This window comes from Neodiprion pinetum, chromosome 5 (genome assembly GCF_021155775.2).
Source record: "Neodiprion pinetum isolate iyNeoPine1 chromosome 5, iyNeoPine1.2, whole genome shotgun sequence".
Classification (NCBI taxonomy): Eukaryota; Metazoa; Arthropoda; class Insecta; order Hymenoptera; family Diprionidae; genus Neodiprion; species Neodiprion pinetum.
Genome location: NC_060236.1, coordinates 10,745,430 through 11,033,787, shown reverse-complemented (window position 1 = coordinate 11,033,787; position 288,358 = coordinate 10,745,430). Strand labels below are relative to the sequence as shown.

The window sequence follows — 288,358 nt, the reverse complement described above, 5'->3', positions numbered from 1 at the left end:
CGACAATCTTACCGACCGAAGGTCTGTAGTGCTCGCCTGCCAACGGTAGAGGGCGCAGCGGGGGCGAGGAACTTTTTTACCGTCCCGCATTCTTCTCCCACGATAGGACTGCTGATGTGTAACATGAACCACTCCGAATTCCTTTCCCGGGGTAGGACTGCTGATGTGTAACGTCAACCACCTCACATTTCTTCCCACGTTATCAACCACGTGACATTCCAAAATTGATGGTTCCGAGAATTGTTTTTCACTTACTGGGATGTCGGTTTGATATTCAAGGTCGACCGATACCCGCGGTACATTCAGATCCATGGATCCGCGGTGTTGGGTTACTATCGCTCTGGGAATGCCAAAAGGTGCGCGCGCATACACAAACATACGTACAGCTGCCCTATAAAAAGGACGTTCATAACTGCAAACGATCATTAAGTCACAACTTGTCAAGTATACGTGAGGAAAAAGCTCAAGATGGAATCCGCGAAGTGTTTGAGATTGATCGATGTTATGGAAACGGCGTTCAAGATTTTATCTGAAAAATCGTCGCCGGCAGAAATTGCAAAATGGATTCGATTCGGAACCCAAAATATCAGGCTTTTGAATAAAATCTTACGCAACAACGCCTCAACGATCGGGGAGAAGACAAGAATTTTGACCACAATCGGAATTCTGAAATCGTTGACAGTCAAATTTGAACAATTTCAAAAAGTAAGTGCCGGATTACGAAGCCGACGAAGAAGCGATCGAGTACGGTGGGAAGATTTGGAATCAGCTTTCGAGCGGAGAATTCGAACTGGATCCATCGTCAATTTGAAGCATAAAGATGTAGAGAGATTTCTAGAAGACGCAAAGGTACTAGCTGTGACGAGACTAAAAAACGCTCTGAAGAAAGACGGGAGCTTGAAAGCCAACGTTATCCTGGGTTGTGAATTTGAAGTTAGAAAAGATGATCGCACGGTGGAAGAGATCAAATTTTTTAATACAAGAAATGAAATCATCCTCCAGGCAACGGATATCAACGAATGGTTCATCGAAAACGCGACGGAGCGTTTGTTGAAAAAGGTGCAAGATTTCCAGGAAAAGGATTCAGGCTGGTCGCTGACTGAAATAATCAATTTGACTGTGAATATCAACAAGTACGTGCCACTACGAGGCGTTGTCTTCACGTACACCCCGTTACCTAAGCATATCAGTGACAAGAAGGCTGTAGTCAACATCAGAAACAACGACTCTTACTGCTTTCTTTGGTCGGTCACCGCAGCTCTGTTCCCAGCCGACAACAACCATCCTAACGCGACCAGTTCGTACCCGCATTTCAGCTCAGTGCTATGGTATGATGGTATAAATTTTCCTATATCTCTAGACAAAAACACCATTTCAAAATTTGAGAAGCTTAACGGCCTTTCAATTAACGTTTATGGTATAGACTAAGGTGATCGGAAAAAAAGTGAAATAGTACCGATTCACCCGAGTCAGAATGAGTCTGATAAACCTGTAATTCATCTTTTGGCGATCGAAACTGAAATCACTGACGATGACGATGATGATGTCGATATGGAAAATTATGAAACAAAGAGAATCTTTCATTTTACTTGTGTTCGGAATCTGTCTCGATGAACGAGTTCACAAATTTATAAACATAAACGTCGTACTTGGGTATGTGATAGGTGTCTATCACACTTTCAATCTGAAGAGTGTTTAACAAAGCACAATGTAGATTGCATGAATTTACAAAACCAAAGTTATTCTACCTACAGATAAAGAAAAAATATTGAAATTCAAAAATTTCAAGCATAAAGAAACCGTTCCATTCTGCATTTACGCTGATCTCGAATGTTTACTGGAACCTACGCTCAAAAAGATGGGTACAAGAACAATTTATCAGAAGCATCTTCCGTATAGTATAGCTTACTATCTGCATTGCGCGTTTGACGATTCTCTTTCGAAATTCAAAATGAATCGTGGAGAGACTTGCGTTCAATGGTTTGTGAATGAGTTAGCGGAATTAGCACATTCGTTGGAAGTTTATTTCAAAACTGTTGTACCGATGGAACCGCTCAATTTCAATCAAATCAACGAATTTCATTCAACAACAGTGCGTCACATTTGTGAAAAACCGTTTACACTCACAGACGTGAATCATCGTGATCACTGCCATTTCACGGGAAAGTACCGTAGTGCTGCTCACCGAGGTTGCAATCTGAATTACCAAAATTCGCACACTATCCCAGTGATATTCCACAATCTGTCGGGTTACGATTCACATTTTCTGATCAAAGCACTGGCTACATCGTTCGAGGGCACAATTGAGCTTCTACCCGTAAACAAAGAAAAGTACATTTCTTTTACAAAATATGTCGAGGGGACAGATATAAAGTTTCGATTCGTAGATTCGTACCGCTTCATGCCCAGTAGTCTTGAGAAATTAGCAACGTATCTCGGTGATGATCAGAAATCAATCACACGAAAATTTTATCGTAGCTCAGATAAATTTCAGTTCTTGACCAGAAAAAAAGGGTTCCCGTACGAATACATAGACAGTTGGGAGAAGCTCGAGGACAGACGGTTACCATCCAAACAACAATTTTACTCAAAATTAAATGATCAGGATATATCAGACGACGACCATGCACGTGCATGTAAAGTTTGGTAAACTTTTAACGTTCAAACTTTTAACGTTCAAGCTTTTAACGTTCAAACTTTCAACGTTCAAACTTTGGGAGAGTATTCGGACTTGTATTCACAGACGGACGTGTTTTTACTGGCTGACGTTTTTCAAAATTTTCGACAGAATTGTTGGACGACGTACAAACTGGACCCGTTACATTACTACACAGCGCCCGGTCTGTCGTTTGATGCAATGTTAGAATGTACAGGCATCGAACTCGAGCTTCTCACCGACATAGATATGGTGATGTTTATCGAAAAATGTATTCGTGGTGATGTGTCACAGTGCTCGAACATATACGCAAAGGCTAACAACAGGTACATGAGGGAGACATTCGATCCTGAGGTCGAAGAATCTTATTTCATGTACTTTGACGTTAATAATTTGTACGGTGCTGCTATGAGCTTAGGTCTGCCATACAGTTCCTTCGAATGGGTATCAGACTTCAGACAATGCGACGTTCTTACCATCTCGGACGATGCGGAGTTTGGTTTCATACTGGAGGTGAATTTGGAATATCCTGAGGAACTGCATGAAGTTCATAAGGATTTACCACTGTGTCCGGAGCACTACATACCTCCGATCTCGAATAGTAAGCAACCGAAATTGACGCCCACGCTACTTCCCAAGAAAAACTACGTTGTTCACTATAGGGTTTTGAAACAATGCTTACAATTAGGCTGAAAATTACTCAAAATTCACAGAGTTCTCAAATTCAGACAAACCCCGTGGCTCAAAAAATACATAGATTTGAATACCGATTTGCGCAAAAAATCTCAGAACGAATTCGAGAAAAATTTTTACAAACTGATGAACAACGCAGTTTTTGGCAAAACAATGGAAAATGTTAGGAAGTACAGAGATGTCAGACTGATCACGAAATGAGATGGAAGATACGGTGCTAGAGCTACCATAGCCAAACCCAATTTTCACAGCTGCACCGTTTTCGACAAAGATATAATTACACGGGTCAACACAAAATTTTACCTAGACTTTAAAGTATTAAATTTCGATTCTTTAGTTCGTAATTAGATGAAAAAAAAATATATTTCATGAAAAAGTTTGCTTTTGTATTTAGGAGACCGATTAAACGATATTTTCCAAAATCTGTGGTTTTAATTATCAATTAAAGATGAAACCATTTAAATAAACATTTACATTATTTTAATTAAGTTTTACCATCAAAATAAGTAACAAAAAAAAAGAAAATAATTTAAAAGTGCACGCTCTTACTTTTTCGTTTATGTTCGTAAGTACTTTCTCTTAACAAACCCCAAATATACTCTCCCATCATGTTTTCATTGTATTGGCCTTGATAAAGTTGTTCAAAACTCAAAATGTCCTGACGAAAACGTTCTCCTTGCTCTTCTAAATACGCTCCCATGTTGTTTTTGAACTTATCAAAATGAGCATGCAGCATATGTACTTTTAATGACATCCTGCAGCCCATGTCCTTAAAATTTTTTGGCATATCCCAAGTAGCTTTTTGTAGTTTTCAGCTTTGTAATTTCCCAAAAATCCAGAAACGACTACTTTGAAATTGTTCCAGCTCGCTTTTTCATCGGCGAAAATCTATCTGATTTACGGACCAACAAAAACCCCAGCTTTAACCTTCGCTTCTGATAGCTTCGGAAAAAATTTTCGCAAGTATTCGAAAGCTTCTGACGTTTGATCCAGCTTTTTCACAAATTGTTTCATCAACCCCAACTTAATGTGCAGAGGCGGCATTACCACTTTTTCCGCTTCAACAATCGGCTCAAATTTTACATTTTGTTTTCCAACACAAAGTTCTGTGTGGATGAGTATTTTTACTATAACTGTTACAAAAGCAAACTTTATACCAAAAAATGATATTTTCTTTTCGTTTTTTTTCATAATTATTCAGAAGATCATAAAATAAACTTTAGGACGAAGAACAACATTTTTTTGTAGAGCCGTGTTATCGTTGAAATGAGTAAGATGAAAGTCAAGTTGAATAAACCGTTGTATGCAGGTTTCTCCATCATAGATCTGGCTAAAACATATATCTACGATTTTCATTACAATTACATGTAGCAGAAATTCGGCAACCGAGCAAAATTAATGTATACGGATACCGACAGTTTGATTTACAATTTTACCGTCCCCGACATATACGAACGCATGAAGGAGGACTTGCACAAGTTCGATACGTCTGATTATCTGCTTGACAACGTTTACGGAATACCTCGAGCAAACAAAAAAGTTCTCGGCTTGATGAAAGATGAATATAATGGAAAATTAATGCTGGAATTTGTAGGGTTACGAGCTAAGTTGTACGCATTCCGAGTCTTGGGAGATGAGAAAGACAATAAACGTGCCAAAGGTGTCAACGGATCAGCGTTGAGAAAAGTAACTTTCAACAATTATTTGGAATGTGTTTTGAACCGTGAAAATCTATCCTCAAATCAGCATTTGATATTGAGTCGAAAGCACGAGGTATACACCGTAGAACAGCAGAAAGTAGCACTGAGCTGGAATGACGACAAGCGGATCGTGTTTCAAAATACAACCGACACGCTTCCGTGGGGCTACAAGCCTACACCTTAGCTTTGTAATTTATAACTGTACCATGTCTGTCGCTTGTCTAAAAAATAAAGACGCATACTTGTTGTGTGTCGGATATAAAATAAAAAGGGACATACGTTTTTACAAAAAAATTCATTTATTAAAATGTTACATATCCGATTCGTTTATCCAACTGTTGCGTGTATTGTCAAAACCTAACCATTTAACGTATATTTTTCTTCCGCGCTTCTTGAGCACCTTCTCCACCAGATAGATATCCGGATGTTTAACCTTGAGGAGCTCTTGTTCGTAGAAACCACCAGCGATGGGTTGATCTCTGTAGTCTTTGAGCTTGTACGTCACAGGATGAGTATTTTCCACTCGACTTATCGTGAATATTTCAGTCGTCCAATTGGGAGTGTAACCTTTCTCGAAGATATTTTTGAATTTGCTGATTTGAATTTTGCCGTTACGGTAGGTATCGCTCGAAGCCCTCCGTACGCCTGACGTAATAACAGCCTCTCGTTTGCAACGGTGACATCCGACGGTTTCATTCTTATGGTTCGGTGTTTGGTGTTGTTGTAAGCCGAAACCAAATCAGATAAGATATCGAGCCACTTGAAGCTTCCTTGCATGCTGAACCGTGTCCACATTTTACCTTTCACCGTGCGATTGAAACGTTCACAGATCGAAGCCTTCAAATTACTGTACGTGGAGCAAAGTTTGATTCCGTAGCGTGTCATAAGCGATTCGAATTTCGAGTTGTAAAATTCCGTTCCTTTGTCGACGTGGAAATTTTTCGGCACCCGTCCTTGGACAAGCACAGATTCCATTGCCTTCGTAACATCATCTCCAGGCTTGCTCTTTATCGGTATAGCCCACGCATACTTTGAAAAGATATCAATGACTGTAAGCATGTACTTGTAGCCTTTGTTTTGTCCAGCGTACGACGTCATATCAACAAGATCCGCCTGCCAGGTCTCGTCGATGCCGCGCACGTCTACGCGTCGACGCGGGTAATTCCGGCGTGCAGGTTTATGCAGTTCCGTCACCAGTGCTTGCTTTTTCTCGTTCATATTCCAACGCTATTAGTCTGGTGTCATATTTGGAAATGATTTCCGCGTTCCGAATCGACAAGTCTCTGCCTGTTTTAAAGTCTGTGTAGAAGGTATCCAAGGCTTTCTCCGTGATGATCTCCAAAGCTTTGATCATTTGATCGAGGTTGTCGATTTGTTTTTGTAGCACGCTGAATTTTCGTCTCAAGGTTTTTAAAGTTACAGCATTGTTCGGCTCTGCGGGATCCGCGACGTTGCACAGTCTCTTGTTCCGTATATCGTAATGCCTATCCGCTGTTATTTGAAACCCGACACCCGGAGGACCGCGAGTGCTCGCGGTCGTGTTTTTATTCAGCTGACGTCCAAACACGTCGACGCTCATCTCTGTAATAAATGCAAAAATGACGGGAGCTGCTTAATAAATGATTCCTGCTTCGCGTAGCTCTTCGATAATGGAGATTATTTCGTGATTGTGACTCGGATTTCCTGCTGCCTGAGATGCCAGGAGTGATCGAAGACGCTCCACTAACTCGTTTGGATCATCCCAGAAGACGTATTCCGTTTCAACACCTTGTCGAGTGATCATAGCTTACGGAAGTAGACCTTCACCCTTTCGGCGAGGTGATGGGGAATAATCCATTAATTCGGTAGTGACATTTCTAAATTTTTAACTGTTATCGTTTCAAACAGCCCCATCGGATGAGTAATACTTCTTATGCGCGTTCGTTGCGAGGATTATGTTTTCAACATTTCCCCGATCTCCGGCGCTCACAGAAGAACCGTCAGGCTTCTTTTCGAACTAAAGTTCCAGCAAACCCTACGTTTTCGGGGAAACGCGTGTCGCCAATACGAACGTAGTCACTCTCAAAAGATATCAACGAATCACCAATCATTAGTCCGTTTGAGAGGTTGCGTACACCGTACACGTTGTCCGATTCGCCTTTTGTCTTCGCATCTCTCATCAGTGCAAAATACTCGTCCTCGATTTTCTCGACCGGTGTTTCTACGATTGTTTCATCCCCCGCCGAACCAAAGTAATCGTCCATTTCCGAGATAGTTTCATTTTTCGTTTCATTTTTCATCTGCTTTATTTCTTCTTTAATTTCTTCCACCTCTTGTTTGACAGGTTTGGTATCTTTTGTAACATTCACCAGTTCTTGCAACGGAGTCACTACTGGTTTGAAAACGTCACTCAATTTCTGAGTCGTTCCCTGCCCGACTTCAGCAATCTGTGTTTTCGACGGATCGCAGGACTTGCTTGAGCGATCCGATGTAGGACATCTTTTTGCTTCGAAATTTCAGAGCTCTGCATGTTGACGGAACTGAGTCTGCAACGCTACTGCGTCTCTCGCTCGAAAACGTTGGATTTTGTTTCCTTTCCAGGCTAACAAAAGAATCGAATCCCCTCCTGTATCGTCCTTCGTTGAGCTCACTGTCTTTGTCGATCACTAGAAACCCGTACTTCTCACCGTTCCATCATGCAGAGCACACACTTTCAAACTCTGTGTAAGACATATCGGTGTTTACATTGTCGTTGTATACGTGTCTCAGGTTCATATCGTCTTGTTTGAACAACACGAGTAAGTTTACGTTGTCGCGCACGAGATGTTTGGGAATACGCGCGTACGTCTGACAGAGATAAAAACAGTCAACGTCGTGATGTTTACCCATGCAAAAGTAGGCTCGAACATTGTCCTGCTTCTCGCATGCTACATCGTCAAATATGATTATTGAGTTGGGCCGTGCTTCTTCCGGTGGAATTACTTGCTCACGCTCGGTAAACGCAAAATACCCCGTATTCTCCGCATGGTCCAGCAATTGCTTCAACAATTGGTATTTAGGTTGGTTGAGAGATTTCGAGTAGATGTAGATATTTTCAAATCTGAGTCCATTGGGATGGGTTATAAGTGTGAGCAACGCGTTAGTTTTACCACAATTCGACAGTCCACAGAATATCGCACGTACACTATTCGGGAGTAATTCACCGTGTCGTTTGTGCCTTTTGACATTTTGCTCCGAAAGTTTGTCGAAATTCATCACGGGAAGCTTGGTAGGTTGTTTCTCAAACCGCATTTCGGACATGACTGATCGGATTTGCTATAAATATCCCGTTTTAAAGCACTTTTCTTCAGTCAACGCACGAACATGATCGCGTACAGAGGTAAACGAAGCAGCAGCAGGCGGCAACATCGTGGCAAGGGTCTGGTGAATAAAATCATCAACAAACTTCCGATCGAGTTGCATGTTCCCGGTTACCAATACTGCGGTCCTGGTACGAAGTTGATAAAAAGACTCGCGAGAGGCGATTCCGGTATCAATCCTCTCGATGCAGCGTGTAAGGAACACGATATAGCGTATTCGAAAAATCGTGAAAACCTTGAAGTTAAAAACGAGGCTGATAGAGTGTTGACTGAGAAAGCTTGGAAACGGGTTCTCGCAAAGGACGCAAATTTGGGTGAGAAGGCAACCGCTTGGGCAATAGCTAATACAATGAAAGTAAAATGAAAACTCGGAATGGGAATTCGATAGTCAAAGTATGTGACCTAGAAAAACATTATAAATGCTGCAAAACGTTCTATGGTTCCAAGCAACGATGCAAAATTAGCTATCGAATCTGCGCTGAAGGGAGCTGAGAACGCTGTTAAAAAAGCGGGTTGTAAATGTAAAGTGCGAACACCTCGCGTCCTACCGGTACCTTCAAAAGTCGGTGGTTTTCTACCGTTTCTGATTCCTATTTTTGCCGGTCTCAGCGCTACGGGTGCGTTGGCCGGTGGTGCGGCAGGTATAGCAAAACCTGTGAACGATGCGAGCGCGGCTAAACGAGAATTGGAGAAAAGCAAACGACACAACAAAACTATAGAAGCTATCGCGTTGGGCAAAGGGCTTCATATGAAACCGTACAAAACAGGTCTTGGTCTCCATCTTTCAAAAAACTAGATGCGATGCTACCACGTCGAGCGTTGACTGATTGGGACTTGTTGAAATATGCAAAAATCTTTAAGGTTCCGCATTTCCGCGATGTTTTCATGCGAAACGAAATGCCCGAAAACGGCCCACGAAAAAACGAGTCAGCTATAATCAACCTTGACGACAAAGACGGTCCGGGAACACACTGGGTTGCATACAAGAAACGCGACAATAATATCGATTACTTTGACAGTTTCGGCAACCTTCAACCACCCTCAGACCTCATAAAATACCTCGGCGTTGGTAGCGTCAAATACAATCATGAAAAGTACCAGGATTATGATACATTTGAATGCGGACACTTGTGTCTGAAATTTCTAAGTGGTGAGCTATATAAACATGGTGCGTGATTCATCAAAGTCAGTCTACCACTCGCAGTCATGGATGATTCGTTAACGTTAACGATTTCGGGAACCTCTTCGATACTCGAGGCACAATATTTCCCACCGATCGAACTTGCTCGTGATAAAAGTTATGCTCTTGGCTTGGTAGAATTGTTAACCTTTAATTCGATTCCCAACGTTGATGTCGGTCACAATAAAATTTACGTAGCTGACAAAGTGATCACCATACCTACCGGCAGCTACGAGTTCGAGGACATAGAAATGTATCTTCAAAACGTGCTAAGAAATACAGATATCAGGCTCGCCATCAAACCCAACAATAATACATTACGCAGCGAAATCACATGCAACCACACGATTAACTTTGAGCCGAATGATTCTATTGCTCAACTTTTGGGACTCACACCACTTGTATTGGCAGCTAACCAAACTCACAAATCAGACGTGCCTGTAACTATACTCAAGGTCAACGCGTTGCGAGTCGAGTGTAGCATCACAACGGGCGCGTACGTCAATGAACACAAAGTACTCACTATTCACGAGTTTTTCCCGACCGTGCCACCAGGATATAAGATCGTGGAAGTACCGTCGCACGTCATTTACCTTCCGATCACCGTCAAGACCATAGATCACGTTCAGCTCCGGTTAGAGGATCATGACGGAGACCTAGTTGATTTTCGTGGAGAAGTTATTACTGTGAGACTACACATCAAATCGCAATAAACGATGGGAATTGTATATAACAGACTGTCTGAGAGTAGGTATATCAGTAAGTCGGCATGCCCCGATCAAGTCAGTCGTCGATCGATTCCCGAACCGCTAACACCTCAAAACGTAGAGTTCCTGATAGCTCTGGGTCTGAAACTGACGACTTTTGGAAGAGGAATTTCCGACAAATAAAAATCCGATTTTGCTTTTTTATCATCTGCTACGTACCATGCAGGAAGAAATCTTGAACATTCAAACACCAGTCGTCTTTGACGAATCCGTTGCACATTACGAGATTCACGCTCACAAACCTTACGCCTCGTCAACTTTCAACAACAGCGATGAAATTCGAATCACCGTTCAGCATCAGGATTGATGCATTGGAACATGGCGTTTCAGAATCGCCCGTCACAAGGGCACACAACCGCTATTATTTTTAGTTTACGCGTCCTCAGCAGGGTACTCCAACCGAACTCGATACAAAATAGGCAATAACTACTTTTTAACTAATTCTTTTTTGTAAATTCTTTATTTCACGCTTCGGCGCTAGCTAACAAGGTACTTGGACGACAACGATCCCGATCAACAAGGGACCACTATCTACCGTTTGCAGCTCTCGACGACTTCGCCTACTGACGGTCTCATCAGACTACACTGGCTACCTTGGTGCACCTTTATATACACCTGGGGTAGCATCCACCCGAACCTTCCGTATCGCCTCGACTGCCGGTGAACAGGGAGATAAAAATCCTCCCGGCGGCCGAGGGCATCGTTCCTCGAAGAGGAACCAGCCGCCAACTCTATCGGATGCCGTAAGGATGGCGTGAAGGGCAGACCGTAGCCTGCCATCCTCCGACTTACCGGCCTGGTGCCGGACCGACCCCAAACCACTACGTTCAGGGTGATAAAGCCATCGTTCCGAGGATCGACGCTGCCTTCCTATCGACAGGGACCAATTGTGTGGGTCGTGGTCCACGGTTTGGCCAACCGTCTGGCTGCACGACCTCAGGTACAGGCAGCTAGCTACTGCCTGTACAAAAGCCGGTGGAGGTGAACAATGAGGCGTCACTCTCCACCCGGTAACTTTGGCCGAGAGGCACCCTATGTATGCCTCTGCCAAAGAAGTCCCCGATGATAGGCAGCCTGGACTGTAAACTGAAGCGACTACAAATCGTACGAGTTGGTGTCAACGACGAAATCGCGAGCAGCACATTACACCACATCTAGCGGTAATTTTTGGAAAACGTATGACCACGCAGTAACCAATATTCGCCACAGGGAGATGGCCTATTTGCGGTGGGGGTCGACCGACCAATCAAAGAAGAAGAATCACCTCACGACAACCGCGAGATCGGCGAGCTGAACTACGACCTGCTATTCTACGCTTGACTTGCTGAGGGACAGCATCGTTCTTCCGCATCCTTCCGATTATTCTCTCGATTTAATACCTACCGATCCTTCTTCCTTTCATTCTACCATTATCGTATCTACTGTTTTTCCATACTCTCGATCATTGCACTACCGTTAACTTCTTCCTATAAATTCAAGTCCTTTCCTTCCTTTCTACTTTCGTTTTATTATTCTAAGTTTAATTTAAAATAGAGTCATTTTGTGTGCCTGAGGTCAACCGTTAAGGTAAGGCTTCTGCCTTTGAATTGTACCGTTACGAAGTTGCTCATAATTTCTATTCTTTCTTCTGGTATTTATCGACTTCGTGTGAATCATGGTCCACGGTTTAAAGTTGCACTAAGCCGCCGTGTGGCTGCATGATTTCGGTCATTAATATTATATTTATTGTTTCTTGGTTGCATCTTGTGATGCCAGTTTTCTGTGAATCATGGTCCGCGGCCTAGAGTTGCAGTAAGCCGCCGTGTGGCTGCATGATTTCAGTAATTTATTATTTTCGTATCTGAGCGACCTCGTAACTGCCAAATAATTACTTCTCTTGTATTTACGATTTTTCTGATTATTGGTGAATCTCTATTAACCTGCTTCTGTATTTTCTATCGTACTTTGAGCCCTATTGGCTTCATATTTTATTCCATACTCTTTTTGTAATAGTAGCGTGCTTTATATTTTATTTCTGTTATCGCTTATTATATTTTTATTTATTTTTGTGCCTATCGTATCACATATCGAGTTCCTTGGAGTACAAGCGAGCGTAGAATCACCCCTAGATGTTACTGCACCTTTTTCTTTATTACTATTGACAATTTTATATTATTTTTGCCTGTTATTTATTTCTCCGTATTTTGTTAAATTAAGTTCTGTGAATTATTCTTTTGTATTGCGGTGTATTTTAGTATATTTCTCTATTTTGTAAACTCTCCGAAATTCTTACTCTCATAACTTTGTATTTTGGTATTCTCTCAAAAGTTATGTTTAGGAATTCATTATTTGATTCCTCAAGTACGTAATCATGATAAATTGTCGAATCTACCGTTTATGAATAATTCTACCGAAGGCTACCTAGTCGATCGTTTGCCGACTTGGTAAATTGTTGCTGAATGTCAATCTCTCATACTGGTTATAATCTATGGTAAATTTGTCGTATCATCTACCGAACTATCGTCACGTTGTTTGCTACCGATCGCAGTACAGTTCTCTCGTTCTAATTGACAGAATACTAAATTTCGTAGCGTTATTTGCAACTTGGGTAAGATCACGTCGCCCAGTGACGTGTAGTTTTAAGTCAACTCTTGCATTCTATCGCATCTCTCGACCTACGTGCATTTTTCTCTGTTAACTACCGTCTCTCGTGCTAAAGCTACCGTTTACTGCTATTCTACCGAACTTTTTGTGAACAACGATTATTTATTTTATTAACTACCGCTATCGATACCATCTTATTTGCCTGTCTCAATCATGTAACCTTCTCGACAATATATGATCGATCGACCTGTTCATTTCCCTTTTGCCTGGAGTTTATTCTTTATTTTGTTATTTTCTTTAATTCTGGAATTAGTGTTAGCTGCCTTGAATTCCGCCACTCTACCGGGATGTACGCGATCGTACCTGTGCCTAGCCAGCCATACAACGAGTTCTCTATTTATCTCTTTTGTACGGTTTTGTGTTAATTTTATTGATTTGCATTATTGTTCGAAAATCGACGCTAACGCGTCTGGCGCCCAACGTAATTATTTTGTTATAGTTTGATATTGCGGATAAGTAGAGAATCGCGCTAAAGTGTCAACGGTAAGTCCTCATCCGAGGGTAACAGAATTTAGCGTTACAGCATATTACCCAGCAAAAGTTCGGTACATATCCTCGGACGACTCCTCAAACCTGATGGTACAGCTACTGTGAACACACAGCTCGTAAACAACGCCATCTGTCGTCTGTCTGTGAAGAAATTCGCTACGAAATTAACGCAGTTGAGGTTGATAGAAGCAAGATCGTTGGCTTGACAAGTCTCATGAAGGGTTACGCTTCCCTGCACCCTGGTCAGACTTGGCTGATGGAGAACGCTGGATGGCTTGATGTAGAAGAGAAGAAAAAATTAACCGATGCCGATGGCAACTTTGACGTACTGATACCGCTCAGCATGATATTGGGTTTCGCTGAAGACTACCGCAAGATCGTTGTCAACGCTAAACATGAGTTAATTTTGACGAGATCAAAAACTGACGTCAACGCAATCATACAGACTCAAGAGGAGGAATTCTAAAGCACGATCAATGCAGTGGAATGGCTAATACCGTATTTAAAACTCGCGGATCAGAAAAAAGTTGACCTACTAAATTTCATTCAGAGAGATCCGCCTATTTCGATGAGCTTCCGCAGTTGGGAATTGTACGAATATCCCTTACTTCCCACAACATCGAAACACGTTTGGACTGTGAAAACTTCCACTCAGCTTGAAAAACCTCGGTACGTCATTTTGGGTTTCCAAACAAGTAGAAAGAACAAGACCGGCAAGAACGCAAGTCATTTCGATCATTGCAATATCACGGACGTCAAGCTATTTTTAAACTCTCAATCTTATCCGTACGGTAACATGAACCTCAACATGAGTCGTAATCTGTACACGCTCCTGTACGAGATGTACGCAAACTTCCAAGCTACCTACTACGACAAGCACCCCGAGCCGTTGCTGACAAAGAGTGAATTCCTTCGAGACGTCCCCTTATTCGTTATCGACTGTTCAAAACAAAACGAATCTTTGAAGTACGGACCTGTCGACATCCGTCTTGAATTTGAAGCTAAAGCCAACTTTCCCGCTGAAACATCGGCGTACTGCTTGATTGTTCACGATCGTATTGTCGAATACAACCCGCTCAGTGGTGGGGTGAAAAAGTTGGTATAAAAGCTGACCCGTTCCCACCATCTCGCACAGTTCAAAGATGGAGCTTATCGTTGACATACAAGGCTTTCGTAGACCTTTCAACAATACCTTCACATTAAAAGAATTGGCTATAATTTCAATCTACTCGGAAGCATCTCCATCAGTTCTTTTCTTCAAGCCACTTTACAAATGGAATTTACTGGACGTCAAATACAAAAGCCAAAATTCTTGGTTAGAACGCGATTTTCACGGTTTACCTTGGAGCTGTGGAACCATATCTTTTGAGGAAGTTGAGTGGACCATTGAAGACAGGCTGTGCAAAGCTGAAACCGTGTACGTAAAAGGAGAAGAAAAACGAGATTGGTTGCTCAAAATCGTTGCGAAAGTTCAAATCATCGATATGCTGGACTTTGACTGTCCGTCGCTTTAAACCTTGCAAAAAACTTCAGTTGTGTCTCTCAGATGCGACCTTCATACAATACCCAACGCAATATGTGCAGCACAAAACGTTTGCATACTTCAAAATTGGCTACAAAATCATCGTACTGTTCGGATGGCGAGGGTGTACGATTTTTGTTACTGCGCAGAAGCGTCTACAAGAACGGTCCCGCATTCCTGGCGAATATATCACCCTGGTTATGATACTGTTGAATAGAATTATTGTACTATCGTTGTGAAGTAATTGTCAACCGTACTCTAAAAATTGTACTCAATAAAACTGTTTTTTAAAGAATATTCATGAAACAATTTTATACCTTCACCTTTACCTTAGCTCTTAAGAGAGAATTTTTTTCAATACGAAGCTTATCTAAGATTCAAACCTCGCTCTCCATCCTTGACCGAGCTGTACTCAAACCCAGTTATGTTTTGCATTCCTAGAGCGATAGTAACCCAACACCGCAGATCCTTGGCTCTGAATGTACCGCAGCTATCGGCCGACCTTGCACTCTGGTCCTGTCTGAACCCGTCCAAAATTCGTCGTAGAGTTCACATTACAAGACGCAAACGCAGCTCGAAGACCTCCATCGTTGCTTAGTGATGTTCGGAGTAGCATTTTCTTAGATTTTCAGACTTCATTCTAGGTACAATTACAAGGTACAAAACGTACGTAGGATTAAAGGTATACAAGATGGATAAATGAAAAAAGATTTATAATTTCAATCTTTTTTTTTTATTTATTGAACGTAAGACTTACACAGAACATTGGATATTTGAATGCGATACTCAGATTATACGTATACGAATTCAAGTTGACCGTATCGTCCGCCAAGATAGCGTAGATGCAACCGTATCTCCTTACTGGCTGTCGTCACCTTCTGGAACAAATCTTCATTTTCGTGGAGGGCCTTAGATCAGTCGGTTGGGCAGAAAAATCGTGAAAGAGTCATCCAAGTCCAGAACGATTTTGTCACCAAATTTCGTTTTAACCCGACGAACGCCACTGACTCGGTATTCGAAGTATACTTCGAGGTCCGAAAGCTTTTTCGAGGGCAGAAATGTCTCCAGGCGAGCGACTTCGTTCAATTTTAAAAAGTCCATGATCGTTACTGTCCAGTTGTATGTGCTCGAAATCTCTTGTGAGTTGATTGAGGTCAGATCTGATTCTCAGCAGGTGTTTTACTTCTCCAATATTCTTGAGGAGCAGTTCTAGTCGTTTCTTCAATTCACGTTGTTGTTCCAGAGCACTTATCATTTGCAAGAAGAACAGTTTTAGACTGGCGATGAAGTTTTCACTTTTCGTTTATATAACGTTCCCCCACCACATAATTTGAAATTTGGTGGAAGGTAAGGAATGTCACGGGGCTGATATCAAATACGTATGTTTGTGTATGCGCGCGCACCTTTTGGCATTCCAAGAGCGATAGTATCCATGGCTTTGAATGTACCGCGACTATCGGTCGACCTTGAATATCAAACCGACATCCGAGTAAGTGAAAAACAATTCCCGGAACCATTAATTTTGGAATGTCACGTGGTTGATAACGTGGGAAAGGAAGGTGAGGTGGTTAATGTTGCACGTCAGCGATATCCGAGTGGATAAAAAACAATTCTCGGAACCAATAATTTTGGAATGTCACGTGGTTGATAACGTGGGAAGAAATGTGAGGTGGTTGACGTTACACATCAGCAGTCCTACACCGGGAAAGGAATTCGGAGTGGTTCATGTTACACATCAGCAGTCCTATCGTGGGAGAAGAATGCGGGACGGTAAAAAAGTTCTCGCCTCCGCTGCGCCCTCTACCGTTGGCAGGCGAGCACTACAGACCTTCGGTCGGTAAGATTGTCGATAAGACAGCACGATTTTGACCCTCGATCGATACAACTGTCGGTAAGGTTGCACGGTTTTGACCTCAAGCCGGTACGGCAGACTGTGACGTCATCGCGGAAAACGGTTTGCGTCTGGGCTGCGCGGAGCGGAAAAGGGTTTGAGTCTGGGGAGAATGAATAGGCGGACTGGTTGGCTTGGTCGGTAAGTGTCGGTAACAGGAATCTGCGTGTAGAACCCGCCTTGCTATACTACTGCTGACATGATTTCGGAACAGGTTGCTAACCTCGCCTGTCCCAGTCTAGCCTAATGCATGTAAACAACATCATGGCGGACAGGATTGCAAAGCAGGATGACGATGCAGGATGACGATGCAGGATGACGGACGGGGCGGTATTGCAAAATGGCTGGCGGAATTGCAAAACGGCCGGCGGAATATACCGGTTCAAAAATAATATTTTCGGCATAGTTCGAATACATTCTCCTGTACTGATTGACCGGATAGCGACACCGCAATCAGATAGGTTGGGAATATTGATGATGATGATTACCCGTAAACTTTAATGCGCAAGAATTGATTATGGGGGAAGGTGTGGTTGGTATATAAATCGCGAGCTTATTCAACACGTTATATTCTTCTTATAGTTTTCCTATCGCAAATTTCGGTATCCATAGTACGTGAAATTTATAAAATCTACATCGAACGTGATGGGTCTGAATGAAATCAACCTCGTCTGTTGCCTGGAAACGCTGCCCACTAAGAGAATGTCGGATCTGGCGGTTTGGGAGGAGTATAACGTGACGGGGGTAAGACGCGTACGGCTCGAGTATTATGCTCGCGCTAAATGAGTAATTCGAAATACCTCTATCTCCCCGAATCGTAAGTCTCATGAAACATTATGTGGTGCAATTCAACGAAATGCAGAAGACGATAATCGAGGGCATTATACGAATGAAATATCATGGGGGCGAATACAACAAATTTAAATTTTTGTGTGGCGGATGAGCATAGTCAGCAAAAGCATAGAACAAGATATCCCAAGAACAGTATGCTCTCTCGGGGAAATATCAGCTGTTAGTCGGTGTCGCTGATGGCTTGGAAATTTGTTTCCCCCCTCACGTTCCATTGAAATTACCGAAGCATTGGAAATAAAAGCGAACGTGGCAGAAACCGAATCGTCAGTCTTGCATCAATATTCATACAAGAAAAATCAACACTGTTCCAACTTGCAATATGGAGATGATCATGGACATTCAAAGTTTCGTTCGCCCTGACGATAAATTTACACCCAAAAAAGTTTGTATCATGAACATAAACGCATTGGGTTTGATTCGCATCCTCTGCAAACCACCGCACGCTTGGACAGATCTGCCGGCTGAACACAAAGCTACTAAGGCTTGGCTAACACACGATTTCATGGGATACTATGGAATGCGGGACTCGAACCTTATGCTGAGGTTCAGAAAGTTGTAACAAAGGCTGTTCAATATGCATGCTACGTATATGTCCAAGGTGGGGCGAAGAAACGGTGACTGACGAAGATCGTTGACGGTGCAAAACACGTAATAAACATGGATGATTCACACATTCCACCTGAACTGAAAAACTGAAGAACGGAAAAACTGAAGAACGGAAAAACTGAAGAACGGAAAAACTGAAGAACGGAAAAACTGAAACATATGGAAGAGGCGGGTTGGTGCAATGATTATCATGGAAACGTTTCAACGGGATACAACTGTGCCTTCGAAAATGTTCAGTGGTTGAAGAAGTGGTCTGTAAAGGAGTGCACGGGGTCTCTCGCGAAATCGTTTTGTCCATTCAACGCCTTGGGCGGTTTAAAGGAAATGAGGACCGAAAACATCGCCAATTTGCCAAAGGAATTCATCCTTATGTTCCCGTCAAACTCAATCGACGCAGTGTGGGATAAGCTGCCAGAGAATATGCAAATGGACGCCAACATCGCCAGCCACCGCACATTCTCCCTACATTATAAGACAACTGATTCCGGTAGTCATGCGTTCAATAGTTCAACTTCCATTGTTGAAGATTGTCTACAATGCAGACTATACGACAAAATGTTATTGTTACGCGTAGAAAAAAGAGATATTAATAGAATTTATTGTGGTTATATATATGTATATATTGTGACGTGGATTTTTCTGCACCTCGGTCACTCGGAGCAAATAACCGGGAACTTACCGCGTGCACAATAATTTGGCGTCCGCGAGGTATCCTGAGCCTAAAACAATATCGCGAAGTTTGTTGGGCGCCTGGCGTGATCAACACGCCTCGAAATCGGTAATACGACACACCGCAACCATATGCTCGGTAGCTCAGTACCGCGGAGAGGGGAGGGGTAAATTTTTGGGTCGAGAGAATTGCAACACAAGTACGCCAACGCGTGATGTGACTAAATTTCTATAAAATTCCAATGGTATATTTTTCATCAGCGATAATACAAAAACAAAAAGAAATAAAAATAATAAAAGAAATAAAAAGAATGATAATACGACCACGCAAGTCGTCTTTCGCGATTCCAAATACAATGTTACTTTTATCTAAACTAAATAAGAAAGGTCGAAATACTCCAAATAAAATAAAAATAAAAAAATAATAACAAAAAAAAAAAAAAGGTGAATAAATCTAGGAGACCTCTACGGCCTACGTGCGCTAGTCGCCGTCTTAACAATACCCTACTTCATAAAAACCAAACACAAAATCGGACTCGATGCGCTGCCCGCGACCGTCCTTTACAAAATGGCGCTGATCGCCAACTTAATACTAACTGATAATGCAAACAAAAAAAAAAGAAGAAAGAAAAAAAAAAAAATATTAAATAACTAAATTGATGCGAGGCTCGTCGCGACACCCGCAATCCTCCTCTAAAAACGCATACTCTTATCAGCACGCACCCGAGCTTCACTTCCTCGGCGACGGCGGGACGCAGTCGCGAATTCGAATGCTCCCCGTGATTGCTCGCGACCTACACGAGAATCGAGGATGTGCCGGATGACGTGAAATGACCCCGTGTAACGGACTTCGGTCACACTCAAACTCGAGACAATAACGTCTCGGCTCAACCCGTGGCTCGACTTGATTTTCTGGATTCCCCGAAATTAACGTTACTCTCTTACGCGCAACTCAGGCTACGGTCACCAAGCAAAAGAATCGGCAAACGAATTTCGAGTATTTTTCGACACGCAAACTAAAAAAAAGAAAACGGCTGCCCTTTATCGGATCAGCCCTTACTCAATTAACCTCGAAATTCGATCGCGAGAATGTTAACAACGCTTACCGCTCCACATCCACTGCACAAAACTTCCAACTCCCTCGTGACGGCTCATCGTCTTCCTCGCAACGAACAAAAAAAAATCTCTCAACGGGCACCAAGCAACCACAACTCTAACGCAAAAGGAAAAAAAACGACTGCCTCGTTTCCTCGCCCGAACTAGAGTGATCTCGGATGGTCGCAACGCCGATCTCGTCGCGCTAATTTTTCGTGACGTCATCACCCTAAGAATGCGCAACAATCGATCGGTCATCGATTTTGGGGATCGCGCAACTTGCCGCGCACCTGTCGTCTCTACGCGGCGCAGAACTTAGAGCTAGATCGCGATGTCGTCTCCCGCGCAGCTCTACGTAGTCCTGGGGTTGGGCGGGGTGGTGCTCCCTCGTCGCTAGCTGGTACCTCGCGGTTGCCTTGGTTGGGCGTAGGCGGGGTGAGTGGGGAGGCTGCGGCGCGCCGGCCGCCAGCGGGAATCGCGTCCGCCTTGGATTCCCGCGCTGCAAGGATCTGCGTTGCCTCCCCCTCCGCAGCCTCGGTGTCCTTCCCGCGGGATCTCCGTGGTTACGCCTTGCCTCGAAAGATGTTCAGCGTCGGAGTCGGTCGCTGTAGGGTAGCCGGTGCACTCGAAAAAAAATAAGAAAAACAAAAGCCTGAAATATCTTGGTCGCAATGCGCTATTTCGTCCCTGTCGAAGCTCGGGTGCGTGACTCCAGTTCTGGCGCTCTCTAGGATTATTTCGCGACTCGATTTTCTAAACCCTGATTCCGGGATCTCGCCCAGGGTTCAGGGAGTCTCTTGTAACGGGCAGGCCTAACCGAACTGCCACGTTACAATGTATATATATATATATTGTATATATATATTGTAACGTGGCAGTTCGGTTAGGCCTGCCCGTTACAAGAGACTCCCTGAACCCTGGGCGAGATCCAGGGATAAGGGTCTAGAAAATCGAGTCGCGGAATAATTTCAGAGAGCGCCAGAACTGGAGTCACGCACCCGAGCTTCGACAGGGACGAAATAGAGCATTGCGACCCAGATATTTCAGGCTTTTGTTTTTAATTTTTTTTTTCGAGTGCACCGGCTACCCTCCAGTGACCAACTCCAATACCGAACATCTTTCGAGGCAAGGCGAAATCACGACGATCTTGCGGGAAGGACACCGAGGCTGCGGAGGGGGAGGCAACGCAGATCCCTGCAGCGAGGGAATCCAAGGCGGACGCGATTCCCGCTGGCGGCCGGCGCGCCGCAGCCTCCCCGCTCACCCCGCTTACGCCCAACCAAGGCAACCGCGAGGTACCAGCTAGCGACGAGGGAGCACCACCCCGCCCAACCCCAAGACTACGTAGAGCTGCGCGGGAGACGACATCGCGATCTAGCCTTAAGTTCTGCGCCGCGTAGAGACGACAGGTGCGCGGCAAGTTGCGCAATCCCCAAAATCGATGACCGATCGATTGTTGCGCATTCTTAGGGTGATGACGTCACGAAAAATTCGCGCGACGAGATCGGCGTTGCGACCATCCTAGATCACTCGAGTTCTGGCGACCAACTAAGACAGTAGTCACGTGGCGAAGTTGCGTTAGGTCAGGCTTTTCTTTGGGTTTGCGTTATAGTATAGAAGTGGTGATCGCGAGGAATGATGGACAGCCATCGTCACGAGGGAGTTGGACCCTTCGTCGCGTGGATGTGGAGCGGTAAGCGTTGTTAACATTCTCGCGATCGAATTTCGAGGGTAATTGAATCAAGGCTGATCCGAAAAAGGGTAGCCGTTTTCTTTTGTTAGTTTGCGTGTCGAAAAGTACTCGAAATTCGTTTGCCGATTCTTTTGCTTGGTGACCGTAGCCTGAGTTGCGCGTAAGAGAGTAACGTTAATTTCGGGGGATCCAGAAAATCAAGTCGAGCCACGGGTTGACTCGAGACGTTATTGTCTCGAGCTTGAGTGTGACCGAAGTCCGTTACACGGGGTCAATTCACGTCATCCGGCACAGCTTCGATTATCGTACAGGTCGCGAGCAATCACGGGGAGCATTCGAATTCGCGACTGCGACCCGCCGTCGCCGAGGAAGTGAAGCTCGGGTGCGTGCTGATAAGCGTATGCGTTTTTAGAGGAGGATCGCGGGTGTCGCGACGAGCCTCGCATCACTTTAGTTATTTAATATTCTTTTTAGTTATTTGATATTCTTTTTGTTTCTTTCTTCTTTTTTTTTGTTTGTATTATCAGTTAGTATTAAGTTGGCGATCAGCGCCATTGTATAGAGGACGTTCGCGGGCAGCGCGTCGAGCCCGATTTTGTTTTTGGTTTTTAGGAAGTAGGATATTGTTAAGACGGTGACTAGCGCACGTAGGCCGTAGAGGTCTCTTAGATTTATTCACCTTTTTTTTTGTTGTTATTATTTTTCTATTTTTATTTTTATTTGGAGTATTTCTACCTTTCTTATTTAGTTTAGATAATAGTAACATTGTGTTTGGAATCGCGAAAGACGACTTGCGTGGTCGTATTATCATTCTTTTGACTTCTTTTATTAATTTTTATTTCTTTTTGTTTTTGTATTATCTCTGATGAAAAATATATCATCGTAATTTTATAGTAATTTGGCCACAGCACGTGTTGGCTTACTGGTGTTGCAATTCTCTCTACCCGAAAATCACCCCTCCCCTCTCCGCGGTACTGAGCTACCGAGCATATGGTCGCGGTATATCGTATGACCGATTTCGAGGCGTGTTGACCACGCCAGGCGCCCAACAAATTTCGCGATATTGTTTTAGATCCAGGGTACATCGTGGACGCCAAATTATTGTGCACGCGGTAAGTTCCCGGTTATTTGCTCCGAGTAACCGAGGTGCAGAAAAATCCACGTCACAATATATATATATATATACACTTCTCGCAAAAATTAAGGGAACAACGAAATTTTCGAAATTTTTTGGTGATTTTCAACAGGCTGTATTTCAGTGAAAAATGGTCGTACAAAAAATAAAAAAAAAAAGCTTTTGAAGCTTGAAGACTCTAGTTTTTGAATTTTCTGGTTAAAAATTTTTCGAAGCACTATTAGCCATGCAATCCTTGGATAAAGCACGAAGAAAAAATTTTCAAAATTTTTTACGTTTTTTCTTTTGCTCTACGGGCATGGAAAAATTTTTCCGAGATAAACCAATGCATAGGTCGCATAGCCTGTTTATTCAGCTTCAAGATGCTTTTTTTTAAACCTCGATACGACCATTTGTCTTCGAGATATCGAATTTTGAATGCCAAAGCATCCTTTTTCACTCAACTGCTGATATCTCTGGAACTACTGGTCGCACAGCGAGCCGAAGGGCAGTTTCTTTTTCTGCAGAAAATTTCCTACAAAAATCTGTCAAGGTTAATGTCAAAAAAAATTTTTTCCACCTGTAGCGTTAACGTGAAAAAAGAGCAAAAAAATGCCATTTTGCCTTTTTTTGGATAATTGACTGTATCTTCGTCAATATTGGGGGGAAAGCTTAGGTTAGAAGAAAATTTTACAGCCTAATGTACCCCAAAGGTCCCCTCAAATCGGTAGATCGATCGGTTCAGCGGTTTTCCTGGACCGATTGATTGAAATTTTGACAAAATTAAGAGAACAAGGTTCCTTAAGAAACAAAAACCTTGTTCCCTTGATTTTTTTAAAATTTCAATCAATCGGTCCAGGAAAACCGCTGAACCGATCAATCTACCGATTTAGGGGGACCTTTGGGGTACATTAGGCTGCAAAATTTTCTTCTAACCTAAGCTTTCCCCCCAATATTGACGAAGATACAGTCGATTATCCAAAAATTCTTTAAGAACCAAAAACCTTGTTCCCTTAATTTTTTCAAAATTTCAATCAATTGGTCCAGGAAAACCGCTGAACCGATCGATCTACCGATTTGGGGCGACCTTTGGGGTACATTAGGCTGTAAAATTTTCTTCTAACCTAAGCTTTCCCCCCAATATTGACGAAGATACAGTCAATTATCCAAAAAAAGGCAAAATGGCATTTTTTTGCTCTTTTTTCACGTTAACGCTACAGGTGGAAAAAAATTTTTTTGACATTAACCTTGACAGATTTTTGTAGGAAATTCTCTGCAGAAAAAGAAACTGCCCTTCGGCTCGCTGTGCGACCAGTAGTTCCAGAGATATCAGCAGTTGAGTGAAAAAGGATGCTTTGGCATTCAAAATTCGATATCTCGAAGACAAATGGTCGTATCGAGGTTTAAAAAAAAGCATCTTGAAGCTGAATAAACAGGCTATGCGACCTATGCATTGGTTTAGCTCGGAAAAATTTTTCCATGCCCGTAGAGCGAAAGAAAAAACGTAAAAAATTTTGAAAATTTTTTCTTCGTGCTTTATCCAAGGATTGCATGGCTAATAGTGCTTCGAAAAATTTTTAACCAAAAAATTCAAAAACTAGAGTCTTCAAGCTTCAAAAGCTTTTTTTTTTTATTTCTTGCACGACCATTTTTCACTGAAATACAGCCTGTTGAAAATCACCAAAAAATTGCGAAAATTTTGTTGTTCCCTTAATTTTTGCGAGAAGTATATATATATACATACATACATACACACATATATATATATATATACATTACATACATACATATATACATTACATACATACATACATATATATATATATTAAACCAGTTCAAAAAAATCGACAATTTTTTTTTTTCAAAACTCGCAGTGAAATATCTTCCTAGTCATGAAAAAAGAAGTCTGTGAAAACGGTAGCTCTTAATATTAATATTGAAAGGTCGCTTATCGTAAATTTCCATTTTACATTTGAATAACATGGGGAAAAAATTTTTTCAACTTTGGAATTTTATAACTCACTTCTGAATGAGCATATCGGGATGAGCGATACATATTTTCAAAGGAAATTGAACGCTCTAAATAAAATGTTTCTTATGTTTGTTACGTAAGTTCACTCCTCTAATAGTTATTCGAGTTTAAAATTCAACATGTCATTAATGTAACGTTTTTCTTAAATTATTATATAATAATAAAACTTATCTTTGAAAAAAATTATTTTACAATTTCTAAATTGTATAGTTAAAAGCTTTAAGTTTAACACGATTATTTTCAGTTCATAAAATTCACGATTTTCACTTTAACTATCAAAACCACAAACAATGAAATGCTAATCACAACAATTAAAAACCAATAACCCAACAATGACATCTTAATAAAAAGACGGCACTTTAGGAACAGTCCTTTTTTATTTATTGAAATAGAAATATCAAATTTTAGGGTATCATTTTCTTGAATATTTTTATTCAAACAACTTTTTTTCTCATAAATTACAGTAAAAAAGTCGTTATAAAATGAATTGATGATTATTTTATTGTTTTTTTATTAAAATTTGGAAAACGTTGACGATGTTCTTGTACAACTTGTAGAAGATATTGGAGTTGCTCCTCATTTTCCGTCAAGTTATTATTGTAATCTTCTATTAATGCAATACCCCGTTCCGCTACATCATTAACTACCGTTAACCCTCTGAAAAATTCTAGGTTTTTTTTATAACTTCCATTCTTGGACCACAATCTTACGTCAACATCAAGGAAATCATAGGGTAAATCAAATATTTGAAAGAGCGTCAATGATTTCGTTGAAACAAATGCACTCAAGTCTTTTTCTGAAAATGATTCCAAATTCTTTCCTTCAGCAACATATCGCTTGTCTTTGATCAGTTTACTCTCCGGATTTTAAAGCATAGCTACACACGTTTTTTTTTTTTTATTTCATCAGAAACGTTATTGTCGAACAATGCGAGAGGAGCTAATTCCTCGTTCAAATACCACGTATGATCATTTATTTTCTTTAACGCTTTTTGTGAAACTAATTGATTAATATTTTTGTAATGAAGTAACTTTTTTAACATTTCTAAATCATTATTAGGAGCTTGGATCGCTAAAGAACATGTAAACCATACTCTAATATAAACTAAAATCACAAAAATACAGACTTGACGTAAATTATTAATTTCTTGTTTTGAAAGGGGAAACTGATTTCTAAAAATGAAAATTTTCTAACTGTATATAGCTTTAGTCATCCATCGTACATGATGCATTGCTCCTGGGCGCTTAAAATTATTCGTGCGTTCTGGTAGACTATCAAGAAAAATTAAAGCTAATTCTAGTAGCTCTTTGTAGTCGTTTCTTGGCTGACATGCCTATGAAAGAATAGTTAGCATTAATTGAAATTCATCGGTGTAGATATCAATTGATTTGAGTGTAAATGTTTAAAACATACCTCTAATTGATTATTAATAAACATAACTATTTCGATCCTTTCTGCTTTCACAGCATCGTTTACAAGTTCGTCTTTTATACGAGTTTCATAATTAGATTGGTCAATTTGATCCCAGAAAGTTTTGAATCGCCCAAAAATTGAAACATTAGGACCTGAAGTTACGGGCCAGTACACCTCAAAAACACCTTTCAAAACAATTTCAAAAATGTAACGACGGCAAGACAACCGTATTAATTTCCTATTGAGTTTTTTTTTTCAATTAATGCAGCAATGCCACCATGTATGTCTGTAAGTGAAACGTGAATTTATGGATAAAGCCAAAATAGGGGATAAAAAAAGAATCGTGCATGAATTAAGTTGAAAATTGAAAGAAAATAAGATGTTAGCTTAGATGAAATAAAGTTGCTACAAAAGTAAGTGAAGTAATGCGAATTTGCAACCAAAATTCTAGCAGGGATGTTATGCGACAGGAAAAAAAATTTCTACATGAAATTAAAAAACATTATGGCTATTAATTTATTGTAAATAATGTCAGTGAGCAAATAAAAGAAATCGTACCAGTATTAACTGCTGTAGTGTCGAAACATATTGCTTTAACATAAGGCGTAACGTTCCACTTGTTTAACGTGTTTAAACTAGCCATAGAATGGTTTTCTCCGGATCCGTGTAAAAATTTTTGGTACGCCAAGAAGCTGCCTTACTTTCATACTAGATAATAATATTGCGATTATATCAACAGAATTTGAATCGACAATATCAGTTAAAATTTTGCCATCCCAATGGACAATGTAGCGGTCTTCAATTTTAAATTCATCCTTTAAGTCTTCTGTGATGGATTGTCTGTACATAATACGGGCTCGACGAATTGTGCTACAGCTTAGATTTAGTGTTTCAATATTTATTCCTACGCTTTTATAAGCAGCAGTCAAAACATAAGTAGAATCCCCGTTACTGATGTCTGCCCGATCGAGAGCAGATGCAAGTTCAGCATTCAGTACGTCAATTTTGGGAGGCGCATTTTGCTTCTTGGGTGAAACTTGGTACTCAGAAGTATTTTCTGACCGTTGACTACTACTAGTTGTTGTTTCGGTGCCAGTTGTAGATTGATTCCGTGAAAGGACATTATTACCCAGATAGCTATTACTACTACTAGCCGTAGGTTGGTTGAGATCTAGAAGTATAATTAATTAATCAAGGTTTCAAATCAAAATCAAAATCTCAAGATCGAAAAACTTTATCCGAAAATGAAAATAATTCTTGATATGAAAGATAAATTTAATAATTACCATCAACATCGATATCCATTGCGGTTTCATCTATTTTTTTATTTGAAAGATTGGCATCAATAATCTATATCGTTTATCTGATCTTTGACCAGCTAAAAACAGTTTTTTATTTTCATCAAGTTTTTGCATCAAATTTGACTGAGCGATGTCAAATAATTTCCCAGATTTTTCCTTGAACAATGACTCTGATTTCTACTGCGTAGGAGACTTTTTTCGATACTGATTTTTCTTCAATTTTAACCAAGTATTGAATAATTTCAGCATTTTTTTACTTGCATTACAACTTTTAGAAATTGCGAGTCCCGCTTCTAACCATTTTTCTTCAACTTTTTTCACAGCAACGCAAGCACTCTTCTTTAAAGTCAATTTATTCAGTTTATGCTGATACGAAAATACGGACATAACCTCTCCATTTGTGGGCAGTTTACGTCCAATGAAATTTTCATTCATTTCACCAATTAAATATACATTTTTTTCCATTATTTATAATAAAATAATACAATTTTTAAAAAGCAAAATATCTACAAATTATTATACATCAAAATCGCAATCATAACAAACAGCTAGGAACCAGAACAATAATTGAGCAACAGTACCGAAAAAGTAAGTTGATACTGGCGGCGCATCTCTATTTTAACGGTAAAAAAGTGCACTACATTTCCTATAAACCACAGTTGGTCATTTTTCCTGAAAATTATGTACATACAATACAAATTTTTTTTAAACTTCAAAAAGAGAATTAATTTCAAATTTTTCAAATTGAAAACTCATTTCTTCTTAATAGTAGAACAATAGAGATCTACTCTGTCAACAACGTAGAACTTGATAATTCGATATTTAGGGTCAAATTTTTTTATTTTTAATCAAAATTATAAAATATTTAAGAAAAATTAGGAGGAAAACGTTACATTGATTACGTGTTGAAATTTAAACTTTAATAACTAGAGGAGTGAACTTACGAAAAAAACATAGGAGACATTTTATTTAGAGCGTTCAATTTCCTTTAAAAATATGTATCGCTCATCCCGATATGCTCATTCCTAAATGAGTCATAAAATTCCAAAGTTAAAAAGATTTTTTTCCCATGTTATTCAAACGTAAAATAGAAATTCACGATGAGCGACTTTTCAATATTAATATTAAGAGCTCCCGTTTTCACAGGCTTCTTTTTTCATGACTAGGAAGATATTTCACTGCGGGTTTTGAAAAAAAAAAATTGTCGATTTTTTTGAACTGGTCTAATATATATATATATATATATATTAGGGTGCTTTTTTTTTTCGAACATTTTTTTTTTCCGGTCCCATCGTGAAATTTTGTTGGAAACACCTAAAAAAAAATTCCCTGAAAGTTTGAACCCTTAATATCAATTTTAAGTGCTCGCCCTGGTCATGCAAAGATTTCTCGTCTAAAATACACGTAAACTTGGATTTTTTTTCTTAAAAATTCTATAGTTCAGAGGCATTTTATGGCATAATCATGGCGATTAATAGGTTCTCTTCCGAATTGAACGCTCTACAAAAGTGCCCATTGCGGCAAAGCCATAACTCATACTGACGAGGTAGTACGGGCCACTAAACCTATTTTTTCTATGAAATTCGCGTTTTTTCGCCTCTATCTCATTACTAACATGAGTTACATGAAAAATGTAAATGAAAAACTTGAAGGAAATTTAATTTCCTACAAAAAAGTCTTTGGCGCTATCTCGCTAACATCAATACTTCTCGAGATATTTCAATTTTAAGTTTATGAAGTTTTAAATTTACATAAAATATCACGTCAAATTATTAAAAAATATAATTTCTCTATTATCTATCACTAAGTTTTTAACAAACTACTTTTTTTTGAAGATGAAAGGGTAAGAAAATGTTAATAATCGAAAATATGTTAGACATAAAAATTTTATATATAAACATAATAACAAAAAATTCTTTATTTATCTTTTCTTTGACTGTATAGTGATTTTGTACACGATGGGTGCTCTGAACGATGGTTTTGAACAGTCAGAAAAACTTTTTGCCTCACCTCTTCATTATTTGTCAAAGCTTGATTGAATTTTTCAGCTAGTGCTACTCCTCGCTCGGCAATATCATTCACTACCTTCAAATTGTTGAATGTTTTAAGACATTGCTGATACTCTTGATTAGTTTCCCATGTATTTGGTTCTGAGTTCAAAAATCCACAAGGAAGATTAAATTCTTTAAAGATAAATAATGAATTGTTCGTCACAAAATCACTTATATTTTGATCTGCCATCGAAGATATTGCACTATAGGCTACTGCATAACGTTTACTAGACTTTTTAGGGACTACTGTAGTATTAATTTTCTCTACAATTTTTAATTTTTCTACACGTACATTTTACCTCTTTCTTCTTCTCGTGACGCATTTTAACTTTAGCTACAATTTTATAAGCCACAAAAATTTCCACTGACATATTTTCGATTATTAACATTTTCTTACCCTTTCATCTTCAAAAAAAAGTAGTTTGTTAAAAACTTAGTGATAGATAATAGAGAAATTATATTTTTTAATAATTTGACGTGATATTTTATGTAAATTTAAAACTTCATAAACTTAAAATTGAAATATCTCGAGAAGTATTGATGTTAGCGAGATAGCGCCAAAGACTTTTTTGTAGGAAATTAAATTTCCTTTAAGTTTTTCGTTTACATTTTTCATGTAACTCATGTTAGTAATGAGATAGAGGCGAAAAAACGCGAATTTCATAGAAAAAATAGGTTTAGTGGCCCGTACTACCTCGTCAGTATGAGTTATGGCTTTGCCGCAATGGGCACTTTTGTAGAGCGTTCAATTCGAAAGAGAACCTATTAATCGCCATAATTATGCCATAAAATGCCTCTGAACTATAGAATTTTTAAGAAAAAAAATCCAAGTTTACGTGTATTTTAGACGAGAAATCTTTGCATGACCAGGGCGAGCACTTAAAATTGATATTAAGGGTTCAAACTTTCAGGGAATTTTTTTTTAGGTGTTTCCAACAAAATTTCACGATGGGACCGAAAAAAAAAAAATATTCGAAAAAAAAAGCACCCTAATATATATATATATATATAGAAAAATTGAATGTATAGTGTACTTATTATAGAATACTTATAGAATGTATAGTATTATATGTGAAAAGATTACTTGCAATTATTGAGGATCCTACGAGCTTAACGTGTTATTGTCTCGCCTTGTCAGGAGGAAGCAAGGGTCTTTATTCCTTACAGGTAATCGATATATTTACAGTTTGTATTGACATATTTGAACCATAAACATACTGTGGGTGCATTGGCTGTATCCCCGAAATATTTGATTAGTGTATTATCTCATTATATAGGTAACTTGAATGTTGAATGTCTGTTTTTTTTTTATTTATAGTGATGTCATTGTTCCTGCTGATGTGGAACATTTCTTTTATATTCCTTTTAAACCAATTAGGTTCTGTAGTTAGTATATTCGAGTTTGTAAAATCAAACGTGTAGCCTAAGTCTAATGAATGTGAAGCTAAAGCGCAACTGTCGTGTCCATGGTTTTTTATTTATGATCTGTGTGAGAAGATTGTCTTGCATAAATCTTCTGACAGTCGTTACATTTGATTTGATATACCGTGTTGATTTTATCCATTATAGGAGTGTTTTGTTTCTAAAGACGTAAAAAGGTTATTAGTGTTATTGGTTATTTTATATGTGACAATTATTCCTTCTTTTTTTAAAAGATTTTCAACTTTTCTAGAAAGACCTTCTACATAGGGTAAAGCTATTGGGATTGTTTTTTTATTAGTTTGGTTATTGGAGTTCGTCCAGTTGCTGGAGTTGAATATTCCATGGATCCTCTTTTCTTTTATTTCTTTCATCACGTTTGAGGGAAAATTGTTGTTAAGTAACATATTTTCTACTGTTTTTAGATTTTTTGTTGCACATTTTGGATGTGAAATACGTAATCATCTATCAAACAAACCTATAGCTACAGATTTCTTATATTGTAGTAGATGTTCTGACAAAAAATTTATGTATTTTCCTGACCAACTGTCTTTGTGATACCAACTCAGTATGATTTTGTTATTTGAATTAATAACGGTTATGTCTAAAAAATGGATTTGATTGTCATTATAATTTCATGTGTGAATTGTACTTTGGGATGAAATTTGTTATATTTGTCAATTAATGTAAAAATATGATCTTTGTGGACTCATGTTAGAACATCATCGACATATCTGCAATAGGACGGCAATTTGAAAGGTAGACTGTTTATGACTTTACTTTCTATATGTTCTAAGACAATATTAGCAACAATTGGGCTCATGGGAGACCCCGTGGCTACTCCAAAAGTTTCTTTAATGAATTGATCTTTGTGGATAAAATAACATAATTCTAATATTAATTTAATTGTTTCGATAAATTCTTTCTTGTTGATGTTGGTATGTTTTTTTATTTCAGGCCATTTTTTGTTATTATTGATATAACTATGCGTAGTCGGTATGTTAGTAAACAGAGATATTACGTCTAATGATATTAACACATGGTCTGCTGAAATAGTTAACCCTCTTATGTTTTTTACAAATGCCCAAGCGTCTTCGACATGATGTTCAGATTTACCTGTGATGATAGACAGTATAGCTCCACAGAATTTTAATATTTCATATGTGGTTGAGTTTGTGTTAGATATTATCGGTCGTAGTAGAAGATTGTTTTTATGAATTTTCGGTTGGAAGTATATTTTAGGTGGTAACACGTTATGAGTTGTTGAAATTTTTGCTACTTGTGTAGTAATAAAATTCTTTTTTTTGCCAAGTGTTTATCATATCATTAACTTGTTTCTCTATTTTGTTTGTAGGATCTTTGTTCATGGGTTGATATGTGATCGTGTCATTCAGTATGTCTTGACATTTAACATTGTACTCGTCTTTATCCATAATAACAGTAATGTTGCCTTTGTTACGGGGAGGTTCGTGTCATATATGTAATACTCCTATATGGACAGTTTCTATAAGTGGAAGCTGTTTCGATAAAGTGAAACAGATGATATCACTTTCTCAATCCTCCGTGGACCCAACTCAGTTCTGCGCATTCTTTTGTGCGCAGAGGAGAAAAAGGCGAGTTATTCAAATAAGATATATCGTGGCAATAATTTTTTTATGATTTTTAAAGAAAAAAATTTTTTTCTTGAAATATAAATGATAATATAAAATGATAATAAATATTCAAGTTCTTATTGATTGGAAGAATGTAAAAAAATAATTTATTTTTATTAAATTGTAGAAGTATTCTTAAAAAATAGAATCAAACAAACCTTATTCATATTCCTTTTGTTTTTCGCAAATGCTTCTGAAAAATGACAAGTTAATAAAGATATATCAAGTACTTGGACGTAACAATATTAGTAAAATTGGAAATAAAAATAAATTCAGCTAATACAATTTTATTAAACACAAAAAATTATATAATGTAGTTTGTTAATTTTTTATTGATTATAAAATAAAATGAGTTTATTATACTTTTGCCGAACGTAATTATCTTTAACCGACAATTTTTTAGCTTCGTAAAACAATCTCGTGTTTAAATATACTTCAATAATCCATTTACATAACTGATGACGATGATTATCAGAAAAATTTTGGAGTAAAACATGTTCGTTCATCTCTTTATTATCAAACATTATTCCAATTTTTTGACATATTTGATTTGTAACAGTTGTTTTAATATTTTTGTTCAGTAATTCATGCGAATATTGTCTAATTATTTTTTCTGAAATCTTACAAATACTAATAACATCTTTTGATGGTATTTTAAATGGTCCTCTATTTTTTATTAGAGATAATAGAGGCATGGTTTCTCGTGATTCATCTGAAATTAACTGGTTTTGGCATACAGAACAGAATATGATTTTAGAAACTCTGTGTGAAACATAACCAGCTATGTACAAAACGATATTTTCGACGAATGGCGTTAGTTCCCAACAATAACGAATATAATCATGATCTGAAATATCAGGATTTTCAGTAGCTCGAAGCAAATCTGCATGCCCAATTTGATCGTGACAATTTTTAGTGTTAGATGATACATGTAAAATATCTACATTGTCAAAAGCACAATTACCATTTTCAAATTGTTTTAACTCGTGCTTTACTAATAGACGCTTATACGCACTTTTAAATTGTAAAACATTTGGATTATTATTGAAACCTCCACGACTTCTGATGGCGCTAAAAAATGTTTCAATATAATCCTGAGACAACTTATAAGTTAATAAATAACTCATCCCTTCCTGTTTTAATTTATCATAAAGAGGAAATATATTCCTTAAAGCTATAATCATTCCAATGAATCCAGTTTTTCGTTGAGAATTAATTAAAGGTGTCCCCTTGTCATTACATAAATTAATAATATAGTTTTCAAATTTCAGAACATGCTCTTTCATTTTGGAATAGGTATCATCAGTCAGCGGGGTATTAAATTCTCCTTTAGAAAATTTATTTTTACAATTTAGCATATCACCCATATTGTTAAAATTTAAGCAAAATAAAGCTGTTTCTGAACTGTCTTGAAAGTCTTTTTGGATTTCTGTATCATCTATCATTTGTAGAAAGTTTAAAGCTTTTGAGACACTTTCGCTAAGTGTTTGTATGGCTAATTTTACATTCATTTTGTTATTTTGATAATGAACGTGTTTTTTAGTCAACTTATTTGCTACTCTTAATCCTTCTTTGCATTGTAAATCGTGCAATTTCTCTATGTATGACCATGAAATAGATTTATTGTCAACAGTTTTTATTATTTTGTGATCTCCTAAAGTATTCCGAATTAATTTAATCATGTGACAAAAATCATAAAATATGTAACATTTTTCAGATGTCGCCGGATTTGTAAAGTAAGGTTTAAAATTCGGTCCAAAATTCAAATTAGCACCTAAAGAATTGCACATACTTATATTCGATGCAGCTCCATCGAAAGTTATTGAGTAAACTTTGCAATTAGCTTTTTGTAATAATTCGGATGCCAATCTCAAAATACTTGCGCGCTCTTCAGCATTCAATGATCTAACTAAAAAATAACCAATTGGAATTTTCCAGTTTTCATTCAAGGAAACAACTATTAAAACCAATGCATTTTTTGTCGTTATTGCACTAAGTTCACTATACATTCAATTTTTCTATTAACTGCAATAATCTCTGAGTCTCAATAATTACTGTTCAAAATGTAAAGTCTCATACATACACAATTAAATCTATGTGATCACATATCTAAAAACAAAGTGATCACACATGCATATTGATTCAGATAAAATCAATATAATATAATAATGTTAACAAAAACAAAACATTGTCAACCAACGTGTTGAATGTTGACAGATTGGCTGAAGATGATTGGCCGTAGCCGATTGAAACGTCGCAACCTTTTAAACAAGCAATAAAAAGATTTTTTACTATGAACAACTTCGACGAATTATTTTTAATATATATATATATATATATATATATACATGTACATGTATAGGTGTTGCGAGGACCGAAGTAGTTGGAAGATATACTATATACCACAGTGCACTATGAATTGTACAATCATACTAATAGCGTGCTGTTTACTGAAACTTCGCAAGTATTTTTTACACAGTCCAATGAACTATTCCGATCTCAAAATATTAATAGATAAATCGGTGTTCATTGAAATATCCAGCCTAACCTATAATTATAACCTGCCGTGATTTTGGATAAAATTGTTATATGATTTATTCAGAAAATAATATAGCTTTAAGAGAATTAAATCACGACCAAAGTTACTCCTTATTCACCGAAATTGAATGAAGAGTTCGTTTGTGGGAACAAAATAAATATATCGTAAAATATTTGCTCTTTCAATCGAACAGTATCTTCGAATTCGTAAGATTACGGAAAAAAAAAAACGGGAACCAAAGTCAGTCCAAAATTATAGATCTAGTATTACCACGGGAATATTTTTCTTGCTCAACCTTAAAAAAAGTACTACTTTATTCGTAGATATTTATAATTTTTCAATCCTGTAAATACAGTTGATCCAATAATATGTTCACATATTAATAACTTAAGCTTAACGGAATTTAGTATTTATCGCAGTATTATTCAAAGGCTTTCCTTCCAAATGATAACATTTTCTGCTCCAACCGCAAAGAGAAAAAATTTTCTTAATTTGAGTAAACACGTTTGTTTGACGGTCAATTTATTGGGTTCAAGTAAATTGCGCTGAAAAAACGAAACAATTATTGACTGAAATATATCATTTACTTGGCTCTTACGTACATATTTACTTGTCAATATGAAATATCATTCGAGTTGATCAAATAATGTACTTGGGACAAGTAAACTGATTTATTTGGTTCACCCTTCTATTCAATTTCAGGTTTTATCGATCTAAGTTCCAAATATGTTTGTATGAAGCAAATATTAATTAATGACGAAGTTTCTCGGTGTCCTCAGGTCAATTGTTTGCGGAATAAAAACCAAACATGTGTTTACGCTTCGGCCTATTGGGGGGGGGGGGGGGGGGGGTGCTCCTCGGAACTATTTATTGCCACCGAAAAATAAAATAAACAAAAATTGTACAGCCATAATTAAGAATGTGAATAATTAAACAGTCAAACAGTCACCTTATTATAGAATATCGAGACATACCGAAGTACACTAAAAGAAAGGAAACTATCAGAAGAAAAAAGAAAAGAAAATTTGCATTGAATTACATAGCAAACAGAAAAATGGGCGAAATTTGAGTCAATCCGTTGGACAGTAGAAAAAAGCAAGCAATCGCCGAGTCGTCATCTGTGATAAAGTAAAGATATTAAGTGGCTCGGTTCAGATAAAAGTAAAGAAAAACTTACAACAAAAAACAAAGGAATTAAAGATTCATATTTTATCCGGTTCTTTCGGAACCATGATAGCAAGTGAACCACGATTGCAAATGAGAAAAACTGGTAGCAGTGATAGGCAGTAGGTGGTCACAGTAAGGAAAATGGCGAGCAAAGAGACCATGGAAAGAATACTCTGATGACGACACAATAAGACGACGAATCACAAAGTGAAGCTAGACAATCAGTAAATAGGGAGAAGCATCGACTGGAGACATGGCGCTAGCATCTACCCTTCGAAGTTAAATACCTCCACCGCGAAAAAAGAAACTAACTACTTATTCCTAATCAAACTGTAACAAACGTTACTAATTGTAAGATTGTCGGTATCAGATCTTATATTGAAGGAGTTGTAATCTCCGATAATGCTACACATTTCTAAAATCAATCTTTTTCTATAATCATTCTCGCGGTGGAGGACACTAACTTCTGTAAAATTAAAATTATGATTACTATCTATTCTATGCTTTATCCGTCAACCAAAGTTAACCAGTTTTAATTAATCAGTCAGTTTGGATGCTATTGAATTTATAACGTCTGTTAACGACAATTCTCTTCGTTCCCATGTTTCGCAAAAGTATTGCTAGTTCGGGAAATTGTTTGCTCTTCTCAGTCCATAGCCCATTTGTGATTTCATCCGTGATACTTTGAAAATCTTGAAAGTTCAAACCAGTGTTCCAAAGTCTTCCATTACTGCATCTTCTGCTACGAGAAGGTATAAAGTTCGAAACGCTGCGTTGGTTTTCGATTTATCTTTGAATTTCTTTAGGTTCAGTTTGAATACTCTGTCTTTCAGGCTGTTCAATAGACGGTGGATTTTTGTGTTCCCAATTTCTCTTCATCCATTCGCGAAGCTGCTCGGACGTTCTAAATATTGGAACTTTGTAAGTCTTTTCGTCAATATCGACTTCAAGAAACTCTTTTACCTCAATGCTGTTAGGGATTCGATCTTCAAGCGAATCATCCGATAAGATTAACACGACAGATTGGTCTTATTGGGTACGAAGGTCAGTGTCGACAAAAAAAATTATTTATAAAAACAAAACGTTTCGGCAAAGTCATGGCCAGCCATCCTCAGTTCTGTAAACAATATTACAAACAAAAACTTATTCTCTATGTTTATTCTAATATTTAAAACTGTGAAAGGCTAAAACAATTTTCACACGGGTAAAGAATTAAAACGATAAAACTGTTCAGACATAATTCGTTGAATTTTTGGAGGTTTTTGGGACCCCACTTCACATTGAGAATTGAAAATTCATAATAAATTTAAATTTGAGTTATTAAAAATTATTTTTAATGTAATATCGGTCAACAAATGAACACAATTTGCAACTGTTTTTTTTTTTTTTCTTTTTAGAAATTTTAGATGATAGTCAATTTTGCTTACGAGTTCTTATCTTCTATCGCGCGTCAAGATGTTGTTTGAACGCGTTTAATTAATCACAATCTTAATTATGGCTGTACAATTTTTGTTTATTTTATTTTTCGGTGGTGATAAATAGTTCTGAGGAGGGGCCCCTCCCTCCCCCACTATGGCCGAAACGTAAACACATGTTTGGTTTTTATTCCGCAAGCATTTGATCTGAGTAAATATTCATTACTATATTTGGTAGTGACATTTTCTCAAGATAAAGTATCATTTTTCCAAATAAATTATATTCGCATCGTCAATTTTACCCTAATTAAACAATGAAAGTTTAGTTGAAAAATCCAATATAGTTGAGTAAACTTAATAGTGTGGTTGAGTTGGGTAAACCATTTAGTTGAGGAAGCTAATCGAATTAACTAACGTGTTTTTCATGAAATAAATGGTATTATAATTGACAATTCGGATTCGATTGAGTATAATAATGATTCAGTTGATTCAGCAATATTGGTCTGCAATACCAACTGCGATATGTCTAATTATTTGGTTACTTCAAAGTTTTCTTTCTAAGATATTGATCTTGCAGTTTTTCATTTATATTGAATATTTGCTTATTTAAAACGAGTTTGAATTTCATAAAAAAACATCTTTCTGTTTGGACTGCATTAGTATTTACCTAAATCAAGTAAATGTCTTTTAGGACTACGACCGCACGATCTGAATGAAATAACATTCACCGAAAATCAGTGAAATTTTTTCTCAGTGCATAAAACCAGCCTTTACTTTCCATATTATATATCGTTAATATACAAACTGAGTTGAAATATTGAATTTAGGTCTGCCTACAGAATTGCTGAAGAAGATTAAATAAAACTCGTCTGCTACATTGATTTTCGGTACAATTATTAATTTGATGACCTCATTTGAATCGTGGAAAGCAGGAAGAAAGACGAAAAAATGAAAATGTGTAGAGGATAAAATGGAAGCATTTCAACATTCAAGAAAATAATGCAAGAAATTTAGAGAAACCGAAAAGACAGAGACAGAATGAGCGAAATCGGATAAAAAATCGATCGTAGCAATGAATAAAACTAAGTTACGAATATGAGGTAACGTAATGACAGTGTATACAGTAATGTAATAACATAACTCGTCCAACCCAAGATAGCAATCTTTCCTTCAAATGACGTAAAAAATAGAGTAAAAAAAGTTTAATGATGGCAACGATGGTTTCAAAAACTTTTTAGCCAAGAGTCTTCTGAATAAAATGAGCCGTTATCGATTAAAGTCGTTCGAGTCTACCATCACTCCAAAGTATCTGTGATAAGTTTTCAAGATGATGTAACAAATCAGCTATTCCATTAATTACTGATTATTATCTTGTACCGCGCTTGATCACCAAATTGCGAGCACTTTGACGATCGTCTGATCTTTCACTATCATAGCTAGCTTATGGGGTTACATGGGTTTACTAGGGTAAAAAAATGTATATTTTCAACAATTTTTTTTTTTATATAAAAAATAATATATTTTATTCAAACTTTTCACTGTCTTAAAGATATATATTTAAACAAGAGTTTCTGCAATTTTCAAAGGAAAATATTCAAAACTCCGCCATTGCGACGTCATTTCCGGTGACCCCTCGGAAAAAAGTTGCGTCAGCGTTGACAGTACACGGAAAAAAAAATTCTGTTCGGCGAGCTGTATTCTACAGCTCCAGTAACTATACGCACTCTACGGTCTATCTTGTAGTTACAGCAACTATATATTAGTCAGCTCTGATAGCTGCAAGTTGTTCAGCTCTCACAGCTGAATGGTTTTGCTCTAAGAGCTGTAAGTTGCGCTGTGCTCTGGTGCGTTGACATATTTCATAACCTTCAAATTTCATGAGTATGATTTAAATACAGTTGATAGATAATTGTTTAAATAGTCCATTCAAATATGTAAATGACACTGAATAAATAATGATAATAATGATGAAAAATAATACTAATAGCAATATAATTGTACTATTTAATAATAAACGTTAAAAATACATCTTTCGTAATTGCTATTACGAAAATAGACTTTTTTACTTAAAAAAATCAATCGAATATTATATTTAATTTAAATTATCAATTAATCGAAAATTTAGAATTAAATTTAAAGAAATAAATTCATATATACTTAAAAAACTTAATTTGGAGATTTTTTTAATTTTTCTGCTCAATGAAATTAAGTAAAATATCAAAAGTTAATGTTTTAATTGATTCAAAATAATTTAAATTGATTTTCTAAAATATTTCAAATAACTTGAAAGATCTGGCTCAAAAAATGTCTAGTTGTTTTTGTACCACTGCATTTTAGGTTAAGAAGGACGTTCATTTGAAAAAAAGCAATACTCACCAATAAAGTCATTGACATAATCAGAAAGATTCCACTCAGCCAAAATATTTTGCACATAAGAGTCCATTGTTCATTTATTTAAATTTATTTTACATTTTTTGACTTAAAGTTTTCACATACAAGAGGCACAGTGTTTATGGCGCGCTTACAGATACTTCCACAGGGAAATTAATAACAACAGTTCATGTAATGTTAAGAGAACAGCGTGATGTGTTTGTTTTTGATACAGAAAAGGACACATTACAAAAGCCTATACATTGTGACGTAGATTTTTCTGCACCTCGGTTACTCGGAGCAAATAACCGGGAACTTACCGCGTGCACAATAATTTGGCGTCCGGCGAGGTATCCTTGATCTGAAACAATGTCGCGAAGTTTGTTGGGCGCCTGGCGTGATCAACACGCCTCGAAATCGATAATACGACACACCGCGATCATATGCTCGGTAGCTCAGTACCGCGGAGAGGGGAGGGGTAAATTTTTGGGTCGAGAGAATTGCAACACAAGTACGCCAACGCGTGAGGTGGCTAAATTTCTATAAAATTCCAATGGTATATTTTTCATCAGCGATAATACAAAAGCAAAAAGAAATAAAAATAATAAAAGAAATAAAAAGAATGATAATACGACCACGCAAGCCGTCCTTCGCGATTCCAAATACAATGTTACGTTTATCTAAACTAAATAAGAAAGGTAGAAATACTCCAAATAAAAAAAATAAAAATAAAAAATACTAACCAAAAAAAAAGGTGAATAATCTAGGAGACCTCTACGGCCTACGTGCGCTAGTCGCCGTCTTAACAATACCCTACTTCATAATAAAAAAAAACCAAAAACAAAATCGGACTCGATGCGCTGCCCGCGAACGTCCTTTACCAAATGGCGCTGATCGCCAACTTAATACTAACTGATAATGCAAACAAAAAAAAGAAGAAAAAAAAAAAAATTTTAATATTAAATAACTAACTTGATGCGAGGCTCGTCGCGACACCCGCGATCCTCCTCTAAAAACGCATACCCTTATCAGCACGCACCCGAGCTTCACTTCCTCGGCGACGGCGGGACGCAGTCGCGAATTCGAATGCTCCCCGTGACTGCTCGCGACCTACACGAGAATCGAGGATGTGCCGGATGACGTGAAATGACCCCGTGTAACGGACTTCGGTCACACTCAAACTCGAGACAATAACGTCTCGGCTCAACCCGTGGCTCGACTCGATTTTCTGGATTCCCCGAAATTAACGTTACTCTCTTACGCGCAACTCAGGCTACGGTCACCAAGCAAAAGAATCGGCAAACGAATTTCGAGTACTTTTCGACACGCAAAATTAAAAAAAAAGACAACGGCTACCCGTTATCGGATCAGCCTTTACTCAATTACCCTCGAAATTCGATCGCGAGAATGTTAACAACGCTTACCGCTCCACATCCACTGTACAAATTGGCCGACTCCCTCGTAACGGCTCATCCTTCTTCCTCGCAACGAACAACAAAAAAAAACGATTTCTCAACGGGCACCAAGTAACTCTACGCAAAAGAAAAGAACGACTGTCTCGTCTCCTCGCCAGAACTAGAGTGATCTAGGATGGTCGCAACGCCGATCTCGTCGCGCTAATTTTTCGTGACGTCATCACCCTAAGAATGCGCAACAATCGATCGGTCATCGATTTTGGGGATTGCGCAACTTGCCGCGCACCTGTCGTCTCTACGCGGCGCAGAACTTAAGGCTAGATCGCGATGTCGTCTCCCGCGCAGCTCTACGTAGTCCTGGGGTTGGGCGGGGTGGTGCTCCCTCGTCGCTAGCTGGTACCTCGCGGTTGCCCTGGGTTGGGCGTAAGCGGGGCGAGCGGGGAGGCTGCGGCGCGCCGGCCGCCAGCGGGAATCGCGTCCGCCTTGGATTCCCGCGCTGCAGGGATCTACGTTGCCTCCCCCTCCGCAGCCTCGGTGTCCTTCCCGCGAGGTCTTGGTGGTTCCGCCTTACCTCGAAAGATGTTCGGCGTCGTAGTTGGTCGCGGGAGGGTAGCCGGTACACTCGAAAAAAAAATAAAAACAAAAGCCTGAAATATCTGGGTCGCAATGCTCTATTTCGTCCCTGTCGAAGCTCGGGTGCGTGACTCCAGTTCTGGCGCTCTCTGAGATTATTCCGCGACTCGATTTTCTAGACCCTGATTCCGGGATCTCGCCCAGGGTTCAGGGAGTCTCTTGTAACGGGCAGGCCTAGCCGAACTGCCACGTTACAACATATATCTCTAAAAAAACAGTCTACGGTTTACTTTTGCGGGATTATCGTCCATTTCACTATAGGTTACTGTGGTTACTATAGTGTTTAAGATGCGTTTTTTAAACAGATAGAAAACAATGACATTTTTTAATCCATGTACCATTTTGTTGAAGAATCCTTGTACTTGTATGTCCTGTGGGTGTCCTCAGTGGTACCTGTGTATAACCCTTCCGGAAACGATTCCTTCACTTCCATCTCTGGAATGTGTGCTTCATCTGGACCGAATATGGTTGCTAGGTATCCATGCTGGTTCCACACCTCAAGATTTAAAGTCTGTGCGGGTTCTTCTTTTTCAGTCTCTACTTTAGAATTTGGGTCAATGTTTGGTAATATCTGACAGAAATCTGGCATAGCATTTGACGCTTCGGCGATATTCACTGCTATTTCTAGAAGTGGATCATCCTGTGCCCTTTCTTTGATAACCGCATTGACCCGTTCCGCAATAGCGATCTGTTTTCCTGCATCTTCAAGCTTTGGCACTTTGAACAGAGCAGACCCCATGATACTAGCTGCGAAGAGTGGTTCATTCACCTGAGATGAAAAATTTTCTCTTGGCGTTCTCAGTGGTAAGGGTTCTACCCATCCGGCGCCTGTGGTGGATGACGAAGGTTCTGTCTTAGACAGATGTGTCGGTGGTGGGAGGTCCTTTGATCGTATGATCTTTTGGTTTTTCGCACTCACCTTCTTCACAGTACAGACTCAGTTGAGCGGCGCTGTGAGCGGAGCCGAAAAATTCTGGTCTAGCTCTTCGAACGAAGCTGTTTAGCTCAGAGAGCTGAACAACGTACAGCTATGACAGCTGACTAACAGTCAGTTATACGAACCATGCAGTGCTCTTCCAATAACAGAACGTTTAGTTCGACGAACTGTTTACAAGTAACTATCTAATATTTAGTTCCACGAGCTGAATTTTTTTTCCGTGTAGAACTCATGAGCGGATCATCTGAAGTGAAAAAAAATAATTTGTATTTCAGTAAAGACCATAAACTAGAATTTGGACGAAGGAAAAAAAAATGTGAAAATCGGATTTTTGGAAGACCTTTTCACAAAATAATGCAAATTTTGGTAAAATTTGCTCTAAATTTTTTTTTTTTCAAATAGTTGTGATTGAAAAAGAAAAAGATCCTTCGTCCAAGTTCTCGTGAATTGTATCTCGAAGATCTGTGTCAAATTTCATTCAGATCGGTTGAATAGTTTTCCAGAACTTTTGACAACCGACTTTGGAAACACAGTTTCGAGAAAAACGCATTTAAAGATTTGAGTAACAATAAAACTAGAAAAAAAATTTTTTTTTATAACTTACATTGAATCGTCGTTTCCTGGGCCATATAGTGAAGAACCTGCAGCAGTTGCAATGTCCAGGGCATCCTTTTGCTCGTGTCGATAACGAATCCTGGCTTCGTGAGTCTCGCTTGCCGATTTTTTTCGGCTGCACACACACGGTTTTCATCCGAATTTCGGGCATATTCGTGGGAATTTCGGCCAAGTTTTAAGTCCATACCGTGCATAAATAATAATAAAGCTGATGTTCCTTCATTAAAAGTGCAAGCAGCGACCAATGCAGCAATATTAACGATCTTTAAACCAGCAGGAAGTATTTTGGGAGTAATCTTCCAGAATAACTAGTTCAAGCTTTCATTATTATTTTGTGTGAAACCCCCAACACACCGCTCCAGAAGCTCATCCTTACTGAGATCTTCATAGATAGGTTTCATTGCAGTCAAAACATCATCTGGTAATGGAGTATAATCATGTTTGAATGATGAAAGAGTGTTCGTAGCCGATGCTCGCTGCCAGGCGCACCAAGAGTCTGGTCCTTTCAGGCAATTTCCGTGTTGAGGGTTTTTGTCTGTAGAGCTGTAGTGATAATAAGTAGCCCATATAGCGTCTTTCATTTTTTCCGCTGACTCACAATTTCTTCTTATTGCCAAACCATAATAAACAGTTAACTTGTCTATTAATTTACTAGTCAGTTTACCTTTGCCAGAAAGAGTTTTTTTTTTTCAGTTTCTTTACCTTTGACTAGTTTTTCCTCAACTGTTTTGTTGACTAACTCACATAAACGGGTACCCATCCTCTTCTGCACATGTCCAACGCATTCTTTTTTCTTGATAACAAAATCTTCACCGTAAGGTTGGGCTTTGCGAATACCAGAGTATGTTTTTGAATCCCCATCTCCTATATAGTTTACGTACCTCAGGCCATATTTTACAATAGAGCGTTTAAACATTTCAACAATCACAGATACTTCCATGTTCCCAGATGCTCCAGTGTGATTTGTTGCGATATGTTCTTCTTTCCACTCTTCATACTCTGCCGTGTTCAATTTTTTTTTCCAAGACTCACATAATTTACAGTAAGAGCATTTTACAAGCACATCCAAGACTTTTCCCGAATAATATCCGATTAGTAAACTCACACCATATAGTGATGCAAAGCCACGCTTCTTCCAGGTACCGTCATCGGAAACACTCACATCTGTCGCATCTTCAACGTCGTTTTCAAAACTCGTTAATTGCTTTTCTTGTTCAGCGGCAGAGGAGAATAGTGTTTGAGCAATTGTCCCAATACACTCATGTATTTTATCAATATAACAATCGTATGTTGATTGGTTTAAAAATGAACTGCTTAGATCCATCAAGCCGCAAAATTTCTTGCATCCTGCAAGCCCCAAGCTCAATATTCGCATAGCAAAAATGAACAGGCGATTTAATTCATACATTTTTCCGATTTGCTTACATGATAAAATATATTTCGGATCACATGGTTCACATGCTACCACAATTTTGAATCCCAGACCGAATTTCGAGCATTGTTTAAAATATAATTTTCCATTACACAATTTTTCTTCATCTTTATTTTTAATGATGTTAGAACACCGCACAAAAGACGAGAGTGTTGAAAAAACTAAGGCAAAGTGTATAATTGAATATTGGAGCGTGTCTTCCTCTGGCACGTGGTCTTTATCGTGACCTTTTAATTATTTTACTGACGTGCTCGTGAAGGAATCATCATCAATTTCCGGGTTTTTAGGATTGAATGATTGTCTCCTTTTCCTTGGTCTATCTTTTCTACGAGCCCCGTCCGCTAACGGATTTCTCGAAACTTTAGGCATTTTGTAATAAATTCTGCAACGGACGCTTTGGATAACCCCAAATAAACCTCGTGATTCAAGAAGTAATTACCAACTAAAATATTTCAAACTAGTTGCCCTTAGAAAGTGAAAGTAATGGACAATAAAGACAGAAAAAACAAAAGACGAGCAGCTGCTCCGATACACCTGCGTTGCGCAGAGTCCACCTGACTTTGAGCGCGCACCTTCCGAAGGCTGTATCTCCGAAACTTTTATTCGGATCGACTTGAAAATTTAGGATAATATTCTCGAGATGTTGTAGAAATTAATAAGACAATAAAAAAAAATTCGATTTTTTGAAGCTGTGAAACCCCTTATACTAAACGATGGGTGGATTTGCATGCTAATATTTTGAAAGACGAAACGCGTAGACTCGATAGGTACCGTTTAATAATGTTTTCAACTTATCGAACAACCCCTTAACTTGGGTACATGAACTTAAGCTAGGGTCTGAACAAGCTTAAGCCCTTGAAAAATACGTCTATTCATTCAATTCTTGTTCGTTCTGACAGAAAACTCTAGTTTGGTGTCTCTAATCAAAGAGTGAACATTTCATTGTGTAAAAAACTCAATCCAAGTGGTGTTCAAATTATCGAGAAATGATGTGAACTGCAATGGGTATTACAATTTCATTGTAAAAATTTTCGGTAATTTACGAAATTTGTTTTCACACATTTTGTACTGTCTTTTGTCTTGTGGAGTAAAACTATTATGAGTTTTTCTGTACATAGAGTTTCTACCTGTTAGTTTATCAATAACGAATTGTTCAGATACCTTTGTTAAATTACGGTTCCCAATGTCTTGGGGTTAATCTTCAGCTCTTTTTCCTGTGAATTTTTCGAAGATTCTTGTTAATACTTCTTCTGTGATGTTTCTTGTAGGTTTAGTATCTTGCGTTGTTGAAATTTCTTTGCATTGTGTTTCTTCCAGCAAGTAATCATTACATATTGTATTATATTTCCATCTTCATCTTTATGCTGCTGTAAAATATCACCGGGCTAACTAATCCATATTCTTCATATTTGTCCTCTTTTTTGTGAGGTAGATTTTATTTTCTGTTATCCTTTCGTAGTTTTGAGTTTGTCATGATGTTTCATTAGCTGCAGCTGGTCTGGGACTAGAAAGCAGCAACTCTCCGGTGTAGTGATTGAGGTGAGGGTGATTATACTTATTTTTGAATCGTCAGCCGAAGCCTTGACAGTAACTGCATATTTTCGAAAAGCATTGCATTTCATAGAAATAAAATAATCGATATTGAGCTACTGGTTAAATAATAGATCTACTCACTACAGAAGAAGATGTGTCAAGTTATTTCACTTAATCAATTTCAGTGTTACGAAAGCTTTTACTACACATGTGACCAACATTTAGTGACCTCAAACAATTTGTACGATTTTTATCGATTTTAGGACATAACGTCATAGATATCCCATTTTCAGTCAAGTTTACCGAATATGGCTGTTACTCTTGTGTAATAATCATGGAGTTATACTTGAATTTTCTATTGTAGGTGCAGGTATAAATGATACAAACGCACGCCAGGTGAATTCAGTAGTCTCTCTTGTATTGATTACTGCTCACTTGTCACATAATTGATGGTTCACCAATTAGTGGGGAATTTATGTTTCAAAATGGATATTGTATAATCTAGTCGTAACTCTAGTTGTAAATCAAATGGTATTGTAATTATCGAGTGCGAAATCAGATGTGTGTTTTGCCGTGGAATTACTCTACGTTGAACCGCGAAGTAGAGAAGGGGCAAGTAAGCATTTCATTAACAGACAAAAAAGTTGAACAAAAGTCTGCATATAAAATAAATGTCGACTGATTCCGTTTGAAAACTTTGAGAGTCAAATTACTGATTTCAGTTTCCTTTTGTTAGTGAGAAAATTATCACTACACTAAAGGTTTATTGCTTACTACGATTGAAACAATTTTTAATTTTTATATCGCCATTGCGAATTATAGCCGTTACAAATTGGCCAATCCGGTAGAGTACGCTGCCCCGTTCTCATTGCGTTCTGAGCTCTCAGATGCTACTAGATCTGTCAATTTCAAACGACTGTAATTTGCAAACAATAAATTTCCAATGAAATTTGAAATATGATTCAGTTACAGATTTTCCCGAGGAATGCATTGGCAGCATATCGGGCGATAGTCCTGAGTCACCCTGTATATTGTACCTATACGACATTGAGAGTATGGAAAGATGCGCAGCTTTTGACCACCAAATGTGATTTGGATGATGGTTACGTGCAATTTGAAAATTGTCGCGACAGGAACGCGACATCTAGTCGTCGAAATCTTGGGACACTTTCATCCCTTAAAAACAAAAAAAAAAAAAAAATTCATGAATAAGACCTTCACACCAAATTGGGGAATGCAATCTGGCAATTTGAAGCAAAAAAAAAAAACGAATTTTGACAGTTTATGAAAAAATTGAAAATTTGAAATCTTTTTAACTATTAAAATAATTGAATACTACTTTCTTCGTCGATGTTGGCATTTTTTAAATTGAAACGAAATGATAATCAAAGGACCTTAAACTATGAGGCATAAATTTTTCAGGTTGTAGTCTCGATGGAATGCACATCTTGGTTTGTTTTTAATAACTGAGAAAGTGATACCGAAACGCTAAATCCGCGGACATTTAGTAGAAAAATTTGATTGAAAACTTGAACAGATTTTGAGTTAGATTCAACTGATACGTAGTCCAACGACGTGAAAATGAATAGTATGTTGTGTGACAAGGGACGAAAGTTAGCGATTGTGACTAGCCTGAAGTTTGCACCTAATCGGAGGGAGAGCGGCAATCGCACAAGTTGCAATCGTCAATTTTTGTCAGGTTTGACGTGGAATCGCCCATATCCGTTATACTGACTCTGGCCCTCCACGAATTTTGGGAATCGACGAATGAAAGTACCGAAGATCAAAGAGTCGCTTATATTAAACATGCTCAAGCTGACAGCCGAATAAAAATAATTCAATTTACGAGCGTGATACTTTTTACTACAGGAAGTTTGATGTTAAGGTTTTACACAGATCTAAACAGACTTACACCTATCGTTGTAATGAGAGCCAATTTACTGAGACCACTGAAATGCATATTGCGTGTAAGCTACTGGTTATTCAATTTTTTTATTTTTCTTTCGCGGTAAAAAATATCTAGTTGCATCATACACGTATGCATATTTAATTGTTGGTCTTTGAAGTAGTATGAGTCGAGCGGCTCTTAGATGCCTACGCATCGCAATGTTCATGTAAGTAGCGGCGGTTTTTTTTTTTTTTAAAGATAGTACAAGTTATTTTGAATGAAAAGATATTAAACATAAAACAAGATGTTGAACGTGTAAAAAAGATTAAAGACTGAAGAAATCGAAATAATGTACATATGTATACACATATATGGGATATTCTATGTCAATTCGCCGGGCTATTGACCTGACCCCTTCCGATTTTGATGTCCAATTTATTTTGGGTTCTGTTTGGCCCAAAATACGACTTCAAATTTTTGGAAATTGTTATTTCATTTTTAAGGGGTTGCACGAGCTCAAAAATCATAAAATTGTGAGAAAACATGAAGAGGGATCGTTTTTAAATTGATGATTTTTTTTTTCACAGAAACTAGAACCCAAAACATAATTTTTCGACCCAGTCCGAAAGTGGGCCGAGAACTAGCATTGTTGATTTTTTTTTTCAGGAATATTTTGTTTTATTTTGCGGACGAAGAACAAAAAAAATAGTTTTTTCTTGTGAAACTTGTTTTTTTTTTTTTCTTAGATTAAAAGTAGACATAAAATAGTAATTTAGTAGAAAGTAGAGCTTCTTCGAGAATTTTCGGGCCTCTTTCCTTATTTTCTGAACAATTTTTTTTTTTTTTTTTCTATTTTTGTCCGCAAAATAAAATGAAATTTTCTGGAAAAAAAAAATCAACAATGCTAGTTCTCGTCCCACTTTCGGACTGGGACAAAAAATTATGTTTTCGGTCCTAGTGTCCGTGAAAAAAAAATCATCAATTTAAAAACGATCACTCTTCGTGTTTTCTCACAATTTTATGATTTTTGAGCACGTGCAACCCCTTGAAAATAAAATAAATATTTCCAAAAATTTGAGGTCGTATTTTGGGCCAAACAGAACCCAAAATAAATTGGACATCAGAATCGGTAGGGGTCAGGCCAATGGCCCGGCGAATTGACATGGAATGCCCCTTATGTATTTCTTATCTTACCATTTTTCGCATTTTTTTTTTTTATTGCGATTGGTTTAAAATGAGTATGAGCGTTTCATAAATGAGAGTTGGGTGTTTGGTACATCACGGTACCAGCTAGGGGTTAAATTGACAGAATATGACAGTGACTTTAGATGTAAGACTTAAAAAATCACGGCAATACTGTTCATGAATTAATGCCGCAGTTACTATTATTTCAGCGGGATATAAGTTGAGTGAATTAGATCGGTAACAATCAGTGCAGTAATCTCTTTATTTTTGTCATAAAAAGGGCCATAACAATTCCCTTGAACGCAGAATATTCCTCATAACTTGTGTCCGGTAACGCAGTGACGCGTTTTCGCAATAAATGCGGGTCGATTTTTGAAGAGTCAACTCAGTTTCACTTGGAAAACGTAAAAAAATCTACCAACCCGTTTCTCGTAAACCGTAAGGCCTAGAGGCCTAAGAGTTGGAGCAATATTTTTAACCCTAGAAAGCTAATGAATAAATACTCCTCAGAGTAAATTCGGAAAAATCCTTTAGCAGTAACGTGACGTAATAGTTAGGGAGATAGATAGGAGGGGGAAGGTAAACTGGCCAAAAACGGCGTAGCGCAATGTTTGAACGGTGCCTATGCAAACAGACGGATTTCAGCGAGTGTCGCGTGGGGGGCCCCGGGGCCCCGTGTTAGGCGACGCGACGTGGGCCCGGCGGTACGTGCGTGGAGGAGTGAGTGCGCTCACGTGGTATTGTGTATCCACGGTTTGCCGTGTAGCCTGCGGAGTCAGAGGTCCTGTTGACGAGCCGGGGAAGGGCGTCGCGTCGTCGGGGGTTACGGGCGGCGTCGAGCCTCGCAACGCACGGAGTAACTCATTCACTCATTGACTCGCGTACTCCCGTAAGTTCGTACCCGCGTTAGTTCCCGGCGGACGTTCGCACGTCCGTACGTTACGCGACAAACGCTGTCTGTCTTTCGGCTCGGAAACAACGTCGCTCATCCTCCTCGCCTCTCTCGGTGCCCCGGGCCGATCGCTATTCCGCAGCCGGTTTCGGTTCGCGTTTTGCTGCGCTACCCTACCCGCTTGTCTATTTCCCTCCGTCGGGGGCGGAGGAGGGGGCGGAGGAGGTGGGGTGGGGAAGGGAAGGAGGAGGTTGAGGAGGCGGAGGAGGAGGTGGAGCGTCATTGAGGGAAGCCCTTTTTAAGATCCCTGGATACAGAGATGCCACCGCCGCCACCGCCGCTCGGCTACGTCGGCTACGTCCTTTGCGCCATCCTCGCTGCCGCGTGGAGCGGCCCCCTGATTACCTTCACTCAGGGAAAACCCCTGCAGGTGAAACCGGGTGAGTTACACGCGTCATTCTAATTATACTTTCACCGTCGCTCTGTCTCTCTTATGTAATACGTGGGCTGCGGCGCGGTAGGGTTTCCAAATCATCCCCTCGCCTTTGTCCATCCCTTGTGAGTACAGCTTTAGAAATTTCTACACGCGATTACAAGTTTTCGGTAAAGATGTGTACGCGGGTTGGCCAATTCTGCCCGGTTGAGACCAGACACGAACTGTCGATAAGCGAAGTATTTCAAGGTTATGTTGACTTACATGCAGATCCGCCACATTTTGGCTATCTCAAATTTTCAATGCAATATAACTTCGAAATGCCTGCGAATTTTGATACCTACCGGCTGGTCGAAACTTTGTTGGTCAACCTGACAGGCAGACGAAAAACTCAGTACGAATGAATCGACTCTACCAATGGAATCACATGATTTGGCGCATGCGCATTGGGGTGTTCAATTTTCCTAGACTGTCGTGTATGTATCGCCCGCATTACTCTGTAAGCGACCGGGAAAAATCATTTCCGGAATATAATCTTGTTGAATAATCTCTCCGCAATTGTAGATCATTTTTCTTTTTCACGGGTAAATTGAAAATTTACACGCTTCATTTGAATACACTTTTTTCACAATTTCGCAATATATCGTGATAAATAATGTTTGCTTGTATTCAGCAATTTCGCTTTAGGTTTACACTAAGAAAACACCGTTTATTTAGGCGCATGATTATTTCACTTGTAAAACCAAAGGGCACAAGAAGTACACATGCCAAGAAAAAAATCCAATGCTTTATTCGAATATTTATAAAAGACATTTTTCCAAGAGTAAATATTATTTTTCTTGAAACGGAAGTCCCAATTGGTATGAATCGAGGAAATTCAAACGAAAATTCGTACGGCACGGATGTTGATATTTTTATAGAAATAAGTATGCTGAAAAACAATATTTTTATTGGGATAATATTTCTCTATAACAATTGAAATTAGATCAACGATTACGCCATTTATATGATCTGTCGACTAATTGTAAGGTGAATTTGAGAAAATATAAGCTTGTTCATTCCCTGATTATTTCGGTACCCAGGAAAATTAGATTTTTCAAATAATAATTATTATCTAAGTTTTTATTTGATCCATGTAGCAAAATCAACTCGTGTCGGTCTCATTTTTTTGTTCGATACATTACTGTGTATACATTCGTTGTATTTTTATACTGTATAATAATTCGTATAATGAGTATAAATAAGTGAATCTGTGGCTGTAAGAGTTTCTTTTTCTATGGACGTGTCGAATCGTCCACTCAACCAGAGACGATCGCACTTTGGTACTTGGAAATTTTGTTATTACTTTCGTTAGTGTCTCTCGTGTTACCTGTATAGGTTCCAGGCTGAATACCTTAATCCACTCCCAATACCGGTACCGCATCTATTATTCATCAATTTATTTCTCTTGATCCCGGGCCACACAGAGCCCTCGTCGATACGCTTGAATGAAACTCAGTTGCGCCGTTAAAATTGAATTTTCTCACCCGGAGGCGCGTGCCAAGAAAAAGTAGAAAAGTGAAGTGCCTTCGACGCCGACCTCCGGGCTCTTCGCCCTCGAAGATCTGCCTTGCGCGAAGGACAACGAAAAGAGAGTTTCATTCAGTCTTGCCCTGGAAACTCATCGCCTTTTGCCTTCGATATTAGAAAAATACGCAGTCGGCCATATCGCAATCGTGTTCTGTAAAACAAAGTTATTCATATATTCGTCAAACAATCACTGAATTTAAGGGGAGAAATAAGTTAGGACTACGTTTTTTAACGATGTTCATAAATTTTTTTTTGACAAGAAAGTAACGTACATAATTTATTGAAAGATTGACGACAATTTATCCATATATTCAAGTGAATATCGTACTTTTTTTCAAGTATTTGTTCGGAAAATATGGAATATATCAGCTGCCAACAATCTGAGGTCACCATCAGAAGCTGATTCTTTAAATTTTGGAGGCCACAGTTTTCATCCGAAATGAAAAGGATTTCAATTCAATTTCAAATTTACTTTAAGGAGATGTCTTTCTTCTATATGAACTGAAATTCCGAGTAATACCATTGTTTAAAGTATTTTTTGATCGCAAAAAAAAATTATAAGAAAATGACAAAAAATTATGCTCCTGTGTTTAAACATCTCTAAATAATGCAATTTCGAATTTTTTCGGCGGAAGTTTGGTTCATATAAAAGAAAGACATGTCCTTGAAGTAAATAATTTCAGATGAAAACTGTATGTGGCCGCCAGAATTTACACAAGCACCTACATCTGATGCTGACCTCCGATGGGTGGCAGCTGATATCTTCCATATTTTCCGAGGACCTACTTAAAAAAAATTACGATATTTATTTGAATATGTGTATAAAATGTTTTCAAAGTTTCAATAAATTATATACACTCCTTTCTTGCCAAAAAAATTCATCAAGATCACTAAAGACGTAGTCCTAAACCTATTTCGTCCCTTGAGAAAGTGATTCAAGCTGCATTACCAGTCACCATTTTTACCAGCGACGTGATTTGAGTTTCAAGTTTCTGTTTCAAGATGATCGTCGTTGTCCTAATTTCAGGAAATTTTCACGATACTTATATATTGAGAAATTAAAAGAAACTCGTGGGTATAAACGGTCCTCTTATATAGTCTTATTATTAAAAACTTATACAGTCATCAATGATTTTTTCAGGATAAAGAGTCATGAAAACTCACAATCAATCGAAGATATGTGAGTTTCCAGCGTATAATTTAATACCACCAAACATGTATTCCTTTCACATTGATTTGCCAAAATGATGGTCATGAGGTCGAGTGGATAAATTTCATCGAATCCAAGGAATGTCAAAACAATAATATGGCAAAATGATTGAGGTCTTAAAAGCGCGACTGATGTTATTCACGACAAATGTAATTCAACAAGTTACCGTGATTCAGAAATAATATTCGTACTCGTTCAATTTCAACTGCGATCACATTGTTAGTAGACAATGTCGGAGAAATCAGATTATTCTACTCCTTTTGCGCCGATAAATCCTTACAGTTTGTGTGATTCTAATGGAAAATAACTCATTTAATTTATTAATGAATTTCACGTAAATCGTGTGACAATGAAACAGGCCGCACTTCTTTAGCATGTCATTTGGTAAGGAAAATAGCAAAATCTAATTGTAAGTCAAATGATTCTTAGGGAATTCATTCGCGAAGAAAATTTTTTTTTTTCGTCAGAATCGGCCAAGCAGCAAAGGTTATGCTGTAAAAAAAAAATTGTAGAACAAGCTAATTTCTCCGCTGTTGTTAACATAATGAGGTGATTACAGTTAACATTCATATGTCCAACATCTTTTTCTCTACTACGAGGACTTTTGCAATTAGATATAACTAGATTAACTTCAGTTGCACGTTTCGACAGAATTTTTTTTCAAGAATTTTGTATTTGCGACAATCGAATAATTTTGCCAAAAATTTGAAGCATGATCCGTTCATTTCTTTACAGCTATTATTTATTACTAATGATGATTGAACTAAAGTGAATTTGATAAGGACTGATTTCAATTATTTCAGACAATACTTGATCCGTTTGACAAAATTGACTTCCCGTACCGATCTTATTGAATTATGAGACGAAAGGAAAGAGAAATTGAACAGGCCATTTGTCGGTTCTTCTTTCTCATTGATTTCCACTTCATTCTTCGATGACCCCTTTTTTCACTCTCCGTTTGTCGTCTCTTCTGTATTTGTATTTCGTAACAACTTCCGGTACACAGAGAGTATTCTACCTCGCGTGTAATAACATGCATAATATTGTAGGTGTATATTCGGCGGTTGCACGCTATCTTAGCCCTATCCAAACGCGTGGGATTAACATAACAACGGGACGATGGCTCCGAGGCGCACACTCGAGTTCGTGATGTACAACAGTGTACCTAAGTTACACGGCCAAGTTCAATGCCATAGACGGTTAATACACGTTCGTGGATACCGTCTACATCAATTCTCCTCCACTCCGCTTCTAATTTCTTTCGTTCGTTTGTACGCGTATTTTTATTTTTCCCTTAATTTTTTTCTTTTATTTTGCCTGCTTTCTAAGTTCTTCACTCACCTGCATTCATTCCTTTTTCCAATGGCATGGGAGGGGCTTCTCATCGAATACTTACTATCACGCGTGCTTACTTTTTCGACAATGAAAGTACTGTACAATACGCACAGCTATAACAGTTGTTCCACTCAAATTATTATTATCGTATTCGTTTCCTCGCTTCTTCCTTACGTTTGTTGAGGCTTGCCGACTCCTTACTTACCGGAGATTTCTGCAGCTACCCGAATCGGTCTGGCTTCAAATGAATAATTTCAATCCATCAACTTTGATATCCAGTGTATCAAGTGATTTTCCTTGATTTCTAATTTTATCCTTGGCTTACAACGAAGCATTTTAGGAAAATTTCACTTATTTCCTGTTGGACGGAATCATAAAAAAACAACAACCGATCACTCATAGAAATCAAAGGAAATTGCCTTCAACCTTTGAAGTAGTATCAGGATTCGTTTGAAGTGGCTTGAAATCGTTTGTAAACTATGAAGTGGAAGTTGAACGGCTCTCAGTTTAACTATAAAAGCAACTATAGTATTGTAACTAAATTATTATAATCTCCAGAGTTTACAGATTGTAAGTATCTTTGTATTTTTGGTGAGATTCGTGTTTTATATGTATGTGTTCTCGACGGATTTGCCGTACTAGACATCTTTACAGGACGCATTTCTACTTCTCCTTTCCCTTTTTCTCGCTCCTTCAACCCGAGTGTGTAATACGGACTCTCGTGCCAAGCGGAGCTTCTTTGAGTAAAGTACCGGTTTGTCTGGAGGTACAATGAGTTAAATGGCTCCTTGGCTGTTGGAGGACTTTCCCGTATTTTCTTCGGTTGTCTTTAAGAAATTGAACTATCGTGAAAATTCAAGAGATGCGAAAGTTTTGGTTATAACTTATGTTTTATCGAGTTTTTCAAATTATTTATTAATAGATATTTTAGATTTAGTTTTCATGCGTAACTACTATGATAGACAGGCCATTAACTTCGAAGAAAAGAAAAAACAGTATATTTTCCAACACGTATGAAAGAAAGTTTGATTTCGAAGCCTGTGAAGCGTGCGTAAAGAGCCTAATTTTTTTAACAGTGTGGTAAAACAATATTGGCGCATGCGCGTAATTGAAATGCTATGTCTTATACACTGGGACTTTCTTTGCTGCATGCGCACTTTCGAATATCTCAATTTTATGCACTGGGACATTAAGCTTAAGTTACCCAACCCCAATTTTATGGGCTGTCAACGCACACGTGTCTCTGAGAAAAAAAGATTGGCAGTTGACGTGTATAGATTGATGTAAATTGTTCAAATGGGAGAGCAAATTTTACGATAGTCTAAGGCTTCAACCACTTCCCTCTTACTGATCCATCCCGGATTCATTTTTCCACGTGACATCATTCATCAACAGGGTTTTAGGCGTGATCAATTCAGTTTCCATCGAACTTTTTAGTCGTAACGACCCTCTTGCATCTGTACAGAAAGTTGATTGAATAAATAACGGAGCCAGCTTCGAAATAGGTACAACATTGCAACGTAAAGATCATCCCATTTAAAATCAATCGCGAAAACCGAAAGGAAGGAAAAGATAAAGGTGATTTCACGGATTTCAATGTCTTACATAACTTTCAAAAAGAAGTTGGCGTTAATCAATGTAATCAATGCAGTATTGGCTGTCATGTGTTTTGTGACATCTAACGAAAGTGCACTGTATTTTATGTATAACTTAATTGAAGTTATCAAGCGATATTTTATGTAAACATTTTTTGCAAAATATTATATAATACCTGATGAAAATTTTTTGGAACATAATCCATCATTTGTCCTATTGCATTGTAGAACTTTTATATCGTGAAACTTTGACTTCCGTTTGACATATGAGTAATAAATTGGCTGGTGACTCGAGAAACAAATGCTGAAGATAATATAAACATTGTTGCATCAACAAAAGACTTAACGTGACATAGTAACGCAAATTAAATTGGACTTACTATATTAATTGTCTGTAATTAGTAAGTTCCTAAGTAATCAAACTGAATTAACAGTTAAAAGTATTTCATGTCAACTGAAAAAGTTTCGGTTTCACTGACGTGTTCCGTCAGAAGCGTGCCTGGATCTATATCGTCCAGATCAAAGTTGAATCTACATGAATTTTCCTCGTACGGCGAATGCTGTGATACGGTCATATAGACAGGTCTGGGCACTCCAAGCCCCTTCCTATATAACACAGCGTGACCATCTTGAAGCCTGTGTTTCTCGATTTGTGCCCCAAAGACCGGAGCGCTGCAATCTCCGAGACCGGTGTGCAACAAAGAAAGGAATATAGGGCAGCCGTCTTTTTCTTTCATTTATATCTTTATGCCCGAAATTGCGTTCAATGTCGGAGGGAAGAAAATGTTTTTCGCATATTCGGTGCGCGCTCGTTACGTTTATTCTTGTAGCAGGAATAACGCTCACCCACTTCGCACGTAACTCGTCATTTTGCGGGAAAAGGAACAACGAGACGCGTTCTTTGTTGCTCGTGTACCCACTTTTACATCCCGGAATGACACATTTTTTAACCCATTTTTCTTTTTTAAAATAAATATTTCGAAACACATGACGATAAATTTATACTGAATAAATAATAAAATACTGGCGTAGATATTGAACTGAGTGAACTGTCGAAAGAGGTTAACGGATTGTAAATAAAGAAACAGTTGCCGCGCATGCGTACTAAGTAGGCCTCTTCCTCGCTAGCGCTAGCGGCGAAAATTCACAACATCGGCTTCATTTTCGAGCACGGTTTTACAGCCGGAGTGCCCAGAGCTGTGTGTACGGTCTATAAGACCGTGCTTGTGACATGTAGGGACCGAGTGCCAGTATGAGTAGCGCCACGAGTGGCTAAATTTGTCACTATCGACGGGACTTGCACTAACGTTGACAAGTGGTCCGGCAGGTATTTGTCATCATTTTTCGCAACAAACAAATATTTGTACCGAAAAAATGCCTCCTCCCGGTGTAAGGAAAGTCGAAGTCAATTGCTTCGCTACTAGTTGTTACAATAGTCTCAGAAATACCGAGTAAACCGTTAGTTACTGTCCCCATGCGATAGGGCGAGTAAAAACGATTGGTTAATTTCGTGTCATGGCGTAGCCACGGAAGTTTGTGATTGGCTGAATCATTGGCGTAGACAGGGAAAAATGCCCGACAGTTGGGACACGAATACGGTCGATTTGGCGCTGTCGTCAATTTCGCGCACGGTCACTATAGACCGAAGTATAAATGCGGAAAAGACGAGAGGCGTGCAGCAGAGGTGTAATGGGCGAAGGCGGCGCGCGACGTAGGTAAAAAGTGGAAGTTTCCAGTGAGCGCGAGATTATACAACATTAGCTGCGACACGAGTTCCGCTGGCATGGACGTCGGTAAACCCGCAACTGGTATGCGCACTTCGTCCATCCCTAATTACTCCTACCGAGAACATATAATAATCCTCTCATTGCCGGGTAAAAACTAGTATAAACCATCGTTCCCAGTTCTGGAGGCTGAGACATCGGGCTCGACCTGACGACAGACGTCCTCCAAGATCTTGAATGGTTTTCTTATCGCAGGGCGCGCATCTAACTAAATGCCTATGGTGACTAATGTCCGCGTTTTTCCAGACCGCGCCGAGCCGCTCTCGGTTACTCGCAGACCGTTTGCTAAACGACGCTGAAGATTCGCTCGTTTGAAAAATCCCGAGCCACGCATTATAGTGCGTCTAACGAGGGAGATGCCGCCTGCTTAACCGGCATCCCGCCCTCTTCGCCCTCCTCCCGTTGGCCACCTGATATACACCTGTTGCTAATAGTGAGCTTTTTGCCTGCTCGTGCAGGCTCCACTTTTCTTATTCCTTTCTCTTCTTCCGTCCATCTTCGCCAATTTCTGGGCTCCCGGCACCTGGTCGCGATCGAATATCTACCGCTATGCTTCAACTTTTCTTTATTTCAAGTCATTCATAGTCACCTTATTCTTCTCCGGAACCCGGGCTCTTATGCACTGTAGACTCAACCGCGGTTGCTATTCGGGTCATCATACTTGATTGGGTTAGTATCAAGAAGTAGAATAGTCGCAGTATCGAATTTTTAAAAAAAACCGATTTAATCGATACTCATGTTTGAAAATATAGAGATAGTGAGTTTTAGCGTGTAGAGAAGTCAGAATGTAGAAAAATCCAAGTGTAGAAAGCCAAAATATAGATTCGTTAGAATGAATATCAGTTTGCCTTCCTATAGGTACCCCACCTTTCTCAATTTCGACTTCTCTGTATTTAAACTTTCTACACTATGACATTCTACGAAATAGATCCTCGCAGTTTCAACAATTCTATACTATGAATCCTTTACTGAGTGACGATTCTACTTTTTGAACCTCAGATATCTGAATATGTTTTCACAAAATTGACTTTCGAAAAGTGCGTTTTAATTATAAGTATATTGAGCGTAAAAATGTAGGCATAGATGTACTCTAGATGAGAAAAAGTACCTACACTCATAGGCCAAAATTTACTACGTAATAACACAATCATTTTAATACACAGTAGAGTGTAGTTGCAACGTTGCTGTTTAATGTTACCAAACTAATCTGTAATAAATTCACTTTACAGCATGTGAATAAAACTTCACATGCAACAAAGGTGAAGTAAATTTAATATAGACAAGTATATTGATATCAGCAAATGTTTTTCGATTCCTGTATACGTGAACTTCAGAATTCATTGACGTATACAAGTTTTGAAAGCATGTAGACGAGGCTATATTACTAGTCGACATTTTTCTTTTCAAAATAACACGATTTTTAATTTCAATATTGCCTGTGAAATTTCATAAACGGTATCTGCACAAATGTTTAGTGCATTTGTATAATTACTTTAACACAGATTTTTTGAATACTGCAGAAATTATTAGCTAAAGTATATATTTGAAATTGAATGAATCTATCACTGCATTTTTCATCATTTGACAGCGATTTCAAGTTAATCATCGATATCTAACTTTTTGTTAAAATAATCTCAGCATTTTCGATTTTTGCATTTTTGAAGAAATCATCGTATCTCACGAATAACGTAATTTGATAAATATGATCCATATGGAACCAATTCGTAATAAAATAAGTAAGGAATAACGAGTTTTGGCTCATCAAACCTCCGCAAAAACTCTAACCTTTTTGCAGAATTCCGTGATTCGAAATAAAAATGTTCAACACATGTTTTTCTTGAGATAAATTTTTGGATCTCAGAGACCTCACGTATGTATTGCGTATTTTTCTAGTTTTTTTACTTCAAAAATTTCTCCCACATCCCCCACCGTTTTATTTACTAAAACTATAATTAGAGTCTATTTTTGAACTGTTAAATTTTGACTCAGAATTTTGTTCAACTCGTAACTATGCATAATGCAACGTTGTGTAGAGTAATGACGTTCCAAAGTTGGCTGAGGTCTAACAATAAGTGACTCCGTGTAAGTAATGTGGAACTTTCCATAGGTGTAGGTGACTAGGGTTAAAATAAAATGAAATGTGACAGATTTTTCCGAACGGTTGATTCTGAACGAAATCGACTTCAATTTCCTCACAAATTGACAACGCTGTTTTAAAGTTTCTATGAATCGCCCTGTATTTCATTATCGAAATGCAACATGGCGGTACAGATAATAGACGTCGTTGAACCGTGCGGTTCGTTATCAGTAAACTGAGCAGGTGCAGCGTTGAATGGCTGCCGATTAACGGCTTGCTGGACTGTGCTGTGGGGTACGTAAGCGGCGTGTATAATTAAGAGGATGCTATAGCCAGTCTTTACCGACTGAGTGAAATGTCATTTATTGTTACTATTATCAAAGTCTTCGCAGCACTGATGCGAAAATGTTGCAATCAGGAAAATTCTACACTCGATGCCCCAAGAAAATATCCAGAAACTTTTGGGTTTCGTACGAAAACAACTCCAAGAAACTTATTCCTGCAATAAATGGTAATTCAATTAATGCATCGCGTGCGCCTTGGAACTAATAGTAAGCGGTTCGCATCTTCCTAGACTACGTCTTCTGGGAGGGCTGATCTACTGATCTATGATATAGTCGGATCACGGTTACGTGAGATGACTGTCGATTTGTCTAGACTAGACTCTGGAATAGCTTTGCGGACTGGAAGTAAAAGATGGAGAGAGAAAATTCGAAGGATTTTCTATCGCGAACCTTATGGTCACCTTGAACCTTTCAGAAGGTTAACTTTCATTGGTACGTTGTCATTAATAATGCACAAATGTTGAAACCCACTGCTTGGATCTTCGATTTTTTCAAATTTTTTCATTTTCATCCGTGTTCTAATTTCTATCGAAATTAACAATCGGCAAATTTACTTGAATGACTATTAAAATTTATTTGGATACTTATGATTGAATACAGTCGTGACTTGTTGCAGTCTGCTGATTTGTTGCATTCGTGCGAAGTTAAATCTACAACGTGAATATAAAGGTACACGTGCTGTGTCAATCGCGTTTGGGATATACTCGTTAGGCCTGGTGGATTTCCAAGAAAATCAAAGCCGTAGGCCTTAGTTTATTAACCGTGTAAGCAAACACGCATCCGTAAGTAAACACCGTCTGACTGGGATACAGACGACCGAACGACGTCGCCTGAAGCCCGTGAGAATTATTGTCGTTTACATTACTATAGGACAGAAAGTAAATGATGAAAGGAGAGGAAAAAATGGGATAAGGAAAAAATAACGAGATTCGATCGAAAAACGTCATTCTTTCTCAATGATAAGCCTAGAAGAAGGTAATTATAAACAAATTACTCGTAAAACGATTGAAATTTCGAAAGCACAAGCAGAAATTTCAGTATTTTTTTAACGAATTTCTTTTCGAACTGCCAATTCAAAGAAAACTACCGTAAATGTCAAAATAGTTTTTCGTGTTCTTGACAAGGCCCAAAATGATGAAATATGAGAAGAATAAATAAGAACGGTCCATCAATTTCTTTTTATTATCGCTAGCGTGGTACGGAGCATATCGAATTTTCAAATTTTACGCGAAAGTACATCTTATTGGTTCAGGGCATTCCGAAGGCTCGCGGCGTTCACATTATAAGACGGAAAACTTATTATCTGTTAATTGGAATTTCTATTACATGAAGTACCGCTCATTTCGACCATCGCCAGAGAAATCTGATGGTAATACTGTAAGAAATCTGTTCCAATACAACAGTTTTGATTAGTGTTTTAAAATACTTGCATGAAGTTGGCAGAATTTTTTTTCTTCATGGTCTTTATCAAGAAGTGCTTCATCATATCATCTAAGTGTTCTGATTTACCGATGAAACGATCAATCGATATCCACCCTGAAAATATTTTTTGCTTTCAAATTGACGATTTGTTTTCATTCGATAAAATTTTTAACCGAGTTTTTAATTCTGACGATTTATTAGATAATCGCGAAGCGGAAAATATCTGGTTGTATTCCAACTAAGTACTTCCCAGTAAGTAACTTCCAGTAAAATAAATCATCTTTAAATCGAAGAATGAGCTGAGAAATTAGTTATCTCAGCTTTAGAATAAAATTAGGTATCTGCAATATTTCATTCATCTTTACTGGTGTTGATGCGCTTCTAACACGGCATCTTGTAATTTCACGCGGACTTTTTACTCACAGAATAGAGAATCATTAATCTGGATTTACATCTTGAAAGGGAAGCGACAATGAGCTACAGGAAATCCATACTTTTAAATTGCGGAGAGAGTTTCGGTGGCACGAATTGATGACCAACCGTTGTTGTACTACGCGTATGCAACGGCCGAAACAGAAATTTAATATTCTAGGCAAGATTACTCTTCGCACATACAGATAGCGAAGGTTTATTCGGTTATCTACTCATCAAACTTGAAGACTGACCCTTGACTTACTAAAACGACTAAGCTTATTCTACATGCTAATATGGATGTGATAGTTTCACGGAGTAGATTCTTCCTTTCTCAGAATAATATACAAGTCAATTTGATTACGAAAATCGTTTTCCAACAGAAAATTTTGTATTCTAGGTAGTTTTGATGCAGAAGATTTGAAACTGTATAATGACTGTTTCTGATTTTACGATAAAATTCTAATTTTTTTCGAATTCCTTTCAGTGTGTATCAAGCAATTATATGCAGACCTAAATGCATGGTCACAAAGTCCATATCTCCACCACTAGATATCGGAACGAACGGTGCTATGGATTGAAGTTGCAGTTCAATGTTTTAAACAACTAAATGTTGTTAACTGGAATATCGCATCATATGCGGCCTCTCAGTCACTGAAAACCTGAAAGTGGACCGAATAAATAATTATTTTCCATCTTTTAAATATGTTTTTCTCATTTTCTTGACTGCATTGGAATATTTCGCAATAAGATAATCGGCAAGGTGATTCTTGTCGCTTTCATTTGATATATAATATATGTTTCCGATATTTGAATAACGGGCCAGTAAGATATGCACATTTTTAAACAAAATCGCGGGTTGGGCCAAGTTGTCACATGTGACAATAATTTCCCGACAACTCACCCCATTTCGACTTTTTTGTGGTTTTCTGAGTCCGGGTCAAGTTTTTCAGGATTTTCGAAGTTTGAGTATTTTTCGAAAATTCAAAAAACTCTATTCAAACTGCCTTTGGAACAAGCACGAATTTTCTATAGGCGCGTAAAGGATGCACCCACAATGTCCGTATTCGAATTAAATGAAATTTTTGCTCAAAAAAATTCTAAAAATCAGAGCGTAAAAAGTGTGACAACGTTCAGAACTGACAAAAGTTTGATAAAAATGTTACATATTCTAAGATTCAAGGATCTTAACTCAAAGCCGATAACTATCAGAGTTTATCAAAACTGTACTCGAATCATCAATTTATGGATTTTTGTACGTGACGACAAAATGTTGCGGATAATTGAGTATATTGGAAATTAAAAATTAAGCTGGTATTAGAGACAGCTGGATTTCAGGTATAATGATTGAGTGTGAGTTGAGACGGCATTGAAAGTTGATGGAAAGTATAGCAGATTACGACTAAGATCGCTAATTGAAGAATGGGCAATTTTCAAGGCTGTTTTTATTCCGTCTCTGAAAAAGTATCTCGAAAAGTTTAATTAGAGGCCCAAGTTCTTTGCAGTTTGAAATTTTCGTCACAAATGTTCCACGCAATGTATGTAAAATTGTTCACTAACAAGAAGAGTATCAGATCTCCGGATCACACATTCTAACATGAAGTTTCTGGTGTGCAGTTTCATCCGTCGAGCCGTTCTTCATTCTAGTTGAAATTTATTATATTGACTATAGATATATTGGTTAGAGTTTAATAAGTGGAATGCCATAATAACCAAAACCTGTTGTGTATTTTGACCTAGAATATTAATTTTCACTTTCCTCTCTTAAAGTTTCGGTAACTGGTTCTCATAGAGTCAAGTGTAAAAGGTTTCATTATTAGTCCAGAGCCACAGTAAAGTATAAATTGCCAATTTTCGACAATTTGATGTATTGGAAACTGAGCGAAGAAACACTCCGAGAAGTTTTATCAGATCTGTGATTCGGATATCTGAAATAAACAGTCTTTCTCGTTCTGAACATTCTTCCATGAGCTTCGGATTATCAGTGAGCAGAATGCTGAAATACAAATTTGTATAAAGATGAGAGATTAGAGATGGAAAATCGATTGACGTGAAAAACCTCTGACTTGAGACGATGGGATCTTACACGTGTCCTCGGGTAGAAACGATTAATATTTAAGAGAATAGCGATATCTCCGGTCGGTATAATTCGTATCTTAATTCGAAGTCTATGTAATATATACGCGCGTAGAAACGGCAAATGAGATTCGTGGCGGTAGCGTCTGCTAATTAATAGTGTGAGAATCGTTTCTTTATACCGGATATAGAGCAATTTCCGAGCAATTCGGATAGTTTTCCCGGATTCGGTTCGACGGGCGGGTTCTCATGAAAGTAATTATTAATTAGACAGACCACAGTTTCTTTATCCCTGGTACGAGATACGTCAGGCTCGCGAGCACTTCGGAGGCCTGCGAATCGCGTGATTCATTGAGAATTCAAGTTCTTGCAGCAGCTACACGAACAAGAAACTCACACGGAGGTCCTCCGCGCGTCGAAATACACGAGCGGCCCAACATTGTATTGCTGATTTATTGCCGGGCCCCGCGTTGGCCGCACTTCTCATCGAGTCGTTTATTACCCATACAGCAACGCGGCGGCTCGGTATAATTAGCTTGTGTGCGTGTCCATTCACTTAATCAAAATTGTCTTGCCAAGGAACGGAGGCTACCTCTGGCTAAATGCCCTGTTGTATAACACGGTGCGTCGAAATTTAGAGCCTACGTTTGACCCCACCAAGGTTCATATGTACCTACTTTGAAGGAAACTCAACCTAGAAATCCTACATTGAACCTCCAACGCTTAAAAATTTAAGAACAAACCCTACGTTGAACCTCCAACGCTTAAAAATTTAAGAACAGACCCTGCGTTGAACCTACAACTCTTAAAACTTTAAGAACAAACCCTACGTTGAACCTACAACTCTTCAAACTTTAAAAACGAACCCTACATTGAACCTCCAACTCGTAAAAATTTAAGAACACACCCTACGTTGAATCTCCAATGCTTAAAAATTTAAGAACACACCCTACGTTGAACCACCAATGCTTGAAAATGTAAGAACGAACCCTGCATTGAACCTCTAACTCCTAAAAATTTAACTACCAAACCCTACTTTGACGCTCTCAGTAGACAATTAAATTCATTTTGACGCTATTCAATCTACAACTTTTCCACTGGACCTGCAACTTCATCTCTATTGATATTGTAACTCTCGTTGGAATTACGAAATAAAATGTAGGTAGTTGAGCTTGCGTAGCAAATAAGTGGCGAAAACTAAAATGTTGTGAAAATTATGTTTATTGCTAAATGCGGTGTTATTCGTTTATAGTCTGAAACAAGACTGTTTTTTCAAGAATGCTGGTTGACGCAACAACCTTACTCATTTCAAGACATAAGACGTCTACAAACTTCTTTTATCTATGACGACTACTAGATGATTAGAAAAGGAGGTAAGACGGGCGAGTTCACCCTTTGAAATAATATATTATTACAGCGACATTCAAGTGTTCACTATGAATAATCCAAAGGCTATTTCGAGATGATTTTGATACGTTTTAATAACACTTGAAAGTTAAGTATTGCCTTTCAACTGTATTTAATCAATGTTCTTACGAATACAAAAACCCGTTGAACTGATTGAAAATACAGAAAATACGACGAAACGTATGTGCAAACCAATTCCTATTTATGGGAGATTTTAATTTGGTTTCTATACGTTTTAATAATATATTTTGTATTTTCAATCATAATCAATTTGGATCGACGGACCTTTATCAGCGGGGTAAGATTTTGAACATTAAAGGAGAGTTTCAAACAAGCAGGTTCAACCCTACCTCTGGGGGGTTAAAGGAGGTTCTAAACAAACCCTATTTTGAGTCTAAACTTGGTAAATCATGAAATTTCGAAATTATTAGCGTCAAAGTAGGGTCTGATATTGCATTGAAGTAGAACCTACTCCGCTGTCCTCAAACCCTACGTAGGTTTAAAGTAGGCGCTAAATTTCGACTCGGGTCATGTCTCGTGGTAACGACATTAGACGCGGATAATAAGTAAGAGATTGACGAAAATTCAAAATTTTGTTTTACTCTTGTACCAAGATCATTCTTGTGTCACACTTCATCCATCCATTTCCATTCGAGAACCATTCGAGTGACAAATATAAGTGTATTCGGATTATTTCCAGTTAATTGAAAATAAATCAACTATGTGATTGAATTGAGTTTTCTTTCATGAAAATCTATAAATTATTGGAGAGACATTTTTTCAACATCATCTCGGGGAATCTGTGAGACTCTGATTTATAGAGTGATGTCTGCATACAAAATAATGAACAGAAAGAAAAGACAGAATTCGAGAAACAAAAAATTTATTACCTACGTTACTGTGAAATTTAACCAGCGGTTAGTGATATTTTTAAATGTACCACTTGGTTTATGGGGCACTTCGTACCGAATTGTACGGAGCGAAAAGATTTCCAAAAAGTGATACTTATCTAAAATATCATTATATAAGCTTGAAAAAAGCATAAAACCTTCTAAGAACGTTGTTGATTGCCACGGGAGAATGACTACTTCTTATAAAGTCTCGATTTGATTGAGCAACTTTTGAGAATAAAAAAAAAAAAATAGATACGAGCACAAATGTGTTTGAAGTTCCGAACGTTCGTTTGACAATGAGTGTAAATTTTAATCAGCTTATACTAACAATACCAGTTTTTTCAACAAACTTTTCCGCAAATTAAATAACAAGCTTATGAATTTATACTAATTACAGTGATATTAAATTCATTAAAGCAACAATCAATGAACGCTTATAACTTGATTCGCCCAACATTATTCAATACCGCCAGTTTTTTGCCGGTACGATGCGACCAAACCTGATCTCGTCGAGCACCGAACCAGATAGGACAAAACTCAGAGTCGTAAAAATAATATCTTAATGACGTCTCGTAACCCGTTTTTTAACGCCCAAAAGTCACGAAAAACGGAACTTATAGAAATGGAGATATATCTTTCAGAAGTGTAGAAAGGGGTCATAAGACATCTTGTAAATATCTTTTTAACGATTTTTAGTTTTGTACTAACTAAGGAGTTATGATGGCCCACAGAATCAAATCATGCCCACAAATCAAATCTGCTACTCTAAAATAAGCTGAGCAATACATTGGCTGATGCCGACAGTGAAGTTCAAAGATCTCTTTGCATTTGAAGATCGAGTGAATTTTGTCGGTGTCGCCAAAAAATGGAGTACACTTTACAATCCGTTTTGATTTTGGTCACATGTACTACATTCTCTTGTAACTATTGCGACAACTTGATTTTGCCACAAGAATATACAAATTAATGTTAAGAAACTGAACAAACAGATTTAACGTTGCTGTTGTCAAAAAATTTAATATTAAAAACTAAGATTATACACTAAATATTGGTATGTACCACATTTCCTTGTAACCGGAATAACGTCCCTCCCTTTGTTGCAAGTTACCCATTTGCCGAAAACTTCCTGCCAACAACAATAACGTGTAAAATTCTCCTCGAGTAAATTTGGTTCAAATAACTCCCGCCGCGGGAGTTCCGTGTGTATTATATTGGAATAAAAGATATCCGATCGCGGTTGATCGGCCAGCCGAGCAGACAACGGAGATCGTTTCCTGGCCGTGGGTAGCGGTACCTAGGCGTCTTTTCGCAGGCGCAAATGGTGGGGATTTACGTGGGTTTGCCCGGGAGGTTAGAGGTCACAGCCACGCGCCGTGAAGCCGGTCGGGGTCCCCGGTCCCAAAGATGTTCCGGACGTCTGAAGACGCCCGGGAACTTGGGGGGTCAGCCGGGCCCCGCGAAACCAGCCGCGAAACGCAAGGTCCTCGATTGACCAGCGAATGTCGGTACGTTGCGTCTGTAATGCCTACGCGCCGTTTCGCGTCCCTCGAATTACTACGTTATTTAGCAGGTCTCGTCGTGGGCCGTTCGTCGATCGTTTACGATTAGCCAGCTATCGCCTCGGGTAACGCGGATCGAATTATTATACAGTCATTGCGTGGGTCGGATGTGCGGGAGACGCGATCCGAGAGATCCGTGTCGGCAGCTGGCTAATTTTGAGCAGGCGTACACGTGGAGACCGTTTTAGCAACGATCGCTATTTTCGTTTGTTTGCACAAGAGGGAATATCTCTGAGAAACCGGTATTACTTTTCATCGCGCTCATTGAAAGACTCGATTCCGCGATTGTTTTCGGATTGTAGCTGGAGACATTTCCTCGAGTTTTTAGCAACATTAACATCGGATTAACGTTGTGAATTTGGTCCGACAACATCGTATCTCGAGTTACGATGTATGTTTACAAAATTTTATGAGTTTGCGCATGCACTGATGACTGTATGGGACTTTTGAAAAAAATATTCAACCTGCAAAATGAGATCAAGATTCGCCCACAGGCACGGAGGGAAAGGATTATTTGAGTCAACTGATATTCGTTTTACTCAACTAAATGGTACAGTCAAATGCGACGAACACAATACTAATAACTTAATTCAACAAAACACTTTTACCGAATGAAATACTCGTGACAAGTTGATATTGAACTGAATCAAGCCTTTGAATGATCATGCTGACTATCAATTTATCCAATTAATATGGCGTGTGTTCCTTACAATAATATGAATTTTGCATACATTTTTTTTTTTTTTTTATCTCTGAAGCTATTTCCGTAATGAGAAAGTTCACCGCCTGGTGGCCGTTTATAGTACTAGTATACTGGTGTTTACGATGAATATATTCTCCACTCGTTTCAAAGCATTCAGTGTTTCTTTTACGTCGTAAACAAATTAGTGCAACTGATTCAACCTCTTACGCCAATCAAGCTCCGGTTAGATAAACAAAGTGTGGCGTATAATCGATGTAAGTTTTCTGTTAGCTAGATTCATGTGCTTATTTTAGTTGAAGTACCGAATTGTTTCTGTCGACGAACAAACGACACGGAGGAATTGTACATAAACTTCGAAGGAAATGATATTTGGTTGAATCGGTTTCGAAAACACGTCGAAAGGTTGACTTGAATCAATACTTCACTCGATCGCGACAAGAAAAGTCTTTCTTGAATTTTCCTAACTAAATCATTTTGACAAACAAAATGAATCGAAATTTTCGAACTGATGTCATCGTATTTGGAACAATCAAGGGGTACTAGATTGAAGCGAATGGATAAAATAGATTTTGTTGGTTCAAGAATTCCTTTCCCTGTGTGGGCTAATGATTTCACGTAATTGACGCAGCTGCCAATAAATTCTCACAGTCGGGTTTAGTATTTGCAATTCAGCCTCAAAATTGATAAAAAAAATGTGAAATCGTAATCGCACTTTAATACGGTTTTAGCATGTAACAATATCTTTCAACAAAGCATGTACTTCACAGTAGAGCATTCTCAAAAAAGTTTGTAAATGAAATCTTAACTTGAGATACGATATCGTTATGCTGTCGAAATAATCGCATGATTGGTTGGTGCGATGAATAAGATTTTACGCGGTGGGATTACTAAATTTGAATAATTGCGTAGAAAAGAACTATAAATTATTGCAATATTCACATCTGAATAACCTATTTCCTGTATCGGCAAAGAAATTGCTAATAGCAAAAAGATCTTTGTTAGAATCAGTGGAATTATTTGTTCAATAGCCTTCATAACTGCAAAACCTTAAGGTTTTCCTTGAACAATAAGAAGAGAAAAAAGACAAAAATTACAAACAGGGGATTAATTATGGGTTTTCCCATCCGAAAACGTTTCAAAATGGTAAAAAATACGCGATATTTGTTCGATTCTACCCTGGGAGGATTCGTTTTATTCAGAAGACCGTTTACTACAGTTTCATGTCACTAATTGTCAGCTTTTGATTTTATCACACTAATGTAGTTGAATATATCATTTTTCAAGATTGTGCGATGATTTTGAATTTGATAATCAAATAACAAATTGACTATAGTACATGAAATCTGTTATAGTGAATTTATAAGAAACTAATTTTACAACAAAATAATTTGCTGCGGAGTGGAATAAAATGAGCCCTCTAGATTTGTTAGTAGTTTGACACGAATTTAAATTTCAAAAAGTCGACTTATCCGAGCTATTGCTTATAATTGCAGTATTTCGCTTTTTTTCATCATCAGGGAAATACAATATAATTTGATAAATACTCAACGTGCTGGAACTTTCGCTTTGTACTTGTTTCAATGTCATTCAACCATCAGTATGACAGCAGTGCGCCCGCATACGAATTTGGGATAAAGTACATGCGGGAATGGAATCGCTGCCAGCCATGGTGGAAAATGGCAAGGATAACCTAGTTTATAAATTATTTATACAAGAAGAAAGACTCCGTCGTTTATTTGGTACACTTGTCTAGACAAAGATGTCGCCAATTTTTTTTTTTTTTTTTTTTTACCATTTGAATATTGTATCGATTTTTACGTACGCATCAAAAGATTTGATATGAAATTGAAGCATATCTGCGAGGGTGGAGAAAATGACAAATCACATCGTTCATATTCCTGTTTGAAGTTGCCGACGCTCAGTGCGTTCAAAGCTACCTCGGCACTTCGGTGCCAGTGCACAATGTAGGAAGGGATCAAGTTGTAGGACCATCGGGAGAAAAAATGAATAAAAAAATATCACGGTGACTATAGAAAGTCGGAAAAGTTTGAACGAACACACGACGGGAATATATCAGCGTTTAGTTTCTCAAAGTACCGCTGCCGCATTTCAACAGGTGTGCACGTCTCCAATGGTAATTATACGTTACGAAATGGTACTCATTTCGAATTGCCAGCCACCTGAGACGTCGTGTCAACGAACCTGATGATCATCGCAGATTATCCCAGATGATGACTTCGAACTTTCCCACAGTTCACGTCCTCGACATCGTCGCTGATCCAGTGTAAATCTATTTCCTTTGAAAATGTGTATAGGGCATTCGATATCGGATGAAGCGGAAAAATTTAATATTTTTGGTGACCGCCTTTCAGCTCCTCATTCTTTTACAAAATTCAAAAATCTATCGCAAGATCAGCCGTGAATAAATTAAGATTTTTAAAATTGACGTTTTCCTCGCGACTGCCATACGAAAAGAGGGATTTCGGTAACTTACTGATTTTTCAAATCCTCCTGACGGATAGAAAAAGTTTATACGCCTACAAAAGCGTGGCGGTTTTGTTTGTTGTTAACATGCGTTATCTATCGAGAATCTGCGCCAATCATTTTTAACACGGAATTGCCCCAGTCGATTTGAATGAAATTTATACACAGCAGGTCATTTTAGTGATGGGTGAATATAGCTCTTTACGTAACGAGCGTTGAGTGGGCGTGAGTTCTTTCTGATTAGGCATAGATCGATGCCTGAGACCCAATAATTACGCGGTTAACGAACCGCGCGTGTATACATAACATAATACTTCTGGGAATCTAGACAGACTCTCGCTGTCGAATTTATAACAGTCGTACTACTCATTTCTCATTTATTGCCCATATCCACAGGCATTTACAGCCCAATGGTTAGGAATTGCTTGACGTTTTGCCAACCTGCGTTTGGAATGGCTGTGAAATACATTAGAATGGTATTGATTTTGTTTACTGTATTGTAATGACGTGCCTGAAATTACTGCAGGGGCCACAGTTTAAGAGACGGGTGTAAATATCGGATCGAATCGAATGTAATCGATGTTTAAATTTCGTTCAAAGATCAACAATTGTTCTTGAAACATATTGTTTAAGAATCAAAAAAAAAATTTTTTTTTTTTCCTGCGTAGTTTTTGTTACGTGGATAGTGATGTGATAATAAATAGTCTATTATGTGCACTAAAGAAGTATAAAATGAAACGAATAATGGAAACATATGGTAATGTCAAACGACATGTTCAAATCAATTACATCATACCTGATTAATATGAGATTTATTCAATTTATATACCTATCTAGTTAGTTTATTTTGGACGAATGAAATTTCAGTTGACGCTGTTAACGGCATGTGGTGACGAAACGAAAAACTCTTGCTACAAATATGAATTAATTTTACTCAACAAATACGTCTCTGGTGAATAAAAATGAATAAAACTGAATTTGCGAGAAGCTCGATTTATAATTAGAACTTGTAAAATGCTCGAAATCTAGTATTTTTGATGTGGTTATAATGTTCTTGAGTTTACTTTGTTGACTACAGACATCTCCAGAGATCGTCTGCAAAAAATTTTGCCAATAGTTATTTTTAGAATGAATGAAACTGGATTTGTGTAAGTACCATACAAGAATTTTTATCGAGTAACTGTGATGTAAGATTCTTTGAGTATTGGTTAGTAAGTTTGTGGAAATATAGCTAGCGAGTAAAATGAACCCGAAAGCATCACAATCGGATCAGAAGCACTCGAGTTTAAGTGCTTTAAACGTTTTAATAATAAAACCTTTTCAGATTTGTTGATATCTGAGGTTTCGTTGGTCGAATTTTCTCATAATAACTTCTATCGCATAGTAAGGATGTCGTTTCATTCTTGTTCTTGGCACAAATAACACTGCTGGAGATTTTCCAAATGGTTTTTTGCCTTTTTTTATCTTCTAATTCATATAATGCGTAGCTGTCATCCTCAAATGGTAACCAATTAGTAATTGTTGTTTTTAGAATAGATTATTCCATAAGACAGTTAGAAACTCATCTGTTGACGTAATTATAGTTTGATCGTATTTTTGAATACACTTAATCCAATCGAATGATTTATTTGTCATACGTAAATTAGTTCGTTTGTTGGTAGATGTAATCAGAAGATTCGGTAGATGTAATGTTGAAAAAACGCCCCATTGTTATTTTGTAACTTTCAACCGTCGAATTTTGGATTCTTACTTCCACTAAGTGTGTGTATATTCCGTTCTTTTCTTCAGTCGTCCGCGAGATTCTAGTTTGCATTAAGGCTTGGGACTTACTTTTGGTGTACTTTTCAACTAGGAAACTTGAGCATAACCTCCAGCTGCTGATTATATGGATCGATCAAAATATTTTCAATTTTAAAGAGATCACTAATATAATTTTTTTCTATGAATGAATAAAATCTACTAATTGACATCAAATGATTTGCGCAAACTGTTGCTATATGTATAATACGGTAGTTTGATAATATGAAAAAGTAGGTCGAATTGCACATAGTTGGATATAAGTAGATTCAGAAGAAATACCAGAGCACTGCCGTGAACAATTGACGCACTTTTTGATATTTTGTGCATATCCATATTTGTCATTTTTCGTATTTTATTACTATCAAATAGTGTGTAATAATTGCGGGAACAGAATCAGTGAGGCGAGTTTTGAATCCAATCCATAACCAACATTATTGCAGTGTTCAGTCAAAATAAGTAATTTTCTACACTGATCAACAAGAAAATAACAAAACAGTTGGATGTTTATTTTTCGACCTTTCTCACGGATTACTAAAAGGAGAATAAAAGAAAGTAACGCTTGAAAATGATGCGGGTTGGCGGTAGATCGATTTTGCATGAAATGCTGCTTGTAGTTGAATCTGAAACGAAAGGTTAACCGACTACAGAAGCTTCTACATGAGAAATAGCCAGCTAAAATAGCAGCATAAATGATGATGAAAATGGTCCATAGTGTAATAGAGAAAAATGTGCAAAAAGCCCCTGAAATTTATGAATATATGAAAGCTTTAGCGAATGTTTTTATGTAGAAATTTGAAATTTGAAGCCCTAAAGCACCTGACAATAAGTTTCTGAGAAAACTGCGGGTTTTATGGTGTAAAACACTGACGTTGGTTCTATAATTCAAGCTTCATTTCGATATTCGAAAACGCTCACCAAAGATCTTTCTCTTTCTCATACAAGACTACTCCAATAGTTCGTGATACAATTTGTACACTTTTGAGGTATCGTCAAAAAAAAAAAAAAAAAACGCCTTGTTACGCTGTACTATTCTCTAATTGTGGTAGACAAATGATCAAAGTGAATCCACGAGGAATCACCAATTTTCAATTTCAACAATCGGAACGTATGAGTTACTCAGGACCGCACAAAAACGCTGCTGAAGAGTCGGTACAATTATACCTATAGAAATCGGGATAGATTTGCGACAAATGTGGATGACATTCTATTCTCAACAATAGTTCTGTGACGGTTCGAATCAAATTTTATCGATTGGGTTTTCAAGGAGTTGACCATGCGAACGTCCCTCAGAACTTTTCCCAAATATTGATCCCGGATGGGGCTCGTTGTTGAAACGATGGAAATGAGAATACGTAATTTACATAAAACTAAAGTTGCGATCTATGAGAACCACTAAATTCTACGCTTTAATAAAATGCGAGCTGGATTATGCTTTGCGTAACAATCAGGCGATGAGAAACAGATATTTGTAGTTGGGGCCTGACCCACCTGTCTAATGTATAGAATGATTATCTCTGCAACTATTTCTTTCGAACCGTCCCCACTTCCGCTGTTCGTGTTCCAGTCTATCTATTATCAAGTTTAGTAATAAAGTTGAACCCTTTCAGACACACATACTTCAACTCAGTACTTTCGCCTGAAGTTCGTTATTCGGGGGTTTTTGGGATCGCTGATCACAAATCTGAACTTACAATTTGATAATTTCTGAATCCAAGACAGCGAATGTAAACTCGAAAACACTATCAAAATTCGATGATTCTAGCCGAAACTTGTTACTCGGGGGTTTTTGGGGTTATACGAAGATCGTTCGATCTTGTAAATAAACTGTGCTAAGGTTAGGACATGGAAATTTTCGAGGTGGGACGTTGAGCTAATCGAGGACTTGAACAGTCACAAACTATACCGAGTTTCAATAGCGAAGGAATAAGTCGTTAGGCTAAACTTGACCCACCAAATGTCAATGGTTCAGGAAGAACTAATTATTGAAATCAAGTACCAGTGACAATTGGGGTTTTCAATAAAATTTGAGTAATCAAAACTTTAGACAAATTACTTTTTAGAACGGCTGGATTTGATACTGATTTTAATCCCTTGTGACGGCGATGATAATATTAATAATAATAGTCAGAAGTTGCGCTAATGGATCAACGATTAAAGTACAAAGTTGAATATATTAGCGAGGCGGTGGTGAAAGATGGCGGCGGCGACCACCTTTCGTGATTCATTATACGCGACGAGACATCTGTCGCTTTCTTATTTCCTGGTGGACGTCTTTCGCGGATGAGATCTCGGGTGCGCCGTTTGCTTTCCAGGTGGTCGAGGTGCAGGAATTACCGACTACCCGAGAGAGCCGTAGTTCGAACCGATAAAATTCAACCCGTAACAAACCAGGAACCGGGTCTCTTATCTGGACCCGCGAATCGTCCGACGTCCGAAGAGGTCTGCATGCACATACATCTTAAGGGACTGGTATAACCTTACAAATTCGGGGTAAGCATGTAATCCGCGTGTCATGTGGTACGAGGACTCGCATCAGAGGAAGCTACAGGACGCGCGGCGAGATGAGTTCGTGGTAATTAAAACATGGCATCGTTTCAAAGAACTAATTTAAAAGATGCTGCTGCACGAACGACTCGCGGGCCGAGTTATTAATCAGCGTGTCGCACGCGATATGCTTCAGCGTACTCGCTGCTCTACTACGCCTGCCCATTCGCGTCGAGACTGTTAAACAACTTTTATTAAAGCCGTGCACATGCCCACGCTTCTCGGTACCTATCAGCTACTGACAACCAGATGCAACCGCAAGGTATTAGAGACAATCGGAGATGCCACGATCGAGTCTTTTAGGATGAATTTTTGTTTTATTGCCTATGCAAAATCGACATAAAATATAAGAAATTAGGGATGATGGAGGTACTGTTACAAAAATTTGCAGAGTGATTATAGAAATGATGGGTTGATGTATCTTTGTAGAATAACGTGTAAGAATATTCGAATCTTACATTAAAAGAATTGAAGTGTAGTGAAGTCTTCATGTTCGAATCGGTAATGGACTCTAATAACGAAAATTAGTATAGAGCTTTGCAGCGAAAAGTGAAATTAAACCTTCTGCATCACAGTATAAACGCGTTGCGATCTTTCTAAACCATTACACGAAAAATGGGGGTCTGTACTGATGCACGTGATGTACTGAGCGCGGACCTACGTATACATATATATATATATGTATATATGTATATCAGGGTGAGCCAAAGAAGCCAACTTATCGAATTTATGGTCTTAAAAGGACCTATTTACTGAGAAAAAAATTTTCCCGTTGGAAAAATTTTTAGCTCAATTTTAAAAGGTGTCGGTGGCCATTTGAAATTTCCTATTTAAATATACCGCAAAAAATTTTTTTTTCATTAGAAATGATGTAACTTTTAAACTGTTTGAGATAAACAAAATTTCCAGGCATATTCTTGTAGAGCATGAAATTCTTGAAAAAAAAAACTCAGAACTGATTTTTAGACTAAAAAATTCGTATACTTACGAACCGTGAAAGTCGAAGAAAAGCAGAAATATGCAATTTTAGGGCTCTATGATTGGAAATATCCATACTAAATGAAAAAACTTAAACTAAAACGTAATAAGGTGTGTAAAAGATGTTGCTTATAAACTAGATTCGTCAAAGGAGTAGAGTTTTAACTCATTTATTAATTTTTTATTGCATTTTTAAACATTAATATTCTTTTTAATTATTAATAAAACTTAGTTCATTACAATTAGGATATTGCCAGCGATGTAATAGCACTACTTGCAAAATAAGTTCTTTCTGTTCTTAATTTTTCGTTAAAGTTCAATGAATAGCTCCAATGTAAAGCGTCTTAAGAAAGTCGATAGTGGTTCCCTCTTCAGGCATATTTCTGATTTCATAACGACGATTACCTCGACCTCAGGTTCGAAGTCACCGACCAGATCGTTGAACATTTTCTTCATACATATAGATTATTAAAACGACAATGTACTTTTCAATATTTAAAAACCAATACTATCTTCAACATTCGATATAAAAATCGACAGAATTCGTTTTAGATTTTGAAAAGCCGGTATTTGATGTGACATTCCGAACCTCAAAAACTACACGTATTACAGTAGAGATACATGCTTTGAAATTTCTTTAGTAATCCGTCAATGCTTACGCTTCTTTCGTCAGGATAATTGCGGCGAAATCCAGTTAGCCAAGCTTCACAAATATCTTCAAAAAATAATTAGCACTGTTCGTTTACGTTCGGAAGGTAGGATTCACACAACTAGTACACAATCATAATAACACAAGAGAACGTGTTTCCTCGATGTAAGGGTGGTCTGGTCCTTCGGCTGAATTTTAGAACAGCTCGGAAGTAATCGAGCGTCTTTCGTACAATGTTTTAGAATTTCTCTTAAACCACAGTAGCAGAGAGTATAAGTGTTACTCATTTCGTTGCGCCTTCTTACAGAGGATACTAGAATTTAGTATATTGCTTACAATTTCTGCTATTTCGAATGCTTATATTCAGAATAATTTTTACAAAACCTCGTATTTATTGCTACCACTTTTTAACACTTCGAAATTTCTAACAGTAGATGGTAATCTTTCTAAACGTACTATACTAATTCTTACTCATAAATATTGGAATAATGCACAGAAAAATATCATGATTTTAAATTATTATAAGAAGAATTATAATAGTAAAACAAGTATTCACACTAAAAGTCTCTCCGTGTGTCTCATTTACACCCCCGAAAATTTATGCTAATGGTTACTACTTATACCGCTCATTATCTACCGTGACGTCTTTCTCTTGCTGCGATTAAGTCATCGTAACAGTACCGATAGCGGTATCATTATACCAGGCTAGATTAACTTAGGTGAGGCTACTATCAAAAAAGAGTAGAAATGATCTTATGAGTTGAAAGAGGAGTCAGAAGTACTGCATCTTTGTACTGACGTGAATGAGCTTTTTCCTTACTTCGTATTTTTTGCTAATACGTGTGTCGTATCGGTTCCGCGATATTTTTCTATAGCTGTTAAGGATGTATTGGGTGTGTAGTTTAGTCAACCAAATGTCAAAATAACAAAATTGAGATACTGACAGACTTAGAATCTGCAGTGACTGAATTGGGTTGCGATGTGTCTCAAGAGAAAACTGTTATCTCAACTATGTAGTTCAGGAAATAATAATCTCGCCAATTATTTATTTATATCAATCCAATTACGGCTGATCGTTCACTAGGCACGGTGGGGAAGATTCAACGTTTTAAGGAAGTAGATTTTTAGATGCGAAACGGGTTATTCGCCTATAATTACTTTTCGTCGGAAATGACGTTTTATAATTTTAACGAATCTTTCCGTTTTGGACTTGTATATAATATCCGTAAAACAGGTTCTTAGGAAAATGCCTATCGAACGGTCTGTCCCCACAAACTTCCGCGACGATCTCGGAAACTGTTCAATGAAAAGATCTGAAATTCACACACATATAAATATATATATATATATATATATGACTTGTAAATATTTGTTTTTTATATATATATATTTGGATTAATGGACGAGGTCAAAACAAATGTAAATAAGGGGAAGATTAAGAATGTGAGTCTATGGTCAAATATGAAACGGACAGGCTTACAAAAAAAAAAACAAGAACGATAAAAAATGCGACATTGGGTTGAATAAATGAAATATATATAAAATGCAAATAAAATATAAATAAAATAGCAAAAGTCCTTAAATCCTGTCCATTGTTATAATGATTAAAATGACACATTCATTCAGACATTCGCAAATAAAGTAAAAGAAAATAAGCCGGAATTAACACACCTCAGGACATAAAATTGTCTGTGATGATAACGAAAAAGTTTGAAAGTCATAAATAAATTAAAAATTACTCATCCCTTTATTTTATATCTAGCAGCAGCTCCGTGGTGTAATCGTCCAGGTGATGTTAAGAATCTTCCGATGAAGTTTGAAGTCTACGGTTTTTTGAAGTCTTCTTCGTGCTGACTCAGCGATGCGAAAATGTTTAAAAATCCACGATTCCGTCGATTTCGTGACTACGTTTCATTATTTATTATTAAATCACACGTTATTGTTATGACGGAGATCAACTGGCAATGACGATGTGTTAAAATTAATTATAATGGTGTTAGAAATGACTAGGTCATTTGTACGGGGAGTGGAAGATCGGTCGGCTTGACGTCATCCCGTAGAGTGTTTCAAATTATTAGCTTTTTCTCCCGCCTGACGCCTAAATCCAGATGGCTGTGTGGCGCAAAATTTCCCGTCCACTTTTGACATCACATAATATCGTCACAGACTTAGATTCGTACTGTAATACACTGAATGATGAACTTTCAAGAATGAATTCTATTGTAACGCTGCTCCCATACGGGCTTATACCATATGTAAAAGGGTTAGAAATGATACACATTTTCATGCAAAATGCTGTGAAGAGATGGGCTGATATTCGCAATTTTATTTAGAACAGAGCTGTCACGTTCTGGGAAGAACATCGCGAGAAATCCTTTACAATTTCTCGTGCGGCCTGTCTTGGTTCGGAATTTTGTTGTGTTTAGGAAATGTGTTTCTGGAAGGGCTGGGGCAATACTTTCCGCAAGACCCAATACTTCACCCGTTATGTTGTCGGCATCATGCTGGTGAAACTCACTCCGATACAAGCTGAACAATAACATTGATGAAGGGACTGCATTTGATTGAAAAGTGTTCCTGAAGGGAAGTCTGTCAAGATACTTGAACACTAAGGTAGAAATGAGAGGATTTGTCACCAACCACTTATAATAGTTTCCATTGAAACAAGGTGATTCAAGATAGGTCGTAATGATGGTTCACTCTATAGCTGTATAGCTAATGGCTGTGTCTGCATTTCTTTAAACCTTCTCGTTTTTGGGTTTCGCTTGGTTATGAATACACTGGCATTGTGAAAATCAAAATTATGAAACTTAGTTAAGACATGTGCTGCCCAAAAAGATGTTTTTATATCTGTTTACCTTAGATCATACTTGTGTTGGTGAAGGTACTTTCTTAATGTTGTTATGATTCTCCGACATTGCATTACGGTTTACCTTTTGAACGGGATCTTTTTGTTAGTCAAATAACCTAGAGTAAGTATGTTGAACTTTGTGTAGAATGCTTGTGCCCTCCTTCTTCGAAAGTCACTTGATATTTTCAGATAACCCTTTTACATATGGTATAAGCCCGTATGGGAGCAGCGTTACAATAGAATTCATTTTTGAAAGATCATCATTCAGTGTATTACAGTACGAATCTACCCTATATTTTGTGTTATCTGAAACCAATTTTTTTGGCAACCTATCATTGATCGAAGTATATGTTATAAATTTTTAATTTTTCCCTCCAAACCTTGCCTCAGAAATACTTAGACGTCTATCAATTAAGGGGAGAAATCCCTTTGGAAGCGTGAAAAATAGGTATTTTTCGAGAATTTTTTTAGAGGGGAAAAAATTATCTAATAATTTTCAAATTTTAACATAATTTTATTGAAGCATTCAAGGTGAGAAAGCATTTTTTTTGTTGCGATCATACACAGAATGGCGGCGTTATTAAGGGTCTTGGGACGCCTGTTTTCCGTGACATCGTAAAGTGCTGCAGTTGTCACTCTTTTGCTGTTGATCTGAAAAAGATTTAACAAGTGTTATTCGTTTACTGACATATTAAGGCCTTTTATTCTAAAGGTCGAATTTTCGACCTTTTTTTCGACATACTTGACCCCTAAAAAGGTATTTATTTACGCGCTACCTTTCGAATTTTAAGTGCATCCTTCCGATAATATTACTCAGTGTGATCTCCCAAAATTTCATCGAAATCGGTCGATAACTTTTGGAGCTACAACACGAGCAGTTTTTGAAAATGTTGTTTCGAGATAATCGCATTTAAAGTTTCAACATGTGAAAACTAGTGATTGTAGTGACTTACCGATTAATCAGCGATGCCAGGCGCGTACAGCAGACCTTCTTCTTCCTCGAAAAGCTCATTTTCTTCCGCCAGCTGTTTTTTCCGGGCAGTACGAGCTTCTTTCGTCTCAGAAAGACTCACTCTGTTTTGCCGTACAATTCGCTCCTCATCCGAAGTTTCAGCGAAAATTCTGCAGTTGGTGCCGACAACTATGTCCAATGCATTCATAATCCTAGGCTCTCAAGATCGACGAGAAGCCATCATTGAATATACCAGCAACGATGTGGGCCGAAATTTCAACAATTTTTAAGCTGGAATGCAAATGTTTTGGAGCCAATCGCCAGATCGTCGAGTTGAAGCTTTCGTTTGCATTTTAAGTATGGCCTCCCAAGCACCTTTTTAGCAAATCATCTCTGGATAGATCTTGATAAATTGGCAGGAGATGCTCTTGGATATTTTCGGGAAGTAAAGGTGAAAGATCTTCCAATTTTGGATTTTTACCCAAGGCGATTGCTTTTTGCCATTTACACCAGCTTTCGGGTTCAGTCGGGCAGTATTTGTGATTTGGCTTTTTTTTTGGAGAAAAAATGTGATAGAAAGTAGCCATAATCTCTTTTTTCATATTTTCAACACTATTTACATTTCTTTGAATGCTCAAACCATAATATTTCGTTAGTTTTTTGACAACTTTATCCGTTAACTTACCTCTTCCGAAAAGTTTTTTTTCTTTTCTTACGTTTCGGAGTCTGGTGCCCATTCTCTTCTCTACGTGGCCAATGCATTCACTTTTTACAACAGTCAACTCGTCACCATAAGGACTTAGTTCTAGAATGGCCTCAAAAGTTTTCGAATCGCCATCACCTATATAATTGCCATACTTTACGCCAAATTTCTCTTCAGATCTGGAAAACATTTCTATCATAGAATCAACCTCCATTTTTCCCGCGGAGCCCTCGTGATTCTTCATGCAATTTTCTCCGTGATCTTCGAACCATTCCTCATATTTTATATTTTATTTATTTATTCGTAATAATTTATATATTCGTACGAGTCTTATTTTTCCAGAACGTACAGCCTTGGCAGTAACTGCTTTTCACAACTAAATCGACCACTTTACCAGAGTAGTGGCCGATGAGCGTAGTTACACCATACAGTGACCCACGCTTTTTCCACGTACCGTCACCCGAGACTCTTAGAATTTTTTCTCCTCTTTCATGCTCGATATTTTTTTTCACCTCTTCTTTGACAGCATACTGCGTTGAAAAATTGAATGAGGACTTGGCAGCTGCATAAATATGCTCGATGATTTTGGTGTAGCTGCGTTGATTAAATCCAGTGCACAGGTCCGTGAGATTGCAAAAGGAATTGATTCCTCGTCTCGCGACCCCCAAAAATCTCATAACTAGCACAAGCCTTCGATTAATTTCGTAACCAGTGTGAATCAAAGGTCCTGATTAAATTTCTCGATTGTCACACCGACACGTAACGACAATTTTTGAAACCGAGGCCTCTATGGCCTGGCTCATTAAAATTTACTCTTTGCTTGCACACAGAACAAATTAAAATGTCTGATAGAGTCGTAAAAACTGTTAAAAACTCAATAATTCTGTATGCGTGCAAAGGATTTGTACGTACATCCTCTATGCACGCAGAGTTGAGTTTTTTAGCACTTGCACTCATTTCGTCACTTGTACTCGGCCCGAAATTCTCCCCGCTCGCATCAGTAAATTGATTTCCTTGAAATCTTCTTTTTTTACTCGCACATTTTCGGGCTATGTTGCCTCGCGTTTCTTTCGGATAGTTTGGCATTTTACTTTCGTGAACACGACCGTTCGTGACAAAATTTCAAACGAAACTGAATCTGTTTTTCGGGCAACGTTTCGTTCCGTATACCTACCGTTTCACGCTATATGAATATATCTATAATGTCCTCTCTATAAAATTTCTCGGAACATCTGCCTGGTCAAAAAAAAAGGTAAATAAGGGAGCATTGTGATGTGAAGGTTGCTCCGCCTCTAACGGTCCGAGCGCCCGACTCGCTACCTGACCGCACGCTGTCGCTCCGCTCTGCACTATATGCGATAACTCCGCAAATATTCATTATTTCGGGTTTTCCTTTGGTCAGTATATTCTTTGGGTATTATACTCTCGAAATATGTAAAAAAAAAAATCGATTTTTTGAAAATTGTAAAGGGATTTCTCCCCTTAACTCTATAACGGTACAAACTTTATAAGTTTTTGGATAAACAAGAGGACAGTTCAAATATATCTCTGAGGAAGTAATCTGTTCGTAGTGAGAGTCTCATTCAATAACATCAGGATTATTATTCATTAATACATCTTACAAGCTTCAACTATTTTTTTTTGTAGTTTAATGTATGTTCATTACCTAACAGTTTTACGACATTACCGAGCAGTCTGGGAATTGTTGAGGATTTGGCCGCTTCGCGCACCTTCTTCGGTGGGCGGGGTCGAACTTCCCATTACAAGTTGTAAATATGTATTTTTTTTTTATGTATATCCATATTAACGAGATGTAGAGACAAACGTATACAAGGGGAAGGTTAAAAATTTTAGTCAGTAATCATAATAAAATGGACAGTCATACAAAAAACAAGAACGATGTCAAATACGAGAGTTACATCCGACATTGAATTAAATAAATAAAATATGAATAACGATAGAAATCTTTTAATCATTCATTCCATTGAATTTCACTTTTCTACCTGTCTGATCATATAAATATATGGACATTAGATCATCTATTTCATTACATTTAAAATTACATATTCATACATTCATTCACACAATTATACACAAAGTAAAATACGCCTTTTTAGTTAACTAATTCCTTTGTATCAATTTCTTTTTTATATTTGAATTTGGTTGTCAAATTCTAAACATTCTCAACAGTTTTTCATTATTGAATTAACAGTTTTATAACTCAGCCGTGTAGTTTGGCCCGACAGGTTTCGTTATCGATGTAAAATCCACTAATAATTTTTTTTCTGATGTTCATCTCGTCAGTCCGTTCCTCACGTGAAATGTTCGTTTTCGTAGATTAGCGTGAAAATTAGTTTCAAATTGTCGAAATGACGTATCAAATTTTTTACCACTATGAGGAATTAAATTGGTGTGTATAATCAGGCGTCTTCTAGTAGAGCGTTCGTATTCTCGGCCTTGTCTCCCGCCTGGTACTTGAATCAAGGCGGCTGTGTGACGCAATTAATCAACATCAGCTATCATTATGAATCAAGTTTAGCGCACAGTTTTCACATTACGTATTATCGTCAGAAAGTGTAACCAAAAATAGAACACTTATCGTAACATACTATTATATATTAGTAGGTAGAAATCGAATTTTTTAGTAGCAATCTATTTTAAACGTCTCTTCAGCAGATTCGCAATAACTGGGCTTGAAGGTAAACCAATTGTAGTGCCAAAAACATACTACATCTCATTGTTGACGTCGTGGATTTATGTACGCGGGCTAGCTAGCACGTTGGCTATGTAAGTGAGCAAAGTTTGGGCGCCACGTTTGAACTGTTAGCGACAGACAATAATATTTTCATCAACAAAGCGCCACGATTAGCTCGAATCAATGTATTGTGTGAGAGTAATATGAACGTGTCAAGCCGGACTCGGCGTTTGAGACAAGGATTAAGTGGGAGAGGAAATCCGTTTTAACCTGAGACTCTACGAGAAGACGCCGAAGGAATAACAGTGACCCAATACCTCGTAGTCCTCATGTCAATTTATTCTTTGAAAATTTTACAACGTACCTTTCAATTTACTCTATGCATTCTAGTCAAATTTTTTTCTAAAATAAGTCAAAAGATAAGAAATTTATAGAGTTTATGACAGCGAACAGTGAAAAGCCATCTACGAAAACGAAATTTATGTATCAAAAACTGAGGAATTGACACCGACAAATATAAAAAGAAATAAAAGTTGAGTTAAACAAAGAAAAAGGAGAACAACGAATAAACTGCTGTTGTTTGAAGAAAAAGACTACCTATAAAAGCGTTGTCATAAAAATCATTTCCCATGAGTATTCTTTGTCTAAAAGGCGTATCTTAATTTTTTGAATGAATGGATGGACAAAAGAATGATTTAAAATAATTGATATTTGCAATTTTGTTTATACAATTATACTCCACGAGTCGATTCATTTGTTAAACAAGGAGAAGGTGTCTTTGATGTTGACGGTATGCCTCTGCTGTTGTATTGAGCAAAATTATAACTCGTCATAAATTTGTCATCTGTCCTTCGGATGGATTTTTTGTTTGTTCAATATGTGTTAAATTGAAGTATGCAACATTCCTTTTGGACAAAATTTTGTTTTGTTTCAATTTTTCCAAGCCCATATTTTAGATAAGGGCCATTTGCTCTGAAATGTAGATTTTTTTCATGGTACGCATTGATAGATAATCAATGATTTATTGAATACAGGTAGAAAAAAGGAAAAAAAAAAGAATTGTAAAATTTGGGTGGGGGGTCAGACATGCCGAGGAGTTATTATTTTTTTTTTCAAACAATGGCTGTATAATGATGAATTTGTTTTAGAAAGATCAAAACAACTTGTATCCGGTGCTCAAAAAACAAAAACAATAATTAACAACTTAGAGGGTCCGTCCTGCCCCTAGATGGTTTAACTAAAGATTAGTTATACATTTGATCATCCAAAAAGTTGAAAGATCTACTTTGTATCGACTAGAAGTTATTGAAATGAATTATTATTACTATTTTTATTTGTCGGCCCTAAAAATTTTAAAACATTCTTTTCCCTCATTTACATTCTCTCATTTATACTAATTGTTAACAATATGTCAAATATGCATTCATCCTTCCACTCAGTCATTCACTCATTCTCTACATAAATAATGGACAATAGGTGTATATAGGGTTAAAATTGAAAATATAAAATGTCTTCTCTCATCAGCGTCATTCTATAAATAAATAATCCCTGTAAAATAGTGTTGAGCATGGCAAAGCGTCTCTTTTCTAATCACGAATCACTTCTCTTCAATCCTTTATCGTCGTTCCGCTACAGTTGATGAATGGCGACATGCCCATTCGTTGTTTGTACCCTATATTTTTTCACTTTCACACCTCACGTGTTCTAATGGACGGTTCGTAAGTGAGTATCCTGTCTCCCAGAAGAAAGGTGGGATGAGCCACGGTGTATAACCCGTGATTCGTTGGTGAGCCAAATTTCCCTTGGTTCTTACTTTGAGTCTACCCGGGGTACATTTAGATTGTTACAACTTTTCATTTTACTTAGAGTTCAGAAAGTATTAAAATATTTTTTCGAGGCGAATAAACGTTAATTATTGCCTCAGACTTATTTGGGCCATGTGCACTTTCGAATAATCCAATTTCACGCATCAAGCGTAAGTTACATAACCTAAATTTCACTGGCTGTCAATGGCACCTTCGTTATGCTTCTCAAAACAATCTTTTTTTCACGGTGGCTGTGCAAAATAGCGAGTACGACATGTGTGGATGGACGATAGGCACCGGGACTACGGTCTTACGTACAGGCCTGGCAACTTTGGTAGTTTTAAGTGGTGGGAATTGTCATAGTTAGTGTCACCGAACTGCCAGTTCCTGATTTGCCCACTAGCTGCGCAGTCATACTAGGGTATTGTAGATATGATACCGATTTTATTTCGTTGGGTGACGATCAGGGATAGAATGATGCACTTTTAGCCATCAATTATATTTCTAAACGACGTATCGGCAGGCCCCGCCTACCATCGCCAGATTTCTTTGACATCAAAGAACCACAAATTGGTACATGAATTACATTTGATCAGAGTTAAGTAATTATTAATCTATATTGTATATAAATACTTTTGAGTATTTTCAAATTTAATACTGTACATAAATGCCAACGTTTAATATTTGATCTTATTATTAAAACTACTGTAGTATGGTTGCAGATAACCTCATAGAGACTTGTGGTCTCGCCGTGGTATGATCGTTGTCTCGTGAAAAAACATTGTAATTGTAAAGTGATTAAATTGTGAAGTGCTCGTGATTATGCCACAAGTGTGGATTGTACCGAACTGTTGGAAGTCGAGGAAGTTGAAAACGATGAGAAATCTTGAGTCTTCTAATTTCCTCAAGACGAAGAATCGCGCCGAAAATGGGCGCCACGCGTATTTCGTTCAGATAGAAAAATATTAAGCTTTAATTAGCATTTCACTTGTTTTTGATTAGTTAAAAATATTGTTTATATTCTGTTAATGCACAGCTGTTCAAAACTACCTTATCCCATTCTAACTTGATTGGTTTACTCCAAGGTTGCACTGCTGCAAGTGGTCGAAATGAGCACTACGCTTTTGCTGCACTATTTGCGTCACTCCCCACCTTACGAGCTGAACCTCTGAGTGTCGCCGTCACGCGGACACCGCGTGATTAAGGTGTGAGATGGAACCCGCTCGCTTATACATGCTGTCATACGAGAAAAAAACGGAATGTGACATTATTTTGAAATATGACATTTTTGACAGTCGTGCAAGTAGTTTCACTAAAGAATAGAAATTGGCGGGTTCGTGACATGTACTCGAGGTGATGGAACGGGTCACTGATGCAATATTTTCTGTCATAATTGCAAAAGTGATGCGACAAACGTCCATCCGTTTACCACTTGTGGAAATTGAATCAGAGGTAAGTACATTTTTCTGTAAAAAAAAGAAGTTCCAGTTTGAAGAAAAAGGTGGTGCTTGTATTAAGGAGTTGAATATTTACCTATATAATTAATTTGTTGTCAAAGATGTGAGGAGTATGGTGAAGAGATGTAGAGGAGGAAAAAAAGGAGAGAGGTGAATTTAGATGCTGGCCGAATGAAAGATGACTTGAGAGTAAGTATATGGGAAAAAGGATTCACGAGACTGGCTAGCTGCAGTATACTAATAGAGGGAGCATTCTGCTCATGCGGTATGAAATCGGAGGCAGTGAGATGATGATGAGAAGAGGGATGCAGGAATAAGGTAGCTGTAAGAGTGTGGAGTCTGGAGGACGTGACATGAAGATGAAAATTTATGTATCAAGTTGAGCAACATATTTATGACATACTTACCTAAACATGCAAACTATATGTGTCTACAAATTCTAACAATCGTTTAGTGAATAAATGAAAGCTAAATTATAATTCACGTTATCGACTGAATTGATATGAAATTTTTCATATGAACTTAAGAATTCAAATACCTGTTGCTAAAGATAAAAAAATGAAAGCTTACGTTTCTTTATTTTTGAGATTTTCACGGATTTCAAGATAAGCCTCTGGAAAAGTTAAACATCTTGTAGCGACCAAGTAAGCCATGACGCGAGTTCTCGCATTTGCGTGCCAGATTTTCTTATGGTTTGTAAGACCCTTTGGGTTTTCCCTCGATTCGGCCATAATCATCTGGTTGCCAAATGCAAATTGCACATGTACTTGGACCTAACCTAAAAAGGTTGACCTCGGTCGGATTTTTTTTCTAATCGAGTCACCTTCTCCTTGCCAGGGAGAGTTTTTAGTTTTAAGCTTAGCTAATAAGAAATCGTAATTTAGGCAAACTACACACACACGCAATAGACGCGGACAATTTTCTAAAAGCAACTATATCAGTCTACGACACTCTTTGAAGCGACGCCATGCCCGAAATGAGCACTTTAACGATGAAAAATAAAATTGAACTTCGAACAACAATCCAATCGATTATTCAACCTAACCGCAACCTCCACAACTGGTGACACCGACACGATCTGGAAGTGCATAACGCGAGTGCAAAGTATAGTGGTTCTATTCTAATGATTAGTAGCAGTGTGCGATTGTAATAGTACCTGGTGAAAACGAGACATCGACCGAAGTGAACCGCGTTAGTATGAAAATTCCCCGTTGTAGCCCCAAAAACTGCCAAAGTTGGTTTCGTTCATGGGACGCGATGTTCCAGACAAGTGGCGTCATGACCGAAACAACCAAGTTCTACCACCTGATGGCTACCAAGTTACTGAAAGAGGCCATCATCAAACGCCTTTTCGATTCGACAAGCTGACGTGCACGAAAACTGCTCGAGAGTGAACAGATCGGCTACCGCACACCTTCGCAGGTTCTGAGGCTTCTGAGAGGTTCAGCAGATGAAGACTGACGGAGGACTCCTTGAAAACCCTCTGGCTGGACTGACTATCGACAGCGACGCAACGAGTGTTAAACCTGTCACAAAATCGGCCGTTGACGAAACAGGCAGCGATGGCAGATCGGGTTGATGAGATCAAGCCTGTGAACGGTTAGCAGGTCGCCCATGTAATGAACGGTGTGTATAGTGAATCGCAGAGCATTTACAAGTACTGGAACGCCTCACTCTCCGGGTTAAAGAGGTGTGCAGAAGAGTAGAGCTCAAGCCTAAAATCGCCAACGGTCACGGCAACAAAGCCGATTGCGCGGACGTAGTTCGCAACGAAACCCGAGCACCAACGATGACTAGCAGAACAACGAGTGGTGGTACCATCACCAGTTCGGAGATCCGGCTACGAGCTCCCCGCAGCCACCAGCCAAGACCTCTATGTATACCCACGCTTGCGGATTGGCTACCAACGGCAGAAGAATTTGCTAAAGCTCTACGCACCCGAATTTCAAGCTGTGCCGGTAATACAGATGAAGGTTCGCCGTGATGGGCTGGAAAGCTCCATCATTGGCGTGGATTTCCTTTCCCTCTACGGATTGTTGATCGACGTCCGTAACCAATGTCTGGTCCAGGAAACAACGTCGTTGACAGTGAAAGGTCAGATGAGTGATACCAGGATGGCATCAATTCAGATCGTGATAGGCAATTTCAGGTATCACAAGATACTTTCGAAGTTCCCTGGCGTGACGCACCCAGCCAGAGTTAACCGTGAGGTAAAACATCACGTGGCGCACTATATCGAGACGACACCCGGACCTCCGACCCACTGCAAGCCGAGATGACTTGCACAGGACCGTATGAAGATGGCAAAAGCGGAATTCGATTTCATACTTGAATAAGGCGTTATCAGCATAGCAGGACCGTACCGGATAGTTACCTTATATCTCACATGGAAGAGTTCATGCAGACTCTCGTAAGAAAAATCAACTTCTCAACAATCGACTTGGTGCGCGCGTATCACCATATTCCGGTCGAACCAGCTGGTATAGTGAAAATCGGGATAACCACACCGTACGGCTTCTTTGAGTTCCCGCAAATACGAATACGGTAATGTGATAAACTCCATGAAGTGTGTGTTCAGCGAACGCAAAGTGAAGTTCCTCGTGGACGCAATAGACTATCACGGAACATGACTCTTGGAAGAGACAGTGCAAACAGTTGTAGAGTTTTCAAAGCTACAGACCGTGAAACAATTACAGAAATTCCTAGGAATTGTAAAGTTCTACAAATGATTCATTCCTACCGCAGCATCTCTTCAGCGACCGTTCAACGATCTTCTGAAGAGCACGAAAAGGAAAGGCGATGCACCAGTCGAGTGGGATAGTGACGCAGACGAAACCTTCAACAGTATGAAAAATGATCTCGTGAATGCAGCTATGCGAGTACACCCTGTCAGTAACCATGCATGCTTCCGAACACGCAATCGTCCTAGCTTCGATTACAGCAACGTGTTAAAGACGCATGATTTGTCAACCGCTAGCTTTCTGTACCAAAGTGCATTCGCCCGCTTAACGTAAGTACAGCGCGTACCATCGTGAACTACTAGCTGCTTACGCTGTGGTCAAGCGTTTTTGATAGGCCGTTGATAGACATCCATTTACGATATTCACGAACAGCAAGCAGTTAACATACTCGTTTAGGCAAAAACCCGAAAAGGGTTCGCCAAGGCAATTCTGTCACCTGGACTACATCGGTCAATTCACAACCGATATCCGACACATCGCAGGAATTGCGAGAACACCGTAGCCTATGTTCTCTTGCGGATCGTGATAGTATCAACCGCGGTCGACTCCCGAACTCTTGCCGAAATGCAGCAACGTAACAACGAATTTTAAACAATTCTACGAAACGGTTTCCAAACGCTTCAGGTAAAGAAAGTGACGTTCCCGGAAACGGACCTGGAATTCTACTGTGATGTATTGACCAACGTGATTCGACCGTACATACTGTAACGAGTACGGTTTTCCTCGAGGCCAGCGCCTATGAGGTAAACCCGTTATTGTGGTGTTCTTAGTCAAATTTTTTGAACGAACAAGTATATAAAGGACCCCTTCTGATGGGTAAAAACCAGGACCAGCTTATCAGACCCCAAAAACCTTGGACTGTCAAACTATATGCGGACTTAGGTAGCACCGAAGCCGCCTTGATACGTGAGCAGGCACCTCTGCCCGTTGCTCCCTTCAGTAAGACAAGGGCTTATTTGGCCGTTGCTTCCGGCCGGAGAGAAGTGAGAGAGGCGTATGTCACCTAGTCGGAGATACGGGCTTTCCAGTACTCCCTTCTAATTGCGAACTCGGAGAAAACAGAGTCGCCTGCCTATTTTCAGTAGTGGGTTACTGACCCTAAACACCGCCGATCCTCCAGACCAGGGATTTCCTTGGCTGTCTGTCTGTTTATCCCCCCCCTCACCTGGTGAAACTTTGGATTCGTGAAGATTGTCGGACAACGAGACAGACGAGTGTATATTTTGACAGTGAATAGGCTTTAATAGTAATAATTCAAATACATTTGGTATCGTTCACAATTGGCGATTTGGGTTCAGAAACTTAACTGTAGAGAACTAAAATTACAAATAAAGAAATAATAATATTCATCAGAATTTATAGGTTCTGCTTTTAAAATGGTCCCTACAGCTTAAACTTCTTAAATAAACGGCTCTATCCTATCTTTATGAAACTTTTTAGCGGTCCCGGGCTATCGTGGACTCTGAAATTATATCATTCTAATTCCGAACCAAGCACTATGCTTGAAGATCTATTCTAACTTTGTAAAGCTGAATTCGAGAATGTCCTCTAGACGAGGTACACTTCGCCTGAATATGACGCAGCTCGGCGCTTTGCCGGACAACTGGTAACCGCTCTTCGTAGTCTTCCAAATTATACTCTCCCGGAGCTCTCGTCGGATTACCTTGTCGACGTCCTTCCCCTATTCGTATGTCCTGTTATGGGTCATCGTCCCGGTATGCGTCGGTTAACGTCCGTCGTGTTTGTTTATCATTTTGGATGTTGTGGGCGCTGCTGATGCCGATGGTAGTCTCGGTCAGCTTTCCGTTAAAGTTGTTGTCGTGATTTGTGTATGTCACGGGCATTGTTGATGTTAATGACGATCTTGATCAGCTGTCCGTTACAATACCGGTAACCCAAAGACGTTAGGTATTCAACAACTGCCCATAAGAACTCTCGCATCCAGGAGTTCGCGTAACGCAGAACTTGATTACGACAAGATTCATCTGGTTGTCGATGAACAGAGACTGCAACGAATGGACACGCTCGTGCATGAACATCGTAAGATCCATGCCAAGCTCCCGAAGATTCCGGTATTGTCTCACTTGCGTCGACGGTTTCGGGGTAGTACAGTTTCGACGTAGACAGGGTGGCCCGAAGCACCTACGTGAACCTGGCACCCGACATGTTCAGAAATCAGTTTTCAAAATTTCCATCGATTCTAAATCGTTTGTTGTTGTTTGTAGTGAAGAAACTTTCGTTTTCAGTAAAAAACCAAAATAGATACAGCGTTTCCAAAAATAGGGCTCACTCCATTTTAAAATTTTCGAAAATCGTAAAAAGTGGCAAGTGCAGAATCGTTCGTAATTGATTGTGGTACAAGAATTTTCGTTTGTAGTAGTCCCAGAAAAAGTTACAGATTTTTCAATTTTTAGTACCAAGTTCACATTGGTGCCAGAGGTAATACCCATCCCGGACATTGCGGCAGAGACCATCGCAAGGACTCACCTTGCATGGATTTCCCACAGCAGTAGCGCAATGCTTTAGCAATTAGCTGGTCAATGAATTAAAAAAGCAGTATGATTGAAAAAAGCTCTCTGTTATTATTGTTGTCATTTGATGTCATTTTATATTAATAAAGCGGGAATAAAATTAAGAAATCCGGAATATTAAATTGTTTAAAAATATGATTTTAAAAGTTGGTGTGAACAACAAGGTGTGAAGATTTGTTTCCGCCAAGAATAAAAGCAGAAGTGTCACCATACAAGGTGTTGTACAAAGATATCGATGCTATTCCATCTGCTCTGCGGTTCAACCTCCGTGAAGAGGATAAATCTGCTAGATACAGACTGTGTCAATGCATTTTGACGTATAATTTAATTCCTACTGTATGGATGAAAGTTCTTGCAAGCCATTTTCAATCCACTGTTGACGGATGTTTAGAAAACTGAAGTCAACCATCGATTTATACCAGTGCAGTAGCTCTTCAAAATGATCTGCATACCGCATTTTTCTAAGAAGGTGACATTCAGTGTCCAAAAGGTAGAACAGATTTATCTGAAAACTATCATGCAGGCAAAGTGTACTGAGTGGTTTGAGGAGAAAAGTTTAAGAATCACGGCAAGCGGAAAGGCCCATAGCATCAAGACTCAACGTCAGCGATATAAATACTTGACAATCATGTTACTAGTGTTCAAGGTTTAGAAACGTAAAGCCTCCCTACGCGTTGAACACGCAAAAATTGATGAAATCAAAGCAATTCGTTACTATGAGCAAATGTTTAAGCGCACCGTTCTGCACTATGATATGGTAATTCAAAATAATCAACCGTCGTTGTGTGCTAGTCCAGATGGATTGATTGTGAAGAATAGCAAGGTGGTTGAAGTCTTGGAAGTAAAATGTCCTATTACTTGCAAAACCAAAGAAATTGTTGATGAAAATGAAACATTCACGTCTTATATCTTGATTTCAAAACCGAAAAATTAACTTTGAAGAGTTCATGCAAATACTACACCAAGTTTCAATTTTCATGTATTGCTGCGGCCTGAGCGCTTGCCATATTTTTGTATTTCAGCGCACGTTGATTAGAGTGCATATCGGTCGAAAGGGATGAGGTTTTCTTGAAAGTACATGTTCCGAAAATACAAAAATTTTCTTTTACTTATCTTCTACATCGAATTTATTCTTGTATCTTGAGCACAATAATAATAATTTATCAACATACTCCATATAAACGATACCTTGCTGAATTACAAACAGTCAAAACTAAAGTGAAATCTGCAATAACATAAGGTAAAAAAATATTTCGAGTATTTGTGACGTTGACATGAAGCTAGCAACCGAAGTTAGCAGCTAAACATGCGTACATCGATTGAAATAAGGTAGTAAATTCGAATAATAAAAATTAAATACACATACTGTGACGTGGATTTTTCCCGCTCCTCGGTCACTCGGAGAAAATGACCGAGAACTTACCGCGTGCACAATAAATCGGCGTCCACGATGTACCCTGGACCTGAAACAATATCGCGAAATTTGTTGGGCGCCTGCCGTGATCAACACGCCTCGAAATCGGTAATACGATATACCGCGACCATATACTCGATAGCTCAGTACCGCGGAGAAGGGAGGGGTAATTTTTGGGTAGAGAGAGATACGTCACACGTACGCCAACACGTTATTTCACAAAGCAATAATGAAATTAGACAATATATTTCCAGCTAGCGATAATACAAAAAAAAATAAAAGAAAAGAGAGAACAAAAAAAAGTTTAATAAATCTAGAAGACCTCTACGGCCTACGTGCGCTAGTCGCTGTCTTAATCATAACCGCTAATTTACAAAAATCAAAAACAAAATAGGACCCGACACGCTGCCCGCGATCGTCCTCTACAGAATGGCGCTAATCGCCAACTTAATAATAAACTCCTCGACGGAAACGGAACCGACTTCTCGGCCGACGCTGTCCGCGATCGGTAATAAATCAAACAAAAAAAACCAAAAAGAAATAAAATTGCTTATGCCTACGGGCGCTGATCGCCACCTTATTACTAACTGATAATACCAAAGTCCAAACGGAAAAGAGGCTCGTCGCGTCACCCGCGACTATCCTCTACAAAAGAAGACTCTTATTAACACGCACCCGAGCTCAACTTTCTCCGCGACGTCGGGACGGCTCGCGACCTACACGAGAAATGAGATCGTATCGTACTGATTTGACGTGACCCCGTGCAACGGAATTTCAAATTACAGTAGTCTTGCCGCGACTCAAACCCGGGACTCTACTCGACCTTCTCGGTCGCTCAACCGTGGCTCTACGTTAGTACGCGCAACTCAGGCTACGGTCACCAAGCAGATTTATCGGCTAAAGAATTTCGAGAACTTTCGTTAACGCAAATCCTCAATGGCTATCCGTTCCTCGGCAAGCCTTTATTTATTATCTCTCGAAATTCTCTCGCAAGAATATTAGCAACGCTTACCGCTCCACATCCAAGATACGAAGGACCCGACTCCCTCGTGCTTTACGCTCGCCATTATTCCTCGCAACGATTACTTTTTTTTTTTTTGAAAAACTCGAACACGAATCTATCTCGCAACACACGTTCACTTTAGTTGGTCGCCAGAACTCGAGTGATCTCAGATGGCCGATCGGCCGCAACGCCGATCTCGTCACGCTAATCGTTCGTGACGTCATCATCCTAAGAATGCGCAACAATCGATCGGTCATCGATTTTGGGGATTGCGCAACTCGGCGCGCACCTTTCGTCGCTACGCGGCGCAGAACTTAAGGCTAGATCGCGATGTCGTCTTCCGCGCAGCTCTACGGGGTCCTGGGGTTGAACGGGGTGGTGCTCTCTCGTCGCCAGCTGGTCTCTCGCGGTTGCCTTTGTCAGGTGTGGCCGAGGTGAGCGGGGAGGCTGCGGCGTACCGGCCGCCAGCGGGAATCGCGTCTGCCTTGGAGTCCCGCGCTGCGGGGATCTGCGTTGGCTCCGCCTTCGCAGCCTCAGCAGCCTTCACGCAAGATCTCCGCGGTATCGCCTCGCCTCGAAATATACTCGGCATCGGAGTTTGGTCGCTGGCCTGTGGCCGGTGTACTCAAAACAAAAATAAAAACCAAAGCCTGCAATTTCATAATCGTAATTCGCTATTGCGTCCCTGTCGAAGCTCGGATTCGTGACTCCAGTTCTGGCGCTTTTTACTATTATCGCGACTCGACCCCCGAAACCCTTGTCCCGGTATTCCGCCCAAGGTTCAGGGAGCACCTTGTAACGGGCATGTCTGTCCGAAATGCCGCGTTACAATATACAGGGTGTCCCTAAATTGCCTCCCACGGACTAGCCAGCATGATACCTCGTTAAAATCCAACCGAGAATTTCTTTTCCGGAAGCTCGTCCGACGCATAGTTTTTGAATTATAAGCGATAGCGCTCGGCCAATCAGAGTGCACCATTTCATCTAGATTTGCCGCCACGGAAATTGCTGTTTTGTTCGGCTGGGTGAATTATTATTATTCGTTTACGAATTAAATATCGGCACCTCCCCTCTCTCCCTGTTGTACCCCTTCTCGGGCGCTGACCTCGGTATTGTTGCCGCGGACACGCTGCCGGCCGCACATTCATGGGCGCACACTTGTGTGAGTAAACAGAAGCGCATCCTCAAGCATAAGGGGTACAGCAGCGAGAGAGGGGAGGTGCCGATATTTAATTCGTAAACGAATAATAATAATTTACCCAGTCGAACAAAACAGCAATTTCCGTGGCGGCAAATCTAGATGAAATGGTGCACTCTGATTGGCCTAGCGCTATCGCTTATAATTCAAAAACTATGCGTCGGACGAGCTTCAGAAAAAGAAATTCTCGGTTGGATTTTATCGAGGTATCATGCTGGCTAGTCCGTGGGAGGCAATTTAGGGACACCCTGTATATATGTATATGAATATGTATGAAATGAAATCGGAGATATTGCGTCAAGTCAGCCACCTAGACGCAATATCTTCGATTTCATTTTTCGTCTAGGATTTTGTTATACTATGTGTGAATAGTGTCCCTTATTTATATTACAATTTTTCGAGCTGCCATTCCCGAGTTCTTTCAAACCCAAATTTTACGATATTCGAAATCCGCGAATTTTCGATCAATGATATCTCCAAATTGAAAAGTCGTATCAACAAAAACAAGTAGGTGTTCGGATTCCTCTTAAATCCAACTTTTTGAAAATGGATATTTTAGAAATTTTCCACAACGTTTGGGCGGTCGTAACTGAAGTTCAATGAAAAGAATAAAAATTTCATCAATTATGTGATTTTTGAAAATATTGACATCTTTTTTTCTGATTTTACATAGTTTTTTACCTATAATCACGCTCCGTCCAACATGGAAAAACTCGATTCCCAATTGCTATGAAATAAATAAACAACAAATGTGTATAAGTAATTCTACTAAGTCTACGAAACACGTAAGCCTGTGACATTACCTGGGGCATAGTAAGCAATAAAATAGAAACTAATATGCTAAAATAATATTCTCGTAACTACACTCAGTCGATAAGAGCCGCAATCATCTTTCCACACATTAGCATTCAGGCTGTAGTCTAAAGCGTGGTTCAAATTCAAATTCAAACCGCAAGGTAGCGCAACGGACGATATACATTTAAACGGAGCCAACGAAGATGGCCAGTGGCGTAATATGCAACTTCCTCACGAGCAATAACTCTCTCGAGTTGTTTTACGTCCGTTCGGTAAACGTCATACACTTCTGCCGCTATGTCTACAACTTTTCTTAAGTTGGTCGTAAAGCTCTGTCTTGGTGCTATCTCCGTTACTCGTACATCAACGTCGAAAATGGATTCCGATATTATGGATTCATTTCTTTGGTTAGTTGGTTGTACATTCGCGTGAGTTGGAGGCGCAATCTCGTTGGGTTCAGTGACCTTTAACGGATTGTTTGCCTTCTTTTTTTGTGGTTGTTTTTGCGACGGCGTGCGTTTCTTACCAATTTTACTCGGGTCGAAATTTGCAGCTTTGCCGCGATACTCTGGAGCTATCTGCTGAATTTCTCCTACACTAGATTTTCTTCGCTTCTGCCATATTTATGATGTTTTTATCTTTTTCTTGTTATCAAACACCAGAGATAGAACTGGCTCCTATAAAAGTTGGGGTACTTGGACCAGTTATCACCTCAACAGCTAGGTGTCGCTATTAACGCCTTTAACGACCTTCGTAGGGAAGCGTCTGATGGCTCTGCCGTCGGCCGACGGTATTTTCTATTTAAGAAAACGCTCCGGCTCGAGACGCATCCAATCACCTCCTTGTTTTTATTGATACAGTTTTTAATTTGCAGATATCATGGATCAAAATTCCGTGGATATTGGATATCGTAAAATTTGGGCTTGCAAGAACTCGGGAACGGCGACTCGAAATATTGTGAAATAAATCAGGGACACTACTCTTACATAGTATAACAAAATCCTAGAAGAAAAATCTAACGGAAGGTATCGAAGTCTGAAGGTGGCTGACTTCACGTGGGATGCCCCGTTCGTGCGTGTGTATGTGTGTGTGTTACATATTATTTGTAGTATTGCACGCTGTCCTTCGGCGTGAATATAAATTTAAAATTTCGTGGTGTCGTTCAAATCGATACATACTATGTAATAAAATACGAAAAACACGTGCATAACAAGTAAATAAAGTTGTGGTTGGGTAATAGAGGGTTTAGTTGAAGCGATCGTGGTGCGGATAACAAAGGGTTTGGTTAACAAAGGTTTGGATAATCGACGGTCTAGAGTAATTGTAAATTATCCAAAGCTCACTACATAAAAATGACATCATCACCATCAGACTATACCTAGTTCTGTTGGTAATTTGTCCAAAGTATTATGAATCACGTGTTGAATGCTCCTTTCTATATGTATACGGACTTTAGCAATCCTATGTTTTCTTGACCTCTTCTTCCGATAACATGCCATCGTGTACAAAAAGAGGCATGACGACAGTACATGTTCATTTTTCAACAGATTTTTAATTTCAGGATAGCCCTTGTACATTGAAATCTGGTCTCCAGGTTGAACCGAATTTAAAAATCCCGATTTGGTGATAATAAAAGCACCAGTAGTTCTCCCTCCATAGCATTTACTAACAAAACCTATCATACCATTCGGAGTTACCGCTAGTAACAATTGGACTGTTTTTGCACTTTGGTAATGAGAATACATAAATATTCCTTCATCATCTTGTTTGGGCTGCAAAATTTTAATTTCTGTGCAATCAATGATTGCTGTACAATTTGGATAATGCGGTCGGAAAGTGGGTGGTAAATTTATCATTACTGTCTCTTTGCTCTACTAGAAACGAAGTTTCACATTCTTTGGGCTACAAATTTTTAAACTAAATTGAAAAGTTTTGGCACTGCTCTTTAATGAACATTGAAGAAAACAGCCAGAGCATAATCTGACATTCTAGTTATAATTTTTATTAGGAAAATGAGAAGTTTATTTTCCGTAGAAATTTTACTTTATCGAACTCCATCTGCAGATAACACCCTCAAGACTAAGTTGAGAACTTGAGTGCCAACACCAATTAAAATTTTCCAAGCATGAGAGTTCCAGCTATTTGAAAAGTGTCTTTCGACTTTTCTGGTGTAGACTGAAATATTCACCCATTAAAAAAGAAATAGTATCGAGTAAAACCAACTTGAGGAAACTGAACAGACGAAAACACTGTCATTTAGTCAAACAGGTACAGACCATTGACTACATGTGCATGAATTTGTCGTACTATATCATGGAAATATTGTGTCAAGTAAATTCGTGACCTCAATGTGATGACTAAATGGGTTTCTCGGATATGAAAGTCGTCATACGTGAACAAATTAGTTAATTTTTAACGTTTCGGCCCGAGATAAGAGCTCTCAGAAGAACGCATTTATTGAATCACTTTTCATAGTGAATACAAGTGGTATCATACACATATAAATTACAATTAAAATACAGAATATTCGAGTGAAAGTTAATCTAGTTACCTTGATGCGACCACATGCTGCTTACACAGAATTATTGAAATTTTATTTACAATACGGATATTATTAAATTAGTACTTTATGCAACAAGTGACGAAAATCAGAGAATGGCGATGAGTAGGTATGTGCGTGAGCACGAGTCAAAGGCGAGCCTTAGACAAGTGCGGAGCTCGCACACGAATCACCATTTCCTGATTTTCATGACTAATTGCATACAATATTTTTTATCATGAATTTTTCGGAAGGGAATTTTCATAACTGTGACAATTGCCTGAAATGGTCTGCCGCGTCAGTTGTGTATTGGACCTGGCCTCACTCGGTTTGCTTCAAGTGCGCATGTGTAGCGGTACCCAGAGTTTTCTACCGCGCGTGCGCAATGGCGCACAGCACTCTATACCACAAAGTGCGTATGCGTAGTAGTTCACGGTGCTTTATATGATTCAGACTACGCAACAGCGCTGCATACGGCCATTTTAGACACATGTTACAGGCATCCAAAGTCCACGGCAATCCACCTCTCCTAGCTGTTCATTTTTGCAAGATTTTATTTGAGTTAACGGTAAAACAATTGAAGTTTTTTGTAAATACGTGTAATAACGAAGTGATAAGTACAACGATCGATGACGAGTGAGATGAAGTAAAGTGGGGGCAAGTACCAATAGAATTAGGTTCACTGGTTATGAGGTTTACAATAGAGGAAATTTAGTCTAACTATATACAGGTCACATTTCCGGCGGTACATTGAGTAAGATATTACCTTCCGATTACAGAAGCATAAATGCAGCGTAGGTGTTCTATATCTTGTCTTAAATTGACGCTAGTTGTGTGGCTCATGATATTACACATCTCGAAGGAAATCGTTCAAGAATACATTAGCTCTACTTCTAGCATACTAGAGTAATCATAATTGAAACTGTGATCAAAATTCACTATATCTCTAGTGAGGGCTGTATGGTGTTTCGCATTTTCCAAAATTTTTCCTTCATGTTCTGTGATTCTAGTATGCATTAGTCTGCCAGTCTGATCAATATATACTTGGGTACAATATTTGCAAGGTATTCGGTAAACGATATTTGAATGACTGTCCTTCGGTAGCTCGTTCTTACCAGTCAAACCGGAATCTAATAATCTATATTATCGTTCTTGCCCACAAACTGGACATTATTTTTATTGAATAGTTTACTTAGTGGTTCGAATAATCTTGGTATTGCTGGTATAGTGAAGCAACGAATTTTTTAGCATTGTCACAAACGTTAGTTACACAGTTATTAGTGTCGTCACTATTTATGATTGAGTTGTATGTAAGTTTCATGTGCTTTGTGAGCAAGAATTGATGGTAGTCATTCGGCAGTAACACTTGGTGTATGAATTCAAGATTCTTATGGTGAGATTCAGTGCTAGATGGTCTGTGTTGCGTGTATTTGTTGTGCTAGACATGAGTGTGAGGTATGAACTCTAGCGCTCATGGAAAGATGTTGTGATTTACGTACCCTTCCGTGATCGCGTGTGTATGTGTCACGAGGATCAGCAGATCAGCTGTCTTCTTTGTCAGTCTTCGAGTGTACCTCTATTGCGATACTACGTTGTGGTTCGTCTATAGTCATTCTGTGTACATTTAAAATAGAATTTATTTTCTGTTTGCGTTTCACGGATCTATATAACGTGTGCAACGTTTCTTTGTAGATGTGAAGGGTAAGAATTCTCGACCTCGTAGATAATATATTGGTGAATCTTGGTGAGCGGTCATTGTTTTGATTCGGCAATCTTCAAATTTAACAAGGACAAATACGCACAACAATTCGGGTTGCCCATGGGATCCCCACTCTCTCCAATCTTGTCAGATTTTGTGATGGAAGACCTTGAATTGACATGCATCAGCAAACTTGATTTTGATATACCATTCTATTTCAGATATGTTGACGATATTTTAACTGCCGTCCCTAAAGAAAAAATAGACTACATACGGAATATTTTCAACCAATATCATACCCGATTACAATTTACCTTTCAAATAGAAGATAATAACGCTATCAATTTCCTGGATTTATTGCTGATATACAGCAACTCTAAAATCAGAACAGATTCGTTCCACAAAAAAACTTGGTCTCAAAGATACTTAAGGCGCTTTGGAACGAATTTCCAGAGCTTGCGACAATTCAGTAAATGATATTGGTACACGGAGTTGTAAGTCATGCCACCGTTTCTCTATTGCTGCTATTGCCAATTCATGAGGAATTTTAGTGAAGAGTTAAATCACATCTAGTGAAATTAAAATATAATTGTACGGTTACCTTAGATTTTTAATAGCCTTCACGAAACTGAAGCTGTTTTTAATGCGTGAGAGATATTATTAGAAATCTATGACTTTAATAAGCTAGCACGATGGCACGCAGGAGATTTAATGAAGGCTACTGATATCCGCATCAGTGTACCTACTTTATGGATTTTATGAAGGTCATACACCCATGGTCATACACTATCACTGTTTGAAATTACAAATCTAGTTTGTCTCGAAATCTGATGGTTTTAAACCCATTTAGCTGTCAGTTGGCCAACTTCTTTTTGTAAAGTCATCATCAAATCATGCTTAACAATTTTGTATGTGTTGTTATCTGAGAGCTTTTCAATCATTTCCTCATTATACAGGTCTTTTAAAATAACGACTGTACTGTTGCCTTTGTCTGCCTTTAAAAACACGAGCATTGGATTAGATTTTCTGAAACTTTCTGTTTCGTGGATTTTACTATCAAGGGCTAATTTTTTTGTCCAATCAGCGACTTATTTTTTAAACTTTTAATTGCATTGATGAATTCTAAGCGCGCTCAATTTATATTTTCTAGAGAGGGAGAATTTTCCAAATTCGTCTGAGGAGGACATTCATTTCGGGCCGAAACGTTAACAATTAACTAATTTGTTCACGTATGACGACCTTCATATCCAAAAAACCAACTTATCCGTGGAAATATTGTTTAAACATCTACTATTAAATTATACATGTGAGGTGTACACTTATGTGCATACATATATTGTAATTAAGTTGTGTTCACACGACTTATACATCCTGTATAATATTCAGTGACCAAATGTTTAATCATTTGTCTACAAATGTACGGTTACTCGGCCAACGAGTATTATTGTAGAAAACGGTCAGTTTTCAGACTATAACAGGAGCACTTCGATTCAAAATATATCCTTTTTTCCACGCATTATTCGGTGCTATAAGATTTCTTTGACTCGACGTTTACTTATCATGCACAGTAGACCCATTCATTCCTTTAAAAATACGGGGAATTGCATTTCACAACTGTTACTTTTTACTGTGATAAGACACCAAAAAATATTAGCTTCAGCTTTAGTAGCGTGCCATAACATCAAGTCGAGTGGAAAGTAGCTGCAAAATTTTTAAATCGTCTCATACATACTTCAGAACACGCAATTCCGATTGTAATATTTATCAGTACGTAAATGTCACCGTACTTATGTATTTAGTTGGTGTCGCGATGAAACTGAGTTTCAACATGAGCCTCAATGCAAGATGAGTACATATTCAAGATTCAAGCAATCTCTCCAATATTTCTGGCTGAATAAACTCAGGAATATATTATATATGCTCAACTTGACTTCCTATCGCTTGGAAAATTACTTCATGATCTGCATTTCGAATTCTGACTTATTCACCTCAATTGTTACGAGCATATCGGAATTTCGCTTTTATGTTCAACATACAGGGTGGGCATAAAAAATAAACGTGACTGATTTGAAACGCGAATAAATTCCGAACACGTTGACAGATTTCGAAAACTTTATTTTGATGGAAACTATAAGAATGAATCTTTCATGTCACGTTCAAAAATCTGAAATTCCTACTGAAATTGTGATTCGAAGATTAATTCTGTCATTTCAGAAAGTCTCCGAGATTTTATTTACATACTACGAAACGTTTCTTGTAAGATTAAAATAAAAATGAGCACTACAAAGTTAAAATTCTGTTTTCGAAAGACATTATCGAGAAATTCCAGAGGCAAAAACTGTGCCTGTAAATGATGTCGAGATCTTGATGAAAATTGATTCAGCGAACGATGAATCACCAACCACCAGGCAGTTGGAAAGAACATTTTAGATTTTTCGACATCATGTTGTGGCAGACTTTGGATACCAGCAAATTACCTGGAGCATCACATTTTCAGTCGTGGGAGAGAATTTTTTACTGATCCGTAAAACGGAGTGCTAATTCGAAAATTTTCAGGTCAATTGAAAAATTAACGACGGAGCCAGAATCGAACCTGGTGTCTAGAGATGCTTTACCGGAGACTTACTCCACTAGACCACCTAGCCGCTTGACTACAATGTCATTAATTTCTTTCATCACCTGTATTCGAAATTTATTTTGGTTCGTGTGCCGTGTATTTGTAGAAGTTGAAGGATTCGTCGCAAGAGACACAATTTGAGAGAGTGTGTAATCGTGGCTTATTTGTAAGTGTAACTCATTACACTCCTGTATTAAGCCATTTAGACCGGACCCGGCCGATCATCAGAATGATATAAAGAAGTCATATATATTTTTTCGCGAGAAAAATTGGTAGAGATCCGTGGAAGTTGAAGTCACATGGCCTGTTTCTTTACTCTTCAGTGCACGAGATATTACATCCTGGCGAAGGAGAGTTTTGATATTCGTATTGAAGTTAGTTACGTTGTCGTATCGATTCATGCAGAGGAAACACCATTATTTCACGATTTTGGAATTGTCTAAAATTCTGTAAAACATGATAAAACAAAACACACTCATGTTTAAAAATCTTGGTTAACTGTAAAGTTAAAAAAACAATGATTTTTTCCCCAATGTCTTGTTACGATAACTTTACTAAATCCAACCTCGTTTCTGGCAGTAGTAACTATAAATGGTGAACACATTGATCCGTATAACTGAATTCTGCTTCCCGTGTACTTTTTCCCATTGATCGTATTAATTATTAGAAAACTTTTAAATATTAACAATCAACGACATAAATAAAAAGCATAGTGATGTACATTTTTTTGTAATCAGTTGAACCGAAACAAATCAGTCTTTGATCATAATTTAAGATCGAAATTAAGTTGAAGATTCTTTAATATTAATTTTCTTCATACACCCAGTGATTTTTTCACAAGCTGATTTTCAAGAGCATGTATCTCAGCAGCGAATAAAATTTTTCAAATTTTCAAACGTGCCACGAAAGATTCATTCTTCTGGTATCGAATAAAATAAAGCTTTAGAAAATCAGTCAACGCGTTGGCATTTTATTCACGTTTCAAATCGGCCCCCTTTTTTTTTGACCCGCCCTGTCGATAGATATTTACGTGTAATAGATTGCGCTTTGAATTGTTGTTTAACTTTTTATTCTAGTCAAGGGGGATTTCAAATAATACAAATTTCATTGTAGTTTTTCTTGCAGGGTATCAGTTTTCCAATTCATTTGTGCTAACAAGACACCATCGTTCATCTCTAAGGCCTACAAGAGAGGACATTAGTACGCAATGTATAAATCTTTATACTACAAATACTGAATGCACAGGAAACTCTAACGAATAGTGCATTGCACACACCCTTTATAGTAGAATTCACCATATCATAATGTTTAAATCTAAGAATAAAAGCGGTAGGACAAAATTAAGAGGAAGAAGAGGAAGAACCATGTTAGTGATCTTTGACCTGGAAAAATAATCTTGGCTTTATAGTACACATTTCAAACGATTTAGCGAACAAAAGGAAGTTTGAATCTGCCAGAGGCAGCATTTTGGGTTACCTGACACTGTTATCTGGACGCGTTAGAAGATTAAGATTCAGAATGGTAGATTTCGCTCCGCAATTCCGTCAGCCCTTCTTCTTTCTTCCTCTCAATCTTGACTAAAGATTGCTGGCAAGATGCGCGCTTCTTCCATCCAAGTGTATGCGGAATCTTTGAGATAGTATAAGAATTTTTTGCCAGTTCAAAATAGTGAAAAAATTTTGCTCGACCAATTTTATCAGTGATATCCAAACATCTGCAACAATTCGATAATTCCGGCTTCTAGTTCTACATTCGTGACAAAAGAGGTAATATTGAAAATAGGTATAACCAGGAAGAAAAGAATCCAATTCTATTTGCAATCAATTTTAATGCTTAGAATATGTGTACAGTTGCTTTGTCATTGTTTAATAGACGCAACGATATTTTGAGCTTTTTATTCGTAGTAGTAAGCAATGCAACATGTCGCTTATTTCGCAATTGTAACATGAAGACCGGCTCTCGCTTTTTGCATGCAAATGACCCGTGATTAGTGATTTAGATATTTCTATTAGAAAGTAGGAATTAGAATATTTGAAAAATTTATTTATATCCAATGGAAATGTCACATATCGAGGTGATGCTTTATTTCAACAAGACTGCAATAATTTCGGAAATACATTTATATCTCACACTACACCTATCTTCAGAATAATTTGAGAACAAAGAGCTGGCCCCGAAGTTTGGGTAGAGTAACGACGTGAACGTCATCGAGTCTTGAGGAAAGCAAGCCAAGGCTTACAACAGTCTTTCACCCCGAAGAGGATAACCGACTGTCCTCTCCACTTGTATAACATTGCGACGCCGCTCTTTATCGAACCTTTCCTCTCTCGTTCCCAGTGCCAGATTACGGAATATGCCAACAAGGCCTAGGCCTAGGGCAGCCCACCCTTGGAAGCGGTAAATTTTTGGGGATCGTAATATCCTTTATTCCTGACTCAACTGTGATGGCTATTTTATTGACCAGAAAAGCGGGAGAAAAGTAGCACGTGTTTCCCTCTTATACTTTTTTTTTCGCTCATATGCAACTTTTTTCAAGTCAATAAAGTGGTCACAGTTAAATCAGGAACAAAAGCCTATATGTAATATGGGAATAAAACCGTTTGCTTCCTCTGATGATTACTACCTTCGATTCGCTCAGACAGTCAATCCGTCCTCGGCAATAATCTTCGAGTTTATTCCCTTGTTACATAATGTACTACCTTTGGCCTTTTTTTCTAGATCATAAGACATCGGTTATCAAATAATCTCCCAAATGCAATGCCTGGATACTGACTAAAGATTGCTTTGATGTTATTCAACCTCGTTTTTAAGACATCTTATGAAAGTGACTAGTATTGTCGCATTGTTACCTTCATTGATTGCATGAAATAGCGGCAGGTGGTAGCATAAGACGTACGTGTAAAGCTACAACCGTGGCCGAATCGTGGTTACCGCTGATACGAAAACCAAGTCAAAGTAAGTAACTCCATCAACACGTGGTAATGGTACAACATTTTTCTCGCAAGTAAAGTATGGCCTGGATATTATAAGTATAGGCGTTATCATAACATACCCTATTGGAAACTTTATGCCATGAGTCGAGAACGAAAGTTTAGCGCTTCCTCGTACCGAATAAATACGAAGGAAAATAGAAAAAAAGAACATGTCTCGTAAGGAGAAATGCAAAAGTTATATAAATCCGTTGTTTTGAAGAGGGTTATTAGTGCCACCGCCACGGAAGGAATAGCCAATACAGAAAAGAGTAAAAATTAGAAGCGAAAATATAGATGTTGATATTGAAAATAACGATTTTCTCGTAGTAGAAATTGGAAATGAAATCAAAAGATTTTTTTGCTCTTACGATCAAAAAAAATTAACCGAGTCACACTTCAGATATCTCTGAAATTCATAATGATCTGGACAATAGCCATTGTTCACAATACCATTGAAATTTGCAAATTATGCCGATTTGAAATTCTATGTGACGATGTTGTTTGACAAACATTGCACGAGTAAACATCCCGTCAAATAGATATTAAATGATTGAAGTATCGAATATTTACTAACGCACGGTAGCGAACAGAATACAAATTGTGACTTCACTGGTTTCGAGCAACAATATGCTAATAAAACTCCGCGTACATGCCAAAAATGTTTTCGCACGACAACCCGCAGATGATGAATTGAAGCCACAGAATAATCTTGTATACTCGAAGAGCCAAGGAGCCGTGTTGCGTGTCCCATAACGATAACTTCGAGGGCTCTCTAACCCAGCGACAAGTGGAAATCACGCCTGAAAGAATAGGATAAGGTATCCAAGCGTTGTTCGGCCGACGCTGGGTCAGCGCTGGCCCATGTATTGGGTACCAGTACTAGCAAAAAGACCCCGGACCGGCCAAGACTCGATGTACAACCTCTGTTTGCTAGCGCTCATCCCACAGTGGTTCAGGTTTTTACCGCCAGTACTAGCAAGAAGACCAACACTGGCCCAAACTCGGTATATAACCTCTGTGTCGGTATCCGATGCTGAGCTCGCGCTGTTCAATATATTCAGCACCAGTACTTGTAAAACCACCATCACTGGCTGAGTTTCGATAGCGAAATACCGTAATTCAAAGCCGTGCTAATAGAGCTGCCAAATAGAGAGTTAAGAATAGTTCTCTTTTCATGAGTTTCCCGACTTTGACTTCTGTCCACACTTCACAGTGACTACAGTTGTGTAGCCCCTACCCTGTGATTGGATGGATACGTAACCTCTGTTGCATTTCGGGCTGGTTTTCGCTTTTTCATTCTAATTCGGTAGTAATATTAAATTTAAGCGATGTTTGCCACTGCTTGTTCATAATGCCTTATACAATAAATATGCGGACTGTTCTCTAAAATTCGTCAACTGTTGGAAATCTTAATATTTAGGCCACAAGTTCTCAAGCTAAAAAAGAATTCAGATTTAACCTCCCATGACCGCAAATTATTTTTATGTATTCCTGTCATATAATTGATGTGTTAGTAAACGAAAGGTGAAGCGAAATGAATCCATTGAATAATATATCTTGGTTAATAATACTGGTGAAGTGATGGTTAGCGGCACTTGCATAGTCATGGCCAGCAATACTGGCTGGTTAGTGGTAGGATATTGGCCCAGTGCTTATTAAGAATACTCATCTAAATCTAGACGCCAAGCATAGGACCTGCCTTATCATGCCAGCTGATAACCAGCAATAATCCAGCACTGGGACTGAAAGCTGGGCCGCAGTTCAAAACATTACCAGCATTTTTTTTTTTTTTTTAATATACCTTTCCATTCATCGCATTGGTAAAATACCTCAAACACCGTGTATTGAGATGACATGACTTCAGGGTTTAGGGACGAAAAATTGATTAATCTGGCACTGGTTGTTCTGTGAAATTCACTCGAATGTTGAGTTTCGGCTGCAATATCTCCTTTTTGTTTTCAGGGTGTAGATACGAAGGCCGCAGATATCAGGAGGGCGCTATCGTTTCCACTTCAGAACCGTGTCTGCAGTGTCGCTGCGTCGAGGCCTCGCTGAGATGTCGTCTTCGTGTCTGCCCGCGAACCCCAAATCCTACACCGGCCGAGTGCCGCCTCCAGATTTCTCCGGTCCAAGAATGCTGCTCGGAGATCGTCTGCGGTGAATCGAGACGTCAGTATTTCCACGTCCTTTTGTCACACGTCATAATGGACTTATAGGTATCACCGCTTCCCCAGGCAGTCTGCCAGCCCAAAATTGGCAACGGCCATAACCTCTAGAGAATGGAATCTGCAGTCGATTGCTGTTATTAAATTGCGTAGTATTCCGGAAAGTTTGAAATTTACCTAATAAAATGGTAATCGGTACGCATCACATTACGTAGTACATGCGTTGTGTAAGATTTTTGTTCAGTTGCCTCAAGTATAATGTAAATATATGCATATTGATCATACATTAGAGTTGGAAAAATTAGGAATTTTATGAAGAATGCGGAATTGAGGCTGTTATACTACATTTTGTACATTCGCGATCACGCGAGAAACGTTATTTCTCTCTCTAACTACTTTGTATTATCATTTGTCAGCGGGTGTCTTGATCAGTATTGGGGTACGCCTGGTATCTACTCACCTCAAGGCTGTGTTCAATAGCTACGTGCTCAACGAATACATAGCCATCCTGTCGATGATATTGTTTGCCATCCAATTTTTCAAACTTTTCGGTAGTATAACATATTATGGTATCGAAACAACATATCTATAATCTTAAAGCCGCCGAAAAGTTTGGAAATTTATGATACAAGAGTCAATCCTTGTGGCAATCCTGGTAGTGATTGAAAACTGCTCGACTGCTCGAAAAAAGCTTCTATTTTTCCTGAACTGATCATAGTTGCGATATTTCACTTGAAACCCAAAAATTATTTTTCGTATCCATCAAAAGTTTCAAACTTGAGTACGGGCTTGAAGAAATTCAGTTTTCATTTCCGTAATTTTTGGATTACGTCTACTGCAGACGATCTGATTTTTTCAAGATAAATTATTTTATGAAGGTTAACGTTTTACTCTTTCAATTGTGTTTGAATACTGACAAAAATTTTGCACCAAAGTGTGTGGAATCAACAAACTTTGCTTAGATCTTTTGTGCAACAATGGTAAGTCTGTAGCAGAAAATATCTTTGATTTGATTCTTCATGAACTTTAATGGAACTGTTATCATTGTATAAAAATTCCGAAGGAAAATAAGATTTTGGATTCAGACATTAATTCCAACCGTTCTTGCATTCAAATCACTAGTAGTGACATACCCAATCAATGTGTTACAGAATAATTTGAACTGTTTTAAGCCTTTTTCAGATGACAATGAAAATTCTCTAAGACGCATAGATATCGAACCAGATGACGTCACAGAAGAAGATGGTATGATTGTTAATAATATTGTTATACGGCACTTGACATTGCCTACAACTACAGTATGTAGATACACTCAAATTCGATTAATACTTGTTAGGAATTGTTTGGAAATAATGCCTTCATGAAATATCTTTGAGAGTGCTAGGCATTTCAGTCTTCGTTATCAGAAATCAATAATAAAGTATTGCAGCTTTATGACTTAAAAATTTTGGAATTGTTTTTATAGCGTGAGATACTCTCGCTCAAGAAAAAGATAGTTTCCTCACAATTGACGGATGACTTAATGATTTGTGAGCCAAATCATGCTTTCAAAATCACTAAAATAAAATTGTATTATCACGAAATTCTCCGACAACATTCTTGTTCTCCAAAGAAATTTCGGCATGTGAACATTTTCACAACAGTTTCCAAATATCGAACATGCTCATCAATCGTACGTATGATTGCTACTCACAATATGGATTTTCTTTTTCCTGTGAAATTGACATTTTGCATGTTCAGGATGCCTCTTTGAAGGAGTTCGATACGGTGCTGGTTCCGCAATGATGGCAACTAGACGTTGCGAGTATTGCTACTGTATACTAGGCGCACGGCGTTGTGTCAGTCCAAAATGCCTCTTGCCATTACCAGGGTGCACTCCCCTCTATGCCCCACACTCTTGCTGTCCAGTCGCCTATAACTGCACTCACAATCAGGGTAAGACAAGGAGCAGTTTCGACTGGTAACTATACTCAACTGTCGATACTATATGGTTCGTGTTCTAGATGAAGAGACTTCGACAACGATGCAATCGCTGTCTTTGAATGGTGAGTGGTACCATGTGGAGTTCTGGATTAAGCATACTGAGAAAAATTTTAATTTCTGGTTACACTTTACAATTCTATATACCCGAAAATTTAATATGTGTTACTATTCTTTTCGCATATCGTCACTTCTGCTATATTTGATGTTGGTGAAATAATGAAGTGATGCTCAGGCCTTGTCCTGAAAAATGCAATAAACTTACCAAATGGATTGATAATTGCAACTGTCACAAAATTAAAAGTGTACTTCTGAAACATTTTCTTGTAATTGAAACAGTGTTTAAAAGTTATTGTAAAGATACTAATTGGACCATAATTTCCTGGCAACTGTAACGATATGAAATTCTTCTCAGTGAAGTCTGATTAATTAGCGTCCCATGGCTGAGGAAAATGTACCTCAGGAGCCTCGAGGGCTGCATGATCTTGTACTTTTACTGAGGTTATTATACTCTATCAGGTTGTCGCGTGGGAAATCGAGTCTACAACGAAGGCGAGATGGTGAAGGATATTGCATGGAAGGCACCCTGCGACAACTGCTTCTGTGCCATGGGAGCCGTGCGTTGTGTGCCACTGGCTTGCGCTCCGCCGCTCCAGGGCTGTAGCCCAATTGTTAGAGAAGGTCAATGTTGTCCGTCGACCTACAATTGCAGTAAGTACCGTGAGACACACGTACAGACAGGTGGATAGCGTGTGTTGCGAAACGTGACCGGGATGCGACGCGAAGGCGGAATTCGTTGATTCAAACCCTGACTTTTGTAATGCCACAGGTGGAAGTATTGAGGTGAAGGCTACTCAGAACTACGCCTCGTACGCATTTGTCAGCAAAGATTACGCCAATTTTCGAAAGGAAACGCACTTTCATGTGAGTTCTTTCTGCAGCTAAGTCTGTGACTACCTTGGGGATTATACATACCTTGGCAGTCCCAGGAAACTAAAGATCCAAGTACGCAGATGCCGAGATTTTCATTTACTCAGGCAAGCTGGTTAACTGTGCCCGGTTAAACCTCGAGGTGAACTGTCAATACGTGCAAGCATTTCCAGGTTATGTTGACTTAAGGGGAGACTTCGTGAAATATTAAAAATCGTCACTAAAAGTCGAATAAAAATCCTTTTACAAATTATTATATTATAGTAGTATATGCTTTGAAACGAAGCTTCGACCTCCTGTAATGAAAGTGCAAGGAATTTTTTTTGCAGCGATGGGCAGAATATTTTTCAAAAGGTTTCTTGCGCCAACATTTTCATCACAAGAGGTTGAATTTTTTTTACAATGCATATCATACCATAACCTGTAAATTGGTAGTCGAATTTTTTTATATTGTACCTACTTCTTTTAATCGTACAGGAATGAAAAAAACCGTTCTTTGTCGAAAATTTCACTCAAGTTTCACCTTGAATGTAGACCCACCATATTTTGACTACCTCAAATTGTCAATGCAACATAGCATTGAGATGCCCGCAAATTGTGCTAGCTAGGTGTCTGCCCGCCACTGAGTTGGTCAACCTAACCAGCAAACGTAACCTTGGAGTCAATCAATTGAATTGATGAATGAAATCACATGATTCGGCATATGCGCATTTCGGTATTCAGTTTTCTGATACTATCACGGTATAATTTTAATTCACTACATTGAGTAAATGACATTACTAATGCAGGTGAAATGATTATTCTCACCCTTGAGGAAATTTACGTGTCAACCGACACGGAGACTCAGATTCAGCCGTCCTCCGATATCTTGGTTTTTCATGCACTTTACCCGGTATTCCAGTATTGTATCCAATGGAAAAATTACCAACTGCTGTGACAAAAATTCTTGAGGAGTATTCAACACAATTTGATTTTCGCATTTTTTTTTTTGTCCTGCTGGGCTTATATTTTCTTGCCACAGAACTTTAAAAACATTCAAGCAGGTATTGAACGCAAATCTGGTTGAAAAATTATCCAATTGAAGAATTTCGATTCAATTACTTGGAAGCTACAAAAGAATTAGTCAAGTTGAATTTGAAAATAGCAGAGTTGAGAAAGTTAATAACCGCTATGAAGTGATCACATGCGTTCTTCTGCTTCACCAACACTCGAAGCACATCTTTCGTGCAATTTTAATGAAATTTAACTCATCTTGTCCGTAAATGAATTTGTTCGAATCGTTTGAAGTAAAAAATATTGATGTAAACGACGATATCTGCTTGCGTGTCTACTACAAATATACAATAATAATTGCTCGATTAAAAACAGATATCCAATTATTTATCAAAAATTTACTCATGACCACATTAAGTTCGATTAGTTGATGAAATCATTTGATTGAAACAACCAAATTTTGGCTTTAGCGAACAGAAAAATGAGAATAAGTCGGTAAAACACGCTACTCTCTCTGAAGTAGTTAAAAAGCTTTGTTTTAAATATATTTTTTGTCTTTAAAAAATGTAGATTTAGTTACATTAAATCTGATCAATTTCAGCCGCAAATTATACATGGTTGTTATACAAATTGTTCATACACTTATTTCATAATGAGTACGGGCAATGCTTCTTCCTTAACCATGTTAATTATGAGGTATTTAAAAAAAAATACTTTACAATATTTGCACTGAAATAGTACATTATATAACAAGAGAATAATCGACTTTTATTCCTGTATTGCATATAGGACCTTACTTCCGACTCAACTCTGTCCACATTATCGACTCGAAAAGTGAGACTCAATATTATTTACAATATTGTGTGTCGAACTCAGAACAGAGATGATTCATGAAAAAATAAATAGTAAGAAATTTCTACAAGTAGCATACGGATGTAGGTTGTATTTCAAATAAACAGATAAAACCATTTTTTGTATAAATAATCATAATTTTTTCAATCGTGTGTGTAATAATTTTATTACTCTCAATACTATAATATTATTATCAGTTTATAATAATACAAAAAGAAATAGTTCAACGCTAAAAAAAAAGAAAAACAGAAAAACGGGAATCATATGCTACTTTCATTCCGTTTTTCACGTCAAAAAAGTGGACTTTTCAGTTGAGACGGGAGTAAACTAATTTTGCGTACTTGAAAAAAAAATTTCATATCGAGGAAGTAACCATGCCTGGTGTCAGGTCTGCATGGTGAAAAAAATTTTTTCTTAAGTCACTTGAAGTTACTTGAGGTCTCGTGAAGTGATAGAGTCCTTTGAAGTCACGTAAAGAGTTACTTGAAGTTCCTTGACATCACGTGTAGTCACGTGAAATGACGTGAAGCCGCTTGAAATCATGTGAAGTCAATTGAAATCACGCGAAGACACGTAAAGTTATGTAAGCTTACCTGATATCGTGTGGAGTTTTCCGAAATCTTGGTGAATTCGTATATGCGCCCAAATTCAGGAGTCGAACTTATACCCACTCGTCTAACATAATGTATACTAAAGTATCCAACCCGCACGTGCTTCCAGCCTCACTTTTGTTGGTTTCTTCATTTCATTTTCTTGGTCTACTTTCGTTATCTGAAGACATTAGAAAATTTTGTCCAATCTTCTTTCGATAATAGTTTAAAAAGTATTGAAGACTCAAACTCTACTCTTATGTCGAAGTCTGATTTTCTAAATACGAATTACATGCTATGAGCTTCATCTTTTGATTATCAATCTCCGCTAGCTCTTTTTCCGTGGAAATAAGCTCTCGCTTCGTAATCAACGGTGCACCTACTAATTCCATTCCAATAAGTGTGTACATCTCGTGAAGAATTTCCTGATATACATATATGACTATATCTGAATATTTTTCGTACTTAAGAAACACAGATGTATACTTTACACAATAATATCTCGCGATACAATAAACTCAAAACTTCAACTTAGTACAATACATTACATAGATCTACTATACACGTATAACTCAAACGTAGAAATACATAACAGTATTTTTTGGTAATTTCTATATATACTAAACTTAAAATGTTACACTAGCTTCGAGAAAGGATATCATGGATAAGACTCCAAACAACTCATTAAAATTTTTTTTCTGTAAAACTGCATTTGGAAGATGGACTGGATTTTTGAAACTTGGAATTATAGAGAGTGGAAAATTTTTATTCAGTTCAATTTTTGAAATTCTTGATTACTAAATTACAGTTTCTTTTCATCACGGATGACTTTATTAGACTTTATTATATTCTGGATATGTCCATATCAGGTCATATCAAGCCATAACAGAAAATTATGTATAAATATATACGACCGTATCTGGCCAGATATGGCCATATCCATTTCCATATAATTTTTGAAAAAACCGGATATAATCGTATGTGTACATGCATGATGCTAGATATGACCAAATATGGTCGTATGTGTACATGTATGATGTCGGATACGACTGGATATGGGCCTATATGTACATGTATGCTACTAGATACGACCGGATATGATCGTGTGTGTACATGTTTGATGTCAGATACGACTGGATATGTGCGTATGTGTATATGTATGCTACTAGATATGCCCGGATACGATCATATCTCTACATGTATGACACCAGATACGACCACACATGGTCGTATGTGTACATATATGACGCCGGATACGACTGAATATGGTTGTATGTATACATGTATGCAACTAGATGCGACCAGATATGATTCTGTGTGTACATGTATGCTACTATATATGGCCGAATATGATGGCATGTGTACATGTATGATGCTAGACACGACCTTATATGGTCGTATGTGATTCCAAATACGCTCACACCTGATTCGAATACGATCGTGCGTAATTAAGATACGAACGTATCTGGTTCATATACGATGGTATCTGATTAATTTTTCCCAGGCATTTTCACCGTTGCTTGTATATTGAAGCGCAAATCGTCTGTAATTTTCTGATCTCTGTTCGATGGGTACCGAACAATGCAAACGCTAAACAAATCAAGAGACACGAAAGTGTCTCGCGCCAAGTATATTGTAAGAAAAAATTTACGCGTGAGACGCAGTCTTTTCACCGTGACAATAAACCTTTGACCTAAACGGCGAAAATATTGTCACATACCTGTATTTCTCTCCTTTTACGATCAGCCGCGACATTTGACAATTTTATTGAGAATATCGTTTTGAAGAGCTTTCATTTAAGCTCTATATCAATGCAATCGGTAAACGAAGAGCCGAACTATACCAGTTCTAATATTTCCGGCCGGGCTGTCAGCAGTTAGTCTCAGAGCAAATCAAAATCAATCTAAAAATGCAAGAGACCAATCGCATGCGCCCGAAAACAGCGACCGGCTGCAACCACCACTCGTCATTCAAAATTATCGATAATCCAATGCTAGACACACAGACGCATCGTCTATGTTGTTCACACGCGATCCAAATTTTTCTTTGTATAAATAGTGTTTGTGCGAAATTATGACCGACATTTATTTGCAAAAAGAAACCTCTATTAACTTGCCGAAAGTTGATGTAAGTATGGTGATGGAGGTTTTCGGTAAACCGAGAATTTCGCCTGCAGGTAAGTCATGTTTTATATCATTGATATATGCTAGTACATCATGTTGGTGTAAATGTATGAGAATTGGTCTATAAATCGTGGCTTCTCTTTCATATAATATGTATAATTCATCAGGATTTTCTAAATTTATTCTAAGTCAAGTTTTCGAAAGTGCATTTAACTCAAGTATGAACATCAATCGCAGTGTGCTTTATTTATTGTGTTTTGTGTATTTTTCTATATATACAAGAGAGTCTACGGAAATTATTTATTTATAATATCAATCAGCATCTATATTTTTCACGGACATAACCCGATAGATATAACTTCTGTTTACTTAGATTTGCTGGGAAAAGTTATGGGGATGCAGCGATTAGGTACATCGAGATCCAGATGAGATCATCGCTTGAGCTCAGCCTGCACTGCGAAAGCTACAATCAGTCCAAAGCACAAAGTGCGTAGCAAATTGCATATCATAACATCGTTGGCGGACAAAGGGCAAGAGTCAATAAAAACTGTAGATTGTCGCAAGTGTGCGGTGACAACTGGTATGTACTAAGCACTTTGGCATAAAATATGTTGCATTAGCATGTTTAGTATCTTGTTTGACAGGCGGATGCAAGCATGCTATTGCCTCGCTCATTAGGGTTCATCGAAAAAGCGTAGATCTGGTACCAACAAAAGTCAACTGATACTGGCAAAACGCGAAAGACAAGGGTTGGAATATACAGAAAACTGGGCTTTCATTGACCAACGCAATTTCTAAACAATCCGTCAACTGCGTGAATGAACGAAATGCACGGAAAGAATATCTGAACCAATGCTGAAATGTTTGTAAATGTAAGAAATAAATCAGTAAACATCATTTACATCGATTTTTTCATCTTCAATAATATTGCGACGTAAAAATGCACCGAGTATTGCTTTGCGTTCTCGAACAATGATGCCTTCACTTTTAGGGTTATGAAATCTAAGCTGTTGAAATAATCGGGATAATGAATAAGAAAGCATTTGAACGTGCTCTAAAACGTACGGGTGAAAAACTTATGATGAATATTTTATACGAAACAAGTGTTGCCTGTCGGGCAATCATCAGAAAAATGATTCTACTAATGAGTCCAACAACAACATCAACAACATAACTGTCTAGTCACAGTGCTAAAAAAAGTTTTGGACACTGATTCAATTTTTATGACATGGAGAATGAAAAAGATGTTCGGGTGTTTCATAGTCATAAGTTCATAACGAAATAAAAATCTACAAAATAGTCATAATTCGACTAGTTCGAATCGGTTTCATAAACTGCGGAACACTCGATGAGGTTGACGCAGAGCTAGTAGTTTTGCGAAGCCTAAATTTATGCTCATGCAATCGGGTGAACTTGGTTTGACAATCTTTAACGCATTCAAGCCAACAATTCCCTGCATTTCGAAGTTATCAGTGTCTACAAAAAGTAGTAATATTCCCAAAAAAAGCACTTCTGGTGTAAAAACCTTTCAACAAATAAATACATTAAATGTGTTTATTACCCAAAAAATACCTTCTTTGATGAAAAGTGTGTGCATTCAATCGCGTTATGCAGAAAACTCATTTCACGTGAACACTATACACAAGTAAATATCGTCATCCTTTATCAAAAAAGCTTCAAATCACATACTATTACCAAGTACATGTCTGTTAATTTACAATCAAAGCATGATTGAACCTGATATAACCTTCCATGCAACATATACCTAAGCAATGTACACTCTCTGTGCTTTACACGCCTAACTATAAGTATGCTACCGAACATTGCTGCCACTGCATGATTGCAAGCGAAAGGTTGGCAACTGGTAATGGAATTGAAAATCCAGAAACACAATTGAATTATCACGCATAAGTATAAGAGAGCAAGCGATTGCGCCGAATCACACGTGTTTAGACATCGGATACGCATATACGTAACTGTGATTCTCTTGTAACGAGGAGTGGTGAAGACCATCACCAGATTCACACACGTGCAATTCCTGAGCTCTCCAGGAAATCGTGGGAAAACGCTCCTGCATCGAATATTTTGGAATCCTATTTCCCTACCCGCCTTTGCATTCTCTTACAATTAGGCAGGATACTGTACTTAAGATTAAAACATTATCATGAATTATACGCATAGAAGTAACTATTTAACCCTTTTCATAGATAATTTTTGTTATAGCAATTCGGAGCTCTCAGCTACTTTGACTGTGAGATTGACAAATCAGTCAAGGAATCATATTACTTCTAGCTTGTCAGTCTTGATTTTTTATGTTGCAGTATCATTCAAAGTAAAAAGGTACGATTATTTTCAAATTTTTCGCCATCCTCGAATGGAAATGTTTTTTCAATTTTTACAGTCTCTGGGTTCAAGCTTGTAAGGGGCCGTCCATTAATCACGTGATCTTTTTTTAAGCATTTTTCAACCCTCCCTCCCCCTTGGTGATACGTGGTGAGGTTGAAGACTACCCCCCACCCAACATCACGTGTATTTTTAGTATCTAAAAAAAATTTTTAATTTTTCAGAATATCTTAGAATATTATCCTAAGTACAGATATAAAATATGATCTTATCTTATTCTGATATTACGGACCATGATAAGAATGTCTAGATTGAAAGGTTAATAATGAAAAAATAAATACACGTAATATCTTATTACACCCCCCCCCCCCCCCCCCCCCCCCCTCCCTTTCAAGCCTCACGTGATTAATGGACGGCCCCTAATCTTTACATCGTACCGTAGAAACACATTGATAATGACAAAAGTCAATAAATCCTAAAGAGATAGTTATTTCTTTGTTCGCAACTTGCACTTTGCAGTTGGTTGGAAATGATAATATAATTCTCTATTTGGAGAATACGCATTCTATAAATGAAAACTGGCAAAAAACTGTATTCAACTCTACAACTTACAATCACTCCGAAAAATTTTTTTGCACTTACATATTGTGTTCTTTCAACTCCATTGAGGTGCCGTATTCAGCTGGCATAACACCATGAAAATTTTGGGTTCCCAGGACAGACATCGCCTTCTCAAATCGTTCGAACAATGATTTCCTTGCGCCGATATATGTAGTTACATCAATGCCCATATCTCCGGTTCATTCAGAATCACCACTTCGACGAGGTCTTAAAATTCGGATATTCAGTTTCAGAATATTTAATTCTGATTTGGAAAAATCAAAGGTGTGAAAAAAGTGCGTTATCAATTATTGAAAAAAAAAATAAAAATTTCCCCGCACAGTAATATTCATTAATGCCTTACCCTTTCGTCTAACTTGTTTTCCTCCCGAAATAAAACGCGAGCTCGATTCTATACGAATTATGTGACAATGACTGGCGATGCAGCCGACGTGAGAGATTGGAAGTCATTGTCGTATAATTCGTATAGAATCGACTCGTATTTTGTTTCGGGCCGCAAACAAGGTAGCCGGAAGCCCAACATTGCAGCATTGTTGAACATCACCGTACATCGGAATGATCGTGCTAAGGGAAAACTATTGCCATGTGAGTCCGTTCCTATGATGCGCCGTAAAGATTGCAACCTAGTAATTAGTGACTATATGAAGATCAAAAAAAAAAAAAAGGAGAAAAATACAATGTTAGATTTTGTAGTTAATGATGAGCAATATGCACTTGAAAATGCTCATCAGCGAAATGATATCCGCGTTTCTAGGCGTAATTGGTTGATTAAACAATTCCCGTGTTTTAATGAAACAAAAATAACGAACAGTTTTATCATACGTCGGCAACATTAAGAACAATTAACATAAGTCGAGTGATAAGAAATAAAGATAGAAGAATAATAAAGTAATAGACAGAAAAGAATAAGAAAAGGAAAGTGATAACCTTATTTCTGCAAAAATCACCTAATCTATTAGTACCTATAAAATACTAATTATGTGATGGTATAGAAAATTTATTGATTGACTTGATTATGAAAATTGAGGTTCAACTAAGATGAAGAAATATATCTGACAATGATATTTGAGAGAAAATACGAAAAGCGCGAGTATTCGAAGAATAAGTATTTGGTCAGACATACGAGCGACTCAGCTGGTGAAACTTTAATAGACTTTTTTCCTGGTTTGTTTCGCCGGAGCGAGTTAACGCGTGGGAATAAGAATTTTTCAAGTTCCGTGCGCTTCTTTATATTCACACAACGGCTTCCCCTTCTTTATTGGTAAGCTATTTTTTGATTGCAAATTTTTACAGTTCTTTGTGCTGTTCTTGTTATGTCTAATGGCTCAAATTCCTTTGTATTGGCGATTTTCCAATACGTTCCTGCTGCATTTTCCTTATTCTAGTTAACCTACATAATCGAGTTTGCTTCACCTACTGACACCCAGGAAGTTTCTAAGCATATTCCCCATGTCGGTTTATCACTGCATCGTTGTTGATGGACCGATATTCATTTATTCAATGCGTCTACGTGTCATTTAGCCAAATCTTTTACACTAGAACCGTGATAATACTTCTCAAGTTTGGCGTGAAGATGCACCTTATAATTAGCATGATCTGTTCAAATCCCTAGTTTGTCGGGAATTGTGATCACCGGCGCTATGCCCATTTCGACGCGCTATTAGATACATTAATTTCCACTCAGCCTTGCACCATTTGGCGTTAAACGTGAGTAATTAACTTATGGTTTAATGGAATAATTAATATTCGTCAGGAAAGGTCATTATAAATTCTTTATTGCAAATTTTTCGAAATTTCGGATAGGCCTAGCCAGCCATCATCAGGGTAGAATGACTATCCTAAGCGCTTAAGATGTTTGTTGTACGGCAATCGATGAGGAAGTCAAGTGACAATCAATGACCTTCCCCCGCGAACTTCTTCCTCAAAGTATCCGAATACTACATTTATATTAATATTGATAGTTCTCGAGTATTTCTAGAATCTCAAGCACAATCGTGACACTTTGAGACAGCATGATTTCGCAGAAAAACCTAAATAAGATAAGTGTAGCAGTTATTGACAAGATTAGACCCAATTATTGACCTTTTTATTTTACATGATTATAAATTGTCGGCATAAATTGTGAATTTCTCGATGATTAAAACAAATCGCTAGAAGATTTGACGCTACAAATTTATTCTTTGGTAATTCTAGAACTAAGGATCACACAGATACAACCAAAAAAGTTCAATAATTACGACGGGATTAATGACTGGTACATACCTTATGTACAGAAAATAAAACTCGAACTAACAGTTGAATGAATTACCGCGAAAGAAAATCTTGTGTACAGATAACTCCTCGATATTTTATGTCGCGTGCATAATTATAACGACGAATGTCTGTTAAATTTGACGGAGAGTACCACGTGGTGAATTGCAGGAAGATCCGAGAGATCGTGAAAAAGATGAGACAGGCAGAAACAAGTTGAAATAGGTACGCGAGAGAGATTATAAACGGGGGTATTTCAGCCTGTCGATAATCAGATGAGTCCTATACTGTCAAACGCAATTGTGGAGGGCCGAGGTCACAGGATAATCGAGGGGGACTCTTACACAACTGATCCCAAGGACGTGGAGGCCGAGGATTCTACGTCGTCTGCCTACACGAACGGCGAAGCCTCCACGACGTCAACCTTCGAGACGGACAGCATGGGGAACGAGATATTTCCTGACACGACTGGGGAGCCGGTAATACCCACGACGTTGCAGATGTCGAACACTTTTTCGAGTCCTTTTTCCGGTGAGGCAAGTGTGACCACTTCCGACTAATGATGTGTCGGACGAACAACCGAACAGAAAAATCAATCTAAAGTAGTATTCACAGAATCAAGGTTCGTGAAGGAAAATTGGAAAGTTCGTTAGGTCGAATTGCGTTAATAAAAATTCTTCCTCGATATATGAGAATAAGTATAGAAAATGGCAAAAGTGGTAAAATTCAATTGGGGAAAGTTCAAGGTCGATAGTTTCAAAAAGGTAATACGTGCTTTCAATTACCAAAATCGTAATATTCATCTGATTTTGATACATCGTGACTCATTTCGTGTCTCAACAGATTTTTTCATACCAAACCTGAAATGAATTTTTAATAACGAACCACTATATTTTTTGATACAGCATAATTTTCTAATATATGAGAATGAGTAGCTAAGAATGGAGTTTGACTTCAGGAAATAACAGAAGCAACAAGTGGTTGACATTCGATTTATGAAAAGACAGAAAAAACTACTACACAGTAACGCAACTCGAACAGAATTGAACAATTAAACAAACTTACCTGAATCCGAATAGATGATAATTATAGTGATGTGAGCTAATTGACTAAAGTTAAAAATTTTTGACTTTTGTTTTACAATTTTTCTTAGTCACACTTTTGCTTAGACTGAATACTGGGTTGTTTAGAACCAGCGCGTAATTTTTTCTATGTCGAGACAGGGTCCGAGCGTTAGCTTATGCAAAATAACGCGGACCAATTATCCCCATCTTTATGTAGGCGATCGCCAGCTCCGAGGTCTCAACCTTATCAAAAGAGTCAACCACCGTGCCGGAGACATCGACGCACGAGCTCAAGGTTCCAGTCAGCACCGTATCAACGCCGGAAGAAACCACTTCAGCCGAAAGTTGGAGCACCACCGAGGAGATGAGCACATCTGCGGAAGCAGAGGGTGATCCCTCGGAGCAGGGGGTTGACGAAGAGCTGGACTCGACGGAAGCGATGATTCGAAGTACTGCAATGGCATCCAATTCGTCGGGACCGACGGAGGAGCCGATCCTTGGAACGCGGGAGCGCCACAGGGAAGCCGAAACGATGAAGGAGAAGGTGATTACCTCGACGCAGGAAGAATCGGTCACAACTTCTCCCACGACGATCCTGATGCCCGACGATATTTTCATGATGAACGTCACGCTGAAAAGCAACGTTTCCGTCGGCCAAGCTGAGGTGGTGACCATCACTCCGGTCCGATCAATAGCTCCTGACGTTCAAGCCATTTTGAATATAACTCAGAGGGAGAAGGTAGATGACTACGATTATTACAACGAACCAACGCTGCCTCCGTCCCTTCCGAACGTCAGGTGAATCAATGGAGAACGTCAATTGTCTGGATGGTCCCAACGTTTTGTTTAATTAAATTTTTGACTCTCCCGCGAACCGTCGCGAACATTTAACGACAAGTCATTCTTTTATTCAGGATAATTCCCTTCGTGGCCGCTGATGCTCTGGTGAAAAACGAAAAGGACACGACCTCCGGTGTCACCGCGTATCCGTCAGGATCGGCTGGTGCGATACGTGAACCTCAACGCACCACCGAAAGCTCCAATTTTTACGACATTGTGACCAGAGAAAACAGGTTCAGTCCACCTATTGAAACAGAAGGTATACTATTTTTTTTTGTTTACGAAATATTTGGTTTTCTTACTGCTTTGCGGAACATTTATAGGTATCAAAAGATTCTGTAAAAAATCATGCGAACGGTATGAAGAAGGGTAAAAAAAATACGCTCATTGGGGAATTTTCTCAATAACTGTTGTTTTAAAGTTTTCTTTTCAAGTAAAGAGCTCGATTTCTCGAAGCTGCTTACTTGCCCGAGGGAGTTTACCTCAAAAAATATTTCTTTCGAGGGTTTATGTATCATAATGTAATATTTTAGTGACCTCATTTCCTTAGGCAAAGGAGGTTGTTGGTATTCCTAAGCAAAATTGACGAAAAGTTGAGATTTGTATGACTTTGTACTGTACTAATTAATCATAGCTGAATCCAAATTGTGGTTTGTAGTGGCTATTGAACAAGGAATTGAGTCGGCGCGTGACCAAAATTAATATTTATTAGTAAGAACGTGACAAATTTTAATTACTGGTAACAATAATACATGGTAGTAAATGATAATAAATAATGTTTTTATTGAAGCTTGAGATGACTGGCTGGGCACGACTGAAACTTCGTTTCTAACGAAAGTTAACTTTTATTTTTCCTTCTTATAACCAGGGAGGACTAAGTCATACGAATGTCAAAGTTTGCTCATTTCAACTTTGAATTTAGAGTACCTAGCTGCGTAGGTTGAAGAAACTAATCCATTACAACACTGTATCTCGTATTAAAAATTGTTTAAAGGGGCGGAAAGAATTGCTGCAGTCACAATAACAATCATCAAATAGTAATTATTTTTACTATTTCAATCATTACATATTACTATATCATAATTTTCGACCCTGCGTATTGTGAGTATAATTACGTGCATTGTATTGACGACTTACTATTATAGAAATGAGGTATAGCAGCGTTTACCATCTTATTTTGTTAAAATCGCTGTAGCAAATAGTTGGTGAAACTCGACTACACATTTCATGCAGAATAGTAAAACCGAGTTTCCAACTGTAATACATAAAAGTAGTGGTTTCATCAGTCACTTTGACACTTTGAATCGTTACATGAATTGAATTTAAAATAAGTAGTACTATACACTACCAGTTTGAGTATGGACCTCAAATCGAAGAAAATAAAATTACACAAATATTAACGTGGTAAGATAGCGTAGTGGACAAAGTATGCAAATAATAATGCGTACGTCACGGCTTTGAATTCCTTTCGTGATACGATGTTTTTCAATGAATTGAAATGCGTTTTCTTCGATTAGTGATCAATTTTAAGCTTTAATAAAGTATCGCGTAGAGCAAACATCCGTCGATACATTTGAATTACCAAATACAGACCGAAGAATAAAGTTTTGACCGCAGTTTATTTTATCCCCTTCAGAAATCGCGTGACGAATCAACACCGTATATGTTCTACTAGCTTACGCGTTACTTCTTCTATTAGTAGCGTATGGTAAAATTCACTGCACCAGCGTAGTAATTGCAACTATACGTTGAGTAGCAGTTGTTATTACGAAACAAAGTGACATTTACAACAAAGCGATTACTATTGTTCATCGGTAAATTTTACTACACACCTAAATGCTCACACATTCAATTAGAGATAGTTGTAGAAGTCACAACAATGGTACTCCTCGCAAATTGTTTTTTCGATGACGTAGTACCTGAAAGAAAATCAAACTTTTAATAAGAAACCATAATGTCTTTTGGGAATTAGCTAAAAAAAATTATGCTCACCTGGCTGAATTTCCCTTTAGAAACTTTCGCGGACTGATTTAAATTAAAACAGTATTATTTCGATTACGTTCATTACTTTTTTTTTTTTTTTTTGTTAATTTCAAGTAGTAATTGACACAATGTGTCAGTTCTTTTATCCGTAATAAAACAACGCCTAATGAAAAAAGTCCGCAGAAAATGTAAGAAGCTCATGTGGAAGAACGAAAGTAAGGATGTTTTTTACATAGAAATTGTAGTACGGTCCGTTGAGATTTTTTTCGTTTTTTTACGAAAGTATTGAGAGGTCTGAAAAGAATTATTTAAGAATATTTTGTGGCCGTATAGTTGACTGGACTTTTGTTACCAGCAAATCAGCTTAATATATTCGGGTCAATGAAAGAGAAACAAAGCATTCGTTTTCAAGTTCAAAGCGGCATACATATTGTTGGCGTACAAGAATTTCTCCATAAAGTGCTGAAAATAGTTCAGAATCCCTATAGAATACCAAGAACGAAAGAAAATTGAATCCTCCCAAAGCATAAGGTTATTTTTAAAATTAGTCATAGACGTCGTGAATTAGTCAAAAGCAAAGTAGCCGAGATGAACCTCACTGATATTCGTCATTCTGTGATGTTATAATACATAAAAACAAATCGCCACTTATTTATTTTTAAAGTGCTAATTTGGCCGTTGAAAGGGTGAAAACCAGCTTCAAAGTATATTCCCTGAAAAATAGGCAATGCAGTACCATTAATAGTAAGAATACGACGCGTATTATCGTCCGTTGATAGTGAATATTATCAAATTGCCTTTATCGAAAAATTTGACATCATTATCGAGAAATCATAAAAAAAACTATTTTCGGAAGCAAACCGTAACACGTTGCCACACAACGTCTTATATGTAAAACACCTTTTTTGAATTGGGTATTCAAGATTTACATTCAATTTTTGAGATCTCGCTGTCATTTTTTTTTTTTTTTTTTTGCCTAACTGGTCTTCCAAGATCAGTGTTGATGTTTCAAGAGGGCTTATGATGATTCCGCGAATAAAGTGAGCGCTATAAATAAACCAAGTATCGAAAATGCCTATTTTTACAGAATAAATGTAATTGTGGGAAGGTTGTGGAGACTAGAAAAATTAATCTTGTTGATCATGGATTTTTGAGGTTCCTCAAAACGAATCCGGTGTCAAAATTTCAAAATTTAAAACAGCTGATCCGATATAGCGGACTAAAAATATAAAAGTTGGAATATGTTGGATTGAAATTTGTTACTCCGAGGTTTTCGGGGTCTTTGAAAACTAGTCTAACATCAGAATTGTGAAACTCAAAATGGCCGAACCGATCGTACTTGGTGATCTAAAAACCCCCAAGTGTACATTTTCGAGCCATTCCCATCACTTTTACATTTTCAGTCCGACATATTAGATCCACCATTTTGAACTTTTCAAATTTCTCAGATCTGACCATATTTTTTAAATCAGTGACCTCAAGAACCCTTATATACCCAGTTTCAATGAAATCGTAAGGAAAAATGTATGCTTCCAAGGGTTAAAGGTGGTTCTTACCTTTCAAGCAGCCGAATCAGAACGTAAAAATAATGTTTCACTAATGTTTTTTCATGCACTACAACGTCACAGAATAAAGAAAATCGCTGAAGCACACCTTGGGTACTTTCCTTATCAAATAAATTATCGAATGCTATTTGATTCACCTGACGACTCGGCGTCGCGATACTGACAATAAGACGGCATCCCCAGTATCAGCGTATACCTATATTAAACGTTTATACGTAGGTATAAATTGGGTAGAGGGAGATAGGGTTACGGGATCAAGCCGAAACGATAGCTCCAACTTGATGGGGTAATCCAATGCCAGGTCTAACGTTAAGCATTTCACAGGCGGATTCGTCCCCAAAGATCCACCCTATTTCGAAGCATCCTATCACTCGACCGATCTGAGCTTGGAAATTGGCACCGGTGTAACCGTAGTTCCCGCAGACATCACAAATCCGAATAGAAAGGAGGACGGTAAGAAAGCGCCCGATACTTGATCAGCCTACCTACTTCTCTTCGATCGCTCACAAGCGATCCTCTGTTATATTCTCTCCGTGCAATTTCTACCTTTATGTACGTAACTAATTCCTCACCCTTCCAATCTGTCTGAAGGCCCGTCAATGTCCAGCTGCCACTTTGATACGAGACAGTATCGCCACGGAGAATTCATTCCTGACAGCGGTTTGTGCGTGATATGCATATGCTACTACGGTGAGGTCGTGTGCTCTGACGAAAAATGTCCACCATTGAAAATTGGATGCAGGCGAGTCAATAGTGACCTTGGATGCTGTGGCGAAATCATTTGCAGTGAGTCGATCCAAATTCTCTAATCGCTATGTGCTGTTCTCTTTCTCCGGGAATTATTTAAGCAAATTGGAGTTAAACGCATCTTAAATGGAATGTTGTTGCAAAAATCCCTTTTACCGGGCCGTTCTTCTAAGAGAATATTGGGTGGAAAATTAAAAAATTGAAACCGTGTTTTTTTCACTCTTGTATGTCGTTACTGCGGTATGTCCTTACATTCCTTTGACCGGGAATTTTTCTCAGGAATTTTCACTTGCTATATCTATCTGGTTCTTATGTCCCTTGATCCCTTTGAATGGAGACTTTTATGAAACTTTGATTCTACGACGTTGTTTGAGGCTTGGTTCTGTGGAAAATACAATTATCATCGGTTATTTTTCGTGCGACTACAGTTCGAAAGAAAACAGTTGAAAGAATTCTGTCTCGTAGTCTTCTTTTAAGTACACTGGTCTGCAAACAATAAAATATTTTTTTTTCTCCTTTTTATTATTATGAGTAATTATAATAGATTTGATGCTCTTGTATCGAAATATAGTAATAAAAAACATGTACCACGTATACTTTTCATGCAATATTTTTTTTCTTCTACAAACTCTATTTGCGCTTACAAATTATAATCAAACACTAATGATAGCAACAATATTCATCAAAAAAGTTATAAAGTTGAAAATTTTAATCGTTAAAATCGTCAGAAAATTCACCACAAAAAATTTCGATGTTTCTAATATATGTATTTTTTTTTGCTCTGTACGCTCTAAATCCAAGTGTTAAAAAAGTGACTACACGTTGATATTTAACATAGGAATTTAAAATACTTCGAGGTTAGGAAGTGAGATGGGAATTATATTAAATAAAATACTTGGATTTGCTATATAGTTGAGAATAAACATAAAGTTTCACCACAGATATCGATCCTGTGTAAAACTTACCAAAATAACCAGCATGAAACAAAAACAACCGCTAGACAAGTTTTCAACATATTGCGTGCGAACGAAGTCACAACGAGAACTGTGCAGACGCATTGTTCTGAAACCAACGTCAGGCGATATCTTTCTTTCTCTTTCCATCAGCTTAAGCTGGTTATGTATGTAGAGATACTATTTAAACAACAACAAAACACGACAAATTCTAAATTTTGAACAATAAAAAAAAATATCGTGCAATGTATACGTGACAGCAAAAAATAGAAAGCAGATATAAATTCGGTACATTAAAACCTTCGTACCTATGTTTTTTCTTTTTTTTTGTTGAAGAAGAAGAAGAAGAAGAAGAATTTCGTTGCTGACCTGTGGTATCTTTAACGTGAATACAAAATATAGAAAATTGTATTATTAGTGTAATCGATGAATGCCATCATACACCATCTTGGTACCTGTAATTTATGGAAGAAAATCGAATATTTACTGCATGTTTAGTCGAAAAAATTCAGCGTACTTATTTACATTAAATATTTCACATTGATCGGATAACAATGAGGTCATAGAAAAAAACTATACTTTGGGCTACATTCCATTATGGTAAATTCGGTGATTCAAAATCGTCATAATCGATTTTTCGAATATCTCCGAAACAGTAGAGGAATAGATTCCGATGAAATTATGAAATCAGTCAAAATCGAAGACATTTTAGGTCGGGTGAGTCAGAAAATGTATACGCGTCAATTATATCAATTAAAATGTAAGCCGAAGCACTTTTTATTCAAAAAGGGCACAAGATCGTCATTCTACATGCAATCCCGAACAAATAAAACTCAAAACATATGTGTCTAGAAAATATTGGAAAAAGTACCGAGGTCGGTAATTTTCGACCAGGGCATCCCTTAAAAAGGCATCATTTCTCTAATACAATGACTAAATTTTACGATGACCCTAAAATTTTGTATACTTATTATTGTCTTTGAAAACCCTGAAATAAAATCTAAACTTGTTATTACAAATATTCACAAGTTTATAAGTTCGTAGCAGGTCACCAATTACGGATGCATTTAATTACAATGACCTTTTGATACGAATGGGACCTTAAAATTTGTTGCTTGAACTATATTAGTGCTATATCTCTAAGGCAATGTTATGTGTAAATTGGAATCCCAATAAAGTGCGACAGTCAATGATTGAGTTACTTTTGCAGTGGCAGCATTAATTCAGTTGTCTATTTCCATTCTCTTTATTCAACCTGGTGTTAATCCGTCTGATTTGTTACCAGTCGATACACCCGAGTCTCCAACGCTGGTGCTGGACCGTGCAGATGCGACAATGCCGTCACAACGCGAACCGATTCAGTCAGTGGATGGAATCGCAACACCAGACCCCTTTCGCGATGTCATTAAAACAGAACCTGCTCCTGACTTGCCTTCCTTGATCGAAGACATGATACCGTACCTTACCGAGCATCGGATCTCCACCCCGAGACCGACAACACCGATGTCAAACGGCATAAAGATAAGCTCTACCATCCGGAACGGTGACATCAACCAAGATCCCTCGCTGATGGAACCTCCGATTTACAATCATGGTGACCAGATGAACCCACACAAAGATGACGAGGTTATTGTTTCGAACTCACCAACCTCAGTAGCCAATGAAGTGGGCCATAATTCTTTTGTTCAGCATTTGAATCAGCCTCTTCAGGAAGTGCGCAATGATACCCAGCATAACGAAGAACATAACGATAAATTCGTGACTCAGAGCTCTTCAGGTTTCAACTATTCCAAATACGGTGACAAGGATGTCAGTTTGAATAGCAACGGCTCTATGCAAGATCTAGGATTCGAATCAAACCCAGAAATCACGGAATCCATTCCACTCAAGTCTGATAAAGCCAAGGATACTGTGACCAAGTTGTCTCAAGGAGATTCAAACGACGAAGAGGACTCGATGTATTCCTTTGAAAGCGTTTTTGACCTCTTATTTTCTGACTCAAAAACGGAAAAGCCTGCAGCGCAGGTTTCTATTCAGCAAGCGGTGTTTTCTACTGGAGAAACCTCCACGAGTCAGACAGTTACCAAGGCTTCTTCAACGCTGACTGCGCTATCAACGACGCCTTCACCGTCACCGGCCCAGACTACCAAATCTTCTGTTGCCAAACCTACCACACTAATGATATTCAATACATCGAACAGCGCCCAAGTACGTGACGAAGATGTGTCTACGATGGTTGGCAGTCTCCTAAAATTAGCCGGCTGCAATATTTACGGACGAATGTATCGCGTTGGAAAGATCATTACGGAATTGTCGGGACCTTGCCTCCAGTGCAGATGCACGGAGGTCGGAGTCCAGTGTAAGAAACTCTCGTGTCGATAGTTATCTCACATCGAACTAACGTGCCGATTTTTTGACAAATTTCCATTTCTTTGATTGCCAACTGACTTGCCATAGGATGCTAATTATATAGGACTTCGTGTGTTTTATGATATATGTGTATGATGCGTTTCAGTTTCGATATGGTACAGCTGTGTCGCGTTATAAATCTGCTAGCCGATTATCCTACGTTAACCTCATTGTAGGTTTTTTCCATATAAACCATCTCTATCATAGACTGACTCGACTTTTACCAAGACAATTGTAAACCCTAGATATAGCAGCGTAATCTCACATCTCTTAGAGCGTTATCTCCTCACAGCCCGGCGACCAGTCTTAAAGCGCGTGATGACTTCATTTAGCTTTTATGGAGATTGTAGAAATAAAAAGAAATAAAAAAAAACTTGCATTCACTGCCGGAGAGATATTTATAACATGTGATTTAAACCGTAGCAGCCAGCACCGAGTTATTTTTTCTTTTTCTTGTTTTGTTTGTCTCGCCAAAATTTTAACCACGATTTAAAACATTCGTGCTATATACTGAAAGATTCTGCAATATAAAGGCACAAATATGGTTATATGTGATATGTAACGAATGATTGCCGTCCAAGGAAATTCCATACTTTAATAATAGAACTAGTTTTTAATTGTTCTAGATTCGTGTAAGGGAAAGTATACACATTATGGTAGTTCTTATTGAGGGGGTTGACGATTTTTTTCCGGGTCACCCTCCAAATCAACTTCAAATACTTCAAAAACAATTCCCTAATTTTTTTAGTTTTTTTATTTCAACCCTAACCCATGCCTGTAAGAGGGTGGATTTCCCCATTTTAAATACAAGTGTTTCGGACATATTCTTAGTATACATTTTACAGTAAGAGTATATTCAAAAAAATCTGTAACTGCGAGGTTTCATTGAGCATTGGTGCTAATATGCGGGAAAAAATTCACATTATCATACCATACAATCTTGAAAAATTGCACACCGTCGAAATCCGACTTTTTTCCATTTAGAGGAAGTGCAATTTGTCTAGATTACCTGGTAGGATGGTGTGAATTTTTTCTCAGATAGCACTCATGCCCACTAAAATCTCGCAGTTATAGATTTTTTTGTATGTTATTACTCTTGCAGTAAGGTATATGTACCGAGAATGTGTCCAAAATACGTGTATTTTAAATAAGAAAGTCCTCCCTCTTACAGGCACGGGTTAGAGTTCAGGTAATAATCTGAAAAAAATTGGGAACTGTTTTTGATTTATTTAAAGTTGACTTGGCGGGCGGTTCGGAAAAAATTCGTTCCACCTTGATAAGGACCACCCTAATACACATACACGTACCAATTGCAATCTAGAGTTAATGGGTGGTCTGTAATGTATACATACATAATTAGTACGTGGAATTTTGATTATCTGTTTTTGATCATAAATGTATTTGGAGAGTATTTATTCAACCAGTCTTGCATCACTGATTTTTTGAAAGACTGTGTAGAACACACAGAAAAGTCTACATATTGACAGCTCTTATTATGGTTCTGGAGTAAAAATATGAACTGAATGCACATTGGCAATGAAAATATATTTGTAGCTACAGTTGATTGTTTCGAATTTTCATACTCTCCCTGCGCGCTGCAAAACTATCTCAGCTGGCAGCTGTGGAGTTGGGATGTGAAATAAACCAAGATGTCTTCAGTCTGGCAAACGTCTCGTCGACCTTCATTTATCTGTGTTCTCCCAACATGTTTGCATACACCGCACGCGTCTCTTCGCACACAGTCCGATGCCATTGCAATCTATCGCTTGCTAAATACCGTAAGACGCGCATGCGCACTCATACCCCACAGTACCGGGTAATTTGATTGTGGATTCGGCGCGTTTTCTCAAAAACTCAAATGAACCTTGCTACAAAGTCTAGGGAACAGAAGCGGTGGCAAAAAAGTTTATTCAATATTTTTAACTAATGATAACTGCACCAAGAAAAGTTTGGCGTATAATTGCTCGGATTTTGTCACACATGAACTTTGTTTCGCGTGACATGATTTTCATGGTAGATAGGGTACTCGATAAACACTTAACCCTCCGTGGTCACACCTCCTGGCTGCAACATGCTGGTTAAAATAACGTCAAAAAACTTTCATAGATTAAGAGGCAAATTTTGTTACACATAAAATAAAATGAAGTGGCGAAAATAATCTGAAAGGTGTATAAGTCTCAAAAATTTCTTTCTTTATAGGAAAAATTGTATTAATTTCTTTGATTCATTCATTAACTTTTGCATTTCTTTCAAATATTTCTTTATAAAATTTATGGTAGGTGCTCTTCAAGTGTGATAGATTTTCGGAAAGAATACCTTGATAGTGAGCGATCTAATAGTGATTTATTCCGAGATCTGAGGAAGTTCTACTTTGGAGGAAAGTAAAAATGGATAATCATGAAAAAAATTGTATTTTGCCTCGCTCAACCACATCAGCTTGTACTGATTTAGCGTTAAAGTTGTGAGCGGGGTCGTATTGACCCCGGGTGATCAGTGAGTGTTAATCGCAGAAATTCGATACCTACATAACGAGTATGTAAGCGAGATTTGTTTTGGTTTATGTGTACTTAACAAGTATTCCCGAACAATTATTGTATATTTCAAAAATATATGATTGAAAAATGGAAAACCGAAATGATGTTTACAATATGTGTGTATACACTAGCGTATCTTTGATGCAGTGACGTGGAACTCATGCATGAAATTGATGTTAACACTATTTATATGCATTAGAAATATTCAATGTAAGTTAACTTTAAGGTTAGGTATCCAATGTAGTAAAATGAGGCAATTCAACTTTGTGAGAGAGACGAACGAATTCTATTGAGCTAACAATAAGTACAATCTGATATTATGCTTTCGTACTAGTTTTAGGAAAAAAGGTATTTAAACAATGAATTCTTAACTTCGATTGTAGGATTTTTTGCCGTTACAATTTCGAATATCCGGGCAATTCCGGGTTTTCAACAATTCTCGATTATTCCAAGTGGATATTAGATAGTTGTGTTGTTCATTATCTTGCAAAATATATTGATTTTTACTCAATTTGGATGCCGTCTTCCAGATTTCTATAAGATTTAAACGATGACCTGAGAGTCTCGCTGAAATGTTCCGAAAACTTCATTTAAACGAAATTCAGAAAAGTTATTCCATGTTTCGTTTTCTTTTAAATGGATTTGGATTTTGAAAAGTAGAGATGAATAACGATTTTGGGAGTTTCAGGAAACTTATAGTGAAGTCTACATGTTTCACGAAAAATAGAATGAAACGTTGTATTCACGAATTTCAGGTCGTACTTGGCTATTACAGAAAACTTCTGGTGTTATGTAAAATCCAGCTTTACTTTGGAATATTTTATATTTAATTCTTTCAAATCTCATATAAAATAGTAGCAACCTTTTGAAAAAACGATAAAAGTAGCTGTTTCACCTCGTTATAAGTATTTCAGACTTTAATTCTCTGGTAACAGATAACTCAGCTCTCCCATCAGTCGTTATAATACTGCAAATCGATGGCCACTAATTGTGGGTTAGACTAATTGCGTGGCAAACTATACACGGATCGGAAATTTCCCACTTTTCGGACTTCTAACGCAATGTACTATTTTCTCAAGTCCTTGATCGTGAAGATCGTCTATTACGGATGACCAGTTTAAATAGTAATGAAAACTGAGAGGACTTCGATCTTTTATTTAAACAATCTATACTTCGGGACAGAAAAAGCGACTGACCAGTGTTTATTCAAAGTCTCTGTAAACAATACTGCCATTGGAAAGCTTGCAAGTGAATTCAATAATCAGTTAAAGATATTCGTATAGAATGTTTCAGTCCTTGAACAAATTCCAAATAAATATCTTCAATGGGGTAGTCGCAAATTCGATTAGTTAAAAGTTTGTTTTTCACCTTTCGGTGATTTTAAATGTGAAACAATTTAAAAAATTCAACTATCTCACGTAACCTAAGTTCTTAGGTTTGAATTTTCTCAAAACGAACAGAACTGTATACCCCTGATTTTCGACCAATTTTTGATTCGTTCAAACAGTTTAATGCTTCTTGATACGAGCTGGATTGCCGTCCACAACCCCCAGCGACTTTCCGGGACTCGGAACGACTTCCAATGACGCTAAACAAGTTGGAAGACCCCTCTAATGTCCGTCTAAAACTTTGAGCCAACTGCAATAAGGTTTTCCCCGAGTGTTCACTGACAACGGTAACTTGGGAGATTCGTAGCGATTTTGGATAGCCGTAAGTGCTCGGGGACTTGAAATAAATTGAACTGCAGGTTATTGACAGTTAAAACGACATGCCTGGATCATTCTTCGGTGAAGACCTGCTTTCATTGAAGTTTTGGGGATCCGTTTGGCTCGATGGCGTTCGTTCTATCTCAACATACATTAGGGGCGGAATTCCTCGAGTGTACCAGGTCAAAAAAAAGTTATCCGATCGGGCTGAAAATTGATTTACTAAAAATTGGAAAAGAACCCTATTGAGAACGTTTTAGGTGAATTTTTCTTTCCGCATCAGGAAAAAAGTCACAAGCGTTTGAAGATAAGGCTTTGTAACGAAAGCTAAAAATATGTACCTCCTCCACCTCAGTCTTTATTTGTCGAGATAAATAAATTTTTGGTGTGAGTAGTACCGTCCCGTAAGACAACAATTAGCCAAATTTTCAGCCCTTCGGATAACTTTTATCGGGACTGGTACACTTGAGGAATTCTGCCCCATATTACTATTATCACGATTATTGATATTATTAATAATATTACATAGATTAACGTACAAGTCAAGCTGTAAGAACGATCTCAATAGTAATCAAGTTTACGTAGCTGATTAAATTCTCCAGTTATATACACGGCATCCTAAACACGAGCAGTTTTATACAATTGATTATATAGGTACTACATACGCACACAAACATAAATCACCAAATCCAGTAATAATTCACATTTGTACAAGTATGATTTATCGTTTCAACTGTATCCCACATATTGATTGTTTATTGATCAATTTACACGTAACTGCTATTAAACTCCCAGACAGCTAAATGTATCGCTCAGATCATATTAGGCATGTACACATACAATGGGCTGTTTTACTCCACTCGATCATCGTCTGACCTTGACAAACTTCAAGTTGTTTCAAGTTTTTTTAACATTATGCTTTCTACTTTGAGAACCATGTAGATATCTCTTCAAAGTTCATTTTTGAATGTCAAATCATAACATCCGCTGCAACAATTTTTCGAAAAATTCGTAAAAGTTCAACGACTAAACAATAAGCTTAATAAGACTTTTCCGGTATAACCGCAATTCCCTTCACTTTCTGTGTTCTTGCACATTTTTTTTATTTTTTTTTTTTTACGTCACGAAATGTTGAGATCCACTGAAAAATTATATGAACAAAATGGAAATAAAACTTTGATATTTGTATTGAACTTCAAAAGTTAGAATTTTTTGGCGAAACATTTTATTTGGAAAAATGTAAAAGCGTTTGAGAAACTTTGGCTGTATATCGAAAAAGAAAACTTTATCGCTAATGGAATCTTAAGTCTTGCTTCAAGTTGCCATGTTGTCAGTATTTCTTTCACAACAGCACACGGAGTAGTTATGAATTCGTCTATGGAATTGTTTGTAAAAATGAAAATCTGTGAGAAATCTGAAAATTTGTCACACCGAGAACAAAGATATATGAACGTGTGTAATAAAGTCGAAACAGTCTAGATTCGACGTTGGTTGAGTTGGTGTGAAATATCCGATACGTACACACATATATTATATATATATACATAGAAATAGCATACTTAATCGAAAATTTTATACCCATTGTATTTTCTTACCCTCTATTACATTGTGATTTTTCAACCTTCTTTTTATTTTTTTTTTATAAGTGTAAGTTAATAGAATAGAGCAATTATTGACATCCTATGAAAATGGATTTTAACAGTTCTCGTGGTTTATTTTTTATTTTTTTTGCCAATCCTTGTGCTGATTAGTTTATCTTGTTTTTCATCATATTTTGTAAAATGAATTCTCTCATGTTTCTATTTCTGTATGTTATAACAATATTTTCGAACAGTTTTTATACTTTTCCATGAAATGCATTAATATATGTACGTATTCCAACGTATGAGGAATTTCCCATTCTTAAAAGAATTTCATAATGGGCCTTGCCACGTAAAATTTTGTTTGTTATAAAGTAGAGAGTTAAAAAAAAAAAAAAAAAATAGATCCCACTCTTTAATTTTTAAATTCAGCAAAAATTGAAGCAAAAATAACAGATTGAAAACAACGAGAACACGATGTCACCCGTACTAAGATATGTCTATAGGTATATTAGAAAATCAGGGAAATTGAATTGCACATAACATTCGCAATTAATCTTCTTGATAAAAAAAAAAAAATATATATATATAAACCAATTATTTTGGGTTTCTTTGCCCCATAAAAATACATATATTTTTTCCAATGGAAAGAACCTATTGTTCTCACTGCCTGTAACACGAGGTTTACATTTCGTTCGTGTAGCCAAATTCTTTTATTTGAAAGTAATGTGAATTTTATTTGATCATGCTAAAGCTCCGTTACGGTAAAGAAAATATGAAAATTAAATATTCAAAATGAGAATTGAGAAAAAGAACAAAGATCTCCATAAAAGGTTATACTTTCCTAATACTCGTTCTACACGTTCTTCGATTATCCAGTTCTCGCGAACGCCGGAGGTTTGGGGAAAATACATGACTTAAAATGGAAGAGGGATAAAAGCCCGGGAGCTTACAGCGGGTTGAGGAATAAAAGGACCCTAATATACGAACGACAATAAACGTTTGCAATGCCTCCCATACGGGTATGTCTACCTACCCTTGCTTTTACTTTACTCCGTTATGCCTTCACTTTCATATTTCTTGCTTCTTCCCATCTTCACTTCTTCTGCCCTGTGGGAGTCGCCGCATCTTCGCTTATATTCTTGTTTATTCTCATACATCTACCTTTCTCCTCATTCCACGCGTAACAGGGCTTGGTGGGCTAAAGCTCGAGCTTATTAACTTACTTGGAGTCATCCTTTATTCTATCCCTCAGCTGCGTTGGCGTGGAGGAGAAGATATGTGGCGTGAGTATTGTTTAAACAGCCAGAATAGAACACGCGTATGAATATTTGCACGAATTCCTTCTACAAGCTCCTTCGACCTGAGAAAATTTTGATACAATCTGTACACAGTACATTCAACAAGGCGTATGAAAGACATGCATCAGCAATCAAGATGAACAGCACATTCACACATTTGTGCTCGAAGTTTCTATCCGGAGCTTAGTTTGTCATAAATCGATATTTTTTTATTACGACAGAATATGATACACACTGCACGTCTCTTCAACTCGGTGGAAAAGTAGGGTACAGCCTTTTGATCGGTAAAAAGATACCAAGAGGAGACTTCGGTTCAATTATCGGTTGAAATTTGTTGTGTAAGACAGTCTTTCCACCAATTTTTAGATTGTGGCGGTACAGGCTTTGAGAAAAAAAATTACAGTCTCTTGCAATGAAACTGTATGCGTAAGGAATTTTCGGTGCGGTGGCAGGAAGCTGCTTCGAAACGATTCTTGCGCATTCGTTCTCATCAGAGGAGGTTGAAGTTCTTATCAAAGCCTATATTACCATAATCTGAAAATTGGTAAAAGGATTTTCTCATACGACTTTTTTTCGGTCAGCCAAGAATTCGAAAACCCTTTTTTGGCCAAAATTTCACCAAAGTCCCACCTTAAAATAGATAGAATAAGTCGAAACTAAGGGCCTGAGGAACGCTTTTCAAGTGGTCTGGAAAGCGAGGATTGTAAATTTTACAATCCACCGATGGTCTGACCAAACCACCAAGCCAAGTTCGTGACGGCGGTGCCAAGCAATTATCCCTAAGACGCAAACCTTCTGGATGACCTGTAAGGCGCCTTTCTCACCACAGTTAAGGAACTCCATGGGGCCCTTGGATCGCCTAGAATTAAGCAGTTACCTCCCAACCTCCTAGCAACCCTCGTCTACGAACAACCTCCCAAAAACCTTTATCACCCGTCCTCCTTATAAGAAGTATCATTTGGAAATAACTAATCTTTCTTTATTAGTTTATCCAAAAATTCAACCCATGTTTTCTTTTATGTTACCGCCTGCCGTTAAATTCGTTGCAACTCATTCCACAAACCTCGATTCTTTATCAAGTGTATTATATCAATACTCATCAAATTTCCAAATTTGTAAGTGGCGGAGTTCTGTTTGAAAGTACAAAAATAGAGAATACCACAAGTACAAACAATAGTTTAGATGTTTTATGCTCTATTTCAAACTGCTTTAAAATGGTTAAAAAAAAAAACTAATAGCTGCATTGTGCTTTACTCTACGATGACTTATTTTTCGTAGCAGACTGTTTTCTACGAATTCGCTAGAGCAGATTCATTTTTTTAGTAGCCAATTCAATATTGCAATTTATTGATTATAATCAATATCCCTGCAAGATTGCAAAATTTAATGTTCAAACATGCCAAAATGTCAAAAGAAAAAGCTTTGTAAAAAAGTTTATAGAAAATTGTTCTCTCGATAAAATGAGCCAACGTAGAGTGCCTAACATAGAACAAATATACTGTACTTTGAACCATTCTAAAGCGATTTGAAACGAAGCATCGATATCTAAGCTGTTCTTTATAATTAAAAGATCGTCTGTTTTTATATTTTTAAACAAGCTTACACATGCGTTGTGGCTTGCAAACGTAATAATTTGATAAATATTCAACGTACGACTATTTCGTAATAAATTGATAGAAAGTATCGATTTTTAACTAAACAACCTCTTGAGTCGAACTACACCCATAACAGTGTACTCCCGATTGAGGGATTAGCAATTGAGAGACAAGTCATCCCGAAGAAATCCGGTTTTGGTCACTGAACGATAGAATGAACACTGGATAGTAACTTCGCACACGCCAAGGGTCAGCAAAAATCGAGCACTACAGAATTACTTTCGAATAATAAAGGAACAAAAAATTAATCGTATACATCTCAAAAATCCGATAAATACTACGAATTATATAAATAAAAACTGATGTGACAGCAGTTTATTTATTGACAATTCACAATCAATCAAATCGTCGCAACAACAATTCATTCAACACATGGTAAGTGAATAGATAAATTATCTAATTGATAGAAACTATACGTGACTCAAAGGATAATTTAGCTTGTTCGTAGGGCATTTACTAATTCTGCAACAGATACTCAGAGGTAACTAAAAACGTGATGTCAATTTTCACATAATATACTATTCCATAGATTTACGATTAGTAAGCTAAATTTTGATAAAACTTTGATTAAACAAAATATTGATGCATTATTTATAAATTGAGGTAAATATAATTATGTAAAGAGATATTGATTGTGATATATCGTACCTATGTAGTGGATACCGAACTATCAGGATCAACAAATAGTTTTGACCTGTAACTGACTTTTTTTTCAAACTTAATTTCTAGAGCGTGAGAACGCGTTTTTCAAAATTTAAGAGCCGTAAATCCTTCGAGGCACATTTATGCCACTTGAAAGATATTTTATCAGCAAAGGAGCCTAAAGTGGAAGTTTTATAGGTATCCTGCATAATTTTTAAGGACCATCCCAGGCGTAGGGTCTATTTAAAAGTAGCAGAATCATCCGATTGGTAAGGAGGAAAAAATTTATACTTTTCTTTGCATCCAAGTCGGTTTTCTCTCTTCGTGATATTAAAAATTACCGAATTAGATGTAAAACGGAACATCCAGCAAACGATTTCACGTTACAAAATACGGTATCTTAAGGTTAGACAAAAAAGTTGTTGGAATAGACCCACAAATGTTCTACGCGTTTACAGACTAGAAGTTTAAAATTGGGAAGATAGAGTTCCCTTTACAGCAAATTTAATTACCTGCTATTTGGATGTGTTATAGTGTCCAATAATATACAAAAGTTCTCCTATTCTTAGGTTTTTGGACGTTCCATTGTTGTTGAGAAATAAATCACAAAAATCGCACTTTTTTGAAGCGTTGCGAAGCAGGATCCTCCCTCGTAAAAAGGTGGTTTGAGTAAATTGGTGGATTGATCCATTGACCAGTGAATAATGGAGTTACGTGTCGCCCAACGGGGAACTCGTCAAAAGGTCATGTTGGGTGATGTCCACAAATTATGTAAGGGTTGTCGAACGGCGAAAGGGACAGGGAAACGAAGGGCGGGCAGGAGGACCATAAAATCTGACAATGCCTCACTGCTGGAGGCTTCATAAACTTCGCTTAACTTTCGCTGTATCATTTCACAATATTTTTTTCCACTTTTCCATAAAAATTAAGGATTGATTGTGTTGCAATAATGGATGTTGGTGTGATTAATTTTAATCAAATAATCAAAGATTTATTTTAGGAAGATTGTTCTTTTTGTTTAAAATAGAGTGTCGGAGGTATGTCTTTCTCAACTGAAGGATCAGAGTGAACTAACGGAGTGAACTGGCTCCTTGGAGCCATACCACTGCAGCTGTACTGTTAAAAATATATATTTCAAGGGTCTATACCATGTGCAAAATTATACCTGGTTATATGGCTCTGTTCGAGTGCTCCCATCCTTACTTCCAGAAAACCATAAAAGCAATCGCTACAGGGCTGACAATGTGTTTACCAGATGTTGCAAAAAGTGAAAACTTTCACTTTTAAAACAAATAGACAAAACTTAAATATGAGAAATATAATATCACAAAAGAGAGAAACTTTTGTAGACGAACTCAATATTTCAACAGATTGTGTAAGTATATGTTATGATTACCGTAAAAAAAAGTATTGCATTTGGATTAGTAGTTAATGCAATTTCGCGTTTGGAAGACAGTTAATCTACCGGGGAAAAAAATATTCAACACGAGACGTATATTTTTCTCTTCTTCATTTGAACATAATATTATTGCATCCATAAGCTACCTCTTGTAATCGAGATTTTATGTAGAAAAGGGAAGGGAATTCGGAGGGATAATTAATTTCACTTGAGCCTCACATGTGAAGAAGGGCATAGGAGAAGGTGCCGCGATGGAAATCTATAAATTAAAACTCACTTTATTTACACAATACCCCCACGTGACATAAGCATGAACTTACCTTGGTGTTTGTATTTCAATTGAAAATTCAAGACGGTATTGCAATATCGACGATCTGCCATCTATAATACGTATAACTCTGTTGATAAAAACAGTGAAATTATTTGTGATTAGATGATTGCACAGTAGACTGGGCCAAAAAAATTTACTATTTTTTTTTCGAAAAATATATAGAGAATATCATTCAGTATGGCAAAAAAAAAATTTCATGAAATTTTAAGCCCTTCATAATAACTTTAAGAGGTCTATCATCGCTATTTTTGATTTTTAGTAATAATTTCATGTTTTAGGTCAGAACTGTCGAAATATTGAAGTGAAAAAATTTATGTTCACTTATCCCTTTATAAAATTAAATTCCCTACAAAAAAGGTCTGATTATAGATTTTTGTCAGACAAGCCGTTTCCGAGTAATTAAGCTTAATAACTTGATATAATTTCTCGATTAATTCTCGATTAATTCTCGATTAATTCTCGATTAATTCTCGAGAAATTATATCAATTTATTAAGCTTAATTACTCGGAAACGGCTTGTCTGACAAAAATCTATAAAAAGACCTTTTTTGTAGGGAATTTAATTTTATAAAGGGATAAGTGAACATAAATTTTTTCACTTCAATATTTCGACAGTTCTGACCTAAAACATCAAATTATTACTAAAAATCAAAAATAGCGATGATAGACCTCTTAAAGTTAATATTAAGGGCTTAAAATTTCATGAAATTTTTTTTTTGCCATACTAAATGATATGCTCAATATATTTTTCAAAAAAAAAAATAGTCAATTTTTTTGGCCCAGTCTATTGCACAGTCTTTCGAAATAATGAGCATTTTACAGATTCTATTAGATAATATCATCATTGTACTCTAAGTATTTTTGAAGGCAAAATCAAAACATAGTTGGTTCGAAAGTCGTTATTCAAAAATCTTCAAATCTCCGAGTTGAATAATTTTCGAGAAAACACATATTTTCCTGTTCATCAAGTTTTCCGAAACAATGCCTGTAGTTATAAAGTAATTGATACTGATATCACAGCCGTTAATCATAAATATTTTTGAAAATATCGCAGAGTAAAAAATCAATGTAATTTTAGTTTCAAATGGATTCGATAAACACGGGACAGAATATGTTAATCGTCACTAATTTTCGACGTTATTAAACATAGATGGGGCTAATTTTTCAGAACCGGGTAAAACTGAATAAAACCCCTCTTTCAATCTCTCAGCCTCGAATATTCCATGTAGAATTTCATCATCAACAGCATTTAACTTTTACATTGAGTAGATATGAACGTAACTGGAGTATTTAATGTCTTGTGCATAGAAATAATTTCATACGAATAAATTTTTCACTTTAACTAGATGAATTTTGACGAGAAGTATGTTTTTCACTTCGATATAGGTAAAAGTGAAAATATCTGGTGTGTTGCATCGAACTTTTTATTTTTCGAGTAAGTTGGTGTTTATTTTGAAGAATATGTACATATTTTTTTTCAATTTTTATTTACGATTACCAATCCAGTGGGGCCTGGAAAGATTTCTTTTTTTTCGATTTTATTTTTTTACTCTACCGTTGACAAACTTGGACAATACCTTTATTGTAACGTATTTACATGGTTTGTATGTTTTTTGAAATTCTTACTTTTGCCTCTGATTGTTTTGACACATGAATAAGGTATATCATCACGCTCTTATAACAGTGAAGCGTGTACGATACGCAAGTAGTTTCTCATTAGTTATATATACAATAATTCATTAATCGATTATATTATATTATGATGTATAATATGTATAATATTTTGAAGATAACACTTAAATAATCACAGCCAGTTTATTTGATAATTATTTATGATGTAAGTGATTTATGTAACTATGTTTAGTATATGGGTGAATCTTCCGAAATACTCATTTTTCGTAGAATACAAATTTTTTTTTCAAAACTAGTCATTTTTACTTCTAAAAGTATGAATGATCTTTAGTATAAAATAATCAAATATAATTATCACTTGGACAAAATCGTTTTCCAGTTTTGTGGGATTTGTCGTACTTCGAAAAAATCATAGTGCCAGAGGAATGATCTCTGCTAGTTTTAATAAAATATTCAATATTGAAATACTTATAGGCCGTTATAATCTCTCGATATCCGTGAAAAGATTTGGGTAACACGTGAAGTTAGCGGTTTTAAGACCGTTTGATCTTCAGACGCGGTGACAACGCTACGAAGTTAGCCTTTTAAAGTCCCTTTTTTCATGTCATGTACAAGATTTAGTGATAGATACGAAGTTATCTTTTGAAATTACCTCTCTTTACGTTATTCACGTGTTTTCATGATGAATTCATATGTCAGTTTGAGAAAAATTTATATTTAAAGTAATTAAAATCAGTGAAATGGGAGAAAGAACGATCGAAATTGTGCCGGATTGTAATTGTCTGTTTAGAGCAGTATCGTTCTGTTTGTTTAATACGCAATAAAAATACGCATAGGCAAGGAAAAGCATTGTTTTGTATTATATTACTGTATATTACATATTAAATATATTTCTTTATCCTTGCTTAAAAACATCAAATGACGCAAACCTTTAGTTACAATTCTATATTAGTATAAATCTTTAGTAGTTTCACGTACGTTGAAAATATGAAACACAACAAAAAAATAACAAAATTACTGGCTTGATATTATATTTCTTTTATGCTTGTTCAAAAATATCTATTTCTTTCTCAAACTTAAAATCCTTTTTACGGCGGAAAGTAATCGAGGTTGGAGACGGCAATATAGCTACTACATTTTCGTATTTTACATATGAAATGTCTTTCTCATCGGCTTCGAAGACTTGTTCATTATTTAATTCAGATACTCTCAAATACATTACTTTAGTTTCGGCATCTTCTTCTACATCGCCATGTGCAACTGCAACGTACCTGTACCTAGCTTTTGTCGTTTTCAGTTGAATCAATAAATGTTTTCCAGTTTTAATATTTTTCGAATACAATTCTTCGTCTTTTTCGGCACTCGTACCAGCCTCTTCGTCATCCGAATAAACATCGGAGAAATTAACCTCCTTTTGGGGATATTTTCTGGAGTCCAGTCACCTGGAGTTGATATCATGTCCTCATCACTTGATAGATCTGGAACTTCTTTGGTAGGTAAACTTATCGACTTACAAGTGAGTGAACCAAGATGATATGCGACATCATTTTCTCCCAAAGTACTCAACGAATAAAAATGCAGTCGTGGAGAGGATCTTTTGTTGAAATCGTTCTTCACCTGATGAAACTTTCATTGTCCCTTTAAAATTTAGAATCTTTTTGTGCTCTAGTCGTTTAGATATTTTCTCAATTTCCTCAGCGGCCACAGGAAGATATGTAATGTCCTCAACATTGTGGGAAAGTGCTTCGAGTAATGATTCAAATGAGGCAATATCACTGCCTTGGGTTACCAATCTGTCAGCTGTTCCTTTCGTCGTACCACCTACACCACCTGGAGCGCCCTTTCCATGGCCAGTCTCTGAAAAGTTCCGAGCTATTATTGAAAATAAACTCACATACCGGAAAAATGAGTATCTCGGGAGATTCACCCATATATATTGTGAGTAAGTATAGGTTATAATGTACGTAGTAATAAAAGGGAGTTTCTCGGAGTCTAGAGATTTACTACCGACACTTACTGACATCTTACCCCGATTCAAATACTTCTCTGCGATGACATCGTCAATATTGACCCATGCTGTACCGATTCGAAGGTCAAAATCAAAATCACGCAACAATTTCATCTACCAAAGGTCAAAACTGTGCTGTCGTGACAACAGTTTTATCGATCGAAGATCAGAATTACGCTGCTTTACCAACAATCTCGCTGTTATTCACCTTACTGACGGTCGAGGTATTGCGGTGACGCAAACTCTTTTGTTCTCCGCGCGATCAGCCTGCCAGTCCCAAGAATGCCTTGGTAAACCTAGGGTAGCTTATGCTGCAATCTTTATCTCTCTACATTCTACAATTAATAGTTCCGAGAACTGTTTTCGTCAACTCGGATGCGGATGTGATATCAACTACCCCACATTTTTTTCCCACATTTTTTCGACCATCGATAGGGGAGATGACAGCGATATTGTTGGTAAGGCAGCCTGATTTTGACCTTCGATCGACAAAATTGTTGGTAAAGCAGCGCGATTTTGAATTTCGATCGATAAAAATTCTTGGTAAGACAGCGCGATTTTTACCTTCAGGTCGGTACAGTAGGGGTCGATAGTCGTGACGTAATCACGAAGAAGGGTTTGAGTCTGGGCTAGATGACGGTAAGTGTCGTTGATAGTAGTAGTCGTAGATCTCTAGACTCACAGAAACCCCCTTGTATTACTAATGATGTAACACACGTAAGACGCACGCGGTTAGTTTATGAGACTGACGTTAATAACGTTACCGTAATGAAACATTTCAGGCAAAGTTCACTACTTAGAAATTATATAGTTACTTTAACACTGTCAAGTTTCTCAAAATATGAATATGTTTTACCTTGATTATGGTTTACTGCATTTCAAACATTCCTAAAATTGCGGCACAACGATTTTTATGAAACGCGAGTCAGTGCAATAATGTTACTAACTTCAGCCTCATGTTAGATTTCACCCGAGAAACACACACTCGACTTATTATACATGAGAAAAGGATAATTTGCCGCGAGTGAATTTGCTAACGAAGGTTCTGCAGCATCTGTTCCTAATTGAGTACGTATTTTGGTTTGGCTTGGCATAACCTGCGATACGACAATGGACGACTTTGAATTTAGTGATACCCACCATTGCAATAGCCTTATTATTCTGATAGCTACCATTTATTCTCTAGAATTATATTATGCATACATATATCATATGCATACCGAATACGTGTATATATGTGTACAATATGTACATATTTGAAAAGCTCTTCAAACTTCAGACTGAGAGTCCCGTCAAATTTTGACTAGATACCAAATGTTCGATTCGCTTCATAGATGGTGGGGTCAACTCGTGAATTACGGTATGCAAAATGGTACTGAAGTTTTTACAATCCCTTCAGATTTTCAGAAATATTGCAAACTTGCGAAAAATCAAGAAGCCCTATTGAAATTAGGACGAAAATTATGTGAACATCATCAAATCTAATGAAACGTAATCGATTCTGTAGGTTTTCAAACGTATCGCGAATACCTACCCATGAAATTCGGTAAGATACTTAAAATTGATCAGTTGGAAATCGAGTCAACGACACCTGTTTCACATTTTTAATGCTGGAACAAGAAGTTTCGTCAAGGTTTCTGTAAGGTTTCTTTATTTTACTACCAAATTAATGCAGTGGGTCATGGTGCTCATAAATTTTTATAAATTTTCACGCAACCTTCAAACATGGAGAAAATAAAATTGTGGAGGAACAGCGATATAAATTCTGTGAAATTCTCGTAATGCAGTAAAAGTTAAGCAATTGATGAAATACTACATTAAGAAGTCCGATATTTCATCGCATTTTCAGTGGCATTTCTAGCAATTCATTTTTTGTATTATATATCGATATAATTTCATCAATAATCTTCGAAATGCCAACAAATATTTGGAAACCAAAGAAATCTGTAGTAATCTGTAAAATCAATAGACCATTCTGAAATCTGCAAGCTGGACAAAGTTCTGTGGAATTGTCTGAAATCCGTAGATGGTCATATGAATAATTCATGGATTGATTCCCCTTACTGGGTATCGTGAATGGTCGTCAACGCGATTCATAACAATCGCAACAACCATAATTGTAACGAGAGCTTGGCACATTGATTCGAAAGTACGAATTATTCTAGACAATACCTATATAGGTTGATTAATTTTTACGGTAGTACTGGAGTCGCGTTAATCAAAATACATACATATGTGTAATTATATTGATTATTAAAAAGGTTGAATTCTACACGTCTTATATAACTGTCGCATTTGCGGTACTCGCGGGCGGTTGGTAATCCCGTTTAATGAAACGCGCTTTCTGCGAGCGTGGGGCAGTGTATTCGTCGAGCTTCACTATGTATAATATAAGCATATAATATAGTGAAACTCGTCAGCGGCGTTGAAATTGAAAATGAAAGAATTAAAACCTAGTTGTTTTATACATTACACATACACCATCAGATTTTAATTAAAATTATTAAACCCAAGTCCGCGGCGAAGTATCTATGGTGTCATGTGCGGAAAGCATATAGATAGGTATATATAACGGGTATATTGCGATTTAGGGAGGGTTTATAACGCAGAGTCCTTTAAAACCAGTGCTCAGTGTACCTCGAGTCCGACACAAAGTACAAACAACGCATCTGCCGTTGGTAAATTCTTTTCAATTGTCGAAATTCCCTACTTCCGCTAATTGTTTCAGGTGGATATTCGTATCCACGAAGCTCCATGCTTCATTCGTAGACCACCTCTGCAGCCTCCTTGATCTTGACGATGAGAAAGGACCGCTTGCAGAACCTTACGAATAGCTCGGTTTTTTGTCAGGAGGCCCTCCGCTGCTGGGGAAGAGCGATCAGGTAGATATTGCCAAGGATCGCCCCGAAGATCAAGAGCAGCACACCGAGTCCCGCCAAGAAACGGACGAATCGGACGAACTTCCGGCCCCGCGAATCCTTCTTGCTCTGACGCGGGAAGAGCGCCAGGCCCAGCAGAGGGCCGGCTATGGCCCCCGCGACATGGGCCGCCCAGCCCACTCTCCCACAGCCTAGCAGTGCTGGGACCGGAAGTGAGACTACGTCAGCACCCGCCAACAGAAGAATGGCCCCCAGCCGCCAGTTGGGGTACGGCAGCTCCCCGTGGCACTGGATCAGAAAAATTTCCCACGTTATAAAAGAAGTGAGTTGAACACCAGTAATGGGGTCTTTGCACTTGAAAGAAAAATTCATTTTTATAACGAGACAGTCTAAGGAAATTGAACACCCAAGTGCGCATGCGCCAAGTTTATCGTCAGGTTGGATAGATCCGTTAGCTCTGTCTGGTTGGGCCCTGGTGCAAATTGTCAATGCGCGAAGTGTTTCGAGACTATGTTGACTTTTATGCATCCCAATGATTTCTTAACTCAAAGTAACCTCGCGACACCTGTGAATTTTGATAGATCACGTCTGGTCGCAACCGAGTTGGTTAGACTGATCAACGGACGTCAAATTTGGCGTGAAGTAGTAGTTCAATCTCCCAGTGGAATCAATTGATTTGGCGAATGCGTGTTTGAGTATTTAGTTCCCAGAAACGAAATAGTAAAATACTAGAAATATAAAGTAATTGGATCGTATTTTATCTTTTTGAAATTGTTTTTCGTAGAATTTTGTAGAAAAATATGAATTTGAATGATTCATTATACGAACGAATATCTACAAGAAACTATGAAATTTTATTCTGGTGCCACTGCTAGATGTCGCACCTTTCTCACATGGAAAACCTACTTAAGCCATGTTAGGTACCAGCAGATAGTATCTGTACACTTAAAAACTTTTCTGAACATTTGAGTATGGTCTTGGTGGATTTAGAGAATATGTCGTATCATTTTAAACTCAATTTGCCTGAGTAGGCGAATTTCACTAAAGAAAATATGAGTTCTTCCTTTACACCAGAAAATTGATGATATTCTACCAAAATCCGTATCGATTTCAACGATTAGAGAAACACAAAGTAACCGGGTTGTATTTTTTCTTTTTCGAAATTGTTCACAAAGTGATCTCTATGTTCAATTATAACTCCACAGGATTGCTATCCGTAAAAGACAGGCGATACGTTTAATGCAATAGACAAACCTTATGAATACGTACAAAGAAATTCTCGGGTTATCTTTTTGCTATACTACTTTCGATTACCGTTTTCGATACTCTTTTTAATGCAGGTGGTTACAAACCACATATCTCTTTTTGAACAGCGTTTTCAACTCTTTCAACTCCTCCCTTCGAATGCGTAACAATATAATGAATTTTCACTTGAAATTAAATAAATGTACAACAGTTGAAGGCTGTAACTATATTAGTTTTAGCTACCTTTGAATAGTAAATTATAATTATGTGTTTCGGCGATGTAGCGGAGTAACAATTCAAGTGCAAGCATTATCTCGCGTTCATTACAGTTTCATGTCAATTGCTATCTTGAGTGGTCCTCATACATGTACGCACACTCTCGTGCAGTCTTGACCTGCCCATCTCTCGGCTCAAATCCTACCGCTTGCCCGTGTCACGCCTCGAAACAGATCAGTTGTGTATTTTATGTATTATCTACTGTGTGAATGTGTTCTATGTATATCATCTATGTATTCTCTCGGCTTTGTGAAATCTCAGTTGTGTTTCTGATCTCTAGCGATATCGTTCGTATCGTGTGCGCAAATAAAATTTATCTCTTGTTCATTAATCATCATCCCGATTCACTCACTCCTGTCCCCTATCACTAATTCGTAGATCCCACGTCAATGATTCAGTGTATATATCGCTGTCTCTCTAAACGCTATGAGTATCTTTTGTAAACGCTAGTACGTACAGCCGACAGGATAAAAATTGACTTTACGGATAATGTCGCGTTGCAAACAGGATTTAATGATTTAAAAGTCAACGTATTATTCCCCTCGAAAATCGGTTATTACAAAACAATCGTTGATTTTTCAATAATGTTATTTATGTAATTCTGAATATTTCAAAATTTGTCCTGTGAGAAACATAAATCGACAATAATCAATGTTCAACATTTCAACAATTGGGAAGAGAAATATGGTGTGACAAGTACGTCAACTTTATGCAGAAGGTAGAATAAATTTCTTTCAGCCTATTTTCGTCACATTTCCAAAAGGTTGTATTACTGAAAGACAATGTTAACACCTTATTAAATTTGAAATAAATTCACAAGACTTTTATACTTCGTTCCAGTTAATTTGCAACGAACTTCATGATAGATTCATTTACATTATTCGTTTTTATATTCATTCAAGCACTTGCTTAATTTTTTTCAATTATAACTCGATTACCGCTTCGAAATTTTGAGAAAAAGTCAGAAAATAGGTTCGCCCTTCCACATATCTTCAACGTGCTCTCTCAACTCAAGTAAAGAGAAAAGTGTTTCAGGATTTTTTCGGGTGTTTTCAAAATTTGTGACACTGAATTTTTTTCAATTTGTATATTAAAAAGTGTGTAACAAATCAAAAAAAATTTTTCATAGGAACATTCTTCAAACGATTGAAACCAAAAATGAATGATATTTGCAGCTTAAAGTTGACTATTTAAAAAACTTTGCAAAATTAAATTGTGCATATTAGAGACGCTACTATCACCTTTAAAAGATTTGATACATTCAGCTAAATACAAACGATACACGTTCATGTATTTGATTGATATATGCTTTTCCGGTGTATAATTTTATCGTATGTGCATATTTCTTGTGCGAGGTTGTCTCGACTTTTCAATTTCACAATGACGACGGTATGTTACCAACGTTTTGTACGCGATAGTCGTTGGTTGTCGAGAATTTCTTTTACCGGCGTGGTCAGTTCCTTGGTTGATAATACGTGAAATTGCTAATACCCCCAAACCCGCCCAGACACACCGAACTATTACAGAAAATAATCGAGGGCTGTGAATCTTTAGGTGTATATCTCGAGCCAACGCTTTATGGAATACCTTCTATGGAAACTCGAATTCAAAAGATGAATAAATTTCTTCGCTCACACCGTAACAATGAAAAATTCAAAAAAATATGTTTTCTGTTTTGCTTCGAACTCTCAATGTGACTTAATTTTTCTATCATATTCGTGCGCTTGGGTAAATAGAAGAGAATAAAAATTCCCCGCCAGGATTCGTTTGCCCATTTTCAACTGGCCATGGCTTTTCTTGGATTTTTAACAATATACTTTTGAAAATAACTACGAAGGAGAGATGAGTTTAGTTTAGTAAATTTTCATTTGATAAATTTGAAATTTAATACGTCAGTACCCTTTCGCAACTCTTACAGAACTAGAATACAATTTCTGTCAACTTACAGAAAATAAAAGCAACAAAATCAAATTTTTTCTTCTAAGAATCAATTATTGACAGAAAGCTTTTCGTTTCCAGTCGGTAAGTGATTGGAAGAACACTCAGGATTGAACATTCGACAGAGAAAGAAATTTTCTGGGAGATTAATAACTGTGAATGGCGTTGTGAAGAAATAATCGAAATTGGGAAAACTATACATTCACAGAGCAAATTGCATATAATTCAACCCCCCTACAATTTTTAAAGGCCGTAAAAGTATCGGTAAAATTATCTAAAAATAATAGGGTATACATAATCTATGCTGTTGGAAAATATTGGTTAGTCAGAAATTTTTTGTGACGGAGTCAAAAACGTCTGCTCAGTAATTCGAGTTTAATTCATCAAAGATAGCTTTAATACATTTTTGAATTACGAAAATGGGAATTGGTACTCGTGTAATTCCGTAATAACCAGTAATCTTATCAGCAAACTGAAATAGCAAGACCCCATGTAAAGTGAGAGAAAACCAAAACATGGTCGGTATACCGTATACTATATTTCATGGCAGGGCTGGGAAGACTAAAAGAAATTAGTTTTTTCCGAACTAACAGCATGAGCACTCCAAAAATACAAAACTTTGGTGCGTATTGTAACATACGAAAAAAATTATGCAGCGGTGTTGCCTCGAACTAATTTTTGTTCAACTTGTTCCAGTATAGTGCAGCTCAAAATATTTTATTCTCTGTCAACATTTTCAAAACTTCGTGTAATTGGATAAATGATAGAATTTCACTTTCATTTGAAATATATAACGAATCTTCTCAGGTCTTTTACGCGGGATGTTGTTACGTGATCTTCCTGTTTGTTTTATTTCTACTCTGATTAAATTACATGTTAATTCATTGTCAGCAAAGAATCTTATAACATGAAACATTCTGACCAGAAATTCTTGCCATTTTTTTCGTTTCCTTTGACATAAGATTCTGCTCTTTCTTGTCGATAGTTTGTCCTTTTTGAAGTCATATCTCCAACTCCTTCAATTTGGAACAATTTTGGTTGTGTAGTGCACTTGATTCGTGACTTCAAACCTTAGGATTCAGCTTCCACCAAGTATTAACCCTTCCAGTCATGCATTTTTCATCTGCACCGATTTCGATGAAAATTGGTACTCGGGGGTTTTTGGGGTCGCTGATTACGAATCTGGCATTCGATTTTCAAAATTCAAAATGGCGGATCCAATATGGCGGACGTGAAATTCCAAATACTTATTAATTCTTCTAAAACTTTGTACTCAGGGGTTTTCGGGGTTTCTGATTACGAATCTGGCATTCGATTTTCAAAATTCAAAATGGCGGAACCGATATGGTGGACGTCAATTTTTATATCTTACATCTTTCTGCTCAATATTTTGGCCTGAATTTAGTCATTTGGGGCTTTTGGAATGGCTGATCACGAATCTGAAATCATAACTTCATAATCTCTAAATCCAAGATGGCAAATGCCATCTTATCTTTCTTTGTCTATATTTGTGTCTCTCTCTTAGCCCTACCCCGAACTAACGACGAGGACGTGGAGAGCATCTAGTTCCACTTTTTTTTTCTGTTTTCTTGTTTTTTTTCCTGTTTTTTTTTGTGTTCTTTGTGTTTTTTCTATTGTTTTTTATGTTGTTTTATTGTTTTTTCCTTCTACTTGGTTTTTTCAATATCCCTATTATGACGCATGCACGGACATATATATATCAATGATAATGATAAGGAACCACGGATTTTGATTATCTCAAATTTCATCTCAAATTAACTGAAATGTTTATTTCTAATGTATATTTGAAGGAATATTCCTGATAAAGTAAGATTTTACGTGATTGAAATTTTTATTGTCACATTGCCCAATTGGATTGACTATAGCGGATCCACCATTTTGAATTTTCAAAATCTGACCTCATATTCGTGATCAGCGACTCAAAAAACCCCTAGATACGTATTTTTAGAGGCCTTGATTCAATACTAGAGCTCTGAGGTAATTTTCTAAAAGGTGGGACCGTAGCGGTCCCACTATGACTGAAAGGGTTAAATCCATCGGATGAATAAAACGTGGATCCATTCGGTGTGTTTACCTTCTCAAACAAACGACAACAAAAGCAAAATGATGATGCTTTCGAAGAAGAATAAGCCATCCAAGTACGTCAAACTTTTTAGCCGTTAATCAATGTGCGGTAACACCATTTCCAGGTAAGCCGCCTTGTCTCTTCTTTTGATGTTAAAGAGCACGACTCTGAACGTGTTACTGTTGACGCTTCGGCAAAGTTAGTATTGATGTGCTGAACAACTTTCTGACCGTGCTAAATGAGTAACAATCACATATTTTCATCTATATGCTCAGACCATTTTCCGATATCATCTAAGTTTCGGTATTAGGTAGCAGACAGTACCGATGCTGCATCAGTCTCTGTCTCTAAGATTTCGAAATCCATGTCTATACATGCAGATACAGACTCTGACTGAGTAGACGTTGTTGGGACCTGATCTTCAGAAACGATGTCAATATTCGTAACAGGTACCGTATCAACAGTACCAAGTTCTTGTATTTGTTCAGCGTCTTCTGGGTTTGAAGCAGTAGTAGCCTCTGATGAATTTAAGCGTAAACCTGGAATGCGACGTCTCAGGAACAGGACCTTTCACATATTTAAGTATAGTCTCCTAATTTTTTCTAATATTTACTTCCCTGGCTCTTCTTTTATACGGTAAAAAGCCCCGCTTTCTTTTGCCCTTTTCATTTTCGACGCTAAAACAAAACAATATATATAACATTATCTACCGTCTTCGGCTATCTTCGATCTACGTCGGTTGTCATCGTGTCTATTGGTCGTCGGCTACCCCCTGGTCCCGTTGGTTGTCGCTATATTTCTCTTGTGTCAACGTCAGCTGGCGATTGTGTGTGCTTTTTCATTTAAAAAATAGATGTATAATCGTGACTAAAAGTTGGATTATAATATTCACTAGTAAAATATACCATACATTGAAGTGCCACTGTATCCTAATCTAATTAGTACAGGTCCAAAGATTTTGGTTATTACTTATAAAACTGATCTTACAGTATGAAGTAAATAGTTCTAACTAGCAGGTAAACAAAAATAAAAATTGTAATACTCAGATAGTTGTATGTATACCACTCTATTCTTAATATGAAAGAATTAATTCTCGCTGAATATTCGTCGTGAATAATCCGAGCACAAGATAAAACAGGGGAAATGACAGCAAGGCAACTGGTTATTACAGACTGGTTGACAGTCGCTAAAGCGGGCGAGATGATTACACTCACTTAAAGAAAGGGGATTTCCCGGTTCCGTCACAGATATAATAATAAAAAGTTCCGTGCTCATTTCAATCTGTCCGAATTGAAGGGGCGGCAAAATTATGAAAAGAAATGGTTCAAATTTTTATTTCAGCTTACAAGATATTATTATTACTTATTGTGAAATTTTGTCGCCCCCAAAAAGTACCGCCCGGGCTGGGCCGCCTCCACACGCCACGTCTCTATTAATTTCGTTCAGTTTTCATAAAATATACGAGATAAAATACGTTACTATACACAAACGTGTGAAATACGAACTCTAAAATACATACGGGCAAGTCCACCAATCGATTTTTTGACGTCCCGTTCATGGGTTGATAATTGGTGGACTTGCTCATATATTGAAAACGTTTACTGGATTGCCCGCTTGTTCAGGTTCTCATAGCGTGCCATGATTCCTAAATTAATTGCATACCTCTGCCAGTTCTGCATGTAACATATTTTTTTACACGTTGTCAGTTATGACGGTGCCAAGTGATCATACCCATGTCTACCTTTCATTACATACGTGGTGCAGACTCGGCTGAAGCGAATAATAGATTCAATTGGTAATTCTAGCCAATCATATTATTTCACCGTATAGGGAGGAGTCTGCAGAACTGCAATTCCATCCGCAATCTCGCCATCGTTGAGCGATGCATTTGCGATAAAGTCATGGAAATATGAATAAGTTCAACGTATTTCAATTGCTAATCAGAATTTGTTCCCCTCGCATGTTTTAATGATATTTCAGAATTAATTACACATCAGAATTATTGATTAATTTTTTTTTTTTTCTCATTTCTATCCACTTTCTATAGAAAATTTCGTAATTAGCGCGCAACAAGCGATGTGAAAGGTTTATCTCGAGCAAAAGGGTCGGCAGGAGGAATTAATGTTGAGGGTGAAATTTCTTCAGGTTATTATAACGTGGAACAAATGTCAACCCATTAGCTGGGTTGTGGATTGTTTACCCTCATTTTCAACAAACTTTTATAATTTTTATAAACGCGAAAAACCAGGGGTGTAACGCGGTCTCGAATCTGATACATACACAGCTTAGGTTTTTTCTTGAACTCAGTCCTGCGACCTGGCTGAGGTCTCAACGGCGAGATTATACTGAAATAAACTAATTGTGAGTAGAAGAACTTATTTATAAATGAAAGATAAGTTATTCAGCTAGGAACTGTGCGAGGATAACAAATTATTTTACATCCACCCACATGGGTGCGTGGGTACAATGAGCAGAGTGTGTGACATAAAAGTCAGAAAAATGTCTCTCCCCTTGAAGCAAGTTAACGGCTGAGCTGGGACACCGAACTGTGAATTGGTGATTAATTATTCGCTGCAACAGCAGCAGTGGCGGCGTCGGCAAGAGTTGCCAGCTACTCCAAAAAAGGAGCGAAATAAAGGCGAGTGAAAATAAAAAGGGAAGAAAAAAAACTACGAAAATAAATTAAAAGTAGGGTGTAAAAAACAAGAAATTGCCGCACAAACACTTTTTTGCATTTGTCAACTTTTTTTAACGCCAACTTTTGCGTATTATACCTCAACAAAAGATATACGTGACAGCTGGATGCCTGCAAAATACCTTCCGTCGAGGGTTGAACATCAAAGTGGTTAGTTGGTTAAAAATAGATACATGTCTTTCATTTTATTACGAGATAGTTGCATACTCAGCATTTATCGAATTATTATGTTCGGTAACTACAATCTATTTGAAAATGCAATTATAATACAATGTTTTGTTACGAGTGCGGAAAGTGGGTGATTTTCAATGGCTGTGAAGCTTACGGCGCGAGCTGCAAAAGTGAGTACTGCGTTCACACGAATGCAAGAGGAAAGCTGACGGCAGTAGCTCAAGGCGAGTGCTGCAATCGTACGAGTACCTACTAGTGTGAATGCAGCATGAGTTACGATAAGAGCTGTAATCACGCGAGTAAACTATCACTCATCCGTACGTGTGTTACACGCTATTTTATCAAAACTCGCGAAGAAAAATTTAAATTAGAATGCAACGAAGGCGCTTTACACCGTGTGAAATTTCCGTTAAGTCACTTACGCTCGATTATACAATGCATGAAATTGAATTATTCCAAAGTGCGCATGCGTCAAAGAAAGCTGTAGTGTGAAAAACAGCAATTCAGTTGCACGCATGCGCCAACATCGTTTTGCCGCACTGATCGGAAATAGGGCAGTTTAAGCACGCTCTATAAACTTCGAAAATTAAAGTTTATTGGAAGTATGCACGTATAAACGAAACCTTACAATATATCAGTACTTCTTTGAAATTGCGTAAAATAGATTAAAATTTATGGTAACACAGTTTTACGAATTTGGTACATTAGTTATGTCAAAAATCTGTCTGAGCCGCTTTAGAATATCGCTTTCTGGATAAAATCATACATAGTAAAGGGAAATCGAACGAATCTGGTATCTTTTGTACCAGTTTCAAACGATCTTAAATGATCGATCGATATACGAGCTCCAGTTTATAATTTCAATATGTATAATTTTTGCATTTCTAAAGAAATTTTTGCAGCTGATGTACATAATAATTAGATAAATATTCAAGACCTAACTACACCGTAATAAATATATAAAAAAGTATTGATTTTTCAACAATTGAGCTGCCAAAAAAAAAAAAAAAATGCGAGAATCTATGTTTCATAACACTGTAGATCACCGCTGAGTAATTAGTAAAATACTGCAGTGTGAACTGTCAATTCAAAGGCGAACGTTGTTATAGTAAACTAAAATGGGATTTTATGATGACGTGATAAAATTGTAGGATTACTTTATATACATGTCTGAATTTGAGTTATTTTTAGTTACTTCTTACTGATATTACACATGCATACATACAGAGTGAATTGCGAATCACTGAATGGCTTAATGCAAGGTAGCCAACATTTTCGAGGTACAGCCTGTGATCGGAATTTAGAAATATTGGTCACCCTGACAAAACAACTGTTCTTGCTCTCGAATTTTAGAGCATGCACATTAACCCATTTAGTCTTTAGCAATTCATGCTATATATGATTCAGTGAATATGAATTTTAAATTGCTCGCGTTCTCGCCGTGCGAGAAGAGAGAATAATACATAAATAATATAATTGAAAAGAGTGTCGCGAGCTCCGGCCTGTGAGAATAATTATTTCCGGCTTACACGTGGCTACTGTGTAGAGAGCTTACAAAAGTCCCCAACAAGTGGTTATTTAATGCCGAAAAAAATGACCCCCAAGATTTCGGTATCCGCAAAAGTGAACTTTAGTAAGCTATGACTTCAGGACGATCATTCTGAGGACCATGTTTTCCTGGAGTTTTTTGTTTATGCTTAATTTCTCAAATTCATTTTTCAATTTTAGCATTGGTATTAAAAGAAAACAAGGAAAAAAAATCACCCATGTGTTTCTACTAGATAATCAAACAATGAACAAAGTCTTGCAAAACTTTCCCCTTATACTAACTATTCTGAAACTACAGTTTCCTAAAGTTCAATTTTGCAGATGCAATAATATTGCAAAACTTTAACCTTATACTAACTGTTCTGAAACTACAGTTTGCTGAAGTTTCATTTTGCAGATGGAATAATCTTGAAGGTCATCTGAAAAAAAATGTTTGCCGTAGTTAATTGTCGACATAACAATACATGTGCTTTTACGCTTTTTATGGCTGCAAAAATCGATCGCTTTGTTTCCTGCAAATAAGGTATGAGTATTCTGGAACAATAGTTTTAAATACGGGGCTGATGGTAAGTAAAGTGGAATTTAATGAAACATCTGTCAACTATCCAAACAAAAAGCAATAACAAAAGTTATCATAAATATCAGCTTATGGAGGAATCATACACCCATCTTGTTGGATTTTTGAATATTTTAAGGACTTACCGTAAATGTATACAAAATTGTTTAATTTTAATGGAAGTCAATTTATTTTTCTCGTATATGTATATTTATTGTTCTCGTCATCTTGATTGACACGAATCTTTGATTCAATTCACGTTTTGTAGTTAATAATCAGGTCAATTGAAGAAAAACTCTGTTACGAATATTTTGAATATGAATTTCACCGTAGCTTTCATTTTGAATGTTATTGCAATTACCGTATTTTCACGATTTTCCTGTTACCCTCGCGCTCTCCCTACTGCGTTCTTGCTTGGTATTTTCTTTGGATTTCTGAGGCACCCAACTTCCATAACCTCACATGTTGCAGCCGGTTATATACTTACTGCTAGCTATACATGTATAGCTATCTGCTAGCTGCCCACCCCGTCCATTATGGTTACATTTCATGGTATTTGCAATTACTTCTGCTGCTTATCGCGCTGTCAGTCAAATTTTAATCTATTTTTTTCAATACACATATGAAATAGATCCTTTTTGTCACTGTGAAATGAATGGGGAACTGCTCATTTCGAGCACGAACTGCATTACCTTCCTAGGGAGATAATGTACAATGAACTACAACTGAATGATATTGTTTATCAATCATTGTTCTTGTGATTTAATATATAATAGAAGAAAGTCTAAATGATTCATCGACGCCCAGACCGACCCCTAGACCTAGGATCGTGAAATTCGGTGAGCATCTTTTTTTCGTCACGTGGGCAAGTACTAAAACGGGATTTTTTGATATTCCACTTCCAAGGGGATGAAAAGGGGTGAAACGCGTTTTTCGCGGATTTCTCGACATCTCTTCAGCTCATTGATATACCGATTTCGTTTTTGTTTATAACGGTTACTCATTTGAATATATGAAAAAGTTTTCGAGAATTTTTTGAAATTGAACTCCTAAGGGGCAGAAAATGGGTGAAATCTGTTTTTGCGGACGAGCCTCCAATATATTGACCAAAGTGTGGAGCAGCCCCTAGTTAATTTATATCAGTGAAATCAAATATGGAATGTAATTATTTTATTTTGCCTCACATGCTCGAAAAAGGGCCTGTACATGCACTTGAGCAATGACTACCTCGGTAGAAATGACCCATTTCCCTCTCTTTGTTGCGCAATGTACTGTTCCACCACCAAAGATGCGGTCTGCTGCTTAACGAGTCTTACGTTCATTCTGGCTGCTTTAAGAAAAGGCATCACAGGGTGGCTCTTGTAGCTGCTGCTCTGATGGGGCTCCTGAATTCGTTCAACGGGGAGCAATGTGTGTTCTTCGGCCCTTTCAGCCATCATGTACTTCTGCATCTCAACCCTCGACTGCTGTCTGTGGCTAACTCTCTGTCGAAGATTTGCTTCAGCTTCTTAATTTGAGATTTCATGCTTTTTACAGCCACCTTGCTTGCTCGCCTACCATATGGACTCAGATCAATGCAAGCTCAGCTCGCATGGTAGAGCTGTAAAAGCAGATCCGTAAACTTCAGTCGGATATTTCTGAGCTACGACAACTGCAGCGATCACAACAAGCCCAGCCGGTAGCACTGCTGGAGTCCATGGACTGTGCTGGTAAGGTTTAAGTCATCTTCTCTGGTATCACCTGTCATCCAGATCACGAGATCTCGGTGGTTCTGAACTAGGCTGCGTTGGCTTTGGGCTAAGATCTGGTTGATATAGGCCTCGTGGACTCTCGTATCTTGGTCTCGCAGAAAAACACCAAACTCAGTTCTCGAGTCATTTTGACCCGTCTTCCTGTAGCTAACAATAAGTGTGAACGTAGCTATCTAATCTCGACAAATCTCACTCCACCTCCAGCGGGTAATATTTTAATCAATGATCCTAATGAGGCTTTACCTCAGGACTGACACGAGATGTTTTTTGTTACAAACGCAGCAGCAAAGATTGCTGGTATTTGATACGTGTGGTACAGTAGCAACGGGATTCTCGTCAGGAAGGCTCAAGTTTCACGGAAGAAACAGATTCGCACGTCTGCAGACCTCAACCATCTGCTTCCGGACTGACGCCGTCTGCAGCTTCGCTCCTGTTGAGGGCTCAGCCAGCTTGATTTTCTTAATTTTCCTCGTTTCTTACTGTTAATTTTATTTTCCGGTTTCTGTTGTGAGTTTTTGTTTGATTTATGACCGCTTACTACATTATTCAATTTTCTGCTCTGATCTTTGTACCTTAGTTGCTGTGTACACGCTTGCTTCTTTCTTATTACTATTTGATATCAGTTACTCTATTCTTTCTCTCTTTCTTTATGCTCAAGTATTGTCATGGAAATAACATTAAACATCCATCTATCTCTCTTTCTCCCCAAGCACGACAATTCAAGTTATATGAAAATACAAACATCGGGTAGGTATATGGAATACAGATGTATAGAATTCAATCGCCTAAAAGCATTCTGAATGTGAGTGAAATCGTTGGGCAGTGTATCTCAAGGGCGGTAAGTTAAAAATTTGAAGCTTTCTCAAAACGCAGAAGCAATTAGCTGAAATTGCAAATGATTTCATGTTTGTCCTGTTAGCTCAAGCGTTCAAACGTGGGTAAATTTCGAAGTCATTTCATACGGTTCGAACCGCAAAGCTTCATCAAAATATCCTGTAAACACAATCTGTGTATTCCAATAAACATGTTCAGAAATTTGTCCATTTGCGATAGCTTCAAATAAGTTAATTTTTGTGTACCAGAATCATTTATTTTTCCTAATTCATTTATTTAATCAAATTAAATTAGACTTACGATAAAATCAATTTTCAACCCTGATTGTTCCAGAAAATGAAATTTGTAATACAGGTATATTGCGTAGTGACTCTGTTCCAAGTCGAATAGACAGAGTGATTGCAGTTCTTCTTGTCAATTAAGTCATCATGGGCTGCTGGCTTTTGTTACGGGTTGAATTTGGCGAAACGAAAAAAGGGAGCCACGAATGATCGGAAAATAGACAACTACCTGTCATTTCAGGATACTTTTTGGACGGGATAATAGAACTTACCAAGTACAAGTGAGCGAGGTGACTCGTTAGAAGAGCGTAAACTCCAGCCGATGCTCCAACCAGATAGAGAGTCGGTTGAAGAAGCGATGCTCCAAGCGCTCCGCAAATGCCTCCGCCCAGGTACACGGCCGCCACCCCAAGCCACCCTTGTTCTACCTGGGAACACGGATTTTATCAAAATTTTCACCGCTTTCCACCCCTTGATCTTGTAAAATATTACTCTGCTGAAAATTAAGGGAACCAAGGCCGGAGGATGTCGAGTTGCGGCGTTTTCTTTACGAAGTCGTGGCAAATAGAGATTGGCATAAAAGCAAGATCCCTTCGTAATGAGATAATATGCAAAGTAAATTACGGTTGGTCTAGTTTTTTTTTTTTTTTTTTGTGAATAGATCATTTTGTTCTCAAATCGATTTTCTAGAAATCGCGATTTTCACGGTTTCGTTACTCAGTTGGTGGAAATATATGGTATATAAAAACCTCAAAGTGTTGAGGTAAACCATAAACCTGTACTCTATTGGGAATACAGTTATTGTTGCAAAAAAATTCATTTCAGTAATGTAAATAGTAATGAAGAACTCGTTTGGGAATTAAATGAGAGATTATTCATTACAATTAGACAAACTAGTAGCTCTTGGAGTTAAAAAAAAAAAACCGTTAATCGACATTTCTGATATAGTGAAGAAAATTCTTGTTTCTTGGATAATTACTTGAGCATAAATTTGAAAAATCGATTATCGCATTCACGTGAAATGACCGAAAGAGGGCTGCAGTATGGAAATATTTGTCCACTCATATATCTCAAATCAACTAATTTAGAATCACTCCAAATTTAAAAAATTTGTACTCTTTTCTTAATATTTTGTTACGGTAACGTTACTTTGCAACTTCTATCTCGTCAAATTAGTTCACAAACTTGACTGAAAATTATTTTGTATACGCATTATACGCGTATTCAAGTTAGTGGAGCCGTCGTTAATTGATTAATACGCAGTGCATAGCTGTCTCAACTACTACATTAAACAGATCTTCATATCTTACTTGGTTATCCTTAATTATCCCAAACATCCTTTGTACGATTATAAATTAAGGAAGACTCAAACAAAATTAATTCTATTTTTGATTTTACACCAAACATTTAGCCGTTGCAGCGTTGCATATTCATAATATTTTGCACTTTCCATCCAATGCTAAATGCAAAAAGGGAATTGGATTCGACGCTTTCGTGAAAAGGAACAATATCAGATTTCGCCCAGAATCATTTTTTAACTCCACATTGGATGATCCATACAGATTGAAATTAATTGAAGCTTTAAAGTTTGATTGCAGCTCCACGTATCATTATTCGGATTATTCCCGGTGGCCCGAGTTGTTCTCGAGAAATGTGTTTGCGGTACCGATGCACTCTGAATTAATCCCTCACAATCAGTCGCGCGATAATCTGATCCCGAGATTGAGTTCTATTCAACCTAACGTTACGACTCAATATCGCAAAGTCTCTTTGAGCAAACTTGCCTCAATCAGGCTCAATTTCTGAAGTTCGATTTGCGATGTTACAAATGACTCTTCATGTAAGAACTTTCTAAAATTTAAAAAAGTATTCGCTTTCTTGTCAATTCCGACCGCCGCGCTGTTCAACACACAATCATTCGAAATAGTTGATTTTTTTTTTTTTGCATCCCCTATTGTGAGAACCGAAAACGCTGAATTTTTATTCTGTCACTTGGTAGCAGAAGACCAAAAAACGCATTGTTATCGACATTGGTGCGCTGCTATCGTTTAGATTGGTTAAAAACTCGATTACAGAGGTCCACCCACCTTGAACAGAGACCGGAAGTTCCAGATCGATTTTCTTTGAAGCCGTACATTGGCAACGTGGGGGCCGGAAGATCATCGCATTTCACGTCATTTGAGTGGTACGCGTTTGACAAATTGTTTCAATGAGAATGCAAAGAAAAACGTTTTTCCAACTCACCGAATATGAAAGCGAAATATATGCTATGTTTATTGGATTAAATGTAGTTTTACCCGGTAGCATTATGATTTGTTGTTCAGATCACTTTTTTAGTAAACTGGATGTCATTTACTTTTTCATATTAACCAAAGTAAAGAAACCCTTCTTTCATATCTGCAAATCACTTATTACTTTCGTTCATATGCAAAGTGTACGTGTTCTATACGATGCAGTAAAAATTGTAATCAAAAGAACTCTGATTACTTATTACTTGTACGATACATAGTTAACGAGCCGGGAAACAGTTACTTCGCGATACTTTTCATCAAGATGAAAAAATTCTGAAAGAAAAATTTCAAGTTTTGTTGAAAAATAAATATATGGACGGGAAAAAACATAACCGTTTATTGCGAAAAAGTAATACGGAGGAAAAAGTAAATGTTTGTCGATAAAACATTGATAATTGACAATTTGGCTGTTCCAAATTCTCATTGCAACATACGAAATCGATACGCGGCGAATATTTCTAGCTTATAGCCGCTCACCATAATTAAAGCTAGTCAACCTGAAAAGCATACCAAAAACTGAGCGCTTAGTTGAAGCTACCAACGGAATCGCTGCATGAATTTGCACACGAGCAGTTGGGTGATCAGTTTCCTAAGACTATCACAGTGTGCGTTTAGCGTAGCCGTTTTCAACTCGTTAAAGAAAGAGCGGTATAAAAACCCGATAAGAGAGATTCTTAACGCTGAAGTTTAATGGCATATCAAAGAACGAAGGCGAGGAAAAGGAACTGCGAAAAGAAAGGCTCTGTCACTTTTTCCTCGCCTTGTTCTCCCAACGATTTGAACGACCCGGTAATTCATAGATTGCTTGGTTATTACCTCCAGTGGAACGGCAAGCACCAGCTGTATGACGACGTTGAGAGACAGATGAAGGGCGTTCGAGTGTAGAAGCATGTAGGAGGCGAACCTCCAGGCTTGAATTCGTTGTTGAGGGTCGTAGACCAGCCATGTTCGCAGGGTGGCTTCCTCGCCCAAACAGTGGACGGATATCTGAAGCGATAGAAAACAAAGCATCGATTACTTGGGGCTGCGGGTGAAAAGCGCCCGTTATATTCGCCGGTGCTGGGGTCGACCGAACGCCTGCATCCGGGTTCGCAATTAAACGAACTGTGCGGCTTCGATCAGTGATAAAAGTGCGCACAGTAACAAAACCATCAGTATTCAAACATACTGAAAATCAAATATACATTGAAACTGACGATCCTCTCGATCCGTGTGCAAAAGTTCGTGCCAAGTTACTGAACAAATAATTTGATGAAAAGTTGTTGAAATTTTCGTTTCAACAACGGATCTAATGGACGATTTACCATCACGCGGGATACTTAAGTTGAATAATGAACGCATTTAAGAGTGGGTGTCACTAAAATTTTTACGAATTTCAAATTGTACAGAAAGATGTTGAGATATCGAATGGTAATAGAAAGGGTTGAATTTCGAAGCTGAAAAATGAGGTTACGCTGGCTCGTATTTTGTGAACAATTTTCATGAATATTTAAAGAGGTGCAAGGTTTGTGGCAATTAAATAGTTTTTACACGTGTTTGCTGAAATAAGGAATGAAATTAGCTAGCATTATTTGCCCTTTTTTGATTTTTGAAAATGCATTGATTTCAATAATATTTGAGCCCTGCGATAAGCGTCCACAGAATTAAGCCCTCCGTGATGAACTCATCTTAATAACCAACCTGAATATTTCCACTTTTTGATGAAACTCCAGGAATAATACAATTTCCATATAAAAACACTGGAAAATATACATTTAATATATAATATATTTTCTGTTATTCTGGTTTATTAGGCTTGAGTCTAGTTTCAATTGCCACGGGGCCTCAAGCTCTTCATAAGAGATCTGCTTCGAAAAAAATTAATATATACAGATGAACGATAAACGATCACCCGAAGTCCTTACTGAAGTCCTTGAAAAATTACCATTATCGAATAATTTTTCTGGAACATGGGATTTTTTTTCTTTTTAAACACTCGTAATCTAATTAAACAGAAACAAGTAACAAAATGCCTAAACGTGAAGTCGTACGTGTCCTAGATTGTCTTTGACGGTCTGAGAAATCAGTGATTTTTTTAGAAAATGAATGTACGTAGACGAGGACACTATAATATACACCTCTTCTTTCTTTCATACAATCATGGTTTGATGTTTACGATGTGTGCAAAAAAAGCTCCGATTAAATTTTTCAATTTTTAAAAATATCTGTAATTCAGGAGAACATTGAACGACCAGGTTTTAAATGAGTTTACAGTGTTCCTCAATCTGTATAGACCATCCGGAAACTCTGGTGCAACGAGTATTGTGAAAAAGTAATTTGAATGTTTTATAATGTTTTAAATGTTTTATAAACTAAAATTTGAAAGCACATACCGGTAGCTGTCGATAAAGGCTATCGATAGGAATGAAGTTTCGCCAGAAGGTAGGTAACTGAAGTTACATCTTAGGTACGGATATCCATCTACCGGTGAAACATCATTCGGATAGGGACTCTTCACCGGAAACTCTCGGTCTGTGATGTGATTTATATGAAAGGAGCTATCAGCTCGAGGCAAAAGCGCATCTACTTCAAAACGTTTGCGGGATTCCGAACGAGGTTCTGAGCCTTCGTATTTGTTGGTTTGAGCATTGAAAGTTTAATACCACATACCCGTATACCATCAATAGGTAAAATTTTTATTCCCAATAACTGGATGGTGGCAGCAGTTGGGGAGGATCGGATTTATCGGATCCGTTTTATGGTGGAGGCTGAAGGCAGGAACGGAGGCTAATATAAGCTCACTTGGACAGCAGAGTGAATCAGACTGATGAGTTTTCTGGGGTGAAACTCACTTGGCGTGAGTGACATCCGGTGGCTCTGGCAAATTCAACTTTTGTGGGCGTCATCCGTCACAAAATTCGCTCGAGCTGGCTCTTTCAGCGCTGAAAGATTTCAACCGAGAGCTTTCCGCTCTCTGCCTTACGGAAAATAGCTTCAAGGCAAACAATCGGACCAGCAAAGAACGTTATTTAGTTAAGGTAAATTTGGCCCACATCCCGGGCACGTTTTACAAATTTGTTTAAGGAACCCAGAAACGAATTTCGGTGTGACTTTCCCAAAATTCTTAGGTAATAGCACCATCTTCACCTTGGATTATTAAACAGTGCAAAATGTATATCCATATTCAAATGTAAAAATAAATTATTGCATACTCGATTCTCTTTTTTTTTCTAATTTGATTGCTTCGTGAATAATCACGAAGAAACTGTTGCATCTATTACACTTGACGCGAACAGGAACTGACTTTTTTTAACTCTTACATCCTTCGGTAAACTAATTTACAAAACTGTACACCCAAAGTGAGATTTCCCCGATTTTATTAATTCAATATCACGAGCGAGGAAGGCTGGAATTTCGATAAAAATTTTTTCGTTCTTTCGATGTTTTATAGATAACGTTTTAAATCAATTTTTTTTACATCGTACAGCTTTATTGGATTGAAAATTCATCTGAATAATATTGATTGCGTACAAGTGGCATACTTAGATGGTGAATCATCATATTGCAAATTGGATTCCAACTTTTATTCTCTGAGCTTCCAGGAAAGCTGTGGAATCATTTTGAAAAAAATTGAAGAAAAGTGTGACGCAAGGAACTTTTTTCACGAAAATCAATTTTTCAACGTTACTTGAACCTATGTTGTGAAACTCACTGAATGCATTCAATCCAAACGTAAGGAAGTTACTTTTTTTATGAAATTGTGCAGATACTTGAAATCTTACATCAATTGAAAAGAATTTAAATAATGAGGTCCACTTAAGGATATGTGGGATATACATTCAGCTCAAACATGTGTCGAAACGAAATCATGGCTGAATAAATGTTTAAAAACTATAACCAGTTACAAATTTCAGCAAGTATAATAAAATTCAAAGAAGTCCCTGTGATCTAATTGCAAGAAAAATATTTTTAATCACTCAATTTCAACTATAAACACCATATTTTTACTAGTGTCAGAAAAATCACAATACTTCACGATTTTTTTACAAAAAAAATCATACAGTTCGTTCGACTTTGATGGACAATAGCTCGATTTATTTATAAATGAATACACTACAAATCATGAGATCGATTTTTCGTTGAGCTTATCGGTTGATGAAAGGAATCTAATACTTAAAAACGTTATAATTCACAGATGGCAAGCTTGTGATCCAGCAGTAAATAGGTGTGTTATCGTTACCCAAAAATTTAATTCAGAGTATCTATGAAAAAATTATTCGCATAAAAAATTAGCTATTGTTCATCAGAGTGTGACAAACCACATGATTTGTTCAGTAAAAACTAATAGAATAATGTTATTTTCTTGAAGTTGTTAACAAAGTCAGTTGTTGGATTTGAAATTCGGCGTATTTAATTTTTTCTGCTGTATTACGAAGGCTTTTTAATCATGCGTGGCTATAGATAGCTGTAATGAAACTATCTGAGCCTTTGTTTCATCACATTTTGCGATTCACCGAGGAAGCAATAAGCATCACTTGATTTTGATTTGGAAAATCGGTGGGACTTCTGTATAAAAAAGGAATAGGAGAACAGGGAAATAAGACCAAACAACAAAAATAGCACTCTGAAAATCTATCCGATAGGGCAACCACCCCATAGGAATCGAGCCGCCAAAGATTGAAAAATGTACGGATCCAGAGGGACGTCTGGATCGGAGGATATCTTGGAGTGGTTTCGCGACTTCTGGATTGCTTTGGCTGCCTCGTAAGTTTGCTTCGGTGTTATTAGCTTGGATACCCGCGGGGCGGTTGCATGGAAAATAAAATAAACGTTTCTATGTTTAGCGTATCCCAGTTCTGGTAAACATCGGTTGGCAACAGATAACCCCGCCAGCCGCCGAGCGGAACAGCTAGTTTGTGCATTTGGGAATTAGGAGCGCATTTAGCCACCTAGTTTTAAGCTTATGCCCTTTCCTGGGCGCCTTCGTATTGTGCCTGTTCGACTCCAGGACTGCCAACTGCTTCTCTAACCCGCTGAACTTCCCGCCCGCAGTCTTTCCGAACGACTCGAAATTACATTATAATATCATCGCGCACAGATCATCCCGCATTATGAGGATATCACTGTTCCAAACTCTCCCGAGAACTTTCTCGACGCTTCTTTTATCACCGCAGACCGTATCGAAATTCTCTCGTCTCCAATTCCTCGCATCGCCAATTTGTATTTAGGTAACCTGCGACGTTTCCGTATTTTATCTGGAGCGAAGGTAACTTTTCCACAAGGTATCGAACCGAACATCGTATGACGTGCGCGGTTGGCTAATGGCATTTGTACTTGTGCAACGTGTATCGAAGGGATGGTTTCTTCTTGCAATTCAATTGGATCACCAGGCAGAGTCAAATGTTTATGAACCTCTGCAGATAATACTGTTGAGGCCCAACCAATAATTATGGCTGTACCCTCTCTATACCGTAACCTACCGACGTGCAATTACGATAAGAGAGCACACATGCTCATACCATAGCCTTTAAGATCCGTATCGATCTAGATTCAGTTACCATGTGGTATGCAATGGTCTCGCACAGACAATCTGCATACAACATACCATCTGTCATTTCGCAAGCGAGCTTACGTTTATGTAATGCTATGGAATATATATATATATATCATTTTTATTTCTTTACTTTATATCTTTAATTCCAACTCACGCATAGACCATATGGGTCTACAATCGAAAATCACGGAACTCAGGCTCATGAACCCTCACTGACCAAACTTAAGGAACGTGAGAAAAGACAAGATGAGCAATTCACAGAGTATCATTCTTAGAATTCAAATATGCATTCTTGCAATTAACTATCTTGTCAGCACTGCACCGATTGGCCTCTTCAAGACCAATCGTCTTGCACCGACGTAGCCAAAAACCAATCGGGAGTCTCTTCCAAATTTCCCACTATTGAAGATCCTTTTCGAACCTGACAGATGCAAAAGAGAACAGAACTAAATTAATTACAGAACCAATTCAAACTTTATACCATTCAGAACACTTCGAAATCAAGAACGTTCAGAATTATAAATCATTCTGAATCATAGAATATTCACATTCAAAACTTTCGAACTTCAGTACAACTAACCAAGTGAATAACAACACTGTAAAAACCATATCTCGAAAATCGATTTAAAGATCATCTTATTGTTAATAAATGTGTATTTTAAACTAAATTGCTGTGTAAAACGAATTACTTCAGTCACGCATAGTGATAGCTGGCACGACCCAAGACAATATTCCAAATCGAGACAGGCTGCACGAGAAATTCTAGTAAAACCTCAACACCACAAGATTTCTCTCAACCTTCTTTCCAGAACGTCACAATACTGCAGAAAATAGGTACATGGAAGACGGATGAAATTTGATTTCGATAGGAACAGGAAAAAGAGGTCCTAAATTAAACATTGCTAAAACTCAAAGTATTTCAGTTTTTTTTTTATACCTGAGGTGGAGAAGAAATGCTGCAGAACATAGGTACTAGAATTTTATGTACTTGACAGTTCAGTAGGGCAGATTATTGGAATCATCAGGGTTCTGCACATAGTACAAATAACTGAAAAATTATCCCAGAACCAAATAAAAGTAAAATATTACGTTTTGTATATGGGGCATTCCAAACCGACCGATTCGTGACCTGGACCATTTTCGATTTTGTTGGAAATTTCTTGTTTTTTTTTTTTTTTTTTTTTACCTACTGAAAGCAGTCTTTTAGAATTTTTGTAGATTTTTGTAGATTTTTGGAATTGTGATCTCATATTTCCCGCAAATCCAAATTAGCGGGGAATATGAGGTCATATAGGTCTGTGCACGAGATTGTTGTTTTTTCCTTGTTCATATTAATCATGTACATTTTTAAACATGTCAAACGTTCTTGTAGCAAAAATAAATATGAAATATGACCAGTTTTATCATACACAGGTATTTTAAAATTGAAAAACAACCAGATATTTTGCCGTAACTTCCGTACGGCTCTAATCATGAAGAATTTCACCTGCCTGGTATTCTGTTTACATAATACTAAGACTTTTTTCCAAAATGACAAAAGCATTCCAACGCGACAGCAGGCGAGGGTAGGAAAACAAACAGTGAAAGAAACAAACCAACAAAGTGCGCAGGGTACCCAGATACAAAAGACGGCGTAGTCGTTTTGCGCTTAGTACTTTCGCGGCGTTTTTCACTTGTTATTCATGGTCGACGGTGAATCTAACTTGCAAATGACGGTTAAACCTGCCGTTAAGTGGAGCCCTGGCTTATCCATTCCGTACTTTTTTACCGCTAGTCTTAATTGTTATCGTCAAATGTCTTTAGCACGACTCTTGGCCCCCGCGATTATTATCGTTATGACTACCTTTTCCCTCTCACAGGTTATGGGATACTGTTGTAACGTGGCCATAGTGTACCTTGATGTATGTCCCCAATTTGGAGGAGTAGTAACATCTGTGGGCAGAAGGTGGCAGTTTGTTGTGAATAGTCATGTACACTAATATTCGTTAACCCCTGAGAGGTACATCGACGACTGAAATCATGTAAGAATTATAGAAAAACAATCCGAACCTTGGGGTTCCTAATGCTCCTCGAAAAATCAGTGAGAGAGTGAATAAACAATTAGTTTCGGTGTAATCGTCGTACAGTGAACACATCTGTATTCTTCATTGTCCTAATTCGGGATAATGTATCGGAACCATCAAGTTTTTATATATATATATATATATATATATACATGTATATATATATGTATATATATTGTGACGTGGATTTTTCCGGCCCCTCGGTCACTCGGAGCAAATGACCGAGAACTTACCGCGTGCACAAGAATTCGGCGTCCACGATGTACCCTGGACCTAAAAACAATATCGCGAAGTTGTGTTGGGCGCCTGGCGTGATCAACACGCCTCGAAATCATTGCTGCGCTATTAGCCCGGTCAATCTAGACATAAAAATAGTGGTCAAATAGCCGAAATTGCGGGAATGCTGAATTTTTGTGGAGAGCTTGGGTTCACCATTAGAAAGAAAGTTTCAAAAGTCCCCATTAATCCCATGTGCGCTACAAAAGTTATTCGGGGTCAAAGGTCAAAATTTGAGGTTTTTTGGATTTTTTTCGAAAACGGTGAGTTTTATCGAAAAAGTACCTCAAACCAAAGTTGTGGATCCTCAAATTATCTACAAAAATGGTCCTTATAATTTTTTTTCCAAGAGTCACCATTTCTGAGATATCGCGATTGTAAAAGTCACGTTATACGTGATATGCACACATTTCCACGCCACCTGCGAGGTAGTGTACTCGACGCGTTTTTTTTTTACGTGGTTTCCACAGTAGGCCTCTTCCACGAACTATTATAATGTAATTTTCAAGGACAATACTTTTTTAAATGAATAATGAATATTGATATTGATATTGGATATAGACTTTAATTGTAGTTTTGATTTTTTTCATATTTTAATCTGATTCATACTCTTCAACATCTACTTCAACAGTCGTGTCTTGTTCGATTTCTTCTTATTCTCCCCCTTCTTCTTGCTGGATGTTCATCAATTCTTCAAATGCAGATGAACCAGTCGTCTCTTCATCAAAATCACTTGAATCTTCCTCTGTCGTATTTAATTGGACATTCGAACAAAACTGACCTTGGCAATTGGTACATGCTGGAGAACACAGTAATCCTACTTTTTTGCAGCCACATTTGCCACTGCAACCTTTTTTGCAATTGCAAGAAATAGAATCAAGGAGTTTTTCTGGAGCGGGTGGCAGTAAACTTTGAATCGGTTCCAAAGTGTTATCTATGAATTTCCAACCCCAGTCTTCTGGGTTTAGTTGATTGCCTAGCCATGTCTGAACTTGATAGAATACTCGATACAAGTGTTGAATAGCAGATGCCGATTTTTGGGGGAGACATGATAATTGTACTTGCTTCTTGTGTCGAGTATTTTTGACAAAGGTTAAATATCGGTATTCATCTAGACAATCAATTTTTTTGGAGCTCCATAAACAGCAAGGAGTAAGCGAATTCCTGCTGTGATTATTGTTTGCGGAGAAGAATCAGTTTCTTTCAATACTTTTGCGCAATCAATCAAATCTTTTTTTTCGAATATTTTTACTACTGAAGTTTTGCTCTTTCTATACATTGCTGATGTAGTATTTGTATTATAGTTGTTGTTGTTGTAGTAGTGATGTAGCTACGTAAATAGACTGCAATATTTGTAGTGAAACATGCTCAAAATGACGCAGACGTCCTTATAATTGAAACAGCAATAGAAAAATATAATGCAACAAACACAATAATTGTAGTTGGTGAAGATGTTGATTTGTTAATACTACTCACTGCAAAGATTCCTGTTGATTAAATTATTTACTTTCTGAAACCTAGAAAAGCGCAACGGCGAACAGAAATATATTCTTCACAAAGTTATTCTGTTTATCCAAAATACCAAAAGCATATTTTATTTTTACATGCAATAACCGGCTGCGATACTACATCAACTAGAATTATCCAAAAATATTCAAACGTTTTTATTTTATGAGCAAAAAACTGAAAAACTTTTGGTTAAAAACTCAACTTCCCCTTTGATTGCTCAATATTATGTTATTTTTCTATTTTTCTTCTTTATTCTAGTTCAACTTGTACATAATATTGTACAAAGTAAAATTGTGTTCGATTTTTTTAGCTTGAGATCACCTGTCCACGATAAACGACTTTCGCAAGCGAAGAATATTATCGCCGACGCACCGACATGCGTGGCTACGTCCACTCCCAGTACCATGTTATGTCGAACTTGAAAAACTACTAACATGTTGAATAAAAACCGCTTAGTAAATATACCAGATATCAACAGTCTGTATTCAATATTTTCCCTAGAAAAAATTGGTGAACAACCGAACATTTTTTGGCCCAGCAAAGTAGAAACCTTCCTTAAGATATGGAAGAACCCAAAGGGTACTTCATTGTTCCCCGAGAAAATAACTTTCTTGACAGAGGTAAAACTGACCAATGCGAACGTACGTGACTCAGCTGGTCACCAAATTTCGGGTACCGTTCGTCTACCCGGGTATTCCCCATACGACACCCAGGCAACATCATACACCTTCCGCAACGAATGGGGGGAGTGACCACTCTTAATGTTCTGGGTGAAAAAAATAACCCCTTATAAATTATCCGAAGCGAAAAAACGCAAAAAAAAAAAAAAAATAACCCATGACAAATACAACCCAGGTCAATAACAATACTAAAATAACCTGAACAAGAATAGCCCAAAAATAAAGTAATCCGTGACAAAAGTAAACCAAGATAACAATTACCCTGGACGAAAATAACCCGTACAAAAAATGTATGTATTATTTGGCATTCATTTGAATATGCAGTGAAAAATTGACGAAACATTGAATTCAATTAAATTAAATCGAAAGAAATGTAAGTAAGTAGTAAAAAAAATCAAATCAAATTGAATTGCATTACATTCCAAATGTCATAATAACAATCTATCAAAACTATAATTACCATTAATATTTCAGTTCATGAGTTTGTATTTAAATCACTGTCGAATGTCATGGGTTATTATTGCGGAGTTATGTTATTCTTGTACAATTATTTATTACCTGTTTACATATTTTGTTAAATAAGGACAATTCATACACATGTTAATGCTATGATATCAATTAGTGAGAAGGTTAAGTGAGATTAAGTCGCCTGATACAATGCATTATTTACGTGGTATTTCACGTAACTTATGATTATATTCAAGTTTTGTATTGTGAAAATGTTAACAATTCATAATAAAATCAATAATCATCATTAGTATCCAATGTTCATTATATTGTTCGAGTTACATTCTCGCGATTTCACCTAAGCTGTCAACAACAATTTGTGCTCATGGGCTCTCTTTATTTTGAGTTAGTTTAGTTATGGGTTATTTTTTCTTGGATGACTTTAGTTCGATTTATTTTTGTTTGGTTTTTTGTTGTTCGAGTGATTCATCCTGAGGCATTTGGTTCCATTACCGCACTTGGGCAAGAAAAAAACATCCTCTCTGTGTTTTCTCGTCTTGCATAATGATCTATAAAAAAAATAGTGAGAAAACTAGCTCACTGTGTATGGGGACAGTATTCCACGGTATACGATGCTCATGCATCCTAATTAGGTACACGAGACTGAAATCCGTAAAAGGCAATCTGTCCATAATCAGAGATTATGCTTATATCTAATGTTAGGAATGAATTTCCGAAAAACTGTTTATTACCCGGTCCAATTCGTGGATGAAATCCCGAAACATTTAATCTAGGAAGCTGTAGTCTTATAATCACGATATACATTGCTTTCACATAGCAAATAAATCTTTGACTTACTAGTTTATTCTACAGTAATATTCATTAATGCCATATGCTTTTAACTAACTTTTTTTGGTCTTGAAACAAAATGCGAGTCTCAATTCTGTACGAATTATACCAACACTAGAGAATGGGAGACATTGTCATATAATTCGTATACAATCGAACTCCCCGTTGACTCGAAGTGCCACATATATTGTAACGTGGCATTTCGTTTAGGCATGCCCGCTACAAGATGCTCCCTGAACGTTGGGCGAAACCCAGGGATAAGGGTTTCTGAGATCGGGTCGCGAGATAATAATAGAAGAGCGCCAGAACTGGAGACACGCATCCGAGCTTCGACAGGGACGCGATAGCGAATCACGATTAAGATGTTGCAGGGATTTTTTTTATTTTATTTTTTTTTTATGAGTACACCGGCCACAGGCCAGCGACCAACTCCGACACCGAGGATATTTCGAGGCGAGGCGAAACCGTGGAGATCTTGCGTGAAGGATGCCGAGGCTGCTGAGGGGGAGACAACGCAGATCCCTGCAGCGCGGGAATCCAAGGCGGACGCGATTCCCGCTGGCGACCGGCACGCCGCAGCCTCCCCGCTCACCTCGGCCACACCTGACCAAGGCAACCGCGAGAGACCGGCTAGCGACGAGGGAGCACCACCCCGCCCAATCCTGGGACACCGTAGAGCTGCGCGGAAGACGACATCGCGATCTAGCGTTAAGTTCTGCGCCGCGAAGCGACGACAGGTGCGCGTCAAGTTGCGCAATCTACGAAATCGATGACGGATCGATCGTTGCGCATTCTTAGGGTCATGACGTCACGAGGGGATTAGCGTGACGGGATCGGCGTTGCGGCCGATCGGCGATCAGAAAGATCACTCTAGTTCTGGCGACTGATCAGGGAGGTGTCGTTGAGTTTTGCTAGTTCAGGGGTTTTGATTGTTGCGCGAGAAAGTTTCGTTGAGTTGCGTTAGTTAAGTGTCACGAGGGAGTGGGAGATTTCGTCTTCTGGCTGGGGAGCGTTAAGCGCTGCTAATATTCTTGCATTCTAGCAGAATGCTCCCTCAACTAGTAAACTGCAACTAGCCAGTCTCTTGCGTCCTTCCCTCCATGTACTCACTGTCAAGTCATCTTTAATTCGAGCAACGTCTAAATTCACCTTTCTTCCCTTTTACCTCCTCCACATCTTCTCACTGTAATCTCCTTATCTTTGACAATCAATCAATTATATACTCAAACATTTAACTCCTCATTACAAGTTTCTCTCATTTCCTCTGATCCTTGATATGTGCGCGTAGTCGACGGGCTACCAACTCGAAATGGGCCGTAATAATATCATGGCTGGGTGTAGATGCGGTCATCGATAGCCGCTCTTCGTGATCACAATCATCCACCCGTAAGAGTTTTGAAGAAACGTGTTTAAAGTTAATCTGTACTTTGTGTACGAGTAAAATGAAAAGTTTCACACTTACAAGTAATCTGCTATGCCAGGACCATAGATTACGCCTTCTTCTTCCTCAAAACGTTCTTCTTAAGCAGTCCTTGCTCCGGTTTTCGGGCCAATCTTACCTCTTTTGATGCAGTGGAATGTACGACGGCAAGTTTTTTCACGCGCTCCATGTCCCTTTTGTTAGTTATTATTTTTGCTTGGGGTCCAATTGTGAAATTTGCTGGGTTTATTCTTAAGCATTGGCTCTTTCCAATACAGAAACATCAAAAACTTTTTCTTTTCTGGCCCAACATAAGGCCGTCCTCTAGTTTCTCGGCTGTTTTTTTTATGGCTTTTTCAATAATTTTTTTACGGGCAAAGCATCGAAATAATCAATCTCATTATTTTTGCATAATCTTTATTAACATTTAAATAAGCTTTACAAATTTTTTGAAGTCAAAATATATAATAGAATAGCAGTTATAGTGGCCGACAGGAAGACATCAAGTAAAAGAGGTGCTTGACGGTGACCAAGATTGCGGCTGTTCTGCTTATCTGAAATCAAAAAACCAAACGGCATTTTAATCTTCATATTCAAGACTAGCGATTGAACTAGAGTGAATTCTAAATTACAAAAATTGACTTTTTTATACACTTTTGAAAATTACATTCTATTTTTTACTCATTTTTTCTTAAGTTTTTCGCTCGTACGAAAAAAACTATCGAAGCAATCATGATAATCCTAGTTCAATCGCTGGCTTATAACATATTAAAGATGCTGTATAAATTTGAACAAGATCGGTGCAACAGTTTCTGAAATATCGTGGTTACCGTTTCGAAAAATGGTGTTTCGAGAAAAACGCGTTTGGAAGTTCGCGCATGTGATTTATACTAAAAATTCTATCTCACCGTCAATCTGCTATGCCTGGACCATACAATAGGCCTTCCTCTTCTTCTTGGAAGTCACGCAGAGCTGCTCTGTCTTCTCTTTTCGCGATTCGGGCCTGTTTTACAACATCGCTCGTGCGCCTTTCTGAACGGTCGATCCGAGAGCTATCACGCTGTTGAACATATCCTTTAGCTTGTGGGCCGATTTTCACTCCCATGGTTTCCAAGGTCTTCAGGATAGCTTCGAATCCTTCGTTGAAGATTATGACAGCGAGAAACGTGGCGATTTCAACCACTTTTGGCCCAGAATGGAGGTGCTTCGGAGCAAAAGTCCAGATTAACGAATTGAGCGACTCGTTATTATTTTGAGTTTCCGATCCCAGGCATCTGCTTAACAATTCTTCTTTGGATAAATCCTCATAAATTGGCTTTATGACTTTTTGAACTGCTTCAGAAAGAGGCGGTTTATTGTGTTTGAATTGCTCAGCCTCTCCGAGAAACTCAGCTCTCCGCCATTTGCACCAACTAGATTCGCCTGCAGGACAATTTTGATGCTGTGGATTGCTGTCTGTGGAAATCTTGTGAAAGAATGTTGCCCAAATTTCCTTTCTCATTTCCTCGATAGAATCTGGATGTCTCCGAATAGCTAATCCATAATACTTTGTCATCTCACCAATCAATTTATCAGTGAGTTTTCCTGCACCTTTCCCACCAATGCCTTTATTAGATTTTTTTGCATTTCGGAGCCGAGTCCCCATCCTCTTTTCAACGTGTCCAACACACTCTTTTTTTACAACAACAACATCTTCTCCATATGGTTCTGCATTCAAAATACCTTTGAATGCCTTGCTGTCACCATCTCGTATGTATGTCGTATATTGAACTTGATGTTTATCTACTGAACGAGAAAACATTTTCACAACTGCATCTATTTCCATCTTCCCAGAACTTCCAGTATGATTTCGAGTACAATTTTCTTCATGATCAGCGAGCCATCCTGCATATCCAACTGGATCATTATTTTTTTTATTTTTCCACAAATTGCATCCAGCACAAAAACTACTCATTACACACGCATCAACCACTTTACCGGTGTACTTGGCAATTAAAGTTGAAACTCCGAATAAAGATGAAAATCCTCTTTTTTTCCATGTGCCATCTCCAGATATGGTGAATTCATTTTCTGCTTTTCCTAGTTCTTGAAGGATTTCCTTTTCTTCATTAACCGCAATCGACAACACTGTATCAAAAACGGCCGAAGAAGCTGAGTGAATATTTTCTAATATGGAATAGTACGTGTTCAAAGCAAAACCTTGTCCCATATCCATCAGTCCACAGAAAATCCTATAGCCTTCATAACCGACTCCCAACAAACGCATCACGAAAACTAAGCGACGATTTATTTCGTAGGCTTTATCGATTTTTGGGCATGAATCTATTTCTTTTTCTTTCTCACACTTGCACGCCATAGAAATTTTAAAGCCCAATCCTCGTATATCACGTTGATGGAAAGTCACCGTACTTTTGCACTCTTTACAAATAACAGCCGAAGAAATGGTTGAAAATACACTCACAAAATTCAAAATACAATACAAAACAGTCTGTTCAACGTTCACTTCAAAATTTTTATTTTGACGAAGTTTCGTCGCTGACGCCGATGTAAACGACTTGTCTTGTTCAAAAGTGTGTCGGTTGCCTGCGAATTTTCGCTTTTTAGGTCGATCGTAACGAGCAGGGGCGTCTCTACTTCCTTTCTTGAACATTTTGAAAATTATTTTCAAAAAATCAGCTACGTGCGACTCGCAAGAGAAAATATAGTACGCTTCGCAACTGCCACAGCAAAACTGAACTAAAACTTCACGGCGTCTTAGTCAATATTCGAAAGCGTCTGTCAACGGTCTCGGCTCCCCTTTACTCGGGCCTAATTCACAAAAGGTTCAGGTAGCAGTTAGATATAGGGATATCAATACAATGGTCAGCGCCGCTCGGCTTTCGGAGCAGCCCGGCGCGCGCTCCTGCTCCGTTCCAGGGCCGTAACTTGTGAACCACTTCGAATATCGAAAAATCCTTTGGCACACATTTTCTACACATGTTGTAGATGTGATTTATGAAAAAAAAAAAAATCGATTTTTTCGACCCGAGAAACTAGAGGAGGGCCATAAGTAGAAACCTCTCTTGCCGGTGAAGATATCGTGAATTTAAAATTAATGTTTCTATCTATATCAAGACACTCAGAAGATCTACATTGGGGAAAAAAACATCGAAACGCAGGTTCGAGCCGAGTCAGTCTCTTTACCGCAAAGCCAGTGTTATTACAATATTGACAATATTACTCGCATATTCTCTCTTTTCACGTTTAACTGTGACATTCGGGGATTTCATTTAGAATAAGGGTTTAAATAGCCTACATTTAAAATTGATTTTATTGCAATCAGTAAACTGAGAGCAAAGTTACATCATTTTTTATATTCTCATCTCGTTGAACGAAATGGTCAGTTTGCTCGAGAACTTTTGTTTCCGTATGAAATTAACCAATTTTTTGTTGTCTTCAGACCACTTTTGTTAGAAAATTATTTGGTACATGAATAAAGGAACTAGCATTTGGATTTGGTCTAAAAAACACGTCGATTTTCAATATTTTTATTAGGCGGGTATTAAAAGGACAAAGTGGAATTTTTCACACACAGTTAGTACAAAGCTTCATGGAGCTTTATTTTTTTTCATCAAATAATATCAATCGACAACGAACTAATTACTAGTAAAAAAAAATTTGTACGTTGCGGTGTGTTCCAACAACTTGGATCGAGTCTTAAAATCTATTCTTTCGATTAACGTAACATTTAGGCAGGTCCTTGATTATAACATTTTCTATAGAAATACTGGATACTTTGTCAAAAAAATTTCAAAATGGAAAATTAGTGACTTGGTAAAAAAAGAGCAAATTTTTGCGCAGAATCGTGTAATTTTGATTTTTGGTCCGCCATATTGAATCCGTCATTTTGAATTTTTTCAAAACTGACCTCAGATTCGTAATCAGCGACCCCGAAAACCCTAGGAACAAAGTTTTTGCGCCAAATAAGCTTTTTTTTAATGATTTCATCCGCCATATTGAGTCCGCCATTTTTAATTTTCCATGATTTTCGAAATTCAAACACTGAATCAAGGTTATATCCAAAGTTGAACCCAAGATATAACAATTAGCTCGAGAAATCAAGCAAGAAACCATTATTTGATTTTTACGTAACATTTCACCCTTTTCGAGCCTCCATTTTGCAAACAATTGATAGAAAAAAAATTCCTAACCAACAGGTTTTTAAACTACAGATAAAAATTCCACGATTTTTGCAGAAAAAAGTCTGATTTGAGTATTATAAAGGTTCGATATAAATAGTTTTTCAAAAAAACTACACCGAAATTTCGCTGTTTTTGTTTTTTTAATACAAATTTTCCATAGAAAATTTAATTTTCATGGCTTCTAACCTCAATATTCTGAAAAAGCACCCTTGAAAATAGTCGGGTACCAATTTTTCTTAAAATCCCATTGTCCTAGCGTTGTTGGCAATCGGTCAAACATGACTATATAAAAAGTGTCATTTCGGGCGTTAATGGGTTAAGATAAATATCATTGATTCGATAACTTGTAGAGGCACAAAAATGTCCGAAGTGGCACCAAATTATTCGAATCCGATAGCTCGAAAAATGGAAATTCTTCACTTGTAAGCAAAAACATCCTCCCCCCCCCCCCCGTCCACTAGGTTTTCACTCCGAGAAATGCGGATAAATAATAATTAATATGAAAGTATCCTAAAAGTACAGAGATCGATGAATTCGTACTGATTGATTTTTCGGAAAATTAGGGCACTCTTATCGCTAGAAATTACCCCTAATGATAATAATTTTCAGATTTGTGCCAAGATAATTTGAATATTTTCATTTATTTCCTTTCACTAGCGTTCTACTCTTTTGCTGACCAATATGATACTCAAAGTCCATCCGTATTCAGCTTCGTGTCTGACGGGTGGATTTTTTCATTTGGGGTTGATTAAATTTTGTTGTTCGGGGATATTGTATCAAACTTACATCGATAAAGAATCTTTATTCTGCCGCTTCTACCGGTACTAAGTGTGTTTATTTTGCGTCAGAGCCTTGAGGGTGATTTTTTCTATTAGAGAGATAGTTACATTGAATACGCACATATATCTTTTGTTAAAGCACAAAAAAGTAACAAATTTCTGTTGCATCCCCATTATGATACTACAATGCATCCGCATACGCTGGCCATGGATATCCCGTAAGGAGTTGGAGCATCAAAATTGCAGTTAGAGTACAAAAACAATACCAAATATCGGTATTTGTGTCATTGCGATATCTGAATTTCTTCGCCATCAAATTTTTGCTGTCGGTCCAGCTTTTCCTAAACCTAGGTTGACCACACATCGAGTATCTCACAAGGAGTTGGAGCACCGCAATCACCACAATAGCACCAAATTATAGTTTGGGTGTCATTTCGAAAAAATGCTGTGTTTAGTCTAAGCTTAGAGACATCTCACTGTTGGGCAAGCAAAAAGTCTCACATTTAACCAAGTTATTTCTACACTTCCTGTTCTTCGGTTTATCACCATATGATTCAGAAATTTGTGTGGGCGAATAATAATAATCTCAAAAACATTCATGGTTGATATATTGTTCGAGTCATAACTTTAAGCGAGAAAATATTGAAAACATATAACGCTCTGTTTTATGTCATCCATTTCCACATCGACAGGCTGGGTAAAGAAAAGGATGGTAGTTTCTACTCTAATATATTTGGCGCAAGGTTTTTTCACCAGAGATGCTTTTAGGGGATTTCCTATGGTACTCTCTAAGGCTCGTCATCTCACCTCGATTATGCTGACGCAGATCATCAGATAAGGCAACCGTATTCGGAGCTTTGGCTTATTCGGGGGTTTCGAGTGCCTCGGGCTCAGTGTGGGGGTCAGATTCTCCTCCTGGACTTTTGTGTACCCTCTCGCGGAAGTCAGGATTTCTCGTTCATCCGATGAGAAGGGCGGCCCGCCATCCGGATATTTAGATTCCGTCAAATCCGGCGACGAGATGACGGACAGTGTCGGGGAACACTCGAGAAGGGCTGCCTCGGCATCCATTGTGCTGCCTGGAAAAAGGCAAGGTAGGGAAAATTTATCGCACTGCACCGCTTTGAGTTGGTTGTAAGTACAAGAACAGACACGAGACGCGCGGTGTCTCGAGGATTTTCACGGACACATTTCAGAGACAGTCTTCATACACCTGAAAATCCACGAAAAAGTAAAGAACGTGGAATAAATATTCAAATTATTTCGCAACTCCACTGCAACTTAGAAATATGCACTTAGCACTTACAAGAATTTTATAAACGGTTTTTCTTGTAACGATATCTTTCGGACTTATATTTCAAATCGGAGATTAAAATGTGAGATTCAAGTTGGTGGGTAGAATATAGAAGGTCTAACAGTGAAAAAAATCATCTAAAGTCTTTTTTGAAGGTTTTTTTTTCAAATGTGAACTTGACTCTAATATAATTGTTATCCCAGGTCAGAAAACAATAACGAAACAAGAACACAAAAAGCAAATCGTGCATTGTTAAGGAGAATTAATAATCCACAAATTCAATCAAGTTTAATTCCAATATAAGATGATCTTTCTATTTAGGTTCAAAGTTACTGGCCATTTTCTAGTTTTAAATCGTGCTATTTAACCCTTCTTTTATATGTAATTAAGGGTGCAAGTGTGCCGAAAATTGATTCTTGTCACCAACTTTAACACGAGACTGGCACACATCGAGAATTAATAAAATTTTTGTATTCGTAAGTTACGCAGATCTTTTATAAAATACTAGAATAGAAAATACTGTGTTATACCAAACAGCTTGAATATTAATGCGTAACAATCTACTGAATTTGTTTTATTTCACTCTACGACAGCTCATCTATCCGAGGACTATTTTTCAAAAAGTTACGGAAACGCTTATTTTAACATTTTGACAGCATTGAATATCAAAATTTACAACATTACATCGATATGGATTAGGATCCGCAAATGGTAATATTGAATTTGAAATAAGTTATAGTAGAGTGATAGCCAAGGGATCTACCAGATTTTCAATCATTTTAATGCGAATTAAAATGAAGTACTGACATCTGAGCTTTTGTTTATAGTGCCAGTATTTTCTACATTTGCAGTATTCATAAAGAGATCTTCCAAGCTTACAAAAATCACAATCCAATGCATACTCCATACACAACAGTTTACTGTTACAGTGGAAGAAAAATTACTTCTGTTCTTCAAACATTCTATACACTTGTAAAAAAATTGTGTATGAATCCAAAAAGCGTATTAGAGAAGAATTGAAGTCTTAGATTGCAAATTTGGTAAATAAAGTTTGTTAAATCAACCGATCTCATCTTCTTTGTGTGATTCCCGAAAATGTTGTTTAACTTCAACAAAACTCTACAAGAACTTTCGAAATATTAAACCGTAGCAAAAAAATGATTTTGCGAGAATTTCCTGGAATTGAGTCACTTGGAGTTATTCCTCGTTAAGTCTCTCCAAGATATTCTCGATTGCTTAAATTTACAATTTACGAATAGAAGTTAACTACGGGTGGAATTTTCAAAACTCAACGAACCAACAAGACTTGGTAGGAGGGATATCCATCTTCCAACCATCACAACGTTACATTTCTTCTCGATTCAATACTTTTTATCCGACTGTAGTTAAGCCTAATACTTGTTAGGAGAAGGGCGGAAATATAATACGGATCAAGTGCAAATATTCGAGGGCTCGAAAGTAAACGATGTTTCATCTTTCTTCCCTCTTGAAGCTCCTAGCCGGTAGGATTTTATTCTACATGGTCTATAAAGATTGAATTCTCCAAGTTTTGAGCACCCCAGTGAAAAATTTGCTACAGTCGCCTAGTCATTTCAGACTCGTTGTTAGTTTCTGATTTAAAAGACGATAGAAGGAAAGGCTATAAGCTTTCCTCCACTCTGTGTAACTTTGTTACAAAAAATCGTACGGTAAAGCATAACGGAACTCTGCACTCAGAAGTTCAATAATTCGTATTGAAATTCGTTTGACATAAAGAGCAGAATTAAATGTTTCGAATAAATTTATCGTAAAAGTTGCACGCTGCTTAAGTGAAACGCTTCTTTTATTCGAGAACTTTGTAACAGAAATTTTGATAATGTGTTGAAAGAAAAAGCAAAAACGACGAATTTTGAAGAAAAAATTTCAAATCCCCGACTTCACTTTTCTATGAATCTTACTTTTTACAGTTTATCTCCCGCTTCGTCAACGCAAAGTTAAGCGTGAAATGGGGAATAAAAATAGGCGCGATCGTTTCCCGTATTTTATTTAAATCTGGAAATGATGTGTCGATTCCGTCGTCTTTTAGAGTCTTAGTTCAGATTTCCAGCGACTGAATTTGTCGAGAAATGCCTCTCAATAAAGCCCTGGTGTAAATTTGATTTACGCATTACTTTTCTGTCTTTTGTTTCGCGTGCGAGCCCGAAAGCGCTAACTGATTGGCTTTCAAGAACCTTGCTTGAGAATTATGCATGTGGCTTTGAAATTTAAATATTCTTTCAATTTCCCAAAAAGTTTATTCGTTCATCATTTTACAAGTAATTTTCTCCAATATAAAAGTCATTCATGAGGGATGAAATGTATTACATATTTCTCGAGTTTTCCTTAAAGTTGAGTATTGAGAGATAGATAGATCGATTTGTTAGCCTTGGGACAAGTCCCCTCGGCAAAGATGAAGTGCAGCCCATAAACAAGGTAAACAGCTGTTGACAGTAATAGGAGCTCACCCGTCAGAGTACCTGATAAGAGTAGAATATTGCATGGCTTCGGTATGCAGACCGATGAGAGATATTGTAACGACCCGATCGCTGGCTACATAACATTACAGTTTTTTCACGTGGTACTTTTATTTCTCGGACCTCTTAAGTCCCAGATAATTTTAATTGCCGTGTCGCGGATTTCGATTGATATCTCTCTCCAGATATTCGCTGGTAGAGACTGTTCGAGCATCCCTTGCACTAGCAATAAGTTTTATCCGTCTCCCGGAATAAGGAAATTTCACAGTAGAACGATTTAGACTCATTAAGGTTTGTCTGTGTGTCGGAAGAATTTTTTACTCTGAAATTATTCAGAGTCAGCTTTCGTCAATATTAATTAAATTGCAGTGAAACAATTGATATACCGGTTCTTGGTCACAATTGCACTGGTCGTGTTGCGATGTGTGCTCCGTTTACCAGTCTTCACGGATCAATGCCAAAGTCACAAAGTTACTATTCTTTCTCATTACGATCGCTGTTACTATATTTTCTTGTAACTGTTGCGAGAATTTAATGCTTGTGCAACAATAAATTGATATTAAAGGCTTATTTAACTAAAAAAGTTCAGTAAACTGAACAAACTGATTTTGCGTTGCAATTACCAAAAAAGATCTACGATAGCGCAAAATGGTTACGTGTACCTCGTTTTTCGTAATTGCAACAATATTCAAACAGTTTTTTTGCCGATACCTGTTTTTCTGAATTTTTGTAGTTACTATAACAAATGAAATTTTTCTCAATGCAGCAACTTTGTATTGATGCGGCTAAATGCCTGGGTATGAATCGAGGTATTGTGGAAACTGCACCTGGCAATAGTATTTACCTCGCAATGAAATAACGTAGTAGTCAACCGTATCGAAAGGATATTTGTGATTTTATTAGGAGAATGTGATTCATAGTAAAGAATCTGAGATTTATTCAATATGCCAAGTATTTGGAATACACAAATGTAAAATGAGTGTGAAGGATAATAAGAAAGAGAATAAAAAGATTGAAAATACATCACTCGGATCCTTCACAGTTCCAAGAAAAAAGTGGATTTCCCAGAACGTCAGAAAACGAGATAAATTTGCAAGTAACGATACGTTGATTAGGCCTACAGGGATACCGCGTCAAAAAAAAAAAAGACGTGCCTGAAACCCTACCCCTGTAGTGGTGTGAAAAAGGATTTTTTAAAGACAAATAATTCGAATTTTATTTCACAGAGGCATTCAGTTCTCGAGTGGTACGCGAAAAAATATTTGTACGCTTCTTTTTTTCTTCGCCATTAGCGTACGAGCTTAAATATTGACTGTAGGGGATAAAAAGTTAAAGACCAAAATTGTACAAATATAATTCCCTAGAAGCTGTTTCTGTTCATTTATGCCCTAAAGTCAAAAATAAATAAGAGAATGCAACAGTTTAAGGTTGCCACTTTTTTCAGGTTTAATTTGAAGACTATCATCTGAGAAAAAAAATGTAAAGACCGAAGTTCCAGAAAATTGAATTTCCTACAAGTTTGGTCTTTACCATTTTTTGTTAAAATTGAAAGTGGCGGATATAAGCAACAGCAGGATTTGATCGCCGTTTTAAATTTACACTACCAGCGACTCCCCTGCCCCACAACCATTGAAACAAGAAAAATGCAACGGCGGAATTAATGTTATTTCAGGTCGATTATTTGGACATAATGACTGGGCTACTCTGCAAAAGGCTGTTCTATGTCACGCCATTCGTCCACTATTAATCGCTTCTAGGCCATCGTATGCGCGAGAAAGGCTGACAATGGGCCAGCCACAAGGTTTCGTGTCACCCGGCACAGATGAATTGATGCCCTCAAGTACGAGATGCAAGTACATTTACAAGCCCAGAGCTTCGTGTACATGTGCGGTCTGTTGTCGTAATCACGTTCGCTTAGCTTCGGCTTCTTATTGGCGAACACTGAACTCCAACCAGTCTATTTCCGCTAATTACGTCGCGTTCACCCATCCGCACTTACGTCCCTGTCTACTCGCTGTGCAATCGCTCATTTGCCTTTATACAACCGATCTCTTCTGCTGAACAAAGGCTTGTCCTGGCCACTCGACTCCGCTTGGTCGACCGTCCGGTTTTCCGCCGAGTGTCAATTTTGTCAATCGTGAGTGTCTGCTCCACGGTGGTCGGATCAAAGGCGTTCGTATTGCGGTGGTTTGGTGGAACGTTAAAGGCTTGGTAGTCTAACCCTCGCGCTTATCTTGGCTTACGTAGGCTCGCGCGCTATCGTAATTATCGATTGCCTAGTCTTGGCTATAAATGCGACAACATCCGCGGCCTTACAATAACAACTCAGTTTTTCATGAAGCTTTCTGACGACTTCAGCCCATTCAAACTCTTACTCGCTATCGTACATAAGCGCGCAGGTTATCCACTGTTTATTAGATGATGGTGAGCTACGCATAGAATTATGTCTCGTCAGCAATAGCTAGTAAGAGTAAGCTCTTTCTCAAACATGGTGTGGACGAGCTATTCGCAATTCGTAATCTTTCCGATTGCCCATATAATATACCTCATCAGGCCTCTCTAAGAATTGATAAAGACAGAAGCAGTGCCTGAATTAAGTAGCTGAAACGTAACCAAGCCTAAGAAATACTTGAGGTCACGTTTATAATGTGTTACGTGGGCGGCTGTGCGCGTGTAATGATTGAACGATAAAAAGAGAGAGAAAGAGAGAGAGAAAGAGAGACGACGATCCGAAAACTGCACCCCTTTAAAATTTTCAAGCCAACACGATTACATGGACACTGCCGAGCATTTGCAAACATGTAAATGGCTCTTGGGGGATGCAATGTTTTTGGAATATATCAATCCACCTTAGCTTCGAGGACGCAGCATTAGTGTCGTTATATACATAGCATGTACCTACTTACGGGGATTGTTCGGTACCACACGAACACATTTGTAATAACCTGCAACGATATATCGTTATGCTGCCGTGATAACGCTAAAGTGCTATTATAGCCTTATATCAACAGGCTACGGGTGCATAACGCTATATTAGCACTGCTGTTATAGCGTATTATTCACATCGTGGAAGTATAATAATGCCCTGCCTCATTATGAATATATTCCCATACTGGTATTTACTCTGGTATCTACTTCTAATGGGCATATAATGTGTCCAAACAAGCATGTGGCGCATGTTAATGCCGTGACATGAACCCTTTGTTGTATCGGAAGGCACATAACAGACATGAAAATGTATTCGTAGTGGAAGCGTTTTCAATCCATTCAAATACTCAAAAGTGTGTATTGGGCGAGTTAGCTACAAATATGGCAAAGAAAACCTTGACTAAATAATGGTTTCAAAAATTTAACTAAACCTTATTAAGTTGGACATATTTAAGAAATGCTCTGTGATCTACAAAAAAATTTCAAACGCTCAGTTTCAATTGTAAATGCCATGTCAAGATCGACCTACAAAAAGAATGTCTCACGTGATATAACTGTAATCCATCTGCCTACGAGCAGCATGGTTTTTATGTGGTGTAAACGACGAAATCGACAAATAGTTATCAAAGCACACGAAACAAAACATTCAAATACTTAATCAATAATTCAATTTTTTTCATTTGGGATTTGAGATCGTTGAATATTTTTGTTGCGCTGAAGGGATATTGTTCAAATTCAATTAAACTGGCTTTGACTTTAGTTGATGAATCTTAGCTTGGTAATATTTTGATTTCGGTACTTTTTTAAATCGATTCTTTCATTCATTCCTGATGCAAATCGTTCCTATGATTACGGAGATGAACAAAAAGTAGTTTCGCATTTTATTTTAGCGAGGGATCAACCAATATTATGATGTTTTCTGAAGACAAGACACAATCATGTTACATTCTACCGTCAATATTCTGTTATGAAATGCGAACGGGGCGTAGTTTACACCCTGTTGACCTGCTTTTTTTACTCTTCTTGAGTTGACCTGAAACTGACTTATGTCGGTTTCTGAAATAAGCCGTTAAATTATTGGGAATATAAAAAACAACATGAATATCCTAACATGCAGATAAACGACCTCGCAGTAGGGTTGCTCTATCAGCATATGAAAAAATGTACCACCCAAATCCCTGACCGAATATCGAGAAAGTAGTCTTTCTCTTCGAATCGGAAAAAACCAATCTTGAGAGGCGGAGGTGAACGAACATACATCAAAAAGTTTCGTCGCCTCCACTGGTGCAGTACCTATTCGATTCATCATGCTCTAACTTTTCGCATAACTACATTACGATCAGCTTCAAGTTTTTTACGAAGCTTGGAATAACACGAGTTGGGAAAAATGTACGCAAGGCTGTCTCAAATTGGAACAGTATTCTTTTTTTTTTTTGCTCAAGGTAGATCTAAATATTAGTTGTTGCCGCATGAAAAATCTTTTCAAATCAAAGAATTTTTACGTCTAGTCAGAGAGGATTCTCAAAGTTATTTTTCTCCGTTGAAATTACATGTGTGAAAGAACGTGCTTAAATTAGTTTCGTCGCATAATTTTCCAAAATACTAAAGGGTATTATCATTAAATTATCTTGAAGTACGATAATTTTCATGTTGCAGCAATCATAAATTATTTTTTGAGTAAAATCAATATCTTATTCATATTTTTCTCAAAGGCGGGTAGAGAATGACTTCAACGGTCTGCGGAAAAAATGCATTATCATTTGTATCAAAATGAAGTTAGTCCCACTATCAAACTAGACTATTTAATTGTTTTCAAAAATTTTGTCAAGAAACTGGGATAAATATGTTTTTTTTTTTTTTACACATTATTGAAATGGAAAAACGTCAGATAGAATGAGGTACCTCTCAGACACGAGCTAAATATTCTGTACTTCTGCATGATTTTCAGTTCGGTGAAAACTGACGATTTACAACTTGTTTCAGTAAAAGAAAAAAGAACGTTGCCCTGATATAGAATAGTAATGTATACCTACAATGTTCAACTTTGGGATATGAAACTAAAGAATTCTGACACTGTTTCGATTTATACATTGCTCGAGAGCGGACAGCGTGATTTTTATACGTTCACCGGCGCCATGTTTATTTTTTCACTGACATACATAGGTTGGAGTGGCGCTATGATCGTTTTCCCCGGCTACCAACTCTTACAAATCAAATTCACTAGAATCAACGTACAAGGTGAAACGCGTCTAATTGTAAATTCGTTGATGCTTCAAGAATACAAATTCCACTGTTACAGGCGATGTTACAAGCATACCTAAATGAAGCAGTATAGCTTAGGCACATAATACCTACTTCCTACTTCCGGGTGCCGGACGCGCCACAGTTTACGGATCAACAGTTGTGTGCCTAACCTTGCAGACGTTACACGGACCGTCTTGTGTTCAAATAAGATCACGTTCAGCCCATACCTGTGGCCGTATATAAGATCCATTAATACCGGATTGAGCGTATGCTCACCAAAAATGGATTTCAACATGCATACAGAGATGCAAAAAACCTCTGAACGGCGCATTGCTCGCCTTCTATCTCCAATCGACGAGACGTCAAATGGAACCCACTAATGGAAAAGGTCTTCATTCCGAATAGATCCAATTTGGTCAACAGACGAAAGAAGAAAAGAGAAACCGTTCGAGCGAAAAAAAGCTCATCATGCCATGTGTATGAAAGTGTTCCGTGTTGTCCCGCATGTATTGATGGACTCCTTCAAGCAATCTTGCAGCGTCACTTGACTTGACATCTACGCAATGAATTATATGGAATAATTACAGTTGCGTTAAAATGATGTTTATGCAACAAATATTCTGGGGAATTTTGTGGAATCAGCTTCTAAACCAAATCTGATTTTCTTATCACTGTAGGGTACTTAAAGAATGATTTTTCTGTATAAGAACGTACACTGCGACCTTTCGGAATTGGGATGTGTCGTACTACCCCAAAATACTGTATTTCCTTCTGCACTTGCCTGCAGTATAACATGAAGAATAACAAGTTAACAGAACATATTCTGTAAAAACGCTATTCCCAAACGGCTTATTATTAGAACTGATCTTCTTGCAGCACGCAGAAGATCTGAGTGTAATTCCACACTGTCAGAAAAGAATATAGTATATGGTTAGTTCCTGCATCGTTGAAAACTTACATTTTAAACTCTTATCTCAATCATTCTTATTTATAGTTGTTTGAATCACCATATTGTTAACGCAACGATATTTTACAATTACCTTGGCTGAAAAAAAATCAATATTACCATTAATATTGTTCGACACAAAACTATCTGTACATAGCAAGACGAACTATTCTCCTCGAATTCACTGTATCATCATCATGGTATGTGAAACTATACTATATGTAATTCCACTAACCAGATTTTTACGTTTGAATAAATTTTCTTGACTGTTGTGAACAATTATGAAAGAGTGAAAAATTTTAGGTCTGTCGGTCATCTGTTAAAATAAATTTACACATTTATTAAGACGTTTCGGTCGGGCACGGCCATCCACCCTCAGTTCTGTAAAATGATAAAATTACAGAATTAAACCTATGTTAAGCATGGCAATTAATACATACGAATAACGAAATTGCACATTTCTAAGATGGGCATTTACCACGCGGTTTTCAGAGTATCTACCGCTTTGGAGGTTAGGACCCTCTTTAACAATTTAAACTTAACATGTGATGCAAATAGACTAAATTGAGCTAAAAACATGTTGTATGGGCACAAAAACATTGTAGGGAAGAGCGAACTACGTATGAATATATACTAGACATTGAAACTTGCAAATTTTTACTCCTATTAGGGTATCCACCTGACGAAAGCGGAGAAGTGATCGAGCGGCATCGTTAATAATTCAGTCAATAAGGATTAAAAAAAGGCCTGAGCCCTACAAAAGATGGGGTAGTAATGATTTTGATACGTGTTATTTAGTTCCGAGCCCTAATGAAAAATCGAATGTTTTCAGCTTAATTTAGCCTATTTGTATCAGATATTAAGTTTTAATTGTAAAAGAGGTTCCTAACCTCGAAAGCGGTAGATACTCTGCAAATCGTGTGGTAAATGTCCACCTTAGAGGTGTGCAATTTCGTTATTCGTATGTATTGATTATCATGCTTAACATAGGTTTAATTATGTAATTGTATTATTTCACAGAACTGGGCGTGGCCGGCCACGCCCGGCTGAAACCTCTTAATAAACATATAAATTTATTTTGACAAATGACCGACAGACCCAAGATTTTTCACTCGTTCATATTTATCACTTTAAATTCATTGCTAGTACTCACAATTATTCCTTTGTAATTTCGTCTATAAATAGCCCATTAAAATTAAACGTCACACTCCACTAATTTGAAATAATAGCAAGGTCACTGACATGATGAAAAAGCTTTGTATGAGTGGGGGAAAATTAGTATATTTTCAAAGAGTTGGGCTGAACTAGTGTTTGAAGCGTATCTCCGGCTAGTACTGTGAGTGACCTCGGTGCAAGTCCCTTCGAATGCAATGATTTTCATATAATTGATAAATGCGTTTTCCATCGATTGGTTGTTGAGAATAAGTCATCGTTAACTCAAGTGTATGTGCGGTATATCGCTTATGACGTACAACTACATGTCATAATTGAATACAGAACTATTTTTCATTCTGGTCACATTAACACAATTACATGTGTATTAATCAACAAATTTTTGTTTGCTCCAAATACGGGTGGCCTTAAATCGGGCAGAATCCACCTCGGTTTGTGTACATAGTTACTTCTACTATACGCATATAGTAGATTTCAACAATAATATTATGGTAATCCGTACCATAATACCACAGTTATTTTAAACAACATAATATGGTAGTCACCTCTAGTCACTCTATTATATTATTAAAATATGGTAAACTAGCTTTCACCCGCGGCTTCGCTACCGTGGTTCTAATATAAGGAAAAATAACGGAGTTTTTGTCAGTAGAAATTGAGGCACCATACAAAGCATTATATTAGGAAGCTACTATATACGATAGGGGCACCGTGCCTCACTATGCGAGATACGAAGAAGAAACATATATATATATAAGAAGTTTATTCCGAAAAGCATGGTGGATGACATTTTGGCACTGCTTCGCTGACAAAGCTATATGGCTGACTTAGGCTTAGACGGATGAGATGGTAAAGTAGGCGAGGCGGCAGCACGTGTTTGTTTTGCTAGGATGGTAATGTAGGCGAGGCTACACCCGCCATCTCGCGGTGACGGTCAGAATTTCCAAACGCATAGTGTACATTCCATGTCGTAAGGCGACATATTTATCATATTTTTATAACTTTTTCAACTAATATAACCCATTTTGCGTAACTTATATAGCCTATGTCACTCTCTGGCGCATAAACTCTATCTACACAAAAGGACACGTCGATCCGTTGCTTCGTTGCTGTATGAAAGAAGGATAAACCAACAAATACATTTTCACATTTACAGTATTGGTAGGTATTCAACTATATTTTTCTAAGACTGCAAATCTCGAAAATCAGCGTGAGATTAAAACCTCACTCACAAGGAGAATATAAAACCTCTGGGATATGGATTCTGTTTAAAATTTCTGCAGTTATTTCCTTGGCATAAAGTATATAGAGTCCGATTTGTGGACCTGATACTTTCCTTGACAGTGCATCTTGATTTAAGAGCATCGGTTGTTCAAGTTAGGGGATCTAGGTAACTACCGACAGAGTGATGTGGCTCCTTGCAAATAAGACGATGCCTGCACGATCGCTATGAAAAACCCATTCGCTTCTTTGCAAGCATTACATATTTACAGCATTATGGAAACGGACGGTTAATATTTAAGCCGATTGTCAGAGTCGAACTTTGATGCAGCAACTTTGCCTGTGGGCGCAGCACGTTTCCGGGGAATACTAAAAAAACGGTAATCTCGGTCGAGCTGTGCATAACGTTTCATGTTTGCATAAGAGCTTATGCACTGCTCGAGTACAGCCAGCCAGATTTTGCCATGCATACCTTTCTAGCACGAGCATTGACCTGCAGTGTGAGCACCTGGCTTTTCAACGCAGTTTTGCACCGATGCCGAGATGCGCCGAAAGTTGAGCTAGCCGACTGCGGCTTCGTTGAACGTTCCGTTGAACTGGCAAAGCCATAGAACATCTTCTTATGCCCGAGCAGTCCCTGGTACCCCGATGAATGGAAACTTTGTAAGTCGACGAGGTGTGGCGGCAAGAGTCAGAGGCGAGGTGAGCGGTGCGGGTAACACGTAAATGGAAAAGGCAACGCGGAATATTATATGGATGTAGGTGTACTGGATGGCGGAGGCTGAAGGCTAAATATAAAGGTCCGCACACTCTTGAAAAGTGAATAATGCGTTTTTCCTGGCAGCGTTAATGACTGACGAAGATGTTCTTTCCAATTGCACGTGATTTAATGAGGTGTAGTTGAGCTCGCGTTTCTTGTCAACTCCAGCTACTGGCACGCCTGTCTTTATAACATGCTGCGACTCGAGAATGTCTGTGTGGAAAGTCATTTCTTTACTCTCGTATTTTGAAAGGATATCTTGTCAGTACTTTGCGGCGTGCAGATTATCGTGCTATCCAATGAATACTATCCGTACGTCAAAACTCAAGCGCATGCTAGATGTACGGAAATATGAGGATATGAAAACGGGAATAATATTTTGGTAAGTGTAATGAATCGAAAAAGGTGCGAAATAATCTAACAATAAGTTAGAGAAACAAGGCGCCACCAAATCATTAGTCCCTCACTTTCCTATACTGTAAGGTTTATGAATCTGGGAATTATTATACGGCTGCATATTTCGCTATTTGTATTGTTCTTCACATGGCGAATTTCATGGTATCACACATTGCTTTCTTTTTGTGAATATTTGGTTGCCTGAATGTACTCGCAATTCGAGATACATCTTTTTCCATTTCAAACGTATGTGGAAGTCATTGTTTACTTTTCTTGAAAAATACGGCTATACCGTCAAATATTTCTTCAATTTATTTCTAATTATTTTAATTTTTTAAATTTTAAATTCAGTCTGTACATTAAAGAGTGGTATATTATTATACGTTGACGATATTAAATTTTACCAGACTTTTTCCAATACTGACAATAGCAATTGATTCTGTGAAGTAAATGTGACGATATTGAATAATTTATGAACGTCAGAAAATCTTCGATAGCCCATTAAAATAAGGTTTGAAATTTACTGAAACCTCCTAGGTTTAAATATAAATTAAAGGTCACACATATTAATCAACTGTAATAGGATTTGAGCAATGTTACATCACACCGAATATTCATCAGCTTCTGGATTGGAGATCTCGATCTGCGTAAGTGTATGTGACAACGTTACCGCGAGATCCGAAATGGAGTCAGCATATACGGCTCGGAACGATCGTTCTCTCTCAATAAAAAACGAGACGGCATTCGCTTTTTCCGCCAACGCCAGTATAGTCGAGAGGAACTCGGTCGAGACTTTATTGTTATTGAATAATCAGCATAAAAAAAAGGAGGTGCGGTGCTACGCCTCGCCTCGCAGATCAATTCCAGCTCGCATATAGAGCATAAAAGGGTTTCCGCGCTACGGACCAGGTACGTAAGTGGGCATGCCGAGCTGTCTGTTAGGCGAATACCTGCGCAGACACACGTGGAGGCAATTGCGTATAGAGAAACGTAAAAGGGCGCAGGCATCAAACGCGAATGGAAATATCGTGCCCGCACACTTTTGCGATTGTAATGGCGCTTCCACCCAACGAGGATAAACGCTTGCCGTTACCACTGCAGGAATGATTTATCTACAAATTTGAATAACATGAGGGTTATATCTTTGGGCAACGGTTCATATTGTATCTTCCTTCTTTATATACTGTTTCAAGACGCCTGGGTGTTTTCGGGGTAGGGGGCAGGACCGCCTGATCTTGGAGGACACAATGGAGAATTTCTCCTTTCTTGTTATTTCCGTTGTTATTTGGGGGTGACTGGGGGTTGGGAAAAAGACAATGTCCGGGAAGGAGAACGGAAAGACCGCAAAGTGGAAACAAAGGAAACACTCGTCTACGTTACGGATTTGTCATCTACGATTCGGTTTTTCTTTTTCTGTATATCAGACTCGGCATGCAGCGACTGATCGTTTCCTGAGACGAGTAAACAGTGTTTAGAACTGTTGTTAATGTACGCTGTTATGGGACAAAAATAGACTATGGCAGTCTTAGAAAACTGAAAACATCCGGGTCTGCGAAATCACTGTATGGCGTATGTGCATTTGAATGTTAAAATTCTTGAGCTTCACGGTGTAAGTAACTTGGTACTTTCTTCTGCGTTTGGAAAAATCGTGGTAAAATTTCCGGCAATAAAATGGAGGTTGAAATCAAGACTGATCTTGATTTGATACCTTAAGCAGAGCTTACTATAGCATCTGATTTTGTCTATCGTTGGAGTGAAAGGAGCTCGGCGATATCGTAGAACCAACTGATAAAACTAGTGTAGCATTCTTTAATCTCCAAAATTGAAACCGTATCTAATGTTTGCAGTTTCGTGTAAAAGTAACTAATTGTAAAATTCTAGATAAATGAAGTACAGGATACAAAGTTTAATATCTTTTTAAGAATAAGTTCGTTTCGACAGACGAATCCAACATTATAAGGTAGATGAATTATTTCAAAACTGCGCACACGGGACATAGCGGATAACTGTATACCTATCTTTGGTCCAATTAAACTTTTCGCTTGATCGACGTTCCACTCTTATCTTATTCTCTCTAAAAATCTACTCTCCACGGACAATCGAGGGTTCGATGAAAGAAGCGGAAAGAAACAGTGACCCCTCAACCGTACTTGCGATTTCAATCTGTAGTAGTACCTTTGCCTTTGTTCACTGTACTGATACGAGTATTTTTTTATACTTTTTTTGCTAGTAATCGATATCAGGTTGTATGAAACAATACAGCGGTTCGCGTACTGTTAAGCTTTGAGTAGCACGATCTGTGCCGTTGACATCTCAGTACAGAGAGTTTGCATGCGTACAAAGTGATTCGTCGCAATCGCGTGTACGAAAGTACCCACATGTACACATGAGGGGAGGTTGATTCTGCCACTTGGTAATTTGGTTTGCTGTACGTTTGGGCGGTGAATGCGAAGCTGTCACACAAATACTGGACTTCCCTTTCCCGTTCTGCTCTCACTATATGGACGGAAGAAGCACACGCAGACACGCATACACACGTGCTTTTAACGACGTCAAGTGAGCATTTTGGATATGCACGGCTTACTTGAATTCTATACACGCAGAGCAACGTGAGATCACGAATCGTATAAAATGTGTATTGTTGAATGTTGGGTAAGGTCAGTTGGAGTCATGTGATATCATGCCAAGTTACTGAAAGTCATGCAAGGTCCGATGAAACAACCCAGTCAAACTCATTTAGTGATGTGAAAACGTGCAGAACCAGTTAAAACCACGAGAAACAACGTTCATTTCTAACACATAGTTTTAAGATGGAGATCTGCAGTAAAACTCAGGTTAATTTACGTTAGTATCTTCATTAGACGGTATTTAAAGTGTTACGAAGCCAATGGTAAGACAATAAGGCAATTGATTGAAATCTACTGAAATTGTGTAAACTGTAATATCGAGCCTTTACTCTTTCTCAAAAAGGTTTCAAAGCGTAAATTAAAACGCGTGGTGATGTCGCTAATTACATTTTGAGTGGAACCGAGTGACCCGAAGCTATCGGATAGAAATTATCGAAAGTTTATCTGAAGCAAACAGAAATCGCTCGAACTTCCGTGCAATATTCCAACGAAGTGTTTAGAATTTACGAAGTTATTGTATAAAGTTACGAAGTCACAGAGTTGGCTGTTCGGGGTTGACGATCGGTGCAGAGTGAATAACCTGCCTTGTTCGCAAATTATATCTGCTTTTATGTTACAATGGAAGCCTCGGTCAATGGTTGCAGGACATTTTCACAGAAAGTTGCCTCGTCAGCGTGCCCCTCAAATTTACCTCGAGGGTCTTAACCGAGTCTTTCATGTTGCCAATTTATTTTTCAGGTTACAGTCTGTGTGATCACCACCATCCATGAACTCCGAACCTATAAATGACCCCCGTATTTTTTCCTTGTATCGTCCTACCTGTTTCTTCACCTGCGGGCTTTATCTGCACGGCTGTCACGATATCAAATTACTTCAACCAAAATCATACGACCAAATTATTTCACGTTTATTACACAGGTTTGCCCAGCGGCATGCGATGTTCATGTCGTTGACAGGTGGGGCCTAAACTATAACCGCGATTATGTGAGTAAAGAAAAATATTATCATCAGTTTGAATCATTGCTCGGTGTTCGTTGACTAAGCGTTTATGCTGTATTATATGGATTTTTCATGCCTTGCGGACGAAATATTTTACTGTGGTTAGTTGTTTTGCTTTCATTCAGCACGTAAACATATTTTGACACCGGTTTTTCCATTCTGCTCTCTTCGCTTTTCAAACACGCTAGTGTTCCTGGATTCTAATAAAATCTGTTTTTGCTTCCATGCCCCGAAGACATTTAATAATTGTATCGTTATGCAGCACGGTGTGTCTATAATATAATATTATATAATGGTACGACGCAAGGTGGAAACAATGGGCAGCTATGCAAACATATGTATTTCCTCCAGATTGTTATGCACAAACTTGTTGGGAAAAATAATCCGAACTATCCCAATTATTATTAGATACATTGCATGCACACATTAGTATACATACACATGCACGAAAGTTTATTCAAAGATATTTATTTATATTAACACACAGCATAGCTTCCTGAACTCTCTCGCTGTCTGTTTAAATCAATTAATTAGCTAATTGAAATAGTTGGATATATTCCACTCAACTGCGTACTAACATTTATTCCCAACTACTCTTTTTCTATTCTACTTTGAACTGACGGGATTTTTTTTCTTATTTTAAATATACACTGAATACAATGCTGTTGTGCATCAGCACACAATTAAGATGCCAACATGCATTCAAATTCTATAATCCGATAATTCAGCTATTTTCTAGAATTAATTTTTGATAAAATTCTCAATACGGACACGCAGAATCCGGTATATGACCCTAGCAGGTCACTCCATATGGCGCTGTCCGACAGTTGCAACCAGCACACACCTGATAAGACTACATGTTCATTCGAGATTTGCCAATCAAACAATAAATACCTTTTTTCAAGAGTAAATCAAGGGACAAAATGTCACCAACGCAGGATTTTCCCGTTTTACAACATTCGGTTGTTTAACAGATATGGACGGTAACCAGCCTAGAAAGCGTGACCACGAAGGGTCGCCTATTGTTTAAGTTTCAAAAATTTATCTCATTTTTTCCTACCCTCTGACATATCTCTTCACTTTTACACGAATCCTAAAATTCGTAATATTTCCACCAATGAGAAATCCCAAAACCATGCATTTTATCCACTTCCGCCTGTTACTCTTAAGCCAAATTCGCTCCCACTCCTACTATCACAAACAACTGAAACATTCGGCAAACCTAGCGTTAGTTAGTCGTCTCTATAAGGATCTAAGACTCCTGGAGTTGATTTGCCAGAAACTTGGACTCTCGTTAAATTTCTTCTATTTCGACTATTTCTTTACTCGAACTATTGTTTCTTAATCATTTCAACTCACCATCAATTCACAAGTTTAACCCCTGAACACCGTATTAAAATTCTAATATATTGTGTGACTAGTACTTGTATGACTGAATCGAATTCTTTTCAAAATACCTACCATCCTTTAGTTAGAATTGTAGGAATTCATCGCCGTCTAACACCTAACTCCAATAGTTATTCCGCGACCGCGCGAATAAATGTCATGATTAATTTCTTTCTCAATCCACCGCCGTGTCTGTTAATTCGGCATCATCTCGCAACTCTTTTTCTATAGATATCGATTTCACACGTGTAAATTATGAATATTGAAAAGCTTTCTCGGTTATACGTATTAGACAAACGGAAAGTACCCAATAAACACCGAATGGTGAATATACGTCGAAATCTTACGAAATACGTATAATGATTAGTCGAATGTCCGCCACTTATACGTATTTTTATACGAAATACGTAAATTTGTTAATAGTAACTCAACATTCTGACCTGTTAATAAACGTATTATTTATGTTTTTAGGGTATCAATTGTATATTAAACGTATTAATTATTCATCTATTTAACGAATCTAACGTTTATTATTTCTACCCATACCAATTTTACACTGAGTTTTCGTATAAAATTCCTAATTTATACCATTCGGTGTTTATTGGGTAATGATCAATTTTTTTGTACACCGAGCGTGTATTCACAGGAGTCTTCAACGCAAACAAAATAGATTCATGGTACATTTGAAATAACGATTTCTGGAGTACAGTAAAGATGATTTAATACCACCATCAAGACCTCTGTATTATAAATGTCAAATCCTCCTATTCACTTTGCATTTTATGTTCGCAGCGTATAATTTAAAAACAGATTAATAGTTGGGTGGGCTCCAAAATTATAGTTTTTAAAAACCAACACGTCATTGGTTTCAATTTGAAAATCTGATAAAATTCTTAAAAATCTTGTAGCAGAAATAAAAATTTTTACCTCTAGTCAGAATGGTCCAGCTTTCCATTATCATTTTTTTAAGATTCTTTTTCGGAGGAAAAATTCGGAGACAGTCTACTACAAGTGGTTGCTCAAATATTTTTAAATGTAACACCGGATATTTGAGTTTTTTCAGAATTTTCCAAGCTAATCTATGTTTTGCATTTTTTACTTTTTAAAAACAAAAAATCTTTTTTGAAAAGTCTGAATTTTTTTTTTCAATCCTGGGTTGTGTATAAAAATCTTTAGGCAACAGCCCACAAAGGACTGACAATTGCTTTTATTTTTATGCAATTTTTTTCGGCAAAAAAATACTGCAAATTTCAATCATTTAAAATAATGTGAAACATTTCGTTTGAAGGCTGTGACCAATCAGCATTTCTAGAACTGGGTTTTCAACAAAAAGTATGAATAGGGTGCAATCTCGGTATCTGGCTACGTTGAAGAGTAGCACAGAGCTATTACCAAGTATTTCATAATATTCCCAGGAATGCAATTTTAATTAATTACACAGGAACAGTGAAGGTCCTTTCTACACAAAAATTAAAAAATCTAAAAATCCCCTTGACGGATTTCTTTTAGAATTCTCAACTGTGTCAGCGAAATGAAAATTTTACCGAAAATGTTGTATATCTTAATAATTTTGATAAGCTTCGTAATTATCGTTCAAATTACATGACGAAAAAATCTTATTTACAAGAAATATAAGGAACCACAACTCAAACAAATATTGTCGGTATCATGATATAACTGATACGACGCAGACATTGCCTCTTTTCTGACTTACCTAACCCGATGCGCTCGAGTTGAAAACTTAAAGCTTTACATTGCTCATATTTTGACTGTCAGTATACAAACACCCGTCTAACGACGATAACTATCATGCCCAAAGAACAATACCTGCAGTACTTTCGGGTTTCGTCATTTTCGTGCTCGTGGATTCGCAGTTTGAACGGCGCGGTGAACAGCAATTTCGTTTCGTTGATATTTCCATTTCCACTTCCATTCACATAATCAGTCCTGAAGTGTTGACTAATTGTAAGAGAATAAGCGAGACACTCTGCGTATACATGCAGCGCTGCTCCCGCGAGCGCGACAACTGATTGCATGGCATTTGCAAGAGGTCGAAAATTCTGATAAACTGATAAGCGTCCACACGAGGTGATTCTATTATCAGCCCATGTGAGCTTCGTATCTTGTCTTTTTTCTTATCTATGGCTGAACATGGGCCGATCCGTCAACGGTCAACTAGCTTTTTAGGGTCGATATTCCAATCTGGTTACAAATTCAATAAATATGTTATACTCTATGGTGAAGTGTGAAAATCCTTCAGTTTTTGTGTCCTGACGCCTTGTCATTTACGCAAAGCACGCTGACCAAGTTCCCTACGTTCACAAATTTAACTCTAGTCCTATAATTTCTTTTTTTTGCAACTGAAAGAATATTATTTGACACCTGTTTTCAGGTAGATGTTCAGAAAATGTCGAGAAATACATTTGTTAGGTTCTAAATCTTGTATTGTACATGCTTAAGGAATCGACATTTTGAGAGTGGGCTGAAAATCGGTATAATAAATACTTTGGGGATATGGAATGTATCCAGAAAATTCAATATCCCTGGAATATTTATACCGATTCAATTATTATCCCATTTCCATCTCACTCAGCAAATTTCAAGAAATACTGCGCAGTGTCTATCTTTCCACTCAAAAAATTAGACCCAAGTTATTTCTATCCCTTTTGCATATTCAGGATTGAAGATTGCGAAAAAACGAGGTGCTGAAAATTCTAAGACGGATGTTTGATCTGAAAACGTGATAAAATTGATTTTCACACTGTTTCTCATAAACAGTGAGGCTTAAAGGGTTCTAAGTTTTTCATATCTTGGTGTACATTATAACATACCCAATCAATTGCAGCCAGATGAATATTTTTAGCCTGTAAAGGCTGGCCAAAAATTGGTGGATCACCCCACATAATCCGTTTTCTTCAATTGAAATTGTGCAGCCCTGTGTAGATTCATTTGAACCACATTTCGTGCCAGGCATACAATATTCATGTAGTTACACGTTTGTTCTACATTTTACACTGATAAAAATTTTGTAGTGGAATCCGACGCCAAAAGTTATTGTCCAATCTATGTATTAATGATAATAAAATAACTAAAACTAATAATCATGACTTCCATTTCATAACGTACATTTAATCTCGAAGTTGAACTAATCTTTGATGAATTTTTATACCTTGTTTTCTATCAGAATGCAAATTAGTTGTTTGGTCAAAAGAAACAATCTATTGAATATCGAAAGAACATTATCAGATTCGATGAGTTTTGGAAACTTTCAAAATTACGTTTGCAACGAACGAGCTTGTGCGTTTTTAGGATGTACAGACTTCAGTACTTTATTCGAAAAATTATACAGAAAAAATTTTTAAAATCTGGCAACCTCAAGTGAAACTACAGTTTAACTCGATTTTTGTTAAAAAAATATTTTCCTATCACTGAAATAAATTTGAAATTGCGAGTTCTAACGGAGAAAGTCTAGTTGTTAATAATTTCAAGAAATCATACCCTTCGCCCTATTTTGGCGAATCGGTGCTGATTTGGTTCATGAATAGATACTCTACAAATAATCTGAAATGGCTTCTCTTCAAACCAAGTACTCAGTTTTTTTACAATAACGATGTGTACGAAGTTATTACAAGTTGTAATAAATACACTTACTTTTATCGAAAAACAAATCAATGTTATCGAAAAGTCCATTCGGATTTGAAATTTGCAGATAATCTATTCATGAACAAAATTAATCCTGAACCATCAAAATTGGACAAACAATGCAGTTTTGGGATTAGAAAAACGGCAGAGCAATAATTGACCCGTTTATAATGTATAAGTAACCAAACTTCCTTCGTCCGAAATTGAAGGAAATTAAGATGATGTAAAACGGTGGGTCAAAAAAAAATTGTTGGTTAGTCAAATTATAGCACGTGAAAATTTACAGGTAAAAATAAATTTGCCACTCCTGGGAAACCGCTAAATCGTATCATACCCGTGTGAACGCGAATATATGTGCGTATAGTGCGCCATCCCACTAAAAGTTCCTAATTGACATGGAATTTGATTCTCATAGAAACTACACGTGCCTGCAGTACGGAACTACAGTTCGTATAAATGAGAATTTAATTGTTCGGTACGAGTCAAATTAACACATGCGATGTGGAGTCTACGTAAAACTGAAGCTATTCCTCCCTCGATGCATGTACACTGGAATACGGTGAATAACGTATACATATAGGATATCGAATGCCTGCAACGCCACGATATCGCAGTATAACTACGTTTACAATTACACACGTACCAGGCACGTGAGTGTACTTGGTTCAACTGTTTCGCCGATACACAGACCAGTCAAATAAGCGATATTTTCAACCTGGAATTCACATAATTTTGAAGCTAATGGAAGAATACGGCTAATATTCGGGACATCGTATATAAAAAGGATATTGTTAGTTGCTGCACGACTGTAAAAAGTTTGAGAGGATTGAAGGATGAAGTGACTGCGGTTTTTTTTTACCCCGCTCCGATGATTAGGTCAAAAACCACATACGATTCACGAAAACATTGAATTAAAAAAAAAATCGGCAAGTCAAACGGCCATCAAAAATCACAGGCTAAAAACTTGGTGAAACGTGTAATCTCTTTCTTTCATATCTTTCATTGGATAGAGAAATTTGGCTTATTATTTATTTTAGCAAACTTACAATCTCAAAGATTGACACCCACAATTATATACCCAGCTCGAACATTCCCATGTTTCTTTTTTTTTTTTTTTGTCAACTTTCATAATGGAACTTTTGAGGAGTCGACTGTACGAAATTTTTAATTTCTGCTGTAAATTATGTTCAGTATTTTTTGTCTGCTTTTATAAATCTTGTTCTCCTGAACTTTGAGAGAAAGATTTTATCCGTCTTTGGAGGGTCCGCTTCATTTCTTACTTGCTTTTATCCTTTTCTTCGAATTCCGCGTGTTTAATTTCGTATTTCAAATTCAGTATTACCAATAAGTCAGACGCATCAATAATTGACACGAGGTGATGGGTGCACACGGCATAAATGGAATATACGGAATTAGGTACTGCAGCTCTATTGAATCTGATAAACCCAGCGGAGGGAGCCAGAACGGGTGCGAGAGAGGCAGGAATTCATTCGGCGGCTTACATTTTTAAATTACATCTGGTATCCGGTGAAAATACCAAAGGACTGGGGAACTGAAAATAAAAACCTAGCACTCACTGACACCCAGCATCCACCGATAGAAGATCATCTTACTGCATTCGTCCCGGAGCAATCCGCTTCTAATAACAAAAATGCCATTCTGGGTTTTAGCTTTCCTGCAGATTTCATTTGATGATATTCCCGTGAGACTATATCATTTTTGCAAGTCATTTAAATCCTAAGCTGGGGTACACGATATTTGAGACACTAATACATAAATATGTATAGTATCGACTAGTAGTGCAGTGGAAGTGTGCTTGTCTCGCACGTGGTCGACACAGGTGAAATCCCATTACCGTTTTTTTTTTTTTTTTTTTTAATAGTACTGTTAATTTTTTTGGTGCAATGTTTCGTACGTAAATTTGAATTTTTTAAAAATTGTTTCATTATGTGAATGTAAGTCACGGTCACGAGGCTCTACGGGGTTATCTGCAACTGTATATCTATATATCTACAATACCCTAGTATGACAGCGCAGCTAGTGGACAAAGGAGGAACACATTTTGGTCACACTACGAAGACAATCCTCTCCACTTAAAAATAGCCAAGTTCCCAGACCTGTATGTAAGACCGTGGAATAGTGTAACGGTCAGCTGGCTGACCCACACCAAGTCACTAACTGACGTTGAGATATCGGACACGACGACACTCAACTAGGCACGACAATAGCCGACACCCGACGCGTGCACCCGAAGGCGACCGACTGGACCCGAGGAACGCCGAAGTATGGGGGTATGTCCTCTTATTGAAACACCGGCCGTTTCGCGTAGTGACCACGAGTGTCGCTGCTATCGAGGGATTCAGGCTCTGCGAGAGAGATGGAAACAGGTTGTTGACCGTCCGTGGTATTGAAACTTGTTTCCGTCTCTCACACAGCCTGAATCCCTTGATAGCAGCGACACTCGTGGTCACTACGCGAAACGGCCGGTGCTTCAATAAGAGGACACCCCCACCATTGAAATTTTGAGCGAGTTTCTAGACCTGTATGTAAGACCGAGGGGAAGGCGACCAAAGAAAGAAGAAGACAGACACCTTGAACCAGGGCGCACACTGGTGCACGAATCACTGATAGATGTTCGCGGTGCCGACATCAGCAACGTAATGCCACGAATAGGACAATTTTTGGTATACAGGCTTATCATGAGCATCGCCAGTAGACCCGTGGCGTAACACCCGACTCGCTCACTTCTTTCCGACTGATTGTGAGCAGAGATCATCTGCAGCCCATGTCTGAACTTAGAATCACAGCGATAGAAATTTCACAAGCATAGCGCTTTGTAATTTGAAAGAGTAGAATCGCTACAGCAGGAATATAATGAGTTCAGAGAATTATTCAATCACTAGAGTCAATTACTTATATAACTTCAGTTATGAAAGATCAATCAGGAATAGAACCAACGAATTCTATGATTTGATTATTTCATATTATTTTCCTTTAGAGGTTCATTTTTGTAAACCTTTACGATGTATAATTAGATTACGATTTTTTTCATCGAATATCTTTGTGAACACGCATCAGTTAGCCTGATTGCCATTTTATAATATTGTCGATATCGTGCAGGTTACCTGACGGTTACCGTGAGACCTGGAGATGTTCGGCTTGAGTGATCCGTGTGCGGGAACGATCGTTGGTGAACCTAACCTGACAGACAGTCGCGGCTAGCGCCATGGTCCAAATTAAAATCGGACCGTCAGTTACAGTTTTCTGTATCCCTAGTCTGAAGAGGAATGTGGTTCTGGTACATACCCTAACCCGTGTGTTAGAAGGGAGCACTGGGGAAACTCCGTGTCTCCGAAAAAGGGTGCAACGGTATAAAACCCTTGTCACCGTAAAGGCAGCTCTGGCTCCGCCCGAGTCTGTCAAACGCATTTAGATAGAACAGGGTGATTTCGGTTCAACAAGATTGACCCTTCTTTTAGCCCTAATCAAGAGGAAATCCTTTAATATTAAATAAATCATTCGAACTTTTCTCTCAGAAGGCAGACATCCGCGTTAACGTGGATTTCTCACAAGTCGTGCACTTCGAGAAATACACTCACGTTACAATGAATAAACCTCTTCGTTTTTCAGTAAGGAATAGAACGATATCCATGAAGGTCAATTTTCAAACATGGAAAGTTATGAAAAAGTACTTTTATCGAAGAAAAATTCTTAAAAAAATGAAAGAATAACTTTACGAACAAAAAACTTCATATTTTTTCTCAACTTTTACTTATCAACCGATGGAAAAATTCCAAACGTGGTTTTAAAGTGAATACAATATACTAGCAGATTAAAAATATTACCAAATTTGCATTCTCTCGAAAAAATTATATTTATTTGACCATACGTATGTGGTCCGTTTTGGAAGATTCGGAAATAAGATAAATGATGGATAATTCGGTCAAAAGAGTTCTTCGCAATTATTATCGATATATATTTACCCAATAATGAAAGAAATATGTGAAATGCAAACGATTAATAAGCAACGTTATATTTTTTTTTTATTTTTTTTTTTTAAGCTCGAGCGAAGCAAACAAGATACGTCGTTGCTTTGTGCACGTCACATACGGTTCATGGGCAGGTGTCGCAAAACCCCCTGACCTGAGTTTTAGGGCCAAAAATATATCGCACCTGACTTTTAGCGAATGTGTACTTTATAATTATGAGAAAAGTGTAATTTATTACCTCAAACAAAAGAACTGAAATCGACTTACCACCACAAAAAAACTAACGTTAAAGATCACGTGGGGTCAACTTAGACCTCGAATGTTCTTCCACTGAACACTGAAATATAACCTGGCGGCTGTCCGGCGCTTTACCAGCTAGGCTGAAAATTTTTAGATACTTAAATTGAATAATGAAGGAGGTCCAGAACGGATAAACTCTGCCTGCAATTTCAGGAGCACCACTACATCTAATGAGTTCGAACTTAGTAGGGGAGACTACAATTGTTTTTTAATAATGAGATATTATTAGATCTTTGTTTGATGTGCGTTGAATTAAAGTATTGTGAGAGTCATATATTCAAAGTAGTACGGTGATAAACCAGACGTGGCGTTTGGGTCGACGATGATGTGGGGGTCGGGATTCGCGGTAACGCGGTAAGGATTCGACGATAAGACGCCGAACGAATAGCAGAGTGTCTGGTAGTCATGGTTTCTCTTTCTCTTTTCTTAGTCAAATAACATGAAGTGGAATATACATCTACGAAAACGAACATTACGAAACAGACTTCGACGACGACAGACAACAAAAGTTGGATGAACGTAAAGAACCAAAGGTGGCCGGAGACTTGAGGAAGTGGAATAGACTCGCAATAGCACGCACTGGAATGAGAATAGAACCAAGACATTTTTATGTGAATATTTTGTGTGTGGGGAGTGTATTTTAAATCTTGCGAATGAATGGATGGATGAACGAATAATTTTTTTAATGATTTCTATTTACCATTTTATTTATACACTTTTGATTTATTTACTCGTTATTTTGATCTTGAGAGTGAATGGATGAATGAATTATTTTTTTATGATTTTTATTTACCATTTTATTTATACACCTTTGATTTGATTTGAATGGATGGATAAATGAGTGTTTTTTTTAAATAATTTATTTTTACACCTTATTTCTTTTTTTTATCATTATACATCCCTAATTTATTTATTTATTTGGTACGAGAATGAATGTGTCTCACAGTTGAACGTGTTCATGATTTGTCTTGAGATTGACGATTTGCTATTGAGAACATAAAAGTACCTATGTGAAGTTGGCAACCCACTAAACGGAAAGGCTTTTTTGTGAATTTTAACCGATCGTACTCGGTGTGTACCTGATTGTCCCACCTTAAATTTCGTTTGTACCTTAAGGGGTATAAGAATATAAAGGGTAGAAAAATTGGTCCGCAACTCATGTTAAGCTAAATATTTTGCGTTAATGCTATTGTGATAAGCATCGTTTGTACTCGTTTGTACCGATGTTATTTTGGAAAAAAAATCGATTTTTTCGATTTTTTTTCCCTCAATTTTCCTAATTTATTTCAATTTTTTTTTCCCCAATTTATTTCGTTGATCAATGAATGAATAAATATACTCGTTGGTACAATAGGGTACACACGATTTCTCGGAGGTACAAACGGGTAGAAACGATTTCTCGGTGGTACAAACGGGTACAAACGATATAATCGTTGGTACAAACGATATAATCGTTGGTACAAACGGGTACAAACGATTTCTCGGTGGTACAAACGGGTACAAACGATATAATCGTTGGTACAAACGGGTACAAACGATTTCTCGGTGGTACAAACGAGTACAAACGATATAAACGTTGGTACACGCGGGTACAAACGATTTCTCGGTGCTATAATGAGGTACAAACGATATAATCGTTGGTACAAACGGGTACAAACGATTTCTCGGTGGTACAAACGGGTACAAACGATTTCTCGGTGGTACAAACGGGTACAAACGATATAAACGTTGGTACACGCGGGTACAAACGATTTCTCGGTGCTATAATGAGGTACAAACGATATAATCGTTGGTACAAACGGGTACAAACGATTTCTCGGTGGTACAAACGGGTACAAACGATATAAACGTTGGTACACGCGGGTACAAACGATTTCTCGGTGCTATAATGAGGTACAAACGATATAATCGTTGGTACAAACGGGTACAAACGATTTCTCGGTGGTACAAACGGGTACAAACGATATAATCGTTGGTACAAACGGGTACAAACGATTTCTCGGTGGTACAAACGAGTACAAACGATATAAACGTTGGTACACGCGGGTACAAACGATTTCTCGGTGCTATAATGAGGTACAAACGATATAATCGTTGGTACAAACGGGTACAAACGATTTCTCGGTGGTACAAACGGGTACAAACGATATAAACGTTGGTACACGCGAGTACAAACGATTTCTCGGTGCTATAATGAGGTACAAACGATATAATCGTTGGTACAAACGGGTACAAACGATTTCTCGGTGGTACAAACGGGTACAAACGATTTCTCGGTGGTACAAACGGGTACAAACGATTTCTCGGTGGTACAAACGTGTACAAACGATACAATCGTTGGTACAAACGGGTACAAACGATATAATCGTTGGTACAAACGGGTATAAACAATTTGTCGGTGGTACAAACGGGTATAAACGATTTATTGATGGTAGGATCTGGTACAGACGATTCCTGAGTAGTACAAATAGGCAAAAATAATATAATTCTTGGTGCTTGCGGGTACAAACGATTTCTCGATGGTACAAACAGGTACAAATGATAAGAGTGTCGGTACGTATGGTTACAGACGATTTTTCAGTGGTACTATCAGGTTTTTAGATTCAAGTATCTTTATTTATGTATGGTTTCCCACATGTGTATTATTATTAGCTTCGCCCCTAGGGTCTCTAAAGCATTGTTTATCACCTAGAATAATTTTTTCCTTGGTATCTATTTGCTCTTGATTTTCGTTTGCCTTTTGGCTTGATTGTATTATTTTTCTGATATGTTCTAGGGGGGTACAATCAGGTACGAACGATATATATATGTATATTTTTTTTTCGTTCGTACTCATATTCATCCATGACTATATCGTTTGTACTCGATTACCCTGACAATTTTATCGCTTTTACCTGTTTGTAGAACTGAGAAATCCTTTGTGCCTGTTTCTATCCACGATTAAATCGTTTGTACCTGATTGTACTACGCAGAAATTGTTCGTACTGACACTGTTATCGTTTCTACCTGTTTGCATCATCGGGAAATCGTTTGTACCCGTTTGTACCACGATTATATCGTTTGTACCTTATTCTACCGCTGATGAATAATTTGTTGGTATTACAAATAGGTACTGACGATTTAATCTCTACGATTCCATTTCAATTTAATTTAAACTTTACGATTTCATTTTTATCGGTTTTTCTATCACTCTTAGCGTTACACGGAACCAACGACGAGGACGTGGTAATATTTGGATCCAATTTTTTTTCATTTTTTTTGGTTTTTTGTTGTTTTTTTTTGTTTTTTTTTCCATATTTGTTTTTGTTCTTATATTTCTAACATCCTTATACTCTAACGTTTTTCAACCGTCGCGTTATCGGAATGTGATGATACCGACTTCATAAAATCAACCTATGATAGTATAAATTATGAACATGTGAACCTTATTCGAACTTCATCATTGGAATCTAATGACAAATGTAGAGGTACAATCTCGTCATTTTTTGTATAGTCATGGTATTTTATGCTATTAAAGCTGCGTTTGATAATATTGTAACATACTTTGGTTACCCTTTTAACAATATATTCATAGTGTTTATATTTATTATCGTGAATATATTCGTCAAAATATTTATATTTTCGTTAAACCTTAATTTTTTCCGTTTTTAGTTTTTTATAAAAAAAAATTTATAAAACGGTTTTTATTCTGTTTGCCTTTTGATTCCATTATCCTTTTATATTTTTGTTTGGTTGTTTTCATTTCATATTTTTATCCCGTTTTAGTATTGTTTTTCTCTACGATACATGAACATACTCGAATAAAGAGAAACCCACCGGCCGCAATTTCATTTATTCTTTTACGTATACCAGTATACTTATTTTTTTTTTTGTATTAATAGCGTTCGCGACGTAGCTATGATGGGCTTTTTTCCGGGAAGAAGGTCGTTATGAACTTCCCAGCGACCTGTAATGCGCCTTGTATAAGCAATATAATGTCCCGGTTCTCTTTGCTCACCTGGGCATGGCTTATATTCATAAGTGTGACCAGCGTACTCTATTACTGCCAGTAATGTGTACGGAACTTGATGAATTCGAATTCTTTCCGGTATCTGACCTATCGGTAACATTCCTGGCCACTCGGGGTGTCCAAGATTCTTAGCTAGCCGCTTCCATTGAAGACATTCTATAAAATGTCGATAAAATAAAATAATAAACGATAAAATGATTTCCGACTGTGCCCCTCGATGACAAATCGTTACATTTACATCTGCTGCAAATATTTTTTCCTTGTACAACGTCGCTTAGAGTCTGTTCAAGGCTTGACATGTCAGTCATGTAGAACGGCTTAACGTCGACATCGATAACAACCGAACGCTGGAGCTCTGTATGTCCACACGCCGTACAGTCTAGGGTTCTTTCGAAAGACCATTCATCCTTTAACAAGCTGGCGATGTGATCACCTATGTTTCCTTGACAGTCAAGTTCGGATCTACAACCTCACATATTCCACTCATTATCTCAGCTCTTTCCGTGTATCGTTTATTCATACAACCCGATTTACTCAACGCTTCGACGAATCTGAAGTATCGATTCTCAGTAGACTCAATGTATTGATGGTAATTAGCCCAGTCTCGATAGCCTACAAGAAGTGCTTGGGTAATACTGTCAAATGGACATGTGTTACGGAGGTATAGTTCCCGACGCCGCGACGATTCAATTGAACTGGACCGAGTAGCGAACCGTTTCGTAGAAGCGGTACAGTATATGCAACGTTCGGTCGCTGATGGCGGTTTTCAATGTCTGGACAGGATCTCAAATACTTACCACGTTTCGATTCTTTTTTGTTTTGGCCCATCCAATCCTCTGTTACGTCCAGTACACAATTATCAATTGACCCTGACGATACATTCACTGACGCGTGGCTGTCACCTTCTTGTGGGGATTTTGATACCGCAGGATCCTTTCTGACGTTGTCGGAAACATTAAAGTTTCTCACGTTAAAATCGTTGATGATATTATCGTCAACATTGATGATATTATCATCAACATTGATGATTGATGATACAGCAAATGAATTGCATTCTGTGCTCGTTTCTTTTATATCTGCCGTTCGAAGTGGTTGTACTCGATCAGTTTCAACTGGAATCTCCATCGAACACTCATTCGTAACACATAAGTCCAAGGAATCCTCGTGAGTTTTAATTCTTTTATATCTCTGTGTCGGCGCGTTTTTGGCTTCGTGAACAGCCGGTAAAAGCTTCGTAGCTCCGGCCAGCGATCTCATATGTATGACGAGGAACTTATCGACCCGCATAGCTTTTTTCCCTCGGAAAATGAGCTGTTTAGTTTCCCGGAAGTACTCCTCACTGTACGAGGATGTTGCGACAGATGCTTGATCGTCTAGCATGACGGCTGTCCACAAAGTGAAATGTCTCGATATCCTGATGAGGTCTTTTGCAAAATCAGGGCAGTGGTACGGGTTAGGTCTCTCCCCGTCGCATAAATTCGACTTGCATTCCGACACGATTTTTTGAATAAAATCCGAACTTACTGCACAAGAATTTGAGTGTTCCTCTTCGAGAATCGCAACGGCAACGTCAGTGGACGGGTTTTCTGGAGTGTCGTAATAATAATTGTCTTTTTTAATCTTGTTCACGAGCCGCTGTTGTGTAGCAAAGCAATTATTTTCCGTGGCTTTCTCAATGGATTCCATTTCTGATAGAGCGACTGTCAATATATCGCTCAACAGCATACGGAAATCGTCGAGCCTCGAGCATTTCGTAAGCATTCCGACGCACCTTACGTAAAAGTCTTTTATGCCCGAGTGCTTACTCTGAAAACACTTCCACCGGCAAACCAATTTGATTATGTGAGCGATGTCATTGCGTATGATGCACTTTGGGGGAGTGTAGTCGTTGACCGATTGCAGCTTTTGCATGCACGTGTCAACATAAGTACTCAAACTGCAGTTATTGAAAGCCATGGTCACAGCGTTTAACAATGCCATTGAGTAGTCTGTTACGATTTTAGTCGGGCACGGCACATCACAGCGCATCCATTCTCGCATCCAGTAACACATCGTATTCGCGTCATGTTTTTCCGATACCATTTGAAATACGGGAAGGATTTTGCCGTGATATGGTACAACTGCTTGATATAAAAAGATTGGTGAACTGGAGCCGTCCGGTTTCTTAATCCGGCATATTAACGTACCTGTCGCATCGATCGATAAAGCACCGAATTTTCAGGTTTCGCATTTTGTCCATTGCTTATATAAGTAGATTTGTTGAGGACTCCAGTACATTACGTAAAACTTATCAATGCCGACCTCTCTGATGAAACCTGTAAATTCTAGTTCATATTTCAGGTTTATCGTCGATTCAATAGGGTTCGTGACGTTAGAAAGCCCTAACTGTAAATCGTTCTCCAACTGCTTCGCTTTCCTCAACACCGCTTCCCCATATAAATGTGCGGGCTCCGGGTCACCAAACTCCATCGTCTCGTTTGCGCGTTTTCTTCGCCACGCACATGTACTATCTGCTTGGAGTTCTTTCACGACGGCTTTACGTTGCTCACCTCTTAACTACCTTTTTTTTTATGCGCCACATCTCGAGTGTCAAAAGTTGAGATCTCAATTGCCAGTCCATGAGCGGATGGTAGTGCAGTTGGGAAATACACGTGTACAACGTTGCCGCACTCCTCACATTTCCCACGCACTGTCAGAAATATTTCGCCTGGTTTATTTTGCATGTTTGCGTATTTAAAACTGAACGGGCATGGTAGTTTCAGAGGCTCCCATTTAAGCCCATAAAGGGTATCCGTCCAACCAGCTTTCAAACCAGCTTGATCATTATCGTTGTATGAAATTAAATTAGATTTTACATTAGCCCATTCTTTACGAGACAGATTTATTGTTGTGTGCAAAAACTGAAAAGGAATCTTGGCTGATTCTTCAATCGACCTGTTGGAGTCACGGCTGTCATTGATTTCCTCCTTGGACTTATCGTTAGCTTCGATACCATGATATTGAAAAAGCCTTTCACGAAGTTTGTTTCTTCCAGTAGAGATATATAAATAAATATATTTCTTACTCATCAGAGGCAAGCTTTCAAGCGCATGTGCCTATACTGGATTGGTAAGATCAAATATAACATATTCACCCTGCTCATTTTGCTCATAAAAATGTAGATTTTTTATTCTTTCGAAAATTTCATCTACCTCGTACACTGGTTGAGCCGGCATTTTCATACGCAATACGTCGTTTTCTCTGAGGTAATGTGCATTCGAGAAGACGAAAAATAATTTTTGAGAAGTATTACACGAGAATTTTCGAGAAGAAAAGAGAGCGAGATTTGGCGAGAAGACGACGGAAAAATTTTCAGAAGGTCGACACAAGAATTTTCGAAGCAAAAAACAGCGAGGTTTTTCGAGAAGACGACGACGATGACGAGAACTTCAAGAAAGAGCAACGTAGATTCTCGAGAGAGCGTCGCAAACGTGTTGCGCGTCGAGTCACGATCGTGTGATGATATCGTTCGCTAAAGCAGAGAGACGGTCAAGCATATAGAGCATCGAAACATTACGGCGCAGACAATATCGCTCTCTCACTCATGGCTCGTCATTTTGGGTTGCAATGCGCAAGCGCGAATGAAAGCGGGAGTGCGCAACAGTTGTATTGAGTACATGGAAACACGCATATTACATTGTTGCTCGCTGTAAATGTGGCTCCCCGCTACAAATGTAGCCAGTATAGAAATTTATTCTGCTACTTGATATTACACGTTGATTCGATACTTTTTTATCAAGCCATGAAATTTCTTTCCTTACCCGTGAGGGGGTAGAATATTTAATTATTATTTATAGGAAATTTAATTCTCTACAACTTTGGTAATGACATTTTTTGTCTACAGTAGATATTTTCCGATTTAAACATGAAAAAAAGGGTGAAATTAAATTATTGCATTGTTTCATTTATTTTAAACTTTAGCGCATAAACAAAAAAAGCTGCATATTGAAATTCGCAACTTGTTTGCGAGTCATTTCATGAAAATTAAAAATTTTCACATGTTATGAAATCTGAACCCATCGACCGATTTTCTCCAAATTTAAAAACAAAATTGTTTTTTAAATACTCTGTTGATATTGTAAAATTATTCCCAACTTTTCGAAATTTTCATAAATTATTTAATTCGTTCATTTTTCGAAATTTTCGAAAAATCAAGATTTTTTAAAATTTGAACCACATGACCGATTCTTTTCAAATTTTATACCCACTTTACTTTTATAATACTCTATGTGGAAGTGAAAAATCAGCACATTATCTTAAAATTTGCAAAAATTGGAGTGATTAGGAGATTTTTCGAAAAACTCAACTTTTGAAAAATTCGAAAACCCATAAAATTTGTACCATTCGACCGATGTTTCCCAAATTCAATATCAACCTTCCTATCATGGAACTCTATTTATATTAAAAAAATTAGCCATAAATCTTAAAATTTGCGGAAGTTAGAGCAACCACGGACGTTGTTAAAATTTTAAAATGCCGTAATATCCGTAATTTTTGAGTAATTTCGACAAAATTTGCAGAGAATCAAGCGGTTGCATAGATTAACATCTGTGCGAAACAGGAGCCCTGTAGCTCAAACCGTTTTCGAATTATAGACGTTTCAATTTTTCAGTGCCAGAACACACACACACATACGCACAGCCGGACATTTTTTCTAAATGTAATTTCTCGACGTTTTGACACATTTTGAACACGCTGACACGGAAAACTCGAATTTTTTTTCCATCTTCACATAGCTTCCTCTATGAGAAAGTAAAATGAACCAACTTGTACAGAATGCGATTTTCTATAACTTGGGTGTTTACCCGTTTGTTTTTTCGGATCAATATTTCAGGTCGTACGCCTATTACAAATATAATGGCACTTGATTGACGTTGGCCTCACTGGCAGCTGGGCCGACAAAAAGACCCACCAGCGGCGTTCTTTCAGTCTTTAATTTTGCTCATTTTTTTAGTTCAAGTGGTTAAATATCGAACGAAGACAAAAAATTGTTACGACCAAAGTTGTAAAAGAATAAGTTTCCCAAAATTTTTAGTCAAAACACTCGGTGGGACGAACGAGCGTGAACAGGATCGTCGAACAATAATCAGACAATATACTCGTTGGTACATACGGGTTTGTGTTACCGATTTCTTGGTAGAACAGACAGATACAAACGATTGAGTTGTTGAAACACGCAGGTAAAAACGAGTTCTCAGTGAAAAAAACTGGTACAAACGAATTCTCGGCAGTACGAACCGGTACAAACAATATTCTCGTTGTCAGAAACGGCTACATACGATATACTTGTCCATACACATAAGTACAAACGGGAAAAAAATGATATCGTTTGTACCCGTTTGTACCAACGATTTTATCGTTTGTACCCGTTTGTACCACCGAGAAATCGTTTGTACCCGTCTGTACCACCGAGAAATCGTTTGTACCCGTTTGTACCACCGAGAAATCATTTGTACCCGTTTGTACTAACGATATAATCGTTTTCACCCGTTTGTACCACCGAGAAATCGTGTGTACCCAATTGTACCAACGAGTATATTTATTCATTCATTGATTAACGAAATAAATTGGGGAAAAAAAATTGGAATAAATCAAGGAAATTGAGGAAAAAAGAAATCGACTTTTTTTTTCAAAATAACATCTTTACAAACGAGTACAAACGATGCTTATCACAATGACATTAACGCAAAATATTTAGCTTAACATGAGTTGCGGACCAACTTTTCTTGCCCTTATATTTTTTTCCCCCTTAAGGTACAAACGAAATTTAAGGTGGTACAATCAGGTACACACCGAGTACAATCGATTAAAATTCTAAAAAGAAGCCTTTCCGTTTAGTGGGTTGCCAACTTCACATAGGTCATAAAAGTCGATAGTTCATCCAACGTAGCTGTAAATTGTAATAATAAAAAAAAAAATCGTCACAGTATGCAACATTGTTTAGGATAAAAAAAAATTTTTGTCACCCAGTTTTTAAAAATGGTATTTTCGATAAAAGCCATTTGCTATTGGTATTTTAAATTAAATCAACGCTGAAATGGTTTTATTCATTACTAAAACATTTCAGCGTTAGTTTCAGTCAATTTCATCAAGCCCATCGAAATTTTAAAAACATTACCCCGTTGGGTGCCCATCTTCGAGGGTCGTTTTCACTCCTCTAAATCGTTTATGAGCGCATAAAAAAAATATACATGTGCCTTAGTTTTTGATGAACTACAACATATATGAACTGGATCAAAATCGGAGGGTTCGACGTACCCAGAGTTTTTTGTAAGGCCTCCGCAATAACTACGAGAAATAAAAGTTCTTGGTCATGAAAAATTTCTGATCATATAATTTCTGTAAATGCACGTTATACAGAAAAAGATTCGCTCCGTTTGTTAATCATAAATCTGCACGTATCGCGTGAAGCAGCCCGTATAAAAGCTCAAGCTCTGGTCCCCATTTTGTTTGCCCCGCACGATAAATTATATAAAGCTGCAATAATTTCATGTTTCTAGCGGAAATTTTGCACATATTTCTTAGCCAAGCGGAATAAAATGTATTTTTCAAATGTTCCAGGTATGAATTTGTATATTTTGTAATACTCGCACTGAAATCGAAAAACAGCGTACTTGATATTGATAGTAAGCCTTAGGGTTTTTCATTCGCATCATCTAGCTAACTGATAAACCAGGTTTTTACAGTTCACTGAGTATATATACGTATATATAGGTTTTATCCTGCAATTGTGAAATCTGACAATATTTCTCTGTAGAATGAATTAGGTAAGTAAGTTATAAAAAGAAAAAAAAACGACAATCTTTCTTCTCTTCTTTTCCGATACTTTGCCCCCGACAAACTGAAATTTGTTTCATTCGTCTTGCTACCAAAAAAGTTTTTACATCCTTAGAATGAAGCATTCGGTATAAAACTGCCGAACAGTATCAAATTCTGGAGGAAAATGTTTGTCTGGAAGGAATGTGTGCAATTACTAAATGGAAGGCCTGCCCTTGTGGTTTGTTTAAAAATAAGAATAATAAAAAAGAAAGCGTTACTTTGCTGGAATGAATATTTTTCACACGAAAATTCTGCTTTATACGTGAAATTTAAAAAATGTATTCATTATCTTACGATGAGTCTGTCGCAGGTGTTTTACTCTCAGAGAAGCGACAGGTGGTGAGTCGAAAATTATATAATACATAATACCCACAACGCCTTCGGTACAGAAGTGATATTTTACGAAATAAGTCATATCTATACCATAACGAAAAATGTTCTGGCTTATACTCGCAGCCGTTCTATAAAGCACATATGATAGAGATGTTTATTTATCGCGCAATTAAAGACAGTCGACCATCCTCCGCGACGGAAAATTATGATAACGGTATAGCGGTATAGGACCTGTAATAATTTCAGGAAAAATGTGGATAAGAAAATAAGGCTTTGGCTGTCGCTTAAAAATTATTTGAGCACAGTGCCCACGTATTTAATTCTGCTCAGGGTCGATGGCGATGAAATATAGTTAGCGGCAAAGAAAAAAATAGTCACGTGGCATCTCGAGCTTCGATGAACACGCACATTACCTAAAACCTGAAACTGTGCCGAAGGAAACCTGTTAATACAACAAAATGGCATTGGCAGATAAAAAGTTTGAAATGAATCAAATTTAATTATAACAGAAGCGTGGCAGTTAATTGAAAACAAGCAGCTTTCGGCTGGCCGTGAGCCAGCTCTCGGACTTCCCGTTTGCACATTGCAGGTTCAAAGTTCGCGGAAAAAATTAAACATTAATCTCTCATTCAAATTTCAAACTAAAAATTCAGATTCGTGATTAACGATTTCAAAGTCCTCAGGTACCATATTACATGAAAATATAACCATTACAAATTTTGGAACTCTGACCTTGGATTCGTTATCGGTAACCCAAGAAACCTCCACCTTCTAATTTCTACCAAAATCCGAATATATTTAGATTCTTTTTTTTTTTGCACCATATTAGACTCATTATTTTGGATTTTACAAATCTGACCTACAATTCGTGATCAGCCACCCAACAAATCTTCGAGTAGGTACCAATTTTCATCAAAATCCAAATGTTGTTCGTTTTTTTCAGGCTATCGATTACGCCAGATTAAAACTTTGCAAATTTGACTTTAGATTCCTGATTAGCAACCCAAAAAATCGCACGGCAGTAATTTTCATTCAAATCCATTGATTCGTTCTTAGGATATCATATTAATTGTACTTTTTAGAATTTTTTTCTAATCAAATAATTCAAAAAATACTGCATCAATCAAAGCGTAAATCTACTCCGTTCTAAGGTTGGAAAAACCGCCTCGATTGACATGAAAATCACTGAAGTCCAGTAACTCGTTCCCAACATATCGTCGGACCAAACAATTGAATACACACACAGATACATAGGGTGACAGCGGACTTTTACAGCAGTCGGCCACCCGAAGAAGTGACCCAGAAGTTACCGTGTTTACGACGAATTGTCACCCCGCGAAGAAGCTGAGACAAACTTTAGAAAATATATCGCGAGATTTTGTTGAGCGTCTGGTGTGATCAATACGCTTCTCAATTATCGTCAGCTTCGCTAACCTTCAGCTATTTCTTTCTGCACCAGGTAACTCAGTACCACGGAGAAGGGAGGGTTGATTTTGTGGAGAGAAAACAGAGACACTCGTAACGCTACGCAATATAACCAAATCAGACAAACGTAATATACCGGGTGTCCCATTTTAATCTTACATCTGAATTATCTCGAAAAATATTGCTCTGATCAAATTTTGTTTGAAACAAAAGTTCTAGAGTTCAAAGAGGGACGTTCAAAAAAAATTTTGTTGAAGGTCCCAAATTTACAATAGCGACGCTACGATGGCTGACATGGTTTTTTTTAAGGGAAACCTAACTTTTTTTTATGACAAAACAATGCATTGCATTAAAACTAACAACTTTTGTGAGAAACATTTTTCGATTCAGATTGTGGTTTTCATGTTGGAACTCCATTTTTGACTATTTAGCGCTGTCCGGAAGGTACCATACAAAACCCAAACAAACCCAAATAAACCCAAACGAACCCAAACAAACCCAAACAAACCCAAACAAACCCAAACAAACCTAAACAAAAGTTGACTATTCCGGGGAAGTCCGACTTTCTTATCGTGCGATAAGCATTTCCTTCTTCGCGAAAAAAAAACAAACATGCCCACAATCGTGCAACCTCAGACACGCACACACAGATGCATGCACACTTTTGTTTAGGTTTGTTTGGGTTTGTTTGGGTTTGTTTGGGTTTGTTTGGGTTTGTTTGGGTTTGTTTGGGTTCGTTTGGGTTTATTTGGGTTTGTTTGGGTTTTGTATGGTACCTTCCGGACAGCGCTGAATAGTCAAAAATGGAGTTCCAACATGAAAACCACAATCTGAATCGAAAAATGTTTCTCACAAAAGTTGTTAGTTTCAATGCAATGCATTGTTTTGTCATAAAAAAAAGTTAGGTTTCCCTTAAAAAAAACCATGTCAGCCATCGTAGCGTCGCTATTGTAAATTTGGGACCTTCAACAAAATTTTTTTTGAACGTCCCCCTTTGAACTCTAGAACTTTTGTTTCAAACAAAATTTGATCAGAGCAATATTTTTCGAGATAATTCAGATGTAAGATTAAAATGGGACACCCGGTATTCTGTAATAACAGTGATGCAAGGAAAAAAGAAAACGAAACAACACTCGAGTCGCTCATCGCGAGCTCAAAAATATAAAGAAGGAATAACAAAATATCAAACAAATCTCAAATCTAATTGCGATAAAAACAGAAACAAAATAGCTCGAACGCGCTAACCGCGATTGTATTCAATTTGAACCAATACGCCAATCGCGATAAACCAAAAATTAATCTACAACTAAATCAGAGCACTGATCGCCAAGAAATCAAAATACAAATTGGTAAATAATACCGCAGCGCTAATTGTGATGGCAAGAATCTTGATTCTTAACTCGTTAATCGCAGGGTAATCAAAGCCAGAAATAAAAAAAAAACGATAGGAAATTCTTAAGCTAATTATCTCAAATTCGAGGTAAACTAAACGCACCGCATCCAAAACTCGAATATTCCTTGAAACGAAAAACAATCTTACAGCTAAGCCGAGCACTTACACACAGCAATATGCGACACAGACGAGAGGTGTCAATTTCAAAACACGCTAATGCGACAGGAAGGTCTCTACTTAAAAGAAAAAAAAACGTCACTCTATTCTAAATATTTAACAAAAAAAATTGACTTCACACGTAATCGCAAAACTCAGGCTACAGCCACAGAGCAAGAAGATTGGCCAACGAATTTCGAGCACGGTTATTCGCAAGTTTGAAATGGCCAACCGTTGATCGGTGTGCCGATCTAGATCACTCTCGAAATTAATTCGCGATAAAAAAATTAGCGCTTACCGCTCCGCAACCACACAAATAATGACTCAATTCGATTTTGAGACGTCAGTTTCACCGATCTTCAGTATCAAAAGCAACAAACTCTCCTTCACACCACGTCACGAGATAGTCGTACATTGAGCATATATGAAATTATCATGTTCATAAGCTACGAGTCTCTTTAAAAATAGAAAAATAGAACGTATATGCGAATTACAAGTAAAAGCTTCGATATCAAAACTTAATTTCAAATCGCTTCAAAAGGGTTGAAAATCTGGTAGATTTCTTCGATTTCGCTTTATGGCGGCCTATTTCGTGTAGAATACTATTTTCTGCAAATTCACTGAAACATAATTTTTTCAGCTCTCAATTCAATTTTTCGTTATTTGATCATGACCACTATTGGTGGCAATGTTGTAAAATTAAATATTCAGCGGTGCCAATACGAAAAAATTTGTTTCCGTGAATCGATAGAAAACAGTCATTCTAATAAAATGAGCCATCGTTAAGTGAAATTGAATAAATCTATACCCAAATTTCTAATCTCTTTGAAAAGAAGCATCGATGTCTACATTTTTGTTTATAATTCTAGTGTTTCTTATTTATGAGTGTTCTAAGAAATTATCCTGACTTAAGAATAAAGTAATTTTACGAGTATTTAACGTATGACTATCTCATTATAACATCAATAGCATGTATCAGTTTTTGGCCAACGAATCTCTTTTAATCGATACAACAACAACGGCGAGAGAATCGTAAAACCTGCAATTGACGAGAATTTGTGAAATGTCACCCGTATACGGATGTATTACGCGAGCCTGTTACATAAAAGCGATTACGGTTTGCGAAAGACTGGATTTGACGGGCACTCAGATAAGCTAGTTGGAATGATCAAGCAGTCGATGGGGTAATGAGACCCAGGGATTTTTAGGGGTTCAATATATAACAAATTGCCAATTAAGAGAGTTAGAGGCACGATTAATTAACATATGGGAGCCGACAAGTGTGTAAAAAGTGAAACTGCAGTGGTACCGAATAAGCGAGCGACTTGCCGCAGGACAAAAAATGGAAACTTCGATAAATTTTCCGCAACCGAGAACTAGGATTCAAAAACTTCCCGGTAAAATTTATAACGGGAACGCGAGGAATCATTCATGTTGAAAGAAAGCAAAAGAATACAAAAGAATGCACAAAAAAATATAACGATGAAACATAAATGAAAAACTCACTAAGAAAATGAAAAGAAAGAAGAGGAAACTTTCGCTAAATATCTCCAGCTACTGAAAGTAGGGGAACGGATAAATTTTTATCTGAAATTAAATAAAGTTTACATCACGTCGAGAAAAATCCACCTTCGTCGTCTGAAGTTATCATCCACCCCTCTCCCCTCCCTCCCTTTCTTCAATACATTGGACCGCCATCCTTAACTTAGGGTGAAACAATTTCAAGCAAATTCTTCAGCTTCATCGTCGAGCCAGCGAGGGCTTTTCTCTTCTCCGTCTCTCCTTTCACGCTTCTTCCTATCTCTCACTGGCTACTGTCTACGTATTTCTGACTTGTGGGTTATGCCCTGTACAAATTGCAGATTATAGCGATTTCTATGATTTGTCGATACAGGGGTGGATAACGATAACGGCATATTGCGAAACGGCTGGATTGTTTTCCCCTGGCTTTATGTCCCTGAACCGCTTATTATCCTGTCAAATTACTCGAATGATAACCTTGTCAGAAGAAGGCCATTAGAGTTTGTGTCTGTATCAATAATTTATTTGCCCTCTGTACCAGCTCTTCGACTGAGCGCGGCGGTACAGCTTCCTCTTGTCGTCTTATCATTGACTTCGTTGGAATTGATGCACCAACCTGCATGTATGCGATTCACGTAGGTATGCATTAAATAAATGTGTCTTATTCAACGGGTTGCACAAGTTTCAAATGACTAGTGAATCGATTCACGATTGTTGAACTTCTAACCTTACGCGATTTCAAATTTCCTGAGAAGCGAAATTGCAAAAACTGAAAGAAATTGGCTTACGAAAAAGCAACTGCATGGATCATTGGTTAGCTTGATCTTCGTTGTCAATGGTTGAGAATAATATTGAAAATCCTCATTTCATCTAATGAAGTTACGTTTCTAATCCTAAGTTACTTTTTTGGAACTGTAACGCATATTATTTAGATCTACAGTGTATAAAATATTTCATAAAACGTAAAATCGGTCGACTCAAGAATTGGCGATCCAATTTTAAAACGAAATTCGCGTTACGTGATTACAGATTTTTCATGCTACTGCACGAACTACTTTTCAAGTTAGACACAAAAATGATCTTCCTTGTATTAAAAATTGTACATTCCATTCTTTGACTTATTTCTACAACTGTTAACCGTATTTTCAGAGTCTTGCAGCAAACAAAGCCGCTACTTTTTGATCTACAATAATAAATGAAATGAGAATATGCTTCTTTTTTCAGGTTTACCGGCGTTTTTTCAAAATCTCGAATAATGAGATGAAGGACCCCGCAGAATCTTTATGTGAGTTAGTTCTCAGTCAAATTGGCTGAAATTTTAGTAAGTTATAGTACATGTAATCGCGATCAAAAGTTTTTAGACGCAGACGGGTCCAAAATCAGTAGTTTCCGAGATATAAGCCTCGGAAGGGGGGCGCGCGGATTTTTGATGTCTCTGGATTACGCGATTTTGACGAATTGTAAACCTTCAAGGGAACTTGACATCAAATATATCTGTCGAAAAACTGCACAGCCGATTCGCAGAGACTCCGCAAATATGTGAAAAATAGGACAAGTCTATTATTACAAGAGTCGGAATGTCTCGTTCTTCACGCGAATCTGACGTATCTCGTTCCAGTAATCCAACGAGTTCATGGATGGAATGAATGCATTGTTGGAATCAATCGCAGCTTCTTGCATATCTTTGAGAATCAACCATGTAGTTTTTTGAGTGATTTGTTTAATTCCAAGTCCCTTTGAAGCTTTGTAATTCGTAAAAATCACGTAATCCAGAGATACCAAAAATCCCTGTGCCTCCTTTCCGAAGCCTGCATCTCGGAAACTACTGATTTTTAATACTTGGGACCGTGTGAACATTTTATCGAGAAGGTAGGTACTACAACGTATCGAAATGTCAGCCAATTGGACTGGAAGCCAATTCCCATAAGGATTCTGTGGGGTCCGTTAACATTCGAATCTTCATCTTTCAAACGTCTTCACAAGTTCATGATATGATTCACAATTCCTGAATAATTCAATTTTCGAACAATTATTGTAAAGCCAAAAAATTCTCATGCTGTGGATGTCTTTTCTTGGCTTTCAGAGTAATCGAGAAAAAATCTAATATGTCCACCATTACATAGGCACACTTCATCAGAAGTATTCGAAATGTGTTGAAACGTGCGTGAACTGTTTGAAACTGGCTCTAATATTGTGCAATCATTAAAAGTGGTTTCAATGCGGTATGTTTAGAATTTTCTCAGGGTGAGTACCAACCGTTAATCTCGATTAGTCAGTTTTCACAAGCCATGCTTCAGCTAAAGTTACAATCACCGATGAGTTATGGTTAAGTATGAATTCCTTTATCGATTTTTAGTGACACATGATGTTATAATACAGAAGAGCAATGAAACTACGAATGAAACTCATCAGGCTATTATGAAATTAGACATTAATGCGAGACATATTCGTTATAGTGCATTGAAATGGTGTAATTTTACAAGATGGGCCAAAACAGACCGGACCAATTTAAAACGTGAATAAATTCCGGACGCGTTGACCGATTTTCAAGATTTTTTTTTTTTGCTCGAAATTAAGGGAATAAATCGGTTGTTTTGCGTGCGAGAATCGGAAAACATTTTATTCCTTGCTGACACGTATAGTCGGTAAAAACAAAGCGTAAGTCATTAAATTTACTTTTACCTATTCACTTTTACCGACCGTAGTAGAGTCGCGCATAGCGTGCGAGACTATAGAACGAGAGGGTCTGCGTCGAAATCCCCAGTGTCAGGACCTCAGCAACAGCTCGCAAAAATGATAAAACTACTTTTTCTGAAAAGGTATGGCAGGACCGTTTATGATTATTATTACTATACATTTCAGAATATTTTGTATATTATTTTAATGTGAAAACAGATTACAATTTGAAATAGAAATCTACTGGAAAAAACATCAGAAGATCGAGAATATTTATTTTTATAACACCTGCACAGGAAGTTCGACTTCCCGCGCTGTGGCGGACGCGCGAAGTACACGGTTTCCCACAATTCAGAAACAGTTAGAAGATATCCTACAACTATTAGGAATTGGTATTTTCCTAACAGTATTCTGAGCAAAACCGGTGTAACTAGCGCCATCAGACGCAGTAAGTAGTGACTACGATCGCGTCTGCTGTGTTTCAGCAACACGTTTACGTTCAAGTTAGTCTACCACGTTTATAATTTTCTAGAGTCAAACTTTCCTTTACGGGTGTTACAAAAAATAACGTGATCCTCGCACTTGTGTTTTGTCGGCTGAGAGAAGCGGGTGCAACTACACTCGTGCAAGAATCACGTACTTTGCGCACTTGCATCGTAACTTCCTTTTCTTCAATACCTGATTGGTAAGTTCGATTTTCGAATCCTGTAGACCGTCTGTAAAGTACCCCGTTTTCGAACTATACGGTAAAATAACGCTGGAGCATGCGCACAATTGAAATGCTATATTTTATTCACCAGTGCTATCCTTGGCGCATGCGCACTTTCAAATAACTCCATTTCACGTACCGTTTCATTGAGTGTAAGTTACCTAACCTCAGTTTTACGTGCTATCAAAAAAAAAAAAAAATAGCGTGTGACACACATGAGGATGAGCGACACCTGACTCGCCCAATTGAAGCGCTCACCCTAGCTCATGCTGCATTTGAACTAGTACTCGTGTGATTGTAGCACTTGTTTTCAACTCACGCTGCCAAATTCGCACTCGTATTCGCATGAACGCAGCACTGGCTTTTGCAGCTCGTGCTGGAAAGTTCACACTCGTCGAAAATCGCCCACTTTCCGTCCTCGTAACTCAATAAACTATTTTATGCAAATTCGTTAAAACAATTTGGGTTTGAAAGATCTTCCGTTACTTTTTTATTTAGTTTTTGAGTTACATCGTACTTTTCTTTACTTTTAAACGAAAAAAACGGGGAGGAAAATTCGACCAAAACCTCGCCAAGCAATGGGAATCAATCAGCCGCTACTTTAATCCGAGTGTCACGCAGGCATCCACTCTGGCTTTTAGAATTTCTCAATTTGATCAGAAAAATATTGTAAGGAAAAAGCCATAGTGGGTTGTGCCAGCCTACAGGGAGACTGCATGAATGGTTAATAATTTAAAAAGCATTTCGCCTTAGTGAAAGACTCGGGTGAATCGGGCGGGCCGATAAACAGCAGCGACGATCGAATAAAGTTTTCCGTTTTAACGGAGGACATATTATGACGTAGACGTACATTTCTTCCCACCCAAACTCCATACGTAATCAGCATGTCGGTAAAATTTTCAAGTAGCTATTCCACGGGGGTAAGTTTCTTATTTCACCGCGTTGGCCGGCGCGCAATAGATGTGAACGACGTAACGCACTGATCCACTTGTATTCATCTACATTGTTTTTTACCTTGGCAGAGATTTTGCACGCACGTAGACTTCTGCTTTCTCTGAGTAGCTGACTCACACAGACAGATTGTTTATCATGCAACTTCGTATTATTTTTATTATACTATTCACTAATCGCTTGCTCAGCGGTAAAGGCATGAATTGCAATCCATCGCACCACGACAATAATATTCATGATAACTAAATTGGCTAGTTAAAGAGATCTGAAGCTGACTAATTACGACACGAGCTTCCGGTTCGGAGTAGGGGAAGCGTGTCACCGATTGGCAGCGAGTGTAACCGCTACTCTCCATTCTAATTATCCGATAATCGTAATTGGTTTGAACACTGAATAGTTGTAATCTGAAATCTATAAGATTCTGGATATTACCGCTCATTCGTCTTCGGTTCAGTTTTTCATGACGGTGAATGCGGTAATCAAAATGAAATTCTATTATGTTTTCTTACCGATTTACAGAGAAAAAACTATCCGGGACCAACGATATTCACAGTGTACCCTGCACTTACTCAGATAAGTTACACGTCATCAATGGATGAAGACACTGAGCGTAGAAAGTCTAACGTAATTTTTCAAATTGGTGTGATGAAAAAGAATTCATGAATCGTCAGAGAGCTTTACATCATAGCTTTGCCACGGCAGCCCTGACTTCACGTATTTTGCAGTGCTGGGCCTGGACAGTGAGAAGAAACAGTTAATCACGGTGCACGTTACGCGAAAGACGAAGAAATGGAGACTTGGTGGCGCCCGTTCCGCCTTGGGATGTGTGCCAATAAGTTTCGGGGACACGGAATGGGGCAACCGTTCCAATGCCTAATGAAACGTAGAGCAGGGGCTTCGGGGGTTCCGTAGGTTCAAATAAACCCAGGCACGACGTCACGCGCTCCATAACAAAAAGGTCCGGAATGCAAGGATCTCTCTATGTAGTTCTACTGTAGGCATTTTCGGAGAAAATTAGAGAGAAATGGGGACACGGTTATACAGCGGGGGAAGAAACCGGTGACGAAGGGTCGTTGGCTCGACTTCGAGGGAGCGAGGAAGCGAGGGAGAATGAGTCTGAGAGTACTGGGAGGACGATGAGAGAGGGCGTCGGGGAAATACGCAGTATCATGACTCGACAGACCCCATGGTCACCGGCATCCTAATAGCTCAGTGGTTCTTAACTTTCGCAAAATATAAAAACTGGGTCATACCCGACTGATTCTTGATAAATTGCTCCGATATACAACCTGGTCTCTATTTCTCTGGCTCGATTTTCATCTGCGTCGTGTCTCCCAATTAAAAGGATTATAAAAATATACAGTTTTTTTACAACACATTATTTGTAGAAAACGATGCAATATTACAAATAATTGGAATTACACCTACAATACAATACGAAGTAAAAAATAATTGCTCCGAAGAATTTGAATAGAACTCTGTGAATTTTCGTTAGACAGTACAGGCAGGTGCTCTCGATTTCGACCCCCGTAAATTTAATTCAATAGAAATTAGATTGGCATCAGTAACGTCTAACTATTTAGAGGGTAAGAGCAAATAGCGCACCGAGCTGAAGCGGTTTAAGCGGGTCTCGACGCACGGCTTTCAGGCCAACTTTACGCCGAATGAGTTGGAAAGATTAACCGGAGATACTCCGGAATTGGGAAAATAATGTCATCACCGTGAAGCAAATAGTTAGACGCTACTGCTGCAAACCTAATTTCTGTTCAACTAAACTTAGAGGGATTAGAATCAAGGGTACTCGGTTGTACAAACTACAACGAAAACTTACGACGATTAACAGTCACTTCGAGAAAAATAAAAAAATCGTCTACTCATGTAAATCAAAATAAAATTCCATAAATTCTCCCAGAATTGATTGAATTTCCATGAAAATCGACAATTGAATAGAAGTAGTTATAGTGTTATGTGGATAATTGTACAACTACTGCAAATTCTTACAAGAGTTCAGGAACTCTGAAACTCTACAGAGGAAAAATTGTCTTTCGTCGAATCCCGCACGAAAATATCAACTCACAGGAATAATTTTCCATAGAATTACGAATGTTTACGAGAAAATATGAAAAACTATTCTTGAATCATCGCTAGATGTCGCATCTCTCTCTTAAGGAAAACTCACCGAAAATAAGTTACGTACCTAACAGATAGTGGATTGCACTCCGAGACGGTTCTGAACTTTTGAGTGTGATCTAGGTGAAATTATAGAATCCACCAAATATTTTCTAACTCACCTTGTCTCGTTGTGCGAGATCTACGAAATCAAACAAATGTTTTATATTTTTTTCTAGAAACTAGAAAATCTACGATATCTTACGAGAAATGATAAGCATTTCAATGATTTGTGTGCAAACACGACCGCGAAAAACGAGCGATTCTAAAATTTACTTTGAAAGATCACGAAATTCTAACAAAAAGTTTAATCACTAACCACCATCCTAATCCAGCGTCATTAAAAAAATCTATTAAATTTTGGTGAAAAATGAGATGAATTTTTTTTTCACCAGGGTACCTACAAAAAAGAGATTATGGGAATATTACTGTCTGATCCTGCATGCCGGAATACTGAATGTAGCATAGTTGATTATAACAATCTGTTACTTCAATATCTAATGCAAATAACTAAGCTAACTCGTTGAAAAATAAGATTAGCTTTCGTTGATCGTGCCAAATTTATTTGAAAAAAATTAATACACGAACGCAAGCCGACGCATTATATTCTACCGCGAAGGGATACCTTTGGCCTACACAGCGGAAATATTATCACATATTTATTCCCTCTCTAGATGAAATTCGACAGTTGACAAGTGTTATATGTTTATAGATTTTAAGAGCTTTCATTTAAGCTCATTATTAATACGATCGATGCACGGAGAGCCGAAATATTTATATACCAGTTGTAATATATCCAACATTGCCGAAATCGTCAGTTCGGTTTATTCACTTTCAGTCGTTCTTTTTTAGATCACAATATTTTTGAGTGTATATGTGACATATTGGGCTAAAAATAGCTACACCCGAGAAGCTTACGGAGATAGCACAAGAGAGCGCGTGTCGATCGCTCGCGCTCGGTCGATAATAACGTAATGCGGTAGTGCAGTATACGATTAAATTTCGTAAACAATCCGTCAGTTGCGTGACATATGATACGAATAAACGGACGGAAAGAATATCAGAGCCAGTATTGAAAAGTTCCTGAATGTAAGAAATAAATGGGTAATCGTCATTTGCATCGATTTTTTTACCTATGATAATATTGCGGCCTAAAAATTGTACCGTATATGACTCCGCTTTCTTCAACAATAATGATGTCTTTACTTTATGGATTATGAGAGCATAGTTGTTGAAGTAGTCGGGATAACGAACAAGAAAGCATTTGAACGTGCGGTAAATCGTGCGTGTGAAAAATTTATGAAGTATATTTTATTCGTAAGAATGGTTATCTGTTAAATAATAATCGTCAAAAATTATTCTACCAATGAGCCTGACCACCTGTCGATTATTTTTAGCTTCATATGTAAGAAAATTTGTATGAAGCAGAACAGAAATGCGACAGCAATAAGACGTAGGATTAGAGGGTACTAAAATATGAATGATTATTAGCTTCCATTTCAACGGCTCGAACGATAACTATGCTGACACACGTAATGGAATAAAAGCTGCAGGGCCATCTTACGGTAGCATCGTTGTTATCCAAGCAATTCAAAAAATAATTGTATCACATCGACCTAACTTTGGTACCTAATTGTGAATATATTCAGGGAGCGATGATGAACATATTTTAAGTCTTGAACGTGAGCGTGGAAATTCGACAGCTTCGAAAAGATTTATCACCTCTTGACTGCTACACCAGAGTCCAGTTTGCACCGTCCTATTTTATCTGTAATTTGAGAGTATGTCAATGTATAAAATAAAAACTATCATTTGTAGTTGGATAAGTTTAGGGTCAGTCTGGCCACGGTGTGGCAGCAGTGTGAGTCTAAACTGATACACTGTTGGAACACTCATTTCGAGATGAACAATTACCGTTCGGTGGAATTACTCGAGCAATAAAAGGATCCATAGCGAGACGTCAATATTTCTTGCCAAACAGTTGACATCAATAGCAGTAAACGATTTAAGGACTCAACTTCCACGGTTTTGCTTTAATTGCCAAGTAGTGATGTTATTCACGACCATGCGAACCGTGGCACGGATATCATGGATAGTATTGGATTGATCACAAACTTTGTACTATCTACATAAAGTACTAACCGGATAGTCATTTTATCATCTTTTCTTTTGCTCAACGGCATTAGACCCTAAAGCGAATGTTCATTCCGCATCATGAGCAGTTCCTGAATCACCGCCAGAGGCCACCTGTAGCTGCTGCTTCACGGCAGTCAGCTTGCCCAGTTGACGGGTAAAACGAACACAGAATCAAGTTTCCGGGAAGACTCGTTCCACTTTGCAGCTGAGATATCGAACCAGACGGTAGGTACGTTCTTATGATTCGTATGCTTTAATTATTAGTCCACCCGCAGTACACGTTATGTTTCGAATGAATTGTGGAGTAATTGTGATCATTGGTCATGGCAACGCAGCTGGAGGCTCGTTAAGACTAATTATGATAGTAATTTGGCAATTATTGGTGACCAACAACTGGAGTAACTATCATAATAGAAGAGTGATTGAGGACCTGGAGTATAGAACGACTGGCGCGAATGTTTCAACTACATTAATATGTACTTATCCAAGCTACGTAGGTAATAAAATATGGCTTCGAAATAATGAAATCGTCGAAGTCAACACAACTGATGTCTAAAAGATGTCTGGAACAAGCCTTATAACCTGGAAAGGTGGCTTTTAGTTTTGCCTAAAAGATTCTTAAGATATGCTTGGATAAAATCTAAAAGATGGTACATGCAATATTTTCCAACATCTTTTAGCTGTCATAGAACAAGCATTATTAAAACATTCTTTGCTGAACCGCTTACGGACGTCTCTGAATTGTCATTTGTTCAATGTTTTGAAGACAACTCCCAGGAAGCACAAAACTGAGCCCTCACAAAAACGTCAAACGATTTGGAGTAGCTACCAACCATGCAAGGAAAATATTTAATGCCTGCGTACAACGGATTGCTCTTGTGTTGAAAATCGTAATTTATTCTCCTGATCAATATTATGTCAAAAGGGTATTTCCGATTGCTTTAAGAGCTAATTATAGTCATATGCAATTCATCGAGTTATCGATTATTTTGAAGTACAGATTAAATAAACATCAAATACAGTTCATTGAGCATTAACGTGGTCTGAGTAGAAAATGTGTAATACTCTCAAGTATTTGATACCAAACTCACTTGATGGATTCAACAATTTTATTTAAAGTGGGTATATGGGTAGAACATGAGACGCACTTCTAGTTCAGGATTCCAGGATTTTAAATTAACTACCTAAAAATTTTGTGTGATGGTTGAGCGACGATTCAAATTAATTCAGATGCTTTCGAATCAACCACAATGCGGTCTCATTTAACTACTTAGTATATATATTGTGACGAGAAACTAACAAAAGATAATTCAATAGCGACTACGCGAAAACAGATTGAACGTGAGACGGCTCAGGGAGTTCCAGTTGTTGGTAACACATTTTTGGTTGAATCACAATATGATGCTCCAAGTTGATTTAGTGTTAATAATCGCAGCTGCTTTGACAAATATTTAGATGCCGATAATAAAAACATGACAAATTCGTGATGGTTTTAAGACGACGTATTATTTCGTAACACGTATTCTCTAATAAAAATGTCTTATAAAAGTTTTACAAAACATGTATGATAGTTCTACACTATTTTTATATTGAAATATCACGAATTTAAAGCATTACATCAGATTCAAATAAAAGACTTCACTTGTGTTCATTACCTCGCAACAGGTTCCAATAACTTTGGAAATACGTTTTCTATCCAGAACCTTATTGCACTTTTTTTTACTGACGCCGTAAACTCGACTTCGTTATTTATTTGCACAATGTTTACTTTCCTGTTTACCTTACATTTTGGATCTGCTACACGGAGAGAAAAATCTGAGAAAAATTACCCTGCTGTTACTATAATCGTGATGTAAAAGACACCTAATGCAGTTTTTACCATGCTGCATCAGAAAAATGCGTCGTCATATTTTAAATTTTGTGCTGCCGAAATACATAGTTTCTAAGCAAGGTAGTCATTTTTTTCATAAAAACCCATAATTTTTGTAACATGCATCAATAAAAACTGCATTAGGTGTCTTTTACATCACGATTAGAGACAGCAGGGTAATTTTTCTCAGATTTTTCTCTCCGTGTATATAACGTAAGCTCTTTAACTTTTCCGCACTCAACATTTGCCGATTCGTTTGTGCTTTACATTTTAGACATATATTTTCTCGCGGCAAAAGTCTGTCAAAAGTTTTTGTGCTCGAACGTTTCACTTCGACAATGAAGTCATTCACTGGTGCATCAGGCAATGTTCTTAAAACAGGGAAATTTGGCAACAGTATAATGCCACTATTTCGAAAATGTTCACCCTTCAATTTTTTTGCCTCAGACAGAATTTATATTTCTCAATGGATTCATCGACACATTTTCTGTACAAGAGATCTATCTGGTGCCTGACTTTGAGAGGCAGTTATTCTATCATACCTTAGTTGGCAATAAATCAGATTATTGCTTTACCTTCGAGTCTGCTTTTTCGTATAATTTTTCAGATAGTTTGATATTTACAAATTCTAAAAAATAAATCGCTGGTCAATTAGTCTTATTCTAAAAAAATTCAATCAATAACTGTCAATCGATAACGAACACAGTTGTCCTTCCTCAAGCATAAGATTGCAGAAGGATAACTGTTTCATTTCAGCATTCCTTGCAACAGCCTGGAAAAAATGGCTCTTGTCTGGTAGACACTGATGCACTACTGTATCAGGTCTGGCCAATTCTATCGTTTCAGTATACTTCTTTATACTTCCAACTCTAGACAGAAGAGCTCGTTGCCGATAACGCTGGACTTCAGTACGGGAAGAGTTTTCATTGCGTCGATGCATCCACATTAAAAATCCTACAGAATGCTCGCAAGCATCTGAAAAATTATAGTAAGCTAAAACTTTCAGTGTCGGTTACATTATGGGTTTCGACAGACTTGTTTCCAGTTTCTATGATGTGAAATAAAACTGTATGTAATATGTATACAATAAGAACTAGTGCGATACGTCGATTAGGGAATCAGAATGTACTCATCTTCTTTTAAGGAATTTAGAAATTTTTAACATTAGTGTAACGATGAATATTCACGAAAACCCGTTCATAAAGTTTGTTTCAACTATGTTCGATAGATTCAGTTAACTATCAATATTGATTCAACGGCGGATCGGAAGCTGAACAACTTTACTATTTTTGATAGCGTGCTTACGAGAACGCTAGCGACATTATGACGACGTGTACAGTTGTAGCCAATGAAGAAAACATGTCTTCCAATCTTGGGTGAGATTCGAAAATACTTCGATGTTCAATATTTTCTTAATGAACTTTGAAAAGAGTAAAAATATAGTCATCATTATAGCAACAATGTACGTGATCCAAATTTTCAGAGCAGTGATATTTTTCACGTGTCAATTTTTATGTTAAAACCGACTTTTCCAACATAGATTGACGTAAAGTAATATTATGGCTCAAGTTCGTTAAATGCGAGGTACGACATATACTATAGCGTTGGTCCGTGTCGATGTAGACCATAAAAAATTGCTGTAAAACGAAAGCAGCTGGTGTTCAATTGATGGAGGTATCTTTGACTTGAGTAGCTCAGAGAAAGAAGTCTCAATAAATTCTCAGGGTTTATTATAACAGTAAATTTGAATGAATGATTTATTCACCTGGTACCAAATACCTCCTAATTAACGCAGATACTTGGCACCGGAAATGAATAGAAATAAATCGGGACAGATTCAGCAAATTTTAATATTGGTATATAATACCGGAACGATGGAACGACAAACCGTCACAATACAGAAATGAGGAGAGTTTGAAACAACGGTTAGGCTCGAATTCATTCCAGGCTCAGTTTTATACAAGATAACCTATATTTTCTGGATTCAGTGAGCTGCTTAAAATAGCAGAGTTGATAAAGGTTATCACGCTCATGGCCTCGGGAGGTGAAACGATTACCGGAGGGATCACCCTACAGTCTCATATAAGACTGAGGCGGGAAAATAGGTTGAGCAATTGGTAGTGGGTCGGTTCTCCAGAAGGGTGTAAGAGATATCAAGATTTGCATATCACCGAGTAGGTCGCTGTGACAAAGAGATGTCTTGCATCCCCCTTCCTTTTCCATCTTTCTTTTTCTTTCAGACGATCCAGGAGGATGAGGAAAGTCACAGGAAACCACGAGAGGTCGGTAAGAGAGCGAAGCTGTCCTTTACCAAGTAGTATCGACAATTCCAGCTTCGGTACGCTTCTGAAAACGAGATACGCTTCGAACTTGGCAAAAACACAGGCGGCAAGGCTTCGACTCTGGTATAGATGGATTGGTAACCTACTGCACGAAAGATGTACGGCAAAGGGGACACCAGTATGCAACCAAAACTGCTGACCTACACATCTGTGATAACTGTTTGATTCGAGTACGCCTCGAGCTATGTAAAGTAGTATAGGAATATATTGGCATCGCGTACTTAATTTCCTATTTTTTGACTTTCTGTTTGATATAAAAGCTTGTATTTTCGGATCAAAGCCAGCGCCCATTTCATTTAGCGTCCCACATACATTTATCTACTATAATATGCTTTTACCCATATTTATTCCTGAAAGCAGAAGAGATTTTTTGCAACCTCTTTCACGTTTTTTTTTCATTATACCAGGTAACCAATCATCTTTCAAATTTTTATAAAATTCAATTTTGCCTTTTTCATACGAACATCCCCATTTCCCTACCTTTCCAAGAACGACCTTTAACCTCGATTCATACCTCTGAAATCTCATTTAAAAAAATATTGTTTCCTCAAGCCATGGAAAGTGGATCAAATCGCTTTTTCTTGTACACGTGAGACTGCGAACAGTGCATGAAATATACCTACTCTTATGTAGAAATCATTAATTTTTAAGACTTATCTTCATGCTTTGTGAAAGAGTGGATAGACGTGTGCAAAATGCAGTTTTCTAAAACTAATTTTACTCCAAATTTCAATTTCAACCAGTAGAAACTGGTGCAGTTGACATTAGATAAATCTCAATAGCAAAAACTCTTTTTGTATGTATATTATTTTCGTTACCATTCTTGAACCAGTATAAAAAAATTTCGAAAACCTTCCGTTGAACTTCAAAAAAAGTTTATAATTTTTTGGACTCTATTCAAAGAATAGAGTCGAACTTTCATTTGCTTCGGCGTTACACTGTTGACGGTATTTGTTCAAAAGTGACGAAGCAGAGAATAATTTGAATAGAAGAAGACTCCGTGAGGTCGAAACATGAAAAAAACTTCGATGAAAACAAAAAGAACATGACAGTAAAAGGGAAGGAAAAAATGACCCATGCTTTAATGCTAGTCGATATTCATGCGTAGGTGTACGAGAAACGTGAAAATGCCATTTACGTGTTTGGCTTGGGAAGCACGTAACCTTTACGGACGCGGTTTTTTCTAACAATAAGAATATCAGTACCAGGCGATCCGGAACATCGGTGATCTGAAGGTAGGCTGACGTGTCATTTTTTGTATAAAAATGAATCTATTACTGTTTTCGGGCTACGTCGAAAATGAAGAACTTGACTTCCGTGGTGCACGATGTGTTTATAATGCGTAACTAATCGACAGACATTTGTTCACCAACAACAAAGCAATACTTGCACATTGATATCCAAATGTACAATATATAATGTATAATAATATTACATATGTATATATATATATGCACAGGGACAGTATAATCGGATAAAATAAAATAAATCAATGGCGGAGAGCTCTTAAACTTCCCGATCTTTTCACCAGATAATGTTCGCATCGCGTGTATTTATCTGTGTATAAAGGCATCCGTATAACCCCGTGACGCGTAACGATGTTAGATCTACAGGTATATACGTGGTCTGGAGCTTAATAATGGAGTTGTCGGGTTCGAGTCTGTAGAGAGATCAGGCTTTGATTTGGCCCGTGTTGCGGGGGATGTGGAGGAAATAAGAGAGAAGAAAAATGAAAGGGAGGAAGTAAAAAAAAGAAATAATACCAAAAAGAATGATAATAATAGTAAAAAAGCGAGGAGAAAAAAATAGCCGGAAAGAGGAAGAGGAGAGGCAGGAATTGGTTAGAAACGATACCATGGTGATGGGATGTGTCGAGGGGACGGGCGAGGCGATCGAGGGTTGGCTACTGGCTGTCTTGAGGGGGGTAACAACCTTGGAGGACCTTGATAGAGAACTTTATTGGCTTCACCGTTATTTGACAAGTTTTTATAACCAATTCGCTCCCTCGAGTTTGGGGCAGGGGGGGCTTCTAAAAGTAACGAAACACTCGTCAAATATCAGGTCCGCTGGCATTCCACGTGGATCGAAGACTCGTGCAGTGAGATATGAATCGATTGTAAAAGGATGGAAATATATTCATCAGTGGGTTTTGCGCATCGATTCTATGAAGAGTTATGTCACTGATGTTATGGAAATAAAACACTGAGAACGATTTCATTTGTTTCAATTAGTAGAAAATTCTTGTGGAATGAATGTGATCAAATACTGTTCGAATTACAGGAAAATGGTTAGTACAGGTAATTATTTCGTGTTATTATATTTCTCAGTACGACATTTTATGGTTAATACTACGACGTTGAGTCTTTTTTTCAAATTAATTGATTTAGTTAAATAAAGCAATGATGCCAATTGATTGCTGCTTTAACATCAAATTATCAAAATAGTTACAAGAAAGTATAATACGAGGGACCATAATCAAAAAGAATTATAACACATAGGTATTAGATTGTCCGATTATAGCTACAGATGTTCTTTTTTCGTACTCAGAACCATATTTTTCAGTTATGGTAAGGAATGAAAGGGGGTTTCAACTACCGACGTTACTTTGACGAAGTTGTGGTGACGTGACCAGTTCTTAATCTCTTATCACAATCGAAAAATACAATTGTGGATACAATATGAAAATCAATTTTGTAATTGTTACCAGAAGATCTGGTATGAGTTACTATTCTTTAATATCCCGTTTCTCTGCTTTCAGAAAAGAAAGCAAGTTATTGTGATCACCCCGGAAATGAAAAGTTGAGTTCTCACTAGATAACGATGTTTCAAGATCTAGAGAATCACCTCCAACCATTTTCGGATCGGCGCCTGTATGTATGTATTTATGTGATCAATGTTTTTGTCCGGCGATATTGCGAAAACAAGTAACCGGATTTCGATGATTTTGGTTTCAATCGACGCTGTTTTTTCAGACTTAGAACTGTTTAGATTTTGGCTTTGATCGATTCAATACTTTTTGAATTATTAAAATAACGAAATTCTAAAAACTGAAATAAAAATGATGCCTTGAGTACGAATAAATGGATTCGAATTAAAATTGATACCGTGAGATTTGCAAAATTTAAATTTGGCCTATTCAATAGGCTGATAAAAATTAACAATACATGGATTTTTATGAAAATTGGTGCTGAAAGATTTGTTGGGTGGCTGATCATAAATCTGAGGTCCGATTCACGAAATTTAAAATGGTGAATCCAATGTGGTGGTGAAAAAATCTAAAAATATTCGGTTTTTGGTAAAAATAAGAGGTTGGAGGTTTTTTGGGTCACTGATAACGAATCCAAGGTCAGACTTCCAAAATTTGTAAGGGTCGATCCATTACAGTGGTTCAAGATAAAAACCAAATGGTTATATTTTTATTTAATTTGGTACCTGAGGCCTTTTAAATATTAAATAACGAACCTAAATTTTTTGTTCGAAATTCGAAATGGAAATTGATAATTTTTCTTTCTGTAAACTTGGGACCTGTAGTGCGAGAACGGGAAGTTTGAGGGCTGGCTCATGGCCACTCTAAAGCTGCTTGTTTTTGATTATGGTCACTCGTACTATATTTTCTTTAAACTGTTGGAATAATTCGATGCTGGCGCGATTTAAATTTAAACTTGCGATTACCAAAAAATCTGGTATTAACAATTATGATGAGATTAACAGGGGAGACTGGTGTAAAATGTTCCCTCAAAATAAAACGATCCTTCTAATTTCTATGAACCCACCAACGTCATCAAGAAAACAACGAATGTATTATGTCAGACAGGTGTGAAGTACGTAAAAACAGTAACAGCAGATCGCGTGTTCGTGTCGTTGGTGAGTTATAAACAAGAAATTGGATTGCGTTGTTTTTTCTAAGGTGAGAGTCTTTGATAGCCGTAACATGATTGGAAATGTCTTTGTAAGTATTGGCTGTATTATACTAGCATTGCACTGCCACTCATGTATTGAGTTCGACATTGTTTTGGTTCGTTTGATTCGTGTGAGGTTATCTTTTGATTCGAAATGTAAAAATACCGTTTAGGTTAAAACGATTCCGTGATGTGCGTATGAAACGATCCAGGGATCATTTTACCTCAACAAAAACGAAGACAAACCAGAAAAGAAAGACACCAAAGTAAAATATTTCTGACACGGACAATAATATTGAAAATGACGTTGAGTGAATGTATTGTAACACAGAATATTCAAAGTCTAAAAGTGGGAAAGGATGGAAACGGTGCTACCAGTGTAAAAATTGGGCTCATGAACTGTGTGCGCTGGTGTAGAAGAAAACGATGCAGATTCCTTTGTATGTGATTTAAATCATACGTAAATAGGTTACAGCAAGATGGAATTACCAGAATTCAATAAATTTTTTAACGTTTAGTAATATTATAAAAAAAAATATTGGCTATAGCTTCGCTCAAATATTTTATTCGAGCAGATGTAGAAAGGGGACCAAGTTTCATCACATATTGATGAAATAAAAAAAAATTAAAAAACCTCAAGTTCCTTAAATTTGAAAATAATGTAATCTTTTTCCTAAGGGGACTATTTTGTACCAGCCTCTCTTAGTTACTCGAATCACGTTTTCTTGTAATTCTGAATATATTAAAGCCATCATTGTAAGGATATCCAATCTATATTTCACCAGAATCTTCTAGTAACTATAAGAAATGAAATTTTTCTCAGTGATTTATAGGAAATGAATCAATGGCGATCGATTTCTTCAAAGTCCAGTGCCTCCGAAGCTGAATTGCACCACAGACAAAATTGTACATGTATGTATCCCTAGTTATGTACATATAATCGGTGCAAAAGGTACCAAACTATTTTAGGAAGCAGCATTTAATTCGGTGGGAAATCTGTATCATTTAAATACAACACCATGGGCTTATTCCGGAAATGGCAGAAGAAGAATTCAAGATATCTCATATCTAAAATATTTGGCATTTTTGAATCTGGCAGATATCGTTGATTGTGAGTGCATAAATAACTTGTCTCAACCAATTGCGAAACGCGCGTGAAATTCGATGGGATCCGTGATATCACCGGTTTGGCCGACCGAGTGGAATGAGCCACCTGCAGAGTGGCAGTGATAAAATGAGACCTTTGAACCGCGTCAAATAAATTGGGTTATATTTCTCTGATCAAACACGAGCGTGCAATGTTCGTTTGATGGATTTTGTTTTGCAGCGCTGGTGAAGATACTATAAGCTCTCGTGATTCATTGAGGATTGAATTTTGTCAGGTTAAACCACCCGATTGTGTGTGTAATTCAGGATTCTGGTTCAATTAGTATATGAGAGACAGCTCGAAGCTGGTATATCATTTGGCTTGAAAAATGTGTTCTCTTTATTCTATGTCCATATAGCCCGAATGTATAATATACGTAACGCGAACCTTTGTCGCAGTCGGCTGCTTCACCGCAGGTTTAATTAATTACTTCAGCTTTCATCATGTGCCGATGAAATTTTTTTTTTTTTTTAATTTTTTTAATTTTCAAGTTGTCTTTTTTTCTCTCCGGTTTAAATTACCCTTTTCTAAGGGGATTACCTTATACCGCATAATGTACATATAGAGGATTTTAATTTCTGAACCACTGCGCCACAGGCTAATTCATCAGGTATAAATGAAAGTCCGTGAAGATATTCCTGACTAAAAATATGAGACATGCAAGTACGTGCAAGTTCAACAAACCCAGCTTGAAGAAAAACGGATATTTGTAATTAAATTGGAAGTACAAAACTAGCAAGTTGAAAAAAATCAATACGTATATTTTAGAAGTTGCCGCGTTCGTGTTGTTATTCTTTGCTCTAACTTTGATTTTGTTGTTGTGGCCATTTTTGCAAAAATTGTGTTGATGCCAGCTTTGCAGATATAAAAATTTGAAAAATACAAACATGTAAAAATTTGTTACTATCTCGTTACTTTCGGAACATCTAAATCAAATATTTCTATCTAGCGTTTTCGCTGTGCTAATTATTGAAAGAATAATGTTGAAGGCAATATGTCAAGACGGAGTAACTGCATTAACGTAAGAAAGTGGCCGTAAAAAATAGCCCCGTCAGTTTGTGTTGTCATTTTATGCGTTTTTTTTTTTTTTTTTTTGAAATGTGTTAATCAGAAATTTCCATTTTCTACGCTTGAGATTTATAATTTTCCGAAGGAAAATCCGGCGCTTTTTTTTATCAAGCTGGTAGGACTGCAAAGGAACCAAAACGGTTATCTAAAAAGGTTGTCAAAAAGAAAAAACCTGATATCTTGTTGCGATTTTGTCGCTTCCAGAATGTATGAATAAAAAATGTATGTCGTCAGAACGATGGAGATTTTCTTTCAACATCTTGTACAGCCACTTATAAAATTAAGGTGCATTCACGTAATTTTACCAAACATGATTGCTGCAATAAAATCAAAGTTAGAGCGACTAATTGCAACAAAGAAGCAGCATATTCTCAAATATATTATATATATTTGTCGGCGAATGATAACTAGACAGCATTAGTGATGAAAAGGAGTGATATTCGATATTTAGAATCCTTCGTACGGAACCGTTACTAATACTGTGACGGCAGTCACTTCTTTGCGAAGAAGATTATCATGCTGTGAAGATTTGGAGGATCCTTAAAAATTGTTGATTGCTCGCGGAACGATAACCGTTTCTGCAAATTGATATTCATACCGATTGTGAGCCCTGTTAATTGAGGATGGGACGAACAAAAATATATAAATATAGATATATCAGAGCGTGCAAAGATATAAAAGAAGAAACATTCTTGTGATATATGTATATATATATACGGGTCTTATATTTTTGGACTACCGGGTTGAGTTTTGATCCTCCCAAAAATGCGAAAACCGAGCTTGCCGAATGTTAAAACGCGTGCAATTTATTTTGCTGCTGCTAATTACGGCGATGTACTGAAACATCGAAAGGATAATCATTATTTCTCGAATTCAGAATAACTCCGGAAGAATGGAATTTTGAAAATATAATACTAGCTTTGGGTTGATGGAATACTACAGTTCACTGAATTTCAGAAAATCCTACTAAAGTTTCAAAAGACCGGGATTTCTTGAAAATTCATTGTTACACTAATGTTAAAAATTTCAACGTGCCAGAAATTTTTGATTATTTTTGCTGAGTGAAGTTTCGTGCGCTACTGGCTGTTTATATTAATATATATAATAATTATAATAATAATAGAATAATAACAATATGAAGAAAGAATATACTGACTGGTTTCAAAATTAATATTTAAAACGACACACCCTAGTCGTTAAAATCTCGTGTCATAGGCCGGAGCATGTAAGTGTGAAAACATCGCTTCTTGTTGGCTCCCACTAGCCATATCAAGCTGAAACCGCCACATTCAAAAATCGAAAAATTTCCTATGGAATAATTAAGGGCTAATTAGAGGCTAATTAAATGCTCTATTTTCGAATTAAATGCTCCGCGTTTTTTAAAAGAAACCTGTGGCGGTGCCAGCTTGACATAAACCTGGAACCGCCACATCGAAAAAAAACGGAAAACAAGTGAAATTTCGGAAAAGTGTTAGGGTCATAATTAAAGGCTAATTGAAGGCTCTTGGAATTGCTCATCTTTAAATTAATTGCTCGGTGTTTTTTAAAAAAAACCTGTGGCGGTGCCAGCTCGATATAAACCAGACTTGAAAAAAAACGGGAACGAGGTCAAATTTCGGAAAAGTGTGAAGGTCATAATTAAAGGCTAATTAAAGGCTCCCGGAAAACCACCCGCTCGAATTAAGTGCTCCACCCCCGGGGGTGGAAACCACCAAAAAACTCGAAAAATCGGTGTAACTCTCGGACGCAACAACTTACAGAGTTCGTACGCACGTCAAAATTACTCCAGAATTAGAGGCTCTTGGAATTGCTCATCTTTGAATTAAGTGCTCCACCCCCGAGGGGTGGAAACCACCAAAAAACTCGAAAAATCGGTGTAACTCTCGGACGCAACAACTTACAGAGTTCGTACGCACGTCAAAATTACTCCAGAATTAAAGGCTCCCGGAAAATGACCCGCTCGAATTAAGTGCTCCACCCCCGAGGGGTGGAAACCACCAAAAAACTCGAAAAATCGGTGTAACTCTCGGACGCAACAACTTACAGAGTTCGTATGCACGTCAAAATTACTCCAGAATCAAAGGCTCTTGGAATTCCTCATCTTTAAATCAATTGCTCGGCGTTTTTTAAAAAAAAACCTGTGGCGGTGCCAGCTCGAGATAAACCAGACTTAAGAAAACACGGGAACGAGGTCAAATTTCGAAAAAGTGTGAGGGTCATAATTAAAGGCTAATTGAAGGCTCTTGGAATTGCTCATCTTTAAATTAATTGCTCGGTGTTTTTTAAAAAAAACCTGTGGCGGTGCCAGCTCGATATAAACCAGACTTGAAAAAAAACGGGAACGAGGTCAAATTTCGGAAAAGTGTGAAGGTCATAATTAAAGGCTAATTAAAGGCTCCCGGAAAACCACCCGCTCGAATTAAGTGCTCCACCCCCGGGGGTGGAAACCACCAAAAAACTCGAAAAATCGGTGTAACTCTCGGACGCAACAACTTACAGAGTTCGTACGCACGTCAAAATTACTCCAGAATTAGAGGCTCTTGGAATTGCTCATCTTTGAATTAAGTGCTCCACCCCCGAGGGGTGGAAACCACCAAAAAACTCGAAAAATCGGTGTAACTCTCGGACGCAACAACTTACAGAGTTCGTACGCACGTCAAAATTACTCCAGAATCAAAGGCTCTTGGAATTCCTCATCTTTAAATCAATTGCTCGGCGTTTTTTAAAAAAAAACCTGTGGCGGTGCCAGCTCGAGATAAACCAGACTTAAGAAAACACGGGAACGAGGTCAAATTTCGAAAAAGTGTGAGGGTCATAATTAAAGGCTAATTGAAGGCTCTTGGAATTGCTCATCTTTAAATTAATTGCTCGGTGTTTTTTAAAAAAAACCTGTGGCGGTGCCAGCTCGATATAAACCAGACTTGAAAAAAAACGGGAACGAGGTCAAATTTCGGAAAAGTGTGAAGGTCATAATTAAAGGCTAATTAAAGGCTCCCGGAAAACCACCCGCTCGAATTAAGTGCTCCACCCCCGGGGGTGGAAACCACCAAAAAACTCGAAAAATCGGTGTAACTCTCGGACGCAACAACTTACAGAGTTCGTACGCACGTCAAAATTACTCCAGAATTAGAGGCTCTTGGAATTGCTCATCTTTGAATTAAGTGCTCCACCCCCGAGGGGTGGAAACCACCAAAAAACTCGAAAAATCGGTGTAACTCTCGGACGCAACAACTTACAGAGTTCGTACGCACGTCAAAATTACTCCAGAATTAAAGGCTCCCGGAAAATGACCCGCTCGAATTAAGTGCTCCACCCCCGAGGGGTGGAAACCACCAAAAAACTCGAAAAATCGGTGTAACTCTCGGACGCAACAACTTACAGAGTTCGTACGCACGTCAAAATTACTCCAGAATTGAAGGCTCCCGGAAAATCACCCGCTCGAATCAAGTGCTCCACCCCCGAGGGGTGGAAACCACCAAAAAACTCGAAAAATCGGTGTAACTCTTGGACGCAACAACTCACAGGCTCTCTAGAGGTACCAAAATCACTCTTTAGTCAACGGCTTTTGATGCACCGCCCTTACAAATCGAATGCTTCACAATCCACTCACAAGGGTGTGATTGACACACGAATTACATGAATCAACGGAGCAGTTGGATGGAACAGGAACCAGGATTTTCAATGGAAAAAAAATGCTCGTCTCGCGTGAATTCGTTACGCAATTTTTGTGTCTTGTACTCTGATTTCAGCATTGTCACCAACGAACGTTATCCTAGCGCAAATGAATTATTGTTCTTGCAGTTATTGTTTTCAGTTTTCGGAATTGCAGGTGAGTGATGGAGATTATTTTGCATGTACCTTTCTTCACACTATAAAAATTATTCGTCACCGCCATCGTCGTCACCATCACAGGAACTCAGCCCTATCTTTTTTTTGGACTTTATCTAGAAAGATAAACACAATGGTCTCAATTGTGCTACAGGCTTGAGAAAGTGAGTGCGTAATATAAAGAAAACTGTTACTCCAAATTTCAAATCTTCAGAAGCTGGCAATATTCTTTATGGTTTGCGAGTCAACGATAGCCGGGTCATTTTGGCAGCATCAATTTATTTAATGAATCATCCGTGTAACGTATAATAGTAATATGAACATTCTCCAACGCACCACCGGGACGTGAACGGGAGAGCTTTATTGACGATTAAAAATCAACAAACAAAATTCATAGACGCATAAGCGAAAGTGTTCTTACACATTGATTGGAATATAAGAATTTCACAAAATATCGTTTTCCGCCTGAATTTCACGACTGAACTCGTCTTTCACCCATATAAGCAGGCGTAAAAAAATCTAAGAAAATTTGTATTATCAAGAATGAAATTAATTGCGATGCGTTTTTTTATAATAACAAACACGAAAAGAATAGTGTTTCACCTATAAGATACAACGACGGTCGTCCAGGACTGTGAAACTGCGTTGGGCATGCGGCACATGAGCGACGAGGTTAGAACGCTGTATCTCTACCTGCCTTAAAGACGATCGTTGGTGTTCTGAATGATTGGAAGACCATCGTGAAGCTGTTTTTTCCATGTTATACGTTTACTCAGTGAATAAATTCAAACTCTGGCGGATAATTGTAATAGATCTTTTACCGTAAGAATCGAGACTCAAATATACTGGTAAAATTCGCAAAATTCCACCACTTATGCGGGTGGACGACAAGCGTGTCATGGAATCCAGGCGGAAGATGATATTTTTCTAAGTTTCTTATTTTCCATTCTCTACAAAAATATGTCTATGAATTTTCTGTACGGCGCATCGTTAGCTAGTGATGAAAATCAGAATGAGCCACAAACAATTTTCTCCCATGTAATCCTTATGAAAAATGGAAAAGTGCGATGCGCAACCTCTTAATGTTAAGATTGAGAGCTAAAATTTTGAAAGACGTATTTTCGTGATGAAATGGAAGTTCTCAAATTTTTTGGAAGTATAAAAAATTGCTTTTTTTATACTATCTAGTCTCATTCAAAATAGTTGTAAAATTGATTATTCGATATTATTATGAATTTGACTTCTAGTTAAGACCTCAAGAAACAAGAAGATATTTTTCCAGTATTTTAGGTATTATAAAGTTTTAAGTGGTTTAATGTGCCGCGAATGCAAACGGCTCATGTTTACCTTTAGTGAGGTACGAAAAAACGGAGTATGGTTTCAGGATGAGGGCTTACATAGCTTCACAGCACATGATGTGAATGCAAATATGTCGATATATTGTCGATTGATGTTCCCAACACAGAAGAAAAGTTAAAAATGGCAGTTTTGATTATTTCAAAAACTCTTGCAATTGAAATATTTCCCGAGATGTGCGATGCCATGATGGCTAACATCACGGTCGCCTACACACAATCCACATTCTACTGAAATCATACATGCTGTGAGTACCAATAGCTATTTTGTTGAGTAAAAATGATTTTTGCCGACCGATGAGATTTAATATTAACAATGTGTACTTATAACCAATTACCGGTGAATAAAATTGATGAGTTTTTGATACATAATGGAATTTAACACAGGTCAATTAAATAAATTTACTCGAAGCGCTTGCGCATCGACAAGCTTTTTTTGCTAATTGTCGAAATACCCTCTGTTCACCTGCATTTTTGTGATCATGATTAATTCATATTTTATTACTGATATTTTTATTATTAATTATTACTGATTTACGATTCTGATTCATGGGTGGATTCAATTCAATGGATCAGGGGCGATAACGTCGGAAATGAACCAAGTCAACGTAGAGTGAAATATGTTTTGGATGACGGTGAATGGCTTATACGAGCAGAACACATTATCGTAGCAAAGTTGTGAGCGAAGAACAATTTTCAACAATGTTGACACCTGATCCAATAGCACTCCACATTTATACACCAGCACGAAGTTACGGGCAAAACCAGAAATTACTCTATTTAAAATAGTCTCGGGGATCATGGATTGAAAAGGGGTATCATGATTCCTGATAGCGACGAAGTAGTGAACTTTACTGCAAAACGGTCCCGTGAAACTTGAATTCTTTTGTACTACTAACAGTACAAAATGATCGGTTTGATCGTTGACAGAACATGAGATCAACTGAACACTTGAGAATTTCGTGTACCCTGAAATTCACTCAAATTTCTCTGCTGATTTTTGTAGGGCTTGTGTTGTTGAAAATTCTTCTGTTTTCAGAGACGATTCAATAATGCATTGTTTTGAAGTGACCGAAATCTGGAAATTAGAACGGATTACGTCAACTTGTATGGATTTTCTGAAAGACAAACTTTTGGACTGTGCAGCGGAGAGCCTATGATTGAGAGATTAATGTAACGCCTCCAAAGACCATCTAACTTAATCCGTCCAAGAGTAACACCGATTTTTCTGGTTTTTGGGTGGTTTCCACCCCTCGGGGGTGGAGCACTTGATTCGAGCGGGTGGTTTTCTGAAAGCCTTTAATTAGCCTTTAATTATGACCCTCACACTTTTTCGAAATTTGACCTCGTTCCCGTGTTTTCTTAAGTCTGGTTTATCTCGAGCTGGCACCGCCACAGGTTTTTTTTTAAAAAACGCCGAGCAATTGATTTAAAGATGAGGAATTCCAAGAGCCTTTGATTCTGGAGTAATTTTGACGTGCGTACGAACTCTGTAAGTTGTTGCGTCCGAGAGTTACACCGATTTTTCAAGTTTTTTGGTGGTTTCCACCCCCGGGGGTGAAGCACTTAATTCAAAGATGAGCAATTCCAAGAGCCTTTAATTCTGGAGTAATTTTGACGTGCGTACGAACTCTGTAAGTTGTTGCGTCCGAGAGTTACACCGATTTTTCGAGTTTTTTGGTGGTTTCCACCCCCGGGGGTGGAGCACTTAATTCGAGCGGGTGGTTTTCCGGGAGCCTTTAATTAGCCTTTAATTATGACCTTCACACTTTTCCGAAATTTGACCTCGTTCCCGTTTTTTTTCAAGTCTGGTTTATATCGAGCTGGCACCGCCACAGGTTTTTTTTAAAAAACACCGAGCAATTAATTTAAAGATGAGCAATTCCAAGAGCCTTCAATTAGCCTTTAATTATGACCCTCACACTTTTTCGAAATTTGACCTCGTTCCCGTGTTTTCTTAAGTCTGGTTTATCTCGAGCTGGCACCGCCACAGGTTTTTTTTTAAAAAACGCCGAGCAATTGATTTAAAGATGAGGAATTCCAAGAGCCTTTGATTCTGGAGTAATTTTGACGTGCATACGAACTCTGTAAGTTGTTGCGTCCGAGAGTTACACCGATTTTTCGAGTTTTTTGGTGGTTTCCACCCCTCGGGGGTGGAGCACTTAATTCGAGCGGGTCATTTTCCGGGAGCCTTTAATTCTGGAGTAATTTTGACGTGCGTACGAACTCTGTAAGTTGTTGCGTCCGAGAGTTACACCGATTTTTCGAGTTTTTTGGTGGTTTCCACCCCTCGGGGGTGGAGCACTTAATTCAAAGATGAGCAATTCCAAGAGCCTCTAATTCTGGAGTAATTTTGACGTGCGTACGAACTCTGTAAGTTGTTGCGTCCGAGAGTTACACCGATTTTTCGAGTTTTTTGGTGGTTTCCACCCCCGGGGGTGGAGCACTTAATTCGAGCGGGTGGTTTTCCGGGAGCCTTTAATTAGCCTTTAATTATGACCTTCACACTTTTCCGAAATTTGACCTCGTTCCCGTTTTTTTTCAAGTCTGGTTTATATCGAGCTGGCACCGCCACAGGTTTTTTTTAAAAAACACCGAGCAATTAATTTAAAGATGAGCAATTCCAAGAGCCTTCAATTAGCCTTTAATTATGACCCTAACACTTTTCCGAAATTTCACTTGTTTTCCGTTTTTTTTCGATGTGGCGGTTCCAGGTTTATGTCAAGCTGGCACCGCCACAGGTTTCTTTTAAAAAACGCGGAGCATTTAATTCGAAAATAGAGCATTTAATTAGCCTCTAATTAGCCCTTAATTATTCCATAGGAAATTTTTCGATTTTTGAATGTGGCGGTTCCAGCTTGATATGGCTGCTCCCACTACCTTCCATGCAACACGATCGGTGCATTCGACTTTGCCTAACGAGTACATTTGAATGCGAGTAAGTCGATCAAGCATGTATATCAATGATCATATTTCCCAAAAGTTATCAATAAATTGTTTAAACAAAACATTGTTTAACAAATGTATTCATTTTTCTGAATACACATAAATTTTTGGAGAATATTATAGTTATTTTGAAATTTCCGTTTTCGAAAATTTATAAAGGCTATATTTACAAAACTATTCTTTCAATGCCTCGGAAACTTCTTAATTGTAGTGTACAACGTTTTTACGAAAACGTATCCAAAATTCACGATTTTTCATCCGTTTTTGAAAAATTTTAATTTTTGAAAACGGAACGTTCAAAAATATGAGAAAATTCTTCGAAAATTAATTTCTATTCAGAAGAATCAACGAATTCATTTAACATGATGGTAAAAAAAATGACTAAAATTTTGTTAAACAATGTTTTGTTTAAACAATGAATTGATTCCTTTTGGGCATTGTTATTATTCAAATTTAATTTCCTTATCGTCTTTATTGCGTTTGATTCTTATTCGATTCTTATCTTATCACGAAGTATTCAATATTGTCGACGACACTCACTTTTGGTTGAAAATGTATAGCCAGTTCATTCTTAAAGTTCAATAACTATGCGCGATATTGAGCAATTTCAATTTTGCAAGATGGAACGTCCATCTGAAAGTGAGTAGATCTATTATATTGGTAGCGTTTCTTATAGCAATGATACACCAAGCAACAAAAAGTGTTAATATCTGCTGTAATATGACGTGCCCAAGCGAAAAAAAAATATATGGACGTTGAGAAAAGTTAATAACTTTACAGAATTTTGTGACCGGTCACGTGTTACGTTATTCTTTACGATCTTCAGTGATACAAATCCAGAAAGTAGCTGTCAAAAACTGCCTATTTCTGTTTGGTGAATTTTTTCATAAACAGACACAGGACTTCGCCTCAGGCGGTGCGACACTGGTGCGAAGTCAAGCGATTTGTTCTTCAAAATTTATTGCTGAACAATGTTAATTACAATATTATTGTCAGTCGATCGGATTTTACTATCATTCACATGAAAAATTATAATTCGATCGATAATTATCGATCCTTTAAAGTTACATATTGTTGTCTTGCCGTTACATTGATTTTTTTAAGGATTCAGAATACTAGTGAAGGGATTGGTTTTACTCGGAAGGAAATTATTCATTTCTTGATAGACCATTTGAATGACAACCCAAACAAGGCCCACGAAATCATTGAGATGATATTTTCCGAAAAACTACGGCGCTCTTAGACATTGTCGACAAATGAAAAACAAATGATTCGCAAATTATTATATGACATAAAAAAAGCGGCAAGAAACTAGGAGGACCGAGGCGTGGTTTCTAGAGAGAAATACGGATTGGTTGAGCACATTCGTCGCTTTCGGGAACAATAAGGACGTCTCTACAGAAAACGAGAAATCAGTTCATGGTCGCCTGGAACGAACCGAAGAGAAACTAAGGATATTCGTAACCAGTCCAGTACCAAAGAGCTTGCCTTTGCCATCCAAATGAATCTTCGAGCTGTGGGGAAAGATGCCGCGAAAGTGGTAAAAGACATTACGCTGGGTGCTCCCACTGAAGCATCGAAATATAGGAAATCTTTGAGCACGATTTTAGAAAATTGTTACTCTCCTGATGCTGCTCCTTCTTTTTTAGTTGAGAACCATAAGTTCATACATATGTATCAGGCGATACGATTCGGAGCACTAGAACGTAATTCGGAATTGTATCCATGGTATAAATCTGTGCCACAGGCAAAAAAAGAATGTTATCCGCTTAAAGATGACATAAATATAACTGAAAGTCGTACTGAAGTGAGACTTCAAGTACTGTTAGATCATACGGTAAATCGTATATTGTTAGTGCAAGTAGATATTTTGAATGAGAATGTATGAATCATGTGATGAGATTTCTAACTGAATATCTGGTCAGAACACTTTCAAACAAAATTTTAGCAATGCCTACGGAGCTACGGCGATAAAATAGATCCAATCACTTTCTTCACTTTGCTTGTGCCACGGCAGCTTGTGTTTGTTAATAAAGTCAATAACAAAGAAAGAATCATTTGGAAAAATCCGAGGCCCTCCTCCCCTTGATTCTGAAGGCCTTTTAAAATTGAGTACTTGAAATAAACTGCAAAAGGAACACAAAATGAAGTAAATGATATGAAAGAACAGGAAAAGCACCTCAACCCTTTCATACAATTGTAAACGAGAAAGAAATCAATATGTCCTACAAATTCGCCCCAACAATGGTTGGTAGAAAAGATTGTAATTCGATAACTACTGCATCAAGTAAACGATTCTATCTTTGCAATAATACATCAAAGGAATTTAACGATATCGAAAAGATTTTGAACAAAGACAAATGAAAATCATTCAGAATATAGTTCATCTTAACTGCACGCGTGGATTCGTTGTTTTGAGTGCCTTTCGCATGCTCCTTATAAATGAGAAATTAAAAAAATGGAATGCAGATAAGATAGATATGGACAGCCGTAGAAAGATCATATAGAAAGGTTTCCGTGAGACATAGTGATCTTTGATTGATTAGCAAAAACAAGTATATGGTAGCATAAATAAAGTACCATACTGAAATGAAGTAGGAATACTGCTCGTTGGGTTTTTGTTCAAAATTCCAGTACTTCCAGGTCCATAACGGGACTGAATGAAAATCCAATCAAAAAATTCCACTTAATCTTGGAAGCAATATCATACAGTTTTCGAAAAAATGTGAATAAATTTGAAGAATATTGATTGGTGCTATTATATCCTTGGTATTACTGATTATTGATTCACTGCGCAAAAATCATAGAATTTTCAGTGTTGTCAATAGGACAGATGTCAGAAGAAGCCAAGGAATTCCGTAATAAATATATGAAATTCTTCCGACCAAATTTTTCCCGAAAATGCAGTGGAAAACAAAATATGGAGGATATTTAATCGCAGCTTTCGATTTCGTCTGACCCCGTTATTTCTAATTTCCTATTTTGCGTAAGCTGCCAGTAGAGTCAAGTAAGTCATTAGCGCGTGAAGCAGTCGCAATGTTGAACTCGCCAACTGTGACGAAACAAACATGCTTTTGGTGACTGACTTTAACGACAATGCTAACGATAGCGGTTCCACAAATAAGGATTACGCATTCTATCATTCATTTTTCATACGTATGAGATATTTATTCTAATTGTTCATTAAATGAGCATTCGTATTTGAATGTCTATTATTTATTTCCATACTTGACCAATCTTCTATATATCACATACATATAGGCATGTATGAATATTATTTCTTTCTGGCAAAACAGATTCGATGATAAGACAGATAATCCGCGACCTCGAAAACCTCCGAGTGCCGAATTTCGTACGGATTGATTCAATTTTGGACATAGTGTTCCACCATTCATAGGCCGCCATCTTGTTTTTTGAGAATTAGATCTCAGATTTGCAATCAACAATCTCAAAAACTCTCGAGTACAAAATGCCGTTGAGATTAAACATTACCTTCCAATTTTGACTAGCTTTTCGGGATTTGGGACTGCAATGGGGCGTTACGGAGCTTCCGCTCACAGTAGAACTATTGCAGCATAGTCGTGAAGAGTTTGTAAAATTTATATTATCAGCTTTCCGAAATGGCTTCTCGGTCATAATAATTAATCAATCCCATACAAATAGCTAAGTTACTTTGTGAAGACAAAGTTTCCACGTTGTAAATTCGTGATTTAGGTCGAAGCTCCGTACTCGGAGTTTAAGAGGTAGTTCCTTGAACGACACTAATACATGCAAGGGATGATTTTATTCGTGTCAGATTGACTTCGCTTCGCATACTGGTCAGCTGAAGACTTGTTCAAATACCTGCAAAATAAATATATCTACAGATAATCCGTCCAATTGAAACAGTTCCGAAAGAAGTCACAGGAAGGTAATATTTAATCGCTTTTAATTGTTTATCAACTGGAAGGTCTTAATTGGTTTCAAAGACTTGAACTCTGAAATAAATTCTTAAGGAAAGCAATCAGGAAGGAAAAAAGGAGAAAGAAAGAAGGAAGGAAGCAAGGAAAGAAGTGTTCGTCGTATTCTGTGTAGTAATTATTTAGTATTAATTCAATATTTTAATTCGCTAAATTGTTTTCACAACGTTTTTATTAGCTCGCTTTCTTATCTTTTTGTTTGTTTGCTTCTCTGTTCGATACAAATTTTGCAATCGATTTCAAACTGATTTCCCGATGAGCTAGAGACATGAAATTTTAAACATAGCTCAGAACTGGATGACAATGCAACATTGAATTATGTTCTGTACAAATTTTGGAATTGATTTTAAACTATAAATATATATATTTTAACGGTCAACTGGTCAACACATGAGACATGAGAACAATACGAGGATCAACAATGGAGATGGAAGGTAGCCGAAGACCAGTGGACACGACAATAGCCGATGAAGACCGAAGATGGCCGTAGCCCAATCGACACGACAATAGCCGACGAAGATCGAAGGTAGCCGAAGACTAATGGACACGACAATAGCCGACGAAGATCGAAGGTAGCCGAAGACTAATGGACACGACAATAGCCGACGAAGATCGAAGGTAGCCGAAGACTAATGGACACGACAATAGCCGACGAAGATCGAAGGTAGCCGAAGACTAATGGACACGACAATAGCCGACGGAGACCGAAGGTAGTCAAAGACGTTAGACGAAGACGACCCAATGACAAACGAAGACGGCAGGGTGGTCAGTGAAACGCACTGACAAAAGGCTCGTAACAAGCGTTCGAAGCAGCGACTTGAAATTTGCCACATGCCTCTGACATAATCTCATGAACATGTTTAAAATCGGTCACACACACACACACGCAAGACCCAAAAGCAGAAAATAATTATTTAAATAAATTTTTTGTTTGTATATATACCACGTTCTTAAAACGGACTAAAGAGTGCAAAATGATGGTATAAAACGAAAAACGTGGGGTGCATAAAATAGATAATAATAAGGATTGTAGAGAGGAGCTGTCGATGAAGAAACTTACACCACAGTTCAAAGCATTTGCAGTGTGATAAAAATATTACTGACTTGAGTGAACTATTGATGCACCAATTATCAATTGCATGCACCCCACGTTTTTCATTTGACACCATTATTTCATACTTCTTAGACTGTTTTAAAAACAGGGTAAATAAAGAAAAAAATTTTTACTTGAATAATTGTTTCTTTTCAATATTGCTTAATGCTTAGCTAAGCTTATGGCTAGATCCTGCTTGTTTATGGTCTGCGGAGCGATTGACTCGTTCGCTCGGCTTGCACAAGTCTCTGCCTTGTATGTTGAGCCTATGAGTGTGTGTGCGAGTCGCATAGTGGTGCTCACAAGATGTAACCTAGTGTTGAATAAAATTTTCACGAATTTTTTACAGACGCAATATGACGCTACTTCGAACTCATCCCGGACGATATTTCCCTCCTAATTCACCGTTCCTTCTTCCCCCTTTTCTTCTCGAGTCTCGCTGGCCTGAAAACTATTCGACGAGAGATTGAGAGAGCATGAAGGGTGGAATTGGGGTTCGTAAGGAGGAGGAAAACGGATTTCATATTCCCTTGGTCGAGACTCCTCCGTGGTAATTGGAAGAATTGTCTTGCGTGTATACTTTGGAACAATTTTGTATCCTGGATTCTAGAGAAACAGTTCGACCTATTCGAACGAAAATTGGGTGGTGAATCGTTTGTTTGGTGAAAATTTGCCATGAAACTTTTCCTACGTCACCTTGAATTTTCAAATCCTCTATACTTTTTACGATCCTTTATAACAAATTCGTACGAAATTTTATAGCCGATCTCTTGCCACCAGTTTATATTTTCCCCAATTTGTTGAAAAATCTTTTGAAACTTCGAATTGAATCACACTCCTCGATACAGTATGTACGAGACCTAAGAAATAAAGTTTTTCGCCTGTTTATTCGCGTAGGTAACGTCTTGTTTTGTTAATTACTTAGCATTGTCTATTCAAGTATTAGCTAACACATTTTCTGCAAATTTTTTCATCCTACCCCTAGTGATAACGATTGGTAACGTTTTTTTGTTTCACCCACTACTGTTGTTTAACGTTAGCTAACGCTTCTTGAAAAGTTTATTGGAAAATCGATCCATTACCTGAGAATGATGGATATACCGTTTATGTTTACATTCTGATTAATTGATTCCCACTTTATTAACTATTAATTATTATTAATTATTAATATACATTCCCATATTCAGTAAAACATGAATTCACTATTCATTGTATATTAAATACATTACATATTGTCTTTTTTCTTAAATGCCTGCAATTAACATTATATTTGCTAAAGTGATATTATTGAGCAATTCAAGCATTATTAACACCTCCTCTTAAACATAATTTTTTATTATTCTCAAATAGGCGGCATGTTGGCTTTGAACACGCACTTCGAGTTTTCCATGTTGGCTAACGCTTGCCTGGACTGCCTACTACTATAGGGTAACATATGACAACGTTTCTCTATAAATGGCCTAGCCCTGTTCTAACGTTAGATAATACTTGAATGGTCCTTAGTCCAGAACCGGAAGTATAAAATTTTATTTGCGGCATTCCATTCCGTTTGAACAAGTGTGATCAGTCCTAACTCAGCTCTGAATAAAAACGAGATCCACCATTGTTAATTCATAATTTCAATATAACATCTAGTTAAAGTGACTTTAGAATAAATTTATTTCAGAGCATCAACTCAATTAAATGAACAAAGTTTCAAAGTTAAATTAACGAACGTTTGACGCTGGATTCGTGTCGAAATATACAGTTATGTTATCACTTGATTTCTAACATTGCATAACGTGTATTTCAACCTGCTAAAGAAAAATACTTTTTAATAAGAAGAGCAAAAAATTCTATCTCTTCTGTGAACTTGCTAATGTAATACATTATACTATCTAATCCATACGGTTAACGAAACTCCGGCCTGAATGATTGAACTGGCCATGAGTACAGTACATCTATGTGCTCACGTACTTGTTTCTGAAATCGATTTCGGAATAACTAGGCCAAGATATTCCGAGGTTAGAGCTACTTTGCAGTCGTAAATATTCATGAGCACCGGTTAAACGAAGCATTTGCATCCGTTCAATTATTAACAATCATTTCTAAACCGTTGCAGTAAACCAATTTGCTACGTTCAGAAAGTATGCATTTTATATACAGGGTGTCCCAACTTAAACTGTGCATCAGAATATCTCGGAAATTAGAAGCTCTATTAGAAAATGGTTCAGCTGAGAATATTGTAGTTTCGAGAAACTAGCACGAGCGTAGTTTTCTTGAACAGCAGCCGATTTTTTTTCCCGGAACGAATGTTACGCCTCACGGTAAGTGAACTCAGCAATACGTGATAAAAGTTCATATCGATACGAAAAGATAAAATTGACTGAATGCTTACGGATTAATGTCTTTGCTTGATCGCACAATTTCTTTTCCATCAAGATTTGAGAAAAGAGAAAAGTTCAAAATCCAATCAGCGATGGAAACATGGCGCAGAAGGCCCCACGTGCTGCGTAAACCACGAGGACTGTAAGAATACTAACAACAGAGGATGGAAGGTCAGGAAGGTCGGCTGTACAAAGATCGAGGTTCAGAGAGGTCGGCGTCGAATCCCGCTGCCTTCGTCCCCTTGGGGATAACTAAGTCTTCCTAGGGGCGACGCCGTATCATCCTAGTCTCTACATCTCGCCCCTCCAGAGTCACTCGCCGCAGGGAAAACGCCTTGAGGCAAAGGAAAAGGGCGTTTCTCCATAAATAATAGCGATTCACGCCTGCAGCCGCTCTCGGCCGCGTAACGCGAATGAGAAAACGGTGGCAGAGTGTGCCTGGCGGAATGTTCCTTTTTTCTGGCACCCGGCAGCCTCCTCCTCAGGGACCAGTACGTTGGGCTGTAGTGCCGGTCGGGAAAATGCTGAGGGACTGGGAAAACTTGTTTGAAGAAATTGGCCTTCCTTCCATGCACGGGCGGGAATATGAATTTTGGTAATTCGACACCGCGGTTGGCACGGCTCGGAGATTAAATTGTACGCGTGCCTGCCTTACACAAACCTTGAGAGTCCCACAAGTCAGTGAACTGTGTCTATCAGAACTCGCTACTTCGTACGGAAAGATCGCTGTTTCATTACCATCAACCGGGGTAATTAGAATCCCCCTGTGGCTAACATGGAATATGCATATTTTTATTTTTTTGAATCCGTACGTTTCCGTGTTTGGCATGAACGCAGTGTGACGTGTCGTCAAAAAAAAGCATTAACGGTCAAGTGTAAATATGTCGTCAGAACGGCGGTAGAAATTGTCGAGGTCAAGGAAAAGTGACCTCGAATATGGGTAATGAGGTGAAAACTTGACTTGTAACTTTTTTAGACGAAGTTTTTCGGAACATTGTTCAAGATGAGCGTGGGAAATTCAATCGTGATAACGTACAAGCAGGGTTCAAACTTTTGTTTAATAATTACTGAGAAAAATTCCAAAAACTATAAGACTGATACTCCCATGGACTATTTTAGAACTATACTACAATCGGTATTTTACAAAAAGTATCGTTGTTCAAAACCAATTGTTGGCATTCACTGTTATAAACAGTTGCTTGCCAAATATTTTGTATACCACTCTCATTTTTATGTCAGGAAGTGGCAAATACATATCTATGTAATCTGTAAGGAGCAATCTAGTTTTCAAAAAGTTACACTTCAATCTTTTCAACTTTCAAACAAACAAACACGTATTGCAAATTTTACGAATATTCGCCCCCCACCCTCCGCCGCTGTGCCAAAGCGCAATAATTTCCCTAACCACCCCCCCTTCCCCCTACAGCGTCGCGTGTCTTATGAATAACCCCATGGAAAATGTTTAGACGGAGATACTCATTGTCGACGAAATTGGTGTGGTCATCAGTCACGAAAAGTTATAGTAAATTGATCGGGTATAAGTCATGAAATTTAAGATGGTGGAGATGACGTATGCGATTTGTATTCAAGATGGCGGAGCTGGCGTATGCAATTTGTATTCAAGATGGCGACAGTAACAAATGCGATTTGTATTTAAGGTGGTGGCGGTGACGTATACGATTTGTATTCAAGGTAGCAAAGATCGTGCATATGATTTATATTCAACATAGCGGCGGTGACGAATGCGATGTATATTTAAAATGACGGCGGTGATGCATACGACTTGTATTCAAGATGGCAGTGGTCACGAATGCGATTTGTATTTCGAATGATCGTTGATGATACATGCGATGTGTATATTTCAATCTATCGATAAAAAATTTTAATTGAATGAACAATTTACTAAAATATACAAATTACATTTCCAATGGTCTTCGACGTTACAACTTCTACAAATCATGACATTTTTTCATTGACTTTGCTTGTTTTTATTCGAGAATGCTCAATGTAAGTTTCACCGGAAGTTAAGATCCAGGAGAAGATTATTTAACCAATTTTATAAACAAAGAAAACAATGTTTACGGCTATATAACTTCACCAAAAAATGTTTGTCCTGGTAAAACCTACCAGATACCTACAGCAGGAAGTTCACAGCACCCCTGAATGATTAAAATAAAGTTATGATTCAAATTTCGATTTTGCCAAAGCGCGGAACCAAAAGCTGTATCTCTTGTGTCATAACTATCGCGGTTCACGATAAAGTATACAGAGTGACTTTTTAACGACCGCACGTGCTACAATCCAGGAGTGGCTGTTTGCCAGGGCGACCAACCATCATAGACGTTAGTTTACCGTGATATATGTAACTAACTGCCATCTATGACGACTGGTTGCCCTGGCAAACATGAGGCTGAAGTTGTTAACGTTGACGTAACGAAACATCAGGCAAAAAATCAAATTACTTGACAGTTTTAAACGAAAATTATATATATTAGTGTGTCCAAAAAAAAAAAACAATGTATTTTTCAAGCTCCTATCCTTCAAAATTTTAGGTTGGTTAGAAAAAAACATTCTCGCGAAGAGGAAGCTCTGTAGCTTAAGTGGATGCCGCAGCTCGTTAAAATTCTTGGGGGGGGTTCCGTCGTGCCCTGGTTTCCGCTGTGTTGTATGCAGATTGTCGATGTAAGACCATTGTATACTGAGTGGTAACTGTATCTACGTCGATATGGATCTTGAATCTATGATATGAGCATTGAAGTTCTCTTATGGTAATTGTGTGTCAGTAAATTACGCTACAGAAACGGTACCACCGTAATTGCCGGCTGGTACGTGACACAGTAATCTTACTAGCTTTATCCTAGTTGAAAAATAACTTTATCCCGGATTGTAGCGCGTGCGCATTATATTTGAACAGACGACGAAACGTGCAGTCTTCAGGAATTCACTCTGTATACTTGATTATCAACTGGGGTCATTATTCGTTAGGAATTCACTCTGTATGCATTTAATTTAATCACTCTGGGGACTGATATCTCTATTCAATGGGATGTAGTGTGGTTATACAGGTCTGTAATGAAATCCTCCCACAGAAAAAAAAAAAATTAGAGATGTAAAGATTTTAATGTTCCGAATCTATATTTGCTTTCCATTTTTTGCTGTCAAGCATATATTACATACTATGATTTTTTTTTTACTGAGCACAATTCACAATTTTCTGTGTTATGTTTTTCAATGAATACTACTTTAATCTGTTCAAATAATATCTGTACATACAGAACCAGTTCGAACTGAGAGAAAGAGAAAGAAAGATATCGCCCGACATTATTTTCACACGAATGCATGCCCCTGCACAGTTCTTGTTGTGATTTCATGTCGCGCAGTACGAAAAGAAAGAAAACTGGACTTTATTAGTAGATAAATTTTCACATGTCTGACGTCGCCAACTGTCCAAGCTACTGTTTAAGGCCGTAAAATTTCACCTTTTTCGATATAAAATGACCAAATCTCATTTAATAAGTACCCTATTCCAAATTTTGATACATATTGTTAATTTAAACCTTCGAAAAACTGCAGTGAGTTTCACTCAAGTCTAACTTTTTATCATCTCGTTAAAAGACAAAAAACCTTTCGAAGGTCACCAAATACGAAGCTATGGTAATCGATTACAGAAACTGGAAATTTTTGTTTACAATTACTAAGTACAAAAGTTGTGAATCGCTGTGAAACTTCAGAACAAAATTCAGAAGATCAAAATTAATCCAAAATACAAAAAATTGCAGCTTTTTATTTTTGTACTACTAGAATCTCTTTAACAAAACGAAGAGCTTTAGAATTTTGGTAGCAAGCAACCGATTCGGGGTTGGTATTTTCGTACCAATAAGTAACGGCAGGTTTTTCTTGAAGCACTTCGGAGAAGAATGTTTCAGTAAAAAAGATATAAAAGTGACTTTACATTCAGGAAGCATTCCAAGTTCAGTCTGTGAAGACAAGTTCACACTTGCGCCTTATTTCCTTGCATTAACCGAGAGGACAAACACGTCATTCATTCCAGAAGTAAATGGGATCTTCAATGATATTATAATGGTAACTACTTTTCCAATGCTATGGACAATTATAGAATTTAGATTTGAAGAATACGTCTAGGTATGCTATAGATGATGGAAACTGGAGTAATTCTCAATCAATTAGAGTTACAAACTTTTAATGTTTAGTTTGAATATTGTTTCGCCTAACAGTAGTTGTTATACCGGTCTCTACGACAGTGATTTCAACAGTAAAAATCATGAAAGCAGGATAATATAATTGCTGTTGTTGAACGGCGTTCTCCCACCATTGGCTGGCTATGAATTAGGCGATGAACTGGTGTGTACAATAAGTACACACAGCACCGTAGTGCATTGATCCGATGTAAAAGTGAGATACGTCAAACGTAGCCTCGTGCGACAGTCCTTTCAATTGAACATCCGGCTTTCCCCCTTGTCATCAAGGAAGTTGGAGGGATAGAAAAGCGGATATACATTGTCTCGGCATTCAGCTCCTACACAGACACTCAGCTATCGCCGCACAATTTCAGCACAAAACTTCTGCCAGGATACCAGGCTGACCGCAATTAGAGCAGATGAAACACACTCTGTGGGAGAGGGTTCAATACTACAGAAACTAGTTCCGCAGAGTAAGTGTTTCACAAAAAATATTCTACAGGCTCTTTTCTACCGAAATCTCATTCTACAAAACCCACTCCTATAGAATACAATGGGTATCCATACAGATTCTACAAAATCTAGTTCTACAGAAATGAATTTGGCGGAAGATGACAGTTTCTACAAAAAAACTTAGCTACAGAAAGTGGAATCTAACTTATTTTAGCTTTTGAAGCTATACAGTCACCTTCTGTGTTTTTATCAGGGGATCGTGAGTTCTGGTTCTGGTTTCGGATATGGCCTAACTTATATTCTAACCTTAATTGTGCCACAAATCACTTGAACACAGTTTCCTGATGCATGATTCCAAACTTATTCAAATGATTCTTCTTTAGAAGCGAACTCTGAAGAAATGATCATCTGCCGGTTATACCCGAAACCACACATTCAATCCCGTGATAAGAACGTGGAAGGTGACTATAACACGCCGAAGGATGGAATAAGTTGGGCTTCGCTTTCTATAGAAATAAACTTTGTATAAACGGACTCTGAAAAATAAATCTTGTACAATGTCTTTGGAAGAACCGATTTCTGTAAGAACAAAGTCCTCTCATAGAAAGGCTATTCGTCACAAAAACATTATCATAAATCTACCTGAGAGAACGTTGAGTGATTCAAGGTGTATTATTTTTTTCCATAGAAAGATGAAAAAAAGATGGCTCGAGAAAAGTCTAATATTTCTTTTTCCCAGTTTTAAAACAATAATTTTCAAGTATATTTTACACACGGTAATCTTACTTAGCTTATACAGATGAAATCAACGATAATTTTCCCAAGCATTGAATATGATCGTTAATCGCAGCTTTGAATGTGTATATAATTATGTAACTGACAACTTCAACAGTTTCGTGATGCCATAATATATAGTTCATAACAAGAATTTGGGTACGGTGAGCTTCATCCACTCTGCTAGTATAAACTAATATGAACGGAAAGGGGTCGATCAAGTAGATTCAACAATAAGCTAAGCTGAGAGGGTACCTACAGCTGGATGGTCTCCAATTTCATGCTATCCAAGACAAAAGGAGACGTGATGAAAGAGAGTATTTTAAAAAGTTCCGACCGATTACGAACGTTTGGACATGATGGATAGGTGCTGCCCAAACGTTGTCAAAATAAATCTCTTAATTTTGGAAACTGCTTTCTTTGAACTTCTCTGAAGGCTCAGGCGAAAGTTTTGTCTCATTCAATTCACATGCGGTGATATCACGGTTCTTATTTCAATATCTTATCACGGCAATAAATGGAATATCTTACAGTGCTGAGCGGCGGATATAGTATCGGGGACTGCTGTTAATTGCCAACCTGAGATTTGATGTCAAATGTTACTATTTTCTTGTACATAGGATATAAAGGCGGGGGTGTATCCCTAACGGCAGTGTGCATGCACATGTTGTCGACAGTCACTTGACATTTAAACCTGCAAGATTGTACGTTCTATACTAATTTTTACACGTTCAAATAAAGATTGTGTGCGATACACTTCTCATTTTTTGCTTTTCAATTTCACTCAAAAACAGTGCGTACAAACATAAGTTTGAAATACATGTATCGAATTTAGAATCAATTTAGGTGTATGGAGTGTTTTCGGCATATAAAAATTTATTTGTTCACTGTTTCCGCGTCTTACTTTATGTAATCGCAGCTAACGATTGATGAAATATTCGCCCTTAAACTCTATTCATCTTCGATACGAAAAATCACCCCTAACTTTTACGCGCAAGAGTGCAAATCTTCCTGAAAAATTAGCTACTAACAATTTTTTTCTTTTAATTTAGTATACTATTCTATAAAGTATATCATTTTGCATTAAGTTTGCAAATATTTCATTTTAAGTATAATTCTCTGGATACATTATTTTTAGTTGATTATGATGATTACTACTAGATGCTTCACCCGTAATGTAACATCCCAAGCGATATCAGCCCTGTGCTGCTGCGCCTGCATGAAGCTAAAGTTGGTAACGTTATTGTAATGATTCACGTTTGTATAAAATCGGTATTTCACAAGCTCAGGAATGTCTGAAATGCAGTACATTATAATGAGAAAAAATGTATACATATTTTGGAAACTCGACTACTTTAAAGTCGCTATAAAATTTTAAAACAATGATTTTCCCCTCTGTGTTTCGTTACGTGAACGTTATTAACTTCAGTCTCTTACGCTTGCTGCGTCCAGCACTACTTACAATTAGCAAAAGCTATACCGGGACAATCTCTTGAAAGTTGAAAATCAACTGCGCATACGCCAAATAATTCAATCTCTTTGGTCGGCGAAATCTTCCTGCAGCAATATTCTTGTCCCTGATGCAGGGAGCCAACGTAGACAAAATGTGTCCGTTTAAATTTTCAAAGAGCATAAACATTAAATTGCAACCGTTCTTTGAAAAATCAACTTTCCGACCCAATAACAAATGTTTTCCAAACCTTTCCGAGTCACTAGCTCAATTATTTGAGATTCTAACCTCGAAAATTCGTATCAACTACATCGCCGGCAGAAACAGTTTGACAGCTGAAACTCGAGATGGCCATCCTGCACGAACAGCCGATAAAAGTCGCGCATGCGCGGTTGATTTTCAAGTTTCAAGAGATTGTCCCGGTATGTATGTATATACCTACCACGACGCACCACCATGATTTGAGTCATGAACTGTTCTTGCCACCCGGTAGAAACCAACGAACTACCACTTCACTATGCTCGCTTTTCTTTACATGATATAAAAAAGCTTAGAGCTCCAGAGGCTTCAATAAAAGATTTTTTCGCATTATTTGACAGCTTAAAATTTTTTGAAAATTGCTTTTTTTGGACCTCGCCCCTTCTCTTAGTCTACAATTATACTACTCGCGTAATATGTCGAATGCCCAGGTAAAAATCCATTCTATGTTTTTTCTCAGTCGGTAGAAACACATTCTACCGTATCCTATTACATTTCGTTGAAAAGTGAGCGTTAAAGAGTAACTGTTCGGGAGTACTACACATCAAACAGATGTTGACGAAGAGAACATTTTAAACACTGAGTACAGGTGATTCTAAGCAAAAATAGAGGTAAGCGGCTACCACAATTGAAGAACTCCCATCGAAAAAAAAGACCTCCAAATACCTTTTATAGGCCTCGGTAGTAAAACGGGAAATGAGGAACTTACCTTTCCTACGCTTGGCTGGCCCAGCAGAAGAATCAGTACGGGCAGTCAAGAGGGTCCGAAAATAGTCAGGGGCACCGGAACGGATCACAACAAAGAACAAAGAGCTGAAAAAAAAAGATCGTCGGATCCCTGGCACACAGTCATCCTAGCTTCCGACGGTAAGGGATGATGTGCTTATCTTTGGCCGTACCACAGATAAGCCGGACAGAACAGTTCGAAGGACGCTTTAATTAAACATTACAAGCACTCCAGAAACGTGACTATACGCGACGCAACAGTAATTGAATAGCGGAAAGACAAGAACAGTGAGCAGGTGCTCACGTAAGGGGCGAAAAATAAACGTTGAGAGGCGGCAAATTGACGAAGGGCACAATACATCAGATTGGAGACTGCATCGACCTGCGGCACCCACGAGAGCGAACTGTCGATAGAAAGCCTAAAGTTACATGCAAACCCGGAGAAAGAGATAGAGGTACTATCGAGAGTTATCGATGCAAGAGTAATAGAATTAAGCCTTGTGGTAAAAAGCGAACTACTAAGAATCATGGACTGTTAAGTAAGTATGTCACGTGAGTTCTAATATCACAATCAGTTATAAAATATGTAATCTAAAAGCGGTGGGTAAAATGGACAAGAAACAAAGAAGTGTACGATTAGAAGAAAGTAGAGAGGTCGTAGCTAAAATCGAAGATCAGTTATTCCAATTTCGTAACTTCAGAGATACGCATTATACATACAGAGTATAAGCAGATCTGGACGTATAATCGACTTTATCTGTTCAATTAATGCACTCTAATTGAATTGAAGTGGGCTGAGTTTACGTAGACATAATTAAAAGATTTTCAAACGATACCCGACAATAGTACTAGTCCAGATCGCGGCTCTGGGCCGAGTAGGCTGACAAAGCATCGCACGACTCTCGGAAACAGTTGTATTCTATACTTGATTCGTTTTTATGGTAACTGAGAATCTACCTGACTTCGTCAGTCTGTTGGTATATATCTCATTGTGATACTGTCACTGTAATTGCTAACAGGTGTCTCTATATGCCTGTCACAGGCTGAGTGGTTTGTTACACGACCAGTTGTGCACCGCCGAAACATCTATATTCAACCGCCTAATAGCTCTGGAACCTCACTAACAGCACATTGAATATTTATATCCGGAGGTCATCTGCGTAAAGCAAGTGTTGTGTGTGAGATAGTACGTGAGAGAAATCACTAATAAAGATAACGCACAACGGAGGACCCAAACGGAGCCTTGTGGACCCCCCTATCAAGAGAGGCCCAGGGGGACAACCCATCAGAGCGATCACTGCCTGCGATTGACCCTAAAGGTAGGTTCCTAGCCAAGCCAACAAGTGCTGGAAAAACCACACAGAGAGATAACGTAATGAGGTAAATATAAATTTTTGCAGTCTAATTGAAAGGAAATATTGGTAATATAAATATCTGAAACGTTAGTCGAGTAAAGCTATTGATCAAGTGGGCTTGGAAAACTAAGTATAACTACTATAATGCCAGCATCCGTTCAGATCTCAAGCCTCAAATTTGAGCATGAAATGATCTTGCAGTTGAAGCAGCTAGATCCCACTAGAGACATAGAGCATAGACTGCGTACTGTCTATACGTCCTATACTGCCTGTGATAACGCCAAAAGTGAGAGAGAAGGAAACACACACGGGCAATGGCTGTCATTTTCTAAGCGTTTAATTGGTCGTTGGTCGATGGCTCAGTAATGTATCACCGTCAAGTGAACCCACGGCTATCCTTATTATTGTAGATCGTAGTCGTATACGACCACTTAATTCAGTGTATACGACGATGATTACACAGATCTGCAACGAAATTCTTCTTCAAAAATGGAAAATATTATTGATATGAAGGTTTTAATGAGCTAAATCTATACCTGCTTTCCATATTTTTCTGTCACTTATGTATTACATGATATGATATCTTTCGTTGTTCAAAATTCAGAATCAGTTGTGTTTTGTTTTCGCATTTACACTATTTTAATCTATTTAAATAGTATCTGTACATAGAAAACGAGTTCGAACTGATAGAAAGAGAAAAAATGATATCGCCTAATGTTGTTTTTACACCAATGCATGCCCCTGCACAGTTCTCGTTGTGACTTCATGTCGCGCAATACTCAAAGAAAGAAAACTACAAAATAAGGAGAATTATATTAGTAGATACATTTTCTGACGATTTTAATATTTAATCTTTCTAACTTCATAACTTTTTTTTATAAATATCGTGGCTATCATGAGAGTTCAATTATAATTTGTGAACAAAATAACGTTTTGTTTGAAAAAACATTACATGAAAGGTATGCGTGGTACATATTTTTTATTACTATATTTCGATTCACAAGCATCAAATCTACTATAATTACACATAATAATAAGGAGAAAAAAAAGTGTTTTTTTGCAGACCAGTTTTATTTAAGAATCATTGTAATATATTTCGCCAGAGTTTATAAACTATACGGAAGACTTTCTAACTGCAAAAAAATAAATAACCTCCAATATTGTTTCATAAGTAGATGGAATATCACAACGTGAGGTTAAGTTCACGTCTTCAAACACGTTAAAATTAATAATTAATTAATATAATGAACAAAGGAAAAAAACTGCTGTTTGATGAGGTGAATGTAATTATAAAAATACATTTTCTGTACTGAACACTCAATGTCTTTTTTCTACTCATTTTCGAACAAAATCTCACCAGGGGTTCTCAATATGAGAGTGACGTTTCCGGTTAGAAAGAAACAGAATTAACCGCGTGTAGCTTTATCTCTTTTCATGGGCTGAGCAATTTTCGGCTTGAATGCGCAGTCCATGTTCTATGTCTATGGATCCCACAATTTACAATCTTTACAATATTAACATTGATCACTAAATGTACGAAACGGGTCAAGTCCGTGTTTTATAACAGAGTGAATCCGAATAATCTTTTTGAACTGATGGATTTTGGACGGTTGATTTGGTATCGCCGATATTGTTCTGTATTTCTCCGTTCGGGAATCAAATTTTATAGTTGACAGGAGTCCATGGTTGACTGATCGTAGATGATTCTGATTTGTTTACGATTGATTAGTATGTGGGGCAATAATTGCAGCGCCGAGATTTACAAACCAATCATGTATTGAATAATTTCCCTGCATGGAAATCCTTGGGAGTAAAGAAACGCACTGGACACTTCTGGAACAGAGCTTCTTTTTCCATGGGTAAGCTGATGCGGTCATCGCTAAGTGGGGTATTCTAAATTAGCCGCACGTACATCTTTCTCTCTAACTTAGATGAGAACGGTATGCCCAACTCATAGAGCGCTGTATATAACTGAACTATGATATTGTTGATATGACGATGGGTTTTGTTGATACAATGAGCCGGTTCGTGGGTGTGAATTGTAGTACTGCTGCAACAGTCAAGATGAAGAGGTAATGCCTCAGATGACGAAGCCAGAGATGTTTAGCTGTAATGCAGCCAACCCAGGCATTGATACTGATATTTGCTGACTTAATTTCCTTCGACGAAGTGAATTTCACCTTGAATATAAATAAATATCTTTCGGAAAAGACTCGTCTGCTGCTGCTGATCTGGCACTGAAGAAAAAATACCACGAAGTATTCTGTGCCAACGAGATGCGAGATGAAAACCGAAGTAATTTTGCAGTGTTCAGTAGGTGATGCTTATCTTGTCAAGTTTTGAATACATTCATTGAACATCTTCCAATCTATGAATATGAATAAAATTTTTAACACTTGGTTAACCTTATCGTTCGGAACATTCCTGAGAATCGGCAGAATTGCGAAACACGATAAGCACCATTGATGAAAACGTATTAATCTGTAAGGAAAAAGAAATTTGGCATCCATCTGAATCATTTCCAACAATGGATTGAAGCGAGCCGGTTATTTCGTTCGTAAGTTAATCTCAAGGCCTATCTATAGTTCCCGTTATGAAGGGTTAATTGCTAAATTTAATACTATCGTTTAGTCGCTTTAGCGTGCATCATTCGTGTAAATGTCTTCAATTGAATCTCATGATTATTACAGCACATAGAAGCGGAGCCACCCGGAAAAGCAGATCTGAAAAACTGCATTGTCTGTAGCCAGAATTCAGTTATTGCTCTGTCTGCGCACATACACCCAACTGATTTTTGAAAAAAATTATAAAAAAAACAACGTTTCTATTCGAAAGTAACACTGAAAGTCAAGGGATGATCATGTTTTATTGTCGTTGAATTATTTATTTTATACATAGTTGCAAAATTTTAAGTCGGTCATATGAGTATAATATTACTCGACTTCATTGTTATTATGTTACTGTGTAGATTCGATAGTTAAAGTGAATAACAGTTCTACAGTCATGTCATCAAATAAAATTATAACATAAGGAGGCATTTCAAATTTGAATTTATCAACCCATCCAAGAATTGATCATTTCTCGCAGAACTGGTGTTCCAAACGAGACCGTTAATTTTTTTTTAACAAAGATCATAGTATTTCGGCGACCACAATAGAATAGCTGAATGGGTCGTAATGGATATGATGGTAACCTTATAGCATCGATTAATCGATTAGTTTTTCTGGCTCAGCTATATATATTTTTTCGAGATTTCAATCAACTCAAGTAATTTTTCAGTGTCACACGTCTGACTTGTCATATAAATTCTTTAAACTTATGTTAAGTTTAAGGCCGTCACGTTATATTATTCACGAATTTCTCAAGAAAGTCATTATTTTTCAGCTTCATAAAACCGTCTGAATTGCAGTCAATCACTACAAAACAAAATATTATCATCTCTTTTAAATACATCCTGAAGTCGTTGAATAGCGATTTGTTTCAGTGGGTTGCTTTCTTAGTGTTACAAAACTTAATTTTGGAAACTTGGAAACTGAAATAGCATGAAATTGTGACTAAAACCTTGCTTCGGTATAACGAAAGATGAAAAAATCTTTCTAGCCAGATTTGCACATACAGCTAAGGCGGTAAATTATCATTCTCTTCAATGGTCGGTGAATACGGGGTCTTCACGGTGATAATAATATCTCAGGACGACATCTCTGCCCTCGCGTTGTTTTTTTTTTTTTTTTTTTTATGGTACGTGTAATATTTTAGATTTTTGTTAGCCTGTCACCTTAAGAGTGAGAAAAAGTAAGTGGGTTCTGCAGACTGACAATAAAGCCTGCACTGTTCTTCGCGTCTTTCCATTCTCAAACCCTTATACGTGGACACAAGGTACACATGTCGTACGCACCAAGCATGCAAATCTACGTAGAACCTACGCAATCCTTACAACGCGCGATCCCTTGATTCGAGAGAAAAAAAATGGTGCGTACCAATTTTTTAGTTGCGATGCAATGGACAAGAACGGGACTTGGTACAGCTGGGGTATGTATTGACACTAATCCATGAACGATAGGATATAAAACGTATACGGAGCCAACAGGGTTCAGCGTGCGGCGTCCAAGCCTTAGTGAAACAAAACAAACACGTAGAAAACGTGTACGAAAGAAACGTGTGAGAAAAAGTTACTCTTTGCTGACAACACTCAGTCATCAAAAGCGAGCTGTTCTTGTTACCGTATTCTATACCATAATGATTGACAATTACATTATACTAACCGCGCCGAGATTTGATTACTGGGTCGAACGGGTTGACCCAAAATAAATTATACGGACCTCAAGCATATCCAGCAAAAACAACCGATGTTTTATATATAGATTGCAGCGTGTGAAAAGGTTGTATACCGACGAGGGTATCATTTTTTCTCAAAAATAGAACCGCTCGGCAGTTGAGGAACGGCGCCGGCTGCCAACTTCACGAAAAACTGTTTTCCTCGAATTCGATGGAAAGCTTAATATATATTGAGCTGGCCATGTCGAGCCGCATGTTATCTACTCTTTTCAGAAGTCAAGGGATTATTTTCCACAAGGTTAAGTAAAATGAGAGTGAAGAGAGAGATAAAAAATATTACTGTCGCAGACTAGGCCAGAAACTGTATCGTCCTGTTCGAAATGCTACTTTACTAAATTAAATTACGATGTAAAAAACGAATTCCGTAAAATCCCGAGACATTATTGAAGTACGAAGAAACGTGTGAGTTGGGAAAGACCGTAAACAGAAAGAAGACGTGATGAGAAGTAGGCCAGTCGATTAGTATTAGCTATAGATAAGTTATTCTATTTTACTGAATAAAAAAATTTCTTGCTCGAAAAATAGAACAGTAAATCGCGTTGCAATACCAGGTGTTGGCACGCGTTGCTTATTTACTAGCGATTGTTCAATATGCCACTTTAAATAACACTTTCGAGTGCCAGCAATTTGGTAATATAATCATTTGAAGAATGATTCAGTCGTTTTTCACATATAACACTTAGACTGCCGAGAAAACCACTGCGAGCACATAATATTATGATATCCACATAGTATCCATAAGTTATTGTTGAGCCTGAGGGTAATAGTCCCAAAGAACACTGCCTCGTTTGAGCCTCTGATTTATCCTAATGGACACTGCACACGTATAATGTAAATGTGGGTGCCAAGTCCGAGTAATTAACGACAACGGCGAGCCACTGTCGCATTTATCAAGACTTTCTGTTCGGTCAGAAGGCTTTTTTGTGGTTTCCGCCTCCTATTTTTTTCCATTTGGCTTTTTCATGTTCTTTTTTATTCTTCGTGTTGTTGGTTGTTGTTTGGGTGTTGATATTACGCTGCTCCCCATTATGCGTTGCTATGGTTTTGTCAGTCAAAAAAAGAGGAGTCCGACTTAAGGCGTCACGACGGCATATTTATGTACATATTTGGAAGTCGATCGGCACTTCGTTAATTCCTAATCTTCTATTATAACAGATTCCTGATTTCGTAAAAATCTATGTGGGAATATTCTGTCAGTCAAATCAGGTAAAGAGAAGGCTCCTTTTCTCCTTAATCTTCTCCTCTCTTCTCCACTCGTCACTCTCGCGAAAAACCCACCAGACCAACTTTTTTGCCCCCGTCAGAAAGTAGCTGCCTCGAGCTTTCCCAACCCAACAATCGTGAGAATGTAAGACTTATTATACCCACCAACCCCGCAGACGTTAATATAAAGGATACTCTGTTCGAAATATCATATGACGAATGTATACGGGAGTTGAACGCGGGGGTGCAAGCCGGACTCGGCTGGCCGGAAAGAAGTAATTTATGTAGTGAACGGAAGGAAAAACGGTAGCAAAAAGAAGAGAAAGAAGAAGAAGAAATATACAGACTCATGGCTGTTCACAAGTATAGATCTGGTATCTGCGGAGGAAGACGTTCGTCGACGAATCAGGACATAAATCTCTCGATTCAAATGTTACATTGATGGTCCGGCATAGAAGTCAGACTTGTATATACAAGACGTTGAAAATAAGAAACTATAAGAAAATGTCACGTATGATCATTGATCAACCTTTCGTGTATTGTATACATGCGTATGCCGATGCCTACGCATTTTTCAGCAGATACTTTCACCGCCGATCAAGGCTACGACCTTAACCCGGCGAACAAAGCCAACAGGACTACTTATGCATATCGTATAGGTGGCATACACTCCGAATATGTGACAGAAAGAGACGTCAATACTCATGTTTCGGGTATCAGTTTACTCGCGAACGAAATCGAGAGCATCGCGACAGCCGGGTGTCTGTAGACGGTTTTTTCACCCTTCTTCCGCTCAGCGAGAGCGGTGTTCGGAAGCCCTTTCTTTGGGGGGGATAAGCCTGCGTTCATCCCTCTCTAACTACGTGGGATTCCACGCCCTTCCTTCCACTTTCCGAAAACTTCAAAGATTACAATCAGAGTCAGGTTTCCGAAACACGATTCCACCAAGTCCGACACAGGGGAAAAAACGCGCCCGCAACGTTGACAGTCTCTCCAAAACGTGCGGGGAAATCCGATAAGTGAAAATGAGTGGTTCCCTACCAGCACTGAACACTCATAAATGCACCGTGACACTTACCTTCTTCAACCCTTTTGCCCAGTTTCCTAGTTACTCGATATCTTCCCTGTCCGTTACTTCATCCTTCCCACGGAAGTGACTGTAAGTATACGCGGCACCTGAGAGACGAGGACTTTTCCTCCCGTCACTTTACTATACTGTCGCGTACTTCGAGGCGGACAAACTCGACGGGGACCAAGGATCGAATTGCGACACAGGTCTTCTCGTGGAGGCGTCACCGCGTGCACTGACTTCTGTCGGACGTCCGACGACGGGCAGCGACCGATGCGGATCGGCGTCGACCGCAGCCAACTTGCTTCGTAGCCATGGAAACGCGCAGGAGTCTCGCACGTGGATGATTCTAGGTGGCATGACAGCATGTGAGTTTCTATAGCGGAGGTTCATCACAGACGGGTAAAGCTTCTGCTGCTTAATCTCCGGCGCTTAAATCCGCGATTAGAAGGGTAGCAAGAATTAATACGCCGACGAAGGGCTATTAAGATAATATCGCACTAGAGGACGTTTCGAAAACGACAACGTATGACGCTGATCGTTTATTAACAAGCGCGAATTGTTTACAGGAAATTATCACTCGTCATACTTTTTCTGTTTTCGCGGTGTGTTCTTTTATTTATTTTCTTTTTTTTTTTACGAGCCTGTACATTCACGAAATTATCAGAGTTGAAGATATTTTTGAATATCTCAAACAAGGAAAGTTGTCCAATGGCACAGTAGACTCATCGTTTATTAAAATCGCGAATCATGTGATGGGAAATTAGAACCTCTCTCAGATCCGATTCTTGAATTTCAAATACGATTTCTGCATTCGATCGCCGCATATTCATTACAGCATTTGGCAAAAATAGAATGACGAAGATCTATGAATTGCCCGTTGTACGATATTCTAGAATTATGTTTTGAATCCGAAATCGACTAAGACTTTACGCCATACACACCCGTGTATAATGCACCATTTTTCAGTTTTGCCTCTACCATCACTCCAAATACGTATAGAAAATCGAGTTTATCGATTAAATCGACATGATTTGAATGAAATTTTGTATTTATTTTACGAGGTTGAAGTTAGTAAGGTTACTGCAATGATGGATGTTCAGGAAAAATTGTTACTTAGCAACTTCAGGAATGTCTAAGATTTAATAAACTATAAAAACAACCTTATATTTCGTTACAATAACGTTACCAACCTTAACCTCGTTTTCTTCTTAAGTTGATAATGGAACCCTGGCGGTTTATTCAAATTTCGTAAATGAGCAGATTGAAACTGCTCACCTTATTACATTACTTCAAAAATTAATTCACATTTTACGCTGCCAAGTGTAAAGTTCTTTAATCAGCATTTGAAACAACGGGCACTTTAGTTCAGTAAATTTTGGACAATTTACAGTACTTAGAATTGACTACACGTTCAGATCTCAATTTTTTCTGCTTTACTGGTTGCTTATAATGCAGGCTAAAAATAGGACAAAAATATTCCAATAGTAAATACGGACTTTTGAGTTACTATGAAATTTCTGTATAGTTGTTTTGCGATCCTAAAATACCATGCAGTCGTATAAAGCAGCAATAAAATCGTGTGATAAAATTCTTCAATATTTCAAAAATCTTTTATTATTATTAGGTAAAAGCTTGAATACAGTCAATTCTGCAAACACCAATTACTAGTTTATTCTTTGGAATACTGGTGAAATTTGTGAAACCCTATTGAAACCCAAGAAATTTAAGACAACCCCGTAAAATATGATTAAGTTCGCCAGATTTTTAGTTAGCATACGGGATCTAGTAAAAGCCTTCGAAATTATTAAAAAAATCGTACGAAACCTATAAAATAGTAATACCTATATTCGTGAAATTTCAATTATAATCTGCTTACACGTTTATAATTTTTGTACACTCTTTGCGTCATAATTTAAAAGCTTTCGGACAATCTGTCTACCACGAGTGTTTTGAAACACACTGCCAGTGAAGAAGACGAGGGAAACACATTCTATGTGAAAAACTTATACGAGTGGGAAAGAAATGTTACTAGTCAGACAGTATAACTGGCAGTATATCATGTGTTATATATATTATATATATATGTGTATGTATATATGTATATTCGAAAGACATTTGAAGTAAGTGCGCTCCATATGGCTTGTCTGACGTTAAGCCTTATTGAATTTCCAACCCCAATAATGAGAGTTGATCACGAACTCAATAATTGCCCTCGGAAGAGGACCCACCATACGATAAAAATAACGTACTGCTGCAGTCTCCTATCATCAGCAGCTGCAGCCATTTTTCCAAAAGACTGTACAAGGTAATTAGAGGCCATATTGGAAACACCTGTTGTTAATGTCACCCATAAATATTTTCGCCATAAATTTGTATTTTATATTCGTGGTAATTAGTATTTTACGTGTAGAGCGCTGAATTTAATGAAAAATATCATTACATTTACAATGAAATATCACAATACTTTCTGTATAACGCAGCGCACCACGTTGCTTGTTTCGTAAAATCCTATGTATAACAATCCCGGGATGGGAATAATCGTTTTCGTCTCCCTTGGATTCTACTCTAATAGAAGGAAAGTACGGATGCAACCACAGAACCAAAAGTTTGCTCACGGTCATTCCTCTTTACATGTCCAGGATCCTTCCGATGTCTGACCTCTTCATGAAAGTGATTCGCCAAATTCAAAGATTATTTACGATAAAGTTTTGTTGTACAATGTTTTCACACAAGTTCTTACAAAGTTGGGGATAGAAAAACGTTTTTCCTCAATGCTTACAGGTGAATGTTGGAATCTTTCAGCCAACCTTGTTTGCTGAAACAGTTTTTCAGCTCTCTAGTACCACAGCCTCATTCGGTCAGTCACATCGGTAGGAAGAAAGCCAAGTCATATGTGATTGAAACTAAAATCTATCCACGCAAATATTTTCCAATGTAACAGCTCGGGACGGATTTGAATGCGACTAACATCTTCTCGCATCGTATTTCGAATCTCAATGCACGCGATATCTAATCAGGATAAGGTTGTTATGGGAAGAAAAATGAAATAGAGAATTCCCAGAGATCATACCGTAATTTGTTATGTTTACACGAAGTTAGATACATCAATATTATATCGTGTTCTATGAGTACGTTAATATCCATCGGGGACATCACGTGACTACCAGCAGTAGATGACGGTCATGCAGTAGACGCAGCATGAAATTGATCGGGCTCAGAGACGCCTTTCTTTCCAATTCCACCAAATTCCGAGCGAAAACTTTGTCAGCCATATGTCGTTTTTGAATAGTTAACACAATGATCAATATCCTGATAAGTGTGGTACCCTACATTTTGAGGCTTCCGTAGATACCAAAAACCGTCAAGGGAATAACTAATATGGATAGGATTATCGGGGTGCAGGAAATCAGTCAATAAACTCGCATCTTCTGCGAAAAGAACCAACAGCTCTGAGTGACGTACGCTAACGCTGAAATTTTCATATCAAGGTGGATTACATTCCGTGTATTGACAGTTCTGTCGACTGTATACGTCTGCACGCTTCTACTACTGCATCATGACGAGATGGATGAATTGGCAAACTCCGTCGCGCCTGTTGTACAACAAGCATCACGAGTAGAAAGTTGCCTGCGACTTAACTTGAAGTATATGCAATGAAATTTGGAACATCTAGTTGCATGTACTTGATTTTTCGTGTACCAGTCAACTGGCATGGCGCTGATTTATTGATTCTGGTAGGTACATCACATTTATACTTGTTAAGTATAGTGACTTTTTGTGGGTTTTGTATTTTATTACAGCACGTCTTCTTGATGAAGAAAGCCTAACTTTTACCATACGAAATTTACGTCACGCTTTTTGAAGGTTTCATCGAATAGCTGGGGGCCATCCATAAATTACGTAAGACATCTTAGGGGGAGGGGAGGGGTTTGATGTTTTCTTACACATTCTTATTAAGGGGGAGGGGGTGGTCAAATGTTGTATTACGTAAGGTTTTTGTAAGTGAGATTGGAATAGAGGACGTGCAAAATTGTGTTGATCGCCGAAATGATACTTGCAAAACAGATTCATTTATGCCAGTAATTGAATCAATGGAAGAATGGCTAAAAAATCCATGGTCAACTGATTGATTAATATTATGTTGTATTTTTTATTTATATTTATATTTAAATAAACATATAAATAACAATCGAAAAACGTGCGATATTTTCTTTTTAATAAAAATGACGTGAAATGGGGGGAAGGGGAGGGGGTTGTGAAAAATCTTACGATTCCTTACAGGGGGGAGGGGAGGGGTCGAAAATTGGATAAAAATGTCTTACGTAATTTATGAATGGCCCCCTGCGAGTGGCGGCAATTCGATTAATGATAATTAGCAGTGCTGCAATTATTGTATATCCCAGTAAACAACAAAGAGTTGAACAAAACTGATTATCATAATTGAGAGTCCTACTTTTTTCAAATTTCTGAATTAAGTTTACGTGTTTCTAATGAGAATCTATTCGTTTTGATTCATGTATTTGTTTCGATTCGCTTTTATCTGTCTTTCCCTATCCCGTCCTATCTGTATGAATGCAGCCTTTCGCTGCTTATTATTTTTAATTATTCGTTATGAATAGCTTATTGCAATTCCAAATCCCATTTAGTTATATCCATCCGAATAATCTTTTTCGAACGTATACGAATCACATGAATCAGTCACAATCAATGAGCACCATTTTTTCTCCTATCTGAACGAATTTTTTTTTTTGAAACATACGATAGGCTGATCTATCTAATCGATGAATTTGTTTCAGTTCGGGGTGCATTTTTTTACTAAAGGTGTAGGAGTTCCAGTCTGTGTTAGAGTTCTAGTGACGGCGTACGCCAAGCCTGCATCTGTATCCGTACAATCCTTCGGTTTATCCAGGTTTTTACAAGGGATGTCGGATAATTTCGGTGTGGGTGGTGATAAATGTTTCATTCCGTCCCATCGTTTATCTCAAAGCGAATTCTTCAAGTTGAATAAAAACTTAAAAACAAACCGGCGATGACCGTCGCACTTGCCTGTAAAACCAAACGACAAAGCCACCTACTGAACCAAATAACTCGTGACATGTTGTTTGTGAATATTTGTTACAAACAAGCTACTTGAAAATTTGATATATACGTTTATATTAAATCTGACACCGTTTTAAAAGGTCTAATTGTAGGAATTGTCACGCATATAAACGCATCAGCAAAGTCCTTTTCTATTCTTTTGTATACTCGGTTTACCCTATTTCGATTCGTTCGTACATAAATTACGGGATGAAGAAGTCGGATTGAATCGAACTGAAAAATCTCGACCTGTTTCACTTCTTTTCCATTTTTTGGGATGTACAACATGGGCTTTGAACTGCAATAGAAAACTTGCACAGCAAAAATCTGTACTAATGCAAATGCATGTGTCCATAAAGTCTTCAATTTTCTATATACGCGAGATACGCGAGAGGCAGAAAATTCGTCCGGGTGATTTCAAACGCATAGTGCAACTGTCAACGACTATTAGCCTTTTACAGTCCGATATGCTTTGAACCAAAGTTTATTGAGGGTCAAAACTGCACGTGCAGGTCTAAGCGCTTACCACACAAGCCTAGCTCAGTAGTTGTGGGCCATCACTCGGTTACATATATTTACCAGAGAGCTGGGAAGTAATACCGCCCATGCTTTTCTACTGGAATGAAAGGTTAAAAGCTTTTCATTCATGGTGCTGTTTTTATCATAAATCCAATTCCATCACTGGGTCGAAAAAAAAGAGACCACTAAATGCACGCGGTAACCTGGCCTCCGATTCTCTTGTCTGATGTGCAAAAACTTGATTTTCATCCTGAACCTACCCGCGATTTCGATAGCAGCGAAAACTCGAATCATGTATCGTAAAGTCAGTTTTGAAAGTGCTCTAACGTCCATCCAAGTCCACATTGTAATTCCGACATCTTATTTGATTGGCACCGATTGAAAATTTTATTCGCTCTATTTATAAAACAGGCCAATTCCCGGTCTCTAGAAAAGCAAACTATTGCACGTTCGGATGTGCCCAGGGGTACGATTAGCCTCGAAGTTCAGTTTAGAGCATAAAAAAAAGACCCGTGCAGTCACTTAAAGTCGCATAAAATCACGAAGGCACTCGAAGTCATAAAGTAACTTGGAATCACTTGAAGTTTTTTGAAGTTTTGAAATCCTGAACTCAGGTGTAGAGCCAACTTCAGAATAAGTTACCCCCTCCGATGTGCCTGATAATCGTAATCTTAAATATCACCAGGTAGCAAATCAAATAAGCAATATTCCAAAAAGTAACATCCATCCGTTTCATCGATCGAATAAAAACCATTGAATTTTTGAATATTATAACTTCAGGTGAAGAATTATAAACCGTCACATTTGTTAAACGAGAAAACAGGATACTAGCTCAGTCAATGGAGACGAAAATCATGTAGAATTAAGGGAAATGGCTGGTAACAAAAAACAAAAACAGAATAAAAAACATTTCGCACATTGTGAGAAGTCAACTACTATGTATACAACGTAGATTTGTCTGTACGACGAAAGAATAATTAGACCGTAAAATTTTTGTACGTAAAATCGGTGAGTTTCCAGATTAATGTTCCCGTCGGTATCAAGAATAAAAAGAAAAAAAAAAACTGAAACGGTACTTGAGCATTGAGGCAGTCCTAGTAGACGAAACGGCCGCATGCCCTGCGTAAAAATTGTGCACTTGGGTTAGTGCACGCGTCTGCTTCGTCGAGTACGTCAAATGGCCTACTGAACCAACATTTTCCAGAACAAAACACATGCCTTACGCATAGGCTTGAGCTGTATGTGAAGATCACACACATCCACGGTTCAGAAAACACGGACGAGCAAATGTAAAATCCTGTACGAAAGACCAAGGGAGAAAAAAGATAGCGCTATATTATAGTTGCTCTATTGTACGATTAAATCCCCTCATTGCTGCAAGAGTTGACGAAAACGTAAAAACTGAGTAACATGTATAAATGCCCGGCGAAGCTTGACGTACTCATGTTTGGGTGTGTTCGAAGAGATCCTGAAGTCCGAAAATACCAGCGCAGTACGCAAAGTGCTTAAGGTCATGTAATACTCCTACCTTTACCGACCGAGAAATCTCACCCTTTTTCTTCCTGTATTAAGTAAACAAAAGAATAGAAAGGACCCAGCTGATCGTAAGAGCATCTTTTATTCTCGAAATTATTGTCATTCCTGGTTGTCGTCTAGTGACCTCAGCATTGAGACTTTCTTTTACAAATCGAACAGATTTGGATAAAAATTAACTGACACATTTTTGATTTAGCTGATTTTTTTATTACAGGTTCTATATCAAATAAAAAGAGATACGTGTTCGGGAATTTTTTTCACATATTTTGGAAAACAGAGGCGCTAAAATTTGAAAATCTGGTGATTTTCGCTCGGAGACTCATTTTCAAAAATTCATAACTTCGGTGCTATTTGAGCTAGAAAGTTCTTTTTTTTCATTTCATTCGTGCTCAGTTATTCGTGACAGTATTGAGGGTCTTGTATAATGGACGACGGAATTGGTACAAGCTAAAAGAATGAATTTCAATAAAAAAATAGTTTCATTGAAAATTATTAGCAAATTCATATTGTTATGGACAATTAAAATGTTCAAATCGATTTTTAACAATTGCCGTCACCTCGTAGCGAGTTCTTAGTATAACCATCGTATTCTACGTCAAATTTTCTATCAAAAACGTATTTTTGATTGATGGAGAAATTATTATTACTAATGCAAAACGAGGTACTTATCAACTAATAATAATGTTTCGAAATCTTAATAAATTAATGTCTTATTTGCTGCAATAATATTTTTTATTTCTTCATTTTTTCGCGCATATTTTTATGAAGTCTTATTAGCTAATAAATAATATTATTTAATTAAAAATAAAGAATAATCATTTATATTACAGAGAAAATTGATGCGAAGCAAGAAAATGAGGCGTGCAATGGAACCCGCACGCCGATGTGACGTGCCGCGGTAGATAAATTAATTTTTTTCCAATAGAAGTAATAATTTCTTCATGATTAAAAATGCGTTTTTGAAAGAAAATTTGACGTAGAATACGATATTTATACTAAGAACTCGCCACGAGGTGAGGGCAATTGTTGAAAATCGATATAAACATTTTTTCAATTGTTTATAACAATTTGAATTTGTTAATAATTTTCTCCTAATGCCTAGGCTATTTAATATTGCTACAAAATATATATTACAGAGGCTATTCAATCGAAAGATGTGTATTATATATGCCTGTGCAATCTATATGAACCACCGATGCTGATACTCGGAGCATTGGAAAATGAAGTCAAGATGGAATTTTCTTCCAACTGAGCAGCGGAGTATGAAAATGTAAACTGTAAAAATAAGGTTACACAATTGGCCGTGATTTACAACAGTAAATATTTTAGAAAAAAATTACACGTAACAGTTGATTGAAAAATGTAATATTAATACACTCCCATACTCACATACTTGTCCCATCGCAAAAGAAGAACGTATTTTATTAAATACTGATTTATTGATAGGCTTTACTTCGTTACAATAATTTCGAGTAGTATTCCGGCTGTTGACCGAATTATAAATGCGAATATCTTTTGTCCGACGAAACAGTACATAAAGTGGTCCAGCAAAGAAGTTTAGCGCAAGTGCAGACAATTGCCGGAACGGAAAATGAACATGCTACGGTTATTGAATCGTTTGCTCATTGTCGCGATGTTGGAATTATTAAACGATAATTAGAGAGTCTTTGCGACAATAACGGAAAGCTAATTACACAGCGGGGAACGGCGCTGCAAGATCGTTACTGAAAGGCAGAGCGCCAGCTGTGCTTCCCCATGTTCATAGAATGAGTGATTTCAATAGCCGTCTGGTCACTCTGTGCTTACATATTATATTTGTCAATGGTGTATTACAGGTATATAAAGCCAAGGTACATCGGCAGAAAACCATTGACTGCAGTGACTCGTGCTTGAAAAGGATCTGCGTTCTCGGTGACCCTATTCGAATTCAGGTGGGTGTAAAAAAATTAATTATACTTTGCTAACAACCTTGCGCCCTCTCTCAATATAACTAAGAAAAATACAAAGTCTACAACGATCCAGAACAACCTAGCTGCTTTGTTCTGGGGGTAGTACAACTTTTGTAATTTCGATTTATATAAGCGTGCTTCTCACTCACCATCTGCATGGCGAAGAGAATGAGATGAGTGTTTGGCTTTGAAGAAATTAAGGAGTTCAACGAAAAAAAGCTGCTAGAATGCACCGTTGGCCTTTTAGTGATATTGGCTAATTTAGAAATTCTTCTGAATTTTTACTTTCAAATTAGACTTAAATTTCTTTTCGATTTACTTTCTACAACGTAGACTGGATCCTAAGGCATACTTAATTTTTTAATTTTTTGCCATTATTAGTTTTGATTATTCAATTATCGAAAAATTCTAAGAATTACTACTTGAAAACTTATGGCATTTTCTTTTTACAATATGACTCACTCGAAGAAAAAAAAAACTTCCGACGGTGAAAGTTACATATTCATTCGAATTCAAAGTTTTTGAAATGAAAACACAATTAGAACCCCCAGCGTAAACAATGGTGGGAGATTTTCAAACTTGAACACAATTTTTTTATTCGGATGTAGAAACTATAGTAACTATATATAGTCTATAACAACAATTCTTACGCTCATTTCAGTGGGGAATAAATTTTTGTTGGTTTGTTATCGATTTCGTAATGAGATACCGTTTTCTGAAACAAAAATGTACAAAATTTGCAAACTTGTGAGTTAATTTCATTCAGGTCATCTGCCCTACATGTGACAAAAATTGACAGAAAAGTAAAAAATGCGTGTGAAACTTTTAACAAAAACAATTTTATTTAAAATCTTTTAATTCATTTTTTATTCTAATGTTTCAATTTGATTTTTTTGAATAATTTTCATTGAATTAAGTGTAGACAATTGCAGTTATAGCCGTTGAAAATTATTTCACTGAGAAATTAAGAAATTCTGTATTCAATAGTCAGTTTTACTTCAGAAGGTCATAGTTGAAAAATTCTTAACGAATCAACAAAAGTTCATTCCATGCATTGACGCAGAGGTGAAAAATTCCGTTCATTTATCTAATTAGGTTTTTCGAACACACATCATAGAACATCGAAAGCGAAAATGGCATATTTTTGGAAACTCCAATTTTATGCTCGGATCTAAATATCTCCTGTCATGGATTACGATGGAATTTCAAATTTTATTTCCGTTCGAAAACTGAGTCAGAAAGAACTTTTGTTGTAGCAGCAATATTTTTCTTCGAGTAAGTCATTTTTGAGATCAAAGACTGTTTTTAATCATCTTCTAATATATATATATAATTCTTCAAAATTTTTGATAATCGATCAGTTATATAACAACTTCCCACTGGGATGCGCTTCGATCCAGAAAATATTACTTAACGAAATTATTATTATTATTATTTTTTATTAGAATTTTTATTATAAATCCATATAAATATCTATCTTAATTTGTAGATAAGTATTTATTAACAGTTCTTCAGGTTTTATTCATCTTTAATGTAAATTAAGTTAATCTTTCGGAGATACTATCAGATACATTATTCTAAAACTAAAATTTGCCATAAGATACAATAAAATAAGAAAAAGGGATAACATGTTTTCAAAGAAATGTTTGGGTCACCCTTTAGAAATTGCATTTAACGATCATGATGTTAAATAAGTATGACTTGAGCGACTGAGAACTATTGAATAATGTGTATTTTAACAAATTTCAACAACAAATTGTGATCATAGTGTGTTACGTTGTGGCAATAAATTGTTATGCCTAAAAATGACATGAATCGTCTGGAAGCACTCATTTTTGAGTTCCGCTACCCGTAATTGACACCGATCCCATGAAACTCATTGGAATCGTTCTCATTTTGTATCCTCTATAACGTATGAAATGTGCAGCTTCGAATTTGAAAACTTGATTTTTCACACAGTTTAATAAACACGGATATTGACAACCTGCCGTCCTTGATGATAGCATTAGAACACGATATTATTTCCCGGACAGAGTCGGATACCAGCAGAAAAAAAGTTTCCTCATTCGAAAAAAGTTGTGTAGTCTAATGGATAGAGCGTGGGAATCCCAGCTCGATTGAGTCGGAGTAGTCGAGAAACTAGAATGCATTTTTTTTTTAGGGTTTTCGGTTAATTCTGAGTTAATATTAACTTTGAACATGCATAATAGATGCCGCATTAGGTCAAATAAATACATAGAGAAAAATATTTTGGTCGTTTCCATAGTTATTGCCGAGCGTTCGCTGTACCGACGGTAGGTACATACCTACAACATTGCCGGCTGTAGGTCATCGTAACACCACGGCAACGATCCAGCACAATTTTCCTGGCAACGGTCCGTCAACTTGTTCAAGGCACACCTATATGGAACCAGCAATGGTCCAGCACTGTGTGTTTACTGGAATATGCCAAACTCGAGTACCATCTCATCATCACAAAGTTCATTGTACACTCAAACAACTTTTTTCGTGGTGATATCGGCTTGCAGTTGTTGATTGACGAATTCGTTGGTTACTGTTGACCGAATAATTACTGCGGTAATATCGTGAAGAATAAAATGTCCCAATGATGTAAGTCGGAAATAGAAAGAAGTAGATAGGAAGCCATGAATTTGAAAATCAATCGAGAGCCGCTAGTAATCAAAACTGATTTACATTGATTCAGCAGATTTCCTGCTGATCGATTTACGGCTTGATGATACGATTTCCTGTGATGTAAAATTCATTGACTTTTAAGCCATTTAATCTAAATATTTTAGTAACTAAATTCCAATGAGATTTCTCTATCTCTTTGTCGAGTTTTCTGTGCTCGGTTTTGCCAATACATATTTTTTTGCTACCAGTTTCATCAGCGTCGGTACGGAGTTTTTTTAATATCGGTTCGCATGCAGTGATCGCAGTGAGGTCCGGGATCTCCCGGAGAGTGCTGCGGGAATCTCAGCGAAACGGAGAAACCTGACCCCGTGACAATAGCTGGTGCTTCGGGTTGCTTCGGTGTGCTCAGCGATCTGGGTTTAATCCGACATTGCGACCGACTGCATCTCTGATTGGGGCGCCAACGGAATCCAATGACGAATCTGGCACGGTTGATCGCCTGGCATCCTTTATATTGGATCCACACATACGCCAAATATTCCCATTCGGTAGCCATGAGCCACATAACGTATATAGGCATTGGTAAATGTGCGCGAAAGAATATATTCGCAAAAGACGAAGGAACCCAGGTGGATTACTTTCCAACCCTCCGACACGCTTCGCGGTGGTCTTATATTAACGAGA

At 37.7% G+C, this 288,358-nt stretch overlaps 3 protein-coding genes across 6 annotated transcripts; 1 reads left to right on the top strand and 2 right to left on the bottom strand.

Annotated features, from left to right (window-relative positions):
- The first annotated feature begins 51,074 nt into the window (after positions 1-51,074).
- Positions 51,075-134,009, top strand: LOC124219345 (uncharacterized). Its single transcript, XM_069136390.1, has 14 exons — positions 51,075-51,237; positions 110,005-110,211; positions 111,390-111,452; positions 111,820-111,879; positions 111,948-112,142; positions 112,211-112,252; positions 112,707-112,898; positions 113,017-113,111; positions 123,150-123,368; positions 124,171-124,751; positions 124,868-125,052; positions 128,666-128,794; positions 128,933-129,127; positions 131,327-134,009. Exons 1-14 carry the CDS (start codon positions 51,117-51,119, stop codon positions 132,421-132,423), a joined length of 3,381 nt encoding a protein of 1,126 aa, XP_068992491.1. The 5' UTR covers positions 51,075-51,116; the 3' UTR covers positions 132,424-134,009.
- Positions 134,010-149,470: 15,461 nt separating this feature from the next.
- rho-6 (rhomboid 6) lies at positions 149,471-276,188 on the bottom strand. Of its 4 annotated transcripts, XM_046626354.2 has the most exons (6): positions 275,964-276,188; positions 207,212-207,273; positions 184,334-184,605; positions 166,606-166,776; positions 163,771-163,926; positions 149,471-150,405 (listed from the first exon to the last, which is right to left on the bottom strand). In XM_046626354.2, the coding sequence occupies exons 2-6, from the start codon at positions 207,240-207,242 to the stop codon at positions 150,085-150,087; spliced, it is 951 nt and encodes a 316-aa protein (XP_046482310.1). In that variant the 5' UTR covers positions 207,243-207,273; positions 275,964-276,188; the 3' UTR covers positions 149,471-150,084. The 4 variants fall into 4 exon arrangements, with proteins under 4 accessions (XP_046482310.1, XP_046482311.1, XP_046482308.1 ...); XM_046626355.2 differs by lacking the exon at positions 207,212-207,273; XM_046626352.2 differs by lacking the exons at positions 207,212-207,273; positions 275,964-276,188 and adding an exon at positions 203,820-203,983.
- LOC124219155 (uncharacterized) lies at positions 178,967-181,175 on the bottom strand. Its single transcript, XM_046626351.2, has 2 exons — positions 179,475-181,175; positions 178,967-179,120 (listed from the first exon to the last, which is right to left on the bottom strand). The coding sequence occupies exon 1, from the start codon at positions 180,920-180,922 to the stop codon at positions 179,477-179,479; it is 1,446 nt and encodes a 481-aa protein (XP_046482307.1). The 5' UTR covers positions 180,923-181,175; the 3' UTR covers positions 178,967-179,120; positions 179,475-179,476.
- Positions 276,189-288,358: the final 12,170 nt, after the last annotated feature.

What these genes read in the sequence shown, in the direction of transcription:
- LOC124219345 (XM_069136390.1), top strand. Translation starts at nt 51,117, where the DNA reads ATGCCACCGCCGCCACCGCCGCTCGGCTACGTCGGCTACGTCCTTTGC. An exon ending in TAACTGCACTCACAATCAGG is followed by an intron (nt 112,143 to 112,210) that starts GTAAGACAAGGA and finishes TTCGTGTTCTAG; the next exon opens with ATGAAGAGACTTCGACAACG. An exon ending in CTGACACGACTGGGGAGCCG is followed by an intron (nt 123,369 to 124,170) that starts GTAATACCCACG and finishes ATCTTTATGTAG; the next exon opens with GCGATCGCCAGCTCCGAGGT.
- LOC124219155 (XM_046626351.2), bottom strand. Translation starts at nt 180,922, where the DNA reads ATGGCGTGCAAGTGTGAGAAAGAAAAAGAAATAGATTCATGCCCAAAA.
- rho-6 (XM_046626352.2), bottom strand. Translation starts at nt 203,925, where the DNA reads ATGGAAGTGGAAATGGAAATATCAACGAAACGAAATTGCTGTTCACCG. An exon ending in GAAACCCGAAAGTACTGCAG is followed by an intron (nt 184,606 to 203,819) that starts GTATTGTTCTTT and finishes GCCTTTTTCCAG; the next exon opens with GCAGCACAATGGATGCCGAG. An exon ending in TGCTTGCCGTTCCACTGGAG is followed by an intron (nt 163,927 to 166,605) that starts GTAATAACCAAG and finishes CCGTGTTCCCAG; the next exon opens with GTAGAACAAGGGTGGCTTGG.